The 288,358-nt window shown below is 43.5% G+C and overlaps 2 protein-coding genes and 1 pseudogene across 5 annotated transcripts; 1 reads left to right on the top strand and 2 right to left on the bottom strand.

The window, feature by feature from the left end:
* The first annotated feature begins 43,989 nt into the window (after positions 1–43,989).
* On the top strand, positions 43,990–119,352 carry LOC147638559 (LRR/ubiquitin-like domain protein). The gene is made up of 10 exons (XM_086798474.1): positions 43,990–44,343; positions 71,662–71,756; positions 115,598–115,819; positions 116,478–116,588; positions 116,713–116,813; positions 117,238–117,375; positions 117,591–117,639; positions 118,113–118,178; positions 118,264–118,383; positions 118,491–119,352. Exons 1-10 carry the CDS (start codon positions 44,169–44,171, stop codon positions 118,617–118,619), a joined length of 1,206 nt encoding a protein of 401 aa, XP_086654600.1. The 5' UTR covers positions 43,990–44,168; the 3' UTR covers positions 118,620–119,352.
* Positions 53,562–56,307, bottom strand: LOC147638560 (uncharacterized; annotated as a pseudogene).
* A 29,569-nt stretch (positions 119,353–148,921) lies between the features above and the next one.
* Positions 148,922–273,775, bottom strand: LOC147638558 (dynein regulatory complex subunit 2-like). 4 transcript variants are annotated; one of them, XM_086798470.1, is made up of 15 exons: positions 273,508–273,774; positions 272,417–272,494; positions 271,817–271,876; positions 271,523–271,654; positions 271,234–271,368; positions 225,684–225,782; positions 224,158–224,253; positions 223,958–224,047; positions 223,635–223,789; positions 201,024–201,144; positions 192,810–192,905; positions 192,536–192,656; positions 173,534–173,706; positions 173,274–173,417; positions 148,922–149,248 (listed from the first exon to the last, which is right to left on the bottom strand). In XM_086798470.1, the coding sequence occupies exons 1-15, from the start codon at positions 273,520–273,522 to the stop codon at positions 149,153–149,155; spliced, it is 1,611 nt and encodes a 536-aa protein (XP_086654596.1). In that variant the 5' UTR covers positions 273,523–273,774; the 3' UTR covers positions 148,922–149,152. The 4 variants fall into 4 exon arrangements, with proteins under 4 accessions (XP_086654596.1, XP_086654598.1, XP_086654597.1 ...); XM_086798472.1 differs by lacking the exon at positions 224,158–224,253 and having other exon boundaries at positions 273,508–273,775; XM_086798471.1 differs by lacking the exons at positions 272,417–272,494; positions 273,508–273,774 and adding an exon at positions 271,986–272,044.
* Between the last annotated feature and the right edge of the window lie 14,583 nt (positions 273,776–288,358).

The following is a 288,358-nucleotide window of genomic DNA, read 5'->3' as shown; positions in this document are numbered from 1 at the left end:
ATAAAAGTAACACTTTTATAATAAAAAAATATTCTTTTATGCATACTTTTATGCATAAAAATCAATAATGATAAAATAACACTTTTATAATAAAAAAATTTCTTTTATGCACAAAAATCCATTTTGATGAAAGTAACACTTTCATAATAAAAGAAAATTATTCCTTTATGCATAAAAATCTATTTTGATGAAAGTAACACTTTCATAATAAAAGAAAATTATTCCTTTATGCATAAAAATCTATTTTGATGAAAGTAACATTTTCATAATTAAAAAAAATTATTCCTTTATGCATAAAAATCTATTTTGATGAAAGTAACACTTTCATAATAAAAGAAAATTATTCCTTTATGCATAAAAATCTATTTTGATGAAAGTAACACTTTCATAATAAAAAGATTATTCTTTTATGCATTTTAAAAAAAATCAATATGCATCTTCTATGCATGAAAATGACACTTTTAGAGTATAGAATTGATAGGAATTACTATTCTAGCATAATAAAAGATAATACCTATTTCCAAAAATTTCACCCATAACCTCTTTTGTATGGGTGACCATTTTTTTAATTTTTCCTACTTAATTTGTCTTAAAAATTAACTCTAATTGATAATAATCAATATGCATCTTCTATGCATAAAAATGACACTTTTAGAGTATAGAAATGATAGGGAATACTCTTTTAGCATAATAAAAGATAATACTTTTTTTCAAAAATTTTGCCATAACCTCCTTTGTATGGCTGACCATTTTTCAAATTTTTCTTCTTAATTTGTCTTAAAAATTAATTCTAATTGATTTAAAATAATCTAGACTAGTCAAAATTCACTTATAAAAGAGGAAACATTATAAAAAGTTTAATTCCAACAATTATCACTTAACTAGGATAAAGAAGGGTTGATTCTAAGAAGAGAGAGGGGAAAAGCCTTTCGATCAAGGCATAGCATCCATTTATCACTTCAAACAATCATAAAAATCATCACTTAACTAGGATAAAGAAGGGTTGATTCTAAGAAGAGAGAGGGGAAAAGCCTTTCGATCAAGGCATAGCATCCATTTATCACTTCAAACAATCATAAAAATTAGGAAAGCATAAAAATCACTAAAGAAAATTACAAGATCTCTACTTACATAATTTCTTGGAGCTTTCCTTTGGCTTGATGGTTTGAGGGTTCTACTCTTGTTTGTAACAAGAGTGGCCACCAATCTTTGGAAGAGGGAAATCTCAAAAACTAGTGAATTATTAATAAATTCACACTTCTTGGCTTGGGAGGAGTAGAGTAACAGTGCATAAACACTATTATTTTTCAACAAAGGGAGAGGCTTCTATTTATAGGAAAGATTGAGCTCCTAACCAAACAAATTGATTCTAGAATTTTCCAAATTAGTTTGGTCAATTTTTGACCATTTTTAGGTCAGTTGAGCTAACTTTTTGGAACTAGACTTGAATTAGGAGAGAGGAGAGATGAATGTGAAGTAGGCGCCTCATTCATGAGGGGGGAATCCCCATTGTGAGGTATCAAAAATCCATTTTTTTAGCTTTTCCTTTGGTCCTTAGTCCACTCTTCATCTTATGTGAGTATTTACTCATTTTTGGGGGTGATTTTCTTTATTTCTTCTATTTATATTATTCATACATTTGGATGAATTTGATTGGCCCTTCAAAACCTTAATTTGAAATTTTTCGAAAATATGGACTCCTAGGATAAGGCCTCTTGAATAAATTATACTTAATTTCTAATGCACCTTCTGAAAATCTTTTTTTGAACTTTTGTTTCGGGGAAACTTATTTTAATAAGGAGAGATATTTTTCCATCCAAAAATATTCAAAATCTAAATATTCTCTCTCTAGAATATTTTCTCTCTCTAGGCTAAAACAGGTAGAAACAAGATCTTTTATATTTCTGAAGAGGGAATTGATTAGAGGGGAAGATGTTAGACATCTTGAGAGGCTGGGGAGGAATCTTACATTCTCTCCCACTTGAAAAACGCGAGATGCCCTCATCTTGCAAACTGGGGGTAATCTCGTAACAGATCGACTTCTTTCTCCCAGGTGGCATCTTCAAAAGGATAGAACTTCCATTTGACCAATAATTCTCTCAGAATTCTGTTCCTAAGAATCTTTTCTCGAACATCAAGGATTTCTTCAGGTTGGAGTTCCATCTGCCCTTGGGTTGAAGAAGTTAAGATTTCATCATCAAGCACATTATTCGAGCTTGGTATATACTTTTTAAGCAGGCTGACATGAAATACATTATGTACTTTAAGATGAGGAGGTAGAAGAAGCTCGTAGGCTAAGTCACCTACTTTCTTTGTAATTAGATATGGCCCACAATATCTGGGGATAACTTCTTGTACTTCCCAAGAGATAGAGAACTTCTTTTGGGCCGTACTCTAATGAAGACCATATCTGCTTCTTCAAACTTTCTATCTGTCCTCTTCTTATTAGCATACTGCTTCTGTCGATCTTGGGCAGCTTTAATATCTTTACGAATTGATTGCATTTGCTACTCCATGTCGTCAAGCATCTGTCTGGACATCTCGACCCTAATCAATGGATCGGACCAAGTTAATGGAGTTAAGCAATCTTGTCCATACAGAGCTTTAAAAGGGCTCATCCCGATACTTCGGTGATAAGAAGCATTGTAGGCGAACTCGACTAGGTGCAAATAGCTTAGCCACTTCTTGGGTTCTCTGCCACCACAGCATGACCGAAGTATATCTTCGATTACTTGGTTTACCCTTTTAGTTTGACCATCGGTCTCAGGGTGATAAGCTGTGCTGAGATCCAAGAAAGTTTCCACTGCTTCGAAAAATGCAGTCCAGAACCTTGAAGTAAACTTGGGATCTCGATCACTTACTATTCTCCTGGGTGGCCAATGCAATTTGAAGATTTCTTTGAGGAACACTCTAGCCACATCCACTGCATTGTAGGTTTCTTTTACTGAAATCAGATGGGCAACTTTGGTTAATCTATCAACTACCACGAAGATGGAGTTGTAACCTGATTGCACTGAAGGTAATCCAGTAATAAAATCCATACTGATACATTCCCACTTCATCTGGGGGATGTCCAAAGGATGTAACTTCCCATGCATTTTTACTCTCTCGGCCTTGACTTTCTGACAGGTCAGGCATTGACGTACATGATTAAGCACATCCTTTTTTGGACCTGGCCAAAAGTAGCTTTTCTTCACAGACATGTAGGTTTTGATGAAACCCGGATGTCCTGCAAATAATACTATCATGGGCTTCATTCAGAATTTGACTCTTAGTTCCCTCATCATTGGGAATGCATAGTCTGCGATTATAATACATAATTCCATCATCCAGGCTATACCCTTGAACTCTGTTCAACTCCTGAGGAGTTTTGCTTTCTTGCATAAGTAGGGTAGCAATAGGGTCAAAGAATCTGTCCTGCATGATCTTCTCTCTTGCTTCAATAATCAAGGGATTATAGAATTCAAGGAATTCTGGTATGAAATTCAGAATTTCGATCAAGAAGTTTTGGGGATACTGATTCAAGAAATACTCCTTGTATTCAAAAGAGAATTGAATTGAAATCTTGCATAGAAACCTTGTTTTCTTAAAGGACTGTCTTATGTCAGAATGCTGGAGGGAGCATTTGGTATATGTTTTTCTAAGGGAAGTTCGGTTGCAACAGCTAGTGGGCGAGGAGGGTTCAAAGGACAGCTCACATGGCAAACCCTGCCTCGATATGGTTGAAAAATGGTGCGCTCCCGGTACAATGGATGAGGGCCGACGAAGCGGTCCCTGAGTGAAGTGTCAGGACACCTAAGGAGGGTTCTGACCAAGAGATGCACGGGCCCGCGGTGCCTATGACACCCATGTGTATGTCGTAGAAGATATGTATGATGGACGAAATGATTATTGTAATCTGTTAACTAGATCTCGTTGTTGCTGACCAGTTGGTCTCAAAACGGAGAGTCCAGAGTGATACTGTTTTTGAGAAACAAGGGACTGGATGGAATTTTTGAGTTATTACATCTATAACCAATAACTGTTTGTCAATGAATTTTTTTATATGTTAAAGTTTTAAAGAGGAGTGTGTGCGTATCTGTATTTGAAAGCAAAAGTTAAGAAAGGCATTTAATTATGGGTGGGTGAGTAATTGTCTGGTTCTACCGATTCCAGTGGTTGGGTGGTGGCTAACCCATTGGCCGGATGGCTGGAATCAGTGGAGTTTTAATAATCAAATTGAAATAATAGGAATACGCTTAGAAATCAAGTAGTTAAATAAAAACCTAAAGAATTTCTCAAATGAGTAGATCAATGGCTGTGCCTGACTTCGGTTAGGAAAAAAGCATTGATTTCCTCAAATGATTAGATCAATGGCTGCGCCTGATTTCAGTTAGGAAAAAAAGTGTTGATTTCTTCAAATTAAGTCAGTGATAGTTTTCCTTCTATGTGGTTTAATCAGGTGAAGGATAGTTTAGTCTCTTGACCTCGTTAGAAAATTCGTAGAAAATCAAAAAGGTGGAATCGTCCCTGTTTTTCGAGTAAGGGAAATTTTTCCAGTTTTGGTTTCAGGATGACCACCAGATTAGTCTCGTGTCCGGACATTCGAGGGCAAGGCCCCGAGTGGGAAACTCTACCCTGTGCAAGAGGAAGCTACTTCTTCCACTGTGCTAGCAATTGGGAATCCGATGCGTAGAGGGGGTCGAGGGGTCTCACAAGTGGTATCAGAGCGCTGTTGTAAACTTACGAAACAAAATCAAAAATTGCCCTAAAAGTTTAAAGTAAATCTGGGAAATAATGTTTTGACTTGTTAAGATTATGTTTGAAATGAACTTCATAAATTGAAAACTCATAAATTGAACTGGATTTTTAGATGGATACCCCAAATTTGTCTAGCATTCTTGGACTCTCCCAGAGTCAGGATATGATCGCCTTTGCCTTCGAAAATTTCATCAACTCCACTACAACCTGAGGAAGCAGAGTGAGACTCGCTCGTCACTTTGAGGATCTATACTATCCTGATCCAATAGAGCGACGTCAGCATATGTGATTCTCTGGAGGGAAGTCTCTAGCTATAATTATGGCTTCTGAAATAGAGGATAGTTTTACATTCTTGATGAGGTTATTCAAAGGTAGATTAAGCTTCCAAATGAATCGATGGAGAAGAGTTACCTCATCCATCTCTAGAGCAAATCGGAGAAGTTTTTAACAAAAGTTTGGTGGTATTCTTTTAGGGTCTTCCTTTCTTGGGTTAGCTCCAAAAATTCATTCATTTTATCCTCTCAAAATCTTGGAGGACAAAACCTTTCACGAATGTGTAATTTCATGGCATCCCATAAAACTGATTCTGGTTCTAGTGGTTAGATTGACAATAATGCTTCCAACTAATTTGGCATTTCTTACGATTTTTAGATGCGAGAAAGGGTGAGCTTGCTTCTTTTAAAAGTTCAAGACTATCAAATACTTATCATAGCACCACATTTGAAGGCAGTCAAGATTAATACATCTGAGATCTTCATTTTTTTGAGAATTACACATTTGCCTTGGGATTGACACATCCAAAGATTATCAGGATTGACACATCTGAGAGATGATTAGTTTTGTGAAAATTACACAAATAGTATCTTGGGATTAACACATCTAAGAGCATGATCCTCTAGGAATTACACATCCGAGACCCATGTTTGTCTGAGATAGGTTCAAGATCTTGGATGATTGTCCTAGTGTAAAGCATCCAATGGATGGCATTTACACGTCAACTATTCAAACCTTAATGGAGTTATAATCTTAATAATTTATAATATGCAAACTAATGAGATATATCCTGAAAATGTCTCTAAACAAAGTTTCGGTCTATCCTTCTATTCAGTCTCTCAATCACTAGTTTCTTAATTTGATCACCCTATGTTTTTCCTCAAAAGGTTTCCTCCCCACTCTTATTTCTCAAATTTAGTGTACAAATATCTTGTGTGTGCACCCCCAAGATACAAGAAAAATTTCATAGGATGATTGTCTCAACATGTGAGGATATTCAAAGCACTTCTATGGCCAGTAGAGATGATTGATTTTGTCCTCATATGATAAACAATCACTTGTTTTAATCCCTTGACGGTTAACCTTTGAAAAACAAATCCTAGGAACTAAGATCGGCTCTGATACCACTTGTAAGGTTCCCCCCTTACAAAAGTAGGGGAAACACTTAAGATAGTCCACTAAGTCTTATCTTGGAGAAAAATTTCTTACTCATCGTCGACACCTTGACCATGTAGAGATTCAAGGATACGATTCATAGGTAAGACCTTGTTCTATCCCACCGGGGGAGCGTGGTCTTCTAAAAATCAAATCACTCATAGGGTAATTGATCATAATTTGGGCAACTACTAGTCTTGATTCCTAGAGACAACGCTTTTTTCCTTATCCATGCAAGGCACAACCGTTGGCCTAGTGTTCTAGAATAGAATTGCTCGAGAACCTATTTATTTAACGTAGGGCTTTCACTTAATATGTTGGAAAGCTACCCAACTAATCGGGTCCACCCATCCATAGGATGGTGCCGTCGGGGCATTCCATCCTCCCACTTTCTACCCTACTCACATGTCAATTTGTTTTCTAATTAATCCTACCACACTGTTTGACATAAATAAACATGTTCCTTAATTAAGGCCCTTTTCACAAGGTTTGTTAAAACAACCTTTTTACACAATACAATAATGCCAAGACAAGATTTTAAAAAAAGAGTTTATACATGAATCAATTTCATACAAGCCAAACCGGCTCTCTTATTATTTTCCTTTATACCGCCGATGATCTAGAATTCGGCCTTCCAGCCTCTACATGCTAGGCAAAACCCTACGGGACCATACACCTCATCGTCGGCCGTTGGCGAGGACTCAAGCTGGTGGCCTGTCGCCCTCTCAGGCTTCGTCGCTCGATCCTCCCGCCCCTCAGAGGGATGTCTATGCACTAGGGTGGGCTAATTCACCGCACTAGCCTGGGTCCTCAGAACTAGGCAGCATCATAATCACTCGCCTCAATCGACGAACCTCATTCTCCCAATGATATGAGGGATACCATGGGCCAACTTCGGGCCTTACTAACGTCTCCGCCGTCCGGCTACAGAAGCACAAGAACGGGGTAGCGTCAAGGTAGGGAGAAGTTGTACCTGTACCTTAATTTAACCAAGATAACAATCCATTTACTCAACTAAACCATAGGACTAGAATCTATGTTACCTTCTTAAGAAAACAATCCTTTTCACAAATATTTTTGCATTTCAACTTGAGATTGCGAGATAAGACATTCTTTATTTAAGGCATATGCTATTGTTTAAAAGAATACAAACTTTAACTAGTAAATCAATCAAATAGATCACTATTAACAATTAATAGAGAAGCCGGGGCCATACCTCAACCCCTAAGAATGATATGTAATTGAAAAACAAAATATGTATATACCTTATAGAAATTTGTCGTTTATCGTTGCCTTTGCTCGTTAACAAGAGCTTTAGAACTTGACATATGAGAATAGAGTCTTCTAATACCTTCTCTTATGATTGAAATCATCCAATCATCCCCAAGATTTATCTCCTCTTACTCGTACTGTGACTCTTCTCTCTTTCTAAGGTCTATGGCAAAATAGCCTTCTCTTACAGGGCTACAACATACTATTCTTTCTCTAAAAGAAAAGCTATGGAGTTTTGGTCTCTTCCTCCGAAAGACCATAGCAATCTAACCTTCTCTTCTAAAAAATTAGATAAGAATGAAGGGATATATATGTCTCAAGCTCTAGGATTACCTTGAGGCTACTTGTTGCCTTCTTACAGTTTTCCCTGTGTAGAGACCCGGACAGAATCCACAAATTATTTCAGCCATAACTCTCTGATAAAAACTCAGAATATGGTCATATAACCAGTCAAAAGAACCGGAAGCTATCTGTTCTACATGCCATTGTGGGTACAATAGGCAAAAATATTTGTATATAGCCACAAACACGCCATCTTTAGAAATGCATTGCTTTTCCATATTTTTAGTATGCATGGACTCTAAATATGTAAAAGTACTCTAAATATGACCTCTTATCACCTAAATTCGAATTTTTATTTTTGGAGATACTTATCTCTTAATAGAACTATTCTTGTCTTCTTATTTTTTTTACGATTTTTGGAGCTAATATTTTTATTCTAACACTTTCCTAATGTTTCTAGCCTTATTGTCTCACTCTTCTCTAAGTACACTCTCTTTCCTAATTGAAATATATATTAAAAGAGACACATACATACATGGCTTGGGAGGGACCTTACATTGACTTCGTTTAGGAAAAAAGCGTTGATTTCCTCAAATGATTAGATCAACGTTTGGCTGTGCCTGATTTCGGTTAGGAAAAAAAAGTGTTGATTTCTTCAAATTAAGTCAGTGATAGTTTTCCTTCTATCTGGTTTAATCAGGTGAAGGATAGTTTAGTCTCTTGACCTTGTTAGAAAATTCAGAAAATCAAAAAGGTGGAATCGTCCCCATTTTTCGGGCAAGGAAAATTTTCTCGGTTTCGGTTTCGGAATGACCACCAGATTAGTCTTGTGTCTGGACATTCAAGGGCGAGGCCCCAAGTGGGAAACCCTGCCCCGCGCAAGAGGAAGCTACTTCCGTTTTGCTAGCAACCAAGAATTTGATGCACGGAGGGGGCATAGGGGTCTCATAGATATGGAGCTCTTAATTACACAAAGATGCACAGAAGCTATTTTTGGGGAATCCCACTAGGATACCACATCTAGACAAGTCCACGAACCTAAGATACCAAGAAGAGTCAATATGGGTAGGGGACGAGGTCTAGGAAGGGGGGGCAATTCCCCAGAGACCTAGAAATGATCCAGCCATGGACCTTAATGGAGCCATAAGGACAGACTTGTTAAATATTGCTAGCTGAGATGGGTAGGGGGATGGCCAGGGAGTTGGGTTCTACTTTAGAACCTCAACCTTCCCAGATGAAGCCCCATATCATCTCAAAACTTGTCCAAAAATTCTCTGGGGATGGAGATCCTATCCAGCACATGTAGAGATTTTTGAATCTACATGTGAAACCTGCGGACCAGTCAGTGATGTGACCATGATACATGCTTTTTTATTGAGCTTAGAAGAAAAAGCCCATCAGTGATTCAAAACCCTTAAGCTTGAGGACAAGGTTAGCTTCACCAGGTTAAAAAACATTTTTGTGCCCAGCTTTACACGTAGTGGCGATAGGTGGAGCCCTGTGGCCCAACTACATAACATCAAACAGAAGGAAAATGAGTCTATGAGAAACTATGTTTCTCGCCTGAAACACTTGAATTTAGATGCAAAATTCATGAAAGATTGACAGACGATCAATTGTTGCCTTATTTTAAGAGAGGGGTTAGGGACCATATAATGCATGATTACTTGGTACTAGCCCGGCCAGGTACCCTTGATGCATGTTGCGAATTGGCAATCAAATATGAGGATAACATGTTAGAATTGCCACAACCTGAGGATGTTAGAACATCGACAACAACCCACGACTTTGCATGTCTCGAGTCATCAAGAAATTGGAACTCGAAGCAAACAAGTCGGACATATCACTGTGGATGAGCTCAGTAATGCTATATTGGAGAAATTAAAGGTAAGGGAAGGAAGAGAGATGTCGAGCCATGGGAATAGTCACCTTTACCCCCAAAGGGAACTCGTGTGGTGCTCCATGTGCAAATTAAACCATACCACCACTGAATGTCCACAGTTAAGGGCAAGACCATTACTGTATTGTGCACATTGTGTAAAATTGGGCAATCATTACACATCATCGTGTAGATTTCCAAGGTTTCAAAGTATAGCACAACTGCAAACAAATAGAGCCCCACTAGCTTTGCCGGCACCATCTGTGCAAACTACTGCCACTGCTGTACAACCCAACCTTTCTTACTTACCTAAGGGGATGTTCCGGGTACAACACGCTTTGCCCTTGCCACCACCACTTATACCGCCACAACCACCATAGGCCAAGATCAATCAAGTAGTGATTGAAGAGCCATCGGAAGATATTGAACTGGTACGGGAACTAGAATTTAGTGGGGAATACTATGAGGATATGGGTGACGTCATGCCAGAGTATTATGTCCTATAGAATAACAAGCTAGTACCTGTGTTTCAAACCACGGTACAGTGGAAGGGCAAGGAAATCAACTCAAATCTGAGAAGAGGACCTTTACAATGCTATGGCTATGGTGGGCCAGATCGAGTAGCCAAATGCTCAAATAAGAATATGACTCATACACACCAACCACAACAAGTAGTGACCACACCCAATGACATGCCAGTGCTCACTTGCACTAAGTGTGGAATTGATCATCTAATCAAAGATTATCTCTACTGAGCAAGCGGTTCAACTTCTACTGCTAATCAGGCCACCATTCGTACCATTAGTGTATAGTCTAGGAAGATCATACCGCTCAATGTCCTAACATGAGCTCAAGCTCAGTTGGGTGACAAAGGGAGGAGCCGGATGAATGCTACTATTTCCAAATCTAGTTGTAGGAGAAGAGTGAAGAAATTAAGAAAGGGCGGGTTACAATCCACCAAGATGGATCGGAAGAAGACACAATTGATACCGGATCCACATAATCAAAGGAAGAGGGGGGGTCAAGGGATCAATCTGGAAGGGTTAGACCGGGGAAAACAAGGAGAACAACCAGCAACCCCAAGGGGGGTTGCTGAAGATCCTAATGCTGACGAAGAAATAAAGAAGTTAGAAGATGCCAAGGCCCTAGTTGAAAAATACCAACAAATTTATAAAGCTGATGAGCCTAGGGCCCAGCCGAGTAAGGGATACCATCTATCCACTGGATGTACCACCCCGCAATAGGGCCTTGAACCTACCCACCCCGATTTCGGAAGAAACTGAAGCAGACTCCCAAACAAACACAATGACTAGATTGTTCGAGAAAAATGAGTTGGGGGGATCCATTTATTCCTTCCCTGTGGAAGAAACGAGACACCTCGATGGGAATAACACTCTATATCTAAGGAACCCAAGGATATAGGGAGCCTAGCAGTGGTGTTATCCATGCCTGTCCCAGATGCTCTTGGGTCAGTTATTACACAATTCACCCACCCTATGGATAGATGTAAAAGAATGGGTCGAAGGAGGTCTAAGGCCAGCGAAAAATATGGATGAGGCTTTACCACCCTTGGTAGAAAGACCTTTGAGGCATGCAAAGGAAACGAGAGTGGTTAAGATACCAGTTAACCAACTAGGATGCTACTATGAGAGTGATGACATGAATGCTACCATTCGGATTCATCATAATGGATACTAGGCATTAGCCATCCTGGATGGGTGGGGCAGGTGTTAGCATCATTACCAAACATTTCTGGGAAAATTGGGGTAAGCCGGATCTAAAAAGAGTAGATCTAATCATTAAGATGGCTGATGGAACATCTTCAAGACCCATTGGGCTCTTGGAAAATGTGAAGTTCAGACTCTTTACATTTCAATATCGTCATACATTTGTGGTCATGGGCTTCTTACACCAACCTGATACATATGACATAATATTGGGACGACCTTTCATGAGGGAATCCAAATTGGTGGATGATTGGGCCTTGCATCATGTATATGTATGCAGGGACTCACAAACATTAAAGATTGATCTAAGAGCATGGAAGACACACCCCATGGAAGGGTAATTGTTCGATAATGACTTGGTCACAACAAGGAGCAAACCACATCCCTATAGATGCTAGCTCATAGAAGGGTAAACCAAGGATGAGGAGGATACGGAGATGTATGCATCATTACCTCCCCCGGATTTCTGTGAGAATTGGATACATGTGTTGGCCACAATTGATGTGATGCAACCTAAGGGAACCTAGTATTTGGATTCTAGAAACATCCCTATGACTTCTATCTGCATGGTTGATTGGCAAACCATGGATGGGGAGTCAATAGAGGAGACATCAAGTATAGAAGGTACCATGGCACGAATTCAAACCAGTAGTCAGCGCATCAGGTGATGGCGGAAACAAAAACGGTACCTAGCCCAATGAAACGCATTGCTATGCAAAGGAAACCAACAGATGCCCAATGGTTGAGATACCTTGAGGCTACAAGGGTACATGATGAATTCTCTAAGTATTGGGGTGAAGAGTTGAGTAAAATATCATTGGAAGGGAGGAATCTAGAGCAAAACACCCTTAAGAAAATCGATACACCCAAACTTACAAAAACAAGACGCAGAAAACGCAACAAAGCTTTGGGTAGAGGCAGAACGTGAGATCATGGAAGAAAAAAAAACAATAAGGACAAAACGGATGTACTCTTAGTGCCTAACCATTTCCAGAACTATACAATTGATGATCGAAGAGTGGCCCTGTTAATAGCCACTAGGTTAAGAGAGGAAGGGTTGTCGACATCATACGATGGCCCGACAGAAGTCAAGGAGGTTGATATTGTGGAATCAAGGGAAGAAGCAAGATCCGTATATATTGCCAAAGATTTGACCTCTGCAGAAGAAGTAGAGCTTATTCCTATTCTCAAGGAATACAAGGATTGTTTTGCTTGGAACTATAAGGAAATGAAAGGGGTACCGCCCAAGGTGGTACAACATACAATTCCAATTATGGAAGGATCACGGCCTACCAGGCAGGCAGAAACCATACCAGATGAATCCAAAGTATGCAGAAATTGTAAAGGAGGAAATTGATAAGCTCATTTACTACTGAATTTATGTATGAGATCAAACATACGGATTGGTTATCACCCATTGTGATAGTGTCTAAAAAGAATGAAAAATTGAGAGTATGTGTCGATCTTAAGAAAGTAAATGAAGCCACTCGAAGGGACCATTACCCATTGTCATATACCAAACATGTCCTAGAAAGAGTGGCTAGAAAGGAAGCATACAGCTTCTTGGATAGGTTTTCAGGGTACAATCAGGTGTCCATAGCACTAGAAGACCAAATAAGACTGCCTTCAATACCATGTGGGGAACATTTGCTTACAAGGTTATGTCGTTCGGTCTTACAAATGCCCCAGCAACCTTTCAAAGATTGATGTGCACCGCTTTTAAGGACTACTTGAAAAAGTGGTTGAAAGTGTTTATTGATGATCTATGTGCACATTCTCAATGGGAAGATCATTTGAACTGTTTCAGGAAGGTGTTTGAAAGTTTTCGATTATATCTGATATCACTAAACCCTTTGAAGTGCCAGTTCTGGGTCAAGCATGGTGTGATACTAGGACACATAGTCTCAAAAAATGGCATATCCACTGATGTTAGCAAGGTCAATTTGATCTTGGAACTACCACTGCCCACACCAACTACAAAGGTGTGCAAAGGTTTATGGGTCATGTGGGTTATTATCGATGATTCATCATATTTTATGCGGAGATAGCCAGACCCTTGTATAAACTGCTCATTGTATTTGAGTGGACCAAGGAGTGTCAAGAGGCTTATGATCATTTGAAGCAAGCCTTGGTAAGCGCACCCATTTTGCGACCCCCCAATTGGGATCTTATATTCCACGTACACATCGATGCGTCAAATTTTGCCATTGGTTGTGTGCTAGCCCAACTTGGTGAATGTAAGTTGCACTATCCAGTTTGCTTTGCTAGCCGTCGATTGAACGATGCAGAGGTGAACTACACCACTACCGAGCCATGGTGGTCTACGCAGTCAAGAAATACCAACATTATCTCTTGGCTAACAAATTCATATTTTTTGTGGACCATCAAGCTTTGCTATATCTGGTGAATAAACCTTGCACCATGGGAAGAATCACACGTTGGCTACTATTGTTGTTGGAATTTGACTTTACTGTCACGGTAAGGAAGGGAAAACAACATGTGTTGGACGACCACCTGTCCAGAGTTCTAAATGGAGAACCAGCCAACTGGTGTAGATGATGACCTCCCTGATGCTTGTCTATTCAAATTGGATATGATACCGAAGTGGAGCAAAGAGATTTCAGAGTATTTGGCTTATAGCTTCCCTCAGAACGTAAATAAGGATAAGATGCGAAGGCTTATCAAGCTTGTAGCACCATATCAATTGATTGCCGTTGAGTTGTATAGACTAGGCAAAGACAATGTGCTCAGACGATGCATAAGGCAGGATGAACTCGTGACCATGCTCGAAGAGTCTCATTCCGGGATAGCAGGCGAGCATTTTGCTAGAGAAATTACAGCCCAGAAGGTGCTCCAAGCTGGGACTCTGGTGGCCCACATTATTCGGGGACACCAATGAGTTCGCCAAAAGATGCAAGGAATGCCAACGTTTTGTAATCCCGCAAAAAAGAGACAAGATGCCACTAACCCCCATCATTGTTGTTAGTCAACCATTTGAGAAATGGGGAATAGATTTTGTGGGGCCTATAAGTTTGGCAGCTCATCCATTCACAAGCCCGCTACATAATCATAGCCAGTGATTATTTCACTAAGTGGGCGACACTAATTGGGCGGAGGCCAGAACTTCCAAGAAAGTGGATACACAAACAACTGCGAAATTTGTATGTGAGCAAATCATATCACAATTTGGATGCCCATTGGAATTGGTGAGTGACCGCGGCTCACATTTCATTAATGAGGTGATTAATCAATTGCTTGTAGGATTCTTGGTAATCCATCGTAAATCGTCACCATACTACCCTCAAGCACATGGTCAAGCAGAAAGTACCAAATAAGATTTTGTGTACCATCCTGACGAAAACTATGGAAGCAAGTTGAATAGATTGGGAGCATAAGCTTACAATAGCTATTTGGGCCTTACGCACGTCCTATAAGGTGGCAATAGGATATACTCCTTTCCGTGTAGCTTATGGTGTTTAAGCGGTTATGCCCATGGAGTATTTAGTCCCCAGCTTAAGAATTGCTATACAAGAATGTCTAACTGAAAATGTGTTAGCTGAAAGGCTAATTGACTTGGAAAAACTGGATGAAACCCGGTTGATAGCATCACACGGACTCATGGTTGAAAAGTTGCACAGAAAACATTGCTTTGATATAGAAACCTCAAGCAAAAAGAGTTAAAAATAGGGGACCTTATCCTCATGTATGGTGTGGGAAGCGCCAGGAAAAAGAAATTGAAATACCGCAGTCTGGGACCATTTCGCGTATCAAAAATCACACCTCAAGGGTTTGTCCGAATAGAGACAATTGATAGCATCCAAATGGAGAGCTATGTCAATGGGATTAAACTAAAAAAATACTTTGGACCATTAACCCAAGAGATGCTCTTCCAAGAACAACTCTTAAAAAAATAGAAACAATTAGCAAAAGAAAAGATCCAGCAAGCGCAAGACGAGGCTAAAGCTAGGCAAGCAAAAACTAAAATGCAGAAGGACCTGATTTATGTCAATATGGCATCCATAACCCTGGTGGATGAAGAGGATCTAAACATTGAACCAGCAAGGCTCAAGTTGGGACTCACAAACAAATAAGGGCATTGCAACAAGTGTTGCATTGATAGATACGGGATCAAGCCACAACTTAATCTCATATGATACTTGGATAGCCTTAGGCAAACCAAACCTAGAACACACGGATGCAAAAGTTCGAAGTGTGCACTTAACAATCACAAAGGCCGTTGGGTATTTAAATGTTAATATTTCCATCAATAATAATCCCTTGGTTGGAAAGGTGTTTGTAATGCCTGCAAGTACAAGCCTGCCAAGTACAATGGAAGAGGAAATGATCTTAGGACGATCCTGGATCTGTGCCAACAAGTGCAATATCCAATGGGAAGACAAAACAACATCGCTAACCATCGGTACAAAAGTACTGTTCATACCATTATGGACCTCGGTAAATCAGGGCAAACAAATCGCTGAGGAAGCGGTACCTCAGAAACCAGAAAATTGCTTACACAAAGCTCAACATACAAGAGTACATACAAATGGGTACCCAAGATTCACCCAAAGGGTCAACTTGAGAGGAAGGAACCAATGAATGATGAACGTTCTCATAAGAGAACCCGGTTCAAAAGTCAACCATTGACACCACCTACAAAGTGGCAGAAGGTCAAGAACTTGCAGAAGCCTCATGACTGCTGTTAACAGTGGATCCGAAAGGACCTCCTGCGAGCACAAGGCTACTATCAAGGTAATACAACAATATGGTTACCTGAAAGAAAATCGATGACAGATGCCACAATAGGTTTGGAACTTGCAGAAGCCTCATGGACTGCTGTTAACAGTGGATCCGAAAGGACCTCCTGCGAGCACAAGGCTACTATCAAGGTAATACAACAATATGGTTACCTGAAAGAAAATCGTGACAGATGCCACAATAGGTTTGGATCAATATACAAAAGAAGGTAAGAGCTTTGAGCATCAACTCCCCCCAAAAGGAGAAAACCCCCACCTGCACTTGTGTGGAGAAGAAAGCAAATTCAGCAACCTGAGTTGAGAATGACTCAAGCAACAACAATAAACACAGTAAATAAAGAATGGAACAATATGTGTGAAGGCAAAAACAAGGGTGTCCCCAATATAAGCAATACACAACCAGACACCGCAACAAAAAAAATATTTAATTGGGTGGAAGGAACACTAAAAATCTCCCGATTAGAATTAAAAAAATTTCATCAAACAATGCCTAAAAATACCAAAGAAAACCTTTGGTTTCTATGGTAAAATTAAAAGAAAAAAATCAATGCATCATCATGTGCATGTGGGTGTGTTTGAGTACAAAAAATTGATTTTTATAAACTTCATGTGAAACAGCAGAAAAATACTTCACGACGTGAAGTATCCAAAATGTTTCACGACGTGAACTATTTTTTATGTTTCACGCTGTGAAGAACCCCAAACTGTTTCACGCCGTGAAAAAGTACAAGAAGTTCACACTGTGAAACGATAAAAATGCAGAGCCAATCACAAAAACTGACATGTGGATTGATCATTTAACGTAGCCACCGTGTCCGACGGCTACGCTATAAAAGTAATTGTTCTCTTAATTTTGTCATTTTCACTTGTGATTACGCGTTCTCTTTCATCGATTCCTTGTGCGCTTTCGACTCTTTGCTCCCGACATCGCCTTCGCAACTTCTCAAGGTGGGAGCTATACCCTTCCTTTCCTTCCTTTTTTGATCCTTTGTTTTTGTTGTTGTTTCTTTTGAATGTATAAAGTTTTTGGGATGGGTGTTTAAAGTATATCTCTTTTGATTGCCGATTCATGGACTGAAAAACAAATGAAAACGTAAAATGCAAATCCGCCTTCCACGAAAAAACTACATGAAAACATAAGGTATAGAAAACAAATAAAAAAAAGCTTCATTGTCACGCAAATATGTAAAAATTTGCAACTTCACGGGAGTATTTCACGTTCCCAAGTCTGCAACTTCACGGGGGAACTTCACGTCCCCAAGATTGCAACTTCACGGAAACTTTTCAAACCTTCATAGGGGAACTTCACGTCTCCAAGACTGCAACTTCACGGGAGACGTTCATGGGAGAACTTCACATCCCCGAGTCTACAACTTCACATAAACTATTCACACCTTCAAATTCACACATTTTACTATATGGGAAGGCCATCACAAATCTTTCACTAACATACTAACACCAAAAAAAAAGGGGGTGGCTTCCACCCTAGTCATTCGACTGACAATATATGCTTGTACAGATGTCTATATGCAAGAATCTAAGTCCCGGGAGCAACCACCTCCAACACAAGCCAGCAGTGCCCAGAGTGCCAGCAAGCTGAGGAGAAACTTCTTGGGCCCTTACACCCAGTCCTTCTTCCAAGGAAAATGCATCAGAGGACAGGTCATTACCCCACATGGGAAAATCACTCTGCAATGCTACAGTAAGAAATGCCTCCATCTGTTGGAAGATGCAGAAGTAAAAGATAAGCTAGAAAAAGTCGACCTCGATAAAATGGCTATAGTGTTAACCAGAGGGATCAACAGAGACCTCTGCGTAGAATATCTCCGTATATATGACAAGTAGACAAAGCGAGGAAAAGTTACAAAGGTAGATGGTACCACGGAAGAACTGCTCATAAAACAAAAGACCTTATCAGAGACGCCTTACAGCTCCCCGCGTGGCAGTCAGGGCCCATAGACACACAATAGATACAATGCCCATCAAGGAGATGCTAAAGAGAGATTGTTATAACTCCAATGGGGTAGAGTACGAGAACATCAAGGATGAAGCCACAGAGAAAGCTTGCAGGGCAATGTCCTAAATGATGCAAATCAAACCAGCTGATAGGTATAATAGGGTCAGCCTTAACAAAATTGCCAAAGCACATGAAGAAAAGGAGGAAGATTGGGCCTTTTTTATGCACAAAGAAATGGAAAATTATCTCAAGGCACATCAGTCCAAGGTCAGCAACCCATACGTGTTAACACAAATACTTAACCATTTTGCACAACAGCCAGTAAAAGATGAACTAGAGGAAAACCTATCACTAGCCCTAATCCCCAATCAACCTACCAAAGCTACTGGAAGGGTGGATGAAGGACAAGCAGTGTTAATGGAGACAGAACAACTCATAAAGTCAATCAAGAAAGATCGAAAGAAGAAGATTGACAAAAGGATGAGAGGACTACTAGTGGATGTAACCACAAAATCTCAACAATTGAAAGCGGCTGTGGCATCCGAGATCAAGACATACCAAGAGGCTCTCCAAGAAAAACTACAAAGCCCTACTATGCAGGAACAACACCAACAGCTTTCCCCTCCAACGAGCCCTGCACAACAAATATTCAAAGACCTCTCCCCACCGCCCGTTAAAGGATTCACAACTAGCAGAGATGCACACAGAGGAAGATGGATAACAAACACTGAAAGATCATACTTTGGAAGGACCAGTACACGAGGAGGCATCAATTGCACAACAAGATTTAGTGACGCCAGTAGAATCTAGTAAGAGGCTACACTCCCCAAAAAGTCCATGCCAAGCAAACAAAGAAGATTAGATGAAGACGAGCCACTGTCACATCTTGGTTCCTTCAAGCAGATGGATTCTCAAACAATTCCTCCTTGGAAGGCCTCGACACACTCCTCAATGATCCCCATACAAAAATAAGTGCGGCCACTAGTACCAACTGGGAATAGGAATAGAAGGTATGGTGTTGCCATTTGTTGACAACACACATGTGCTGCATGACAGGAATGCTAGCCTATGGAATCAGCTCTACAAGAGGCCAATGTCCAAACACAAAGTGTGAAAGATACCTTGGCGGCAGTAGAGGAAACTCATAAAGACGTAATAAGGGAGTTTACAAGCTGCAGAATAACAAGAAACAAGATACAACGCATTGGAGAGCAACAACTTGGTTTTGAGTCAAACCATTGTACAAAAAATAAATGAGAATACTGACTTGAATGCTAGGCTGGAGCAAGCAAAGGAGCAAATACAAAAGGAGATAGCTCACATAAAAGGCCTAACAACAACTAGGCATACCAAGGAAATGGAGGAGTACCAGAAGAGCCCAAAGCATATTGCGGATATGCTTCGACAACAAATAGAGCTCCTCACAACCAACCTCAAAGAAGAACAAGGAAGAGTACAAGGACTACAACAGGAACGAGAGCAGGTCAACAAAGCACATGTAGAAAAACTAAAGGCTCTCAATGAAATAATCATCACGAACCAAATAGCGGCACAAAGAAGCCAAGAAACAATATCACAACTAGAAAACCAATTACAGGATGCACAAAGATTGGCAACACAACAGGTAGTTCAAATTACTAACGCCAATCAAAGAGAAGCTACTGCCAAAAGAGCACAAGAAGTGGCAACAAGAAGATTCGAAGCGCTAGATGCTGACGGATGATCAGAGAAACAACCATTTCTACAGAGCTCAGTAGCAGCAACGCTGATATCCGCATGCAAGAACTGGCCCACCAACTAGCCACATAGGAAAGGACTCAAAGACCGGAGCCCACAGATGACTTAGAGCTTGGAGGCTTCAAGAGACACGAGCTCAAAGCATTGGTAAGTACCCCATGACGGTTGTGTTTCATTGCTCATCCATTAGCTGAATGTGTAGAGTTCCCTCTTGGAGGTGTGGTTCAGCATAACATTTTTGGCGCTACTGCCAGGGAAACACCTTTGTTTCTTTCATACTCTTAGAGTTTCAGCTCCCATTGCATACTATTCATTGTTGCCTTTGCATTTTGGTAATGCATTGTGTGCAAAATGGAAGGATAAGGTGTGTGTGGTTGAGAAAAAAAAATGTATAGTTTTAATGTTGTGAGTATTGTGGAAAGTAGTTTAGGAAAGGATTCTTTGGTTATTCTTGATAAGTTGATGTTAGTAGCACCACACAAAAAAAATGTGTGTTGTTTCTTCTTTTTTCAAAAATTCAACAAAATAAAAAACACAAGGGACCATTGTGATTGAGCCAGCAAACTTGCATTCCATTCCCTAGCATTGGCACAATATAATTTTCATCAATTGGATAAGTATTATGCACCCAAGACTACAAATTACCGACACGGAAAACTTCACATGAAAGTAGGAAGTTGTTCACAACGTGAACCATTTTCTTGCAATTTCACGCTGCGAGTCGCTCACGAAATCAGCGCCAGAATTTTAGCCAAAAATCACGGGATTACATTCCAACAATAGAAACCCTTATTCTAACACCTCTGACACAATTCAGTCTGCCAAAAATTGGATCACATGAAAGTGCAATAGACTTTCACGATGTGAACCATTTTCGAAGTAGTTCACAAGAAAGATTGGATCATGTGAAAGTGCAGTGGACTTTTACGATGTGAAACACCTTTTGAGTAGTTCACGACGTGAAACACTTTCGAAGTAGTTCACGGCGTGAAACACTTTTTGTTTCATGACGTGAACCATTTGTTCTGCAGTTTCATGACGTGAGTTGAGTCCTGCTATTTCACGGTGTGAAATATTCTCTGTTAATTTACGCCTCCTAATCAGAGTGATAGAACAAGGAATTGAATCAATTGGTTTGGATATTATCTTATCAAATCATACATACATGCACTTAAGATCTGGAAAACGCATCAGAGACGATCTCACGCCTGATGATAGTGCATCAAATCATCCAGGAAGTTCCTATCAAAGAAGTGTGGGATCGAGACAGTCTACAAGCACACACTTAAGTGTCTTGAGAAACCTGATCACCGCAGAAACCAGTAGTGAGGAATCCATGGAAGAAGGGTTGAGATACACTGGGTTTGGGGAAGGTGACAAACCACACTCTCCAACTAAGTCCAGTGGGATCATTAATATAGCTCGGGGATTTTTTGGTCTCCAAACCAGTCATGATGAAGAGGCGCAATCTGCGTGCACGGGTTCGTCAACTAGCGCTGGACTCGGTCCAAGACAAGAAGGGCCATTCCTCCAGACGTTGAATTCTAGGCTGTCAAATACTGGCACCCCTCGAATTAGGTGAGATATGGAAAGTGCAGTTAGGATGGGTCAAATATTCTTTCCCATCAGCGAGGAAATGGAATTGGACTTCCAACGAAGTGAGGTGGAATGACAACTCTGAGAATTGAGCTTAAGAAAACAAGAGCTTGATACTCGCAAGACAAGAGCTGAGAGAAAGGAGACAGATAATGTTAACGATTTCCAATCACGAGGAAAGGAATCTGAAATTGCTACAAGTAGAGGCGATGGGGATATTCAACATGTTTGTCAAAAAGCTTTTCGAAATAAAAAATAAATTCCTTTATGCATCTTTCTATGTATAAAATAAAATTTAATGAGAATAACTCTTTTGAAATAAAAATAAAATCCTTTATGCATCTTTCTATGCATAAAATCAATTTTAATGAGAGTAACTCTTTTGAAATAAACAACAAATTCCTTTATGCATCTTTCTATGCATAAAATCAAAATTAATGAGAATAACTCTTTTGAAATAAAAATAAACTCCATTATGCATCTTTCTATGCATAAAATCAAAATTAATGAGAATAACTCTTTTGAAATTAAAAAAAATCTTTTATGCATCTTTCCATGCATAAAATCAAAATTAATGAGAATAACTCTTTTGAAATAAAAATAAATTCCTTTATGCATCTTTCTATGCATAAAATAAAATTTAATGAGAATAACTCTTTTGAAATAAAAATAAATTCCATTATGCATCTTTCTATGCATAAAATAAAATTTAATGAGAATAACTCTTTTGAAATAAAAATAAATTCCGTTATGCATCTTTCTATGCATAAAATCAAAATTAATGAGAATAACTCTTTTGAAATAAAAATAAATTCCTTTATGCATCTTTCTCTGCGTAAAATCAAAATTAATGAGAATAACTCTTTTGAAATAAAAATAAATTCCATTATGCATCTTTCTATGCATAAAATCAAAATTAATGAGAATAACTCTTTTGAAATAAAAATAAAATCCTTTATGCATCTTTCTATGCATAATTTAAAATTTTATGAGAATAACTCTTTTGAAATAAAAATAAATTCTTTTCTGCATCTTTCTATGCATAAAATCAAAATTAAATGAAAACAACACTTTTATAATAAAAAGAATTTTCAATATGCATCTTTCTATGCATAGAATGAAAATAACACTTTTAGAATAAATACACAAATGGAGGGGATTACTCTTTTTCAATAACATAAAGATAAAACTTATTTCCACAAAATTCAAGAAAATTTTGCCATTACCTCCTTTGTGTGGCTGACCATTTCTCAATTTTTACCTTCTAAATCTACTTAGAATTTACCCCAAGATGAATTTAGCACTCTAATCTAATCAATTCTCATTTTTTTAAAAGAGTAAACAATACCAAAAGTTTAACTCTATTTATTTGATTACACAACTTGGATAAAGAAGGGCTGAATTCACAAATGAAGAGAAGGGGGAAGCCTTTCCATCAAGGCATAACATCCAATTTCACATTTAAAAAAGCAAGAATTCAGAAAACCATAGAATAGAATTTAAAAAAAGTAGAATTTCTAACTTACATGGAGTTTTTGTGAGCTTTCCTTTGGCTTGAGGGATTGAGGGTTCTACTCTTGCTTGGATCAAGAGTGGCCACCAATTCTTTGTAGAAAAACAAGTGTTGAATTATCAATGAATTCAATGTTTTTGGCTCTGGGGAGGAGTAGAGTAACATTGCATAAACACTATTAACCTTTTACAAAGGGGGAGACTTCTATTTATAGGAAAAAGTGAGTCTCTAATCAAGCAAACTGGTTCTAGAAGAGAGGAGAGATGAAAATATCTCATTATTTGTGAGTTTAAAACTCATCCACACGTGAAATAGGTGCCTCCTTCATGAGGGGAATTCCCCACACTGAAGTGTCAAAAATGCATCATTTCTTCTAAATATCTCTTCTTTTTTAACTAATAACCTTGTCCTTAGTCAACTCTTCATCTTATGTGAGTATTTACTCATTTTTGGGGGATTTTCTTTTATTCTTCAATTTATCTCCTCCCTACATTTGGATTAATCTTATTGGTCCATATGAACCTTAATCCAAAATTTTCAGAAAATCTGGACCCTCAGGCTAAGGTCCTTTTTACCTATTTTCAATTTATTCCAATTGCACACTGGAAAGTTCTTTTTGAATTTCTGTTTCAAGGAAAATCATTTTAATAAGAAGGGATATTTTTCCATCCAAAGATATCTAGAAACTGAATTACCTCTCTCTAAAATATTTTCTCTCTCTAGGCCAAAACAGATAGAAACAAGATCTGTTATTATTCTGAAAAAGGAATTGATTACAGGGGGAGAAACTGGACATCTTGAGGGGCTGGGGGAGGAATCTTACATCCTACCCCACTTAAAAAAATACAAGATGTCCTCATCTCGCAGGTGGAGTATAATCTCTTTCATCTTCTTCTTCTTCTTCAATCACTTCCAGCGTTACTGCCTTGTTGGAAGTGGACGGCCGATTTGGGAACAACTCTCTTTGACTTCCCCTATTCTGAGGCAGAGGTCTTGCATTACTTTGGTTTGAAACTGCGGTTTGGTAAGAGGGTCTACCTTTGGGATTTCCATGATTTTGGTCGGATAGAAACTTGATTATTCTGGAAGGAGGGAGCTGGAGTCTGGAATCTTGATCCCTGATTTCCCTACCTTGAAAACCTTGATCCAAAAGGAGTTGGACAATCCATACTGCGATGTCCAAATCCTTGACAGTTATAGCATTTCACTCCCTTGGTCAAGGGTGGAACCTCTGAAGTTGAATTCCAAGGGATTGAGTTTCGAAAAAAGGACATTTCTTCCATTCTGAAACTCCCCATATCCTGGACTTGACCCTGATATCTCTTAGGTGGTGGAAGGCTGGAATCACCTTCTGGAACTAAAAACCTTTTGAAAGGTGATGGTGCTGGCCTTGGTGGGACCTTGACATCAAAGGCCTTGGAGAAATCCTTCGCCATATTCGCACTACTTCGGCCATGGAAACTGGCTTGGCGTTCTTCACCAAAATATTCAAAGGTTCATTCAGTCCTCGAATGAACCTAGCCACCATCAGTTGTTCTTCACTCAGTGCGGCGGTGGCGAGTATTTGAGGAGGTGAGCTAATGCTTGGTGATATACTTCAATAGTTCTGCTCCCTTGGGTTAACTTTAAGAATTCGTTCATCTTTGTTTCCAAAAAGCCAGGAGGACAGAACCTCGTTCTTAGGTAAATTTTGAGATCATTCCATGTCTGGGTATTCCGATCCAGACGGTTTGTCTTGCAGTGGTTTCTCCATGCCACTCTGGCTGTTTTCTACTATCTTCAGCCTTGCAAGAGCCATTTTGCTCTTCTCGTTGTACCCGGTGACATCAAAGTACTCTTCCATTACCTCGATCCACTTCTCCACAGCCTCGCCCAAGTTTTCCCCTTCACCCTTGAAAGGCCCAGGCTACGAACTATGCAGAGTTTTACGAACATCCAAGTCGAGCTCTTCCTCATCGAGTTAGGGGTTATTATTTCTACCATGATGACCTCGATCCATGTTCCTATCAATAACGAAAAACCTTGTTAAGTCCCTTTATTTATGATTCAAATCCGATTTTTGATTCATCTGACTCTGGGGTTCTTTAGATAGGTCGGCTCCCCACAGCATCGTGGGATAAAGATACTCCTATTATCAAATAACAATTCATTCAGAACATATCATTCATATCTTTAACACAATAATGATCTATTAGACCGAAATTTCCATCTGAACAGCCCTCCATGGGGGATTTCAATTTTATAGATTTTTTATTTGTCATCCCTTAACTTGATCCACTGGGTCAAGAGTTAACAATAGCAATCTGTCAGCACAATCCACTAATCTCATAGTGATTTGCTGAAGTCATTAACGTCATTCCAGTTACGAACATCAACACAGGACTCGTTCCATTCATCCTCATTGTGGTTTTGCTCAGTTTATCGCTTTTTTTCGACCAAAAATTCAAGAATCGTCATTTTTCAATCAGAATCCAATCCAACTCATCAGTTCTCAATCAGAATTTTAAAATCATATCAACCACATTCGAATTTATCATCTGGATAGCATTTTATCTTATAATTTCAAGATCTTAGATTTACTCGTATATACTGCCAGTAAAGAGCTGCAGTTATACCCTCAGTATATATGGGTAGTCACGATCCTTGGAACTATAAGGTAAATACCATCATGTCTAGGCCTCAAGCAAGTCAGGGATTCCATACAATTGCAATACTTCCATCTGAAGACCCAATTATCAATTTAAGAATTTCATTCTGAATATCAATTTGTATGAGTTTCATCACACAATTCCAACCTTTTACTGCTACTTCATAAATTTATAACATTTTTGGCTTCTCGGTTGATCCACTTTAGCCAATTTGCTCTGATACCAGCTGTGAGATCCTTGTCTCCACCACGCAATGAAATTCAAGGGTGCTAGAGCAACGAAAGTAGCACTTCTTGCACGGGGCAGGGTCCCACACTCGGGGCCTCGCCCACATGGATATCCGGACAAGAGACTAATCCATCGGTTCTTCCAAAACCGAACCGAAAAAAACTTTCCTTGCTCCTAAAGCACGGGCGTTTCCTCTAGGGTAACTTTTCTCTAACGTAGTCAAAAGCCTTAACTAACTGAACTGATCTGACCGAACTCGTAAGTCCTATAGTCTGATCAGGGAAAAGATTACACTTGGATCATAGAGACCAACGCTTTTTTCCTCATTGAGAGGCACAACCATTGATTCTTTTCCAAAGAACAAATTTTGTCCGAGATTTACTTCATCTATCGTACCATAACAGAATTGAGTCTCAATTTAGGGATCCATCAGTCCAGCCATCCAGCCCCGTGGATTAGCCAACCGCCCAACCACTGTAGTGATGGGATCTAATTAGGAATTTGATTAGGTTTTGTCCTGGGTACTAGGGAAAAGAGTTCCCAGGCCCCCTAGTCGGATATTCATGCAAACTTAAAACTAGTCACACCACTTACACACCCAATATGAAATTGCCTTTTTCACAGAATCAGCTATCTTTAAAAACAATCATTTAATGAAACCATTGTGTCACTGATCATAATCCTCAAAATCTCCGGTTAAATCCTTATTTCCAATCATTCCTTCATCGGTGTACCTATGGCATCATTGTTGGCAACCAAAACGCTCACCACCTATCCACTCAGGGGCCTTTTCGATCGTTCCTAGTAACCGGCAATATATTCACATATCAAATGGAATCTTCGTTGAAGATCAGCAAGATCAACCAACGGATCCATATAAAAAAGCCATGGACTCATCCCGTTGTTTGAGGAATGCTGTGAAGCTTGGAGCACATCGATTTCTATCAAATGTGAGAGCTTGGCCTACCGGGTAAGGACTACTAAACACCCTTGAGCGGATTTCAGGTGATTCAAGCACAAACAAGGCAAATCAGGGTTGCCCAAAGCAAAAGAAAATTCTAGTTTTTTGTAAGCTTTCCATTGGAGCTTGAAAGCAGTGATGTATTGTGAAAATAGATACAATCTCGTAAAGGAACATGTATGTGACAAGGATTAATGTATTGGCAACTCATGTGAAAGCCCTAAATTGAATTTGGAGCCAAGTTGGTGCATTTATGTGAGAGGAAAATCACTGGTTTGAACCCTTCACAAAAAACAGAGAAATGATGCTCATTGTGGATGCAATTAAAGCTAGTTTTTGCAAAAATCACTACATTGATGGATTGGGCACATGCCGAGGTGTGTTGGGCATCTAAATGTACCATCAATTATCATTATAATCTCCTCAAATCAACCCTACAGTAGGTGGCGTAGGCAGATATGCAGAAACAGAGCAGTTTTTCACTTTTTTACTAGGTGGAGGCCAAAAATCAAGTCTTGTGGTTGATAAATTCCAAAATTCCCTTAGCAATTGTGTGATACACATATTGAGAAGGAAGCTATATGATTGGTTGAAGCAATTATGCATTATGGAGCTAGAAATGAGCTGATTAAATAGGCTATCTACTGTGATTAGTGAAACAGAGGGTGATTAATCGGCTAATTACTCTCTCATCTTAAACAATTGGTCTAATTCCTCTTGCATGGAGTTAGTAGATATCAATGCTAAGCTAATGAATGCTTGGTCTCTCAATTTGGACAAGAATCAAAGGAATTAGAGCAATTTTACTACTGGTCTTTTCTGGTTTTACTAGTTTTTCTCAAAACAAAGAAGGGGATCTGATAAATTTGGTATGTACGCACCTTGGTTGGTGTTGATATGCAACATTGAGCTTGTTTAGGTGCCAATGCAAGTTATGCACACTCGATTGAACCACTACATTTGAAGCCTTGGAAAGCATGCCAAACCAGGGTACCTTGGACTGCGTATGCCAGTTCATTTTGGATGCAATCAGTTTGATTTTCTACTTCAAAAGTGACGTTTGTTGAGTACTTTGGAGTATCTGGAACACTTATTAGAGTGTGGTTGAGTTGAGAAAGGCTCGTTTACAGATTTGGACATGTGCGGAAGGTTCATTTGCATTGAGCAAATATGTCAAACAACCCAGTACAAATTGTGGGTGAAAAGCTGGATAGGAAGAACTTCCAGGCATGGAAGTACAGGATCAAAAGCTTTCTGAAGGGAAAAGGTTTTTGGAACCTTGTTACAGGTGCGGAGCCAGAGCCGGAACTACCCCGACAACCTACACAGCAACAGGTTGTAGCTCATAAGCAATGGTCAGAAAGAGCATACAAAGTTTTGCATTACCTGTCTATATGTATCTCGGATGCTATACTCATACATATGCATGATGCTGAGAATCCCAAGGATGCATGGGATACATTGGTAAAGGTGTTTGATACAGACACTAGTGCTCACAAGTCTTAGTTGAGACAACAGATTCATAATGTGAAATGGAAAGGAAGGAGCATCCATGATTATGTACAAGAGATAAAGAAGTATGTAGATGCATTGGCAACAATCAATGCCCCCATGCTTGATGATGATTTGGTAGACATTACCTTGCATGGTCTTGGCAAGGAGTATAAGTCTTTTGATACATTTATCTCGGTTTGGAGTACAGGTTTACCAGATTTTGATGAGTTGGTTTCACTCTTGCTTGTTGAGGAAATCAAACTCAGTGACCCTTTTCAGGATGCATCTACTAGCCATGATAACAATGGCAGAAATCAGGCTTTCTATTCACAAAGGAGATTTAGAGGCAGGGGTAGATTTGCATCACGTGGACGTGGTAATGGTCGTGGATGGCAGGACAACAGAATTTTCAGCCTACATATGGTGCTATGAATGGAATGTGGAATAAGTAATGTGGACTGATGAGGGATAATGTGGAAAGACGAGAGTTCAATATAGAAACTGTATTTGTGACCTGTTTGTAAATGACTGTTTTATGTCAAGAATGCTGGGGAAGCATTTTGACCGTCTTGTGATTAAGGTCGTGGAGACCTAACTGATAAAGTTGCAACTGCTGTGAGACGGAGAGTCAATGGAGGATGTCTCGCGTAGCAAGGTCGGCCGAGGTCTTGACCACCAGCCTCGGTTTGATTTAAATGGTGAGCTTCCGGTACGGTGGATGAGGGACCAAGGAAGTGGCCTATGAGTGAAGTGCTAGGTGACCTGCGAGAAGGATCCTAGAGGGTGCTGACCATACGGTGATCGGTATCTGGGTCACCGAAGATACCCACACGTGCGTCGTGAAAGATATTGGAACAAGAGTAAGAGTTATTTTCTGAAACCGGGCATGGATCTGGTTGATTGACCTTGCTGGTCCTCAACACGGATGAGTCCATGGCTCTTTTATATGGATCTGTTGGTTGATCTTGCTAATCTTCAACGAGGATTCCATCTTGATTTTTATATGTGAATATATTGCCGGTTACTATGAGCTAGGAACTATCGAGAAAAGGCCCCTATGTGAATAGGTGGTGAGCGTTCTAGTTGCCAATGATGCCATAAGTACACCGATGAAGGAATGATTGGAAATAAGGATTCAACCAGAGATTTTGAGGATTGTGATCAGTGACACAGTGACACAACCAGAGATTTTGAGGATTGTGATCAGTGACACAATGGTTTCATTAAAGGATTGTTTTAAAGATAGCTGATGCTGAGAAAAAGGCAATTTCATATTGGGTGTGTAAGTGGTGTGACTAGTTTTATGTTTGCATGAACATCCGGCTAGGGGGCTTGGGAACTCTTTTCCCTGGTACCCGGGACAAAACCTAACCAAATTCCTAATTGGATTCCATCTCTACAGTGGTTGGGTGGTTGGCTAACCCATGGGACTGGATGGGGTTAGGCTAGACTGATGGATCCGTAAAATGAGACATAATTTCTATTGTAGTACACTATAGATGAAGTAAATCCCGAATAGTAATTGTTCTATGGAAAAAGGAATCAATGGCTGTGCCTCTCGATGGGGAAAAAAGCGTCGATCTCTATGATCCAAGTGCAAGTTTCTTCCTTGATCTGACCAATTAACCTTAGGTTCAGTTGGATCAGTTTGGTCAGTAATGACCCTGACTACGTTAGAGTAAAATTTTATCCTGGAGGAATCGCCTGTGCCTTCCGGGCAAGGGAAGTTTTTTCTAAGTTCGGTTTTGGAAGAACCGAGGAATTAGTCACTTGTCCGGATATCCGTGTGCGAGGCCCCGAGTGTAGGACCCTACCCCGCGCAAGATGTGCTACTTCCGCTGTTAGCACCCAGAATCCGTTGCGCGGTGGGGACGGGGATCTTACAATATTGAGCTTGACATCTCAACATCCATACCTAGCATAGAGAGCATTTTATGATACCCATCTTTAGACTCTAGCCATTAATGCTCCACATGTTGCCATGCCAATGAATGAGCTATGATCCTCATGATGCCAGCAGCAGTCGAGCGATAAGTAGCAATCCCCTTACATTTAAACATGTCTTAGATGCAAGGAATAAGAGGGAAGTGTCTCAAAACCTTTCAGGGAACTTTATCTCCTTGCAAATTATCCCTATAGCAGCTCTTCCCACATTGTAGACATTATGTTGCATCTTTATTAACCCCTCTAAATAGCATGCAATCATTGGGACATGCGTGTATTTTTGTATAATCCATACCTAAAATAGAGAGCATTTTATGACACCCATCCCGTGAGTTTGGTAATAGATTTTGAGGGGAAAGAATCTTCTTGAGAAGCCTGCAACAAAACATAAGAAATCACACATCAAAATATTAGCAAGGAGAGCATATAGAACATGAAACATTTTCTATTTGAGAGAATAGAATGAGGTGGTCTTACCGAAGAAGACTTGTGACACTTGTATCACTCCATCCATAAGTTGTTTGCAAGTTGAATAGCTCCAAGTTTTCTCCTAGTGTGGAGTACAAACATCTCTCATAAAAAGGGGTGCTTGCCTCTCTATGCAAGGTTTCCTCCTCTTGTGACATTGGAGCTTGCTCACTATCATCTATGACCTCCCATCCAAAGAAGTCATACACCATGTCATCCATGGTGAGATTATCTTCATCCTCATGTGACAATGGTGGAGGCACCTTATTCATTGGGGAAGATGTGTCTCGACCATGCTTTCCATATGAAGCCTTGCCACCTTCCACACTCTACCCGATGTCACCGAATGGTGGTAGCTCTCTCAACATACCATTTTGCAAAGATTCAATTTGTGGGTACTTTAGGCTATGAAGAAGCTTCACCTAAGGGGGCTTGACCCAATTGTGTGTGTGTTTGGAGAATGGAGACAAAGACTAATCAAGAGAGATGCACCATTTTCTAGTCGTACGGACACAAATCTAGTGAAGTGGCATGAAGAGGGTGGACGCTTAGAAGTGCTTGAGGTATGGCTAAGAGGGTTTGGGTAATGAAGATATGGATTGAGAGAATGGGCTTAGCAAATTATGGCGACAAAGAGGCTCACTCCCTACCTTTCTTGTGCTTTATGGCACCATATTTCGCAACAATGCACACAACCCTCCATGCGTAACAATGAATGAAAAGATTTTGGAAAACCTAGAGGGTCCAATGAATCTTAATGGGCTTCTTGTTTTGAAGATCATCGCATCAGTCCAGTTGGGATTGACTTCGTGGTCATCAACATGAATGTCTTCTTCAATGTTATGTAGCACTGAAGCATGTTTTGGCTTCAAAGCAGGAAGATTTAAATAATAATTAGCCTTAATATGTCCCTTTTTAAGACAAGGTGACAAGTAGGAACATACTTAGGTGGCTTAATTATACTGTGCATTTTCGTGTGGCTAGGCTTGGAATTTAAATTTAGATTACTTGGCTTATAATCAGCCACATTAGATACATTTTTGGGTGCAAAAGTGGGTGCACATGTGCCATTAAAATTGATTGTTCATGGTGAAGGTGACAAAGGAGGATGAGATAACTTCTTGTAATGCTAATTATTTCTCATAAATGAAGCTGGCCGATTGAACAGGGCAAAGCTTTGTAAAGGGTGAACACTCTTTGTAAGAGCACAAATTTTCTTCTCTACATCATGGTAAAATAGTGATGAAGGTTTAAACATGTTTACCTTCGCTTGGATGGCTTCGTCCAAACCATCTTCATACTTGCATTGGAGAGTGTCTTCAGGTACTTCTTCAAGCATGTGAAGTTGTAAGAATGATTATTAAAAACGCTCAATGTATTACGCAATTGTATCCACAATTAGTCTATGAAAACTTACTCCAATCACAACGTACTTGAAGGTGAAATTGTCGTTGAAGAAAACATTTGTTAACATTTTCCTAGAAGTCACCCCATGTGGTAGGCCAGATCACTGCAGTTATAGATGGCATTCCACCATAAAGATGCTCCTATCATTGGTTGCACACTTAATCTTATCACTTTAAGAAAATGGCTCATTGGCAAAGTAGCATCGAATTGACTTAACCATGATAAAATAGTGCGCCCGTTCTTCTTACCAACAAATTTGGAAAAAATAAATGAATCATAACTTACCTTGGACTCTTTACAATTGTACTGGCATCAAATCAAGCATGAGCGCTTTGGTAAAGCGAATGTCCTCCAGTTCAAGTTCACGAGGATGCTTTTCACGAGCAAGGAGATCTACAGCGGCTTTGTGTGATGATGCTTTTTAGCTTCAAATTCTTGTTGGAGGAGAAGAAAACGTTGCTCTAAAGAAGGGTCAAGGAGTGGTGAATTTTAATTAAAACCATTGGTTTCATCAAAAGTGGTGTGGGAGTCGGTGTTGAGGAGAGGGAGGAGAAGATGAGTCTCATCAATCAGAATTCATTATGACTAGAATGGGAAATGGGAAAGTTGATCACCTAATTTTTTTGATTGAAGATCTCGAGGAGGTAGATAGAAAGGATAAGGTTTGTTGTAGATGGGTAGGGGCTCAGTGATTTTAGAGTAGACGAGAGATGACAATTTCTATTGCCAACTCCAAAAGCCTTCAATTTGTAGATGGATGAATACCATCGGCCAATACAATATGGCCTAGATATTCCATCTCAATTTGAAAGAAAGAACATTTGTCAGGGTTAGCATATAATTGATTTTTCCTTAACAAAATAAAGACAATACTTAAGTGATCCTTGTGTTCTTCTTCAGAGTGACTATAAACAAGAATATCATCAAAGAAAACAATCACAAAGTTATGATAATCCATAAAAATTTTGTTCATCATGCATGCAAATATGGCAGGAGCATTAGTGAGATCGAAGGGCATGTCAACAAACTCATAATGTCATGATTGTGTATGGAAAGCAGTCTTGAAGATATCAATAGGATCCATACAGATTTGATAATACCCAGACTTTAAGTCAATTTTACTAAATACACTTTCACCTTCCAATTTATCTAATAGGTCATCAATTCTAGGGATTGGATAGCGGTTCTTAACCGTCACTTTATTTAGTTCTCTATAGTCTATGCACATCCTAAAGGTTTTATTCTTTTTCTGCTCAAGAAAGATAGGCGCACCAAACGGGGAGCTACTAGGGCGAATGAGACTTTTGTCAAGCAATTCAACTACTTGATGTTGCACTTCTTGTTGGTTCAAAGGGCTGTGTCTATATGGTGCTTTGTGAGGCGGTTCAATGCCTGAAAAAAGTTCTACCTTATGGTCTAGGTCACCACGAGAAGGGGTAGATGGGGAGGATAGTCATCCGCAAAACAATCATTAAATGAAGCAATAAATTTTTGTTGTTGTGGTGAGGAGAAGAATCTTTCTTTTCCACTTCATTAACATAAATCATGTATGCTTTCTCACGTTTTCTTAATGCACGACGTGCTTATGTGTGAGAGATAAGTGGAAACATTTCAAGAGAAGAGTGACTAGATAAAGAGAGAGATTGATTATTGAAATTAAAAGACATAGTGTGTGTATGATAATCAATCTATGGATTATGTTGGTGTCTAAATGGCATACCAAGAATGACATATGTGGAGTGTAGAGGTGCAATAAGAAAACTTCATTTTTCCTTATAAGAACCAATAGAAATTTTAAGATCTTTTATTTCACAGGTGCCATTGTACCTAGTTCCTTGAAAAGCACATTTAACTTTATAAGTAGAAGGAGAAGTTTCAAGTTGGAGTTTGTTAACAAGTTTTTCAAAGATGAAGTCATGTGAGCTACCATTGTCGTGTAAAACACATACTTCAGAACCTGGATCAATAGATTCTATGCTGTTCACCTCGGATTGAAGAGCGTATTCACTCCAATCTGGAGCGAAATTGAGATCCTCCAATAGCACTATCCTCTTCAATATAGTGGAGTTTTGCCAATGAAGGGTTGTCCTTTGGAAGCTTAGCAGGACACTAAGACTGTTTATGCCCCGAATTATGGCATTTATAACAAAAGATAGGATATTTGTGCTGCGAATCAGCACGTGGTGCGTACACCCTATTATGGCTAAGCTGGGACTTTGAATTTACATCACTTGGCTTGGAATTAGCCACATTAGATACATTTTTCTTTGGAAAAGTGGGTACACGAGTGTTGTTAAAAGTGTCAGTGCGTGGAGTAACAAAAGGTTTACGAAAATTACGATTGTTTGTTATCCAAGATGATTGTCAATTTTGAGTTGCCGTTAGCGAAATTGAGTAGCTTTTTGAGAAGAGCAAACCATCTGGGCAATAGATTGAAACTCTTTCTTCACGTCGTGAGCGAAAGAAATTGCTTCGTAGAGCGAAGAGGGCTTCAAAGTGTTGATTTTGTCTTGTATACCACATTGAAGACTATCTTCGTATTTGCGTTGAAGTGAATCTTCAAGGACATCTTCGAGCATGCAAAGGAGTAAGAGGCATTACCAAAAACACTCATTATATTAACTCACGTTTTCACCTTCAATCCATGAGAAATTTGACCATGCGCGGTACGCGTGAAGATAAAACTGAGGTGGTAAGAATGATTCTTTGACCTTCTCCTCTGGAAGGAGGCCCAAGTGATAGGGCGATCAATACTATTGCGGAGGAGGGTGATCAACACTATTATGGATGTTCCACCATAAAGCAGCTTTATCATTCATATGGTTGGTGACGCACTTGATTTTGTCACGCTCATAAAAAATTCTTCAGCAAAGTAGTCGTCAAATTGACTCAACCATGACAAAACAGTTTTTTCCATCTTTGTGACCATCAAAGCAAGAAAAAGTAAAGGAGCGATGACTTTTGTTCTTTGCGGAGAGCGTCGAACACGGCTCGTAAAATTTTAGCAATTCGGTCATCCTCAGCGTCTAAGTGCCCCGGTCGCTTGTCGCGGTCTTGTAATTGGCGTTCAACATCATGAAGTTGTTGTTGCAACAAATAAATCTATTGTTCCAAAGTAGCATCAGGCAAAGGGGAGTTATGTTGCAACAAATTGTCGCTTAATGATGGCATGTCATTGGACGAGGTGTTCCTCGTTTGCCAATTTCCCTTCAAATAGAGAAGAGAGAGAGAGAGAGAGAGATCGAAAGAGAATGTACTTCTCCCCTCCACGGCTGTATAGAGAAAAGAGAGAAATATATACCTCTCTGGGATTTTTTTTTTGTTTAAAGAAATATATATATATATATTTCTCTCTCTCTCTCTCAAAAAGAAAATCTCGGTTGTTGCTTTTGCCAAACGCGGGCTGCTGAAATATGCACCGTTTATTTGTCTTCTTTCTCGCGGTTCTGTTAGTTGTTGGTTTTGCTGTTGTGGTTCGCCACCGTTTGTACTATTACAGGGCTATGTGGCGGCTGTTGAGCGCCATGATTGGGCGTCGTTGACTGCGGCTTTTTCTTTGTGATATGCGCTGCGCATTAGTTGCTATGGTATTCGCCACCGGTTGTTGGCAGCTCTTGTCCGCTTTGGTTAGGCTATGTTGTCACCTGCTGTGGTTGATACTTTGCACTGGCCAAGTTGTGGCTTTTGTCTGCGCATCGCATGGCAGTGTTGAGAGGGCAGCCAAGGCTGTGTGATGGCCAAGACAACTGCACAAGGCTAGCCCAACCACACCCCGACCCGTTCTTCCTCTTCTTATGTGCCGTCTGTGTTTCTCTTTCCATCGAGTTGTTGATGGCGGCGGCTGACGAAGTGTCTGGCGCTGTCCCCGTTGCTCTTGTGGCCGCCTTTGGCTGTATGGCACTGATACCAATGCTAATAATAAAACCCCATAGCCATATCATAAGCTTATAAATAGACAAGAAGACATAAAAAGCAAAACTGTGCATGACCAAGAGTGGGTTCAATCTCCCCCATGCATGATATATTTAATTATTAGCAAAAAGCAAGTGTTCAAAAATAGTTTGATACATTCCACTTTAGGTCATTAATATCAAAAAATAGCTTGGTCCCCAAGCTTGGCTATTTACATTCAAATTGTAGTAATTTAATTAAATGAAACTATAGGCGGGCGACGGTGCACATGTCGCTGACAAAGCTTTATCCAGACTACTATGTAGTTGATGTAAGAGGCGGAGTCAAACCGGTATACTAGCTAGCCACAATAGGAAGAGGTCGAGACATCAACTCTACTGTTAAGAGAATGCCTCTTCAATGCTATCATTGTTAGGGAACACACCAAATCGCTGAGTGTCTCATTAGAAACCAACCAATCACCCAAGTTGCACAACATGTTGTCGTTGTGGGATAGGTCATTGGATCAAAGATTGCCCAATGAAGGTGGTGGTTGTAAATCAGTAGAATGGTCCTACCATCACACCTCTCAATACAATTGGAGTGGGTGGTCAAACTTAAAGATCAATTTTGAGAAATCCTAACCCATCTGTGAATGCAATAACGAGACTCATGGCATAAAACACACCTGTTGTGGAAAAGAAAGTAGAAAACCAGGCTACTTCACAAGTGAGATCCAAAAAGAAGAGGGTCCATACAAGAAAGAAATCCATAAGAGGGAGCAAAATAGAGAAAATGGAATGAGTGAACTTGGGAACACCTGACGAACTAGTCTACATGAATGATATTGATGAGGATTTCGACTCGGTGGACACACACGCTGGTTCTGAGCAAACTAAAGACACTCAAGCAAAAACTAAGCAAAAACATAACCAAAATTTTAAATAGATCCTATCAATACAGTGGTTGGGCGGTTGGCTAACCCATGTGATTGATGGGGTTAGGCTGAACTGATGGATCCCTAAAATAAGATTTAATTCTGTTAAGTTACGATAGTTGAAGTAAATCTTGGATAATCCTTGTTCTATGGAAAAGAATCAACAGCTGTGCCTCTTAATAGGGAAAAAAGCATTGGTATCTATGATCCAAGTGCAAGTTCCTCCCTTGACCCGGCCATGTGACCTGTGGGTTTGGTCGGAATGTCAATGTGTAAATTTAAGGCTCTTGACTACGTTAGAATAAAATATCTTGGAGGAATCGCCTATGTCTACTAGGCGAGGGAAGTTTTTTCGGGTTCGGTTTAGGGCGTGCCTGTTCAAGTTTGAGATTTGGACACCATTGCTTTATGGCTTGTTTGTACACACTCACTAGCATGTCTTAAAGAGAAAATTAGAGAGAGGTTTAGCAAGATATAAAGCTCAATTATATAATGGGAGAGTGTACTTGCATTATAAGAGAAATTGCTTTATATACATGGCCATAAGTGTTCACACACACTTTTAATTGTGGTTCGGCAAGCTCCCAAAGCTTCTATTTAGCCTATTTTTAGCAACATATTGATGTGTTACAACACTAGGGAGCACATCTTAGCTCGCTACCACATGCTCTTTATGGGGACGCATGTCCAAGTTTAAGATTTGGAAACTATTGCTTCATGAGTTGTTTGTACATGAGTTTAGTGTGTCCATCCTTGACATTTGATGTAGATTACTCATGCTTTAGCATATAATTGGGCGTGGAAATCTTGCTAACCATAAAATGGGTTCATAGATACGAGCAAGCATAGATTTTATCTTTGATGAGATGAGTAGTTGGTATGCACCAATGAAGGCAAGTAAAGATGTAGAGTGGCTCCGAGTAGATCCTTGATGAGGAGCTTGGCATTCCATCAGTGTTACTTTTGGTGCACGGAGTACATATTTTGAGGACACCCGTGGTAATAATGATCCAGGTGTGCGTAGGTCTACTCTGGTTAGATACCTAGTTGACATGTTGAGATATGATGAATATACAGCCCATCACTATGCTTACATACTTGAGGGAAATACAAGATATATATCCCACTTGTTTTGACCAGACACTTGGAAATTAGAAATGGGAAGATGTTATGGATGAGGAGATGGCAAAATTGGATACAAATACAATATGGGAATTAGTGCCTTTGTTGCCTATGGATAAGAAGGTGATTGGTTGTAAGTGGATGTACAAATTCAACCATAACTGAGATGGATCTGTAAACATATATAAGGTAAGACTCGTTTACCAAGGGTTATACATAAATATATAGTAAGGCTTATATAGCTTGAAGCAGGTACCTAAAACATGGTCAAACAAGATCGGGGACTATCTTGTAACACTGGATTTCAGATTTCCACCGTAGATTTTTCACTTTATGTGAAAAAGAGAGATAAAGGTATCATGCTATTTATGTGGATAACTTGATTGTCAATGGTGATAGTGATGCTAACATACATGATGTCAACATACTTTTGAAGCAAAAGTTTGAGATGAAAGATTTGGGTAAATTACAGTATTTTCTTGGTATAAATGTGGTGGTGAGATCAACTGATGGCATTTTGCTGTTACAATGGTGTTAGCTTGGGCATGTTGTTCAGGTATGGTACGACAAGCTGTAAGCCTATTTAAATGCCATTGAAGCATAACACTAGGCTTTCCACGATACATGTGAGCTTTTAGAGGATCCCACTATGTACATGTGCATAGTAGCTTTCTGTAGATACATGTGAGATTTTAAAGGATCCTACTATATATAGGTGCATATAGTGTGTAGCGCACGAAGGTCAGAAAACTAGCGGTTCTACCTCTTTGTTCTTCCTCCCGGTTAGTTACTACAATGGCATTAGAACGGCTGACTGGGCTAGAACTAGCCTCCTATGATATCTCCAATTCTGAGGCTAACTAGACTCGAGCTGGCCTCTTTTAATATCTCTAGTTTTGAGACAGAGGTCCCTGATTATTATGGACGGCACACCTCTAGTAAAATGAGATCCCAGGGCATAAAGAGTCAAATAGGTGACAAAAACAGAACAATCACTCATTAAATGTCCTGGTTAGTGGCATCTAAAACACTTACACTCTTTCTTAAGCTGGAACTATAAATCTAACGACATTCTAGCGAAAGAATGTTGTCCTCTAGGCTCGCTAGCTTATGATACTTGGCTTTGATCCTTTTCCTCTCCTTTTCCCTATTTCTCTTTGACTTTGGTAAACTAGAATTTGATGGAGCTCTTGTCGAGGGAGGGGGCAAAAAGGAATTTTGCTCGATAGTCTCCTTATTTTAGGAAAAGCTAGTGGAAAGTTCTTAGCCATCCTTACTGCTTCGGCCAACAAATAAGGCTTTGCAATCTTTACTAATATGTCCAAGGGAGGATCCTATCTTCTGTGATGATGACAGACGGATGGATAAGGGTCTTGTTGAAACCCTAAGATCTCTCTAGATAATTGTTATGCATAAACATGCATAAATCAGGCATAAACTCAACCACCCAACCACCCCCGAGCCCAAGGGATGCACACATGAATTATAAATGAAATACATCATACCTCTACCTTGATGTCCCATACCATCAAGAGGTATAACTCCAATCCAATAGCATGTAGCTATAGTGTGAAATGGTAGGTGAATAGATATGGACCTCTACACAACAGACCATAGCCTAAGCCTCCAAGCCCCTAAGCCTCCCTTGAGTGTGCCCCTAAGCCCCTAAGCCTCCCTTGAGTGTGCCCCATGCCCCTATTATATAGGAGGGCCCTCAAGTGACTCTTGACTTTCTATTTCCTATGTGTGACCCTTGGATGCCTGACCCTAACCTTAACCCTTAAGGTTAGTCCTAACCCATACTCCACTAGAGCTTGTTCCCATGCTCCCATGCTCACAAGCCTAATGTGGGTTAGCCTCCTAATATATGCACACATAATGTGCATATAACAGGTCTTGTCATCCATTATAGGAGCATATCGAACAAGGCTCGCATATGACTAATGATATGCCTCAATAGGTTTGCTTGTGTAAGATAACTCTAGGAACTTCTCTTCTTGAAATCTAGGGGGATAAAACCTTTGATAGAGGTAAGCCTTCATGTCTTCCCATCTAAGCTGGCCCTAGTTTAGATGATTAGATTCAATTTGGTTCCTCCAACTGTTTCGACGACTGACACTGGTAATCCTCAATCTAGCAAGAGCTATCTTGCTTCTATCTTTGTACCTCGCAATGTCAAAGTACTCATTTATAGAATCGACATAGATGATCTTCCATTTTATGCCTTAAATCTAAGCTTGGCCCCATGATTATGGAGAGTTTATATTTTATTAAAGACTATTTAATTCATGGTAGGATTATATTTACCCTAGATGAGAATTTAGCCATACTAAATACTCTTAGTATGTATTTCCCTCCTAGCAAGTTCGAAATTATAGGCCAGTATCATCATTTTCAGCTTTTGATATCTTTCCCTAAAAATTTAATAAATATTTTGAAGATATATTTTCGCTTGTTATTTATTAGTCATTGCCAAGATTTTGACTCAAGAAGAGTCTTTTCTTTCAAAAGAATCATGAGACACGGGCATCAAGCTTAAAACATTGTACCCAAAATTGAGGCGACATTGGATAACAATGTCAAGGAGGTGCTCCATGGGTCTTGCCAAGACCATTCCAAGGTGAGGGATAGACTTTTCTTTGTTCTCGTCCCAATGCTGATGCACATGAATAGTGAATGATAACGCTACCCAAAATAATAGTCTCGACAATTGAGATAGAAATTTGTAACCATCACTCGATTAAATGCTCAAATGCAACTTGGATCGTTGTCCTTCCAGGGAAGAAGACAAGTTTTTGGCCATAATATATTTTTAATTTTACACAACATTACTCAAAATAAAAGACAAGATTCACACAAGAGATGAAGCAAACTATGTTTTATTCCAAAAGTCTTATTTTAAGAGAGGTCATCATCGACCAAGCCTAGCTCTCATGGAGCAATGATACTTACAAATAAACATGTCACAGTAAAGTATGAGAGCCTCGAGTAGCAGTCTAGATCCTATGTCAAGGGATATAATGCCTAAGAGTCCTATATATTAATCTATGAACTCTAAGATCTCATTGAAGAGGTTCGTAAAGAACTATCCCTCTCACAACATCCAATCAAGTAAGGATAATTGCAAGGGTAATGTTGTTTGTCATCTTGATTACATGATATACCACTTATACCTCCAATCATTAGTGGTTAAAAAGTAAAGGCTCCGAAATTGTCATGACATGGCGACTCTATCTACACAACATGCCCAGGAGAGAAGTTGCTTAAATGCAATCACTGTCATGTTCGTCCTCTGAAGATAACTTAGGGACTCTAGATAGATGAGAGTCTCACCATTTGAGCTGATTCATCTAAAAGAGAAACCCAATAAAATACTATAAGTTTCAGTTCCACCATACAATAAAAATACATCTCACATTGTCTGAACCTGAGATGGAACTCACTTGGGGCTTCATATCACAATGTCCTAATGCTTGGCTATTCTCTTAGCTCCTCTTAGTCTGTCATCAAGAACAATCATAAAGGTTAATGATTCTTTTAGGTGTTTTTCTTTCATAATTCTCACAAGTAGGTCACATCAAAAGCGGCTCCTTGAGGCTCAACCAGATATCCTAACTCCTCAATTATGAAGGCAACTCTTCTATCCTTGTTATGATTTGCCACCTAAACTACTTGTCCTAGGTTTTTCTCATTTTAATGACAAGTTTGTTTCATTTGGAAAGTACATGTAGCTTAACTCCACCCTACCACCCACTCTCCAATATTTAATTCTTTTTCCACTTTGAGAAGATCCATAGGCTCAGCCTAGCCATGTCCAATCCCATTAGTTTAGCCTTTCGCCCCCACCATTGGACCTATGTAGCCGGTGTCATGCACCCATAATTGGAAATCGCCACTTTACTCATACACCCCACTTAAAAACAAGTTCATACATGCACTCCTATGTAGCCGGTGTCATGCACCCATAATTGGAAATTGCCACTTTACTTATACACCCCACTTAAAAACAAGTTCATACATGCACTCCTTTGTAAAAATAATCCTTTCAAAAGAAAATATATATCATACAATTCTTTTTCATAACATGCATATATCATATGTCCATGTCATATATCATTTCTTGAAGGTCCCTTTAAGATATTCCAATCTTAATTTCTCAAGTTCATTTCCCTTGATATCATCTTTTCAAATCTTAAGGATTTGGTCTCTTTGAATTAAGCACATCAATCCCTACTTTTCCCATTCTTGACTTTGATCTTGGTCCTTATTCATGAGAAAAAATCATTTAATATGGCCTCTATTAGGGTACTTAAGACTTTGCTTTTGTGATATAACTCTATTAGGGTAATTAAGACTTTGCTTTTGTGATATAACTCAACACTTGATTAAGGCACTCTCAATATCCCTAATTTAAGCGTTAACCAAGACTTTCTCTCTCTAAAAATATGTTTTCCTTAGAAGGTGAGATTGATCCAATCTAACCTTATTTTGAATAATTGGTTTTTCTAGAGTTACTTCTAGGGTATTGACTTATTGTTGTGACCTCAGTCCTACTTGCATAGAAGGTCACTTCTCTTTCTCCCTCTAAAATTCTCCTTCTGGAGTTTGTCTCTCTATAACTCTTTGGTTGAACTTATATCAACTCTACAAAAGAATTCTAAATATTAATTCTAATAATTAAGCTAAGATATTTTTCCTTTCTTAATGCTAGTTTCACCCTAATCTTATTTTCTCTTTTTTAGGTCTAGGGCCAACCCTAAATTTAGAAATAAATTCTAATTCTTACTAGGGAATGTTTGTGTGGACACCCATTCTGCATGAAGGGTCATTGGCATAAGTTAAAGGCGCATCATAAAGGATGGTTTGATGTATGAGTGTTGATTGCCTACAATATAGATTGGGTGGAGGCATGACCATTTCATCTTATCATGGTTGTGTGGAGGTGCCACATCAGGACATTTGAAATAATGTGAGGTACATTAATCCTTATGATGAACACATCAATCCTCGATAAACATCAATCCTTGAAATAATGTGAGGTACATTAATCCTTATGATGAACACATCAATCCTTGATAAAAAAAAATCGATTGAAAAACATTATGACGAGAATGGTGCTAATATGGCCCCAAAATGTTTTCTTGGGCAATGTGCCCAAGAAAGGTGCTAATAAGGCACCAAAATGTTTCTTCAAGGCTATTAATTAATTACTTTCCTAGATTTTTTTGTTTTTTAGGACCTCAATTTTGTGATATTCTAATGCTTGTAAATCTTCCCAAACATAGTTACTCCAGATTTTATCCACCTCCTCACAACGCGTGTCTGCTTGTAGTCCTTTGAACTGCATGCATGCCCTTTATAGCTCTCTGGAGTCCGACCTTGTCTCTCTGTACATCTAGGATTTGCTCTCTCTTTACGATATGCACACTGCACGGGGTTGGGGTTGTGTAAGGATGATGGGTGGAGGATGACAGATGAAGGAGGCTGCTAGGGTTGTGCAAGGTGAGGTGGGGGCAGACAGAGACCAAGAGGAAGTTGAGGTGGGGGTGGACAGAGCCGGGGAGGAAGGTGAGCCGGGGGTGGATAGAGATCAGGAGGAAGGGTGCTGGGGTTGTGCAAGGTGAGGCGGGGCGGACAAAGACCGGGAGGAAGGGTGCTGGGGTTGTGTAAGGTGAGGTGAGGGCGGACAGAGACCGGGAGGAAGGTGAGGCGGGGGCGGAGGAAGTATACATTTTAATTAATGCCACGTGAGTGGCATTAATTATTACGCATACAAAAAGTTTCCTGAATAAGGCACCAAAACGCATTCTTGGGCACATTAATGGTGGTAATATGGCCCCAAAATGTTTTCTTGGGCACATTAATTAGTTAAATCAATGTGTGCGATATATTTCAAAAATTTTTAAGGGTTTCAAAACCTTTGAAATGTGAGGTACATTAATCCTTATGATGAACACATCAATCCTTGATAAAAAAAAATTGATTGAAAAACAATGGTGCTAACTCAAGACCATGACGGTAACACAATTGTCGCCCAAAAAAAAAGGGGGCGGGGGGGAAAAAGGGAAGATGGGAGCGAAGATGTAAGCGAACAGATTTTAAGAATGTAGGCGAGTGAAAAGCTTTTTTTTACTGGCCGAAGACTCCTTAACTTCTTTTGCAAGCAACGATACAATTTCAATGGCGGATCGAGGAGGTACAGAACAAGGCGCTGCGATGATAACGATTCACTGTAAACATGGCAAGGAGACACATCCCGTCTCCATCTCACCTGATGCCACCATACAGGACCTCAAGGAGAAGCTGCAGCACCTCACCAACGTGCTTCCGCGGGGCCAGAAGCTTATCTTTAAAGGTTAGCATTGTTTTCCCTTACCCTCGACTCTTAATAATGGATAATCCTCATGTTTAGTAATTCTGCCCTCTCCTTACTCATAGTGATGGACAGCAAATGCTATTCCATTTTCCCTAACTTCTTACACTGGTTCAGAGGATTAATCCTCATTTTCCACCATGTTTTAGGGCTTATACAGGCGGTGGAAACCGATGGTTTCTGTCAGCTCTCCTCCCTTAGAGTTTTTGTGGTTAGAAAACTGTATTTGCCATTTCCGTGCCTTTTTTTTTTCTCTTAGGCTCACCAACTGTCTGTAAGGCAGTAACTATAACTTAAGTTTCTGGTGATTGTCTCCTTTAACGCTTTTACCTTAGATATGCCCACATTTTGAGAATCTAATTTTTTGTACCAGGCCATAGGTAATTGATCAAATGTTCAATTATTCAGAGAAGTGTAAATTGTTAAATCCGTTAAAGAATTGATCAAATTTTCAAGGCCTTAAAATGTGGTAAATTTTTTAAGGCTGTATAGGACCAAGTATTGTTTGAAGGCCTTCTTGAATGGATTAGTTTTTCAAGGCCTTCTGAAGTTTGATGATTTTTTCTCTCTTGAATAATTCAAGCTAGGATCTTTGACTCGAGATTTGAAACCCTTCACCATCATGGACAGTCTCTTTCAGATTAATATGCCAAATCATTGTCTTTCTTGTTTTTCAAGGAAAAGTTGATTTAAATCATTTAAAGAGATACATCAAACTTTTGGATGGACCTAAAAGGTCTCAAAACCATAGATTACATGCGAATGTGACATTTAAAACTAGTAAAATTTTATGCTGGGTAATCTCTATCGCACCATTGCGTCCAGCTACATACTCAACTTGGAAAGAGGTTTACACTTTTGTTCCAAGCGCTTTGAGGCATCATTCCATGGAGCTTAAGTATCATCCTATTGAGCTTAGGTATTATTCTATCGAGCTTGTCTATCCTCTGTATTCTATAAAGAAATACCGCAAGGGACGCCAAGCTTTGGGGCCAACAGGTGTCGTTCTCGTTTCAGATTTGGGGCACTCTAGCTCCAATCAAATTTGTTTTTATATCTGGACTACAAGTGGAAGGGTGACTGCTAGTCTACCACACTTTGGTTTCTACCAGAGGCCGGTTTCAAGGTTCCGTTGTTGGGACCTATCATTAACTTTCTTAAGGGGGTAAGCTCGTGGTTGACTCGAGGAAAGTCATCGCTGAAAAATTCAGCAACATGTCTGATACAGAAGACGAGTACTTTTATCATGAAGAGGAAGATCAAGAGACCTCTCCTGAGAGAAAGGAATCCGAGGATATTCTTGCAGGAGAACAGGCTGCAGATGATGAGCAATATGAGGATGTAACACAGCCAGAAGATGTGCCTAGTAAAGAGGAAGATGATGCTCAGTTTAAAAATCGTTTGGTTGGTGTTATGGATGTGTTTATGCAGCTCACACAAAGTGAGAAGTTTGCTGAATTTATGAGATCCCGTACAGAGCCTGAAAAGAAGAAGAAGAAGGTGCGTTCTAAGAACCTTCCTCAGGGTCATAGTGCTGCCTTCCCACAGGATCCATCTTTTGGACAGTTCCCGAACATGCAACAGGCTTTTGGTGCTAACTCTCAGAGTTCCTTCTTTGGACAGCCAACTATTCCTCAGCAGACTATGCATCCAGGTTATTTTGGTGGTGGCTCGGTGTTCCAATCTATGACTTGGGGTTATCCTCAGGCAGGCATGGGTATGCCAGGGACTTTTGGAGCAAATTTTCAGCCTGGAATGCAGGGAAATATGTATGGTGGTATGCAGTCCGGAATGCAAGGAAATATGTTTGGGAGCATGCAACCTGGAATGCAAGCAAATATGTATGGTGGCATGCAGCCCGGTATGCATAACGGAATGTTTGGAAACATGGCTGGAATGTATGGCATGCCAGGTGTGGGAATGGGTAATGTTGACCCTATGATGGGCATGAATGTTGGGGGCAGCAATCTTGCGAAGCCACTTCCATACGATAATCTAACGCCTATGGGAAAGGCGAAGGATTATAAGGAAGGGGGAGCTGCTGTGAAATTTGATACATTCAGTGGAGCCAAAGATAAGTTAAAAGCACTTACCTTTTTATAGCAGTTTGATGCTGCTTTTTTTGGTGGTAATTACACGGAGTCCTCAAAGGTGAGAAAAGCTGCGACTTTTCTCAAAGGCAATGCATTGCAGTGGTGGTCTACTCTTCTTCTGCAGGGCATAGCACCAACTACTTGGGTACAATTTAAACAGGTGTTCTCTTCCGTATGGCTCACATCTACATTTGAGGTGGATGTTATGATTGCATGGCACAAGTTGGATGCTTCAAAGTGTGACAATCTTGAAGATTACAACAAGAAGTTTTGGGAAGCTTTGCTCCCAGTTACTTCTTACGGTGCAGTGCCTTTGTCTGAGCAGGTAGAGAAGTATTGTTGTGGGCTGCCCAAAGAGGTGCGTGACTATTGTATCAAGACTCGAGTAACGAACATGTCACAGATGATAGAGAATGCTATGACAGCTAATGCGTTACTCACCGGAGGTTCATTTGGATTTAAAGGCAGTAAGAACTCGAGCAAGAAAGATGAAAAATTTGGGCATGCTTCACGTGATGCTAAAGGGTCTACAGAGACGCGGTATAAGAAGTTGCCAATGCCCAAGAGAACTTCTGAGGAGAGACAGGCTTTGAGAGATGCTCGGAAATGTTTTTACTGTACTAAAGAGGGACATATGTCATTTAATTGTCCCAAGAGAAAGTCCCAAAAGGACTCTGACAATAAAGGAGAGCCCAAGTCAAAGAAACCAAAACCTTCTGCAGGGTTAGTTCCTGATCTTGTGGGGAACAGCCAGGTGGTGAAGCGACAGAGTTGTGCAGGGCATGGGGCAAAGTGAGAGATCAGAATGCCTTGATATTCTTTGACACAGGTGCTAGAGCCAACTTTATTTCATTTGCAGGGTTATGTGGACAGCGAAGAGTTTTTCATCATGCCACTTGATGGCTGTGATGTTTTGTTGGGTATGCCATGGTGCCATAGAGTACATGCGGTAGTGGACACATACAATAGGAATATCACTCTGACTCATAGAGGGAAAGAACATGTTTTGGATGTAAAACAAGGGGAATATGTTCCTATTGTATCAGCTTCGGCAATTTCATCAGTAATGAAAAAGCATCTTTCGGCGTACTTGATTTATGTAAAGGATGCAAAAGATGATGAGTCTAAGTCTAATTTGTCTATGTTAGATAAGGACAGGACTGATTTCTTATGTGGGTTCCAAGATTGTTTTTCCGAGTCATTGCCAAGAGAACTTCCTCCGGAGAGGCCAGAAGATCATGCCATTGATCTAATTCCTGGTAGTACTCCACCAAATAGACCGCCGTACCGTGTTAGTGCAGCTCAACAAGAAGAAATTATGAGTCAGGTACAAGAGCTTTTGAATAAAGGGTTGATACAGCCTAGCTCATCACCCTTTTGCTCACCTGTACTCTTAGTGCAAAAGAAGGATGGTTCTTGGCGCATGTGTATTGATTACAGGGTGCTGAACAAGAATACCATCAAGAATCGATTCCCCATTCCGAGGATCGATGACATTTTGGACCGCTTACAGGGCTCCACAGTCTTTAGTCGCATTGACTTGAAAAGCGGGTATCATCAGATACGAATTAGACCCGAGGATGTGCATAAGACAGCATTTCGAACCACGTTTGGGTTGTATGAGTTTTTGGTTATGCCCTTTGGTTTGACAAATGCACCTGCCACGTTTAATAGAATGATGGACAGGATTTTCCGGCCTCAGAGAGCGTTTGTGGGCACATTCTTTGATGATATGATTGTGCATTCACAAACTGAGGAAGAGCATAGAAGGTATTTGGCCATTGTGTTTGCAGAACTCAGGAACCATAGGCTGGTTATTAATGGCAAGAAGAGTGAGTTCTTTTTGCAAGAGATACATTTCTTGGGGCATATTGTGTCTAAGCATGGAGTCCGTATGGATCCAGGAAAGGTGGAAGCAATTCTTAATTGGCCAGATTTGAGGACCGTGCATGATGTACGCAGCTTTCTAGGATTGTGTTCCTATTACAGGCGGTACATATGGTATTTTGCTGAAATTGCTTCGCCCCTTTATGCCTTAACAAAGAAGGCAACTCCGTTTAGATGGGCTGATTGGGAAATTACAGCCTTCAAAAAGCTCAAAGAAAAGCTTACTTCGGATCCAGTGTATTGGTATTACCGGACCTCCGAAAGGCTTTTGTTGTCCAGTGTGATGCATGTGGAAGTAGCATTGGGGCAGTTCTCATGCAGAGGGACATGTGATAGCCTATGAGAGTAGAATATTGCAAGATGCTGAGAAGCATTTACAGGTTTATGAGAAAGAGATGTTGGCTGTAATTCAAGGCAACAGGAGCCTGGCAGAGTCATCTTTGATGATGATGGACATCATGGACAACAACCAAGGGCTGTAAATCAGCCATTACAGCAGCAAAACCAGCCCTTAAATGGTGCTGAAAATGGTCCAAATGGACAGCTAGAGATGGCAGAAGATATCCCTATGGATATCCCACAGTTAGAGGAGATACCGGGCATGATTTTTCAGCCTTATGGCATGGAACAGGAGCCACCAATAGGTGATATGCAGGCTGGACAGCAACCTGCAAATGATGGTCATTGGGTACGGAGGTCCACAAGACCCTCCAGAGCCCCTGACAGGTTTGTTCCAGGGGTTGACTACTTGATGCTCACTGACTGTGGGGAGCCCTCATGGTATAAGGAGGCTTTACTGAGGGCAGACAAAGCTCTTTGGGAGCGTGCTATGAAGTCAGAGATGGATTCTCTGCACAAAAATGGAACATGGAAGTTGGTGCATTTGCCTACAGGCAAGAAGGTTTTTCCTTGCAAGTGGGTTTACAGGCTCAAAGTTGCACCAGATGCAAAGCCAAGATACAAAGCCAGGTTAGTGGCTAAGGGCTTCAAGCAGGAATATGGTGTGGACTTTGATGAGATCTTCTCTCCAGTGGTCAAAATGACCACACTTAGAGCTGTATTAGCTTTGGTTGCTCATGATGATCTGGATTTGATTCAGATGGATGTGAAGACTGCTTTTCTTCACGGTGATCTCCATGAGGAGATATATATGCAACAGCCAGAGGGTTATGCAGTGAGTGGAAAGGAGAAGCTTGTATGCAAGCTGAAAAAGAGTCTTTATGGGCTCAAACAGGCACCAAGGGAATGGTATCATAAATTTGATACATTCATGAAATCCCAGAATTTCAGGAGAAGTGACATAGATCATTGCTTATACACCAAGAAAGCTTTGGATGGCAGTCTATTGATCCTCATCTTGTATGTTGATGATATGTTGATTGCCGGGAAATCTCGTAAAGAGATGGATACCTTGAAGAAGAAGCTGCATCAAACCTTTGATATGAAGGATTTGGGTGATGCAAATCACATTTTGGGTATGCGGATACTTCGGGACAGAAATCAGCATGTGTTGTATTTGTCTCAGAAGGAATACATTGGCAAAGTTTTGCAGAGGTTCAATATGGACGGGGGGAAGAAGACTAGTACTCCTTTGTCTCCATATGTGAAACTCAGTGCTATGGACAGCCCACAGTCAGATAGAGACAGGGCTGATATGGCCAAGATTCCGTATGCTTCAGCTTGTGGCAGTCTCATGTATGCCATGGTTGTTACTAGGCCGGACATTGCATTTGCAGTGGGAGTGGTTTCTAGATACATGGCCAAACCTGGCAAGAAGCATTGGGAAGCAGTGAAAGGTGTCATGAGATACCTGAAGGGCACACAGGATATGTGCATTTGTTTTGGCAAACAAGATGCATTAGTGCATGGTTACACGGATTCGGATTATGCCGGTCATCCAGATAACCGGAAGTCTACTACCGGTTATGTGTTTACATTCACAGGAGGTGCTGTGTCATGGATATCCAGGATGCAGAAGTGCACTGCCTTATCTACTACAGAGGCCGAGTATATTGCAGCCACAGAGGCTTGCAAGGAGGCATTATTGCTATCTCGGTTAGTGGTTGATTTGGGTTATACAGGGGATATTCCATTGTTGCATTGTGACAGTCAGAGTGCCATCCAGTTGGCAAAAAACCCTGTCTTTCATGCAAAGACGAAGCATGTGGATGTAAAGTATCACTTCATCAGAGAGGTGATAGAGAACAAGCAAATTCAGCTTGTTAAGATTCATACAGATGACAACCCGGCTGATCTGTTGACAAAGAGTTTGCCTCCGGAGCGGTTTGCTCATTGCAAACACTTGATGGGCATTGGATGAGGCCAGTTTCAGCCTTGATATGGCCTTGTATATTATATCATGTACATGCTGATTTTTCTTTTCCTTCATTTAAGGGCACTTTGCCTTTAAGTGGGAGGTTGTTGGGGTAAAGGCGTTATGCCCACCCTTATAGTGTGTACAAGCCCATAAGTTATAGTACATAGTACACTTAGTACTTTTAATGTACTAAGTGCATAGTACTTTTAATGTACTAAGTGCACTATGTGTACTAGTGCAATATACATGTGTGATAGGGGAGTCACACACTCAATGCTTGAGTTGACTTATCCCCACAACTCTCTCTCTCTCTCCCTTCTCTCTGTGTATGTCTCCCACATGAAACCCTAATTCTCCCATTCAGTGCCTGGACAGAGATAATGATGTGTGGACATCTCCAGGTGTGAAGGGGGGAACAAGAACATTAATGTTTTAATGTTTTATTAATGGGTTGCCCCTAGGCCTAAGTGGCCCCTAGGGAACTTTAATATTTATTAAAGTTGGGGCCCTAGGACAATTTTGGAGAGAGGCCACTCCACTTTTGGAGTTACACGCCTCTCTTATCTCTGTCTCTCTAGCTTTTTGGAAAAGGGTGCAAGTTCTCATGCGTGGGAGAGAAGCTGGTCGACTGCATATGTTTTTGCTGCTGTGTGTGAGAAGACCAAGCTGTTCTACAGGCCGTACAGAGTTGTACGATAGCAAGTACAGCTGTACGGACTGCTGCAAGTACAAGGTACGGCTCTGCTGGTACATGCGACACTGACAGAGGTTGAGAGCAGGTAGAGGCTGTGCTGCAGGTTCTGGCGGCGGCTGTGCTGCAGGTACAGTCGTACGGACAGCAGGTACATGCGGCTGTACGATTGCTGACATAGGCGGCTAGTTGCAGGTACAGAACTGTACCAGCTGGTACAGCCAGGTACAGCAAGCGAACAAACAGACTCTGGTGTGCGCAGCACAGTCCGTACAGTTCTGTACGGACAGATTCAATCGGGTGTTGAAGATCTGTACGGACAGGTGCAGAGTGTTAAAGACTGTACCGTCTAGCAGGTACAGGTGGCAGCAGCTGCAGGCATAGAGACTGTATAGACAGTTGCAGGCAGTGCTGTATCAGAGCTTATTTGGTGCATCAGACAGGTGGTTGCAAGAAGGCAAGTACAGACGGGTACGATTGGCTTGACGAGTGCAGAACCACGAGCTGATTTTGGTAAGCTCTGAACTTGTTCATCTATCTGAGAAAGAGAGAGAGAGAGAGAGAGAGAGAGAGAGAGAGAGAGAGAGTTGAGCGAGTGTAGGAGGGAGAAAGAGAGAGGTTGGCCTGTGCGGGGGAGAGAGAAATGAAATGAAATGAAATGAAATGAAATGATATATTAACGTCTTCAAAAGGCCAAAATGACCTATGAGACCAAAAAGGTTACAACAATTGGTGGATCTGATACAATGTCTGTGTAAGAAAAGCTAAAAACAACTAACTGAAACTGAAATAACTGTGAGGAAAAGTACGGTACTAGGAGCTCCTAATGGATAACATCTGGGAGGAAAACTCTAGCAACAAAGGTAAGCATCATACACATCACTATCCAAAGATGTCTCTCATCGGTCGATGGCGGATATCCTCAATGTCCTCCATGGTGAGTACTCTGACTAGACGTCTCCCATGCCGTGCTAGTATGGTCCTGATCCTCTGTTGTAGTCTCCGCCGGTGTCAAGATGGGCCTCTCATCTTGGGGCGCCTGGACCGCCCCAGCTCTATAGCCCGATCAATCAGTGTACCTCTAGTGCGGCTATACTCTGGGGCTAGCTGCAATGCCTGCTGGCCTGACTGCTCAATCTCTGGTCGAAAGAAGTCTGTAATCTGCCTCTGTAGGTGTGTCTCCCTCTCTGATCCCGTCCCTCTCAAGAGACCCTCTCTCTGTCTACGAAGCTCCAGCAAGTATAATCCGAGGCATCTTTGATCCTGGTATCTCATGACTCTAGAAAGTGGTCCGAAACCCTCTCTAAACAGGCAGTGAAAACGGCCTCGTATCTCATAATATACTGGACAGTGACATATGTAATGTAACTCTGTCTCTGGCTCCATCTGGCATAGCTGACAAATCCTGGCCTCAGCTGGTACTCCTCTGAATCTGCCAGTCTCAATCTCTAGCTGGTGTGAGGATGTGCGCATCTGACCAATAACACACCGTACCCCATGAGAAAGATGAGTATCCATGTAGCTGGGTCTAATCACAAACCCATCCTGCGTGAGCTGGAGAAGATGATCCCTATAGAAAGCCATCTTTGTACCAAGCTCCTGTGTCGGCTGTATCCATGTCCTCCTAGTGTCCAGCTGAATCAAGTCCTGCCTGATAAGTCTGGTAATCTCTGCCCGTGTGAGAGAGAGGGAGGGTGCATCCAGGGAGTACTGAAATGGAGGTAGCCTTTCCATACTAAAGCCATGCAACTGGAACCAAGCTGTCATCTGTGCATACCAACATGATCCGTCTCCCTGTGATGCCAACTGTCGTGAAGACTCCAGGGCTAAGCGAGCATATCTGTCTCTAGGGAGAGCCCAAGTGCTATGTATAAAGGAGACTGATCGAGTGAGTGCCTCTACCACCAATGGGGGGGCAGCCATCTCTGCACGGATAATATCATGTGGTATGGAGGCCTTGGCCCTAATCATCCGGGAAATCATAGAAACCAAGGGCCTCTCCATATGTCTCCATCCATCAGTGCTACCAGCTCGGCTGTGGTGATCCACTGAGGGTCCCCATATCTCCACTCCATACAGCATGGCTGAAGTGACCAAAGTGTCAAAGAGCCAGAGCTTTGTTCGAGGTTCGTGAAACTGAACCTGCGAACACATCCTCTCTAGTCTCCCCAATGCTGCATAAGCTCTGGTCAATCTGGTCTCCGCTGCTCTCCTCAAGGAAAATAGTGGGCCACTGAAAACCACACCAAGGTAAGTATATGCATCTGTATACTCACTGTCTCCTGACCATATGTAAAGGTGGGTACTGACCTCCTAACCCACTGTGCTGTGGTGTTAAACACCATCACCTTGGTTTTACCAAGGTTAACAGACAATCCACTGTCCTGTGCAAATGTGTGCAATGCATCCAAATGACGCTGCATCCCCTCTGGAGAATCTGAGATCAGCACAATATCATCAGCATACAATAACAGCGGAATCCATGTCCCTGCTAGCTGTGCTCCTCTGTCACCCTCCCGCTCTACATAGTCTGAAACCTCATCCACGTACATCCCAAATAAGGTGGGAGAAAGGGGGCAGCCCTGTTTCACTCCAATAGTGGAGTGAACCATCTCAGATATACCCTGAGTAGTACGTACCTGTCCCACAACTGTCTTGTATAAAGCCATGATTCCCCAAATCAGCTCTGTGGGCACTCCCATCTCCTGTAGTCTGCGCATCAATCTGGCTCTCGGTACTGTGTCAAAGGCTTTGCGGAAATCCACAAAGCAACAATAAATCCTCCTGCCATATAATCTGCCCTCCTCAATAATAGCTCTGAGTGTCAAGATATGGTCAAGAGTGGAGAAACCTCTCCTGAACCCTGCCTGCCCTGATGCACGTATGCCCTCTCTCTCTGCCCATCTACTCAACTCCTGCTCAAGAACAGATGCATATAATCTAGCCAATGTGTGACCAATCATGATGGTACGATAATTCCCAGGAAGCATGGGATCCCCTGACTTGAAGATAGGCACAATCGTGGACATATTCCAAGTCTCGGGAAAACCCTCACACATGGCTCGGTTAAACATCATAGCAATAAGCTCTGCAAGCATATCTCTAGCATGAATAAAGTGCTCTGCTACCAAACCATCATGATCATATGCTCTCCCAGTCCTCATCTTGTCAATAGCTTTATTTACCATCTCAGCGGTAAAGAAAGCACACGTCTCTGGGCATGGCTCCGATGGGTCTGGCAAGGGCGGTTGTCCTGCTGCTGTGTACAGGGATGCTGCATACTCACCCCAAATCTCTGTGGAGGTAATGGCTGGTGATGGTGAATGCTCATGAAATAGTCTCCATGCCTCGCCTGAGTCCCGACTCATAAATAACTGATACAAATCCCTCTCTAACTGAGCAAGATAAGCCCTCTTCTTCCGTCGCACTAGGTGCCGGAAGGTAATCCGTGACTGTCTGTGAGTGGTAACACCCATGAGCACCTCTCTCTGTAATCTGATCCTCATCTCTCTGCACTCCTCATCATACCAACTGTTCTGGGGCATGTTCCCAGATCGTCTCCGTGTAGGCTGACTATGGGGATATGCCTCTAATGCTGCAGCATGAAGCGTATCTATCAATATCTGAGTGAGCTCATCTAATGGCCGTCCCGGCTCCTCGGCACATAAGCGTCTGTATATCTCATCCGTGTACACGGTGTCAGTCTCCCTCGTAAAGGTATAACGAGTGTGTGTGGAGACCTGTCCCAATGGAGCGGTGCTGAACTGAAATGTGAGAGTGAAGGACAAGATAGCATGATCCACTGCTATTCCAACCGGCCTAGTGCCTACCATAAAACCTGAAAAGAGGGAATGAGACTGGGCTGAGCCATAACATAGTCCAATGTACTAGCACCATGCCTATGTGGAAAGCAAGTGAAACCGCCCGATGTCGGGAATCTCTGTAGGCCATTCAGGATGGCCAATCCATGTGCAGTCCCCATGTCTATCAAATACCGCCCATACACTGTATGTTCCTCATCCTGTGATAGTCTAGATAGGCCCATATCCCTAACATCAAGCTCCCTCAACATCTCCTCTGAGGTATCATAAAATACTGTCTGGTTATGGGCGGTCCTGGCATTGAAGTCCCCCAGGAGAATGATGTCACCATCCCTGGAGAACTCCCAAATATCATCATCCAAAATAGAAAAGGGAGACTGTCCGCTAGGTGATGCATACACTGATGTACTAGGAGCAAAATAGCATATAGCAATGTAGAGATATCTGCCCGTCTCTGGCCTCAGTCTAACCCACATGTACCTAGCCTGCTCATCTCTGCGGACTATATGTATCAGTGGCTGTAGCTCCTCTCTAAACAATACTACCACTCCTCCTGAGCCCCGTCCTCTATGCTCTGAACGAGTCTCCTGTCTACAAGCTGTCTCCCATCGGTATCCACTAACATGTGGCATGGACTGTCCAGGAGCCTGATGCGTCTCACAGTAGAAGATGATGTCCCTCCCAGTGAAACTATCCTCAAAAGCCCCTACATCAAGACGTAGAGATCCATTACAATTCCAAGTAGCAACTTTGAGTGTAGTCCCATAGGTCTCGCGCCGTCATGAAGAGCGCCTCTCCATAATCACCACTCTACCATCTCTATAGAAGGCCACTTTCCCTTTCTCTCGGGCTGCCCTTATCTCTGGCATAACTTCTTTCATGTGAGCAAGTTGCGAGAGTGTGAGGTCATCTCCAAGAAATATTCCCGTCTTCTTGAGTGTAGGACGTCTCTTCAAGAAGTCCTTCGCTTCCATGGAGGGGAAACGAATGATAAGTGCTCTCTCCTTAGAAGATTCGCCACCACTACCTTCTCTCTTCTTTCCCACTCTCCATGCCTTTGTGTGCGTGGCTTCAATGCCCATCATAGAGAAGAGCTCCTTGGTTTCCCCTTCCGCATCATCACGGTCTTTTAGACCGGACACTCGTACATGTAAGGCCCAGGTCTTCGTCCTTTGCTCCTCTTCAAGGGTCATGTTGATGATGGTGGGAGTGGGGATGGGTGGCGATTCTTTACCTTTCCCTTTCTTGGCGACCTCGATCCATTTCTCCGCCTCGTCCATCTTCTTTTGTGTCTTTGTGATCACCTCCACCCATGAAGATGTCTTCTCTTTATGTTGCTCCTCTTCGTCTCGAATGATCCTCATTTGCTCCTTGATGGTATTCAGCTCTTCAAGAAAGGAGGGCTGAAATTTTCCATCCTCAAGATTGCTTTTTGAAGTGGCTGCCAACTCTTTTTTGAGGGCTGAGATTTCAGCTGCTTGACTCTTAGCATGCAATTTGGCCTCCACTAGTTCCTCCTTTAAAGCTGAAATCTCAGCCTCTTGCTTGGAAGATCTCTCTTCGAGCTCTTGGATTTTGTCAAATCCCTTCTCGAGTTTGGAGAGGCGGTTTATGATTGCGGTGACGGAAGAGTCGACCATCTTCTTGTTTTCTTTGATAATTGTGCCGAGCTTGTCCTCCATCTTCACGAGCTCCTCTTTAAACCCAGTCTTGGTCATGACTTTTTGCAGATTCCCACAGTCAATGGACTGAAAATTAATCCATGACACAGGATCAAAACAGTAGCAACAGGGGGGGGTTTCAAGTCATGTAGGGAAAAGGGGGAAAGAGAGGAGAAGAGAGTTATGTTGCTGCCTTGGGGGCCTGAGGAAGGGTGGGTGTGGAAACGGTAGGAAGGGTGGGGGGCGCAGGCGGGCAGCGAAGAGAGAGAGAGAGAGAGGGGGGGCGCAGGCAGGCAGCGGGAGGGGAGAACGAAGAGCGAAGGGGGGCAGCGGGAGGGGTGGGTGCAGGGCGAAGCGAGAGGGGTGGGCGCAGCTGGAGGGGGGGCGCAGGCAGGCAGCGGGAGGAAGGGTGGGTGTGGAAAGGGGGGGGGGGGGCGCAGGCGGGCAGCGAAGAGAGAGAGAGAGAGAGAGAGAGAGAGAGAGAGAGAGGGGGGGGGGGCGCAGGCAGGCAGCGGGAGGGGAGAACGAAGAGCGAAGGGGGGCAGCGGGAGGGGTGGGTGCAGGGCGAAGCGAGAGGGGTGGGCGCAGCTGGAGGGGGGGCGCAGGCAGGCAGCGGGAGGGGAGAACGAAGAGCGAAGGGGGGCAGCGGGAGGGGTGGGCGCAGCTGGGGGGAGGCGCAGGCGAACAACGAAGAGAGAGAAGAGAGTCGAAGAGAGAGAGAGAGAGAGAGAGAGAGAGAGAGAGAGAGAGAGAGAGAGAGAGAGAGAGAGAGAGAGAGAGAGAAAGAAAGAAAGAAAGAAAGATTTTATTAACGTCTTCCAAAAGACCGAACTCGGCCTATGAGACAAATCGGAGTACCTGTATGGGGTATCCTCTGTCATCCCAACAAAATGAAAAAGTACTGAACAAAAAAAAGCTGAATCTGGGTGTGCAGGGGATGGAGCTCTACTACTAGGAGAATGCAAAGCTATATGCATGGAGTATACAATCATGATATGCAACCTAGCTAGCTCCATCCTGTACCATATTGGGGGTATAAAATGGTATACATCATGATATGCAACCTAGAGAGAGAGAGAGAGAGAGAAAGAGAGAGAGAGAGAGAGAGGGAGGCGACAGGTTCGAAGAGAGAGAGAGGCGACACAGGTGCGAAGAGAGAGAGAGAGAGAGAGAGAGAGAGAGAGAGAGGGAGGCGACACAGGTTCGAAGAGAGAGAGAGGCGACACAGGTGCGAAGAGAGAGAGAGTGAGAGACTGACTTACGATGAGCGAGCACGACCAGCACGACCAGAGAAGCGGTGAAGCCCAACACGACCAGCCCACGAGTGCCCGCCACCGAACCGAGAGAGAGCCGCACGCACGTAAGAAACAAAAGAAAAAAAAAACGTGATGTTGACAGCGCGGCACAACCATAGCAGCGACGGCGCAAACAGGGCAGCAGATTTTTTGGGCGGCGGTGGGAAAATGGCTTTGGGGGGCAGCGGTAGCGGAGAGAGAGAGAGAGGGAGGCGACACAGGTTCGAAGAGAGAGAGAGGCGACACAGGTGCGAAGAGAGAGAGAGAGAGAGAGAGAGAGAGAGAGAGAGAGAGAGAGAGAGAGAGAGGCGACACAGGTTCGAAGAGAGAGAGTTGAAGACCCATAGTGATGGGGGAGATCAGTACCCTCACGGGAAGAGGTGGTTTCCCCACATTCATGGCATTTAGGGGCTTCTTTTGATGATAGCCCGTGTGTTTGGTCCAACGATGGTTGTATATGGATAATCCGGCATCTCCCGTAGGGAGAGTAAGGCCCTCAAAGCGTGTACATGATATTATATTCTCCTTGGGTAATAACTCCAAGGGGGGGGTCGGCCCATTCCGGCCTCTATGCGGTGTCACATGTGCAATCTCCACTTTCAGCATTTGTGGATGTTTTATCCAGCTTTTATGTTTTATGCAAAGTGATGATGGATATGTGTTAAGGCTCTGGCCATGTTTAAATGTTTTAATATGCAATGATGGTATCAACAAGTGTGTCAAAGGCCCTAGTCCCCGGGGCACCACGAGTTGCATTGGTATCAGAGCATAGGCTTTTTTGGAAGTAGAGTCTTCGTTCTATCAATAAGAAAGAGAAAAGATCTCAAGTGGGGACCACACTTGCCATCATTGTTGTTAAGCATGGCCAGCCGCTTCATAGTCTATGAAGCAAGAGCATGAGCAGTAGACAACTTGGTCTAAGGCTTTATGAATTCACATTATTTATCTTGGAAGTATGGAGTTGGCTTTATGTGGACGTGTATAGCACTCTTTCCATATGGATATTGTGGATTATATTATCAAGCTTACAGGCAAGCTATATGGAGATATATCTCAGGGATATCTTGCGGATATGGTGAGGAGATATTTCTTTTGGCTTCATGACCAACCCGGCAAAGAAAAGCTAAGTATAATTTGAGTTTGCAAAGTTGGTGCTTTTGCCACTTCGGAATTGCCACTTATTCCGAAGTACTTTTGATGTTGATTAACACTTGTATGCTTGTACAAGGAGAATAGTGTGTTGTTGTTTGCCTTGAGATGATTTCACGGAAACATTGTTTATGGCTCCCTTTATTGGGATGGATTATGTTTTTGGCTCCCTTTATTTAGGATGCATTGGACTTATGGAACTCATGGCTATCTCATGGATTGAGGATTTCTATTGGCAGCCGAAATGCATGTAAAACTATTGGTGGCCGAAATGTTGATAAACTATGTGTAGCAGAAATGTTTATGGAGCACCAAGATATCTTTGCCTGTGAATGATTCTCAGCTGTTGTTTCACACTTGAGCCCACGTCTCCTCCAAGGTGTGTGGTCAGAGTACCAACACGGAGTGCAAGTGGTAGAGTGGATACGACGCTTGGTTGTTAGAATGCATAGCGGAAATGAAGACAACTACTGTAGAGAGCAAAACGCAGATGAGAGAGGGAGAGAGAAGCTGTATAAACTCTGTATATACACTAGAAAATCCCAATAATGGTACAAAAACAAGTGTGGGGGGTAGGGGCCATTTTATATGGCCCCAGGTTGCTGGTCGGCCAGCCCAAAACAGGCCGACAACAGTGTAGATGATCACGACCAAGGTTGTTAGAGGCGTCAGAGGCGTTTGGTACGAGGCGGGTATGGTATGCGCCTCGAAAGACTCGTATTTTTTAGAGACATTAGAGGCGTGTTAGAGGTGTCTGCTATATATATATATAGTGAAAGTTGAGAGAGAGAGAGAGAGAGAGAGAGAGAGAGAGAGAGAGAGACTAGAATGTGTATGTACGAGTCTTGAGGGAGGGAGAGACAGGGTGTGTATGAGAGAGGGAGAGAGAGTGTGTGTGTGAAAGAAAGAAAGCTGTATTAAACGTCTGCAAAAGGCTAAAATGACTTATGAGATCAAAATAGTCCATCCTCATCATCTGGATACATCATCAAGATTCAAGGGTACAAAGTAAAATGAAATGAACTGAAATGAACCGGTAGAGTATAGAGAGAGGTATAAAAACATCATCATCCTAGTGTGTTTGAAGTTTGAACTTTGAACTTTGGGTCTTGAGAAAGGCTCAAGGGAGGGAGGGAGAGAGTGTGTGTGTGAGGGGCTGCCTTGGGCCCCTAAACCCCTTGTCTAAAGACTCACACTAGCAATTTTTTGTTTTTTTTTGTTTTTTTGTGGATGCCTCGATTAGGCAGTCGTACGCCTTGAATGCCTTGTACGCCTCGAATTGTTAGAGGCGCGTCTCGTAACAACTATGCTCACGACTAGGTAAAAAACCAGTGGGCTAGGTAAACATCAGTCAACCAGAACTGCAGAACAGGTCGGGTAGCTGTCAAATCCCCAAAGGATCTCCTCGTAGAACGCTCCTGGTACGAGACTCGAAACTTGCATACAAACAAACAAACAAACAAGAAGGGGGTGCAGGCCTGAAGGCTGACTCACCTCCCAACGACGACAACCGTGGGGGCAAGCCCACAAACTTGGCTGTCCCCACCGAGCCACGAGCTGAGCTAACTAGATGGACGTACCGACCAATCTCTACCTCGTGACGTCCCATACCGCCACAAAGCTACCCTTGCAGGCCTCGAAGATAGATTTACCTAGTGGCTATCACCAGATACGTATTCATGAAAGGCATGTCGAAAGAACCGCCTTTCGGACTAGGTATGGCCATTACGAGTTTCTCGTATTACCTTTTGGGTTAACCAATGCTCCAGCCACTTTCCAGCAAATGATGAACGATCTTTTTCGTGAGCATTTGGGGAAATTTGTGGTGGTGTTCCTAGATGATATTTTGATATATAGTAGTACTCTTGAGGATCATGTTAGATACCTTACGATTGTCTTATCTATTTTAAGACAGAATTGACTATATGCTAAATTAAGTAAATGTGAGTTTTTTATGACAGACATCATTTACTTGGGACACAAGATCACTAGAGATGGATTGAGCATTGACTATGACCGAGTTCAAAAGGTTCTGGACTGGCCTATACCGCAAACAGTGAAACGACTTCGTTCTTTTCTCGGTTTTGTTGTTTTTCTTCGAAAATCTGTGCGGGAGTACTCTCAGCTCACACTACCAACAATGACCGACTTGTTGAAAGGTTGTGGACGTAAGTCAAATCAACCTCTCACTTGGAATAACGATTTGGATATGGCCTTCAGACTTTTGAAAGATAAAGTCAAGGAAGCACCTATCTTAGCATTACCCGATCCTAGTCGGTCTTATGTTCTTGAAACTGATGCCAGTGACTATGCCATCGGGGCTGCTTTATTTCAAGATGGTAGACTTGTTGCTTTTGAAAGTAAAAAGCTAGATGACACTCAATCTCGTTGGTCAACCCTTGAGAAGGAGCTTTATGCTGTGATTCACGCTCTCAAGGTTTAGAGACATTATTTATATGGCTCCAAGTTTGTGGTATTGACTGATCATCAGTCAATCAAGTATGTGTGTGATGTCGATGATTTGAGAGGAAGGAAAGCTCGTTAGGCCGAGTTAATGCAAGATTTTGATTTTGAGATTCGTTATCGTAAAGGGTCCATGAATAGTGTTGCAGATGCGCTTAGTCGAATTAGAGAGGTGAATACTTTGTCGTTCACCGAGATTCCTACTGACTTATTTCAGTCATTGAAAGGGCTTTGCAAGACTGATAGTTATTTTGGTCCATTTTGGCAGAAGATCCAGGACGGGAGCTCATTGATTGACCAAGACTCCATGACTGAACAGCCTACCGTTCAGCTTGCAGGAGGCTAGTGGATGATTCGGAATGGTTTACTATTCCGTAATGACAAAATTTGTGTACCACAAATCCCGGACATTAGGTCCAAGATTCTTAAGGTTGTCACGACGCCCCTTCTGCTGGACACCCTAGGGTACACAAGACACTTTCGTTAATGAAACACACTTTTTATTGGCCAAAGATGAAAGGGTATGTAGAAGATTATGTTCTCAAGTGTCAAGTTTGTCAAGCTAATAAAGCTGAACGCTTTAGACAGGCTGGGTTGTTGCATCCTTTGCAAATCCCAAGTAATAAATGGGAAAGTATTTCCATGGATTTTATTATCGGATTGCCAAGAACACATCAAGGCCACGATTCAATTTGGGTTGTGGTAGATTGCTTGACAAAAATGGCTCGATTTTTACCAACCCGGAAGACTATTACAGCTACGTAATTAGCAAGGCAGTTTATCGAGCAATTGTTTAGACTGTACGGGATACCGCAGGACATAGTCAGTGATAGGGATGCTAAGTTTACGAGTGATTTTTGGAAACTTGTTTTTGAGAAGTTGAAAACAACTTTGAATTTGAGTTCCTCATATCATCCTCAATTTGATGGCCAGACTGAAAGAGTGAATCAGATTTTGGAGGATATGCTTTGAGCATATGTATCCAAAAGACAGAGTTCATGGGAGGATTATCTTTCTATGTTAGAATTTGCATATAACAGTAATAAGTATACAAGTACAGGTTTTAGTCCTTTCATGCTTATGTATGGTTTTCAACCTAGATCACCTGTTACAATAGGATTCTCAGGACTTCAGCATGATACAGCACGTAATTTTTTGCAAGATATGCAAGAAATGCTACAAGTTGCGAAGGAATCTATTAGAAGTGCTCAAGATCGAGACAGATTTTATTCTAATAGACATCGTTCACCCAAAGAGTTCTCTGAAGGAACGATGGTGTATTTGCGAGTTCCGAAAGATTCCGAAACTTTACGAACAGGTCGATCTCCGAAATTATCCCCTAGATATTGTGGACCATTTCGTATTACACGACGGATTGGTTCAGTTGCATATGAATTGGATTTGCCTTCTCATGTGAAAGTTCATCCTGTATTTCATGTCAGTAGACTTAAGGAAGTATTGGGTAGAACAGATCAATTAGTTACTCCTCAAGAAATCATAGATGTCGAGGACATGACATTTGTTCCACACGAACCTAAAAAGATTCTTGGATTTCGTGAAAGAAGATTGCGTAATACACTTATCACGGAATACAAGATCAAGTGGAAGGATCGTGTTGAGAAGGATGCTACATAGGAGACATTGACTACTCTTCAGAGAGATTACCCTGGCTTTTTAGAGACGCCCCATGACCGGCCAAGAACCTATTAAAGGGTGGCCAAGGTTAGTCATTAGTGATATAGAGTCTCGCGTGATTTGTGAGAGCTCTATGGTCTGGAGTCTGGATCTAGTGCAAATGTGCACCTGCTTTATGCAGTCGAGGCTGGCAGCAGTTAATAATAATATCATCAATATAGATCAAAATAATAATCACCATGTTGTTGGAGCAAAAGAAGCAGAAAACAGGCGACTGGAAAAACGATGCGTACAGCTGCTCCGGTGAACCAAATACTTCAAGATTTGGTATGCTGAATCCTCACATGATAGCCTTGAAGCACCTAAAAGGAATTAGGCTAATTCGTAGAGACGGCACCGAATGGATGCGATTAGTAGAAAACGACCTGTTTGGATGGCGATGGCGAATTCGCGAAGCAGCGATCAAATTGGGCTGTGAGCTAAGTTTTAGGGAAAGCGTGGGAGCAAAGCAAGAAGGCTATATCAGCTAACCGGTCAATCAGGTCATCTGATCTAGGGAGAGGATAACGGTTCTTAATTGTCAGCTTGTTCAATCTCTTGTAATCTATACACATTCTCCAAGTGTTGTTCTTCTTTCTCCTAAGCAACACAGGTGCACCCCAAGGTGATTTACTTAGACGGATCTGGCCCATCCTCAAATAATCTTTGAGTTGTTTAGCCAACTTATCTTCCTCAGCTTCGCTCATCCTGTAAGGTGAAATACTAACAGGATGAGCACCAGGGATCAAGTCAATACGATGATCTACTGCCCTTTCAGGAGGTAAGCCCGATGGCAGTTCCTTAGGAAATACATCTTGAAATGAATCAAGTATCTTCGGTAATTCTTTGCTTTCAAATACACTTAATTCATTGACATCCATAGAAGATATGAGAAATGAAGAAAGTAGGATCAATACACAATGGAAAGCGGTATACAAAGAAGAATCCATTATATTTCCAAAATCAACTGTATTTACAAGAGGTCCCTGAGAGGGATGTATACAATCACCTAAAATACTATACTGGGTGTTCCTATGTTGAAAAGAAAAAATATGACTAGACCAATCTATTTGGACTTGAAGAGTCTTAAACCACTCAATCCCTAGTAACAAGTCTACATGTTCTAGGTGCATAATATAGCATTCCAGAGTATCTTTGTAGTCCTGAATCCGGATTGGTAGCATCTCCACCTTTTGATCCCATACTTGCCGACCCGCAGGTAGGCGTACCTCATAGGTATGATCGCTGGGTGACGTATCAAGACTCAATTTGTGCACAAGTTTGTAGTTAACAAAATTGTGTGAGCTGCCAGGGTCTAGAAGAATGTGGATTCTATGGCCATTCACTTCTCCATAAACTCGGAGAAGATCATGCAAGCCAAAAACTTTAGAGTTGAACAGACAATCAGAACATGTACTAGGGCGAGAAAGTACAGTAACTGACGTACCTGTCAAAGACAACTGGTTAGCTGCCTTTGGCTGGGTCCTGCGTTGCACCCTTTTGCTTCGGGCACTCGTTACGCATGTGTCCTTTTTCTTCGCAGATGAAACAACGTCCCTCCTCCTTGAGCTTCAAAGCCTTAAGGAGTCGTTTCTTCTTTGCTGGTGTCGAACTAGAATTCTTCGAAGCTACCTTCATTGTAAAAAAAAAACGCATTGCGTTTATTAAAAAAAAAACGCAGCTTTTTGTTTTTATTAATATGCTACGTTTAAAAAAAAAACGTAAGGTTTTCGTTAAAAAAAAGAAAAAAAGAAAAGCAACGGGGGGCAAAAAAAACGTAAACTAAAAAAATGCCGTTGTTGGCTGTAGGAAGCTCTTAGCCGTCACCTGCAAACAGCAACGATTGTCCGACTACATGCCCAGTAGACGTGGTTGCCTGTTTCTCACGCACAACCGACAACCGACAGCTTTCTCTCCCTTTCTCTTGTCGATTCACACAGCCGATAAGCTGATTCATAGTCGACTAGCTGTCTCATGCTTCTTTCCTTTCCAAAAAACACAGTCTCTTCACAAACTGTCCAAGTCGACTCTTTTCAAGACCACAACGCAACTTGGGTAGCAACGATGTAAACAAGAACCCATAAGCTGAATTTTGAAAAAACAGCAGTATACATCAAAAAACAGCAGTCATCTCGAACTCATACCTCTTTCTTTGATCTCTTTCTTCTCTACTTACCAACTTGTACGCTCTTCGAGGCTCGCTCTAATACCATTGTCAAATCCCCACCGATCTCCTCGTAGAGCAATCTTGAAACATGACTCGAAACCTGCAAAACAAAGCCATGAAACGTGATGGGGGTGCAGGCCTGACTCACCACCCAACCATGATAGTCGTGGGCAAAACCCACAAGTCTGGGCTGTCCCCACCGAGCCACGAGCTGAGCTAACTAGCAAGACGTACTGACCAATCTCTATCCTGTGACGTCCCATAACGCCATGGAGCTACCCTCGCGGGCCTCGAGACTGCTGTCGGCCTCGGCTGCATGAAGCAGGTGCACGTCTGCACTAGATCTAGGCTCTTGACCGCAGAGCTCTCGCAAAGACTCGTGAGACTGTGACTAACTGATTGACCTTGGCCACCCTTTTATAGGCTCTTGGCCGGTCAGCGGGCATCCACACTTGGGGCGTCTGCCCATCAAGGCGTCCCCACTTAGGCGTTTGCCCGTCAGTTCATCCCTAGTCCAGCTTGCCAATCAGCCTGCCTAGCTCCAAGCTACCCCAAGCCTTGAAGCTAGTCTTGCGTGCGTACTGCACACGGTAGATACACTCTGTGCACACGACAAGAAAAACCTACTCTCCTTTTTTGTACTGAGCTGTCTCTTTTGCACTTATTTTCCCACCGGTCTTGCATGCCTGAGCTTTTTGGTTTGGAGTAAGCTAGGGTGCGTTAGTCGAGTTCTTGGAGCTAGAGGCTCCCGTGCTCTGTCTTGGGGAAGACCCCGTCTGGTTGTGGCCTTTTCTACCCGAGGCGGGTGCCTTGGGAGTGGAAGGTTGGGAAGTCTTGGGCTTTCCACCATTGTACTTTATTTCAGCACTTTGCGCAAGCAAGAGTGCATCCTTGAAGGTGGCTGGCTGAAACATACGCACCTCCCCAGTGGATTTGTGTGTCATTGCCATAAAGGAACTGCCCTTTCTTGTCCTTGTCAGAGATGCCCAATTGCAAACATAAGTTCAAAATTTTATTGGCGAACTGCAGGACAATTTGGCGCGTTTTGACGTGCCCCCTGAACTCGTCTTCAAGTCGCTCAAGGTAATGGGGCGGCAGAAACTGTTGCTTAAGATCAAGGACAAACTTGTCCTAGACATAACCTACCATACCTAATCTTGAGTGGGTATGAGCCCACTGGGTCCACCAAGGAATGGCCTCACCTTCCAAATACCAACTAGCCTAGATCACTCTGTCAGTATCATTCTTTCTAATACGGCAACAAAATAAGCTTCAAATTGATGCAACCAGGAATAAAGGGTTGTGGGGTCGAGTTTACGGTTTACCATTATACTTGGTGAAGTTCATCCTCTCGGGAGGATGACTTGAGGAAGCCGTTGGTGACACTCTTGCATTTGAAGCCGCAATAAATCTTTCGTGCTCCACGCGTCGCCTTACGTCTTCTTGTGAAGCAGCATGGGATGTTGTTGCATGGTCTTCCATCAATCGAATCTCCATTGCTCGCATCTGGGTTGAACTCGGCTGTGGTTGTAACCCCTCAAAAGGGTTATTCGGTAGAGGATCTGCTATCAGGATGTGGGAAAAAGGAGAGGAGGAAATAGAGAAAAAAGGGTTGGAATATGGGTTCTTTCTTCCAGGGCCAAGATTTGCGCCTTTTGCTCGTCCAATTTGGTGCTTTGGTCTGCGATTGCTCACATCATCACTTGGAACGTGTCATGCATACTCATGTCTGCCGCCCTCGAAGGACTGCGTGGTGCTCATTGTTCCGAAGTTCTTTGTTCTCTCTCTTCGTCGAAGCTTGCCATAGTGGGAATATGCACTTCCTTACGAGAATGCAATTTGATCATCCACTATGTGTGTGGGAGACTTTCTCGGGCTTGTGCCCGTCTCGCGCGTTTTCTTTGCGGGTCTCACCGATCACTTGCCTTCATGCCCGGCCCGGCTCCCACGGCCTAGGCTCGGGACTTGCCTTCCATCCATGATCCACCGGCCCGGCTGCATCCCAGCACGGCTCGCCGGTCCACCGTTTCCACGTTTCGGCTCAATCGCCATCAAGGTGGGGACGGCATCCCCCGGGGCACATGGCACCTAGTAACCCCTCAGCAACCGGGGAGGCCTTACGTGCCTACCTGGTGCGTGAGTGCATTCTAGTGTGCCTAACATGGGTCAGTGCTATGCCGCTCCATTGCACCTCATCCCCATATAGATGCAATTTCCTTGGTGCGGGCTAGCATACCCCCAAGGCACCAAGGGCCTTGGATAGTATTTCTGGAGGCTAAAAACCAACCATCCTTTTAGGGACAGGAGTCACACCGAAAGGGGTGGTCCTCCGGAGTCTAGAAACCAACCACACAAGCGAGCAAATTTTTTTTAAATTTTTTTCTTTTTTTGGGGTTTTCTGGCTGAATCTTCACACTTGAAGAAGGCTCTGATACCAATGTAACATTTGGAAGCTCGGTGGAAGAATCGGTAACTTCAATGCTCATAAATTCAGCAATTGTTCGTGACGAAGATAACGCACAAAATAGAGAGAGAGGTGCAGAAATATATATATATATATATATATATCAACCACTTATTTGCTGTACTAATTCTTTCTATTTGCTACTTCCCTTAGTGCTAGGCTTCATTATGGCTGAGTCTGCCCTGCATCTTCGGAGATTTGACAGTACGAAGGGCTTTGTGTGAATATACGCTCTTATGTGTGTGTGTGTGTGGAGAATGCGTGTGTGAGAGCATAGGTTGATACGGAGTTCTACACCCACTATTGGGCACTGTTGACGTTAGTGGGGATGTCGTAGTATCTAGTCCATACTATGCATAATGGAGTTGATAGTTATATAGTCTTGTGGGTTGACTACCATGAGTATATAACATGCACTTTCCTAAAAGGTGAATTTGGGCATGTTCCTGAACTCTGGTTTACCTATTTATAGGTCCTAAACATGCTGGTCAGTTGGCCCAAACAGGGGTCAGCCTGTTTTTCTCCACGACCTGGTCCCTAGGCATTAAATGCCTTTTTATCCATCGTTTCACACTCAGCCAGGCGGCCAGGCATAGAGGCTGCAACGCCTACGTAGGCCTGGGCAGCAACTAGGAGCATGCGCATAAGGGCCAGTAGAACATCTGGGCAAGGCCCCTAGAGCCTGTCGGTTGCGTGGCGAAGCCCCTTAGGCTGGCCAACAGCCTGCCCAGCCCCTTCATTGGGTTGGTGGGCAAAGCCTTGGGCCTTCCTGGCCCGTCTTGGGTGGCCTAAAGCCTACCCAATGCCCACTCAAGAGCTTGACTCTCTCTTCTGGGGTAGCCCTAATCGCTGGACCCCTTCTACATGCAATCTACATGCTTTTCCGTCCGATGCCTGGCATCTGGTTGCAAACCAAACACTCAGGGCACCTGACATCATTCCAGAGGGAGACTCACAGTGTGGACCGACACTGCTTCATGTGTAGGACAGTGCACACTTGACCAAGACCATGTATGGGACCCTGGCATCGCAAAGCTCTGGTGACCATGTGTGTCCTATCAAGCTTGTCCTCCTTTGTCGTACACGGGGGAGCCATATCCACAGCAAAAGAAACACCACTGCTGCAAGAAGACTGCTTGAAAACCTCAAATCTCAACACTCCAAGACTTCTCTCAAGCACATCAAACGGATAAAAGCATGAGGACCATTCAGCCCCCTCAGAAAACTGAGGAAAGAAGGGGCTGGACAGCAGCAAAACAGTCCACGTAACACCTCCGGGAAACACCCAACGAGAAGGGAGGAAAGCCGGGGAAGAAGAGGAACCGTTGAAGCTGCTTGTCGGGCTGCACCACACGCGAAGAAATCACCTATCACTGCTGTCCAAACTGTAAAAAGAGCCCACCGATCGGCGATCACCAACACTGCCCCCCCTAGATTGCACCTGGACTCTGTGAGGAAAATGCAGGGCAAGAGCACCAGAAGAGAAAACACTGACGAAGAACGGTCGATTCTGCAGAAAAACACAGCCCAAACACCACCAGCTGCTGCGAAACTGCTCGAAGAAGCCAAAAACGTAGCCCAGCAAGGTTGCACCGTGACGTAGATGATGCAAGGGCAGGAGCACCGCAAGATGAAAACGCTGATGAGAAGAGGGTGCAGGAGAAGAAAAACGCAGCAGTGAAGAAAAAAAAAATGCAGCAGCACTTCTTGCTCCAAGAAAACGCAGATGAGGGAGGGAAGGGATCGCAGATGAAGTGGGCAGCCAGGAACCTAGGCAACTGATACCATGTGAAAGTATGCACAGGTTGAAGTGATCACAAGAGACAAAGTAGAGAGTCAGAAAGAGGGAGAGAGTAGGCAATGATCAAGTTCCAATATCATAGCATGAGATTTACAAGGGGTAGTACAGCAGCCCGCAGATGGGTGATAGATGCGCTGGGATTGAGTTGTTACAACAAGTGGGAGAGAGGCCCTCTATATAGGAAGGCCAAGAGCTGGGCGACTGCCACCATGACGCTGGCCGACAACCCACGACTAGCATAAATCTTGAGAAAATACACATGTGCCAAATGACTATTGGTCATGGGATGTGGGATAATTCCCAATCCACATGGCACCCGAGGGAGACGACTAAATTGGGGGTTTTTTCCAAAATCAGGTGAAGTTGACTAATTGAAGCTTTTGCAATCTGTAATATTTGGGGCTTTTCTGCAATTTTGCATTTGCATAAAAATCGGAGTCTGCAGCAAGCCAAAAAATTGGGGTTTTCCTAATTAGGCAAAAATTGGCCTAATTGAATCTCCCAAATACATAAAAATTTGAGACTTTTTCTTTAATGTGGTGAAAATCACTTAATTAGAGTGATTTTACTTCATTAAAATTTGGGCCTTTTCAATTTTAAGGCCTATCACAGTGATTGAAGTTCCCACAGCACCATGGAAGGTGCTTCAGCACTAGCATGGAAGCGTCGCCACAAGAAATCAACGTCTTTACCGTCATTCTCGGAAAGGGGGGTCTAAAATCTCCATCATTGTTTTGTTTTGTGTTTATGTGTGGATCATGGGTACTTTGTCTGGTTAGTCTCCAAAAATGAGTTGTAATAAATGTTCAATGTATGTGTTAGTGTTTGTGTTTTTAACCACCTTGTGTAAGATTGGGTGAAAAAGAGCTGGTCTTGAAGCTCCGATCACTTGCTGATTGGAGGATTAGCCTTGCACAGGAGGTGCGCATGGCTGCTCCTTTGTAGCATTTGATGGAGTTAGAAGGCAGTTATCCTTTGCGTGTTGGGTCTCATCTCCGTCGCTCGGAAGGGGGGTTTGTTGGGTATTTCGGGGCTTCACATCTGTGGCCATCTTGTGTGTGTAACCATCCTATATGTCATTATTGTGTGTGTGTGTGTGTTGACATGTGTCCTGTGTATGTGTCAAAAGATAAGACTACTTTAAATCCTACAAAAAGCATTGTGCTTGGTGAGTAACATCACTTCAAACATGTCTTATCAAGGTTGTCATTGAGTCGTGCAACATATTCTCTCTCTACAGCTTTGTTCTCTCTCTTTCTTCACATGCACACCATGGATCTGTTTGATCCCCCATAGCCTAGGTTTTCAACTTGTGCACACTGCAGCTCTTTGACCTACACTATTTATGATCACTCTTTCCCACCTTTGTAACATGCATCTTTGTGATAATAGAGCTATGTGCCTTCTTTGTGGATACTTGTATGTCAAGCTTCATTATGCTCGTTAAGTGTGCTTAACTCTTGATTAGGGTTGCTTAATATTTCATTAGTCATTGCTTAAAATGCATCATTATGTGAGAGCTTAGCTAATGCTGATCATCTCAACTTTGTGTTAGTATCTTTGTGTGGATGTTGCTATTCAGCAGAAATTATATTCCAGCCATTTAAATAACATTGGAAAGATGTTAATCTAAGTTTTGGCAAGATATAAGCCATTTCAACCTGGTGCTAATCATACCAGATGCATAAAAAGAAGTGATGAGGATTTTAGGAATAAGAGTAATTTTTTGTTGTTAATGGAGTTTGCTAACTTCTGGTTGGGAACTGTCATTATTATCAAAAGAAAAAGAACGACTTTTAATTGGAATTCTTATGTAGGTAAAGTGCTGGATACAAATACACGGTTGAGGGATGCAGCATTATCAAACCTTTCCAAAGTGATGATGATTGGTTCTTCGGGTTTACATCAAGGGGTAAGCAATAAATTGACCTTTTCTTTCCATTCAACAGAAGATTTCAGTTTGCAATGTGGTTTCTTTCTCTGTAGACTGAGTCAAAATTTGAAGATTTGCTACATCCTTTTACACATTGGTGGCAAACATTGTTTCAATATTTGTTTGGTGGACTTACAATATTTACAGTCCCAAATGAGCTTCATTAAGGCCTTAGGAATGCCTATATTCATTGCAAGGTTGTCATGTGCGTCACCCCTGTGAATGCCATGTGGACATGCTTCCTACTGGCAGCCACCTCAAGGGCAAGATTGGGGGTTGTGTATGGTTTGGAAGTACCTGTTTTGGGACAGCCACCTCAAGGGCAAGATTGGGGGTTGTGTATGGTTTGGAAGTACCTGTTTTGGGACAGCTAGGCACATGTTCCACAGGGCATGTGTATATTCATTGCAAGGTTTTCATGTGCGTCACCCCTATGAATGCCACGTGGACATGCTTCCTACTGGCAGCCACCTCAAGGGCAAGATTGGAGGTTGTGTATGGTTTGGAAGTACGTGTTCCACAGGGCAGACATAAAAGCGCCCACGTTCTTCGAATGTGGACAGCTTTTAGATGCATCTGTGCCGCTCAAGAAGATGACTAAAACAAGAAATATCACAAAGCTTGCAAACAAGCTCAAGCAAGAATCCCACACTCACAAAGCTGCTCTTTAGCTGCTCTCTCTCAACACATGATCAAGGGAACTCCCATGGAAGGTAGCTTTGATACATATTGAAATTAGGGTTTGCAGAGAAACACCCATACAAAGATATTAACAGAAAGTTAAGATGTTTAGCAAACATTTTGAGAGTAGTGTGTTGGTGTATTGGATCATTTGGTGTAATATGCGCAGAAGCTTTGAGTATCTCTAAGTAACTGAATAGGAACCTTGATGCTCGTCACCAACAAAAACAAAGAGAGAAGAGAGAGATATAGCTGTATTTTCAGTATATTGTGTAGTACAAAAAGTGTCAATATGACTCTACAAAAATTGTGGCCTTTGGCCTTTCAAAAGGGGAAATCTAAAGTCCTTCTAATGTTTGACTCTTCACCTACCCCAGAGAGATCAGATGAAAGGACTGAATGCTGGCCTAGCTTTATATAGGCTCTTCACATGCTGGTGAACTGGCCGACCTGCTGTTGGCCAGCAGCAAAGACAACCACCCAAAAATATGATCATCTCGACTTCATCAGCTTGGTCTTGTTTACCCTGCCGACTGCTGCTGTCCTAACCAAATTGGGCTTCTTCTGTGTAAATTCTTAGCCTTGCTAGTACCCTAACGCAATGTTTTTCTGCTTCCCAAATAAGGGAGTAGCCTGAAGATCAGCCATGTCCATGTGTGCCAAAGACATCCCCTCCTGCCTCCAACCTTTGACCTTGGATGACTGTCATCATCCCCTTGTTTCTTCACGGACTCTCAAACTTGTCATCCTTCCTTCCTGGCAACCTTTCGAGTGAAATCCTTGCGATGTCTTTGATTCTGCTCCAGATCTGGTGTTGAGATTTGCGCATTTGTTCCACTTTGTCCCCTTGCCTTCATGCCCTGTCCTTGAACACTACAATGGTCTCCTTCCCGCCGAAGTTGATCATGGCATCCTTGCTCCACCCTCCTCGGAACCGTTTTCCAAAGAGCCTTCCTTGGTATGCCCCAAATGGCATCCAACCATTAGAGCTGCCATTCCCTTGGGTTTCGCTGACACTGATCAACCCCATGGGATTTCTACCTTGGCTGTGTTACTCCTTGGACTTGTGCACCGTCCTAGGACACCTTCAGCACTTAGCTTTGTTGAGCCTGATGCTTTGATACCAATGTCACATGCGTGGAATCTCCTTGTGTCTTCTTTCAGCCCTAAGTAATTGAATAGGAACCTTGATGCAAGTCACCAACAAAAACGGAGAGAGAGGTAGCTGTATTTTCAGTATATTGTATAGTACAAAAAGTGTCAATATGCTTGTACAAAAACTATGGCCTTCGGCCTTCCAAAAGGGGAATCTAAAGACCTTCTAATTCTTAACTGTTGACCTGCCCCAAAGGGGTCGGATGAAGGGACTGAATGCTGGCCTAGCCTTATATAGGTTCCTCACACGCCCATGATATGGCCAGCAGTAAAGACAATAACCCAGAAATATGATCATCCCGACTTCATTTGCCTGGTCTTGTTTACCCTACCGACTGTTGTCTGGACCAAATAGGGCTGTTTCTGTGTAAATCCTGAGCCTTGCTCTAGTACCCTAACCTAATGTTTATCTTCTGCCCAAATCAGGGATTAGCTTGGATATCAGCCATGTCCATGTGTGGACATTTGCTGCACAAAGGATCATGCAATCATGGTCTTACCCACCACTTGAGGTGAATACTCACTCTCACAGGGTAATCCAATTCTCCCATGAGCCTTTAGATTCTAGAATCTGTTCTATTGCGTGAAAGTATTTAAAATTAAAGCATAAATGGATACATGATATACTTACCTCTTTTCCATGGTGTTTTCTTTTGGGGGGGAGCTGTTTGATCTTTTTTTTTTTTTGGAGATAACTTGAATTGAACACACACAACAAACACACACAACCTACAACTAGGTGCCTCACGATTTCGTCCAAGGAGATTCGATCCCACGACCTCAGGGAGGCACTCGAACACTTCCACCATTTGGACTACTTGTTTGATCTTTCACATTCAAAGAATAGATTCCAGAGTCGAAAGTCCATACATTTTTCCATTTGTGATGCTTTATTCTTATTTATGCAATATGCAACTTTTCTTGGCATTTGCCATAGATCCTGGATGATGGACCATATTTCATGTTTCATACACTTGTATGGTGTTTTACTTTAATTTCAGTGTTTTTGCAGAGATTCTAAATCCTTTTACATGTTGGTATGGGCAAAAAATGTATTTTTTGGCATATGCCAAGTTAAAATAGTTTTTTTTTTTTCCGAGAAAAAGATCCTTCAATTAGTTAAAGAAAAACAGCCGCAAAGGGCTAAGTACAACCAGGGCGGGCTAAATACAGCCTCACCTCATATAAGGGCGGGAGACAAATGGTCAAAGGGAAAGAGATGCTTCTCCTCCGGCTGGCCGAGCATTTCTGAAACACAGTCTGGACAGCATTATGGAACCTTCACATCCGCCCTAGAATGTGCCAATCAGTAGTAGAGCACCTCTGGGCATTCGTAGGGCATCCACTTGGAGTGGTACAACTCAAGAGAGGCTAAAAACTAGTCCCAACTTGGTTATGAAGTAGAGAGCAACTTGGTTATGCACTTGGAGTGGTACAACTCAAGAGAGGCTAAAAACCAGTCAACATGAGCTGAAAATTGCATGTGTAGGAGAGAGAAGAAAGTGGTTCCATAGCCTTTTGATAAGCGTGTCCCCCCTTGTGTGTTCAAACATGTTTGACGAGTGCCTTGTCCAACTATGTAGTTGACATGTGGTGGGCTGTGGCTGTCCACACTCACATAGATGGTGGCTGCTGCTTGGGACAGCCCACACTTCATTAATGAAGGGGCACCCAACTCATAAGCTGTTTTGTCCTAGGGTTTTTAGTGTGATGTGAACTTGCACGGTTCACATTAGTAAAATAGTTGAATTTTATGAATTCAACCAAATTCAATACTTACCACATGCAAGACATGTAAAATTCACTACATCAGATTCGAACACAACACTGCACATGCGTCCATGGGTTTCCAGGCATCTCCGGTCCGGTCTAGTGGACATTCAAATGCATTAAATCTAGGCAATGTTCACACCCGAAATACAAGTTCACATGTGCAAAGCATATGCAAGACAACATGCTCATGCACAATGCAACTTTACTAAGAATAATCCACCCATAGTAGTTATGAAATCCGTTTCATACGGTATGAAACTTACGAAACGTTTCGTAGAAGGGTGTTCTTATTAACTGATTGACTAGAGACTTTACGGTTTTTGAAAAAAAGACCTCTTGCTCTTGGGATTCTTAGCACCAGGAACTTGCATGTCCACAAATTGTCAGCAAATCAGCCTCTCCCGCTCTTCTCGGCTTGCATGCCTACCATCTCTCAGGTTGGTTTACTCGAATTTGGCTGATTTTGCCCAAAAAACTAGATTGTGAAATTAGGGATTTTTCCTGCTAGGGTGCCAATGTTGCCTTGTGTTTGTCACAATGCCTTGCACTGAGGATGCCATGTGGAACCACGTCACTCCTATGGCAAAATAAGGTGGTTGTGGGACTTCAAAATAATTTTTGTGGGGTTTGTTCAAGTGGTAGCATAACCCACGTTAAGGCCCATTTCTCAGGTTTGAATGGAGAAAATTGGTACTTGCCTATTGGTTCGTGCAGAAATCAAAGTTGCCTTGCAAGAATGGAAAAAACGGCAATTGGGTATACAGGGTTGGGATGTTGATACTAGTGAGGATACAGAGGATGCATCCAAGAGAACGGGATTGGGCTTAGAGTTAGATGCACATAGCCAAGCAGGATTTGTGCATGTTGGGAGTTCCTCTCTGACAACAAAAAGAAGCTCTTTGCCGGTAGGACCTAGAGGCTCACTGAAGAGAGCATGCAAAAGCAAGCATGCAAAAGCAAGCAATAAGATAGGCAACCAAGGATCTGACAAGGTTGTTCATCCAATGCGCTTTGTCTTTCAACATTGTGTACCCCACGATGGAGGAAGGCCATGAAGGCAATCAGCCGCGTTGGATGTGAATGGGAGGGACCCTCCAGTGATTCAGTTGGGTGCCCACTGTAACTTGGTCACCCAGATTCTTTAGTTTTAGCTTGTAAACATGTTTTAATGTGTAAATGATGCATGTTTAATATTGTTTGCAGGGAAGGCAACATATTTTTAACATATTATAAACCTGTATATAAATTTTGAGGCCTGTACCCCCCCTTTTTGTATGAAACGTTTTTGAAACTTATGGAAAATGAATGAAACGTTTCTGAAACATGTTTCATGAAATGCATGGCAACTATGGCCACATGTCAAGATGAGGTGCCAAGTGTCCAGTGAGGTGTTACCTTTACACATCATTGCGTACATAAGTCCTTAAGGGGATGGTCCCATGTGCAAAGAGCCTTCACACACGTAGTGGTTGTTCACACACATGAACTGCTTTATTGAAGGCCTAGTTCACACACACTTATACAAAACTCCTTTTACATTGATTTTCCCTACAAACCCTCCCTCAATGAAAAGGAGGTATAAGACGAAGATAGCCTATACAGGCTCCAATCTGTAGCTGATGGAATGCTGGCAGCTATTGGATGTCAAGCCACACGAACAAACTCCAAAAGTAGCCTCGAATAGGATCCTGCTTTTGTACCAAGCTTTGAATGTGCCATGAGTGAGGATGATACCTTGAATAGAGCCCTCCCAAAACTGGAACTTCGTAGAAGAATGGCGAGGGATGGAGAGGTTGAAGTGGATGGTTGACTTGCTCCATCAAAAGCAAGGGAAACGAGATGGAGCAACACGAGAAGTGTGTGTATAAGCTAAAAAAGCTAGAGAAGTGTAAGACCCAATTGAATCACAAGAGCCTGAGATGCCTAACCTCAAAAACACCACCAAGACTAGCAGTAGTATACGACAAGGATCTCTAGGTGGATTTACGAGACCAGTGTACAAGAACGGCAAGATTCTAGACCTGACAAACTGGTAGAGGTACAAGATCTAGATCAAAAAAAGAACTAAAGCATTAAATGAAGACTGGTTGCTTCCCATTACCTCAAAATGTTGGGAGATTGCAGCAGGTTGACGAGACTGCAACAGAACCATTAGGTGGACAAGACTGCCATGTTAAATTAGCGAGGAGACGATGTTAAATTAGCGAGGAGACGAGTCAGTGTGCTTTTCTAATGCTTGACGATGCTGTTGACAATGATTGCTGCTTGGAATGGAGCTGAACCTCCGCCATCTTCAAGACCATTGAGTTGGAGAGCACTCCCTTTTATAGAAATGGCCTTCGAATTGGGCTGCCTGATAAGGAGCCCGACCAAGTATGGAAAGAGAACAAGATGGCATGAGGCAACAAGGTCATAGGGCTGCATTGGAGAGGACCTGAGGAGCACAGAGGTTGCGGGATGGAGGCTGCAAAGCAGTAGCATGAGCAGTGCAGCCAGAAACGAGGGTGCAAGCAGCAATGTATACATGTCGAGGAGGAGGCGAGATTGTTGCCTCCATGAGGCAGGAGCAACAAATGGTGAGACTCGCAGGGATTGGCGAGGAGAGGCTGACATAGGCACAAGGCACTGGGCAGACTATAGCAGGAGCACCATGAACAAGGGCATAGATGAACGCTGCAATTTTGTGGAGGTGCAAACATGAGCCAGGAGGTCATGAGTACTGCGAGATGCCGAGCAGAGGGAGCACTGCACACGGGACCCCATAGCTGAGCTGGTGGCTAGGCTAGGGTGAAGGTGGCGTGGCCAGCGGTGGCAGAGGTGCAGTGTGGTGAGTAGGGGATGGAGAGGGAGCTGAGACCATAGTTACCACGGAACGTCGTTCCGCCTTCCTGGAACGCCGGAACGCCGTTCCGGGCGAAGGCACGTTCCCGGAACGTCGGGACGTTCCGGAATTAAAAAAAAAAAAAAGGTTTTGCTTGCAGAAATGTATGTTCATGTCTTGGGGGAGCAAATATTATGAAGCATATTTGGCTAGCCGTATACAAAAAGTTACATTTTTTTGTGTCATATGCTGACATGTCATATGACGTGGCGTTCCGCGACGTTCCCGATCCGCTCTCGTTCCCGTTCCCGCTCCCGTTCTAGCATCCGACGTTCCCGGAACGTTCCCATTCCGTGGTAACTATGGCTGAGACGCCGAGGTCCTTGTCCCTTGTGGGTGGCCAAGTGGAGCGGGACCGGCAGCGCCACCCAACCTGGCGAACCTCGCAGTCTCGCACCGCCCATCCCAGCGGGTGGAAGGTGGCGCAGATGGCTCTGTGGCAGCACACGGGGTCTACGCACGACGGCAGATTTGGAGCATGGCAACGGGAACACCACAGGAGTATTAGCATATATCATCTCTTGTTGGTGGCTATTCTGAAGGGGAGGTAGGCGGTCCATGCAGAGCCCGTATTACTGAGAACCAAGTGGAAACCAGTGCATACCATACTCCAGAGTGCCCCTCAACTGCTAGCTGTCTGGAGGACTCCAGGGCAAGCCTCGGGTACCTGTGGGGATCCATGTGATTGATGCGATGAAGGTAGGTGACTGTCTGGAAGAGTGCCTCCACTACCATCGGGGCTGCAGCAAACTCTGCTTGGATAATTTGGTGTGGGACTGATGGTTTGCTGCGGATCATACGGGAGAACATCATGACCTGGGGCCTCTCAACTCGCTGCCAATCCTCATCGGATAAATCTGGCCCCCAGAAAGCTGCTCCATACATCAAGGCCGGCGTGACGAGGGCGTCAAAAAGCCAGCCCTTCGTCTTGGGCTCCTGGAAATGTGCCTGGAAGCACTGCCGCTCAAGTAGGCTCAAGGCTGCATATCCCCGCGCCACGCTGGCATGTGCTGCGGGAGGCATGGTAAAGCGTGGGCCACTGAAAGTAACACCAAGGTAGACATAGGATGAGACAATCTCCACAGGATTCCCTCTATATGTGAAGCTCAATCTGGATGTGGCGGGGCGGGAGGTATTGAAGACCATTACCTTGGTTTTACCAAGGTTAACAGAGAGGTCCCACTGAGTGCAAAAGTCATGTAAGGCATCCAACTGTCTGTGAAGCCCTTCGGCTGAGTCTAAGAGGAGGACGATGTCATCTTCGTAAAGTAGTATGGGGATCAATATGCTTGCTAGTGTGGGACCAGCCCCGCCTAATCCATCAATGAAGCTCGAGATCTCGTCAATGTAGAGGCCGAAAAGAGTGGGTGATAGAGGGCAGCCCTGTTTCACCCCAATAGTGCTGGAAATCTCATGTGATGTACCTCTTGGGGCTCTCACTCGTCCGGTGACGGACTCATAGAGGGCGATGATGCTCCAAACCATGTCAGATGGGACTCCGATCTCCTGTAGATGGTGTAAGAGGCGGGCTCAGGGTATAGTATCAAAAGCCTTGCGGAAATCCACAAAGCAGCAGTAAATCCTCTGGTGTCGTGCTCTACCTCCTCGATGATGGCACAGAGGGTGAAGATGTGGTCAAGGGTAGAGTAGCTCCTCCGAAAGCCAGCCTGTCCTGAGGCTCTGCATCCCTGGCTCTCTGCAAATGAACTGAGCTCCGCCTCTAGCACTGATCCATAAAGCTTGGCCAATGTGTGGCCAATCATGATCATCCTGTAGTTATTAGGATCAAGTGGATCTCCGGCTTTGAGGATGGGGGTGATGGTGTTGGTGGACCAAGAGGGTGGTAATCCTTCACAAAGGGCTCTATTGAACATGTAGGCTAGTAGGGGCGCTAGGGTATCATGGGCATGCGAGATGTACTCGGCAGTGAGTCCCTCATGATCTTGGGCTCGCCCATTGCGTAGTCTACGAATGGCCTTGAGGACCATGCCCTTTGTGAAGAAGGTGGAGGTGGTGGGGCGGGGGTCTGGTGGTGGGGGTAGGGGTGGCTGATGGGGGATATGATAGAGGGAGCGTGCATAGGAGTGCCATGTGTCTGGGCAGGTGATAGGTGTGGGAGGGGGATGTTCTCGGAGTTTCCTCCATGCCTCTTTGCAGTTCGGCCCTAAGAAAAGTTGGTATAACTCATCCTCTTTCCGAGCATAGAACTCCCGTTTCTTGCATCGGGTGAGCCGTTGAGAAATCCGTTGCGCTTGGCGCTTCGTGATTTGCCCAATCCCTACCTCATGCTTAAGATGGGAGCGTGTGGCCCGACATTCGTCATCATACCAACAATTCTGGGGCATGGAACCGCAAGGTGGCTTGGCGGTAGACCGCCACATGCATATGAAAGAAGCTGTGGCGGATGTGTGAGTATGACGCTCATTTTGGCAAGTTTCGGCCTATTCTGGTCTTCACCCTCAGGAGGACTCCATGGCAGCCGCTCTGTCATCCCCGATCGAGGCCGCTGTTGCTTGCATTTCCTTTTTCAAAGAGGATCTTCAGATTCTCGCCACAGGATTGTTGCCACATTAGAGGCCTCCACAGTAGTTTGCAAAATTGTTGGTAGCCGCCTTGTGCGGACAGCTCATGGATCTTTTACAGGCGAGCTTGCAAAGATCGCAGATATTCACCCTATGGGGCGCGGATACTACCAGGTGGAGTTCTACTCGCCAGCGAGGTCAGACCAAGTCATGCAGTTGAGCCCCCTTGCATTGCGTACGGTGCATGCCTTCTTTGCACGGTGGCAGCACGACTTGGATCGTGTGTTTGACCCTCTGGCTGGTGTGTCGGGCTTCCCAATGACAGTTTGTTTCCCGGGCCTTAGGAAGGAGTACCTTCCTCTTCTCCTAATGATTTGTGGTGCCATCGGGAGAGTGATGGAGTCCCCCCTCCATTGCTGCCTCGGCCCTCGCACGGCCAGCTGGGATTCCATCCCTCCGCATCTGTGTTGCCTCACTGGATTCTGTGCCGCATTGTATATCTATTCCTAGCCTTCGGGGCGACCCCATCCAGCTGGAGTATTCAAGCCTTCCAAGTCAATGCTTCATTTGCAGAGGCTGATGGGTCATTTAGCCGGAGCTTGCCCTCTGCGACGGCAGTCGAGGAGACCACCTTCGGTGGTTCCTCCCCCCGTTTCTCGTTCAGATCCTCACTAGGGGGCAGAGAGAGAGAGGTAGGTTCTCAGGCAGCGGAGCATCAGGCCTCGACTACAGACGACAGAGCTGCCGACGTGTGGTGGACGGTTGGCCCGCGCCTAGTAGGCCGCCGGCCGACCACCAGAGCCGAGCGTTGCCGCCACACGCTCCTGGCTAGCTTAGGAGGATTCGGTTTTGTGAGAGAACTGTTTTGAGCATTTATCTCAGCACCTTCTGTTTGGTGAAGTGCCTCCTCCAGTCACAGATCGCGCCCCTTTGGCCCCACCAGTTTGGCGGCCGATCCCTCGTCGAGATCTCCCGCCCCCCCCCCCCCTCCCCTCCCCCCCCCTCAGTGCCCTGTGAGGCCGGCTGACCTCTATGAGTCCCTAGCGGGCCCCTCCCAGTAGCCTACCTCTCCGATGGATCTCTCACAACATCACCCCTCTTTGGCCTCTTCGCCCCTATGCCCTCTCTCATTGGCTCCCTTGCCTCCTCCCCCCCCTCCTCCTCCATCCTCGACGCCGACTATACCTGCAGTGGTTCACTTTGCCCCGCCCTCCTCATCCAAGCCCTCCCCCCAAAATCCGCCTCTCTAGAGCTCTCTTGTCACCCCCCAGCATCCCCAGACTTGGAGCGGAGGCAATCTGTGAGTTCCGTCCACCGCTTTACTTACCCGGTTGAGATGACCATTGTCGCCTCCCTGGTGAGGGCTTTGCCGCCAGAGTCCCCAGGTGGGGCCCCGAAGATCTTACGGCAGCCTGTGGATTATAGTTTCTTCCGTTGTCTGCCGACGGAAGGGACTGACATGTTTGAGGAGACAGTAGCCCCCATTCGGGTATGTGTGGTTTTTTACCACTCTAGACTCTCTACGCTAGATAATGGCATGATGATCTTCTCTTTCCCATTGAGTGCAGCCTTGGGGACGGAGTGGTATTCTGAGTTGGTGGTAGCCGCTATCCAGGGACAGGATAGCGTTGGCTTCCTCAATGTTTATGCTCGGAACGCCCTTGCAAGTAGAGCCCTATTTTGGAGCACAGTCCGGTAGGTCCTCCCCAGGTTGACTTTTGGTGCTTGGGCGGTGACTTCAACATGATAGAGGCAGTAGAGCACAGACTTGGAGGTGGCATGGCCACAATCTCAGGAGCAGAGTATTCGGCTTGGGAGGAGATGATTCTAGTACTCAGGGGACATGACCCTTCGCATCTTCCAGAGTTTGGGTGTAGCCTTGGGAATGGATAGGAGGAGCACCGGACCCAACCTCTCTAGACTAGACAAGTTTTATGTTCTTGCAGCGTGGGGGGCATGATCGGTATCCTTGCAGGCACTACTTTTTCTGATCACTCCCCATTATTTTGTCCTTAGAGGGCCCCTGGAGCCATGACATGCATGTGAGCTCTAGGTTTCCGGACAGCCTCATTCAGGACCCCGAGATATGCGGGATAGAGCAGATATGGGCAGGATTGGACTTTATCTCAGGCTCTACTGTGTGCACATTGGATGTGGGCCTAGGGGAGATCATCAGTTTCTTGTAGGAGGCAGCCCAGAGCCGATTGGAGGGATTCCAGAAGTAGGAGAGGAGTCCAAGGAGTCGTCTAGTCTCTTTATAGCAGCTTCAGGAGAGGTCCCCCGATAGCCTGTGGATCGAGAGTCAGCTTGTTGCCGCCCGCACGGAGATTAGATCCATCGAGGAGAGGAGGGTGGAGTATAGGTATCATGCCAGGGCTTCATTTTGGACTCAGGCCGGTGACAGAGTCACAGGGGATTTCTTTAAGATAGCCGGTCCCATAGGAGGAGAGACGACATGTCCAGCTTTTGAGGACAGATTTGCAGCCAGCTTACCTCGAGCTTGGGATCATCTTAGGCCGATCCTCAGACATATATCTCTAGTTCCCTCATAGGAGCGGATTCGGCAGCCTTTGGTTTGGAACCCCCTGATATGTCTACCCAGTGGCCACATGTATCATGGGGGGACCAGCCAGGTCTCTTGGAGACTAGATCGCGCATAGGCAATTACCCCCGGAGGTGCAAGAGAGGCCTGACAGGGGTCCGGGTAGAGAGAGGCTCAGCATCGACATCGACTCAGCTATCCCTCAAGAGTGGCAAACTCCTATCCATGGTTAGTTAGTACGAAAGGTACGATACGGTACGGTACGATAAAATACGGTACTAATTGGTACCTTAAAATTTTTTGAGGTACGGTACGATATCAGTACGTTTTTTTTTAAAAATACTTCCTAAACTTAAAAATTGTAGACAAGAAGTTACAAAATAGTAGAACCATGAACATAATGTCATCATGCCATTAGAGTACAAAATTGCTACAAAAGGATAGGCCAAAAACTCATGGCATGGGCGACTGCCAACATGCGTACGTACATGATACTACATACTACAATACATCATCGATGGGCTAGAAGGAGATAGATGCCCAATGCCTAGAGAGCTATAACATATCAAAAGTCTACATCATCACCAACATCTGTAGGATCATCAACATGATCACTACTAGAGTGTCCATCAAGAGAGTTCTCTGAAGAGGACTCTTCGAAGGTGGACGAGACACTCTGGGGATCATTCTCGCGAAGTAGGTTGCCATCATCATCAAACAAGGGCTCTCTAGGCAGTGGGGTATCATCATGAGGGGGCAATGGAATATCATCATGAAGGCGAGGATTGGAGCTCGAGGATCCCCGCCTCACATATGTGCGAAGGCCACCCTTTGCCGATGTCGAAGGCGGAGGCCAATGAACTCCAACTGCTCGGCCCCGTCCATGCTGACTCCTGGTGTTGCGAGTATCTGCTGCCACAAGCTCACTATAGAGCTCCATGAAGATTGCCTCCTCCTCCTCATCAGGCAATATGATCGCTTGCCTAATATGGCAATGGCAAGTGCACACGCTCCCTGACAAACAGCTCCCTATAGGCTGCAAAGGGCGATGAATGGCTCTCTAGAAGACTGAAATTGCTCCACGCAACAACAACAACAACAACAACAACCCAAAAAAAAAAAAACTCATTTCGTACGGCATCGTACGAATCCGTACGGTATCGTACGGTATAGCAGGTACGTACGGTTTCAGCTGTACGACGTACGGAATCAACTATGCTCCTATCCCAGACCCGAACTCCCCCCCCCCCCCGTATGGCTAGGTGTGTTTACCAGACACGATATTCTCGTGGCGGTCCACGGAGCAGATGAGGGCAGTGGTCTGCTCACTTTTTCTATTGGATCCCATGGTAGACTAGAGAGATCTGAGCTCCCCTTAGAGGATTTCAGTGGTTGCGCCTTGCAGAGGGTGAGGGTGATTGGTTTTCGGGCATGAGAGTGGCACATAGACCCAACTCCGGCCGAGGTAGCTAGGGAGAGATTTCGGCAACTATGGATATGGGAGTGCCGACCTCTCACTCGCCTATAATGGGACCCGGGAGAGTGGACTTGGCATGACCTTGCGGATGAGGAGGAGACACTTGATACCCCCTTCTTTGCATATACAGTGCGGCTAGGCCGCAAGATCCAGATGCTAGAGATAGATGGCACACTGGCAGCATCATCACATTGGCAGTCATAGGGTCTCTCACAACACTGCCTCTCAGATTTCTGGAAGAGGGTTTTGGACAGCTTTTTGGCAGTGGATTCTTCGCATCTTCACTATGGACAGGGCATCGACTCAGATCATTACATGGGGCACTGTTGCTTTTGCCATAGAGGCTGGAGTGGTGAGGGCTTATGAGCAGGATGGGAGAGGGCTATAGCCCTTCAGGTCTCTCACCATTGTATTGCAACAGTACCAGTGAACCTTGGTTGGTGTTAATATGCAACATTGAGCTTGTTTAGGTGTCAATGCAAGCTATCCACACTTGATTGAACCACTACATTGCAATTTGAAGCGTTGGAAAGTGCGCCAAAACAGGGTACTTTGGATTGCCTATGCCAGTTCAATTTGAATGCAATCAGTGTGATTTTCTACATCAACAGTGAAGTTTGTCAAGGTCCCTAATGTTGGCTTTAGAGAGAGCATTAGTCTTGGTCAAAAAGCAAAAGTCAAGCATCAGTCTTGGTCAAAAAGCAAGAAAAAGTAAAAGTCAAACTTTGTTGACCAAAAAGCTGAAGGCACTGTTGAAAAGAGGACATCGAACTAGATCAAAAAGCTAAAAGCCACTTTTTCAAAAAGCTGCTCTAGGGTCAAAAAGCAAGGCCCTGAAGATTGTAAAAGCACAAATCAAGAACTTTGACTATTATTAATATTTAATAAAACAAAAGCAAAAAGGCAAAGCAAAAGCAAGAAAAATAAAACAAAAAGAAAAAGCAAGGCAAAATAAAAGTAGGGACCTCCCATCTACTATATAATAGGCTTGGACCTCCATGGAAGAGCATGGAGAAAATTATTGGAGCTATTACTTGTGGAGAAAAAAGAGAACCTTGTTGAAGGAGCATTGTCATCATCTTTTCTCTTTACTTCCTCACATCACCCATCGTCGGTGGTAACACCCCTGCAGCACCAACTTTGTGGCTGCTCTGCCTCTGCACCGCCAGTAAGCTGTGCCGCCACTGTGTTGCCTGTAGCTGCATGCTCTGTGCGCCTTCGCCACCAGTTCCACGCCTGCACCTTCCTGTGCAGTGCTCTTTTCACCTGGCTGCGCCGCCCTTGCAGTGCCTGTGACCCATTGTGCGCCACCTCTGCCAGCAGTCGTGCCGCCCTACTACTTCATCCACCTGTGCCGCCTCTGCCTGCAGCACCCACCTGCGCCACCCTTGACAGCAGCAGTACCACCAGCGGCGCTTCTTTGCCCTGTGCACTGCCTGAGCACCATTTCTGCCCTGTACAGTACCTTCGCCGCCTACTGTATCCAGACGCCGGCAGATCTAACACCAGCCATCAGCGCCAGCACCTCAATAGAGTGTCAACGCTGCCAGTCTCTTAACTCCTAGGAAGGAGGGGTTACTGTGGGAATTCATATATATTTACGAACTTGGTGTGAGCCTCTTGGGATTACCTTTGTCCGGATTGAGTGTAGAGAGCCTTGTGGATATCTGGAAACATCAGTTTGATTCAAACATTGGATTTTGATACTAGCCCGGTGTAAGACTCTTGTGGGTCATCCTCGTGGTGAGCTTGGCATCAGTTATCTTGTGCCTCGACATCGACCTCAGTCCAACCTCGACATCGGCACTTTGCTTGATATTGTATTCATCTGTTGTATTGGTCTTGGCTTGGAAAAGCCTGTGAATTGTTCCTGAAATAAATTCTTGAAGAGGGGGTGAGGCTTGTTCCCCGCTCAGCATGGTGTACTGTGTGAAACCCCTATTTCCCATCTCTTTTTTTCCCTTCTCTCTCTCTATCTATTGTACACGTGGTTGAATCTGTCACTGCGCGCTCCGTTGGGCTTACAGTGGTATCAGAGCAAGGATTTCTCTTGAAAAAGCCAACCCAGAGCATCAAGGAGGGATCCAAGGCTGCCTATCTGTCTCTCATGACATCAGCTAAATATCGAGACTTTCAAAAGTTCAAATAGTATCTTCAAGATGAAGAGTTCCTAGCTTGGAGAGCCAAGAAGGAACAAGACTACAAAAGAGCTCAGATGTTCAAAGACTTTATCAAAGACCAAGCCATTGAAGTTGAAGGTATGGAAGCCGCCAAAGAATATTTACGAGGTAAAGGGGTTAACATTGGAGAAGAACCCAAAGCCACCCATCCATCATGGAGGACAGAGAGAAGTTACCCCTAGACTTGCTCTATCTGATGCAGCTTCTTCAGGCAAAGCAAAGAGAAGAAGGCAAAGGAGCCTTCAACGGGGAAAGTGGACTTTAAGTTAGGAGAGAGAAGCGTAAAGTTTGGTATCTTTTATGGAAAGAGGTGAATGGGAGAAGGAATTAGGGTTAGGTTTCATGTGGGAGACACACACACACAGAGAAGAAGGGAGAGAGAGAGAGAGTTGTGGGGATAAGTCAACTCACCAAAATGAGTGTGTGACTCCCCTATGACACAGGTATAGTGCACTAGTACACATAGTGCACTTAGTACATTAAAAGTACTAAGTGTACTATGTACTATAACTTATGGGCTTGTACACACTATAAGGGTGGGCATAATGCCTTTACCCCAACAACCTCCCACTTAAAGGCAAAGTGCCCTTAAGTAAAGGAAAAGAAAAATCAGCATGTACATGATAATATACAAGGCCATATCAAGGCTGAAACTGGCCTCATCCAATGCCCATCAAGTGTCTGCAATGAGCAAACCGCTCCGGAGGCAAACTCTTTGTCAATAGATCAGCCGGGTTGTCATCCGTATGAATCTTAACAAGCTGAATTTGCTTGTTCTCTATCACCTCTCTGATGAAGTGATACTTCACATCCACATGCTTCGTCTTTGCATGAAAGACAGGGTTCTTTGCCAACTGGATGGCACTCTGACTGTCACAATGCAATAATGGAATATCCCCTGTATAACCCAAATCAACCACTAACCGAGATAGCCATAATGCCTCCTTGCAAGCCTCTGTGGCTGCAATATACTCGGCCTCTGTAGTAGATAAGGCATTGCACTTCTGCATCCTGGATATCCATGACACAGCACCTCTTGTGAATGTAAATACATAACCGGTAGTAGACTTCCGGTTATCTGGATGACCGGCATAATCTGAATCCGTGTAACCATGCACTAATACATTGTGTTTGCCAAAGCATATGCACATATCCTGTGTGCCCTTCAGGTATCTCATGACACCTTTCACTGCTTCCCAATGCTTCTTGCCAGGGTTGGCTATGTATCTAGAAACCACTCCCACTGCAAATGCAATGTCTGGCCTGGTAGCAACCATGGCATACATGAGACTGCCACAAGCTGAAGCATACGGAATCTTGGCCATATCAGCCCTGTCACTATCTGACTGTGGGCTGTCCATAGCACTGAGTTTCACATATGGAGGCAAAGGAGTACTAGTCTTCTTCCCCCCGTCCATATTGAACCTCTGCAAAACTTTGCCAATGTATTCCTTCTGAGACAAATACAACACATGCTGATTTCTGTCCCGAAGTATCCACATACCCAAAATGTGATTTGCATCACCCAAATCCTTCATATCAAAGGTTTGATGCAGCCTCTTCTTCAAGGCATCCATCTCTTTACGAGATTTCCCGGCAATCAACATATCATCAACATACAAGATGAGGATCAATAGACTGCCATCCAAAGCTTTCTTGGTGTATAAGCAGTGATCTATGTCACTTCTCCTGAAATTCTGGGATTTCATGAATGTATCAAATTTATGATACCATTCCCTTGGTGCCTGTTTGAGCCCATAAAGACTCTTTTTCAGCTTACATACAAGCTTCTCCTTTCCACTCACTGCATAACCCTCTGGCTGTTGCATATATATCTCCTCATGGAGATCACCGTGAAGAAAAGCAGTCTTCACATCCATCTGAATCAAATCCAGATCATCATGTGCAACCAAAGCTAATACAGCTCTTAAGTGTGGTCATTTTGACCACTGGAGAGAAGATCTCATCAAAGTCCACACCATATTCCTGCTTGAAGCCCTTAGCAACTAACCTGGCTTTGTACCTTGGCTTTGCATCTGGTGCAACTTTGAGCCTGTAAACCCACTTGCATGGCAAAACCTTCTTGCCTGTAGGCAAATGCACCAACTTCCATGTTCCATTTTTGTGCAGAGAATCCATCTCTGACTTCATGGCACCCTCCCAAAGAGCCTTGTCTGCCCTCTGTAAAGCCTCCTTATAACATGAGGGCTCCCCACAGTCAGTGAGCATCAAGTAGTCAACCCCTGGAACAAACCTGTCAGGGGCTCTGGAGGGTCTTGTGGACCTCCGAACCCAATGACCATCATTTGCAGGTTGCTGTCCAGCTTGCATATCACCTATTGGTGGCTCCTGTTCCATGCCATAAGGCTGAAAAATCATGCCCGGTATCTCCTCTAACTGTGGGATATCCATAGGGATATCTTATGCCATCTCTGGCTGTCCATTTGGACCATTTTCAGCACCATTTAAGGGCTGGTTTTGCTGCTGTAATGGCTGATTTACAGCCCTTGGTTGTTGTCCATGATGTCCATCATCATCAAAGATGACTGTGCCAGGCTCCTGTTGCCTTGCAGGCTCCTTATACATGCATGTTTCATAAAAAATGACATCATTGCTGCGTATAATCTTTCTATTCACTGGATCCCAAAGTCTATACCCCATTTCACCTCGGTCACCATATCCTAGGAATATGCATTTGTGAGACTTAGGATCAAGTTTGGTGCGCATTTCCCTGCGTATGTGCACGTACGCAACGCAACCAAACACTCTCAAGTGCTTGTATGACGGAGGCTTCCCTGTCCATACTTCCTCGGGCACTTTCCCACCAAGCCTCGTGTTAGGTGACCTGTTTATAAGATGAACGGCTGTCATAACAGCTTCAGCCCAAAAACCATGAGGTAACGCAGCATGTGACAACATAGAACGGACCTTCTCTTGAATGGTCCTGTTCATCCTCTCTGCTGTCCCGTTTTGTGGAGGATCATAAGGAGTAGAGAGCTCCCTCTTGATGCCTTTAGCATCACAAAAGTCCTGAAACTGTTTGGACATATACTCTCCACCATTGTCGGAACGCAAAGCCTTCAGTGTTTTGCCAGTTTGATTCTCAACATGAGCAACAAACTTCTGAAACACTGAGAATGTATCACTCTTCAAACGAAGAGGATAAACCCACACCTTGCGTGTGGCATCATCTATAAAAGACAAAATATTTTGCCCCTCCCAAAGAAAGCTGAGGCATCTCACATACATCCGTATGCACAAGCTCTAACTGAGCATCTTTCTGTCCAAGAGCTTTCTTGTGGGGGCACTGGAGTTGCCTGCCATATATACAATGCTCACAAAACTGAAAACTTGAAAACTTTAGAGAAGGCAAGTAACCCAAACGAGACAATTGCTCCATTCCTTTGACACTCATGTGTCCCAACCGGCTATGCCACATAGAGATTTCCGACAGCTCGGTTGCATTTACATTAGCATGGTGACAAACACCTGCATGCATGAAGTAAAGAGTGTCCACCTTAGAGCCTCTGGCAACAACCAGTGAGCCCTTACTAATCTTCCACTTTCCACAACCAAATGTGGTAACATAATCAGCATCATCAAGCTGTCCAGTAGAAAGCAGGTTCTTCTTGATCTCAGGCACATGCCTGACATCATGGAGCATAAGCTGTGAGCCATCTGAAAACACAAGCCTCACATCACCTCTGCCAAGAATCTTGCATGCATGGTTATCACCCAAATAAACTACTCCTTCATTGCCAGCAGTATACCTGACAAACAAGTCTCTGCAACTTGTGACATGAAAGGAGGCACCTGAATCAATGATCCATGAGTGCATACCATGACCATCTCCTGCAAGAAGTGAATGGGCATCAAGTGAAGATGTGAATAGGACCTCATCCTCACTGTCACCTGCATGTGACACATTGACTTCTTCAATCTTGACTCCACTTTTGCCCTTTGGCTTTACATCTTTGGCTTCATCTTTGTCTTTGTCTTTGCCTTTTCCCTTTTCCCTTTTCCTTTTGATCATTTTTCCATTTGTAGCATTGCTTTTTGATGTGTCCCTTCTTGCCACAATAATGGCATTCCAAGTCCTTTTTGGAGCGGGACTTGCTTCTTCCCCGTTCTTGGCTTTTACCCCTTTGCTGGGATCTCCCACGTGCATTCATTGCATTGGACTTTCCAACAGAATTATTCTTTCTGTTCATCTCTTCTTGAAGAAGAGCACCCTCAACATCTGCATATGACAGCATAGCATTCGAATTGCTAGTGGCTGTCCTGAATGTGTCCCAACTCTCTGGCAAAGTGCATAAGAGAAAGGTGGCTTTGAACTCATCGTCCATTGCCAACTTTTGATTTATAACTTGGCTGACAATACCATTAAACTCATTTAGATGGGCTGTCATAGACGCCCCTTCCTTCATTTGAAGACCTATGAGTTTCTTCAACCAATACACTTTGCTTGAAGCACTTTGCTGGGCATACAAGTCCTGCAATCTTTGCCACATTCCCCAAGCTGTCTTCTCTTCACGAATGCTGAAAAGTAAAGTGTCTGACACAGACAACATGATGGTGGATCTTGCTAGCTCATCCATATCTTCCCACTCTTCAGCAGTAAGAGAAGCGGGCATTACGTCCCTTTCTTTGATAGGCTTGTGCTGCTTCTTCTGGAGCAACACATTATAGCACTGGGTTTGCCAAATATCATAGTTATGTGAGCCTTCAAGCTTCTTGATGTGAAGCAATGAAGAGCTCTCACCTGTGGTTGCCATAGCAATATGCAACCTGTCGATGCCTGACTCCCTGCAAAATGTGCAAACACTGCACCAAAAGCACACAAAGTGCTCACAGTTGTTCTCCCAAAGTTTATCTCCCACTACGGAAGCACGAATGCAACTTTTCTCCCACTGTATGTGATGAAATCACCAAAATCTGGTTGCTGCAGATTTAGGACAGCACCTTAAATGTGCTCTGTTCCCCTTCCAAAGTACTGTACAGCAGTACTAAGTGCTCACCAATGATGTACCAAACCTGTACCGGCAAGTACAGCAGCTGAAATTATATTTTTTCTCACTCAAATCAATGTGCAGCCATGCCAAAACTTGTACAAAGCTGTACCAAATCTGTACCAGCAGGTACAGTAGCAATAAATGCTCTCCTGGCTGTCCAAATGAGTGAAAATCAGACTTTTACAGTCCCGAACACTGCATACAACAGTCCCGAACAGAAATTGGGCAAAAGCCCCTTGACTGCAAGCTGATTTCTGAGGATTCAAGGCATAAAAGTCTTGCCTGCTGTTTTGCCAAGCTCAACAAGCATAAAATCTTGAAAAGCCCCTTGATTTAAGATCAATTTCTGATCATACATGGTACATTAACGCACATGAAGGCATCCAGAGTCTTCACAGTGCTTCCCCCTGGCCACATATACATCCAGTACATAAAAACCCCTTGATTTACAGGCACATTGAGTGCTTGACAGGCATCAACACGTTGCCCAAAGCATCAAATGCGAGTGCCTGCATGCAAATCAACCCAATCGGCACAAAAGCCCCTTGATTTGCACTGCAATTTCCTGCAATTTTGGCCCGAATGTGAGATTGCTCACATCATACAGCATGTATGAATGCTTAATTGCACAATTACATCAAAAGCCCCAAATTTCGACATCCAATTTCCTGCAAATTGATCCTGAATGTGACCAATGTCACCCAATTTTGCCAATTTTGCTCAAAAATTGAGCAATTTGGCACCTGCACCTGTACCTGCTCAATTGATAATTGTACTTGCTCAATTGCAAATCCCAAAAGAAATTGAAGCAAATACCTCGTAATTTCTGATTGGAGGAAAAGGGGAGGCGTCGAATTTGCTCTGATGAGGTGCTGCTGCAGAAATCTGATGCTGCTGTATTGATGCTGCTGCTGCTGGATTCGATTCTGCCCACAGGAGGCTTCGCTCACTCCATGGGCCTAGAGGCCGCTGTCCAGGTTGGTTCCGTCCACGACTTAGCTATCGAGGGGCGCTCAGCAGCGCGTGAACACGTAAGAGCCGTCGAAGCGCAGGCCTGCAGAGAATGCGTATGTTGTCTTTCTCCACCTCGCCTACTCACGCGGACCACCACCACGCCTACGAGCGAGCCTCTATAGCCGTAGGTGTGTTCGCCTGAGTATGGACGCCCGACTCCTCGGCTGCACGGCGCTGGTGAAAAAGGCCTACGATCTCCCACGTGTGTGACGGAGAGATCGCCGTCGTCGCTTAATGTTGTGCCGACTTCGCCTATTCACAAGCAACTCGAAAGAAGCTCCGCCATCACCTCACCAATGGGGTTACGCCTTGTGGCCAGGCCGTCTAACGCCCAACGCCTTGCTACGTGCGAATGGGTACGCCGCTGCACTCCTCCGGCCTCACTCGCCGGTTTCTTGATGCTTTTACGTGTCCGCTTTAGTGCGCATATCCGCCCTGTGCTTTGCTCACAACTGTACGACAGCAAGCTCTCCTACGAATTGGTTTGCCCTGTTCTGCACACAGCGCTTCACATGTGCCTTAGCACCTACACAAGATTTTGCCCACGTAGCACACACAGGCGACCAGTTCTGATGCAGCACGTAGGTCCGTACAGTACACGCAAGCTCTGATACCAGTTGAATGGGAGAAGGAATTAGGGTTAGGTTTCGTGTGGGAGACATACACACAGAGAGGAGAAGGGAGAGAGAGAGAGAGAGAGAGTTGTGGGGATAAGTCAACTCACCAAAATGAGTGTGTGACTCCCCTATCACACATGTATATTGCACTAGTACACATAGTGCACTTAGTACATTAAAAGTACTAAGTGTACTATGTACTATAACTTATGGGCTTGTACACGCTATAAGGGTGGGCATAATGCCTTTATCCCAACAAGAGGGACACCCAGAAAGCCCTATCCTTCATCAAACAGTTTGACGCCGCCTTTGGAGGGGAGGACATCTCCGAAAAGTCCGAACTCCGCATGGTTCGTATGCACTTAAAAGATGCCGTCTTGAATTGGTGGCTAAAAGTGGTCCAAGATGGGATCGAGCCTAATACATGGACCGATTTCAAAACCATGTTCAACAAAAAGTTCCTTCCCGCAAACTTTGAGGCAGATGTGCAAAAGGAATGGGATGAGGTAAAGCAAAAGGACGGAGAAAGCATGACAACATATCTTAATAACTTTTCAGCTGTCTCATTAAGTTTACCTCATATACTCCCATCCCATCATTGATGGAAATGTGAAAGTTTGTCAATGGATTGCAACCAAAGCTAGGCAAGCAGTCTATATGGCGGGACCTAAAACCTTGGAAGAAGCCCAAGACAAAGCCTTGCAAGCCGAAGCTCTATATATGCCTTGGATGGTGGACAAATCAAAGAATGAGAATCGAGACTCGTCCCAAAAGAAGCGGTTCAAAGGAGGATCTCAATCAAGGAACGGGCCACATGAAAGAACAAGAATGAGGATAAACCCCATTGTACCAAAAGAAGCTATCCCGCAAGCAACTCGAGGAGTATGTCAAGGAAGGTAAATGTTTCCTATGTGGAAAGAAAGGACACATGGTTGCAAAATGTCCTAATAGACCAAATCAAGAAGCCAAACCGACTCAAAGTAATGCATTATGTAAAGAACTCCAACATCAAGATGACACACCACCATAGAAGAGGCAACTTTTCGAAGCTTGGGGCAAAGTGGCAAACCAACCAGTACTCGTTCATTTCGATAGTGGTGCTACCCACCACTACATACATCCTCGAGTGGTTGAAGCCATGGACCTCCCTCTGAATAGGTTTGGAACTTCTATTACTGCAGGTGCCGCTTTTGAAGGAATGTTAGTCGAGGTGACTCCTATTTTGGGAAAGCTTCGCTTACAGATTGGAGACTATGTGGATCATGAGAACTTTGTTGTTGGCAAAGTTGGACATTGTGATGTGATATTGGGTATGCCCTGGCATAAGAAGATAGACCCGGCCATTGATTGGGCTGGAAATAAGATTAGGTGTCCTTTTAAAGGCAAGAATGTAACTTTTGTTGTACGAGTCGAGGGGAATTTCAATCGACTCATTAGTCATGTACAAGTTCCTAAAGCAATAAAGCAATCTATTTTCTCGTACTTGATATATGTAAGAGATCCCATGGAATCTGAGGGTGATGAGTCACTCTCAACTCTTGATCATGAAAGGAAAGATTTCCTAAAGAAGTATGAAGACTGTTTTGCAAATATACTTCTAGGAGAGCTACACCCAAAGCTCACCTCCTAACAGACCTCGTTATCCAGTGAGTCAGGCTCAACAAGAGGAGACTATGAAGCACGCGGCTGAGCTTTTGGAAAACGGTTTGATTCGACCTAGCTCATTACCTTTTTGCTCCCTAGTCTTATTGGTTCAAAAAAAGGATGGTTCCTGGTGTGTGTGTATAGATTACAGGGCTCTTAACAATATCACTGTAAAGAACAGGCTTCCTATTCTTAGGATTGATGATATCTTGGATAGATTGGATGGAGTCACTATCTTTAGCAGGATCGACTTGAAGAGTGGTTACCATCAAGTCGGGATTGTTTCAGAGGACATTCACAAGGCCGCATTCAGGACTACCTTTGGACTCTGAGTATTTGGTGATGTCTTTTGGTCTTACCAATGCCTCAGCTACTTTCAATGAAATGATGGAAAGAATATTTCGAGCACATAGAAAGTTTGCAGCTACTTTCTTTGATGACATTATTGTGCATTCAAAGAATGAAGAAGAGCATCGAAAGCACTTGGATATGGTATTTTTCAGGAATTGCGAAAGCACAAGTTGTATGTGAATGGCAAGAAGAGTGAGTTCTTTTTGTTAGAGATTAACTACTTGGGCCATATAGTGTCCAAGGAAGGGGTTAGGATGGACCTAGATAAGGTCAAGGCTATTGTGGAATGGCTAGAGTTGACTAATGTGCATGCAGTTCGAAGTTTCCTTGGCTTATGCTCTTATTACAGGAAGTTCATCAAGTGGTTTGCTTTGGTAGCAAGTCCACTTTATGATTTGACAAAGAAAGCCGTGGGATTTCGGTGGGCCAAAGTTGAAAAAGAATCCTTTGAAGCACTAAAGTTTTATGCTAGCAAAGGACCGATATTGATTATTCCTGATTTATCAAAGCCATTCATGGTAGAGTGTAATGCTTCAGGAGATTGCATTGGAGTAGTCTTGAACCAAGAGGGCCATGCCGTGACCCACACAGTTTCTATGGAATATCATTTGGACTTCACTATGATGAAAGATCTTTATGCTACAAATGAAGATTTCAAGGACATTTGGGACAGGTTGCAGAATGGAGACTTAGTGACTTCTTATGTCATCAAGGGAGGGTTTCTTATGATGCAAACCCATTTGTGTGACCAAGGATTTGAGACCAAAGGTAATGGAAGAATGCCATGCGTTTGAGAATGTTTGGTTTGTCAGAAGGTCAAGTTTGATCGACAAAAACCCGTTGGATTGTTACAATCTTTGCTAATTCCCAATATTCCATGGGAAAGTATCGCCATGGACTTCATCTTTGGGTTGCCAAAGTCAAGATTTGGGAATGATAGACTATTATTGGTAGGTTCAATAAGCAAGCCCATTTCATTTCAGTAAAGAAGACCACCCGCACAGATCATATGAGAATATCTGGGAAGTCCTTGAAGTACTCTTCGAGCATCCATTTTTGTGCAAAGACCATATCCAAATCTCGAACAAACTTGTCCGCATGGAAGATCTCTTCCTTGGTCTTCAAAATAGGCAACAATAATGGTTTGTCATAGATAATATCAAAAGGAGCTTTATCTGTCGAAGAGTGAACAACGTTGTTATAGGCAAACTCAACCAATGGCAAGTACTTCTCCCATTGATCCTTTCCTTTGAGAGCATAACACTTTAGCATATCCAAAATAGTGAGGTTTGCAATCTCACTTTGCCCATCTGTTTGAGGATGATAAGCCGAAGAGAAATTCAGCTTTGTCTCCATGTTGTCAAAAAGTGCTCTCCAAAAGAAACTGGTAGTCCGAGGATCTCTATCCCCTACAATGGATTTGGGTAATCCATGATGCTTGAAACTTCGAGCTTATGAAGAAGCAGTTGGTCCATATGTATTTGAAGTACAGGCTTCATACGTCTTTTGATCAAGACAGATTTAAGAGGGAGGGAATGTACCTCTAACCCTCTTCATTGTATGTATTTATACTGAAATGGAATTGATCATTATCTTACTTATGTAATGGTCTTGATTGGATATTCTCTAGTTTGGGTGGCAACGATGCTCGAAAGCCCAAGGAGCAAGATTTGTATATGGGAGGCAACGATGCTAGAAGACCCATTGGACGGTAACGATGCCAGATATATTGGACTTCGTAGGCGGGCAGTCATTGTGACCAGATGGCGTAGATGAATGTATTGGACTTCGCAGTCGGGCAGTCATTGTGACCAGATGGTCGAGATAATTGTATTGGATTTCATGGTCGGGCGGTCAATGCGATGAGATGGCCCAAATGACTATTGATGAAGTCTCGGGCGGTCCTAGTGACCAGATGGCCTTGAGGATAGTTTGAGCGGTCCTAGTGACGAGATGCCTCATTACAGTTTCGATGAAACTAGACAGGACAATCCATTAACACGAGGATCATTACTTGTGCATTGCATACTGATGTATGTCTGAAATTCTTTGACTTTGTGTGCTGTTTTTGATGCGTGGACAATGCTTGGATTTATGGCATGTGATAGTCCACTTGGCTCCAGACTACCTGGCCAGTACGTGGGATACCCAGTACACACGAATGATGCATACTTGTTTGTTCACTAGCTTATGTCTAGTTTTTGCAGAAGGTGAGTATTCATTTATTATATCTAACACATGATAGGCTATGAAGAACATGTACCATCAAGAACAAGGACATAGGTCAAAGAAAGGCATAAAGATGTTGCCAGAGGAGCAGAAGTCACACATATATGAGAGACCAGATGCACAAGAGCACCAGATGGGGCTAGTACCACGATCATATGCCATATTTCTATCCCGTAGTTGAGGACAACTCAGATGTAAGAGGGAGGGAGTTGAGGACAACTGAGCTGTAAGAGGGAGGAAATGTAACTATTTGGTTCTCCAAGCTCTTTTCACATGATAGAACTCATGCCCGGACACATGGAGAGAATGTGTGTTGTAGGCTTGACAAAGACCCACAAATGAGCGGATTTCCTGAGTTGTCCCAACTATGTATAGCTTGTAACTTTTCAAGGTTGAAGCTAATACCCGATGAGCTAATGATGTATCCCAGGTAATGTATTTCCAATACTCTAAACTCGCTCTTTTTGGAATTGATAAACAACTCATTGTCTGGCAAGTGTTATAAAACTTTTTCCACATCTTGCTCATGTTGCTCTGCAGTCCCTAAGAAGATAAGGATATCATCTAGGAAGACGACGACGCATTTGCTGAAACTCGTGGCGGGTGCCCGGGGGACTAGGGCCTTTGACACACTTGTTGATACCATCAATGCATATTAAAACATTTAAACATGGCCACAGCCTTAACACATATCCATCATCACTTTGCATAAAACATAAAGCTGGACAAAACATCCACAAATGCTGAAAATGGAGCTTGCACGTGTGACACCGCATAGAGGCCGGAATGGGCCGACCCCCCCGTTGGAGTATTTTATTACCCAAGGAGAATAATATCATGTACAAGCTTTGAGGGCCTTACTCTCCCCACGGGAGATGCCGGATTATCCCTATACAAATGCCATAACACAGCCCAACACAAGGTTACCAAGCCAGAACATAGGCTGTAGAAATGCCGAGCCAACAATATAATCCATATACCTCCGTGTGGGTACTGATTCTTCCCCAAAAACCACAGGTCTTCATGCAATAGAGCTGGTACAGCAAGTACAACTCTCCATTCAGCCGATACAGTAGGTACAATGGTTGGTACAGCAGGTACAGTGGTTGGTACAGCAGGTACAGTGGCTGGTATAGCTGGTACAATTGTTGGTACAGCAAGTACAAGTACAAATGCTGGTACAGCCGGTACGATGGCTGGTATAGCAGGTACAGCAAGTACAAATGCTAGTGCAACAAGTACAATGGCTAGAAATCATAATAAATGATTAAATACCCTTGCCTTCAGTACTTCTTCGCGATGGAAGCCTCCAAAACAGTCCCCAACAGCCGGTATTCTTCATGGGCAGCCTTCAAGAGAGAGAGAAAGAGAGTAGCCATCATTAGGGCAGCCTGTAACGGTGGTAGAGGCTAGTGTGTAGCAAGAGAGCCTCCATTAATGAAGAGAGAGGGCTCCAATTTATAGATTTGGGCCTCCCATGAGCTAAAATGACAAGAGAAGGTTACAATGAGCTCCAATTTATAGATTTGGGCCTCCCATGAGCTAAAATGGCAAGAGAAGGTTACGATGACAAGTGGAGAGCCACACAATAGCTGAAGTGACAAGTGTGAGGCCACTTGTCTCACTTTGATCCTTTTTCTAACAAGTGTCAGGCCACTTGTCTCACTTTGGTCCACTTTCTTGCCACATGTCCCAATCTAAGAGATGGGTCCTTCCATAATCTTTACCTCTAAAAATATCCCAATTGGTAGACATTCTGTCATAGGCACTTTGCCAACTCTTGGTATCTGCTCAATTCCAGATGTAATGACGCGAACAGAATTTCCATTGGAATCGGGCCAAAAATAGCAACTCTCCTAAATTTTAGGAGTGTGGTCCTTTGTATTCTAGGATAATCTCCCATTCCCAAAGCTTGTACTTTCCAAATATTTAAACATCCTAGAGTCCACCAGACCCCTTTCAGACTGGGAAATGTCCAGGCTGGTGACATCCTCCCCAACTTCTTAAAAGTTGTCCGCAACTTTAAGCTTCAAGCCATATATTCAAGATATAATCATGTCCCATCGATTGGGTGAGACGAGACAGTCTCAAAAATCCAATATAACTGAAGAATCCATGTCCCAAAGAAATGGGCGAGACTAAATAAGTCTCCATAATACCAATATCAAAATCATGTCCCAAGATAAATGGGTGAGACAAAAACAGTCCCATAAGTCCAGATATCATAATCATGTCTCAAGATAAATGGGCGAGACAACCATGTCCCAAGTAAATGGGCGAGACAAAACAGTCCCATAAGTCCAGATATCATAATCCATGTCCCAAGTAAATGGGCGAGATAAAATAAGTCTCTGCTAACAAGACATTGGTCCACATGACCCTTGGCATAGACATAAGTCCCGTCATGTCCACTTTACCACTTGCACTCCGTGTTGGTACTCTGACCACACACCTTGGATGAGAGGTGGGCTCAAGTAACAAGATAAAACAATCACTCGCAGGCATAGATAACCTGGTGTTCCATAAGCATTTCTGCTACACATAGTTTATAGGCATTTCGGCCACCAATAGTTTGTAGGCATTTCGGCCACCAACTCACACTACCCTCTCAAGTGCCCATGTTCCCTTCCATCTGCTCTCTATTGTTCCACCCACACATGGTAGAAACAATCTTCAAGAGAGCACGTAGGACAAGAGAACACTACACAGGGTATGTTGTGCTTGTCACTACCCTTTGAAGTGCCCATGTTCCCTTCCATCTGCTCTCTATTGTTCCACCCACACATGGTAGAAACAATCTTTAAGAGAGCACGTAGGACAAGAGAACACTACACAAGGTAAGTGAACCATGAGTTTCATAAGTCCAATGCATCCCAAATAAAGGGAGCCAAAAAGAATAATCCATCCCAGTAAAAGGGAGCCATAAACATAATCCATAAACCTGAGGATGGATCCAAATTCCTAGAAAAGAAGTCCAGGAATCCATAGACCTATATACCATAACTCTTACCACATACTCTATGCTAACCACACACCTTGGAGTAGAGGTGGACTTTATCCATAAAAGCATCATATCCATGAGATATCCAAAGATTTCTTCTCTATAAACTCGGACAGATTCGTCCATAGAAATTGCTTGTAAAGCCCAATATCTATATAAATCTCGTCCAAGAAAGAAATCTCCATAGATATAATCCATCCCAATAAAGAGAGCCATAAACAATGTTTCCCTAAAACCATCTCAAGGCAAACAACAACACCTTTCTCCTTGCATAGCTATACAAGGGTTAGTGAACATCAAACACACTTCATAGCAAAAGCACTAACTTTGCAAACTCAAAGTATACTTAGTTGTTCTTTGCCAGGTTGGTCATGAAGCCAAAAGAAATATCTCCTCACCATATCCTTAAGATATCCCGAGATATATCTCCATATAGCTTGCCTGTAAGCTTGATAATATAATCCACAATATCCATATGGAAAGAGTGCTAAACGTGTGCACATAAAGCCAACTCCATACTTCCAAGATAAATTTTGTGAATTCATAAATCCTTAGATCAACAAGCTGTCTACTGCTCATGCTCTTGCTTCATAAGCTATGAAGCGGCTGGCCATGCTTAACAGCAATGATGGTAAGTGTGGTCCCCACTTGAGATCTTTTCTCTTCCTTATTGATAGAAGGAAGCCTCCGCTTCCAAGAAAGCCTATGCTCTGATACCAATGAAACTCGCGGCGGGTGCCCGGGGGACTAGGGCCTTTGACACACTTGTTGATACCATCAATGCATATTAAAACATTTAAACATGGCCACAGCCTTAACACATATCCATCATCACTTTGCATAAAACATAAAGCTAGATAAAACATCCACAAATGTTGAAAATGAAGCTTGCACGTGTGACACCGCATAGAGGCCGGAATGGGCCGACCCCCCCCTTGGAGTATTTTATTACCCAAGGAGAATAATATCATGTACAAGCTTTGAGGGCCTTACTCTCCCCACGGGAGATGCCGGATTATCCCTATACAAATGCCATAACACAGCCCAACACAAGGTTACCAAGCCGGAACATAGGCTGTAGAAATGCCGAGCCAACAATATAATCCATATACCTCCGTGTGGGTACTGATTCTTCCCCAAAAACCACGGGTCTTCATGCAATAGAGCTGGTACAGCAAGTACAACTCTCCATTCAGCCGGTATAGCAGGTAAAATGGCTGGTATAGCAAGTACAGTGGTTGGTACAGCAGGTACAGTGGCTGGTACAGCCGGTACGATGGCTGGTACAGCAGGTACAACAAGTACAAATGTTGGTACAGCTGGTACGATGGCTGGTATAGCAGGTACAGCAAGTACAAATGCTAGTGCAACAAGTACAATGGCTAGAAATCATAATAAATGATTAAATACCCTTGCCTTCAGTACTTCTTCGCGATGGAAGCCTCCAAAACAGTCCCCAACAGCCGGTATTCTTCATGGGCAGCCTTCAAGAGAGAGAGAAAGAGAGTAGCCATCATTAGGGCAGCCTGTAACGGTGGTAGAGGCTAGTGTGTAGCAAGAGAGCCTCCATTAATGAAGAGAGAGGGCTCCAATTTATAGATTTGGGCCTCCCATGAGCTAAAATGACAAGAGAAGGTTACAATGAGCTCCAATTTATAGATTTGGGCCTCCCATGAGCTAAAATGGCAAGAGAAGGTTACGATGACAAGTGGAGAGCCACACAATAGCTGAAGTGACAAGTGTGAGGCCACTTGTCTCACTTTGATCCTTTTTCTAACAAGTGTCAGGCCACTTGTCTCACTTTGGTCCACTTTCTTGCCACATGTCCCAATCTAAGAGATGGGTCCTTCCATAATCTTTACCTCTAAAAATATCCCAATTGGTAGACATTCTGTCATAGGCACTTTGCCAACTCTTGGTATCTGCTCAATTCCAGATGTAATGACGCGAACAGAATTTCCATTGGAATTGGGCCAAAAATAGCAACTCTCCTAAATTTTAGGAGTGTGGTCCTTTGTATTCTAGGATAATCTCCCATTCCCAAAGCTTGTACTTTCCAAATATTTAAACATCCTGGAGTCCACCAGACCCCTTTCAGACTGGGAAATGTCCAGGCTGGTGACATCCTCCCCAACTTCTTAAAAGTTGTCCGCAACTTTAAGCTTCAAGCCATATATTCAAGATATAATCATGTCCCATCGATTGGGTGAGACGAGACAGTCTCAAAAATCCAATATAACTGAAGAATCCATGTCTCAAAGAAATGGGCGAGACTAAATAAGTCTCCATAATACCAATATCAAAATCATGTCCCAAGATAAATGGGTGAGACAAAAACAGTCCCATAAGTCCAGATATCATAATCATGTCTCAAGATAAATGGGCGAGACAACCATGTCCCAAGTAAATGGGCGAGACAAAACAGTCCCATAAGTCCAGATATCATAATCCATGTCCCAAGTAAATGGGCGAGATAAAATAAGTCTCTGCTAACAAGACATTGGTCCACATGACCCTTGGCATAGACATAAGTCCCGTCATGTCCACTTTACCACTTGCACTCCGTGTTGGTACTCTGACCACACACCTTGGATGAGAGGTGGGCTCAAGTAACAAGATAAAACAATCACTCGCAGGCATAGATAACCTGGTGTTCCATAAGCATTTCTGCTACACATAGTTTATAGGCATTTCGGCCACCAATAGTTTGTAGGCATTTCGGCCACCAACTCACACTACCCTCTCAAGTGCCCATGTTCCCTTCCATCTGCTCTCTATTGTTCCACCCACACATGGTAGAAACAATCTTCAAGAGAGCACGTAGGACAAGAGAACACTACACAGGGTATGTTGTGCTTGTCACTACCCTTTGAAGTGCCCATGTTCCCTTCCATCTGCTCTCTATTGTTCCACCCACACATGGTAGAAACAATCTTTAAGAGAGCACGTAGGACAAGAGAACACTACACAAGGTAAGTGAACCATGAGTTCCATAAGTCCAATGCATCCCAAATAAAGGGAGCCAAAAAGAATAATCCATCCCAGTAAAAGGGAGCCATAAACATAATCCATAAACCTGAGGATGGATCCAAATTCCTAGAAAAGAAGTCCAGGAATCCATAGACCTATATACCATAACTCTTACCACATACTCTGTGCTAACCACACACCTTGGAGTAGAGGTGGACTTTATCCATAAAAGCATCATATCCATGAGATATCCAAAGATTTCTTCTCTATAAACTCGGACAGATTCGTCCATAGAAATTGCTTGTAAAGCCCAATATCTATATAAATCTCGTCCAAGAAAGAAATCTCCATAGATATAATCCATCCCAATAAAGAGAGCCATAAACAATGTTTCCCTAAAACCATCTCAAGGCAAACAACAACACCTTTCTCCTTGAATAGCTATACAAGGGTTAGTGAACATCAAACACACTTCATAGCAAAAGCACTAACTTTGCAAACTCAAAGTATACTTAGTTGTTCTTTGCCAGGTTGGTCATGAAGCCAAAAGAAATATCTCCTCACCATATCCTTAAGATATCCCGAGATATATCTCCATATAGCTTGCCTGTAAGCTTGATAATATAATCCACAATATCCATATGGAAAGAGTGCTAAACGTGTGCACATAAAGCCAACTCCATACTTCCAAGATAAATTTTGTGAATTCATAAATCCTTAGATCAACAAGCTGTCTACTGCTCATGCTCTTGCTTCATAAGCTATGAAGCGGCTGGCCATGCTTAACAGCAATGATGGTAAGTGTGGTCCCCACTTGAGATCTTTTCTCTTCCTTATTGATAGAAGGAAGCCTCCGCTTCCAAGAAAGCCTATGCTCTGATACCAATGAAACTCGCGGCGGGTGCCCGGGGGACTAGGGCCTTTGACACACTTGTTGATACCATCAATGCATATTAAAACATTTAAACATGGCCACAGCCTTAACACATATCCATCATCACTTTGCATAAAACATAAAGCTAGATAAAACATCCACAAATGTTGAAAATGAAGCTTGCACGTGTGACACCGCATAGAGGCCGGAATGGGCCGACCCCCCCCTTGGAGTATTTTATTACCCAAGGAGAATAATATCATGTACAAGCTTTGAGGGCCTTACTCTCCCCACGGGAGATGCCGGATTATCCCTATACAAATGCCATAACACAGCCCAACACAAGGTTACCAAGCCGGAACATAGGCTGTAGAAATGCCGAGCCAACAATATAATCCATATACCTCCGTGTGGGTACTGATTCTTCCCCAAAAACCACGGGTCTTCATGCAATAGAGCTGGTACAGCAAGTACAACTCTCCATTCAGCCGGTATAGCAGGTAAAATGGCTGGTATAGCAAGTACAGTGGTTGGTACAGCAGGTACAGTGGCTGGTACAGCCGGTACGATGGCTGGTACAGCAGGTACAACAAGTATAAATGTTGGTACAGCTGGTACGATGGCTGGTATAGCAGGTACAGCAAGTACAAATGCTAGTGCAACAAGTACAATGGCTAGAAATCATAATAAATGATTAAATACCCTTGCCTTCAGTACTTCTTCGCGATGGAAGTCTCCAAAACAGTCCCCAACAGCCGGTATTCTTCATGGGCAGCCTTCAAGAGAGAGAGAGAAAGAGAGTAGCCATCATTAGGGCAGCCTGTAACGGTGGTAGAGGCTAGTGTGTAGCAAGAGAGCCTCCATTAATGAAGAGAGAGAGGGCTCCAATTTATAGATTTGGGCCTCCCATGAGCTAAAATGACAAGAGAAGGTTACAATGAGCTCCAATTTATAGATTTGGGCCTCCCATGAGCTAAAATGGCAAGAGAAGGTTACGATGACAAGTGGAGAGCCACACAATAGCTGAAGCGACAAGTGTGAGGCCACTTGTCTCACTTTGATCCTTTTTCTAACAAGTGTCAGGCCACTTGTCTCACTTTGGTCCACTTTCTTGCCACATGTCCCAATCTAAGAGATGGGTCCTTCCATAATCTTTACCTCTAAAAATATCCCAACTGGTAGACATTCTGTCATAGGCACTTTGCCAACTCTTGGTATCTGCTCAATTCTAGATGTAATGACGCGAACAGAATTTCCATTGGAGTCGGGCCAAAAATAGCTACTCTCCTAAATTTTAGGAGTGTGGTCCTTTGTATTCTAGGATAATCCCCCATTCCCAAAGCTTGCACTTTCCAAATATTTAAACATCCTAGAGTCCACCAGACCCCTTTCAGACTGGGAAATGTCTAGGCTGGTGACATTTGCCAGTGAGATCGCGGAAAACGGAAAACCCGAGACATCATCTCGTTGAACGTTGCTGGTGCATTGGTGAGTCCAAAAGGCATCACCACAAACTCATAGTGGTTTCGTGCTTGGTCTTGAAGACGGTTTTTTGGATGTCAGCCTCAAAGATCTGAACCTGATGTTAGCCACGCTTAAGATCTATCTTAGAGAAAAATTTAGCACCATTGAGTTGCTCTAGGATGTACTCTATTCTGGGCATGGGAAATCTATTCTTAACTATGAGCTTATTTAGCATCCTATAATCCACACATAAGCGTGCGGTCTTATCCTTCATTTGGATAAACATGATGAGGGCGGCAAATGGAGAGGAGGAAGGCCGAATAAGTCTAGCCCGGTGTAGCTGGGATAACCATTGCTCCAGCTCGTTCTCCAATGCCTTAGAAAGGCGGTAGGAAAACGTGTTGGAAGGCTCTGAACAAGGAACCAACTCTATGCAATGGTCCTTAGGTCTACTGGGAGGTCGTCTTGCAACCATAGTCACAAGAAACGTTTCGAGGTTTTTTTCATTTCGAGGTTTTTGGGGTTTTGTTTCGTAAGGTTTCCTCCCTCGGCTAAGAAACCGTGAGGTTTCGAAAAAGCAATATTTTCATTAATTCTTAAATATAAAAAAACTTATAGAAGCTACCTAAAACAATAGTGTAATGATAAAAAAACACATGAAACATAAACTTCAAAACATAAGATACATATTATGATATTACAATTTACATTTCATCATTCATAAAGTCAGGAATCACGAGTCATCAATGATCATTCATAAACCAAGTTACCAACTCAAAATTATCACATAAATCCATGGCGAGACTCAACAGCCATCGCAAAAAGTAGAATAGATAGTAGAATCAGGATACATGGCATGAATCCATGAGCAAAAAAGTAGATCAAAAAAGTAAACATAAAGTGTCTCATGTGACAATGTCACATGAAAGTCCACATGATAGCCTCTAGGAGCCTAGAAGCTAGTCCTCTTTGGACTCTCTCTCTCCTCCGAACCACCAATGTTAGAGATATGAGGACTACTAGGAGAATCGGAGGCCTCTAGCTCTCCCTCGTCTGAAGTATATGAAGGTAGCATCTCTCACATGAGAAGTGAACCACTGCCACAACCCCACCCAATACGGCCACCTCTGCAACAAGTAACTGTAGTACCTCTAGACTAACAGACACTACTACTGCCTCGTTGTCTGTTTGTCTGGAGGTGAGCAGTCGAGGATGTACCCACACGATCATCTTGGAGTCGTGGTGAAGGTAGGTCCTCATCAAGATCGCATGGCTCTGTAGTAGTAAGAACGGCACGTGCTTGGGCACGTGTCACATGTCTAAAGCGTATCTTATGCTCCCGAAGGAAATCATATGCCATATCCTCATCTGTGCGCCTTTGAATGAATGTGAGATCAATCTGCTTACCGTGCTCAAGGCCTCGCTCTAGCTTTGCAAGAACCTCACTGTCAACCTTCTTCACTTTCCATTGGAGAATTCCTCCTCCTTGGATGCTCCCGTCATTGCCTTTGAGCTTCTCAAGCGCTTAAGCGAAGGTTTGCATTGACATACACCAACTTATCTAGTTGGCTAGTGCTAAGCCTATGACAAGTCAACCACACAAGAAGAGGGTTGGAAGTTGGAACTTAGTCTATAATTCCAATTTCTATCTTTTAAGATTCGTAGTATATACTTCAAAATTTAAAATTTTGATTCTCAAGACTCTAATACAATGCACATATACTTGTTTCTCTTCTTGGTGTGAATATCTGCGCATATGCTCATATGCGCTCGGCTGCACCACTTGTGCACTCTTGGGAGAGTACTTGAAGAGCCAAGGTCTGCAAACTCGGTGTTAAGCGTCCCATTTATTTCCCACCAAGAGACGACAAGCCGTCTCTGCTCCTACCTCATGGCAACCTCCCGTGCAAACTGGTCACGATCGTGTGTAAAGAGGATGCCATCTTCCTCAATCCTATTCATAGTACATACATTCGATTCAAGAATCAAGATAGGAAAACTTAAGTTTGTAAGTTCTTATTTGAAACTTGAAAATCTAAAACTTGAGGTAAGAGTAAGACTCAAGAGTAAAAGAACATGGCTTGTTGCTCCATGGAAAAGACTCTATCCAAGTAGGAAGTCCAGCCAGAAATCAACTTGCAATCATTTAAGTGGATTGCATCCTTGTACAAAGGATGAAGCATGTATGAAACAATATGGATTTGGTTATGAAACCAATTTCATCTTTCGGTCCAAATGCAAGAGAGGTCCGAAAGCCTACAAGTTACATATTGCATTTTAGAAATTTCAATACTATGATACTATCAAGTGGCAAGTTGTCCAATGATCTATTAGTTATGACTCATGAATCATGACATTGACGATTGATCATTGCATGCACCAATTTGAATAGCAAAGAGAGTTGCAATTGGATACCTGTCCCTCGACAAAGCTCTACATGTTGTCATGGATTGCCTAAGGCGTTGCATGTAGTGGTACAATAAGCTCATGGTGCACCCCTCATGATCAAAGAGTCATAAGATGAAATAGAGGGGTGTAACGGCTTGCCTAATAGCCTCAGCCTCATCCGAAAAGTCCATTGTGAAGATGTATTCTACAATGAGATGAGTATCAGGTTTTCAACTTCCAGCCCACATTTCCCACTCCTCACTACAAACAAGTCGGCGCAGGGAGTCTTTGGTTTGCACCATCCTAAAATGGATTATGCGAGAGGATAGAGTCATAAATTACAACTTTAAATTCATGTTAAGAGTGACATAGTAGAGATAAAGATGACATTCATGAATCATGATTTAAATTGTAATTTTCATTATTTATACCTCTAAAGTACAAGAAAGAGATAGCCGAAGTGAGTCTTTGCCGGCTTCACAAGATCATAATGGCACATCCCTCTAAAAAGGGCTAAAGCTTGTGTCTTGCGAGTGATGAACTTTATGATGCACATAGCTTTCTCTAAGATGGGCTCTACCCAACTAAGTGATGTCACATCCTCCATCATCAAATCAAGAGAATGAGAAGCACATGGAGTCCATACAATGGTTAGATAATCCTTTTTTAAAAATTCTCCCATCTTTGTGCAGTTTGAACCATTGTCTGTGATGACTTGGACCACATGTTCGGGCCCAATCTCTTCAATAGCCTGCCTAATGTGCTCATAAATTCACTCTCCAGTAATGTGCAAGCCGGGGGCGGAGGCATCAACGACATGCAATAATGTTGTGCCAGCACAACAAGATACCAAGATGTTGATCATGTGTCGTCGCGTCTGGAAATTTCATAACATAAAAAGAGAGAAATCATAAGAGTCGAGAATCAAGACACTCCCAAGTCCATGAGTTATTATATAATTAGTTTTCAAGTCTCAAGAGACAACATTCAAGTCATTGCAATGTAACTTGTTACTTGTAAGATATTAAGAGAGGGAAAAGGAGTCATTTACCATGTCACTCCATCCATCAGAGACAATGGAGCATCCATACCGATGCCAACATGCTTTCAATCCCGTCAACTCACTTTGGATTTGATTGACTTGACTTGTCAAGTGTGTGGTTCTTAAAGACTTGGAATTGACAGGATGCAAGCCGCTAGCTCTTGTTGCAGCTGCTGCTACTAATGCATGGTAGAACTTATGATAGGTGGGAACTCGAGTAACCTTAAAGGCAAGGTTGCATTGGTAGAAGAACCCATGCTCGGCAATTTGAGCCTCTTGCTTTAGTCTTGGAGCATACCGTGCTTCTAAGGCGCTTTGCCCAGACATAGGTTCTCTACTCCTCTTCTTTGTATAGACTTGGAAGGGCCGAGCACTTGAAGGCATGGAAACATGTGGCTCATCCATGGGTAAATTTGACAATGACTCAGAGGAGATTCCGTCGTAGCCAAACGTGAGGGTGCTTCAACCAAAGCCGTAGAGAGTGAAGCCAAAGGACCACCACCGTCGGATGCACGAGTACCCACATTTGATGTGCTTCTTGGTCGTAAGGCCGGTGCTTCCTCTCCCCCACGATTTTTTGAAGCCTCAAGTTGCCTTGCCATTTCAACCATCTCTTCAATTCTCTCTCGGGGTAATGAAGTGCGCAAAAGTGACTGTACTTCATTAAATTTTTGCTCCAAGCCACCATGTGCATAAAATATGCCCTCATTCACACAATAGCAACCATGTGAACCTTGCTTTCCTTCCCATGAGAAATGCTTTCCTTCCCATGAGAAATGAGCTCTCACCCGTGTGCTACTACCTCGCAAGGTATCACCACAATATTTGCAAACAACACACTTGGTACCGGAAGTCCCATACCTATGAATGAAAATGGTGTCTTTCCATATATCACGGGTGCCATCCTTCTTGTTTTGGTGAGGCATTATGGGCAAATCACTTGATTTGATGCCAAATTAGCTTTGATTAAGGGTGAATTTTGCAAAATTGAAGAAAAGAATGGAGAAATTGGGCAATATTCAAGACATTGGAGAATGAGGAAAGAAGCCAAAAAGAGATGAAGAGAGAAGAAGAAGAGAAAGAGAGAAGAGAAGCAAGGAGAGAAGAGGAGAAGAGAAGGAGGAGAAGGGGAAAAGGAGAGTGGGAGAAGGAGCGAAGAAGACGGGAGAAGAAAAGGAGAAGAAATGAAATGATATATTAACGTCTCTAAGAGGCCATAATGGCCTATGAGACCAAAACTGAGAGTACATTTGAAGTTGGTGTCTCATCAAAGAGAACAACTAAATGAAACTAAAAAGTACAATAAACTGATTGTCTTCCAGTTATAAGAACTGGAAGTAGAGAGGAGAGAAGAGGAGAGAGAAGAAGAAGAGAAAGGGAGAGCAGTGGCGGGTTGAAGACGGGAGAAGAGAAGAGAAGAGAAGAGAAGAGAGAAGAGAGAAGGAAAGAAGAAGAAAAGGAGAAAGGGAGAAGAAGGGAGAGCAGTGGCGGGGGCTGTGGGCTACGAGTAGGGCGGCGAACAACGGGCTGAATGGGGCTGCGCGCATGCGTCAACAACGGGCCGACAAGAGTTAAAAAAACGCAGATTTGGCAGACCAATGAAAACGCGCGAAAAAAATAAAATAATCCAGATTTGGGCGAAACGACAGAAATTCACACGTTTCGAAACGTTTTGTGCTAGAAATGTTTCCCGCGTTTTGTTTTGTCGAAACACGTTTTTTTGTGACTATGCTTGCAACAAAATGTTGCTGTATTGAGACAGGAGACCAGCCATCTTCTGCTCCAATGTGGGTGTTGTGTGAACAACATTATACTGAGAGCGGACATAAATCAACACACACTCTACTCCTTTTCTTATGGCTCGTTGGGTGAAATGAGTGGTATGCCAAGAATGCTCCTATCTCCACGGGTCATGATAGGCTCAGGAGAACCTTCAACAATGGTGAAAGTGTCCTGCTTCCAATCGTGAATGGGTGCATATTGTTTGAACCATTAGATCCCAAGGAGCATGTCACACTCTAAAAGAGGGGAGACAATGAATCCCACTAGAATGTTGCCTCCTGAACCTGAAACTCAAACTGCTGAGCTTTTTGAGAGATATGTGTACGTAGACCAAGTGTGAATCCGTCCACATCTAAATGATACGAAACCAAGGTACAACTCATTTTGTTTGCCAACTACAGAGAGATGGCATCCCATGTTGAAGAGGACAATGAACTGCTGTCCCCTTGTAGTTCCATAGGCATGGATGAGAGCCTTCTTCTCTCCTTCAATCTTACCCTCTTGCTTATCATCAAATACCACTGGTGGCACCGGATTCAAAGCAGGCAATAGCTGAATGGCGTTAGAGGCTGATGGTGGAGGTGTGGATGTGGATGCTACGGTCGCTGCTGTGGAAGTGGGTGCCTTTGCAGACTGTTCGGCCTGCCACTTGATGCAATTCTTCTTCCCGTGTCCCACAGTGTTGCAGAAGAAACAACAATTCTTTGCCTTGTACCGTGTTTGTTCATCCGGCTAGAGGTAACCTCATGAATCGTGATGCCCTCCGTAGATTTTTCCTTAGGAGTCTTCTTGGGCGAGGAATCTTTCTTATTGCTCGATTGACCTGATAATTTTTCTTTTGGTCCTTTTGGTCTTTGTTGTTTTGAGGCCCCTTACTCTGGTTAGATGATTGCTGGGTAGATGATTGTTGCCGGGGTTAGGACTAGACTTTGCTTGCTTGGGGTTACCTTGGTTTCGCATTTAGTTCGTGATTCTGAGCGAGGGTCTGTGCTCATGCATAAGTTTGAGGCTCAAAATTCTTGAGTGGGTACCTAATGTTTTTGTTTAAACCTCTAATGAATTGTTTTAGCTTGTCTTCTTCCTATATATCCAATTGTTGGACCATAGTAATGACCTTATTGGAATAGGTCAAAACAGGCGAACCACTCTGAGTGAGTTTGTAAAACTCGTACTCAAGATTGGTCATATATTATGGTGGAAGAAAACGGGCCTTGAGGTCAGCCACAAAAGTAGCCCAGTTAAATTGTTATTGGCCTGTTAAGGGGTTTGTGTGAAGCATAGTCAGTAGAAACGTTTCGGGGGTTTTTGACGTTTCCGGGGGGGGGGGGGGGGGGGGTTTGACTTTTCGGGATTTTCGAGGTTTCGGGACAAAACGTTTCGTCTTTCGGCTAAGAAACGCAGAGGTTTCGTAGTTTTTTCTATATAAATACAATAAAATGGTTTAGAACTTGTAGTTTGTAGAATTATTTGTAGGCCTACCTAGTGCTAGCTAGGCACTTAAAATATGGTAAAATCTTAGGCAATTGTGGTCACAATTTGGCAATTGGGGAGTTGTGGAATTGTGACTCGTGAGAAATCAGACAATTGTGAGAAATTGGGGATTTATGAGAAAATGGGCAATTGAGAATTTAGGGAATTGGGATTATTGGGGAATTTGTGAGAAATTGGGGGAGAGAAAGGAGAAGAAGAAGAAGAGGAGGTGACTGCAAATCACGTGCGAGAGAGAGAGAGAGAGAGAGAGAGAGAGAGAGAGAGAGAGAGAGAGAGAGAGGGAGGGAGGGAGGGAGGGAGAGCCCAACATTAAAAAAAACAATTCGACAATTAAAAAAAAAAGACAATTTGTTTTTTTTAGAAACGAAAAAAAATCCCCGTTTCTAAAACGCGTTTCTAGCGTTTTGGCTGCTTCGGGGTTTTGGAGTTTCTCAACCCAGAAATGCATTTCTATGTGACTATGGTGTGAAGCGGAGTCCAATGCTACCACCGTAACAGCTTCCCTAGTGAGTTGAGGTGTTGCCACATGAACTTTGTTTTGTGGATATGTGATTTTAGCTAAAGGAAAATGTGCTTCAAACTTATGAATAAACTGAGTAACAGTAGGTTGCCACATTTGAGAGACCTTCTTTGGGCTTCTCTTTTTCTACTGCAAGTTGCATCTTCAATGAATTTTTTTGCTCCATCATTATTCTCAGGAGCTCTTTTGTGCTTGGCGTCTCTTCCGACCTGGTCGAGGCCTGAGTGGTTTTTCTTGACCGTAGTATTACCTTCCACCGGATGCTCCCACGTCTTTAGGTAGCTGAGTTGGGTCACCAACCTAATGCTTTGATATCAATGTTACATGCACTGAGGTTGATCGTGGTAAGGCACAACAAAGCCTTCTTTAAACCTTTACTTTGCTGAAATCTTGAGCATCCATTTACTGAGAGAGAGAGAGAGAGAGAGAGAGAGAGAGAGAAGAGAAAGTAGATGACACAGTATTGGGTTCCAAATACCCACGGAAGGCTGCCCCCTTGCAAGCAGGAGTATTTGCTTATATTACTTCTTTGGAGAACAGCTGTACAATGCTTTAGAACAAGATCTATGACTGCCCAATGCAAGGATGAGGAAAGACTGTACATCGGCTGAGAATCCACCAATCCAAGGGCTCTTCTGGGCCACCTATGCAATCCAGGATAGTTGTAGGACTGCACATATGTTGGCTAAATGCTAAAGAGAACCTTCGGTGTTTGCCTGGAGAGGAAGGACTGAATGCTGCCTTTATGATTGATTGAATTCTGCTTGATCACTTGATTTATGATGAATGATTTAGGCTGATTATTAGGCGATGATATTTATATGGGGTATAGCTGCTGGTCGGCCTGTTCTTATTGGACAAAAAATGCTAGATAAAGCATTTAATACTGCGCAAAAGATTGCTTGCCCCACATTCTGCTGTTGAAAAATTCTGATGCTGGGTGGCGAGGTCTAACACCCATGGCTGCTGCTTATAAGCATTTGGATGTTGCCTTCGGCTGTCCCATATGCTGCTAGAGATGGGCAACTAGACCTTACAGCCTAGATGGGCTGTTGCATGGGCTGCCCAAGAGTGCCCATGGCACAGTGTAGGGTTACAAGTACTCCTTGTACTCGTGCCCATGTTTGCCTACATGCTAATGATGCTTCTAATGCAAGACTTAAGCTATGGCTGCCTGCTACATGCACTTATCTGATGGGGTTCTCCAAGTGGGTTAAGAAGACCGACTCCAGATTGACCTCAATGGCTCGGAGACTGACCTACGTAGCTCATGCTTGACTGTCCTTGGACTGAGGGCTCACAATGGGGTCATGGCGTACAACAAATGTTCTTGAAAAGGAACTATTTTTGTACAAATGCTGCACTGATGATGATGCCAGTGTGTCATTGTGTACCCGACTGCAGGGTGCACGTGACACAACTCCTTTATAGATTGGAGAACTAGTAGGTTGGGAATTTAAGTACTCAACTAAGCTGGAAGGTTGTAAAGACGCCAAAATTTTATTGATACATGTGTAACACATAATTCAAGTGATCTACGTGGACAGTGGCTTTCTATGTTGCAATTAAGTTGACCCTAAAAATCCTGCACATAAGGATTAATTCTTTCCATGAGTTAATCCTTGTGCAGCTCATGAGTTTTCATTGCCTCTGCTTGTTTGGTTATTTATCTAATAAGATCATATCATTTTAGGCTTGCATTCAAACACTCCAAAAGACAGTGCAGAAGTTAAATCCCTGTCTTATCACAATATTAATCTGCGTGTGAATTGGAGCTTTCCCTCGGAACTGCACCGGTGATTTCCACTCCAAAGGGTTTCTTATATGATTAACTAGGAAGGCTTGAAGTGGATCTAAAGAAGCCTATACAGCATTGATAAATTGCAGTACCAGCTATTGTCCTGTGACCTGACCATGGAGCCTATCCTGAGGCTCTAGCTGTTTTCTATCACTTTAGTTCCAATTTCCTGTTTTTGCATCTCTTCTTCTTCCTCCTTCCCCTTTCTTTCGTCTCAGGACACTCTTGCCTTGTCGAGTGTAATCAATAAGAGGTTTGTTTGACCAGACATAACTGCCAACAAGCTACAAGGCATTTGTTACCATGGTTTTTCAATGGTTTAAGGGTGGGTTTTTTTCTTGAAGATTATAAATGCTCTATTGCTTCATTTGTTCAGGCTTTGTGACTCTTTTTTTTGGGTGGAATTCTGTAGAGTGTTACACCAGTCAAAGAAAGTGGAATCACGATTCTTGATGCTACAGTGGAAAGGAAAGGTCGGTTCGAGATTTCAGGTGGTGTTACAGAAAGGAAAGGCCGATTCAGTATTGTAGACAATGCTGCAGACAGAACTGAATGGCAGAGGGGGAAAACGGTGTTTTTTACCGGTGCTTGGGAGGCCACTGGGATAATATCATTGCGAGATAGGAATCAAGAGGTAGATCCCCACCCCCCACCCCTTCCCCACACATTTTTCTTTTGAAAACCAGAAAAGAAAAATTCCAAGTGTGCAGGTTCAAGCACCTCACACCCCACACCTTCCCTTCCATAGACTGGCACAGTTATGCATGGATTTTTTTATTTCCTGTATCATGCATGCTCTCTCATTATCAGGCCTTTGTGTGGGTAAGATTCTGTTTTTAGAAATTTCAATTCACCAATTCTGTTGTAGGTCATATGGTGTGTTGGAATTTTATAAGATATTCCCATCAAAACCAGATTAGTGCTGCATTGCATTTATGCTATGGCATAAACTATGGTACCTCACTGGCAAGTACCTTTTGTGCTTCAATATGAATCAGAAAGCCACCATTTGGCATTTACAGATTAACCTTGGAATGTGCCAATGCTACTAGTATCATGTGGGACAATTAGTATCATAACTTCATGCTGCTTGCTTACCCCCCATGCATGCACACATGCTCATGCATGTGCAGGCGCATGTAACCTAGTACTGAGTTAGTCACTTGCTTATATGGCATGAGACGCACAGGTTTACTGCACTAAGTGTGTGGTTGTCTTGTTACCTCCCTTTCCTCTTGTAAAATCTATTATTTTTTTGAGGCACAGTTCTTTGACATCGTAAATGTTAATAGGCTATCCCAAATCAAGTATGGGCAATTGGACCTTCAGCTCGTGTTTTGGATTTGGGTGGAAATTGCTTGAAGAGCTTCCCAAGAGATGTGTGTCGTCTTGTAAATTTGCAGGTATTGTGCTTCTTTGTGTCACTTTCCTCTTATAGTGCTCTCATTTATATCTTGCCTTTTTTCATTCATTGATTCAAAAATTCCATCAACCTTCTTTGGCCTGTGGTCATCTTGAACACTGCAGAAGTTGCGCTTAAGTACAAATGGGTTTAAAGATGAGCAAATAGATTGGCAGGGGATAATGACGCTAAAACAGTTGACAGTGCTGGCCTTGGACCATAATTTGTCAGTCTCTGAACTTATAATCTTTTTCACTGTTTCAATGAAAGTATGCAGGTTGCCATCTGTTGGTTTGGGACTGCTTGCATGGTGTCCTTGTGCTGGGTTTCTGGCATGGCATCTTGGAGTTGGTTCCATCTTTTGCTGTGCGTGTGCCTGCATGCTTGGCGTTGATGTGCTAATGTGGCTGTCACCGTTTGTGTTCACTATGTGTACTGTGGCTGCCTGCATAAGAGTCTAAGACTTTAAATTTAATGTGGCTGTTTTTTGTTGTCGGTAATGAATTTTGTAATTAGCCCGAGTGGGACATCAAGGAGCATGATTTTTTACCCAACAAGTATGTCTTTATATCCTGTTTAAAGTGGAGGCTTGATGATTCCAAGGTTTCTTTGACGAATGATGACTTGAAATGAATGGATTTCATTTGCAGACTGACTGGTATTCCTCCAGAGGTGGGGTTGCTTTGTGAATTGAAACATCTCTCTGTTTCCCATAACAAGTTGGAGCATGTTTCGGAGGAGATCGGCAATTTGTCAAAGCTTGAAAAGTTGGATCTGAGTCACAACCGGTCAGATTTACTTTCTTTGATTATGGCTAGCTCCATTGTACTTGCTGTCCATGTAAAATCTAAAGTGCATTCGGCCATTACCATTCGAGGCAACATGTTGGGTTATGGGCATTAATGATGTGGTGAAAAACAGCTAGTTGTGAGAAGGTCTGTGGGTGTGCTCTCCCTTTTCTGGGCTCAAATTCACAACTAAAGAATATTATGGAATTTTGCAGCTTGACTGAACTGCCATCATCACTAGGTCAATGTTGTCTACTAATTGAGGTGAACTTCCCAACTGCGTCTATTGTGTGTTCTGGAATGCACGCTTCTGCACAAACCCACAAAACAACTAAAGAATGCATATATGTGTACACTATGTATCTAAGTGTGTGTGCACACACCTGTGCAGATTCACTACAGTGCTTGTGTGTTTGTGATAAACTCAGAAATTTTTGCTGCCATGCATACACGGTATAGTGCATATGTGCGTGTGGAATCACTCCAGTGTTTCTGTGCCCTGACCTACTTGTGATAAACTCTGAAACTTTTGCTGCCATGCAAACAAGTTGTTGTGCACGGCTTTCATACTCATGCTTTACTATGTGTGTGTGTGTGTGGGGGATCACTATAATGCTTGTGTGGCCTTACCTGTTTGTGATAAAATCTGAAATTTTGCTGTGATGCATACAAGTTACAGTGCACTGGTTTCAGAAGGATTTATTTACTCATGCTTCACACTGTGTTTAATTCTAAAGGCCAATTTCTCTGCAAACCTTCTTAGGGAGATTCCATCTTCTTTGGGTGACATTACAAGCTTGAAGGTAAAGAGAATCACATCGGATAGATTGCAAATCAATGTATGTGCACCTTTTGAAAAAGCCTGAAAGAAGTTATGCTTGTTTGCAGGCTTTAAACTTGGACAATAATGCTCTTAAAACCTTCCCCAATAAGATCCTCAAAGGCTGTTTGGAGTTGGCTACCCTTTGTCTGCACGGAAATGAACTGACAATACAGTATCTGAGGGAGGTAAGTTCTTTTGTTTGGGATCTCCTCAATGGAATTCAGGCATACTCTAGTTTTTCAATTCATATTTCGCACAGAGGCAACGTCATGGCTTTTCTTGTGACTGTTAGCTCGAGGGATGGGCAGAGTTTGATGAGCGCAGAAAAGCCAAGTACTCCAAGCAGCTTGAATTCAGTTTACTGGAGTCATCAGGGGGGTTTGATGAGGGGGCAGATTCGCAACAATGGCATCATTGGTAAATTGCAGGATATGCATGTTATGTCAAGAGTCTCTACCCTCAGAGGGTGAATTGGAGAAAACCTGCATTGTGTTTTGCCATATGTGGATTGCAGAAATCAATGCTGCATTTTGACAAAGAATTTATGGCATTAGTGATTGTTTTGTCAAAGTTTTCTTACGGCATGGGTGGGGAATTGCGACAACTGTGAATGGAGAATGGGAGCTCAAGGGCGGGTCAAACATACCTCTGTGTTGTTATTGGAAGTTGTACCTTTAGAAGCATCAAGCAACAATATATTGAATTCTGCCGTTGAAATTTTCGTGCTGGCAGATGTAACACCATCAGTTAATTTGTTAGTACACAAGAAGGTTCTTTGAGGTCCAGAAAAGCCAGGCCCAGAACTTCGTCTCCACCCAAACAAGATTCAGTTTTCTCAGTGGGCACTTGCCTGACTGGTTGGGGAGCTTGGCTGCTGCCAAAATTGCATGCAGCACAGGTTTCTTTGCCAGACAAAAAAAGGTCAATACAGGTTCTGTGAGTGCTTGATAAAGGAGCTTATGTAAGGGACGAAAGGGAGGGTAGGGATTTTGTTTTCTTCCTTCAACAGTGGATTAAAAAAAAATTAAGAATGGAGAAAAACACACAATACATTCAGTTACTTTTTTACAAGTTTCAGTCTTTTCGACTTTGCTTCCTTATTTTACAAGTTACTTCATAAAGAGCAGCGGCATCAAGCCCCCTTAACTGTGTAATCCCCCTTAACTGTGTTATTACCCCTCTCTCTCTCTCTCTCTCTCTCTCTCTCCTATTCGTAGGGAAGGTTGCGTATTGCCTTACAACTCCCACGCATCGAAAAAGTCCCACTTGCCCTTGGGTTCCTCATAATTGAGTTTAGAGTTGTATTGAGTTAAACGTTTGTCTTATGAGCATGATTGGATCAATCCAGTATTGGACGTGCTTCCAATGCTGGTGAACAAATCTTGCTGCATGTTAAACCCAAGCAAGTCCCGGGGTTCATAACCTCAAGACCAGTGCTCACGGAAAACCCGCAAACCCTGACAACGCACTTGCAAAGTTCATGATCTCACTTGTAAATTTTATTTTTGCAATTTTAAAGATCGACAAAATTTTAAGCATTTTAGTAAAAAAACTTGTAAATGTTGAAGAAAAACTTGTAAATTTTAAAATTGCAAGTTTTAAGATCTGAGAAGAAAAATATTCTCCGTGAACACTGCTCGAGACTAACAAGTTGCTCCTTTTTTTTTAATGCATGTTGTCTCCATAGGTATTCATGTCTTCTCATTTTTCTTTTCCCAAAATACAACACTTGAAATAGTAGGGCTCGTTGGTTCCGTCTGCTTTGTTTGATCTTTACTTGTGAGGTTCCTGATTCAAACAGGTCAAAAGGACAAATCACTTTGGGCTACCTGCAATGAGTTCTACAGATGGTAGGGGAGATTCCTAACTATGTTCTTTATTGTTAATGCATGTTTAATACGCCACCCTGACGTTTGTTTTGTCGGCCACCCTTTTTCCATCAACACTTGTGTTGCTCTAGTAATATGATACACTTGAATTGCAGCTAGCTGAAACAAAAATAGTGCGTCGTTGATATGGGTAGGATGTTGATAACTGTTTCAGCTCTACAGGCAAAGAATATCTGGCGGTCTATCTATGTTAGGCAAATGACGAACATAAAAATCACTGCTCAAGTCTTATGTACTGTTTCGTATCTTTAGCAGTTTTGTGGGTAATTGTTTTCATTGTAAGCTCATACACATTACATAAGAAGATCCAGACGGTAGCTTGGCTCTCAAGAATTTGGTTGGATAGGAATTGGAGCAACATTGAACATAGGGTTTCAGAGTAGCATCACTAGGGTTTCAGAGTAGCTTAGCTTAGATTTCCCCAAGACTAGTGTTTGCTTGGAGTAACATTAATTGACTAAATAGTGTAGACGCAATATAAAACAAGAACAACAAAGCTTGAAAATTACACTTAATGTGTAACATGTGAACTATGTATTGAAAAATGAAGGAATAATCCAAGATAATGTTAAAATGAATATAAGCAATTAAAGGTAACGGACATGTACCAACGTGCACTTAGAGGCGTAGCATTTGTATTCATAATCACTACTTATTACTCATTACTTGTCTAGGTCAATAAGCTCAAGTTCTTATACATAGAGCCTACTCTACCTTACTAGTTCTTCTTATCGCTACTGTAATGGAGTTGATTGATTAACTTGCATAGTCCTAATCCTCTACCCTCTCTTGAGCTCTCTCCTCGATTCTCATTTGAATAGCCCTATGATACTCTCTCCTTGTCATGCCATGATAAACGTGGTCCATGAATCGAGGAGGGGTATAAATGAGAGGTCAGGTAATAAAGTAACTAAAAACACAAAAAGTTCACATAAAAGTCATAAAATTCCTAGGCATAGGCCCATACAATCTAAGCTGAAATAGTCTAAGCTAGGCAATAGTCCTTATTATGAAATAGATCATAGCTAAATACATGTGAAGATAATCTATGAAATCCTAATGGTTTAAGTTATAGATAATTGTGTGTATAACTTTATAGGAAATCTCATTTTCATCAAAAGACTAGATTTGGGTGTGGGGCCTCACTAACTAAGGTAGATGTAAGCTGCCATGATTCCTTACATAGTTTTCAGTTAGCTTGATATGAACCTTAATATTAAAAAACATATTTTGGATATCTGGAAGTTCCCACCAACTGTGAATTTCTTTATTGCATCTTTTACTTCAGGTCCATTCTAATGATAAGATCTTGAGATGTTACCTTTGTAATATTTTAAGCATGAGAGTTACTAACCAATATTGGTTAAAACACATTAAAGGCATATGTCCATCATAATCTTTAGCAAATTATATGACTAGCTAGTCAATAAGCCAATATACTCTACTTGACACGTGTGTCCTGGTAACTTCACATGATTTGTTATGGCAACACTCACAAGATCTCACAAACGTTAAGTGTATAAGCCTACCCTCTGAGAAAAATTCACATTGCTAGTTGTGCTTACACTTCACAAAACTTCATAAATGTGAAGCATATAGTCATGTCCTTAGTTAAAAAATAGGATGTATTTGGATCCCCTAGCATTGCTCTTATTCCCATTTATCCAAGGCTATACAAAGGGGCTTCTTCATCTTTCAATATTTAAATTGGCTTTCCAAGTTTCGTACTAATAAGGGCATTAGAATACTTGCAACATTGGGAAATGCTTTACGACCTTTCAAGAAAAGGAAGGGAGCAATAGATCATTTGGACTCCACATCCACATCCATTCTTTCACATACACATCCACATCCCTTTACATCACATCACATTCTTTCATATACACGTCCACATCCATTCTTTCACATATACATCCACATCCCTTTACATCACATCACATACGCATCCACATCCATTCTTTCACATACACATCCACATCCATTCTTTCACATACACATCCACATCCATTTACATCACATTCTTTCATATACACATCCACATCCATTTACTTCTTCCCATCTCACCCTTTCACATATCCTCTCTCCTCATTCTCATCTCATCATTCACATCCACATCCATTTTCATTACATCTCATCCTCATTCATTTTCATCACACCACATCCTTTCACATCTTATCGCATATCCCACTTACATTCCCACTTACATTTTATCACATCCATTTACATCCTATCGCAGTTTGGTAAGGAACCTGTTCCCGAACTTGACCAAGAAAATGAAGAGGGCTCCATCAACCTTTGGGATGCAGCGAAGTTGGAGGAGGATGAGAACCAAAAGGTAAATTATTGCTTCTGTTACCTGAATTAATTATTTATTTAGTTTGTCTGGTTTAATTCTTATTGCTTCTTTAATCTGTTTGAATTATTTCTTACTTTATTTTGTTCCCTCGTAGTTCTTTGTGTCAATTCAGATAGAGCTTGATGATGCCGATGGATTTCTTGGACGAGGTGGTATTGGTTATGCAAGAGTTGGGTAAGATGCCGCTCTTGCACACTACATCTCTTCTATTGACAAAAATATATTTGTTATATATCATAGCAAGTACTCCAGGGATGCAAAGACTCCACTCCTTACACTGAAAGCCCTATCTAGGTATACAGGTTATGCATTGAAACCTTATAATATACATAAAGTCATTCTTATAGAGAAATCCTTGAAGTTAGATCTTTTCTAGGTCTAGCAGGTTTTTACCGCAAGGTCATAAAGAATTTCTCGCTCATTTCTCTCCCATTGACTATCTTGCTTTGCAAGAAGACAGCTTTTCGATGGGGTGACAGTCAGCGGAAACCCGATTATATGAGTTGGTGCTATAACTATGCCATAAATCTAGTAATCCAAAGTGTGAACCCGATTATATGAGTTGGTGCTATAACTATGCCATAACTTAAAGATAAGAGTGTATACATAAAGGGAAAGTACTCTTCTATAATAACATACAATGGTCGGTCCATAGTGTGAACCCGATTATATGAGTTGGTGCTATAACTATGCCATAAATCTAGTAATCCAAAGTGGTTATCACACAGCCTGTCTTCCACCAGCAGCATATCAACCATAATCTCACCAACCATGCCAGTGGTATAAGTACATAAGCTATCACCCAGGTGGGTCATTAATGTCATCCCATAGCACTAGTTGCAGTGATATCTCAGCCCTTTCCCTTGAGCTCAAATCCACACACTGCACTCCAAGTAAGCTCCTAAACCTATGGAGCTTCTCTGTGCCTAATGCCTTCGTGAGTGAAGATGTCAGCCACCTGATCCTCTGTGCTGACTATACCAGATCTACATCACATGCTAGAACCTTCTCCCTCGCAAAGTGATAATGCACCTCAATGTGCTTCGTTCTAGCATGGTATACTAGGTTATTGGCCAATTGTATGCTACTCTCATGCTACTCATATTGTCACAATAAATGACAACTACCCTATCCACGAGCTTACCCATATCACCAAGTAGCTTCTAAAACCAAGCTACCTCACAAGCTGCCATATTAGCACTTTGTACTCGACAAGGCACTTGTTAGCTGCTTCTTACTACTCCAACTCACAACAGCACTTCCAAATAAAAATAGAAAGCCATAGGTAGATCTCTTGTCTGTAACACTACTAGTCCAATCAGCATCTATGTACCCATATAGCTATATCTCTGTACCAACCTTATAGAAAATTCCATAATCAACTATGGATTTTATGTACTTGAGAATCTGTCTAGCAGCATCCAATAGTGACTTCCTAGGGGCCTGCATAAACTGACTCACAAGTCCAACAACATATCTCAACTCTGGCCTAGTAATGGTTATGTAGATCAAGCTACCCACTATGTGCCTGTATGTAGTGGGGTCCTCTAAAAGCTTATGTGCATCTGCGACGAGAAGCTTTGTGTTCTGCTCCAATGGCATTGAAAAAGGCTTATAGCTTGTCATACCATACTTGGACAACATGTTCAAGCCATACTGCTTTTGCAATAACAAAATGCCATGAGGTGATCTCACCACCTCTATGACCAAGAAATATTGCAGCTCACCCAAATCCTTCATCTACTTTAAAAAGCCTCCTAATATCAACATCACTATCACCAGTGTGATAGTCAAGTCATCCACATAGATGACTAATATCACGATCCCTCTATCTGTCTTTTTCACATAAAGTGAAAATTCTACATTGGATATCTGAAACCCAATGGTAGCAAGATACTCCCCGATCTTGTTTGACCATGCTCTGGGTTCCTGTTTCAAGCCATACAAGGCTTTGCATAACTTGTACACAAAATCTGGGCGTGCATCACTCTTATAACCTAGTGGCTGCATCATGTATACTTCTTCTTGTAAATCATCACGAAAGAAGGGATTCTTTACATCCATCTGATATGTAAAGACCAACCCTTTGTTGCAGCCATAGCAATGACAGCTCTCATGGTTGCCATTCCTGCAATGTCTCGTTATAGTTAATGCCATAAGTTTGTGCGCATAGCCCTTGGTAACCAATCTTGCCTTATACCTACTCACTGAACCACATGCATAATAAGAGAGCGGGGCTCGTCTAGTCACAGTATTTATGTATCTTCCTCATGTTGATGCTATTATATTCATCAAAGATGTATATTCATTAGATGCTACCATAGTGAAGCCCGAGATACTCAGGAGTCTCATCATTTTCCCTAGGTAATTCATAAGAAACTTGTGGTACTAAAGTCTCAGAGGTTATTTTAGCTTTCGCTCATCTTGGTGAATAGGAGTTATTCTTGGTGGAGTTGGTTGAGGAGGCAATACAGGTGGAGACATTTCAAGAGGTCTAATATTACTCCTCGCTCTATGACATTTTTGTTAAGGTTATCGACTCGTGGTGCCAGTAAAGCAAGTGGCCTATGAGGAGCTGGCAATGCGAGAGTTCCTATTGTCGGGTTTTCTTGGAGTGCTAGATTGAATCTATAGCATCGGCTAGTATCATGATTACCCATACGAGCATAGTAGCCACACCATAAATTCGACCTTGGTTTTAAGTGAGGACATTCCGTTATCGTTTGATGGGATTTGTAATATGCACACCAAACCATGTCCTTCTTAGGATAGAGTTATCATTGTAATCAATGGCATCCAATGCACACTCATTGAAGGTTCTATGCCTTTGCGCATACAACATATCATGCAATCTTTCATTTTGTAAACCTTAGAAGAGTGAGATCAATCGTGTCAGGCTAGGTTTCTCTTCAGGTTCCACACCTGTCATAAAGATACTTAGCTCTGTTGATATATTATTGAATCGTCTCTTCTGGTTTTTGTTTAAGAGTATTGACGTGGTTCACCGAGCTCCATTTGGCATTAGTCTTGGTATAAGCAATAAAAAAGGATTGCTTTAAATCTTAATAAGTTGCTTTTCCCTCTGGTTCTAAAGTTTTGAACCATTTGGTAGCCTCATGCTCTAGGGTGAATCTAAATGCTCCAATCCTTGTGGGAACTTCATTAACATCCAGAGCCTTACACACTTACTCAAAGGTTTCTAAATGGTCATGGCCCTCTCCAGCAGTCCCACTAAATTTTTAGCAGTTGGACTATTTGCCAGATGCTGAGGAACTCCTCCCAGATCATGTGATGGTTGAGCATACACCACTAGCACCTATTGAATAACAAGAAGAAGATATACTAGTTGAGGAAGTAGGTGAGGCTCACACAAGATTAGGATCGGATGAAGGTGTACTCATTAAGCAAATACATCTTGAATGAGAAACACACACTATAGATAATCCAGAAGAAGAAGAGATTCAAGCTGAGTAGGATCATGATGCATCAACAGCTCTCATGCTAGAGCTAAATGAGGATGATGACATGGATGAATTACCTTCTACTACTACAAGACAAACGGTTCCACCAATTGACAACAGTGATGGAGTATTTCTAGAAATAGATTTATTTGGAGCCATGGATCTCGCTGAGGACAAGCAAGTTGATGATGAACTTTAATTTCATTGTAAAACAGAGCACCTTAGTGATGAGGAGGAGGAGCTAGCATTTTTTCTCCTTCAAAGAGCATGATGGAAGTTATACCCTTCTCTCTCCCTCGCCCCCTGCCCCTCCCCCCCCCTCTCTCTCTCTCTCTCTCTCTCTCTCTCTCTCTCTCTCTCTCTCATAGACACATATGCTTGCAAAGAGGTCTAAGAAAGGGAAGGCTAAAACACACCCTAGGATGGGAACTAGCAAATATTATATATAATTTTTTTTAAAAATTCGACTGTTATTTTGATGCCTGTTTCCACGTATATTTCGACGGCTATTTCCACGCCTTTTTCCACGCATATTTCGACGACGCGACCAAGTGTGGAAACTAAGCGTCAATAAATAATGATTCTCTTGTAGTGAATGCTAGAGGTTCAAACTTAAGTTCGAACATGAGACCCCGACCTGGATTTGCCAACAAGGTTCTTTCCCCAGCGAAATAATATGGACATGATGGTGTTCTCCAATTTAGGTGCCTCATTTAAGATATACATGCAAGACTCTAGTGAGATGAGTCATCGAGTTCGCGGACGACGAGTAGTTGGTCGAAAAGGGGTGCTCTGTTTGGTCTATAAGGTTAACTTGTGCATGTAGCTCATCTCATGTGGTGAAAAGATTGGGTATCAAACTTTACTCTAAATTAAGCTCAACCTCAATATGGTAATTCCAAAACAAGGCTCAAACTGAAGTTTGACCTAGATAATTGATAGTGATCACATAAACCTTGTGGATTAGGAGGATCTGAAAGTGGAAATCTAGTGGAGATTTATGTTTTGCATGGGTAACACTAGAGTGACATGGGGACAAAGGATAATGTTACCTAGCCCATGAAGCTAACACCCTAGAGAGAGAGAGAGACGGGTTTTTTGTCATTGCAGCCTTCACCACGTTTTGCAACAATTGGAGCTTCACAAAGTCCCTTTCCGAGTACCTTCGTATGGATTTCTGAAAAACCCCATCACTAATACCTTGTGTGTGTGTGTGTGTGTGTGTGTGTGTGTGTGTGTGTGTCTATAAGAGAGTAAGTGGAAGAGAGAGTGAGGAAAGAGAGTTCTAAAGGCATACCCGAGAGTAGATATTTCATAGTAGACACCCAAGAGAAAATGTGTGTTTGTTTATGGTGAGATAAAATAGTGGTGCCCAAGAGAGACTAACAAGGTTATGTGATAATCTAAAAGAAATAGATTATAAGATTAGTACGTTTCAATAACCTCTTCGTTGGCTAGTATCCATGTGAAACGCTAGGAGTTCTTTGATTGTGTTTTTTTTTTTTGGGGGGGGGGGGGGGTTCTTATACTCATCAACTTCACAGTGGACAAAAATTCAATAAATTTGTGTGGCTAAAAAAAGGCTTATTGTCATACATATCATGGCAATGATGGTGATTCTACGAATGCATCACTTTACGGCAATGTTGGGTGATTCTATAAATGCTTCAAGAAGTGATGGTTGTTTTGGCTTGTTAATCTAGCCGTGGGAGTATGACCTAGACTTGCACCCTCAGGCGGACTGTTTTGGGAGAGCATTGCTGTGATAAGAGGATATTGGCTTTTGCTAGCTGGTATATGGGTCCAGGATATTATTGTTATCGATGTTAATGTCTCCAACATACACTTTAGGATCAGACACTTCATGATCAAGAGAAGAACATGTGCCAACTAGTAGAGACACCAGGAGTACATCGAGCATGGGGTTGATGGAGGCCATGCTTGGATTTAGGTAGATTTCGGGGTGCCTCAATACATGGCACCCCGTTGACCCCGATAGCCGGTCATCCGGCTTTGGGACTTAGAATTTTTTCTAAGTCCCAGTGCCATGTCCAAACATTGGTTCGTGTAAAATGCTGCGAACATATGTACAGACACATGTCTAGACGTCACATGTATAGACATGTGGGAGTTGGGATTCGAACCCAGTACCTCCCTCATCTCAAGCATCTACCTTACCAACTCCACTATGGCACAACCGTGCAAACCCATGTTTCTGCATATATACAGCCATATATATAGCCCGATATCTGTACGCAGGCACTTACACCCGCGGTGGGCGGGGGGCAGCTACCGGCTATAGGCCCAATCAAATGGGGTGCCACGTATTGAGGCACCCCAAAATCTACCTAAGATCACCATGCTTGTGCTCTCACTTCAATCTATTGTGGTAGGTCAATCTGTTGCAAGGATAGTAGCGAGCCTTTAGAGAGAGAGACGGACGGGAAAGAAGGGGTGTATATCAAGAGTTCTACAAGAAGAACATATGTCGTAGGCGTACTTAGAGTCTTCACGTAAGCGCCGATATTATTTCCATTCAAAGCACGTACTACGTATCACATTGATGGGAGAATCATAGACATGGCCGTGACTTTCACCCTGTGAGATGCTACTCTAAACATGTCAAACTGGAAGCCATAGTACTCTAGAGGATTGCCATGATCCTTTTTTTCAATGCTCTCTCTTCAAAATCCTTATTTTTGCACACATGGCTTCCAAGCTCAAACCGGTTAATAGTAGACTTTGTGCGAGTAGAGTAACACACAATGAACGTATAAATTGAACCAAAGAGGTCGATATATACATGAATGTCTTGGGTCGTTTGCCATACTTTTTTTTTCAATCGATATTAAAGTTAGGACTATGACCTTTGACTTGCCCCGATAAAGTAGAGCTTTACAAAAAGTCCCAAAGATTTGCATGATTTTTCAAGTTTGAGTATTGTTATTAGCTTTATAGAAAAAATCAGCCAACATATCTTTGATATGTGAACATGTCCAAGGTGCATGAGGCGTTGCTCTATCATATCACAGATGAAAGGATATTGTTGATCTACATGTTTGGATTTCTCATGGTGTTTGTGCTTTTTAGTTAGGAATACAGAGGACTAGAGCGTGAAGGGTACTGGGTAGTAGGAACTTCAATATTCCTTCTTTGGAGGTGATGGACGCTACCACTCCCATATTCGGCCTCAGTAAAGGATAGAGAAACGGAGTGGAACCTGAGTATTGTTCACGACTTTTCTAGGAGAGTACACCACTTGCAAGATTGAACACATAGCTAGTTGTGGAGTGGCCTGTGTCCACATTCGATCTGTATATAAGACCACCTGCTGTAGCGCTAAGGATGGGATGAACATCATGAGAATGATCAAAGGTGAGGGATGTAGGCCGAGGGTTAGACAGGTGAGTTGAACCATGGTGATTGGTGTCAGGTTAAAATCTGGAAGGTGTTTTGGGTCTGTGTACATATGGGATGCGTGGTTTGCGAATAAGCTTTGCCCTGAATGCCCTGGCAAATGTACAGAGTGGGTGGTTTTATGGTTTTTTTTACGAGCTGATGGTGATGCTTGCACGTGAAAGTGTTACGGGAACCCCGAATGTGATGATGGTTGGTCAGTCTAGGTTGATTCTGGATGCAGAGATGGCGCTCCATTTTTAGCATGAATGTGGAGATGGCCGGCAAATGCATGGCACCGACTGTGATGGTCATGTTTGGTAAGTAATGATGCTGATGATTCAAAGCCGAGGGTAGCTCTGGTATTGGAAAGTCGTGGGTGCGGCGTGATGACCTGAAGCATAAGGAAGGAAGAGCCATGGTTTTGTGTGGCCATCATTTTGAGGCTTTAAAAATAAAAAAATACATTAATTAAGTGGCCACCTTATAAGGGACCACGTGGAAGTTATTGTGGCTGCCAGCCCACCATCTAGAAGGTGGTGGCGAAGACGTAGAAGGAGGCCGCCTCGTAGATTGTAGAAGAGCCTGGCGAGTAAATTTAGCAGAGGCGCTGGGGTGAAGTTGCCGCCTCGTGTTTCAAAGGCTAGCGGGTATCGTTGCTGCAGAGAGGCGAGAGAGGTAAAGTTGCCGCCTGGAATAAGATGGCCTTGCTGAGGCGCTCGAGAGACAGAAGCTGGCAAAGAATCGAAAGAGCCGCCTACTAGTAGGAGCAAGCCGGGCTAGTGATTGTACAGGAGAGGCACAGTCGGGGAGGTGATCGTGGAGAGCTCACAAGGGAGCCGCCTGTGTGAGTGAAGGGAGCACTGAGCAGAGAAGGCTGGTAAGAGAGGATGCGCAGGACGCAGCTGCTGCTGCTGGGTCAAGGGCAACAACTGGAGGCTGGCGAAGAGCAAGGGAGCCGTATGGGTGAGTGCCTTGGGTGGTTGGCACAGCTGAGAGCAGCAGAGACAGAAGAGCTGCACTGTGGAGATGCTGAAGGTAGCCACCTTGTGAACAAAGAGGAGGCCTTTCGAGTCATGGTGCGGTGAGCATGGAAAGAGAGTGGATGCTGACCAGAGGGAGAGCCTTGGTTTTTTTGTGTGTGTTGGCTGCAGTAGATGTGCTGATGTGTGGGCTGGAGATAGTGGGGCTCACCTACGACACTTGGCAGGTAGCAGCAGACAGAGAGTAGCCGGGTTGCAGAGGAAGTAGAGGGTAGCTGGTGTGGGTGCCCTCTAAAGAGTGCAGAGATCGGGAGACAGAGGCTTGGTTGTTAGACGCAGGGGTGAATTCCCTTGGCAGTAAATCCTGGCCAGAGTCCTGGTTTTTGGTGTATTTGCTGAGTTTGTTGAAATGTGGATGGTGCTGTGTGTTTGCTGAATGATCATCTGTCTATCATGGTTTTGAGCTATCTTTTTGGTGTGGGTGGGTGGTGAAGTGTGAGAAGCGTTCCAGCCGGTGGCTGGTGGTGCCTCCGTTTTGTTGTTATTTTCCAAGTTCGGGAGGTGAAGGGCTATAGAGGCAGGTTCTTTTTTCTTTTTTTCACCTCACAGTTGGCAGGGAGCCATGCTACTGAGAGAGAGAGAGAGAGAGAAAGAGAATACTTAAGAGGGAGATATTACTCAATGTGATACATTGATGTGATGAATAGTTTAGCTTCATCAAGTATAATGCTTTTATAGCCTTAGAGGCTAATCTGAGTGACATCATAGCATATGTCAAAATCGGTATATAATATCTAGATATTACTCCACTCTAAGAGAGGGTTCGCACACTCTTACTCACTTACTCACACTCTTCCACTCTACCACAGCTGTAGAAAGAAAAAACCTTAATAGCCTTGGATAAACTCTAGAGTTTCATCTATCACATTTTCTTTCTTGAGGTCCATGTGGCAAAGCTGCCATAGGAGCTAGAGGTCCTCTGGCCATAAATACTCTTGCAATAGCTTCTGCCATCCTTAATTCTTGGTGATTGTGCAAGATTAACTGGAAGCTCTATTGGAATTGGTCTATCCAATGGTGGAGGAACATGAGTCCTTTGTCGCCTGTGACCACTCCCAATGCCACTGTGTGCACTCGTGGGTGAGTGACATAATCCTGTGTTTGGACCATGACCTATTGTTGCATTTATTGGTCCGATTGAGGCAGTAGTTGTTGTAAGCATAGGCATACCTCTTTTTCTAATGAATGAGCAAATGAGTTTTCACCCAAAGAAATAGGTGGAACCATAGTATTGATATAGACATAAGGCATAGGGCCTGTAGGTTCCGCCCCATAAGTATCTGCTAAAGAATCAAGAACTACAAAGTCATACGGTGATTGAGGAGTAGTGGGCGGGATTCTTTCATCATGGGTGCTACAAAAAGTGAATTCTGGGAATCCACTTGAAGCTCCAATTTCCTAGGCTCCTCTTGAGAGTACTTCATCCTCCCCTATCTTTGCATTTGTCTCATTGGTTGGGAGTTGAGTCAACACCTGATGGGTGTGGCTCATGATCAGGAGGAAAAGAGAAGGTTATTTCTCTCCCTGCCTAAGTTCTTCCATGAGTACTCCCACCTTTGGCTTGTTACAAGGAATGTACTTTATTACCCCACACATCCTTATAGAAGTAGAATCCCCAGTCAGGTCTATTAATTCTAAATGCATTAGGGTTGGACATGGACTAGAACTTGTTCTCTCAAATAGGGATGATATTAAAAAATTTATTTTTAGAGTCCATGTATATGTACTTTGCCAGATATGATATAAAAAATCTTTTCAGATTTGAATCTCCTGAAGATATCTTCTCCCAATCTCCAAAGGATGGTTCACTTAGCGTTTGTCTGACAAGGTCTTTGCCTAAGGATGCTCTAAGGAAAGGATTAGTATGGCTACTTGACATGGCTCTTTCCTTTTCACCTTCAAGGGAAATTTCTTGAAACCAACAATATCCACTCTCAATTGATACGTGGTCTGACTCACTTCTCGATTCCTCAGGCAATCTTGTTCTTATCCGTGTGGACTGCTTGGTTGATACATGTCCATTATTTGAACTACATAAACCTCAAATAGGCTAATCAAATTAGCATTCTGCTGGAGATACTCCTCCTCCTCTCATCAAGGTCTAGCCCTTCCAGCATGTTGACTCCTTCGACTATTTTTGACAGGGCTAGTTTCTCCACCTTCTGCCTGTTGGCAATAGAGATCTTTATTTTCTTCTTTCCATGCCGGATAGTAATCATATCTGTGTCCCAATCTTGCTTGATCTGTGCTTGGTGGAGCCAAGGTCTGCCGAGCAACATTGGATGAGCGCCTTTGATATTTAATCTAGAGCACCACAACTGCTATCTGGAAACTGTATCCGAATATCTCTAGTGTGAGCTCTCCCAGATTAATTTGAGTGGTTGCACTTGCTGATCCACCATTTTTTTGACAGCGAATTTCATGGGTTCCCATCTGCTCAATCCGAGCATGCTGCATCACTAAGGATTAGAGATTAGTGTGTTGTGAAGACTCTAGTTTTTATTTGGAGAGGTTTGCAATTTGAAGGAAAATTCAGGCAATGGGTTGTACCACTGACCAAGCTTTCACTCGCCATGGCCCCCTCATCTAGAGATGTACTTGGAAAGTTGTCAATGATGAGACTTAAGTGCAAATCTCTAGTGTATAATTATAGATATGTACTCATGGAGCAGTTGCTACATTAACTTAGCCAAAAGAATATTAAGCTATAAGCTTAACAAAAATGTATTGGTCTATTGAAGATTGTTGGAAGTTTGTATTGATATTCTACCATTTTTAGGTAGATCATTTGTGTGACTCCCTTGTGTTTTTGTCTTTTTTTTTTCGTTGCCACCTTGCAAGTGACAGGTTCTTGTGGCTACTCTCCTTTTTGAGAGAATAGGTTCTTATGTCTTCCACATAGCTTCTGCACGCATGCTTTTAATCCAGAGGAGTGAAAAGAGCATTGTGATTTTGTCCTTGTTCGATCTTAGCAATCATATGATGGGATTTGTATCATAATATCTTTGTTCTTGAAGCATGTGGACAGGCATCCATCTTTGATGAACATTATGAATTGGTGGTTGATGCTTTTGGTGCCGAGGTTTCTTTCTTTGTGTAGGCTTCGATGACTTCTTGATGCGCTTGGGAATTAAAGCTTTGGTATTACCTTGGTAGTACCCTTGAGCTTGCAGTAATCTTTTTGGTACCCACACTTGTTGAAGTTCTTTGAGGAACTCGCATAGGCTTTTGTGGAGTACTTTTCTTCTTCCAAGGCCTTGGAGTTTTGTATTGAGGAAGAGACTTCGATTGTTGATGCACCTAAATTGGATTGGCACCTTTGTAGTAGCCTTGAGCTACAAGTAGCTACTTTTCCACCCATATTTTTATACCATTGGGATACCTTGATCTTAGCTGTCATGGTGGAATTTTCTTTTTGGATGAAGTGGAAGATTTGGTCCCCTCCTTCACATTGGTTAGCACTGAGGTTGCAGGTTTGAGACTTATAGGCGTTGTTGATGATGAGGCTAGAATCTCTTGTGGAGTGGTGGCTGCTAACGCGATGATGAGGCTTTTGAGCATTCAGCCCGCGCTTTTTGCGAGGTTGGTTGATGAAGAGGTGTTGGCTTTGGGGCTTTTCCCTTGAGTTTCTTGTCAAAGTAGGAGTGTAATGCTTGAGGAACTTCCTTTAGAGTGGCTATTGATGGAGAGGTTTTGACATTGGAAATAGAAGCTCTTTCTCTTGTTGGTGAAGATGTAGTCGAGGAGTAGATGGTAAATCGGAGTTGGGTGTTGATATAGAAGTTATGTTTTCATGTAGAGGGGCTTCCTAGAAAGAGGCTTATAGCTTTTTATGTTCAACATCATAGAAATCCCTTAGGGCTGGATCCGCTTCATTGTAGTATGGTATCGTCAACTTTGTGTCGTTGACCATCATGATGACCCTATCGCTAGCAAAGGATAGGGGTGCTTGGGCATTAATAGTCCATTTATGCCCTAAGATCAAATCTTCTTCCAACACATACTTAATCACAAAAAACTTGCAAGTAAGGAGGTTAGATTCTATATAGATTGTTTGTTCCTCAAAGTACCCCAAACATGACATGTTCATGTCTTTTGTAAATGGAATTTTCTTTGGTTGAGCGTTTAGAGTTGGTTGATTTAACAAATCCCATAACTCGAGGGTCAAGAGATTGTGCTCTTGTCGTGGATAAAGCTGTGCTGCTTGGGGACTGTGCTGATTTTATTGTATAGTTCAAATCCAACCATAACTCTTGGGATATTCTAAGTAAGATATGTTGGAAGTCCAACTCCTCCAAGGTCTCTTCCTCCTGTAGTAGGAGAAATTTCACAATGCCTGCACGAGTGTTCAAGGTGACTGTTTACATAGATTCATCAATTGAATACCATGAGTCATGTGGGCCCAAGTTCCACTAAGAATGACATCATATTGAAGGGAATCTAGGGTTGCATGGAATTCAAACTCCACAATTTGACCGATTGTTTGAGTAGCATAGCTAAAGCAACCTAAAACTTCAATGTTTTCTCCATTGGAACCTATTGCAAAAGGATTTCCTTTAGGGATGATTGCAAGTTGGCCCAATGATATCCAATTGTCTATTAAAACAAAGTTATGGCTTGCTCGAGGACTAATTAATAATGTGTTTTTGTGCTTAACGTTATTTCCCACTAGGAAATCTAACCATACTATGATAGAATCCTCAAGCGGAACCATGCAAGTTTCAATTTGTATTTCAGCTTTCAGTTCCCATTTTGGTTTCATATTCCCATTCACTTTTATCCTATTCACATGACTCAGCTTTTTCAAAAGTGCCCAATGTGTATAATGGCACACTCGGTCCTTTGATAACTTTAATTGAGGTTTGTTTGGAAACCTGCGAATCCTTACAGTCTTATACTATGTAGCTCTTGATATCTTGGTATAACTCATGGTTAGCCTTTAAAGGTGCAAGGGTTGAAGCTATGTTAGCTTCACCACACAAGATTAGAGAACTCCTTCAAAAATGAGAATTTGAGAGACTGCTTTGATTTCGTAAGGCTCTCAAGATATCCAGCATCTTCCCCTGTAATCAAATCCCTCTTCAGAAATATAAAAGATCTTGTTTCTACCAGTTTTGGCCTAGAGAGAGAAAATCTTCTAGAGAGTGGTAATTCAGTTTTTAAATATTTTTGGATAGAAAAATATCTCATCTTATTAAAATAAGCTCCCCTGAAACAGAAGTTCAAAAAGATTTTCAGAAGGTGCATTAGAAATTAAGTATAATCTATTCAAGAGGCATTATCCCGAGGGTCAAGATTTTTTCGAAATTTTAAATTAAGGTTCCTATGGAACAATGAGATTCATCCAAATGTAGGAAGGAGATAAATAGAAGAATAAAAGAAAAATCTCCCAAAAATGAGTAAATACTCACATAAGATAAAGAGTTGACTAAGGACAAGGTTAATTGTTAAAAAAGAGATATATCTAGATGAAATGATGCATTTTTGACACCTCAGTATGGGGGAATTTTGCTCATAAAGGAGGCGCCTATTTCACATGCTTGAATGAGTTTTAAACTCCCAAATATTGAGATATTTTTATCTCTCCTCTCTCCTGTTTCAACTAGATCCAAAAAGTGGACTAAACTGACCCAAAAATGGTCAAAAATTGACCAAACTGATCTGGAAAATTCTAGAATCAGTTGGCTTGGTTAGAAGCTCACTTTTTTCTATAAATAGAAGCCTTCCCCATTGTTGAAACTCAATAGTATTTTGCACTGTTACCCTGCCTCTCCCAAGTACCAAAAACAGTGAATTTTACTCATAATTCATTAGTTTTTGACCTTCCCTCTTCTAAAAGATTGGTGGCCACTCTTGTTTCAAACAAGAGTAGAAACCCTCAAACCATCAAGCCAAAGGAAAGCTCTCAAATTATCTATGTAAGTTGGAGATTCTTCTCTTTTCTATTTCTTTTATGGTTTTTTATGATTTTTGTCTTCTCTAAAATAAAATGATGTTATGCCTCATTGAAAAAAGGCAATCCCCTCTCTTCTTTAGTAAATCCAACCATTATTTATCCTAGATGATTGATTATTGAATAAAATCAAGTTTTTTATAATGTTCTCTTAAATAAGTAGAAAATGTTTACACTAGAATGATTTAAATACTCTTGGTGAACTTCTAATTAATTTTAGTGAGTTAAAAATTCAAAAATGGTCAGCCATACAAAGGAGGTTATGGCAAATTTTTTTAAAAATTTATGAAATAAATTTCATCTTTTATTAATCAAAAAGAGTAATCCCCATCGTTAGAGTATTCTAAAAGTGTCATTTTTATTCATGCATAGAAAGATGCATATTGATTAATTTTTATAAAAGAATGATTTTCAATAGAATTAAATTCTATGAAAGATACTTATTGATAATTTTTTTAATTATTATGAAAGTGTTACTTTCTTAATTATGAATTTTTATGCATAAAATAATGCATAGAAGTATATTTTTTTATTACAATAGAGTTACTTTCATCATATTGATTTTTATGCATAAAAGTATGCATAAAAGAATATTTTTTTAATTATAAAAGTGTTACTTTTATCATTATTGATTTCTATGCATAAAAGTATACATAAAAGAATATTTTTATTATTATAAAAGTGTTACTTTTATCATTATTGAATTCTATGCATAAAAGTATGCATAAAAGAATATTTTTTTATTATAAAAGTGTTACTTTTATCATTATTAAATTCTATGCATAAAAGAATATTTTTTTATTATAAAAGTGTTACTTTTATCATTATTGAATTCTATGCATAAAAGTATGCATAAAAGAATATTTTTTAATTATAAAAGTGTTACTTTTATCATTATTAAATTCTATGCATAAAAGTATGCATAACAAAATATTTTTTTAATTATAAAAGTGTTACTTTTATCATTATTGATTTCTATGCATAAAAGATATTTTTTTAATATTAAAAGTGTGATTTTCATCATAAATAAATTTTATGCATAAACATATGTATAAAAGATATTTTTTTATATTAAAAGTGTGATTTTCATCATAAATGATTTTTATGCATAAACATATGCATAAAACATATTTTTTTATATTAAAAGTGTGATTATCATCATAAATAATTTTTATGCATAAACATATGCATAAAAGATATTTTTTTATATTAAAAGTGTGATTTTTATCATAAATGATTTTTATGCATAAACATATGCATAAAAGATATTTTTTATATTAAAAGTGTGATTTTTATCATAAATGATTTTTATGCATAAACATATGCATAAAAGATATTTTTTATATTAATTTTCATCATAAATGATTTTTATGCATAAACATATGCATAAAAGAAATTCTTTCATGATAAAAGAGTGATTTTCAACATAAATGATTTTTATGATGATAAAAGTGTGACTTTCATCAGAATTGGATTTTATGCATAATTAGATGCATATAGAATCTTTATAATTAAATAAGGATTCTCTTTAATCCTCTGTTTAATTTTTGCAAAAATTAAAAAAATGAATAAGTAGATAATCTGTGAGAAGAAATGCTACCGTTTTATATTCACTAAGATGGTAATGAGAAAATTCAATTAAACTATCGAAGTCAGAGATTGAGATAAATGATTATTTTATTTCTCCTAAGAAATTCATGTTTTAGAAATCTGTAAGCAAATATTCGTCGAACGAAATTTAGAAAAAAAGAAATTGAAATAGTACCTTTCGAGAAAGATAGTTTAGGAAGAACCTTTTCAAACCCAAACTCCGATTCAGACTATTGACCAAGACCTAATTCCTTCGTCAATTTCAATCAATGACGATGTGCCTAGTTCAGGAAAAATGTACTCAAATCTCCCACCGAATCTGAAATTAAGCTGACTTTTGATTTTGATATGAGGATCAAGTTAACAGAATTCAAGGAATTTTGTTTGGAATTCAGACCTGGATCTAGAAGTATTGAGATACGGATTTAAGATTATTCATGGTTTACAAAATCAAAACTAAAAACTTGCATAGAAACCCTGTTTTCTTAAAGGAATATCTTACGCCAGAATGCTAGAGGGAGCATTTGGCATATATGTTTATCTAAGGGAAGTTGGGTTGCAACAGCTGGCGGGGAGTGTTCGAGGGACAGCTCACGTGGCAAAATCCCGCCCAGGTCTTGACTAGCCTGGGTATGGTGAAAAATGGTGTGCTTCCGGTACGATGGGCGAGGGCCGACGAAGCGGTCCCTGAGTGAAGTACCAGGAAACCTAAGGAGGATCCTAGAGGGTTCTGACCAGGCGATGCACGGGCTCGCAGTGCTTAGGACACCTATACGTATGTCGAGGAAGATATATGTATGTATGTTGACGAAGTGATTATTGTAATCTATTACTGGATCTCGTTGCTGACCAGCTGGTCCAAAACGGAGAGTCCAGAGTGGTACTGTTTTTGTGAAACAAGGGATTGAATGAAAATTTTGAATTATGAAATCTATGATCATATCTGTTTTGTCAATGGATTATTTTTATATTAAAGTTTTAAAGAGGAGTGTGTGCGTATCCGTTTTCTAAAGCTAAAGTTAAGAAAGGCATTTCAATTATGGGTGGGTGAGTACTTGTTTGGTTCCACCGATTCCAGTGGTAGGGTGGTGGCTAACCCATAGGCCAGATGGGGTTAGGCTGGAATCAGTGGAGTTTTAATAATCAAACTGAAAAATCTTAGGATTATGCTAGGATTCGAGCAGCTAGTTAATTCCCTGATAAATTTCTCAATTGAGTGGATCAATGACTGTGTGCCTGATCTTGATTAGGAAAAAAGCATTGAAATTACTGAGATGATCAAATTATATCAGTGATAGTTTCCTTCTATCTGGTTTATTCAGGTGAAGGATAGTTTAGAATTGATCTCGTTAGAAAAATTCGTTAAGAAAATTCAAAATGGTGGAATCGTCCCCGCATTCCGGGCATGGAAAATTTTCCGGGTTTCGGTTTTCGGAGTGACCACCAGCCTAGTCTCGTGCCCGGACATTCGTGGGCGAGGCCCCGAGTGAGAAACCCTACCCCGCGCATGAGGGGGCTGCTTCCGCTACTATCAGCTACTACCGGGAGTCCAGTGCGCGGAAGGGGCAGAGGGATCTCACAGTTGGTATCAGAGCATTAGTCTTTTATGGTTTTTGTGCACTTTGGGCTAGCTCTTAGGATGATGAGAAAGAGAGAACTATATCAATAATGATCAAAGTAACACTTTTATGCATAGAATTCAATAATGATAAAAGTAACACTTTTATGCATAGAATTCAATAATGATAAAAGTAACACTTTTATAATAAAAAAATATTCTTTTATGTATACTTTAATGCATAGAATTCAATAATGATAAGTAACACTTTCATAATAAAAAAATATTCTTTTATGCATACTTTTATGCATAGAAATCAATAATGATAAAAGTAACACTTTTATAATAAAAAAATATTCTTTTATGCATACTTTTATGCATAAAAATCAATATGATGAAAGTAACTCTTTTGTAATAAAAAATTATACTTCTATGCATTATTTTATGCATAAAAATCCATAATGAAGAAAGTAACACTTTCATAATAAAAAAATTATCAATAAGTATCTTTCATAGAATTTAATTCTATTGAAAATTATTCTTTTAGAAAAATTAATCAATATGCATCTTTCTATGCATGAATAAAAATGACACTTTTAGAATACTCTAATGATGGGGATTACTCTTTTTGATTAATAAAAGATAAAATTTATTTCATAAATTTTTTAAAAAAATTCGCCATAACCTCCTTTGTATGACTGACCATTTTTCAAATTTTAACTCACTAAAATTAATTAAAAGTTCACCAAGAGTATTTAAATTATTCTAGTTTTTCTACTTATTTAAGAGAACATTATGAAAAACTTGATTTTATCCAATAATCAATCATCTAGGATAAAGAATGATTGGATTTACTAAAGAAAAGAGGGGAATGCCTTTTTTCAATGAGGCATAACATCATTTCATTTTAGAGAAGACAAAAATCATAAAAAACCATAAAAGAAATAAAAAAGAGAAGAATCTCCAACTTACATAGATAATTTGAAAGCTTTCCTTTGGCTTGATGGTTTGAGAGTTTCTACTCTTGTTTGAAACAAGAGTGGCCACCAATCTTTTAGAAGAGAGAAGGTCAAAAACTAATGAATTATGAGTAAAATTCACTGTTTTTGGCACTTGGGAGAGGCAGGGTAACAGTGCAAAATACTATTGAGTTTCAACAAAGGGGAAGGCTTCTATTTATCGAAAAAAGTGAGCTTCTAACCAAGCCAACTGATTCTAGAATTTTTCAGATCAATTTGGTCAATTTTTGACCATTTTTGGGTCAGTTTAGTCCACTTTTTGGATCTAGTTGAAACAGGAGAGAGGAGAGATAAAAATATCTCAATATTTGGGAGTTTAAAACTCATTCAAGCATGTGAAATAGGCGCCTCCTTCATGAGGAAAATTCCCCCATACTGAGGTGTCAAAAATGCATCATTTCATCTAGATATATCTCTTTTTTAACAATTAACCTTGTCCTTAGTCAACTCTTTATCTTATGTGAGTATTTACTCATTTTTGGGAGATTTTTCTTTTATTCTTCTATTTATCTCCTTCCTACATTTGGATGAATCTTATTGGTCCATAGGAACCTTAATTTAAAATTTCGAAAAAATCATGACACTCAGGATAATGCCTCTTGAACAGATTATACTTAATTTCTAATGCACCTTTTGAAAATCTTTTTGAACTTCTATTTCAGGGGAGCTTATTTTAATAAGATGAGACATTTTTCTATCTAAAAATATTTAAAAACTGAATTACCACTCTCTAGAAGATTTTCTCTCTCTAGGCCAAAACTGGTAGAAAAAAGATCTTTTATATTTCTGAAGAGGGATTTGATTACAAGGGAAGATGCTGGATATCTTGAGAGCCTGGGGAGGAATCTTACAGGTTCAATCACAACTGGTGATCTTGTTCCTCATATGTCATGTGATCATGATTGTCAATATGGGATAGTTGTGTGGGTTCTAGTTTCTTGATTGGATTGTGAGGTGCAGTGAGAGTGATGAGTCATAACTTGTTTTGTCCTCACTACATGACGTACTAGAACTTGTTTCATCTTCTAACTTTTCTTGGATTGACAGATTTTCATTATGTTTTTCCATGCGATGAGAACAAACTTTCTTTCGGGCTTTTGTATCATGTGTCGCACATGCGGGTTTTGTGGTTTGAAAGGTGGTCTTTGAGTTGGATCATGTGTCGCATCATGTGTAGCTTTTGGCTCTTTTGGGATTAGGTCCTCCATAGGCTCCTTTTCCGTGTCCTTTTTTTCAAGCTTGGTTTCGACAATTTGTTGGGCCATTGTTTTTCTTGGGTTTAGAAGGTTTTGCATCCTCTGTTGGTTTCTCTTTGAAAAAATGCTCTTCTACCCATTTCGAAGTGTGTTTTTTTTTTTTGCATTCTTTTTAATTATTTCTCGTACCTTGGCTTGCAAGCGTGTAAGCACATTCAAAGGTACCATAGACAATTGCCCATTTTGCATACTTAAGATATTAAGAGTTGTACTCTGCGAAATAGGCTGCATTGAAGAAACTCACCTTGGGCAATCCCGGAACATATGGTCAATTCCACATTGTTGACATGTGGGCTGTAAAGTTTCAGTGACTATAGACATGGAGGTATTCCAAACCGTGTAGTCTGCCACTCCTGCGATCCATGACAATAGAAACACTGTAGTGTTCATTGAATTGTTTCTTGAGCAATTTTAACCCGTTGAACTACATTTGTTTGGGGCATGGGAGGTTGAGATTTGTTTGGGGCATGGGAGATTGAGGTTTAGAGGTAATTGGAGGTGAATAGGAACATTGGGGTGTCGTGTTTGCAATGTATGCAGTACAGAAAGATAGGCCTTAGAGATATTTTTTCAAAAAAAGTGTGTACCACTGGTGTCTCAGATGGAAGACGAGATCTTAAAAGCGCATGTGAATGCCCTTAGGATGAACTTTTACAAAAAAAAGTGCATGCCAGTAGTATTCCAAATGGACGAGGAGGTCTCAAAACCTATTTTCCATCACTGTCTCAAGATGAAATTTTTTTCTGGAAAGATTTTTTCTGTTTTGCAGCTCGTTTTTGAATATGTTTCAAAAGGAATTTGAAAAAACGTTTGAGAGAGTTGTATTTTTAGAGTACTACAACTTTGTCTCTCTAACTTTTTCGTGATTTTGACGTTTAGACACTAAAAAAGTATCCCGAATATGGTACGCAGTATTTTTTGGGCTGTTTTCAGTGATTTTGTGATTTTAAGTCCGTTTTTAAACCTCGATTTGTGTGTCAAATTTTGAGGCTATTGATCGAAGCCCAAAACGATGGATTTTACCCTTGGACGCTCAAGATCAATTTCAAAGAGCTCGATATAGGCTTTCCTCTGAGCACTAGAACAAATTCATTGGACTCAAGGTTTAGGAGAGACGGACAGGGCTGTTTTTTACTCTTTTCTTCTCCCCTCCCCAAACTCTTTTCATGGCGTGAAATGCAGGAACCTTTTCACGGGATGAAATGGATTTTTTTTTCTGGACCCTTTTCACGCCCTAAAAAATGCAAGGACTTTTTACGCTGTGAAATGTATCTCACGTGCATGAAATGGATTTCATGGATTTATTTTATTTTTTTGGACAAAACCTTTTCACATCGTGAAATGGATCTCCATGGATTTTTTTTTCGAGTCTAGAGAAAAATTTGACTTTTCTTGATTCTGGAGAAAATATTTTTTTGAATTTTAAATTAGAAAGATATGAACATTCTTCTAAGGTAAGTAGGAATAAAAAAAGAACACTTTTATGACACTCTTACACCCGTCATAAATAACCCCCAAAATGGACAAGTTGACAACTCATTGGCATCTTTATATTAAATTCACTAATGAGTTGTGTGTAACAATGTGATTAAAAATTAATTAAAGATTAACTCTTTCACTAATCTTTTATTTTAATTTTAATCAAGAGTCTCTAATTAACTCTTAATCATCAATTAATCCACACCATTAAGCATATCATTAGATAGATTCTTGATGCTTCATCTAAAGTATAAATTAACTAATAATCATAAATTAATTAAGTAAAGCTCTTTTTTTAAATGTAAATTAGACCAAAGAGAGAAAAAATTCTTTAATTAGTGAAAAAATTAATGCAATTAGATGTTTTGATGCATCTACATGCTCCCAAAACACCCAAAAGCATTAATTTTGACACCCTACATAATCGATTTTGACTGAAAAACACATCTATTTTTTTTTAACCTCTTGAACTAGATTAATCATTCCTTATTGACAAAAACCTATAAATTAAAGAAGACTAATCAATTTCAAAAGTTTTTTATGAAATTTTTCAAATGATTAAGCTATTCCTAATACTTGCTAAAACTCTAATACATACAAATCAAACAAAAAACACACAAATCAAGTAAAAATTAATGATTTTAGCTCTATGGTTCACTCTAAAGAGAGCTAAAAATCACAAAATTGCAATCCATTGCATTGTTTGATGATGCAATGGATGCAAACTGAACCTAACACACTATATGCACACTTAACAAACATTAAAAACTAGATTAAAACTAACAAAATAATGCATTTAAGCCAAAAAATCATTCTTTCAAAAGATAAAAAAGAGATCCGTGTTAATCACATCTTTTTTTTATGAAAAACCACTAATAAAGACAATGAACAATGAGTTTGTGTAGATTAGAAAGTAAACAGTGGAAAAGGCCAAGGGATGGCTCCTCAACAGAGGTGCCAAAAATGTTATAGCTCACCTAAACCCTTGTTGAAACACATCCAATATAAGAAGATTATATGACGAACTCCAACTGTCATTAGAATCTTTTTGATAACCGAGCTCGTAATTCTTGAGGTCTCTAAGCTCCACAACTCCTTGAGAAGCAATTCCACCACGCCTCCCACCAAGTGTTGTCACACCGTCGCATTGCACTACGTGTACTCGTCCTCCCTGATCTCACCAAACTTCACTCACACACACTCACTAGTATGGATTAGAGAGAGATTAGAAAGAGAATTAGTAAGAGCAAGACTCTATTGCACAATGGGAGAGTTTTTTATATTATAAGAGATTTTCACTTATATATATGGCTATAAGTATTTACACTCACTTAAACTGTGGCGGCCTAGCACTTTAGGCTCATAAGAGACCTAATGCTATTACAATGACTACTCTCATAATATATCCATGAAGTACATCAATTAGGACTTCATCCTAACTTATTACCATACGCTCTTGAAGTAGAAATCGCCATAAGTATTACGTCCGGACCATTAGGGATATCCATCCAAGTTGTAGATTTGGATATCATTGCTTCATATCTTGAATATATGACCTTTTGGTATGTCTACCTTGACTCCTTGATGTAAGATAATGGCAGTAACTCTTGTTAACCCTTGAAATGGGTTAACAATCCCATTGAGCTTAATGTGTCCCTCCATGACACCATCATTCTTCGTTAATATGCACATGCACACCAAGATTAAAGCATTGTTTATGGCCCTCCCTCGTTCAAGCTCAATATCTCTCACCTTGGGAAGGAGAATTTTGATGCAAGGATCGCCTGCTCTGCTGCTGCAAAGGCCCAGGGTGGGTCTCCCACTAAATGCTAGGACAAATGCATACGTTATTTGGTCGAGAAACAACGTGATAGAGGAAGATGTATTGCATGACTGCAGAGAGTCTGAGAGAAATGGTGGTGCATATAGTATGACAAGAAGGACCATACCCCATCACCACTACCCTGGTTAGTGATGTGGACACATACCTGCACACTCAGGCTTAAATGAAAGAGGATACACTAAGAGTCTGAGCTCGCATCAAATGGCTTGCTAAAGGGGATGATCCTACCAGCTTCCTCTTTTGACAAAAATGAAAGAGAAGCATCAACATGAGAGAATCAATAAGTTACAGTTGGGGGATGACTCTATAACAGAAGACGAAAGAGAGATTATTGCACATTTCATTACACACCTCTCCTTGATTAGAGGCTCTTCCCCTTTGATGGGGAACATATATCCTGAGCAGTTGGATAATTTTCTTGCATGGATCAATAGAAAGGTGGAGGCCCCCTCTATCCTCGTGTTGAGCAGAGCGGTCATAGTAGATGAAATCAAACTTCCTGCTAGTAAGATGGGCAAGAACAAGACCCCAAGACGTGGCAAGATCCCCATTAAATTCTTTTGGTTTTTTTGGCCCCTCATTACTCAAGATATGTGCTCCATGATCAACGCTGTGTGCCATAGCGACGGTGAACTCACTTTTGAAGTCAATAAGGGACGCATCAAACTATTCCCGAAGAAAGCAAATTGTCTCATGGTTGGGGACTAGCGCCCACTTCATACAAAATATTTGCTAAGGCCATTGCACTGCATATGAAATACATCCTTCCAAAGGTGGTGGATCCAAATCAGTTCGGATTTGTACATGGTAGACACATTCATGAGGTCGTACTCAATAACAATGTAGGATTGATTATGCACTTGCCCTTAACAAACCTTACATGCTTCTCAACTCTAGATAAAGCATACGCCAAAGCTAGGTGGGACTTTATGCTGGTAATGCTTGACAAGATGGGGTTCTCATTGTAGATGATCAGTTTGTCATGGATACCCTTATGTACCCCTACCCCTGTTGTTCTCGGTGGTAACAAAACCCCTACTTGCCAATGTGTGGTATTTCCAATAGCGAGGGCTATTTAACGGCCTCCCTCTCTTGAAAACTAACCACTCAATTTTTGCTAATGATAATAGTTCTATCCTTGCTTATGAAGAGTCTAATGTAGATGCGTTCTTACTACAGGTAGTTGACGTGTTTTGTCAATTATCCGAGTTGGTTAATTGTATTGCAAAAGCAAAAAGAAGCCCTCCTATTGGATCGAGGTGATCGGGAACAATGGGACCTTAAATGTGGTTTTAAGTGGATTCCACACAGCACACCTCTCAGCTTGCTAGGAAGGCACATAGGATTTGATGTAAGCAATAAGAAAAGGTTTGATTGGTTTTATCCCTAGAAGTTGCAAGGGATGATGGCTTACTGGGATAAAACCCAACTCTCATTTGCAAGGAGATTGATGATCCTCAAACACTTCATACATGGTGTTTATAGCATTTGACTTCTTATGGGGTAATTCTGAGAAAAGGCAATCTCATGGGATCGAGTCTATGCCTCGCCATAGTTAGGGGGGTTGAGGATAACTCGCTTAGCCCTACATGCTAGCTTAGCCCTACATGCTAAAGCCCTCACACTTAAATGGCTTCAAAGGATCGAGACAGATTGCCCCTAGGGGTTGATAATCAAGTTTATTCTCCAACAAGCTAAGGGTCTCCTAAGACAGTGCCGGAGACTCACATGGAGACATCACATAGCCATAGGAGGCAAATGTCAAATTAAAGCATCTCCCTGGATTCACGTGCTGGTCTCTAGGTAGAAGATAATTTTCTCCTCTTTAGTGGATGAAGCCCTTGGGGAAAGTGTTTGGTGGTCACTATGCAATGCAAAAGAAGGCAAACCTCAGGCATTGCTGCAAACGTGACAGGATAAAGAAATTCGCACGTGGCAAGACCTTCGGGATGCCCATATTGCCGCGTGATACAGTATGAACTGGACCCAACAGCAATGGAAGTTCTTCAAATGACTGTGGAAGCTCTCCCACTAGCCTGGCCCAAAACAAGCCATCAAACTCACTAGCAAACTAGGCATCCGTCACACAGGAAAACATTGCCCACGATGAAAGAAGCGAACCTGACAACAAGCCACACCAATTAGGTTGAGTTGTTCTCTCAACGTTGGGGCACTCGAGATTCGGTGACAAAGTGGTTGCGTTGTACCACTGAAGTGTGGAAGGCCAAGCCATGCCTAGACATCAATATATTTTTATGAAGGGTGGTACATCAGAAGCTAGCTACCTCTGATACAGGCTAGCTAAATGGACTCCTGTTTCGCACTTATGTCTGTTCTGCACTTATGTCTGTTCTGCAAGACGCATAAGGAATCAACCTTTCATCTGTTTTGGGCCTACTCTCACACTCAAAACTCAGTGGAATAGAGTTAAACGATGGCTTAGGCGGCACACAAGACCGATTTACATGGAAACAAGCCCTCCTAGGGAAAGCAAGAACTTGAACTTCGCCCTCATGAGCATCTGGCCTTGGATTTGTTTCCATATGATGAATCAACTGTGGCTTATTTGTATTCATCTAGTGTTTCGGCCGTGTCCAAGCACCTACCATCCGGTGTGGCAACTAGATCATTTCTTGTTTGAACTAAGAGTCCTTACTAGCCCCTTCAATTTGGAAATGTTGGATGGTGTCAAGAAATCTCTTCTCTAGTACTCGATCTATATCTATAGGCAATCTTTCCCCCCCTTTTTTGTAACTCAAACTTTTTATATAATATAACGTTATACTTTCATCACCCAAAAAAAAAAGTTTAAAGAAGGATGTGACTAAATATGTAAGGAGTATCTACATTGTCAAAAGTCAAAAGTTGATTTAACAGAACTATAATGAGAGAATCATTTGGTAGTATGAAGAAGAAATAGTAATTAGCTCTCAATGCTCTGTCAAATGCATGCCGTAGTTTTTTATTTTATTTTCTTGGGAGGGGGGTTTAGACACATTCCCTTTTAGGCTACTTATCACACCTTGATGCATTTACTCAAGATCTAAATCCCCTATCTATGAGGTACCATAGAAAAGTACACATAAAAGTGAAGTAAATGTAACACATACCACATACAACCAATGATGAAGCTAAGCAAGAGCTTGTTTAATTTATTACATGGTCTAAATTTCTTTATAAAAAACAATATGTATTTACATTAGCTAATGTGATGTAGTGTACTTAGAGGCTGACCTTTCCCATGATATTGCATATTACTACTTTATTTCAAGGTCAAAATGTCTGTGTCAGAAGCAATATTTATAAATAATCGGATCTAAGTATTGACCTAGGAAACTTTTCACGGATACAAAAAAAAAAAAAAAAACAAATCTCTTTAGTTAGAACTTGTTTTTAGGTAGCTCATTGCAAATTACCAAGAATGTTGCAATCATTTTGGGGCCTTCCCCCATTTCTCTCTCTCTCTCTCTCTCTCAGGTGATTGTTTTGTATGGAGATGCACGTCTTTTCATGAACACTCCTACAAGGATTGTGTTTGCATTCTCCTATAAAAGTAGCAAGACACAATTTTGCATTTTGAAGCGCAAAATTTTGTTCCAAAATTGTGATCATTCAGCTCTGTATTTATGTTGCCACGGGAAACATCCAGCGAGGCATTCTGACTGCATTGATGGTTACTAATGAGATTTCCTTGCACACACCCCATGTCTACCTAGTGAAGAAAGAACACCTTCACTTCTAAAAGGCAAATGTGGCTCAGCATGTCTTTGAAGTTATGCAACATGATGTCAGATAGTATCTTTTAAAAAAAGGCAATTAAAGCAAATCATAACATATGATAAAAGACCAGGGATACCTTAGCAACCATTTTGACATTGAGTTTTGCAAAAAGATAACTCTTGTAAGTGATAAACTTGGAAAAGGCAAATTATTTGATTTTAACATAGCCACACTAGTGAGCCATGTTAGTGAGGCAATCAAAGAATTAGTTGAATAAACTTGAACATTAAAGTTTCTTTCAAAAACTCCATAACTTCAAAAAACTGTCACCACTCAAACTGGATTGGAGAAGAAAGTCGTAGCATACATTTAGACTGAAACTGTCCCATGCTTAGGAATTGACAACTAATGTTGATCTTTTCATAATCCTTAGCAAGTCATTCATAGTACTCGGGTTTGAAGTCTCTTTAAGGCCACCCACTTCATTCTGCACATCAATTCTATGATCATTCTCATCACAAAGTAGACTACACATACTTTAAAAAAGAGAGTAAAAAACCAGTGTTCTATTACCAAGGAGCAATATACATGGGGAGGATGCACTTCAGAGAGAACTCATCCAAGGAAGAAAGCTAGAAACAATTGAAAAGGACAGCCTCCATCTGTCGATAGTCATGTAGGGAATGGCAAAGATTGGCACGAAAGAAAGCATAAGCATCTAGAGAAGGCTGTCGAAACATTATATGGTTCATAGCCTTTCAAATAGTCCAGAGTGCTCAGTATCTCATGCAAATCATGAAAGTGTCAAATCCAGATGGCAAAACACCAAAAACTCATGGTTATTCAGCCCAGACGAGAGAGGGGGCTGAATATTATTGATCCGGATGTTCAGTGCAGGGCGTTGCTTTGCAAACTTGTGGTTAGAGGTTTCCTACCAGGCACTAAGCCTTGGAAGGATTTTTTCTTATCTTAGATTTCCGGATGTACACCCCGTGTTGGGAGAGATTGGCTGCCCAGCACACGGTTTTTGTTCACGGAGGCAGATATCAAGGCACCATCTTCCCCTCTTATTATTGTAGCCATCGTCAGAGCATGGAGCAGCATGAGACCATTCTTGCAACAGAGACTTCCTAGGTCTTTGGATGAGGCTGACCGACAACCTATTATGTGGAACGAGTTCATTAGGGATGAGGCCGATCAGCCACGTGGTGCATCTCGTTACATGCAGTGGTCAGGATGGGAGGGATGTGCATATACAATTCTTGCTTGAAAAACCTTTAAGAGTCTTCCGGTGGATCAGAGAGCTACATCCATTCAGCATCTTAGGGGCTCTCGCATACGTATTGATCAGATTGATGCAGCTATACCGCATGAGTGGCTCTCTGGGACCTTTCATAGAGATTACAATTCGAGATGGTTGGGAGTTTTTTCTAGGATAGGCATACCTCTGCAGGTCATTGCTCTCCCAGGCTAGGAGGCTACATGATTCTATTGAAGATAAAATCATCCCAATGACCTGCAGACGGTCTCCAGCATTGTGAATAGGTTTCTACCAGATGAAGATAAAATCTGGGGAGGATGTTCCCTCCACGGCTGGCCGCTTTCGGAGGGAAACTACGTCATACAATGAGAGGGGAGGGGGGTACAAGAGGCATGTAATGCCAAGTGATTTCACTGTCCAATCAAAGAGAAAAAGATCCTTGCGCCATGTGTGCAAATGAGCCTCTTATCAGCTACACATGCAACCTGAACCTCCCTGAAGCTTCCCTCACTAACCGCGGAGGGTATGAATAATATCAGTCCAAATCGAGTCGATGGACTCCACGGGGGGGGGGGGGGGGGGGGGGGGGGGGGGGTGAGAATGCCTTCGATGGCCTCACTGCACCGAACCCGCCATGCAGCAATGCTGCTGATAATCTCCCATCTCTGACTAGTGCTCGTTGGAGACCAGATCTCTGACGATGGGTCGGGAGTAGGAGCTGCATCTATCCAGCAATAGGATAGGCCCTCCTGCTTCCTCGTAGAAGAGGGCAAGGTCGACCTCTATGACCCAGGTAACTGCTCCCCAGGTGATACTGAGTGATGTGAGGACCACACTGTGGCGAATTCTCGCTTTCCGGGAGTTGGTCAAACCCAACCTAATTGCTCGCTGTGTAGACAGAAAGAATCCTCTGTCAAACATGTTGCACTTTGGGACAGTCCCAAAGGCAGCACCATTGCGACTCCAGGGGGTGGCTACAACACCCACACTGCGTCGGCTGTCCTCCAATGGCCAATCACGTGCCACCAACAGCGAGACTACGGTGGGATAGCTGCCAGGTGACCTTCCTTGGTCAAAAGTTGTCCCACAGACTCTTTAGAAATCTCCAAGGAAGCAGGAGGAAATGCCTTGGGAGGCCCAATGGTCTGCTGCTTCAAGGTGCCATCTATCACGTGTATTCCTACAACCTCAGCGTGTGGTGAGAGAAGGGGATTGTCGAGATCTGCAAGCTGAAGGGCTCCTATCACTCCAACTCACCAGGGTCCCATTGGACACGTGTCAACAAAGGTCGGCTTTCCCGAAACCATAGCCGCTAGAAGCTGTCACCGGAGGAGCGTCAATGTGCCACTGATGATCATAAAAGCCACCACTGAAATCCTCGGTGGACGAGAGTCAGCTGGCCCTCGGGTCCAACTGAAAAAATGAGTGCAGGCCCTCATCTCAACCGAGGACTGCGGCATATCATGATGAGTGAAGGCTTCGAGCCATTGTGGGGGGTGGGCGGGATCCTGGAGGGGGCTGTGCCAATGGGGGTGTACGCTTGAGTCGATGGCGAGGGTATTCTGGTCTTTGCTCCGGATCCCAGCGAGCTTGTGTCTCTGGGGGGAGCCTCCTTAAGCTGGACCCACTTTCCCAAAGATGAGCGGGACCAGTGCAAAGGGGCACCCAGACAACGTGGGGTCGAGTGCCCGAGGAGTACCCACTGGGCATCCTGAAGAGAGGGTTCCAAATCAAAGGTTGGCAGAGTCTCTCCTCGTCTGTAGTTGGAGGCAGCTCGCAAGAGAGGGTAGGCTTGAGGTGTCTTCAAGCTATCATCAAACTGGCTGCAAAGCGGTCCTCAAAGGAGGAGCTGAGACTGCAGGAACGGACCTCCGAGAAGATTCACTGCACACTAGGAGTCTAGGGCCACCAAGAAACCAAGAGGGGGCATGCGGGCCGAAACCTCACTCAATTAGACATCCATATTACATGGCTAGACCTTCAGAAGCTGCACACCAATATCAGTTCTACAGTGAGCATTTCCTCAAGCTCACACCAGATGGATTCATACAGTGACCACACTACCTACAGAGACACATGTCACATGCCATGAGGATGGTGACTGGCCAGATCTGAGTCTCATCACACTCGCTGAGGATTGAGACAGGGAGATATGAGGGCATACAGGAGGAGCAAAGGATTTGTCAGATGTGTATCACTAGGGAGGTAGAGACAAAGGAGCACTATATCTGCAGATGCCCAATATACTATGAGATTCAGGGCCAATACCATTGTCTATTCAGGGAGGGATTTGGCCCTCTCTCCAGAGTGATGGATTATGAGCATCAGCGTTGCCTAGGCCTATTTCTGCTGGAGATGCGTCGCCGCAGAGATAGACTATTCAGGGCACAGAGACCAGGATGGGACACATCACAGAGAGTCCTCACACAGTTTTTTGCCCAGACAACCCGCTAGGTGACCAGACATCGTACCCATGAGTAGGAGGAACCCCAACTCAGGCAGACCCGCTGCCAGTGCCTTACCCAAAACACCCATCAGCGAGGGGTCACCATTAAGAGAGCATGCCAAATCCAATGGGCTCGACATCCACGCACACCCACATGCAAACCCTCGACGCAAATCCAATGGGCTTGACATCCACGCCCATGCACATGCAAACCCTCGACGCAGAACCTCCGCCTCTGTTGTCTATGTCACCCCCCTTCCTTCCTCCGCCCCCCCTCCTTCCTCTCCCGTTGTTCGCCCCTGCTTCTGCCCGTCCCTCTTCCTCCCGCTGCTGTCTCCTGTCTGCGCCCCATCCCCTCCTGCTCTCCTTGTTCGCCTCCCCTCCTCTCTCCTCTCTCCGCCTCCCCTCCTTCCTCCGCCTCCTCCATTCTGCACAGCCTTTGCTGCGCTGCCCTTCTCCCGCCCTTCTTTGCCTGGTTTTTTCTTTTTCTTTTTCTTTTTTTCTTCTTCTTTTTCTTTAATATTCTTCTTCTTCTTTTTCTTGTTTCTTGTTTCTTTTCTTTTCTTTTCTTGTTTCTTTTTTTTTCTCTTTTTTTCTTTTTTCTTTTTTCTTTTTTCTTTTTTCTTCTTTTTCTTTTCTTTTTTCTTTTCTTTTTCTTCTTTTTTCTTCCTTTTTTTTAAAAATATATTTTTTTTGCCCTTTTCTACCCTCTCTTCCTTTCCTCCGCTTCCTTGCCTACCTCTTCCCCTTGGTTCGGATTGCTCCTCATCCGGGTTCAAGTCGGTCTTTTTCTTCGATTAGCATCATGGCTAATCAATCTCCCTCGGCCGGCGGGCGAACCATTGTTTTTCCGAAGCCAAGCTCGCTCTCCTCTACGCCGAAATAGAGAAAGACTCCAAAACGACCCTCATTGCCAGAATCTTTGGATCTCACCCGTCCCGTCTCCAAGCTCGGGATTGGGTCCTGGCGGCTCTGCCCTCCGACCTCGCTACACACTTTCGAGATGTCAAGTTGCTTGGAAGAGGTTTCTTCCAAGTGGATTTTGATTCTGAGGACGCAGCCTCAGAGGTTCTGAAGGGCAGCCCTTTGCCATTGGGCCCGAGGAAGATATTCTTTCTTCCCTACTCCAGCTATTTTGCTCTTGTTGAGGAAGACCGGAACCGTTTCCCAATTACTCTCAGATTCCCAAGTCTTCCTCACGCATATTGGCCTATGTTAGAGGCCATCGGGTCTGCCTTTGGGCTGGTTCTTCAAGTGCCCCCCCTCCACGCCTTGCGGACATCTTCTGCCCAGGTGGTCACTGCCTCGGCGGATGTTGTCCCCAGGGTCATGGTTCTTGCCCGTGACATTGAGCTCTTTGAGGACTATGTTTTGCTTCCGGGCCCTTGTGGCCCTTTGAAGCAATGTAGGGAGATTGCAGGTAAACCCGATCAGTGCTAGGTTTGTCACCAACAGGGTCACTTTGCTCGAGATTGCCCTTGGGCTTGAGGTCACAGGAGGCCTCGTAAGCGTGCTTCTCAGGCGCCACCTCCCTTGGTTCCTTCCCGTCCTTCAGTCCGCCAGGTGTGGCGAGATGTCTCTCACGCCCGCCCCCTGGTGTGATTGATGGGAAGGCCTCCTCGGATCATGTACAGATAGATGATAATTCTGGTCAGAGGGATGTGTCATCTGATGCATCTTTGCAGAGAGATGATATCTCAGATCCGGATGATTTTGTTGAGTCCTCTCTACTTGGAGGGGGCGATATGTAGGATGTTCAGCGCAGTGGGGATCATGTATTGCAGGATTTTCAACATGATGCCATTGCCCTTGATACCCCGCAGGGCGAACAGGTTTCTCGTACATACATATGCAGGTACTGTGCAGGGCCTCGGACAAGGGCATGTCAATGGACTTTGCCCCGTGGATTTTCCCGTCCTCCAGCATTATGAGAGGCGTCCTCAGGTTGCCCATCGTCTTCTTAGATCGGGGGTCAAACCCTCTTCTCTTCCATGAGAATCGTCTCATGGAATGTTCAGGGCCTTGGAGGGCTTCCCACCCGTGGTAGGAAGCACCTTCTGAAGGACCAGCTTCACCCTGCTGTTACAGGAGGGTCTATGGATGTACTTTTGTTGCAGGAACACAAATTGGATAGATCTCGGTGTGGCAAAACTGGTAAGATGCTTTCTGGCCACACCTTCTGGTGCTCGACAGTTGGGACTAGAGGGGGTGTTTGCATTTCAGTGGCAGCATCTGTTATGCCTCATGTTATTGGGCACGGTGTTATCATCCCTGCTAGAGCGCAGTGGATCTTGATCATGCATGAGGGTCAGAAATTGGGAATCTTGGATATCTATGCAATTAACGTGAGAGGTGAAAGGGTGGCCTTTTGGGACACCATTACAAATGTCATTCCCCAGGTTGATCATTGGATAGTGGGAGGAGATTTTAATATGGTTGAGCAACCTTCTGACAAGAAGGGTGGATGCAATAGCTCGTTGAGCCAAACTCATAACAAGTGCATACAACACTTGCCCTGGAACAGAAACACGAAACTCGGGCACAGGCTCATCTCCCCATGCTTGATTGGTCTCAAAAAAACCCTCGTGCAAAGTATCAGCAAAGGGCTACAGCTCAGGATTAGCACAACAGTCCTTTGCTTCATCAATAACGACCTCATACGCTTGAGATCACCACTCTTATATTGCTGAATTTCCATGACTTGAAAAACCCACACACAGAAACGCTGTTGTACAACACACTTTTTTTTTTTTGTAATATCCAGTGCAGTATATTTATATGCTCATAAATTTACAAGATGGGAAGTCTCCGAAGCGGAGAGTATCCCAAATGTCAGAAACATAAAGAGAAAAGCTCTAAACAAGAAGCATCCATATCACCCTCATGGCAGGCATCATATAAGGATTGCCGCAATGAGGCTCTGAAGGATTCATATGACTGGTGATTCTGCCGACCCAAGTATGCCAAATTATGCTCACTCCAGATTGTCCAAAGAGCCCAATATCTCACCCAAGAGAGAAATAGTGAGTATTGGGACAAGGACCGCATATATCTGCCAAAAAGCCAAAAATGTTTCCCAAAATTGTGACTAGGGAAACGGAGCCGAAGAAAATCTGAAATTCTCCTGAGGAGGATCCTGGAACAAGGGCAATGCCAGAGCAGATGAAGAACAGTCTCTGAGGGAGCCTGACATCTTAGACATGTGGAAGGTGCAATGTGACGTTTAGCAAGTATGACCCCCACTGACAATGTACCTGTCAAACATCTCCAAAGAAAAAGTCTTTGTTTCAATGGCATTTTACGCTTCCACAACATCCAGAGATTCTTTCTCCACCATGAGAGGGGCTTCCTTATATGCCACAGAGAATTAGCATGTTGATGAATCCATGGGGCAGGCTGAAGAAGCCTGTAGGCTTTGATGGAGGTTAAGGCAGGAAGGGGAACAGGATGAATGCATGTAGCAGAAGGTTGCAATTGCCAATCCAGAAGCCTGTCTGTGTCAGCCACGGGTGGATGAACGCATGTAGCAGAAGGTTGCAATTAGCATGTTGATGAATCCATGGGGCAGGCTGAAGAAGCCTGTAGGCTTTGATGGAGCCACGGGTGGAATAGGTAAAAAGGGATACAATAAATCAGCAATTTTCTTCCATATCAACCTATGATGCATTCCCAATGTATAGGAAGCAGTGGCCCGGGGAAAGGATAAGACATATCCCCGATCATCTACCACATCATGTACGTACCTAATTCCCAATTTCATAAGATTGTATGCCTGAACAGGTTCCTGTAAAGCCAGTGGAGTGTCAAAGATGGCACTCCAATGAATACTTTCTTTCCTCATCGAGTTTGTCTCCAAGCAGTTATCAGGAACCCATTTGACCTTAGAGAGAACTTGTTTCCAGTCAAGTATGAGAGCAGTAGAGAAAGGACAACCAGGTATCCTCCCTATAAATCTCCCAATCACAACCTCCCAATGATCGGTAATCCAATGACCATAAGCAGAAGTCCTCATGTTGACACACATGAATGCTAACATACAAGTCCATGGCTGCTGTTGACGGAAAAAAGTATGCAACATTGTAGCCTTCCTTGCAAGTACATGATATTTTATATTGAGGACATTAAGTCCACCATGCATCCTTGGGGAGCACACCATTTCCATCTTCATCAGTCTCAATGCTTTCACAGCAGTTTTTGTCTTCCATAATATCTCCATAGCTTGAGACATAAAAGCTGAAATATCCCTAGAAGACCAATGTAGCAAGGGCAAATAGAACTGGACATAAGACATCACAATGGATTGTACTATTCTGAGCCTGACATGAAGAGGCCAAGTAGAAATCTTCCAGTATTCCAGTTTATGTTGAAGTCTTTGGAAAATCCATTTTAACTGCTGCTTTCTGGTGATATGCCATCCTATGGGATATCCCAAATGCCTGACAATATCTGTGGAATGCACCACCTGACCCGGCCAAAGAATAGAATGCCAGTCACATTGTTTCAGGGGGAGTAATTTAGATTTTTCAAAATTGACATGCAATCCCGCTGCCAACCCATATAAAGAAAGAGTGGCCATAAGCATGCGAAGTTCCTGAGGAGAATTATGTGGCATGAAGAAGGAATCATCAGCATATGCTTGTGCCAAAAAAGATGTAGCCCCTGGGATTTTGAGACCAGTCATCTGTCCTGTGTTTGTAAGATGATCAAGATACATCAAAAGAGGATGGGTCGCAATGGCATAGAAGAGAGCACTGAGAGGGCAGCCCTGTCTAACTAATCGACCCAATATCCATGACCGAGACAAATGGCGCCCAAGAATGCATTGAGCAGTAGAGCCAGAATAAAGCCAGTAAACTGCATTTGCCATCTTGGGACCAAACCCCAACTTTGTCATGATCTGAGAGATGAAATCCCATTGAACATTGTCAAATGCCTTGGCAATATCCACCTGCAATATAAGCACATCTTGATGCGAATACTTAGCATATTCAATTGCAGTCAAGGCATTGGATATATTGTCATGGATTTGTCTTCGCGGCACAAAACCATACTGATGAGGATGAAGTCCTGCATGCAATATCCTGTGAAGCCTATGTACAATCATTTTGGCAATAAGTTTGTAAAGTACACGCATCAGAGTAATAGGCCTCCAATCTGATATACGATCACACAGATGTTTTTTGGGGACAAGCTTGACTATACCATGCTTCCAAGAGTGCGGCAACTGATTTTCTTCCCAGGCCACATTGATCATTTGCAAAAGGACCTCTTTCAAATCATCCCAAAAAGAAATATAAAATTCCACTGTGAGGCCATCCCAGCCAGGGGACTTGTATTTGCTGAGGTGGAATAACGCATTATCAAGTTCCGTGTCAGTAAAAGGCCTTTCCAAGGTAAGAGCATCATCCATTTCAACTATTCCAGAAACATATCGAAGAAATTCAGTCTTGGCATCAGTCACTTGATTAGATGGGGAACCAGGAGCAAAAAACAATTTCTGGAAATAATTGTGGCATTCGTCTTGGAGATCAGAGAAAGAGTGAGTCCAAAAGCCATCCAGTTTCCTAACCCTTAGACATGAATTTTTATTTCGAGTAGCATGCAAGCCCTGGAAAAAGGATTTTGAAGAGCAGCCCTTATCCATGAGGGGCTTCATTCTTGCCCTAATCTGCCATTTGTGCAATTTCCTCTGATCATTAACAGCAAGTTTAAATTGTGCATGTGAAAGGGAATCCTTTTCTGAATCAGAGAGTGGCCTCGACGACTGAGAAAATTCAGTCAAATGTTGTGCTGTCCTTTTTGCCCATTTAACCTCATTCCTCCATTTTGTCATATGCCATTTGCCATACTCCCTAATGACATTCTGAATACGAGAGGCGAAGCTGTCCCAAGCATAATTCATGTCCTCCTGGGCATGAACTGGCAAAGGATGAATGGCCAATCTGATCATTTGCTGAAAATTGTGATGTTGAAAATAAGCCCGATTAACATGCAATAGTCTACTGGAGAGAAATGGCAAATCATCCAGAGGCATGCCAAGCTGCAAATTCATCCACAATGGAGCATGATCTGACAAGCCCAATGAGAAATCTATAAGGAGATGAGGGCTAAAATCTGCAAATTGTTGTGGATAAAACAGATACCATCTGTCAAGCCTTGCCCAATACGTAGTAAGTGCATTATGATGAAAAGTATATCCAGGGACTGACCCTTGGAGAAGTATCCATAAATCTTCAGCCTGCACAGAAAGAAGCATGTCATCCCATTCGTGCCTTTCCAATGATAGCATATGAGATCGTGAAGTGGTATTATCTCTAGGCAGAGGGGAATTATTAAAATCCCCACAGATGAATGCATTGGATCTCCATGGATATCTGCATAAAGAATCCCACAAAGAAGCCCTCATGGCAGAGGTCTGGGGGGCATAGACTGATGCAAACTCAAAAATATCACCATTAACATTGCATTGTATTACTATCCATCTGCCACTATTGTCATTGAAGGCCAACTGAGGCTGCAATTCATGTCTAACCAGTATGCATACACCTGAATAGGTAGCAGTACCAGCATAATATATATCATAACCGTGCAAAAAACCATGTTGTCCAGCCATGGAGTGTTGATTATGCTCTTGCAAACAAACAATATCTGGCTGCATTTTATGTACATAAATCCAGAAAAGCCTCCACTTTGAGACATTGCAGAGGCTCTGTACATTGTATGTAAAGCACTTAAGTGTTTGAAGCATGAAAAGGTATGTACAGCAGAGTGTGAGGATAAGAACCATACATCAGAGAGGCTAGGCCTCTGCCTGCATAGGCTGCATGCCTTCATTGCCCATGAAAGACATAGCATTTTCCTCTTCTTCTGAATCACATATGGGGATGCCCTTCTTCAGTACGCCCACCCAATTTTGAAGGATAGGAGCAGAGGCTGAAGTAGAAGTTTGTCCTGGTGAGGGAGAAGAAGCATCCCATTGACGAGATTGAAGGGGGCGTTGCTTCAATACAACCACCTTCTTGGGTTGTTTAAAACCGTCCTGATCAATCCCCACAGTTTCCTTCATCTTCTCTTTTCCTTTATCTTTTCCTTTTCCTGGAAGTACGGGCATCTGATTGACTGATTTTGCATTCTTTGCTCCATTTGTATTTGCTGTCTTGACTTGCAAATTCTCATTCTTTTCCCGTGTCTGGGGTGGCAAGGCATTTGGGGGGGGGGCTGATGCAGAACCATTGGGCATTCAGAGGCTAGATGCCCAAACTTGTGACAGGCAAAACAAGCACCTGCAAACACACCCCACTTCAATTCAAAATACTTTTTGCCCAATTGCACTCCCTCAACTTTCACCGCAATAGAAGGAGGAGTAGGTATGTCAGTGTCCCAGAGAATGCAGAACCTGTTACAGTTTCCCATGGGGCGTGGTGGACAAATGACCTGTCCCAAGGAAGCAGCTAGGCCAGGCAACTCTTCACGCATATAGTCCGGGAAGTTTGCAACCTCAACCCATACAGGGCAGTGATGCCGTATAAGACTTTGATAGTCCTTGTTTGGGGACCAGGGCATAGCATGTACCATTTGCCTCCCATAAAACAGGGGAGAGAACTCAAGAAGCCTCTGCTTGCATGAAGCATCTGATAAATGCACCTCATAAAAGCCTCTGGAAGCAAAATACACTCCCTCTACAAAGCATCCTCCAAGGATGGACTTAATCCACTGCGCGACATCGCTGGCCGCAGGGATTCTTCCTGGAAAGAATATTATAACTGCAGTTTGAGACAACTTTCTGAGAGGGTTTACCAGGGACGGTAACTTCAATTTGTAGGTGACCTCTGGAATCGGTTTGCCCCATTCCTGTCGTGACTGCTGAAAGTCATCCTTAAGGGTATCAAACACATACTGCGCTTCCAACGTATATGCATCATCTTGTAAAGCCGGCTCTGATAGGCGGCGCTTAGCATCTGCAGATCTTTCTTTTCGGGCATATGTACAAACATCTAAGGCTGAAGCCATTGATAGAACCACGGAAAGGGAAAGGCTGTGAAAAGGAACAGGCTGATATTGACAGAAGGTGGCTGTGAGGTTACGAAGGTAAGAAGGAAAGTGGAATAGAACAGTAATGCAGAAAAAGTGCAAGAAAGCGGCAGAGAAAAACTGCAAAAAGGACACTATAGAGTTATGGGAAAAGTATGGCAGGGAAAGACTGAATCGTGCAGCAAGGGGCACGAGGCAGGATAGTCCCGGCGATAAAAACTAGGCGCGTGGACACACACTCACACACACACACGCACAGTCGCACCTGGAAGAAAGGAGGACACAACGCAAGAGGGCTGACAGTAGGCGCTTGAAATAGGAGAGACGTCGAGAGGCTGGACAGGCGAACACACACACACACACACACACACAAGTAGTGGACAGGAGAAAACGCAGAGAGGAAGCAGTATCCAAAGTAGGCGACAGATTTTGCAGAGAGTTCAGAATCAGCAATACACAGGCGAGCAGCACACTTAGTCTTCACACAAGTCGCAAGCGAGCAGCTATCACATAGTTCGTAGGTGTCAGGCGTTTTTCTGAAAGATGTTTTGGGCCTATGTATATATGGATGCATGGTGTGTGTGAAGAGCTTTGTATGGAATGCGTTGCCAGGTGTACAGGGTGGATGGCTTTTGTTTTGGGCTTGTGCAGGCCTGTCAGGAACGTGGTCAGCTGCAGGTGGTATCAGCCGTTCGATGGCTCTAAATGTGTGCGCGTCCCCAAAGAAATGAGTGGGCACTGGAAGGTTATGTTGGAAGATGTGGAAGCATGAGGGTAATTAAATATTGATGCGGCCAAGGTAGCCTTGAAACATGGTGTGAAATCGGAGGCTCTAAGCATTGTGGCTATATTCCAAGAAAAATAAAGAAAATAATAATATCTACATGGCCAACTTATTGAAAGCCACTTGGCTACTTGTTTGGTTGCCAACGTAGCCGCCAGCGTGACGTTCTGGAAGCTGGCGAAGACGCCTTGTGTGGAGTAGCCGTTTTTGGAGCCTGGAGCGGAAGAGGAACGGGGGCTTTCGGGCGTGTGCAGCCACAGGCGTGGGAGTGATCGTGTGGATGTTGCGGTGGCTAGGTGCAGCCGGAAGCGCCCTGGAGCGGACAGAGCCGACGCCTTCTGTGAGGAGGCCGCCTTGTGATGACTGGGCGATGTGGAGCGCAGCTGCAGGCGCAGAGAAGGGTGGCTGGTGAGCGTGGAGACGCAAGGTTGGCAAGGGGAGCCGCGTCGACTGTATTTGAGAGGGAGCCGCCTTGGTCAAAGGTGACAGGCTGGCGACAGTGACGAGGCCCGTAAGAGGAGCTGAAGCCTGCAGGGACAATCGCGTGGGTGGCCGCCTTGTGTAAAGAGCCGCCTGGTAAGTGAAGGCTCTTGAATCTGCAGACAGAGAAGGGGAGGTTGCCGCCTGGTGAGATACGAAGGCTGGCAAGTATGTGAAGAGGGCTTCGACGCAGAGACAGAGAGGAGCAGAGGCTGGGCGAATAGCTGAAGAAAGGGTGGCTGGTGTGGGCCGCTAGGTGAAGCCGGAAGTGGAAGCACAGGTAGGTGCTGGAGACAGGGCTGTGGACAAGTGATCGTGCAGAGGCTGGTGGGACTGATAGCACGTCAAAGACAGAGACAAGGGACAGGTGGTGCTTGGGTTTGTTGCGAGGCTGACAGAGGATCAGCACAGAGAGTGAGAGAGAGGTGTTTGGGTAGCTGCTGCTGGCGACACACACAGAAGTGATGGGCTGCAGAGAGAGTTGAGGGTTAGCTGGTGGGGCGCCCTCTGAAGAGAAGTGGCCGGGTTCTTTCTGGTGTGATTGGCACAGCAAGCAGGCGAGAGGTTCGCGGTGATTGGGGATGTGGTGTATCCTTGGCAGTGACAGGCCAAAGTGTTGATGGGTCGTGTGGCTGGAGGCTTGGTCGTCAGACGCAAGGTCGTAATTCCCGAGGTGGTGTGGCCGTGGTGGAATTCCCTTGGCAGTAAATCCAGGCCTGAGTGTTTGTAAGTTGTGTGAGTAAGGCTTCTGTGTCGGGAGAAGCTTGTATGATGTTTTGATTGGGAAATATATTGCTGGGTGTTTACCTTGTCTATGGTGCCCCTGTTTTGTGCTGTCTGTCTGGCGTGGGTGGGTGGTAAAGTGTGAGAAGTGTTCCAGCCGGTGGCTGGTGGTGCCTCCGTTGTGTTTGTATTTCCAAGTTTGGGAGGTGAAGGGCTATAGAGGCAGTGGTCTTTCTTTCTTTTTTTCACCTCACATTCTTCTGGTGCCCCCACTGAGGATAACTCTGGTGTTGTTCTTTGCCTAGAAGGGCGTATGTCCCACTGAGGAGAGCTTAGGGATTGTTAAAGGTTTTCATGATGTGGTCTTATCCGGAGTTTCATGGCAGGAAGGGTGAAGATGTGTGTGACTTCTTGGAGCAGATGGAGTTGGCATGCATTAGCAATCATGTGACAGATGAAGAGCAGGTTTTGAAGCTGATAAAGATTTTCTTGAAGGAAGATGCCCGAAGCTGGCTTAAGGATTTTGAAGCACAGGATGCTGGTGTTTTGACCTTAGACAGGTTAAAAGAAGGCCTTTTGGAGCATTTTCAGCAAGTGGAGGATTCTAGTGTGCTTTGGCAGGAGTTGAGCATCTTGAAGCAGGTCCATGGGCAATCACTGGATGATTTTGTGAAGGTATTTACATGTTTATGGGGTAAGTGGTGTATGACATTGAAGCAGGAAGTTCCTCCTATGTTTCTGAAGAAGAGCTTGTTTATTGATGGTTTGTTACCCCATTTGAAGGTCAGGGTTGAGTTGAAGAATCCCAAGTCATTTGATGATGCAGTTAGGGTTGCTAGGGAAAAGGAAGGCAAGATTTTGAAGCAGATGGAGATGGGTATTTATCCGTATGAAGGTGTTGTGTTTGCAAGGGATAAGCAGGTAAATTTGGTTGAGGTGGATAAGAGTTCTATGCAAAGTTTGATAAGACAGGAGCCTCAAAGGCCGATACAGGTGCAAAGGGGGATGTTCTATGTGCCTTCTGATTTTTTTCCAAAGTCTTTAAAGCAGGTGAAGGAGACTTTTGCAGATGAGAAGTTGCCAGTGGATTTGCATTTGAATCTGGATGACATGCATGCACATGGAAGCAAAGAGGATGATGCCTTGGGATTGGCTGATGATAAAAAGGAAGAGGAGCTGGATACACAATGCTTTGAGGATGATTCTTTGCCTGATTCTACAAGGGAGGAGAATGGGGTAGAGACTTGTGGTGAAGTGAAGATGGTTTGTGATGCGGATGTGGAGAGTGTGGAGGAAGATCCTATTATCTTGGATTTTCTTGGACAGCTTGATGGTGATCTGGTACCTGATGAATGGTATGGATGTTTTTTCATTTGATGCATTGTGTGCTGGGGAGTCTTTGGACGATGATACCAGGGGGGTTGGCAACACTCAAGAAGGTATGCATGTAAATTGGGCTGATGAAGAGCATTGTGAGGTGAGTATCGTGCTTGAGGATGATATATGGGAAGTTGCTAGCCTTGATGAACAGGAGCCAGAGATGGAGATGGATGCAGATATGGTTGAGAGTGTAACTAAGGCTTCTTTGCGGGTTGCTGAAATGCTAAAGGCAAAGTCCATCGATGACAAGGATTCTAAACCAGTTGAGTTGTATGGTTGTGAAGAGATGCCTGAATTGCTAGAGCCGGAAGTGCTTGTGGACAATGCTGATGGAAAGGATCTGGATCTTTGTGTGCAGAAAGGTCAAAATGCTGGAACCTGGCCTTCACTGGTAATGATAGATTGGATGCTAAAGGTTGCAATGCCCCAGGTTTTGAAGACAGGGAGGTTTGTTGTGGGTGAAGTGGACGTAGATGATTTGGTGGTGCATAGGCTTGACGTTTGGTATGCAGTGATGCAGCCATTGTGTTTCACAGATGTTGGGGAATGGGATGGTCAGTTGGAGCTGTTTCCTTTTGATCCTGGTGGATAGCTATTGGACTTATCTTTTTGCTGCTGAGCATGAATGCTCTAGCAGATGGGGGGGGGTTGGCAAAGTATGTCAGGTGTTTTTCTGAAAGATGTTTTGGGCCTGTGTATATATGGATGCATGGTGTGTGTGAAGAGCTTTGTATGGAATGCGTTGCCAGGTGTACAGGGTGGATGGCTTTTGTTTTGGGCTTGTGCAGGCCTGTCAGGAACGTGGTCAGCTGCAGGTGGTATCAGCCGTTCGATGGCTCTGAATGTGTGCGTGTCCCCAAAGAAATGAGTGGGCACTGGAAGGTTATGTTGGAAGATGTGGAAGCATGAGGGTAATTAAATATTGATGCGGCCAAGGTAGCCTTGAAACATGGTGTGAAATCGGAGGCTCTAAGCATTGTGGCTATATTCCAAGAAAAATAAAGAAAATAATAATATCTACATGGCCAACTTATTGAAAGCCACTTGGCTACTTGTTTGGTTGCCAACGTAGCCGCCAGCGTGACGTTCTGGAAGCTGGCGAAGACGCCTTGTGTGGAGTAGCCGTTTTTGGAGCCTGGAGCGGAAGAGGAACGGGGGCTTTCGGGCGTGTGCAGCCACAGGCGTGGGAGTGATCGTGTGGATGTTGCGGTGGCTAGGTGCAGCCGGAAGCGCCCTGGAGCGGACAGAGCCGACGCCTTCTGTGAGGAGGCCGCCTTGTGATGACTGGGCGATGTGGAGCGCAGCTGCACGCGCAGAGAAGGGTGGCTGGTGAGCGTGGAGACGCAAGGTTGGCAAGGGGAGCCGCGTCGACTGTATTTGAGAGGGAGCCGCCTTGGTCAAAGGTGATAGGCTAGCGACAGTGACGAGGCCTGTAAGAGGAGCTGAAGCCTGCAGGGACAGTCGCGTGGGTGGCCGCCTTGTGTAAAGAGCCGCCTGGTAAGTGAAGGCTCTTGAATCTGCAGACAGAGAAGGGGAGGTTGCCGCCTGGTGAGATACGAAGGCTGGCAAGTATGTGAAGAGGGCTTCGACGCAGAGACAGAGAGGAGCAGAGGCTGGGCGAATAGCTGAAGAAAGGGTGGCTGGTGTGGGCCGCTAGGTGAAGCCGGAAGTGGAAGCACAGGTAGGTGCTGGAGACAGGGCTGTGGACAAGTGATCGTGCAGAGGCTGGTGGGACTGATAGCACGTCAAAGACAGAGACAAGGGACAGGTGGTGCTTGGGTTTGTTGCGAGGCTGACAGAGGATCAGCACAGAGAGTGAGAGAGAGGTGTTTGGGTAGCTGCTGCTGGCGACACACACAGAAGTGATGGGCTGCAGAGAGAGTTGAGGGTTAGCTGGTGGGGCGCCCTCTGAAGAGAAGTGGCCGGGTTCTTTCTGGTGTGATTGGCACAGCAAGCAGGCGAGAGGTTCGCGGTGATTGGGGATGTGGTGTATCCTTGGCAGTGACAGGTCAAAGTGTTGATGGGTCGTGTGGCTGGAGGCTTGGTCGTCAGACGCAAGGTCGTAATTCCCGAGGTGGTGTGGCCGTGGTGGAATTCCCTTGGCAGTAAATCCAGGCCTGAGTGTTTGTAAGTTGTGTGAGTAAGGCTTCTGTGTCGGGAGAAGCTTGTATGATGTTTTGATTGGGAAATATATTACTGGGTGTTTACCTTGTCTATGGTGCCCCTGTTTTGTGCTGTCTGTCTGGCGTGGGTGGGTGGTGAAGTGTGAGAAGTGTTCCAGCCGGTGGCTGGTGGTGCCTTCGTTGTGTTTGTATTTCCAAGTTTGGGAGGTGAAGGGCTATAGAGGCAGTGGTCTTTCTTTCTTTTTTTCACCTCACAGTAGGCACATGTGATCAGCTACCAGACAGGACGTAGGCGCGGGCACAGGGCAGGCGAGCTCCTCTCCCCCCCCACGCACACCAAAAGATCTGCACACACACACACACACCCATCTCTGTACACACTTTTTTTTTTTGTGAAACCACTATTTATATTAAATAGTAAACTGTAAAGTCATAGTCACCCGAAGCACGTGGAACTATGAGAATGAACTAGAAAAACTGGGAAAATTCTTCAAACTGCTGGAGAAAAAGCTCGTCAAGATCATAGCAATCTCGAAGAGACCGGAATAGGGCAGCACTGAAATAGGGGAAGGGATGAACAACATCACCAGAAAAGTGCAGATGATTTCTGGTGGAGTAGATGGTCCAAAGAGCCAAGAAGCGCACCCATGTGAAGAAATCATCATACCCTGGTAAAGCTGGGGACAATATGCCAAAAATCCAAAAAAGGCGCCCAAAGCGCTGTCGAGGGAATCTATACTGCAGCAGTGTTGTCAAATGTTGAAGAAAATCGCGGGAATGCAAGCAACTCCACAACAAGTGAGGTACGGTTTTGGGCATAAGCTGGCAACACCGACATAAAGCTAGAGCAATACAGTAGAGTGCCAACCGGTAGCACGTCCATAATGCATCGCCAAAAAAAGACCCGCTGCTTAAGTTGCAACTTTGACTTCCACACCTTTTTTAAAGTCGATTTCCACCAGGGCAAAGGCCTATCCACACTATCACACACACACACACACACACACACACACAAGCCTTGAGGTGGATCACATAGCAGAGGGTAGGCTATGAACAAGAACTAGCAGGTATAGTCAACGTCCAGCAGCTTGCAGAAGCACGTCAAGGCCACACCCAGTAGGCAAACACACCCTATGACACACACACACAGAGAAGCCTTGAGGTGGATCACACATTATGACACACACACACACACACACACACACACACAAGCCTTTCCCATCTCTGTACACACACTATGACACACACACACACACAGAAGCCTTGAGGTGGATCACATAGCAGATGGTAGGCTATGAACAAGAACTAGCAGGTATAGTCGACGTCCAGCAGCCTGCTGAAGCACGTCAAGGCCACAGCCAGTAGGTAAAGATGGTGACCAGCAGGTATAATTGACGTCCAGCAGCAACAATCGGCGAACACCCTCTCTATGGCAGGTACAGGTGACTTCCGTCTTAGTCGACACACAGCACAGCCAAAATTGGCAACAACCCTGTCAACAGCAAGAGGAACGACTGAACACACAACACACACACCCATGTGCGTGCATAGCTGCACACAGCTGAAAGAAGCCCCACACGCAGTCCCTCTAAAGGTCGTTGAACACACACACACACACATAAATGTATGTATGAGACTCGGAGTATTAGTTTCCAACTATAAGAAAATAACATGTGCACTCCCGAGTGTGAGAAAATGCCTGCCATAATCTGTAATCTCCCCCTCATCCTGTGCTGATCTCTACAACCCTACATCCTCTGCCATGATCTCCCGGTACATAGCCTCTTGAGTAATCATACAGCTCTGTCTGCTCTGTGCATGTACATGCATTAAAGTCTCCCAATAGTAATATGTCTCCCATGCTGGCAAACCTCATGATATCATCATATAGTGGTATATAGGGCGACTCTCCTGATGGTGGGCTGGGGGAAAGTAGCATACCGCCACATATAGCTCACGGAGCCCCTCTGTGCATATTCGGACCCACATGTACCTCGCATCTACATCTCTATGTACCACATGTATTTTGTCACAAAGCTCCTCCCTGTAAAGTATTGCCACTCCTCCTGATCCTTTGGTACCTCCCACTGTGCGTGGCTGAGGGCGGAAAACTGATTCCCATCTATAACCCCGTACGTTAGGAAGCCTCTTGTTTGTGCACTGATGGGTTTCCGTATACATAGCAATATCACTGTGTATGAAAGTATCCTCAAAGTATCCTACATCTGTTCTAAGGGCTCCGTTGCAATTCCACACCGTGAATCGTGAGGTCTCATAGGCCACGCACCGTCAAGCGGGCCTCCTCTCCGTAATGATGACTCGGCCATCTCCGTATACCGCCCATTTCCCCTCTTTCCTTGCCTCAGGTACACGCCGCATGTGTTCCTTCGGGTGTGCTATCTGTGCCACTGTAAAGTCCTCATCCAAAAAAAATTTCCCCCTTAAGGGCCATCCTTTTGGAGAGGAAGGCCTTCTTCTTCTCCAAGTCACCAAACCTAATGATCAATATCTTCGCCCTGGTTTCATCTCTGCCTACTCACCATGCTCCAGTAATGGGTACATCAGTGGCTCCAATTTTTGTTGCAAGAGCTTTTGCATCCTCTTGGGGATTTCCCTTATCTTCCCACCCAACTACGCGTACATGTAAGGCACGTGCCCGTCTCTTCGCTTCCTCTTCCAATGTAGCATTCATCACCTCTACTTTATTGACTGGTGTATCCTTCAGTTTTTTTACTACTTCAATCCATGGGTTGACTTCCTCAATTTGTTTCTTTGTGGCACTAGCAATTTCAGCCCATGAATGCATTTCCTTCTCACCTGCAGCCACTTTTACCTTACATGATTCCAAAGTGTTTTGCATTTCTGTGATGTCTTTTTCGCGGTCAACCATACATGTCTTCAAAGTGCCTTCGTACGATACAACTGTTGTGCCAATCTCTCGGAGCATGTCATCCTTCCATTTCTGCATCTCTTTTTTCATTTCCGTGTGTATCAAGGCTTGGGCTAATTTCATCTCAACCCGTACTTGGGCTTGCAATTCTCCCTTCAATTGGACATATATCTCTTCCTTCAGTGTTTCGTATATCACTTTCCTTTGGGCATGCATATGCTCGGTCCATTCCTCTTCAAGCTCCTGTCGCATGGTGTTCATCTCTGTCCTTATGTTATCTCCTCATAAAGGGCTTCATCTCGTAGGGCCATCTTCGTAATGCTTCGTGAGCCAAGGGACATGATTCCTTCCCTCAGTCTTCGGCGGTAGGCATTTGGTGCCTTCGTGGGGGTGTGAAAGGTTGTCTCACCATCCTGTTCCCCCCTCCAGGGGTTGAGACATGTTTTCCCCTACTAGTTGTTGCCTTGGGGGCCTGAGCAAGGGTGGGTGGGAAAAGGGAGGGCGACCTGCGCCGCACAGGAGCAAGGGTGGGTGGGAAAAGGAAGGGTGACCTGCGCACAGGGCAGCAAGCAAGCCGTGGGTAGGAAAAGGGATGGCGACCTGCGCACAGAGAAGCGAACAAGCCTACAGTGGCAGCCAGAGCAGAGCAGCGAGGTGGTGTGCGCACATGGCACCGAGGCACCCTACAGAGGCGGGCAGAGAGAGAGAGCCCATGTGCTGTTCAGCCCTGCGCTTCCCTGCAGCCCAGGAGTCACCAGCTGAGAGAGAGAGAGAGAGAGAGAGAGAGAGAGAGAGAGAGAGAGAGAGAGAGAGAGAGAAATGAAATGAAATGATATATTAACATCTCTAAGAGGCCATAGTGGCCTATGAGACCAAAACTGAGAGTACATCTGAAGTTGGTGTCTCATCAGAGAGAACAACTAAATGAGACTAAAAAGTACAATAAACTGGTTGTCCTACAGTTATAAGAACAGAACTGTAAGACTCCGAGATGATACTGAGTAGAAAATACTAAAAAATACTGAAAAATGTATATCAAGTAGATCCATGTATGCTGATCAGTTGATGTGGCCCTCTCCTTAGATCAAGTATCTCCGCCATGGGGCTGTCTAGAATGGAGAGGTCGTAGAAGCGAGGTAGGCGCCTCCGATGCCGAGCAATAATGGTTCTGATTTGGCGATGGTGAAGATGCCGTGGTCAGGATCCTGGTGGGCGTGGCCGACGAGCACGACATAAGATAACTGCTCTATCAGTGGTGACTCCCTGGGAGCGTGGTCGGTGCCCTGATGGCCCAATGGAGGAGGTATCAGGAGGTGTGTCGGCTGGGTTGCTGGTGCTGGTGCCGAAGAAATCTGTAAGGGTCCTCTGTCTAGGTACATCATGGCTCGGCCTCCTGTCTGCCAAGAGGGTCTCTCTGTGTCTCCTGAGCTCAAGTAGAAACAATCCCAGGCATCTCTGATCCTCAAACTCCATGACCCTGCGTAACGGCCCAAAACCCTCTCAGAAGAGGCAATGATATCTCCCTCGGATCTCATAATAGACTGTACATCGGCAAATGTAGTGTTCCTCTGTCTCTACCTCCTGGTAGCATAGTTGACAAATGCGGTCATCCAAGATCTGATGCACATATCGCCCTGTCTCAATCCGCAGCTGGTGTGATGAGGTCCGGATCTGCCCAATGGCACAACGTATCCCATGTGATAGGTGTACATCCATGTACGCCGGGCCGGTGATAAAATCATCCGGTGAGAGGTGTAGAAAATGGCTCTCGTAATGAGCCATTTTCGTGTTCAAGGGCTCAAGGGGGCTAGTCCATGTCCTCTTTGTGACCACTCTGATGATATCCATCCTGATCATGCGGTTTTGCTCTGAACGGGTGAGATCCAAAAATAGACAAACCAGGCTGTACTGAAAGGGTGGTAGTGCCTCTATCCGCAAACCCTGTAGGTCAAACCATGATCTCATCTGAGCGTACCAACAATGAGTATCTCCATCCTCTGCCAACTGTATGGATGAGGTCAATGCCGATCGGGAGTACCTCTGCTGAGGGAGCTCCCATAGCCGCTGTAAAACGGTAACTGCCTGGAATAGGGCCTCGGTTACTACTGGTGGGGCACCCAGCTCAGCCCGAACAATCTCATGTGGTACTGATGATTTGCTCCAATTCATGCGGGCAATCATCATAATCAGTGGTCTCTCCATTTGCCTCCATCCCTCATCTGTCTCTCTCTGAGATCTGTGATGTATACTCGGCCCCCAAATTGGAGCTCCGTACAGGAGGGTCGGTGTGACAAGCGTATCAAATAGCCACAATTTGGTGCGTGGCTCCTGAAACTCTATGTGTGCACACTGCCTCTCAAGTGCCCCCAAGGCTGCATGCCCTCGAGCTAATCTAGTTGCTGCTGCCTCCTTCAGAGAGAAACGCGGTCCTGTCAAAGCAACTCCCAAGTAGACATATGACCTGACGTACTCTACGGGCTCCCCTCGAAAAGTGAACTGAGGCTCTGATCTCGTCACCCATGCTTGTGTGGTGTTAAACACCATAACCTTGGTTTTCCCAAGGTTCACTGTCAGATCTCTATCCACACAGAAAGCCTGTAATGCATCCAGGTGTCTCTGTAATCCCTCCGAAGAGTCTGAGATTAGAACAATATCATCACCATATAACAAGATGGGTATCAACACCCCTGCTAGGCATGCCCCTGGGCCTCCCAACCTGTCTACATAATCAGAGACCGCATCAATGTACAGTCCAAAGAGGGTGGCGATAGCGGGCATCCTTGCTTCACCCCTATCGTGCTGGTCACCCTATCAGATAGTCTGCCTACCACCTAGAGCTCGGACTCTGCCTGTCACAGACTCATACAAAGCATATATCCCCCACTGCATATCCTCAGGTACCTCAACGTCATGCAATCTGTGCATAAGCCTGGCACGTGGTACGGTATCGAAGGCTTAGCGGAAGTCCACAAAGCAGCAGTATATCCTTCTCTTCTGTGCCCTGCCCTCTTCAATAAGCGCCCGAAGTGTCAGTATGTGATCCAAGGTAGTAAATCCTCTCCTAAAGCCAGCCTGTCCATGTGCTCGATGACCATGCCTCTCTGCCCATCGTCTCAGCTCCGACTCCAATATAGAGCCATATAATTTGGCCAAGTAATGACCAATCATGATCGTCCTGTAGTTGCCTGGTACCATGGGGTCCCCACTCTTAAAGAGTGGTACAATGATATGCTCTCTCCAGCTTGTCGATAAACCCTCACAAATGGCACAATTAAACACATGTACAATGAGCGGAGCCAAAGTGTCTCGTGCATATGAGAAGTGCTCTCCAACTAGCCCATCATGATCTTGTGCCTTTTCATGCTGTAACCTGTCTATCGCATCTAGCACCATCCGCATAGTAAAAAAGGTGCTGCTATCCAGTCTAGCTCCCAGTGGAGGGGGGTGGGGGGCTATCCTGGTGCATCATATAGCTCTCTAGCATAAGTATGCCATGCCTCAGGTGCAGTAATCGGAGTACCAAGCTGTCTCTCCTGAAACATCTTCCATGCCCTCTTGCTGTTCTTCCCGAGGAAGAGTTGGTAGATCTTCTCCTCTAGCTTAGCCAGATAGGCTTGTTTCTTCCTCCGCACAAGGCGCCGAAAGATCATCTTGGCCTGTCTATGCGTGTGAGACCCAATGGTAATCTCACGCTGTAGCTGTGCTCGTGTCTCACGACACTCATCATCAAACCAACTGTTCTGTGGGGCAGTGCTGCGGGGGTGGGTGGAAGGGCTCATAGTGCAGGGAAACGCATATGATGCGGATGCATGTAGTACACCTGCCAATCCTCTCGTGATCTCGTCCAGAGGGCTATGCGGGTCTAAAGCGAACAAGCCATCAGATACTGCATCTCGATAAACCCCAACTGTCTCACGTGTAAACTGATATCTCGGGTACCTAGGTAGATGAGTGGCTGGCCCATCTCTCGGGGATCTACCTACTAGTGTGAAACTCAGGTATGCATGATCGGCTGCTATGCCAATGGGCCTACTGCAAATCCTGAAACCCCGCACATCAGGTATCAATGAAGGAGATCCCATCAAGTAGTCCATTGTGCTCGCTCCCCCTTTAGAGTTCCACTGTGTGAGAGCATCTGATCCTTGCCATCTCGATAAGCCATTGTATATGACCAACCCATGTGCACTCCCAAGTGTGAGAAATTAAAATACTAAAGAGAGAGAGAGAGAGAGAGAGAAAGATTAAGCGTCCACTAAAGACCCAATGGGCCTATGAGACCAAAGTGATACAATAATGTCCATAGAATATCTCATCATGGAATGGAAAATAAGATAGAAACAAAACATAAAGAGAGAGAGAGAGATAGAGAGAGAGAGAGAGAGAGAGAGAGAGACCACAAGAGTCTTGAGCCTCCTCACTTTCTCATCGTTAGATCCTGTAAATCCTTCTAGAAGGCCCTTGAGTGAAATTTTCAAGTTGTCAACTTCTGACCTGAGAGCCTTTTTCTGAATTTCCAATGACATCTTGTCAAGCATAACCTGTGAGAGAAAAAAATCATTTAAGTAAATAATTCAACACTACTGCCTGATTGACGTACAAATCAATTTAGTTGCGAGAGAGTCATGTACAGAGAGCTGACTAGAGGATGTCCAACCTTGTTGTATTTGTTATGGAACTTGGACAGGTATTCAAATTCCTCTACCTCCTTTCCTGGTTCATCTGTAACAACAGGAGACTTTTCTTCATGTTGAATATCATTTGAGCATGCGTTCAATGCCGTTCCACTTGATGTGTTGTCTGCCCCTTCTTCTTTTGCATGCCTTATGTCTGATAAAACACCAACCTCCTTAGATTTAGTGTCACAAGACTACAATTATCAACTCAGTTGCAAAGATTTGTACCCAAATGTCATAGTATTGCTTTAAACAATGGGAAGCCATGGCGCAGGTGTTTGATTTTGATGCCTCTCATTATGTTTGAAAAAAGCCATTCCAATCAGATGGCAATGGTTATCCAATTGAAACAAAATACCTCTTTTGTACCACTTTATTTATTGAATAAATGTATCATCCATGGTGTGTAAGGCATTGGCCTTATTTTGCAAGAAAACCTTTTTTTTCCCCAAGAAAAAGATCCTTCTATTAGTTAATGAAAAACAGCCACAAAGGGCTAAATACAACAATGAAGGGCTAAATACAAACTTGCCTCTCATGTACACGGCGGGGGATCAAATAATCAAAAGAGGGGAAAGAGCCAATTCTCCTCCGGCTGGCCGCTGTATGAGGAGAAGGCTATCTCATACAGGGGGAGGGGAAACAACCACACAGGTGGTCTGTAATGCCAAGTGGGGTCACCACCTCTATTAGTGAGAAAAGGGCCAGGCTGCCATAGCCTCAAGAAAGCTTCCCACCACTCCCGCATGCGGTCAGAGCCACCTTGCAACTTCCTTCACTGACCATGGAGGGTATAGATGATGTCGAGCCAGATAATTCTGATGGACTCAGCACAGAGAGTATGGGTACCCTCTATGGCTTCGTTGCATCTAGCTTGCCATATGTGCCATGTTGCAATGCTACTACAAATCTCCCATCTTTGGCATGAGCCCAGTCGCCAATGGTCAAAAGATGGGGCTGTGACTCGTACTGTTGAAATGCGAAGGTGAGAGACCTGAAGGGCTCGCCCCCCACCATCCTCCTCATAAGCCCTGACCACCTCAGCCTCTGTGGCCCAAGCGACAGTGCCCCATGTAATGATCCAAGTCCAGGCCCTGTCCACCATCGTGAATATGCGGAGAATCTGTAGCCACAGACCTGCTAAGCCTTCGGGCAATCCCAAAAACAATGGCGTTGAGACTCCTGAGGGTGGCCGCACCCGACCTCCAACTACAAACCATGTGCCAACCGCCAAGCTCCTATGTGCCATCAACTAGAGAAAGAGGGTGACCTTTCTAGGCTGAAAACTGTCCCATAGCCTCTTCGAAAAATCTGAAAGGAAACGTTGTGATGAGAGAGGCCCTGTGACTACCAATGTACGCCTGCTGCCAGGGTGCCATCAATCTCTAGCATCTGAATCCTGTGCCTTAGCTGCGCTGTATATGCAAAAAAGGGGGCATCCAATGTCTCCTCCCGGTCAGTAGGGTCATGCTAGGTCCACTCTCCCGGGTCCCGTTGGAGCCACTACTTTCATGTAGCCTGTAACGGCATGCGTGAGTCGCCCGTAGCGGCGGTAGAGCTCGACCAAACATGGAGTCCACACGCCGGAGCGCATGTGCCGAGTGTGTCAAGGGTTTAGGGGTGAGGCGTCTAGGTCGGAGGACCGTGGGCGGCCAGGCTAGTGTGGGCAAGCTCCCAAGAAGGGTGATGGGTCTCCACTGCCGGATCTCAACCCTCTGAAAGCCTCTCTCGCGTGGCACCTGTGAAAATAATCTCATTGAAGGTAGCACGAAGGTCGCCTTCCATAAGGTCCCGGTGGCGGAGAAAAAAAAGAAACTAGGAACCCATCCGCCCCCGGGGAGTCAATGCCTCCGCCAACTCCTCTGCAGAGAAGGGAGATAGTAAGAAGGACCGAAGAGCGAGGTGAACCACCTCTCGTGTGCCGCCAGACCCTCTCGCGCGTGTCCGGGATCCTAGAACTCATGTGCATGTCTTGCGTCCAGGGGTCCTCTAGTATCAGAATAATCAGAGCATGATCCAAGAAAGTAGTGCCCACCAAGATGCCGATCATGCCCCCACGACCACAAGCCCACTCATCCACATAAAATGTGTCAAGTCGAGAGAGGTTGGGACCGGTGCTCCTCCTAACCGACTGCGAGAAACACAGGCTCCCAGGGCTGCACCAAACTCTGGAAGATGCAAAGGATCCTGACCCCTGAGTGCCATGACCAACTCCTCCCATGCACAGTACTCTGCACCTGAAACTATGGCCGTGCCTCCTCTGAGTCTGCCCTCTGTTACCTCTATCATGTTAAAGTCTCTGCCCATGCACCAGAAGTCAGCCTGAGGAAGGGCCTGACGAATTGTGCTCCAGAATGTGGCTCTACCTGCTGTGGCCCATGCCATCCTCTCCAATCATAACGGTAACCCACAATGCTCGCCCAGGGACTGTGACACCTGAGCCAGTCACTACCGGTAAGAGCTCCTCACTAACAGAAATACAAAATACTCAACTATGTCCTTGAGGGACAAAAAGAGGGAGACCAGAACGTGTGGCTCCTACCTGGTAAAATCTTCCCGGAGCGGCGAGAACACTCCTCGGAAAGGTTGTGCTCCTAGAGGAAAAGAATGTCGATGGATCCCCCAACTGTAGCTCTGTGGAACTCACCTTTGAGGACCCCTCACCTTCTGAAAGCATTGAGGCCCCCCTAAACTCTGAATGTTCCATGAGGCTATCCGCATATCAATCTTTGTGGGAAGCGAAACTATCGGAACTGCCCTCCACTAAAAGAGTCTTGGGCGTGGGTTTAGATGGGGAGTAATCACTATCGGTCCTGGGACGAAGATGCGCCAACTGGGCACGGATCCTGTCCCCTCCATGTGTCGCCACTCCGTCCAAGCGTGAGAGTAGGCATACTCCAAACTCTATCAATCACAATGAAGGTATCTGTAAGAGGAGGGGAGGGGTACTACGACTGAGATATGCAGGAACACAAAAGCAGCACCTCTAGGCTAGAGGCTACCACCTCCCCATCTTGGTCCCTATGGCCTGAGCCTCCCAACTCCATCCTAGCGAAGAGCTAGAGGTGGGTGAGCACATCAGTGATGTGAAGATCATGGAGGTGGTGTGAAAGCTCGACTGCCAACCCCTAATGGCGGCCGCCACTGACTCCGAGTCCCACTCCGTCTCCGAAGCTGCATTCAAAGGAAAAGAGAAGATCGTCGCGTCACTCTCTAGCGTAGAAATGGAACACAACACATCTGAATGGGCGCTACTGTCTCCTCAAAAAGATCTGTCCCTTCCAGTGGAAGGCAGAGGATGAAACTGTAATCCACTCGAAGCCCCAAGATCCTATGGGGCCCACCATGGGACTTTGGCGAGAGAGTCCACACCGAGGAATTGGCGATGGTCATCTCTACTGGTTCTGAAAATCTATGGATGAGTCGGCGAATGGAACTCGCCGGCTGCCTCCGCTTCGAGTCGGGCGTCGTAGGAGTGTGGCGGGAGTGCTTTGGGGAGGCAGAGGGAGGGGGGGTGCTGGCTCAAAGGAAGGAGACGGGGTAGAGGAGACCGCTGCGGGAGAAGTCGGAGGTGAGGATGGGAGAGGAGGAGGGGGGAGAGGAGGGGGGAGGAGGACTACCACACCTCCAAGAGGGAACTCTACGCATTCACCTAATGGATGAGCAATAGATCACAACCATCGTAGGGTACTTACCAATGCTTCGATCTCAAGTCCCTTGAGACCTCCAAGCTCGCTGGTCAAGCTCCAAACTCCAAGCTCCACCTCCACATTGTCACCGTGGAGTCGCTCACACCATCACATAGGCCAATCGCTCTCTCTCACTCTCTCACACAAGCATAAGTACACAAGCATGAAAAAGGCACAATGCTAGAATGCTCACTCCTTCAATCTCTCTAAAGTCACAAGGGGAGAGCTCTCAATAGCACAAAGGAGATTGTGTCTTTACATTATGAGAAAATGCCTTATATACATTTGGCCCTTGTTCACAGTTGGGCACCCAAAACTTACTTACTAGGCCTTGGGTGGCCAATATCTCATAATGTACAACCTTTATAGTGCCTTTTCATGACACTTATTAATGTCTTCATTTGAGGATCATGTTGTTAATCCAAAATGGGATTAACCTCTCCCCCTTCCTGATGTAGGTTCTGTCCTCAGAACCTGTTACTTAGGTCGGAAGACCTGGTCACCGAACTCATGTCGGTAGAAATTTCTCTTGGATTGGAGCTTCCAAAGTGTGCAACGGAATGCTGAGTGTGATTTGCAAAATCCAGTGTCCACCATGTCTTCGAATGTAACATGCATGTATGCTGGAAGACATCGTAGTCAGTGGTAGTACAGCATGATACCTCTATCCGACGGCCCTTGATTCATGTCGAACTTCAGGTTCTCTGCTTCAAAGCCATCGTAGGTTTCTTTGGGTTGATCTATTAGCACCACCAACAATTTCATAAATCTGACACTTGCTACAATGGCGGGATCTGGTATTCCTCGCCATGCCCTGATCCATGTCAACATATGCTGTCCTTGTTCTTGAATGTGGCCAAAAGTTGCTGGTATGAAGATAGGGAAGTTGTAACACACATGTGAGTCCCGGTTTTTGGCCTCTTGGAATTCCAGCGGTATCCACCTTCTCTTGATGGGCATGTACAATGGATCGACCCTCATTGTTGGTGGCGCGCTCATGTATACTTGGCTGTATTCTGGAACTGACAAGTACTCCTTCCTTCAGTCGGGTTGGATTCCAAAATCCGTCAGTTGTGGGTTTTCTTCATTAGTGATAATAGTGGCATAGCCACCTCTAGTGTGTACAAGATGTGTCCTCCATCTCCTAAAACAGTAGCTGATCATGAATGTTACAATGCAAATTTCGAGCAAGTCAGCCAACTGAGGATTTGCGAGCCTTGTGTGTTTTTCTACATTCACCCACAATGTACCCTCTCCAGCCAACGGAAGTAATTCTTCTAAGTCAGGGAGTGAGGCACAGAGAGGGTATGGTACATTATGCTACCTTGTTGGTGTGACTGCTGAGTATGCCTCTGGCATGATTTGGCGAGTGGGATCAAATGGAGTAATCTGCATGAGAACTTTGAACATCAGCTTTGGCTTTAAAAGGGGGTTGCTTGCGTGAATGAATCCCTCGTACTCGGCAGCTGTCAAAGAATCCAAGAGATTATTTTCAGTGAAAGGCTCAAGGTTATCTTGTGGAATGAGATTGCGTACCTCCTGAGATTGCCGTGGTGGGGATGGGAGAGGTGCCAGTACCTCTTCGGGGGCGAGAGTGTTAGTGGGAAAATCTATCTCGGGAGGAGAGAAAGAGGAGAAAATACAGTCAGCTTGGGAGGAGTTAGTAGGTGGCACGTTAGGATAGAGGTCAAGAAGCTTACTGGCTATATTAGAATATACAGGGTAAGTGGATTTTGAAGTGAAGAAGAACTTTCTTCTTGACCTTGACCTGTGCTAGGGGGTGGGTGGCTAGGCTTATGGGCTTTAAAAAAGTTTTGTAGTTTAGGAATTTCTTCATCATTGATATCACGGTAGTTTATGTGAGTGGCATCAAAATTATATCATACATTGGTTAGCATGGCTTCTAAATGTTGGTTGATATTAGTATAGAGTTTAAGTATGCCAACAAGGTGATATAATGTAGACTCACATAGATCAAATGTTGGTGAGTGTTATACACCTCCAGCCACCCATGACTGATAACCCATTGGTAAGTATTTGCTACCACCTCATAGTTGGCTGGTGTCTGTGGTATGCCATCTGGAACAAACAGGTCGAGTTTTTCGATACTGTTGTCCAGTATTTTTGAGTTTTGGAGTACGTGACACCAACTATGAAGGTTTAGCACTATAGGATGTAAGGGGTAGAAGAAGATGTCCTGTGGGTTAGTTAATACAAGGTCGGCCCTCAAAATTCCCGTGACTATGGTTGGGTCAGCATCTCTTTCAGTATTTTGTTTGATTAGTGTTAATTCTCCTAGGCCTATATCTTCAGCTAGGTTTATATCATACTGAAGTAAAGAGAGTGTTAGTGTAGATAAAAACAAAGAAAGAGTGTGAGGAGGGGCCCGAGGAGTTACTCGCGGCTGGCCCAACTCCGAGACGCGCTCAAGGAGGATACGCAGATCATCGTTTGGCTCCAGGTGTTGACTTCTTTCTTGTGCTGCTAGTAGCTGACGCACAAGATCTTGCAGGCGAGAGTCGGTATTGCTGAGGTGGTTGGAAATTGTCGTTTCCCTGATCATCCTTGCAGCATCCATCTCTTCAAATCTTCTCGTTGCATCTTCCTGGGCTCCTCGGGCAGTTGCTTCCCTTTCGTAATTTTATGGAGCCTTTGGGCCGCTAGCCTCTGAGTGTCTTGTAGTTGCTTTGTAAGCTGTGTCACGGTCTCTTGGTGCTCCAATTCTTTCCTATGTGCTTCTGCCTGGCTCGCACTTATTGTTTCGTTGAGGGCTCTGATCTTCTCTGCATGTGCTTTGTTTGTTTGTTCTCTTTCTTGTTGCAGACTATTCGCCCTTTCTCCCTCTGTTTTGAGCTGTGCTGTTAGTTGTGTGATTTGCTGGTGAAGGACATCTTCCTTAGCCTTTGCATTGTCGTGGCTCCTTGATTTGTTCGGCATGAAGTGTTGTGAGGTTCTGTGTGTGGGCGACCTCTTTCTGGAGTTGGTCTTTTGCTTGCTCCAGCTTGGTGTTTAGGTCAGCATTGTCGTTGATCTTTTGTACGATAGTCTGGCTTAAGACGAGGTTATTATTTTCCAAGGAGTTGTACCTTTGTTCCTGCTTCTCTGTAGCCTTTAAGCTCTTCATAATGACCTCCCTGTGAGTCGACTCTGCTGCTTCAAGGTTTGCCTTTAAGTTTTGCACTTGTGTAGTTGCATCCTTCAGTTGCTTCCAGAGGGTGGTGTTCCTGTCATGGAGCATGTGTGTCGTTAGTAGGATGTATCGCCAAACTTTATGCTGTTGTTCCCAGTTTTCACTTGATTCAGCTTCCAGTGCCTTATATGGATCGTGGAGCAGCGCGTCTAGGCCTTCCATTGTTTCCTGCATGAATTGGTGATAGTCAACGTCCTGTAAGGAGGCTACCTGAGGCAATTGCTCTTTATCTTCCAATTTACTTCTTTTGCTTGGACTTGAAGGCTCTAGCATTTTTTGTCTTTTACTTGACTCTAGGGGAGCCTCTAGTTCTTGTACTAGGATTGTGGCTTCTTCTACTTCTCGTCCCTCCACAGCTTGTTGTCTCATTGTTTGTTCGTGAATTGTCTCTGTTGGTGTATCTCCTAGGCTTGAACCTTTGAGAGGAGAGAGGTCTTTAAAAATGAGCTGTACTGGGCTTGTTGGAGGGGTGATTTGTTGCTGGGGTTCTTGCATGGTAGGGCCGAGTATCTGTTCTTAAAGGACCTCTTGGTATGTGTGGATTTTTGTTGCCACCGCCTCTTCCAGTCTCTGTGATTCGATCGCAACATCGACAAGTATTCCTCTCATCTTTTTATCTGTTTTCTTTCTTCGGTCTTTTTTGCTCTGCTTTATGAGATCCTTAGTCTCCATCAATATTGCTTGCCCTTCCTCTACCTTGCAGTTGCTTCTTGGATTTTTGTTGCCACCGCCTCTTTCAGTCTCTGTGATTCGACCACAACATCGACGAGTATTCCTCTCATCTTTTTATCTGTTTTCTTTCTTCGGTCTTTTTTGCTCTGCTTTATGAGATCCTTAGTCTCCATCAAAATTGCTTGCCCTTCCTCTACCTTGCCAGTTGCTTCTTTAGGTTGGTCGAGCATGAGTGCCAGCTGCATTTGCTCTTCAGGTTCAGGCTCTTCCAGAGGCCTCCTTGCTACATGGTTGAGGACCTGTGTGAGGAGGTATGGATTGCTGATCTTTGATTGATGGGCCTTCAAGTAGTTCTCCATCTCCTTATGCAGATAGAATGTCCAATCCTCCTCCTTTTCTTCATACGTCTTAGCGATCCTGTTTAAGCCCACTCGGTTGTATCTGTCTACACGCTTTATTTGCATCATTAGGGACATTTCTGCATGCCTTCTCTGTAGCTTCTTCTTGGATATTGTCGTATTCGGCTCCATTTGAATTATAGGAATCCTTCTTGAGCATATCCTTTATGGGCATCGTACCAATGTTGTGTTTGTGGGCTTTGATTGCAACTGGAAGTTGCAAGGCATCTCTTATTAAGTCCTCGGTGATGAAGAGTTGTTCAGTGGTGCCATCAGCCTTCGTGACTCTTCCTCTTTTGGTTTGCTTGTCGTACGTCTTCAAGTACTCCGCGCAGAGGTCTGTGTCGATCTCGCGGGGAAGTATCTCCGCCATTAGGGACTAGAGAGTTACCTTCCCGTGGGGTGTGATAATCTCCTTCCGGATGAGGGTGCCCTGGAATGATTGGGCGTAAGGGCCCAAGAAATTCGTCTTTGGCTTACTTATCCCTTGTTGTCTGTGGCTAGCTGGGGACCCTGTAGCACTGCTTGCTTGAGTGGTAGATGGGTGCTCGCGGGCTTCAGACTTCGAGACCGACATCTGTATCAGGCATATAAAATCAGTCGAATGACTGGTGGGTTATTACCTCTTTCTTTCTTTTTTTCCTTTTTTTCTTTTTTTGGGTTAGTAATTTAGTGGGAGTAGGTTAGTCTAGATGAAGAGAATGTTAGTGTATTAGGATTCTAGTGATTAGTTAATAGTCAGAGTATGTTCATGTATAAGTCGTGAAAATGCAGGATTGTGACGTGAAACACTATGGCGTGAATATGTAGACGTGAACCACATACGCGTGAACACTTGGACGTGAAACAAGGTGGCGTGAAACACCTACACGTGAAACACTTAGACGTGAAACAGCGTGGCATGAAACACCACGTGAAACAGTGTGGCGTGAAACACCTACACATGAAACACTTGGACATGAAACAGTGTGACGTGAAACACATCCACGTGAATATGTAGACCTGAAACAGTGTGGCGTGAAATACCTACACGTGAAACACTTGGACGTGAAACAGTGTGACGTGAAACACCTACATGTGAAACACTTGGACGTGAAACAGTGTGGCGTGAAACACCTACACGTGAAACACTTGGACGTGAAACAGTGTGACGTGAAACACATCCACGTGAATATGCAGACGTGAAACAGTGTGACGTGAAACACCTACACGTGAAACACTTGGACGTGAATCAGTGTGACGTGAAACACATCCACATGAATATGCAGATGTGAAAATGCAGGGAGGACTGGCATGGGCCGTGAATTTACAGGATTTGTTTGTGGAAGGGCAACAACTGTGTTTGCACATGCTTATGGTGTATGCTTTATAAGGATGGATTTTTACATATTACTGCAAGACGATATGAACTCATTCATACAATTGATTGATATCATACCCAAGAGGACAGAAACTCATTCATACAATTGATTGATATCATAAAAAAGAAAAAAAAAAAGGGAAAGAAAAGAAAAGAAAGAGGTTAAGCTCCCACCTCGAAAGGGATAGGTTAGGCGGTTCTACGATGGAAGAAGGTTCGGAGATGCGCGATGAATGAACAACTATTTACACACGATGCAAAATCACCACGAAAAGAAGAAAAATTAATTTTATAACGTAGCTGTCGAACAAGGCGGCTACATTTAATGAAGAATGCCACGTGTCACTACATAAATAGCTGCCAAAAATTTACCGTTTCACGGCGTGAAACTCCTCAAACTCTTTCACGGCGTGAAACGCTTAATAAACGGTTCATGACGTGAACGGCTGTAGTGTGGTTCACGGCGTGAGCCATTTTTTTTACAATTTCACATGGAATGCAGAAGATCGAATCTTTTTCTTACTGTGCTCAAACAATCAAACATGCATATGATGATGCATTGCTTACCTTGTACCTTTTGTTATCACCATGAAAACCAAGGGTTCACCTGGGTACTTTTGGGCATTTGTTGATGCAGTCGTTTTAGCTCTATGTGGGAGCTCCTTATTGTTCCTTCTACCCAACTGAACAATTTTGTTGCTGTGTCTGATTGTGGATGGCTTCCATTTGGAACTCCTTTGCTTCTATCTTCAGATTTCTTGTTCAATACTATAGTCAGAGTGGGTACTATTATTGCCTTGGTCATTCTCAATTCAGTTGGCTGATTTCTCTTTCTCCTCCACACGAGTAGGTGTGGTGCTGGCTCGATCGCGAAGTTGATGATTTAAGCCATCACATCTCTTTGGTTGGTGATTCGAACCATTTGTGGTTTTGGCCATGGAATTAAGTTTGGGTACCCATATTGTTGCATTGCCTTGATAGTAGCCTTGTGCTCGCAGTAAGTCCTTTTGGACCCATTGCTTACGAAATTCATAAGGCCTCTTCAAATGCTTGGAGTTCTGCCACTTGGTAGGTGTTGGCAATGTCAGACTTTTGAATTGTGTTTTCCCCTCAACCCTTACATTACTCATTGTGTCCTTCCTATTTGGTTGATCCTTAAGTTGATTCTTGAGCACCCATTTATGTGTACCCTTGTATGTTGGGTATTGTGTAGGCAAGCTTTGCGGAATGGGTGCGGGTTCTGTTTTCTGAGGTGTTGCCTCTGCATTGATTTGCTTCCCTTGGTTAGCTAAGTTCCATAAAAGTACGGACATGACCTTCTCACCTATGCTCAACGATGCTATTCTTTCTTCCCATTGGATATTGCATTTGTTGGCACAGATCCCAGGATCGTCCTAGGATCATCTCTTCCTCCATTGTACCTGCTGCAGGCATCACAAACACCTTTCCGACCAAGGAATTATTTCCTAGCCTTAGCTTCTTCTCGCGCTTGCTCGATTTTTTCTTTTGCAAGCTGTTTCTATTGTTTTAAGAGATGTTCTTGCAAGAGCATCTCTTGGGTCAATGGTCCAAAACATTTTTTTAGTTTACTCCCATTGACATAACCCTCCATTTGGATGCCGTCATTTGTTTCTATTTGAACAGACCCCTCTGGTGTGATTTCCGATACTCGGAATGGTCCCAGGCCTCGGTATTTAAGTTCTTTTTCCTAGCGTTTCCCACACCATACATGAGGACAAGGTCCCCCGTTTTTAGTTCTTTTTGCTTAAGGTTTTTATCAAACCAATGTTTCCTGCGTAACTTTTCGACCATGAGCCCATGTGATGCTATCAACCTGGTCTCATCCAGTTTTTCCAAGTCAATTAGCCTTTCAGCTAATGCATTCTCAGTAGTTAGACGCTCCTGTACGGCAATCCTTAAGCTTTGGACTAGGTATTCCATGGGCATAACCACTTCAACACCATAAGCTAGACGAAAAGGAGTATATCCCGTCGCTACCTTATATGATGTGCGGTAGGCCCAAAGAGCTGCTGTCAGCTTATGCTCCCAATCTGTTCGATTTGCTTCCAATGTTTTTGTCAAGATAATACACAAAATCTTGTTGGTACTTTCTACTTGACCCCATTGGCTTGTGGATAGTAAGGTGATGATTTTCGATGGATCACTAAGAATCCTGCAAGTAAATGATTAATCACCTCATTGTTTGATAAAATGTGAGCCGCGATCACTCACTAATTCTAATGGACAGCCGAGCCTCGATATGATTTACTCATATACAAATTTTGCAGTTGTTCGCGCATCAGCTTTCCTTGAAGCTCTGGCTTCCGCCCACTTCGTGAAATAGTCTGTGGCCACGATTATGTACCGGGCTTGGGATAGATGTGCCGCTGGACTTATCGGTCCCACAAAATCTATCCCCCATTTTTCAAATGGTTGCCTTACGATGATGGGGGTTAGCGGCATCTTGTTCTTCTGTTGTGGAATAACGAAATGTTGACATTCCTCGCATCTTTTGACGAACTCCATGGCGTCCCCGAATAACGTAGGCCACCATAGTCCTGCTTGAAGCACTTGATTCTCCCCATGGTGCAAGGTTTATTTACTAGGTATAGTAAGGCTTGATGGTCTACAAAAAATATGAATTTGTTGGTCAAGAGATTATGTCGATATTTCTTGACAACATAGACCATGGCTAATCCTTCTCTCTCTATGGTGGTGTAGTTCACCTCTGCATCATTCAACTGACGACTAGCGAAGCAAACTGGATAGTCCAATTTGAACTCACCAAGCTGGGCTACCACCAAGCCTTCCCTCCTTTTTGCTTTGTATCTTGACCTCTTCGTAGGGAGGTTATGTTTTTTGACCTCGTTTTAGCGTTGTAGTCTCCTTCATTCACACGTTTTTTTTTAAACTAATAGAAGGAATTATTTCTGAAAAGAAAAGGACCTTTATTTCATGGAAAGAAAAGACTTACCTGCATATCATTATTGTCAAAAAGACAATTGGGACCCAAGTGTAGCACAAAATTAGACTCCCTGGGGGTCAAGTAGACATTTAACATTCACGAGGTCAAGCGAACATAAGAGACTTGACCGTCAAGTAGACCTAAATATGTACTTATTTTGATACATGAGATGAATCTAGTTTGAATCTATGGTCAACCTTTGCTCCAAGAAGTTTATCTCTAGACTGGTTATGTAGAGGTAAGAATTTGGAGAGGTTTAACACCTAGATTTTGGCATTAGCAGGTATCAGAGCAGCCTGGCTACACATCGCTTCTGTATATGTCACTCTCCATCGCTTCTACATCATTTCATAGGTCAAGAGATTTAAGGCTAGGAGCAAACCTAGAAATCTTTAGCTTAACCAAATTAAGGTATGTTTCATTCTGGAATGGAGTGATATTGTGGTTGTGAGAGGCAACAATGTTACATAGGAAGATTGCTTAGTGGCACTAGTCTCAAACAAGAACATTTAGATAGATGAAAGTTACAAGTAGCATTACAGGGCTATATCCCGAAGGATACTTACAGTGGAAGTTTCTTTGACAAAGATCCTAATCACACTTGCATTCCTATTAAGGAAAAGGAGTGACATTGAGATGTTTAAGATGGACATTGAGACTGGTAAGTTATCTTGGTTAGCTATATTAATGTTTGATAATAAAGATTTACATGTAGGAAAAGGAGAGAAAGATACACTTCATTCTCACCTATAGTGGTGCCACATGGCTATAGTTTCTCTCGTATGTCGTACGACACTATCGTACGGTATGGTGTGATGCTATATCGTACGGAACCCCCCCCCCCCCCCCCCCCTTTTTTTTTTTTTTTTCAAAAAGGAGACTTCTATTAAGTACGAAATTTTTTTACAAAACGGAGATTTCACACCAAAGCAAGGTGGAGATCTCAACCAATCAGGAGCCTTGTGCTGCCAATAGGGTCCCGAATGAGAGGATGTGAAAAAGATACCATTGTCCCACTCTCTCATAAACTGGCCGCGCTTCCTCTCCGCAACCCTCGAAGATCCCTGGATTCTAGCCCAGGTAGCCATAATGGTGTGAATAATATCACTCCAAATCCTGCAAAGTCACTAAGAAACAAGAACGGGAATACCCTTAATGGCCTCGGTGCATCTAGCCTTCCAGATATTCCAGGCTGAGATGCTAGCAATAATCTCCCAAGAGCTGTCTAACCTCTGTGCCGGAGGGACAAAGTGTGAAAGTGGCAAATCCTGAAGACAACACTGCCGAGCAACTCCTTGCCTAACCATAATGGCCAAGCTCCTGTCAGTCCCCTCGAATCTTAGCTGAGACCCAGACTGTGTCAACCAAATGATAGAACCAAAAGAAATGATAGCATCCCTCTTAATCCTACCAAAGAGGTGTGCAATCACAGACCAAACCCTCTGTGCTTCCCTGCATTCCCATAAACAATGGTAAACTGACTCCAAAACTCATGCACATCTAGGGCATGCTGGGCAAGCACCAGTAACAGACCTCCACTGATTGGTGGCCAGACCACCATGAAGAGAAACCCAGATAAAGGAGGAAATCTGTGGCTTCCTACAAGAATGCCACAATCTCTGCCCAAATACCCTCTGAATGTCAGTCGAAATGCCGTAAGATTCCCAATCAGGTCTAAGAGTAGGGACACTCTGAATGTGTCCCAAGATAAGATGTCTGGCATTTCGCACCGTATAACTGAAAAAAGGCATGCTTTTCAAAGGGTTACAAGCATCCTTCCACTCCCACTCACCAGGGTCCCAATGAAAATGTCTGATAGGGCAGCCACCATACAACCAAAGGCTAACACTCTCTGTGATCATCCCTAGGGGGGGGTCAACAAAGACGTGCTTCCCTAACCTGCCAACAACTCTGACTGGATGAATCTAGGGGCCCTCAATAAGGTCCTGCACGTCACATCTCTCCAGCTGCCATCCATCCTGTCCAGAAAAAAAGACCGGTACATCATCCTCCCTAGGCAAGGGGAGACCCATAACCTGAAGAGGAACACCTGTCCCAAAAAAAACCCCAAAACAAGAATGATGACGGCCTTCCAAGAAAGATCCAGTAATCAAGTGGTTGGGAATGGCTGCATCAATCTGTGCAATCCTCCGGCTAGAGCCTCTCAAATGCTGCGTGAAATCCAATCTCTGTACCTCGGTGAGGCTCTGAAGCCTCTTCCAAGCCAGCACTATGGGGCATAGGGTCTCCCAACCAGCCCAAAGAATATGCATAGCTGCCCCAAGAGGCCTACCATGCACATCCAAGATCAAATCATTACACAGAATGGGTTGCCGGTTAACTTCCTCCGTTGAACGCGGGGGGATGTGTACCAAAAAACTCATCAAGAACTCCCCGGCCCGTAGGAGGGACCTAGCCAGGGGGGATGAAGGGGAGCGGTGAACTGCATCCAAAAAAATAAAGCGTGAGTAGAGAGTCCAGTCACCTCCGCAAATAGGGACACACTTCGTGATCAGCTGCATAAGAAAGTCCTTCCATGGCTCAGTGCCTAGAAGAAAGCCCCTAACAACAAGCTTACAAAGCAAAGCCTTACATTGCACCTCAGGGTCAATGATATTCAATCCCCCTTCCTGCTTAGGCCTGATAATGGTTTCCCAAGCAACTCTAGCCCTAGTCTGTGCATTTACATCAAGCCCTGACCAAAGAACGTTCCGAATAAGGCGACGAAGCTGGCCAATGCAGCCCTTATGAAAAATCCAGCACGAAGCGATAAACCAAGCCGTGGCTAGCAAAACTTGGTTAACCACCAAAGCTCTAGAGGCCAAGTCGAGCTTCCTCCTACTCCAATGATGAAGTTTGCTTTTAATGCTTAAGAGCACTGGAGCAAACTGTTGTGCAGGGGAGATGTCAATGCCCACCTGACAACCAAGGTATCTGGCAAAGCATCCTCTCTCAATCCAAGTAAAACCAACATCTGTACCCCAATCTGCAAGAGGAGAATCACTGATCCAAAACCAACTGACTTATGCCAATTGATAGTAGCTCCTGCTGCCAAACAAAAGGCCTCCAAGGCTGTCCGGAAAGCACATAAACAAGCATGTGAAGCCTCAAGGAACAACGCCGTATCATCTGCTAACTCAGAGTCCAAAAACTCTTCCTCCATGAATAAAGGCAGCCTGAGACCCACAACACGAGGGACAGCCCGAAGAAACCTGCTCATAGCCTTAGCTACAAGGTACAGTAAAGGGGCAAGGGGACAGTCCTGCCTCAATGAACGGGAAATCTGAAAACGCTCACCGCGCCCCCCACAGGCTAAAATAGTGCTATGAGCCTCGTTGTATAGGCAGGACACCCCTCTGATCCAGTTTTGGGAAAACCCCATGTGTGCCATGGTGCCCTCCAAAAAATCCCAATCCACTCTGTCATAAGCTTCTTCAAAATCAAGCAAAAGAATGGCAAGAGGCTGCTGACTAGACTTTGCCCACTCGATAGCTTCCTAGAAAGAAAAGATGTTATCAAATATACTCCTTCCTTGGAGGAACCCATTCTGGGTATCATGGATAGTCCTTTGGAGAATCAGCTGCAACCTTATACTCAAGGCTTTAGCTAAGATTTTATATGCAGATCCAAGGAGGGTGATGGGCCTCCATTGCTTGATGTCAATCTTGTCCCCAACCTTGGGGATAAGGTGAATCAGCCCCTCCGTGAGGTATGGAGGCATCATACTCGACAACCACATTTCCTGAAGGACAACAGTGATAGCATCTCCAATATGATCCCAAAAAAGAATAAAGAAGGCGGGAGAAAGACCATCGTCCCCTGGGCATGAACACTAGAAAGAGCATGCAATGCGTGAAGGAATTCATCCTTCGAGAAAGGGACATCCAAGGAAGAACACATAGCATCTGTAATGAGCCTAGGCATGCACTCCCAAACTTTCTGCCGTGCCACATCTCTCTAAGGAGAGGGCACCTCTGCAGTCAACAAGGACCGATAAAAATCTGAAGCAATACCCCTCACCTTATCAGGCTCAATCTAACCTCACCCTCTGAATCCTGCAAGTACCTCACAGAATCCCTGCTATGGGAAGGCATGTGTGCTGAAAAAAACTCTTTGTTGCATCTGCCACCCATCTGAGTCCAAAAAGCCTTGTTCGCATGAAAGGTGAACTCAGCCCTCCTGTCCATAGCCAACTGCAGCTCTGCTCTAACTGTGGTCAAGAGGTATGTAATCCAAGACGCACGTGGATGCTTTTCATGTTCCCTCTAAAGAGCAGCAATCCTACGCCTAATAGCTCTCTCCTTGTCCAGAGCCTCCTTCTTCTTGGACAAGGCAGTGCTATGATAATGATGGCTGGTCCACTCAAAAGCTAGCGCAATATTATGACGAGGATCAGGACCGTCACAAGATCTCCATCTCTCTCTGATCTCAAGGGAGATGTTAGCATCTAGATAAAGAAAGTCAGGGATACGGACACGGGGAGAGGCCGAGCGAGCCCCACGCTCCCTGAGACACAAAACGACGGGGCAATGATCGGATTTGGTGGTACCAGGCATAATAGCAATGGTGCCTCCTCTGTCCAAGGACCAATCATCCACATAAAACCTGTCCAGACGTGCAAAGATGCTCTCATCCCCGCTCTTGCGATTATGCCAAGAGAAAGATAAGGAATTTGGCCTTCTCTGGAAGTCATCCTCAGTCCAGCAATCCCTGCCAAAAAAGGAAAGCGTGAACCTCTCCCATGAGGTTCGCTCCAGAGGGTGTAAACCCCCTTCGCGTCCACCCTTCTTGTCAGAAGGCTGCTCAACCATATTAAAATCTCCTCCAACTATCCAATGATCAACCTGGGGAATGACATTTGTAATGGTGTCCCAAAAGGCCACCCTTTCACCTCTCACGTTAGGTGCATAGATATTCAAGATTCCCAATTTCTCACCCTCATGCATGATCAAGATCCACTGCGCTCTAGCAGGGATGATAACACTGTGCCCAATAACATGATGCATAACAGATGCTGCCACTGAAATGCAAACACCCCCTCTAGTCCCAACTGCCGCGGACCAGAAGGTGTGGCTAGAACCATTTCTCACACTAAGCTAGCCAAACTTAAAATGTCTATTACTAGTCTCTTAAGCAAGTATGTACAATAAGTCCGTAGACTTTCCCTATTTGACATTAAGCTCATGGTAAGGCTGCTTTATATGTTCCAGCATCATCTTACAAAAGTTAAGTGCCTATTCACATCATTAAGATGGTAAAGCACCTTCTGGATAATCCATGATCCTAAGAAAGGATCCAAACCCCTCTCTAAAGACACAATGGAACCTCCCTTAGATCTCATAATATACAATGCACCTGCATATGAAGTGCTCCTTTGACTCGACCTCCCTCTAGCATATAGTGCATATCCTCTCCTCATGAGGTATCGGCACAGCTCTCCATGTCTCTATCCTCAGGCGGTGCGATGGCACCCACAAACTGGCCCACTACAATCCGCATGGCATGTGACATGAATATGTCAAGATATCTCGCCCTCAGTATGAAATTGTCCTTTGTAAGGCTCATGAAAGTATCCATGTAGTACTGCCCTTTGTGTGGAAGTGGCTCATGTGTTGCATGTATAGACCCAGTAAATCATATTTGATCACCCGGTCCCTGTCATCCTGAAACAACCTGATGAATGGGGAGTCCGGGTCATACTGGAGTGGCGGGAAGCAATCCATCCTGAGTCCCTGTCTTGTGAGCCAGGTACATACTCGGTTGTACCATGACTTGTGCCCATCTGCTACTAGCTACTAGGAGAACTATAGGGCGAGCCTCGAGAGTGTCCAAGGGGCCATGGCACTCATCTAGTGAATGTATGTGACTGTCTGGAAGAGTGCCTCTACTACCAAGGGTGCTGCAGCAAACTCTTCCAGGATAATATCCTGTGGGAATGATGGTTTGGTGCGTATTATACGGGAGCGCATCATGACCTGTGACCTCTCTATCTTCAGCCATTTGGCCACTATCAGATCGGGCGCCCAAAAGGGTGTTCCATACATCAATTCGGAGTGACCAAGGTGTCAAATAGCCAAATCTTGGTCCTCGGCTCTTGGAAATGGGCCTCGAAGCACTCTCTCTCCATGAGAGCGAGAGAAGCATACCCTCACATCAGTCTAGCCTCTGCACCATGGCTCGTCGAGAAGACCCGTAAAGAGGGGATGCATTGAGCCAAATCCTGGAGTCATTGCAGTAGTCTGGCTTGAGGCACCGTATCAAAGGCTTTGCAAAAATCTACAAAGCAGAAGTAGACTTGTCGGTGTCGTGCTTTGGCCTTTTCTATGATGGCTCAGAGGGTGAAGATGTGATCCAAACTGGAGAATGACCTACGGAAGCCTGCCTGCACTGATGCTCTATGCCCATGTCTCTCTGCTAGTGTGTTGAGCTCCATCTCAAGTACTGATCCATAAAGTTTGTGGCCAATCATAATAGTCTTGTAATTGTTGGGGTCCATGGGATCTCCGGCTATATAGGTGGATGTGATGACATGGGTTGTCCAGGTGGGTGGGAAGCCTTCCAAAAAAGCCTGGTTGAACATATCATACCATGCTGTCCAGAATGGGGCATGAGTTTGGACCCTGACATCTAAGAAATATTATACAACCCTACAGTCTTTTCAAAAAAAAATAAAACAAAGTAAAAAACCAAGATGACTTCAAAAATTCACCTGTTTCTCCAAGTAATAGGTCTTCGTCTTGTTTGAAATTCCTCATATTCATCAGACTTGGATGTAAAGATGAGAAATGTAATGGATCAAAGGGGAAAATTTTCTCTTGTTCCAGTTCTAGCTACAAATCAAGAAAGAAATTAAAACTCAGCTGTTCAATCTAAAGGCCTGTCAAGTAGGTCCCTCTTCTAGCAATCTAAACAACAATGGCAAAAAAATTTTTAAACTTACTATCTATATCCATATTTTCAGCTCTACTGTTTAGACTTTTCACCTTGCTGTTGAGCCTTCCAAGCTTGAGAATGTTCTCAGCGATCTCTAGTTTCTTCTTTAGATCTGCTTGAATTTCTTCACTTATTTTGGAGACAGCCTGCCACAACGCCAAAACAATACATCTCCATAGAGATTCAGTAAACACATGCAATTTGAGACTTCTAAGAAAATTCCAATACCTCATTGCGATTTGCACTAGTAAAACTCGTGAAAATAGATGTTGAGATTTTGAGAGTATTCTCAAACTAAGAATCTTAAAGCCTCGTGTACATTTCGCAACGGCATTTAAAAAGCCCCAAACTTACTATCAATTCAGAAATGAGGAGTAACTTTATTCTATGTGGTGAGTAATAAACATGCGGCTTGCACTGAACTATTGTGAGAGAAAAAATAGATATGCAGGATGCCATCTTCTAGGGTGGTTGGTTGGTCGTGATGATACTAGGTCATATTTTGGAGACAATAACCTGTTCAGCACTCACGCAACTTCAATGGGCCAGACACCTCACTACTTCGAGCCCCTATGCATTAGGTACAGTGTGTGGAAGTCTAGCATAGGAACCAACCCTTAGGCACTAAGGTTAATTATACGTTCAATATTTATATAAGGCTTAAGAGCCGTCATTAAGTGGGGGTACACAAGTAGATGTGTGCATACACCTAGGAAGAGGCAGTTGTTATTGTTGTACATGCAAACCAAAAGGGGTTTCTAACCGTTGCATGAAGAGGAAGAAGGATGGTCTATGCACGAGAGTTGAGGGAGATCTAGGAGAAAGGAGTTCATATAAAAAAGATATAGGCTCATATTGTATACGTGTCCACCTTGGATAAAATGTTTTTTTTTTTCGGGAAACAGATCCTTCTAATAGTTACCAAGCAAAACAGCCATGTTGGCTAAGTACAAACTCAGCTCCATGGAGGGGAGCGATAATCAATAAAATTGAAAAAAGGGGAACAGTGCTCTTAGGGAGAGAGTTCCTCATGCTGGGGACCACACATGGCTTAGCCATCTTCAATGGGATTTCCCATTAGCCTTCTTCTGGAGCTCTCACATGCTTCCCACATGGGGAAGACTTGACTACAATGGATTACCTGATGGGATCTTTGGCTTTAGTCACATCCATACATGCATTCACCATTCCCACCCTCGTCCTTGGAGCCGACCATGCCTCTCTCTCTTCAGCCTCAGCTTTTCCCAACCACCCTCACCACCACCACTCATCTCCGACGCCCCCCAGATTCACTTCCACCATGATGAGGACTCGACTTACACTCACCATCGCTACTGAAATCTAACATATGTAGACCCCAATCTCCCACTAGCTGACCTCACCTCTCAGCTCACCAAAATCTTACACACATCCACCATAGCCGCATTTCCATCCACTAGCTGATCCACAGACCCCCTATTGGCACAACAATTCCCCAGAATGATTCGTATGACGAGGAATGCTGCACAACACCTGACCGTCACCTACGCAAGGTTGCAACTGGCTAAATCCGAGAGCGAGATGCTCAATGGATTAACTATACACAACCAGACATAAGAAACGAGCACATGTTCAGTGTGCCCAGGGACTCATCGAGCTTAGCTCTTTTCTGCACGCTGCAGCTTTGACACGGCTGAGAGAGACTCGCGAGCGGGAGCATCGGCTGAGACGCAGCCTTGCTTCGCTTCAGCGCCTTCAGGAGCAGCAGCCTGCGTGTGAGTGGGTGGCGTCCCAGCTGAGCCAGGCACGCCAGGAGGTTAGAGAGGCAGAGGAGCAGAGACATGAGTTTTACTATCGTCGCCAGGCCTCTCAGTGGACGCAGCTTGGTGATAGAGTGACTGGGGAGTTTTTTGAGATCACTGGACCCCGCCATGCTCGAGCAGGAGTCCGCCAGCTTGGGAGGCCGGACGGATTGGTAGCTATTGAGCCCGGGGAGATCAGAGCCATTGCCACTGGGTTCTATAGAGACCTGCTTTCAGCGAAGCCAGCCACTGAGGCTCGGGATGCTTGCAGACAGACTGTGTGGGCCCATGTGCAGAGGAGGGTCACAAATCGTATGCGTACAGTTCTGGGTGAGCCTCTTTCAGAGGTTGAGCTTGCTGAGCCTTGAGGGTCCTGCCGCGCCATAGTTGCCCAGGGGAGGACGGATTGACGCCTGCCTTTCTTATGCGCTATTGGGACCTTTTGGGGCCAGGCCTCCGCAGGGGCTTTCAGTATGTTCTGGACACTGGGGTGATGCCACAGAGCTTTTCAGAGGGCTTGATCTTTCTTATCCCCAAGGGGGAGGGAGTATCAGATGATATTCGGCATTGGAGACCTATTACGATCCTCAATACTGTCTACAAGGTCTTAGCAAAGGCCTTGAGTTTGAGGATCCAGCCCTTCCTGGGGGAGTTGATTCATGCTACCCAGACAGGATTCGTCAAGGAGCGTAGTATCCTTGACAACATTTTCACCTTCTGGGAGGCGACGGCCCGAGCTAGATTTCTTGGTGAGGACTTGGTCGTGATGCTTCTCGATTTTGAGAAGGCATACGATAGAGTCGATTGGGGTTTCTTAGAGGGCACTATGCTTCGCCTGGGCTTTGAGCCAGGTTGGATTCGAGGGGTGGCGGCTCTATATTCCACAGCTCGTAGCTAGGTGTGGATTGCAAGAGGCCGGAGGCCGAGTTTTGAGCTGACCAGATCAGTCCGACAGGGGTGTCCTCTCGCCCCATTTCTATTTCTCTTCTTTGCTGAGGCTATGAGCATGTATTTGACGGCAGAGGAGGTTGGTTTGAGAGGACTCCAGCTCCCAGTCCGGGGGGAGGACTTGCTCGATGCTGAGTTTGCTGACGACACGGGCTTATTTTTGCATGGCCAGGAGGCCAATCTTCTTCGGGCAGAACAGTCACTCCAGGTTTTTAGTGCAGCTTCGGGAGCATTGATCAATTGGCGCAAGACAGTGGCCTTTTGGATCAGTAGCGCTCCCACTCCGGCATGGAGCCCAGACCCCGGTTTTAGATGGATTCCTCTTGGCACAGCAGTGCGATATTTGGGATGCCAGATTGGACTAGATTTGTCACCTAAGCAGCAGATTGCCCCGCTTCTTCTGAGCATTCGGAAGAAGCTTTTGTATTGGAGTACAGCTCGGCTATCCTTGGCTGGGAGGGTGGTGGTGGCAAATCAGGTGCTTTTAGCCACCATGTGGTACATTACGTCTTGTTGGATCTTCTCGAGCTCTTGCATCAGCCAGGTACAGAGGCTGATCAGGAACTTTCTTTGGTCCGGGCGGGACGGTCAGCCAGCTCGGGCAAAGGTTGCTTGGGCAGTTCTTACACTTCCGCTGGCCCAGGGAGGCTTGAGCATTATAGATCCAGTCGATCAGAGTAGAGCTTTATTGGGGAAGCTTATTGTTCGGGGGCTACTTCCAGGCGCTGAGCCTTGGAAAGAGCTTCTTTTGCAGCGGCTGCAGGCTCGGGCTCCCCCAGCAGGGGGCACTTGGGCACCAGAGATTCGATGGATCTTCTGCATCCCTTGAGGCCACAGAGATGACCTTTTTCCAGTATACTGTTCGGCTGGGGCGGCATATTTTGACGGCGAGGAGGATGGTCTCTCTAGCTGCAGCGGGGCACTGGCGGCTACAGGGACTCTCACAGGAGTTCCTGGAGGATTTTTGGGCCCGGCTCTGGGCTAGTCGACAGGCCCGCAGGATCTCGACTTTCCAGTGGGGCTGGTCGCCCACAGGGGCTCAACAGTTGGCACTTGGCTTGTCTACAGCGGTCTTCCGGCGGCCTGCGTCCGATGCGGCCACCCTATGGAGACACAGAGACATTGCCTATGGGATTGCCCTCAAGCGCAGCAGATTTGGCTGCGGATGCTACGTATTCTGGCCCCCCTCTCTCCAGAGGGTATGTATACGTGGGATGCCGCTGCTTGGTCGACTACGTCACGACCTGCTATGGGCTATGAGACGGAGCAGGACAGTCAGGCCATCAGATTCATTAGGGGCCAGCCTCGCCTTGTTCCTTCACCGGATTTCTCGTCCGCCAGTTGGACACAGGAGAGGGATCTACGATGGGAGCTCCTCAGCAGCCTCACCATCTGGTTCACCTGGAGGGCCCGGTGTTTCAGGGCCTTTGAGGGGAGACTGGAGCCACCAGCAGAGACTGTACGGGGGATTTGGCAGGAGTTGATCCACACCCTGCGAGGACAGTATGACCGCATCCGGGGCGACTCGGATGAGGCGATCTTGCGGCGCCAGGCCTTTCACACCACCTGGCGCAGCGGCCCCTTCTATACCCTACACGCGGGGTCCCCCCTTGGCATTACGGGCCACCTGTATGGCTTTTCCCCCCTCCTATTGTATGATTTAGCCCCTCAGTTCTTTGTACTGATGCTTGTACTTTTCAACACCTAGGGAGAGTCTCCCGGGCTGCCTTGCTTTGTTCACTGCTTTGTTTTTCTTGTGAGCAGGAGAGGATCTTTTGTAGCCCTACGGGCGTTTTTATATAACTAATGAAAGGATCTTTTCTTGGAAAAAAAAAAAAAAAACGAGCACATGTTTAGGACCAATACAAGAACTTGTACCAATCTCTCAAAGGTGTGAATTGTAAGATGGCTGGAAGAAAATCCGGGAGGAACGCCCACCCACGGTCCCACACCCATCACATCTCCATCCATATGGCGCACACATGCACGATCCCTATACGAAGTACCAGATCAGCCCCCATCCCACCACCATCACATCTACCTTTTTCACACCCGCCACGGTGGCCTGAGCCATCCGGAGACTTAACAATGGTAGATCACAGGACCAAGAAGGCCTCTTGGCAGAGCACATCTCCAATCTAGGGGAAACTATGGCACCGCACTTGGCCCATATGTTCAGCGGGGCTCTTTTGGAAGGCTTCCCACCCACCTAGACAGCCCATATCATCACATCCATCCTTCAAGCCGGAGATCCCATGGACCCCAACATTTACACGACTATTATGATTGGCCACACACCGGCCAAACTTTATGGGTCAGTAATTGAGATGGAGCTCACCACACTAGCAAAGACACACTGGCACAGAGCATCAGGGCAGACATGCAAGCTTCCACAGGTCAATTCTCGACTTTGGATCACATCTTCACCCTACGTCCATCATAGAGGAGGCCAGAGCACGATAGCGACGGGTTTACCGTTGCTTTGTGGATTTCCGCAAAGCCTTTGATACAGTGCCCCAAGGCAGACTACTGCAAAGACTCCAAGATTTGGGGGTATCATCAGACATAATCTGGGGGATCATTGCATTATATGAGTCGGTCATAAGGCGAATGAGATGCCAAGGAGAATTACCAGAGGAGATCTCCAGTACCATTGGAGTGAAGCGAGGATGCCCACTGTTTCCCACTCTCTTTGGCCTCTACATCGACGAGATTTCCGCCTTCATTGATAAAGGAGGGGGAGGAGGCATATCACTAGCAGGCATCCTTGTTTCCATACTACTTTATGCTAATGACATTGTGCTTATTTAAGAGTCTCCAAAAGCTCTCGAGTGGCATCTTGACACATTACAAGACTTTTGTGCACATGGGATCTCACTATAAACCTTGGGAAAACCAAGGTTACGGTCACACATCCTCTCTTTTCACATCTCGACTAAGTTTCACCTACATGGGCAGCCCAATGGAGATTGCACACTTGTTTGTACTTGAGAGTCACTTTTACCGGACCTATCTTCTCGATGAGCCATGTTGCAGAGGCTAGACTGATAAAAGGGTATGCTTCCCTCGCTCTCATAGAGAGACAATGCTTCCATGTCCATTTACAAGAGCCGAGGACCAAGATGTTGCTATTTAACACCTTGGTCACTCCGGCATTGATGTATGAAGCACCCTTTTGGCCACCCGATCTCACAGCGCCCAAATGGCCAAAGATAGAGAGGCCTCTAATCATGATGCTCTCCTATATGATATGCAGTAAACCATCGGTCCCACATGATAATTATCTTGGCAAAGTTTGTTGTAGCAGCTATGGTAGTAGAGGAACTCTTCCAGGCAGTCACATACATTCACAGGCTCAGTGCCATGGCCCCGTGGCGACTCCCGAGGCTCGCCCTAGAGTCCTTCCAGTCAGTAGCTAGTAGTAGATGGGCATGAGTCAAGGTATAGCCAAATATGCACCTAGTTCATGAGGCAAGGACTCGGGATGGATCACCTCCCGCCACTCCAGCATGACCTGGACTCCCCATTCATCACACTGTCTAAGGATGACACGAATCAAGTGATCAAATACGATTTATTGGGAGTATACATACAAGATACCTGGATCACAGTGGTGTCATTACACATTCAGCATTTTTATTATTATACCAGAACGTCATGTTGAGCTGTGAGCTGCTCCCCCCTCAACCTCTGCTGCCCCCGCCATCGCCCCCTGCCTTGCCATCTGCATTGATGCAGGTTTTCAGATACCAAGTTCTTCTTAATAATGTAGATGGTAGTGATAGAGTTAGTTGATATGATCTCACTTAGATTACATCCAAAAATGTTATTGCACCAGTAATAGCTATAGACGTAGTCTAATAGTTGAGAGTAGTTTTGTTTGACCCATACAAGAGGACAGGTGGATAATTAACATGTAAAGGCCATGCACTTGCTAAAAAAAGTACGTTGGTCGTGATGATGCGGAGAGATCCAGAAGAACAAGGGGGACGAAAAAGAAAAGAAAGAAATGGAGTTCCAGGGTAAGGGGCTGTTGGTTCTTCTTTTCAAGGAAAGTAGAATGGTTTTTTTTATGAACAGAGTTTTTTTTCTCATGAATTGGGAGAATTCTGATTTTGTAAAAGGATTATGTGCTTTGTGGAGTGTTTTTTGTTTGATGATCGATGAAGGGATTGGAAAAATACAGCAACTGTTGCAGAATTAGGGAACACCAAGTTTAATGTCTCTCAGTCTCTCCTCTTTCGCTGCGTGAGTGTATGTGTGAGACATAGGGTCAGCACAATCAATTGAGCAAGGAAAGAAATTTAAGGGCTCTTGAGGTCGGAGAGAAGGGATAAAAGAGGAGGAAGATACAGATAGACAGTGCTGTCTTGTGATAGGCAATTCGATTTGTTCAACATGCTCTGTGCCAGCCGTATTTTCTCCATGACGGAAGTAAATTAGGTCATATGATTTCGCATGAAGCTTTTCCATATTATGCCCCTGAAGTATACCAAACCTCATGGGATTTGAATTTGAGGAAGCAGGTGTTTACAGGTGTGCAAAGAGCCTATTTAGTGGCTGTTGCAGTTTAGGACTGTTTTAAGATCGGTGAGTCTTTAGGGTTTTTTTTTTTTTCAGAAAGAGACTTCTATTAAGTATGAGAAAAACATACAACAATCACAGCTATAAGCCGGAAAAGAATAGAATCACCCCAATATGTAAGGTGATTTCAACCACTGAGGAGTCTTTAGGGTTTTGGAGACCTTAACCTACGAATAATGAAATGAGACTTGGTGTACAGATCTGAGTCGTATTTAAGAGCTGATCTGAACTGGTTTCATCAATTTTGGATCCACAGAGGAAGTGTAGCAAGGGGATTCGTGTCTGGTTTAGCCTGTCCCAAGCTGCCGGACTGCAGACATCTCAGAGGGCTGATAGAGGAGTTCCTAAAAGAATTTTGAGGAGGGTCTTCGTGTGCCTGTAGGAAAAAGGTTAAGGAATAGTTCTATCAAGCCTGGTATCATTTAGAGTAATGGAGATAGGTCTAGGGACACTAGCAAGAAGGGACAGTTTTCTACACAGTCTATGACTATATAGTTGAAGCGATGCTAAAATCTTTGCCTTGGGGAAGAAGTGTGGAGACCATTGAGCTGAAGAGAAGCAAGCCAAGACCTTCAATATGTGTGGTTGTTTTGTGGGATTTGGAGGTACTATGAAGCACAGGTTTATGCCTACCTATTTGGGGATTCCTTGGTTTTTTGGAGAGGAAGGGGAGGATGCACAGACATTTTTAGAGAATGTGACTACTTCATGCATTTTGAGCAACAAAGATACACCAGCAGACAGGAGCTGAATAAATTGTGAGTAGAGAGTCAATTATGTGATGTGGACCGTATATGCTAATGCTGAGCACGAGTACTTCAGTGAACAATTATGAAGTTGTATTCACAACAGGAACCTTTGCCTAAAAAACAGGGAGAAAATCCGTAATTTTAAAAAAAAAATACTTATTGCACTACAAATGTCCTTCAACAGATAGATGAGTATTATTACCTTTAGTTCATGATGCCCTTGGCCACGCAGCTTAGATATTTTTCGTTTCAGACCTTGATAATGTTTGTTCATCCCATCTTTCTGATCTCGCATAGCCTTGTTTCTAGTTTCCCATTCCCGGCTGAAACATTACACTACTCTTTAATCAATAAGGAAAGTAAAAGAACTCACCCGTCTTTCTGATCTCGCATATCCTTGTTTCTAGTCTCCCATGGCTGAAACATTACACTACTCTTTAATCAAAAAGGAAAGTAAACGCACTCACCAATGTGTGGTCAAAACGTGGCATCGGTGTGTTGTTCTAAATGGAAATTATATGAGCAAAGAATCATTTGTGTTGGTTATGTGGTTCTGGTTTGTTGCAGTCTTATCCATCAAGAGAGAAGTATGGGCGTTTTTTGTTTTGATGTTTTTGCTGGTCACTTCAGATTGAGACTATACTCCTCACCCCCAAGAACAAGAGAGTTAGATTGGTGCAGCATCTGAGCATGAGACTTCAATCATCTTGCCCACAAGTGATCCAATACTTGATAGCCACTCTTGGGTTCAGTAATCCATAGTCTGTCCCCCAGGGCTAGACTAGATCCAAATCACACGCTCAGATGGCTCAACACTCAATTATGTGCCACAGCTACTCACTTTTTTTTTTCCCAAAAAACCCAAACCACTTACAACCATGGAGATGAGGCCTCACATCAAGCACTCCTACACCAACACTACCCCATATGCAGCCTTGACAAGCTATTTACCTCAAGGACCAAGCAAAACTTATATCCAACAGGATGAGACGGTGGACTGAGGAAGTAAGCTCGCGCTGTTGATTCCTGCCCCCACCTCTGTCCCTTCTTCCCCTGCCTGCCCCTTCCGCCTCTGCCCCAGTCGCCTGTTCTCTGCCCCGCCTCTGTCCCATCTTCTCCCACTCTGCCCTTGCTGCTCCTGCCTGCCCCTTTGCTGCTCCCGCCTGCCCCATTGCTGCCCCAACCTGCCCCATTGCTGCCCCTTTGCTGCCCCCGCCTGCCCTTCTGCTCCTGCCTCTGCCCCAGGTGCCTCCCGCCTTGCCACCCCCCATCTGCCGCCGCCTCTGCCCCCCTTCATCTACACCCACCTCTGTTGCTCCCGCATTCTGCTTCCGCCTTGCTGCACCCGCCTTGTCCTCCCCGTTCCCCTTTTTCTTTCAGCAACAATTTTATTTGGATTCAAGTCGGCCACCCACACATTGTCGATTGGCTTTATGGCTTCTTCTGCCGTAGCCAATCTTTCGTCACCCCCATTGGCCAAGAGAATCATCAATTTTTCTCAAGACGACATCACCTCTCTTCAGCACGACATTCACATTGAGGTCCAGACCACCCTTGTTGCGAGAGTTTATGGTTCCCACCCCTCTCGTTCGCAAGCCCGTGAATGGCTCCTAGCAGCACCGCAGGATACTCGTTCAGGTGGGCTTTCATTCTTCCAGGTGTACTTTCATTCTCCAAAAGCTACTTCTCAGGTTTTGGCTAGCAGCCCCTTCCCTCTTGGCCCTAGGAAGATTTTCTTCTTTCAGTACCAGGTGGGCTTTGATCCAGTGGCGGAGGATCAACGCCTTACCCCAGTCTCACTACCGTTCCTTGCTCTTCCTCGGTCCTATTGGAAGCAAGCTTTTAGCTTCCATAGGGCATCTTTTGACCAGGTTCTAGAGGTACCAGCCCTTCTGGGCTCTCCCGCCTCAACTTCCACGGCTGTTACCGCCACTCTTGATGGTGTACCCGGGGTCCTTGTGCTTGTTCCTGATCCAGACGACCATATTATGCTTTAGAGACCTGACGGATCTCATTTCCGCCAGAGGATGGAGATTACAGGCAGACCTGACCAGTGTCAGATTTGTCGTCAACATGGCCACATTACTAGAGATTTTCCCAAATTGAGGGACCATGCTAGGAGGCGGCGTGGTCCTACCCATCAGATGCCTTCTGCAGTTGCCCAGACTCCAGTTGCTCCTTTGCCAGCAGACCACACAGCGTTGGGTTGTGGTTAGGGATGGCAGGCACCCTCGGACCCCCGTACCTACCCCTTCACCCACACCCCTAGTGGAGCACCCTAACCCTTATGCAACTCTTGCCTCACAGGATGTTGATCCTTCTTTGGAGGATGAGGCTTTGCAAGCACATGATCTGGATCCTTCACAAGCATGCGGCATTACAATTACAGGATGAATGTACCCTTGAGGTTGATGTTGCGCATTCACATTGTCATGGTACCTCTCCAGTTTTGAGGACTAGCCCTAGCTTTTCCCCGAAGTGGGAGAGAGAGGTAAGGTTTACATTGTCAGATTTTCCCTCCCTTACCTATGCAAGACGTACTTCCGTCTCTAAAGGGGGTCCTTCGTTGACCACCACGAGATCTGGTCGTTCCTACTCTTAGTCCTTATGAGGATTGTCTCTTGGAACATTTAGGGTCTTGGGGGTTTTTTTCTGTGTCAGCAGAAATAAATTGCTTGATATTTGGGGATCTCGTGATTTCTCACAGGCCTCTCAAAGCCTGGCCTCTACTCTCTGTGATATTAGTGACTTTTATCACACATGTGCCCTGTCTAAGAGGCAAGAGGCCTTGGATTTAGAAAGGGCTATTAGACGTAGACTGGCTGCCTTACAGAAAGAGCACGAGAAACACCCTCATGCTCAATGGGTTGCAGATTCTTTATGTATTGTTAGGGCAAAACTTCATCGCTCTCTTGAGCAGCGTGCAGAGTACCATTACCATGCCTAGGAATCCTTTTGGACACAGATGGGTGACAGATGCAACAAACATTTCTTTGCTACTCACAACCCATCTCATGCCAGAGATAGTGTCAAGCAGTTACATTTTCACATGGCACTCTTCACTCAGATCCTCTTATGGTTAGACAGATTGCCACTGATTTCTATCGCCAGCTTCTTAGTGCTGAGCCACACTCTGATTTGAGACACAGGGCACAGAGGAAGGTTTGGAATGCATTGCCACATTTGATCACTTAGGAGATGTGTGCCTCTCTAGATGCCCCTTTTTCTATGTAGGAGTTCAGTCATGCTCTTCATGCCTTACCTCATGGTAAGTGTCCAGGGGAGGATGGCCTCTCCCCTGTTTTTTTCATTACTTTTTGGGATGAGATTGGGACTGAGATCACATCAGCTCTCCAGGAGATGTGGGACATCGGTTCTATGTCTTCTTCTATCACTGAGGGGCTTATTTATCTTATCCCTAAGAATCGAAATAAGACATTGATTGGCCAGTGGAGACCTATCACCTTACTTCCTTGAGGGTACTCTTAGCCATACAGGTTTCTCTCAGAGATGGATCAAGCGAGTTTCATGAATGTATCGTAATGCCCACAGTAGTGTGCTCGCTTGCGGTGATAGAGGAGAGCGGTTTCAGATTTTTGGCTCAATACGGCAGAGCCGCCCTTTAGACCCATTATTATATATCATAGTTGCAGAGGCCATTAGCATCTTCCTCCGCTGCACTACTAGTATTTTTGGATTGAGGTTGCCTCTTCGTAGTCAAGAGGAGCTGGTTGACTCTGAGTTAGCTGATGACACAGCCATGTTCTTGGAGGCCTCACATATATGCTTATGTTCCTTCAGGATAGCACTAGAGGAGTTTTGTTTGGCAGCAGGGGTACTCATTAATTGGCACAAATCTGTTGGTTTTTGAATTAGTGATTCACCGAGAGTTGCTTGGGGTGCAGAGCTTGGTTTTACTTGGATTAGTAGAGGATGCACTGCTAGATATTTGGGATGCCAGGTTGGGATTGATATTTCTCCTGCACAGCAGTTTGCTCCGGTACTTGTGAGTATCCAAAAGAAGCTTCTTCGTTGGAGCTCCAAGAGATCAGATTTAGCCTCCAGAGCTTTGGTGGCTAATCAAGTATTGATTGCCTCAGCTTGGTTTATTGCCTCTTGTTGGTGGTGCTCTTGTGCGTGCATTGGTCGATTGCGGAGATTGTTTTCTTTGGTCGGGTTTGGATGGCACCACAGATACTCGTGCCAAGGTAGCTTGGCTCATAGTTATTCAGCCCAGAAGAGAGGGGGGGCTGAATATTATTGATCCATATGTTCAGTGCAGGGCGTTGTTGTGCAAACTTGTGGTCAGAGGTTTCCTACCAGGCACTAAGCCTTGGAAGGAATTTTTCTTGTCTCAGATTTCCGGATGTACACCCCATGTTGGGAGAGATTGGCTTCCCAGCACACGGTTTTTGATCACAGAGGCTGATATCAGGGCACCATCTTCCCCTCTTATTGCAGCCATTGTCAAAGCATGGAGAAGCATGAGACCATTTTTGCGACAAAGGCTTCCTAGGTCTTTGGATGAGGCTGACCGACAACCTATTATGTGGAATGAGTTCATCAGGGATGAGGCCGGTCAACCACTTGGTGCATCTCGTTACATGCAATGGTCAAGATGGGAGAGATATGCATACACAGTTCTTGCTTGGAAGACCCTTAAGAGTCTTCCGGAGGATCGGAGAGCTGCATCCATTTAGCATCTTAGGGGCTCTCGCATACGTATTGATCAGATTGGTGCAGCTATTCTGTATGAGTGGCTCTCTGGGACCTTTCATGGAGACTATCATCCGAGTTGGCCGGAAGTCTTTTGGAGGATAGGCATACCTCTACAGGTCATTGCTCTCCCAGGCCAAGAGGCTACAGATTGCATCGTTTATTCTATTATGCCTGGAGGGAGATTGAGGAGATGTAGCATGGAGGGGATCATCCCACATACTAGGCTTAGTCCAGTGAGGATTGTTGGTCGTTTGGAGAAGCATTGGCTCATTGACCCTTCTCCTCAGATAGTGACTCATGGCTCTTGGTGTTTGTGGCTATATGGTGGCAGTCCTATCAGATACCTTCAGCGGGATCCAAGAGAGTGGGAGTGGATTGATGCCTTCAATCCATTGAAAATCCTTCCCTTTTTCAGTTTCACGGTTCGGAATGCCAAGCTTCTCCTCACTCGACAGAAACATAAGATCCCTACTCTCAGGCCTCGTTGGGAGAGTTTTGATATCTCTCCAGCGATACAACGCAGATATTGGCATAGACTTTGGCATTCATACAGAAGGAGTTAGATCTCTCATTTCTTTTGGTTATTTTTACGTGGTGCTCTTCCCACCAATCAGTGGAGATCGGTTTTCGGTGTAGGACCTGCCTACCCAAGATGTGCGGCAGATTCTAAGACTGTATATCATTGTTTATAGGGATGCAGCACTGCACAACAGATTTGGGGTTCTATAGCCCAACTTACGGGCAAGTGGCCACACCATGCATGTGACTTGAGGGGTAGTTGCTTGGCTCTCCCAGTCCGGTCCGCAGCTTCTTTACGAGGACAGTGGTACAAACTCTACTATTTTCATTCGTAGAGGTATTTCCCAGAATGGTTTGTTACAGGATGTCCCTCACTCTGATTATACACCCCTGAGACAGAGGATTGACACCAGTTGGGAGATTGTTGCCAGTATTACAGCATGGCAGATCTGGAGAGCTAGATGCACGGAGGCTATTGAGGGTGTCCAGATCTTTGGGTCTCATTGCATTAGTACTATATCGGGTGATATCATCCATACTCTCATGGCTACTTGGGCTCATATTCAGGGGTCCTCTCGTTCCGTAGACGCAAAGCGCGTTATATTTATGCGGGAGTGGGACCATGGCATTTTCTTTCCCTCTAGTCCCACAGGTCTCTCATGGCATCATGATGCTCCTCAGTGTGGTTGAAATCACCTTACATATTGGGGTGATTCTATTCTATTCCAGCTTATAGCCGTGATTGTTGTATGCCTTTTTCATACTTAATAGAAGTCTCTTTCTTGAAAAAACCAAAAAAAAAAGTAGCCTTTATGCTAAAAAAGGGGAGAAGAAACCTGAAAAAAACTGGCACCCAGTTATTTTGGGACTATACTTGTTATTTTGGGGGTACAAGCTCATAAAAGCTTGCATGTTTGAAGCGTGGGCTGAAAGACAACATCTGTGAGTTGTATCTACTCCAAAAGCTGAAGCTACAATACTCTACAAAAGCTGAAGCTACAATACTCTACTCATTCAAGGAGGCCATCTTACACTTTCTACACTCTTTGATTCCCTGCACAATTGCTGAGATCTCTTAATTTTCTACTCCATGGCGGAACAAAAAGCAACTTCAGAGGTGCATGTGGATGCTTTTGTTGGCCAGCCCACGATGGTGTCATCTATTTATGACCTCGAGAGCGATACTACCATGCAGTCCACAGAGGTACCTCTCAGCCCTCACATACTTTTTTTTTTGTAAAACCAGTTGAAATTGCATTATATCATAAATGTACAAAAGGGTTTGACATCAAGAGGATGTCTGAACCCTAGAACTTAAAAACAGCAGTAAAAAAGTTCTATGCAAGATCAGGGCAATGCTCAAGAAAAGAGCCTATGCCCTATCCATCAGAAACAGTAAAAGAAAAGCTGAACACAAGAAACATCCAAATCTTCCTCATGCACGGCATCATATAAGGACTGCCGCAACGAGGCTCGGAAGAACTCATAAGGGTGCTGAAGGGGTGAATTCAAATATGCATGATTTCGCTGTAGCCAGAGGGTCCATAAGGCCCAGTATCTGATCCAATGGAAGAAAAGAGAATACTGTGACAAAGAAGCTGATAACGTGCCAAACATCCAGAAAAACTTGTAGAACCTGTGTGCAGGAAATCTGAGAGATAAAAAATAGGAGATCTTGTCCAGAAGGTCTCTGGAATATGAACAAGACCACAATAAATGTGGAATACTCTCAGTAGTATGATGACATCTTGGACAAAGAGGAGAGGCAATCCTTCTTTGAGCCAATTTCACTCCCACTGGAAAAATACCGACAATGCATCTCCAGAGAAAGAGTCTCTGTTTCAATGGCATTTTCAACTTCCATATCAATGTCAGTTTTGCTTTCCACCAAGCTAAAGACTTATCCAGATGCCAAAGAGAATTAGCATGCTGAGCAATCCATGGAGGAGGTAATATCAATCGATAAGCCTGTATAGAAGTCAATAGATGCAAAGGTTGAGAGGATAATCTTGAACTTGAAGACTGAAGATGCCAATCTTGAAGCCTGTCTCTTACATCCAATGTTGGAATCGGAATGAAAGGGTGTAAGAGATCTGCAATAGCTTTCCATATAGATCTATGATGCATCCCAAGATTGTATTGTTGGCATGCTGCCGGAAAAGAAAGAATTTGCCCTCTAGTATCTACTACGTCGTCAATGAACCGGATGCCCAACTTCATAAGATTGTAAGCTCTGATTGGTTGTTGTACAGCAAGGGGAGAGTAAAAAACAGCACTCCAATGTATGCTTTCCATTCGAAGCGAGGAAGCTATAGAAGCAGGATGGGGAGACCATTTGATGCGAGAGAGCACTTTCTTCCAATCCTGAATCAAGGAAGTAGAAAATGGACAACCAGGGATTTTACCTTGAAATTTGCCAAGTACTACTTCCGATGGATCAACCAACCAACGACCATAAGCATTTGTGCGCATCCGACCACACAAAATTGCCAACATGATAGACCAAGGCTGCTCTTGTTGAAAAAAGGTTTTGAGCATAGTGATCTTTCTTGCTAGCACATGAAATTTGATGTTTATAATATTCAAACCACCATGCATTTTTGGCGAGCAAAGCAGGTCCATTTTGAGCAACCTTAAAGCTTTTTTATGAAGCTTAGTTTTCCAAAAAATCTCCATGGCTTGAGACATAAAAGAAGAAAGATCTCGAGATGACCAATGTAAGAGAGGAAGGTAGAATTGGACATAAGCCAGAACAATGGACTGAACAATTCGAAGCCGTACATGTAATGGCCAAGTGGAGATCTTCCAATATTCTAATTTGTCCTGAATTTTATTTAGCACCCAAGATATTTGTTGCTTATTTCTGATTTTCCAGCCAATGGGATAGCCCAAATGTCTTACTATGCTTTCCGGATAAATAATCTGGCTAGGCCACAGGATAGCATGCCAGTCACAATGCTTGAGAGGCAAGAGTTTTGATTTCTGAAAATTAATTTTTAAACCAGCTGCCAAGCCAAAATCTGAAAGAGTATCCATCAATAGACGAAGCTCCAAAGGACTGTTCTTTGGCATGAAGAATGAATCATCTGCATAAGCCTGTGCAATGAAAGGCCGTGAACCAGAAATCTGAAGCCCCTCTAACTATCTAGTATCAACCAGATGATCCATATAAAGAAGCAAAGGATGCGAAGCAATAGCATAGAACAGAGCACTGAGAGGGCATCCCTGTCGAACTGATCGTTCTACAGTCCAAGACTCAGACAAATGTTTCCCTATAAAGCATTGAGCAGTGGAATCTGAGTAAAGCCAATATATGACATTAACTAGCTTTGGCCCAAAACCAAGTTTAGACATGATTTGAGAAACATAATCCCACTGCACCGTATCAAATGCTTTTGCCACATCCACCTGCATGACCAAGACATCTTGAGCAGAGTATTTTGCATATTCCATTGCAATGAGAGTACTGGAGATATTATCATGTATATGCCTTCTTGGAACAAAACCATATTGCCTGGGATGAAGTCCATCATGAAGTGATAGGCCTCCAGTCATCCATTGTCTCACACAGAGGTTTTTTGGGCAGAAGCTTAACCAGACCATGCTTCCAAGCTGAGGGAAGATGTTGATGCTGCCAGGCTACATTAATGAGCTTCAAGATTGGACCCTTCAATTCAGCCCAGAAGGCTACAAAAAATTCAACCGTCAAACCATCCCAACCTGGGGATTTATGTTTACCCAAATGCTTGAGGGCTTCATCCAATTCAGTATCTGAAAAGGACATTTCCAACATTGAAGCTTTTTGCAAAGAAACAATAGGAGAAACAAGCTCAATAAATCTGCTCCGAGCCAATGCAGCCTGAGATGTAGAAGAAGATGGTAGAGAAAAAAGAAGCCGAAAATGATCCAGACATTGTTTTTCTAGCTGCGATAAAGTCTGGGTCCAAAGACCATCCGGTTTCCTGACTCTCATGATAGATTGACTTTGTCTGTACGTGTGTAAGTTTCGAAAGAAAGATTTCGAGAAGCAGCCCTTATCTAGCATAGGTTTAACTCTAGCCCTTGTCTGCCATTTGGAAAGCTTGCATTTATCATTAGCATTTGGAAAGCTTGCGTTTATCATTAGCATCAATTATGGAGGAAGCACAAGACAATGAATTCTGCTCAGAAGCAAAAAGAGACCTTTGATGGCTAATCTGTCCCAGGACTGCTTGTATGATTTTGCCCACTGGATATGCTGTCTGGTTTCTGCCATGTACCATCTTCCATATTCCTTAATGACATTTTGAATACGATGTACAAAAGAGTTCCAAGCAAAATCCAGATCCTCCTGAGCATGAGATAACAATGGCTTACAAGCCAATCTGATCATTTGCTGGAATTTTTCATGAGAAAGATATAATTGATTAACCTGCAAATGTCTGACTAAAGAGAGCTGAATATCATCCAGAGGCATACCAAAAGAAAGGTTGAGCCAAAGTGGAGTATGATCAGATAGTTGTTGAGAATAATCAGTCCACATTTGACACGTATAATCATCATATTGCTGAGCATGAATAAGATACCATCTATCAAGCCTGGCCCAATATTCTGTAAAAGCATTATGATGATATGTGAATCCCAAAACCGAAGGGTGAGTTGCTGTCCATAAATCTGCAGTATGAAGTGATGAAGTCATATGTTCCCATCGCTGGATTTCAGAGGGAAGCATATGGGATTTATGTGTGGTATTGTCCTTCCAGTGAGGAGAATTATTAAAATCACCACAAAGTAGAGCATTTGAAGACCAAGGATATTGGTTTATGGAGTCCCACATTTGAGCTCTGGAAGCTGAAATTTGAGAGGCATACAAGGAGCCTATTTCAAAAATCTCTCCATTGATCATGCATTGGATAATCATCCATCTGCCACAAAGATCATTATATACTACACAGGGCTGCAGATCATGTCTGGCTAAAATGCACAGCCCAGAGAATTGTCCAGATCCTGCATAAAATATATCATAGCCTAAAAAGAACCCATGCTGGCTAATGTGAAAAAGAATAAGAGGAGCATCCATGATTATGCTCTTGCAGACACACAACATCTGGATGAGTATTATTTATATAATGCCATAGGAGCCTCCATTTATGCTGATTGCAGAGGCCCTGTATATTATAAGAAAAACATTTAAGAGAAGTACGCATAAAAATATGTACAAGAGATAAGCAGTCGTCAAAGAGAAAGGGAGGCATCAAGCCTCTGCCATTGCCACAGGGTCTTGCTGACCCTCAGAATCCAATTCCCTGACTAAATCATCTTCTTCACAAAGTGGAATACCCTTCTTAACTGCATTGACCCATGCCTTTGAGATAGGGCTGTCCGAAGAGGTAGAAGGTTGACCAGGAGATGGAGCAGAAGCATCCCAATTGCGAGATTGGAGAGGTCTTTGTTTGAGAGGCACCGTCTTCTTTGCATTCTGCCAACCCTCGTGAGGAGATGAATTATTTTCCATTAGCTTGCTTTTTCCTTTATCCTTGTTTTGAGCTGAATTGGCTTGGTTCCCTATATGAACTGAAGGCTTTGCTCCTTTAGCTTCAGTCTTTTCCACAAGTCTTTTGACCTCCTTTATTAGATGGCAGAGGAATGGCAGCTGGAGGAGGCGGATGAAGGATTGAGGGACACTCAGAAGCTAGATGCCCGAACTTGTGACAAGAGAAACAAGCTCCAGCAAAAATGCCCCATTTCAAAGTGAAATATTTCTTTCCCAAATTAACACCCTCAATCTCAACTGCAATAGAAGAGGGGTTGGTCTATCAGTATCCCATAAGATGCAAAAACGGTTTTTGTTACCTGTGGGACGAGGGGGACAGATCACTTGTCCCAATGTCATCGCTAAGCCTGGAAGCTCTGTTCTCATGTAATCTGGGAAATCAACGACTTCAACCCATACAGGGCAGTGATGTTTGATGAGATTCTGATAATCCTTATTAGGAGACCAAGGCATGATGTGCACCATTTGACGACCAAAAAATAAAGGGGACATTTCCAGCATCTTTTGTTTTGTTAACGCATCCAAGAGATGAACTTCATAAAATCCTCTGGAGGCAAAATAGACTCCTTCTACATAGCATCCACCTAGGAGAGAATTCACCCATTGTCCCACATCATTAGCCGAGGGTATTTTACCTGGAAAAAAGATGATGACTGCAGTTTGAGAGAGCTTCTTCAGAGGATGCACAAGAGAAGGCAACTTCATCTTGTAGGTGAGTTTCGGAGCAGGTAGTATCCATTCTCTTCTACTTTGTTGAAAATCCTCATTCAACATATCGAACACATAGGAAGCATCTTCAGATGAAGGAGCTGTGGGGGGCAGAGTTTCCCTTAATTGTCTTTTAGGTTCAGGGGAAAGAGCTCTCTTGACATAAAACTTGCTTGTTTCTGCCATCGAGACTATTCGAAAGGACACAGATCAGAAAAAAGGGGACAGCTCTATGGAAAACTATCTTACACAGAAGGGAAAAAAACAGTGACCTGTTGGAGGTGCGCACACACACACACACACACACGCGCACACACACAGACAGTCCTATACACGTACACAGGTCGCAGAAGACAGGAAGAAGAGCAGATTGACGATGAGAAGACAGCACAACTGGGAACAAGAGAAGGGGGCGAAGAGAGCTGCAGGGCCGACACAGTCCAGGAAGGAGAGCCCGTCACAGTCCAGGAAAGGCGCCTCACCACACGTGCTCACCCAGAGGGGGCGAGCGGATCGTCTAGGGAGCAGGCGAGCAGGTCTCCACCACCAGCCACACACCACACACACACACACACACACTCTCAGCCCTCACATACACATGACTTTGATGCCTCAGCCGTATCATCAATATACGATCTCTGTGCAGCCTCCTGTGACATCTGGACAGCCATCACCCGCTCCTCAACCTCCTGCATCTCCTTTTGTGGATTCTTTGTATTCCACTGTGCTTGATTTACAGAGATAGTTGGTAGAGCTACGCTCTTACGCTCCCCAAGCTGCAGCTAGTAATCCTCCTCTTCTGCAGGTTTCCTTCCACCCGGAACCTTTTTCTGGTAAGAAGAAAGAGTGTGAGGAACTTTACTTGGATAGTTGTCTTAGGAAGTGGATCGCTTTTTTTTAAAGTATGTACAAGTACACTAATGCTCAGCGTATTATTCAACATATTAGTCAAATTCAAATTACACTACAACATAAAGCGCCTTGTGGAAGGACCTCCGAATGAAACCAACAACGTGGGCTGATTTTCAGCATGTGTTGAAGACACGGTTTGTCAACATAGACAACTTTCATCAATTGTTTAAATTAGAGATGGCAAAGAAGAGCCTGGACAATATTCACAAGAGTTTAGAGACCTGGTGAACCGTTGTAAGGCCCTTGAGGAGCCACATGTGTTGATTTACATGCTATACTTGTTCGGCCTTCCGTCCGGTTATCAAAATGAGGTTCTCCGGAAACATATTCACTAACTGGACAACATCTACCGTTATGCCAAAGATTTTGATGATACCCTTGCCGTAATCTTGGCATAAGTCTCAATGAACTTCCTAAGAAAGCCTATGAAAACAAGAAATAATTTTTACCTAATCGTCCATGGAATTGGCCATTCTAGAATCTTCCAAACCTTATCTGGATCAACCCTCACACCATTAATAGAGATGATGTGACCTAGATACAAGAGTTCCTGCTTGAAGGAGTCACTCTTTGACTCCTTTGCATACAATTTATCTTGTCAAAGTATCTCCAAGAGGACTCTGAGATGTTGTATGTGCTCTTCTAATGACCTACTATAAATCAAAATGTCATCCAAGAAGACAACAATCCACTTTCCCAGATATGGACGAAATAAATTGTTCTTCATCATTTGTTGAAAGGAAGGAGAAGCATTTGTCAACCTAAAAGGTAGGACCAAAAACTCATAGTGGCCATAGCGTGTCCGAAACGGAGACTTAGGCACGTTCTCAAGTTTAATCCTTATTTGATGATAGCCTGACCGTAGATCAAACTTGTTGTAATACTTAGCACCCTGAAGACAATCTACCACGTCATCCATCCTCGGCAAAGGATACATGTTCTTGGCAATGAGTTTATTCATGCCTTTGTAATCTACACAGAAGCACATGCTACCATCTTTCTTCCGTGACAAAAGGATGGAGTGTCTTATGGAGACTTACTAGATTGAACAAAAGCTTTATTAAGATAATCTTGCAGTTGTCGAGCAATCTCGTCCTCCTCCTAGCTAAATTGATAAGGTTGCCGGGAGACGGGATTACTACCAGCCAATACCTCAATTGCATGATCAACGCCCCTCTAATAACTCACTCCGACCATCTAATAACTCACTCGGAAATACATCATGAAACTCTTTCAACATATCATCCAAACTTTGTTGTTCTTTAGAAACCTCATTGCCTGAGATAGAGTTGCATTCACAAGCAGATGATCTTAATACAAATTTCAGCATTAAAAAGATCATGAAAACAACAATATGACTCCGAATTTGGATCAAAAAGAGCTTCATATATATGCTTGGCCAAAGCTTGAGTCGAGAGGCAAGCGAAGGTATGTGCCGCTTACCGAGGAACAAGTGGCAAAGGTGTGGAAGGATAACCTGTGCTTCAAGTGCAACCAGCTCGGCCATCAATACAGGGATTGTCCAAATAAGTCATCTTCAGGGAGTAAGACCCCAAAACAAATTACGGAACTACAAGGTAACTCTTTGATCTCTTCTATTGAAATTCATCATCTGGATAGTAGTAGTTGCCAAGGGTGTCGAATTATTGAGTCTGCCTTTGGTCCACATGATCTCCTCGGAGCCGAGAGATCTATAGGCGACCATCGGGTGCAAATTCTATTTGATAACGGTTTCTTCGCATTTGGTGCAGACACTCCAGCTACCCACGGTGACAAGTGATCACCGTTATGTGATCAATCTTGACCAGGGGTACAGATGTGGAAGTGTGGGATCAAACGGTGCCTAGGCTAGAAATCCAAATTCAGGACTATCCAAAGGCTTTGGACTTCCACATCATGACCCTTGACAAGGTGGACGTGATCTTGGGAATGTCCTGGTTTTTTTATAAGATCGAGGAGATGATGTTGGATTATCGGTCTCATAGTTGTTTCTCGTACCGGTACGAACCCATTCGTACCGTACGGTTCGTACGGTACGAGTTTTTTTTCTTTTTCCCCCAAGTTTTTTTTTCCTTGAAAAAAAAATTGACAAATGCTTTAAAAAAATATAAAAGCCCTGCTTAACGAAGATCCCAAATGCTCGCAATACTTCGCAACTTTCGTGTCCACTCAGTATTCCATATGGGGTTGTTGAGAGACCTAAAAAATCTGTCAAGGTAGACTGGTAGTGTACACTTGATTGGTAGGATAAGAGAATCTTGCTACATCACTTGGAGATCCCTGGTATAGGTAGGCTAGACAGTTAGATTCTCAAGTTATGTACGAGGGAGAAGATTTGGGCATGGCCATTTTGATCTAGAGAGGAGTCCCTAAACCTATCACCCTAGATGCACTGCTCGTATTTGTGCAAGGACGGTCCCTTAGTCATAAACGCTACACTGGGAGACCTTCGGTATTGCATTACCCATCCAGGTTCTTTTTTGGAGACAATCGGGAGATCCAACTGGGAGAGACACATACCCATGTTCTGGTTCCTCAAGCACTGTAGACTCCTCCCCTCCCAACCTTCCCTCACATTCAAGCTTGAAGCTCCATAGGTTGTAAGTGTAAAAGAAAAAAAAAACGTATTTTATCGTATAGTATCCGAAAATTTCATATCGTACCAAGAATTCCCGTACGGTATCGTATTTTCGTACCGTGACAACTATGATCGGTCTCATGGCTCTCATTTATTCATGACGATGCACTATATAAAATCCGGGGTGATGTCCCCCATGGATTTTGCAATGTAAACTTGGGATTGCATTGCGGCTACTGACCCCCTTTGGATCCTGCAACATGCCTTTGCTTTCTGTCTTTAGAGGATTTTTGGCTCTTGCATGAGGTATCACCACCCCGTTTGAGAGGGGGAAATGGGTGGCCTATGCAAATAGAGAGAGAGGCAGTGCAAAGGGAGGCATCCTAGTCAGGCAAAGCCGGAATAGAAGCCAGACCCTCCAGGCCCAAGGTCAAGCTCGGGGGTGAGTACGGAGGACTCTACAGTTGGGTGGTGAGCCACAATCTATCGCGGCCGTCGTGCGATGTGTATGATGTTGGGTCTATGAAACCTCGTTAGGGTTTCGGTTCTTGGTCAGATGATCCTTGGGCTTGGTTTGTGGAGACCTTACAATAGAGTCAGAGCATGGATTTGACAAATGCTAGAACCCAATGCACGGAGGATGTACAAGATAGTACCCTCATGTGGGCTGTTTTGGCAAGAAAGCCACATGCTTTCTCTGCAAGGATGTGCAGGGAGGCAAGTAGAAGAGCCTAGAGGAGTTCCATGCATGGATGTGCAAGGAACAAGTGATGGAGAAAAGCACCCTTGGTGCGTGCTGGATAGACTCTTTGAAGCGCACAAAAGCTACGCTTTTTTCCCTTGTGATGTTCCCATGGGCCTGATAAGCGGGCAATGGTTTGTAGTCCTAGAATTCACCATGAGAAACATATCTATGGCTAGGAACCTCTCACGTGAGATGGGGGCAGCCACAAGGGGCGAACAGCAGGATAGAAGTAGGGCTGATATGCGCACAAGAAGGCGGGAAGTAGGGCAGCATATCTATGGCTAGAAACCTCCCAGTAGAGAACCAGCAAGGTGAACAGCAGAGAGAAATGAAATGAAATGAAATGTTATATTAACGTCTTCAAAAGGCCATAATGACCTATGAGACCAAAAAGTTGCATCATGGTGGATCTAATACAATGTCTGGATAAAAAACCAGAAAATGGAAAAGAAAAATAAAGATGATACTACTGGCACCTAGAAAATGAAACTGGAACTGGAAGGTAAACAGAAACCCTTATAGGGTGTGAATATAGTGAGGGGGGGCTACGCTATGGAGGTGAGTGGAGTATAGTGAGGGGATACAATATCATGTGGGACAGGGGGGTACACTATGGAGGTGCCTCCATCTCATAATATGTGCCGCATCGGCCGCTGGCGGATCTCCTCAATATCCTCTGTGGTCAGCACCCCGACTGGGTGTCCTGCATGTCTCACAAGAATAATCCGAATCCACCGCTGCAACCTCCGTCTATGCTGGGATGCCCTCCTCCGTAGTCGTGGGCGTCTGGACCACCCAAGCTCAATCGCACGATCAATCAGTGTACCGCTGGTGTGGGCGGTATCCATGTCCTGCTGCTGCTGTGGTCCATCTGGCGCAGTGATGGCTGGACTAAAGAAGTTTGTAATGTGTCTCTGAGTCTGGCTCTCTGTGCGCCTAAGCAAGCTATCTCTATATCTCCGCAACTCAAGCAAGAACAATCCCAAACACCTCTGGTCCTGGTACCCCATGACTCTGAAAAGTGGTCCAAAACCCTCTCTGAATAAACAGTGGAAACGACCACGTATCTCATAGTATGCAGTACAATGGCATATATAATGCAGCTCTGTCTCTGGCTCCCCATGGCATACTCGGCATATCCTGGCCTCAGCTGGTATACCTCTATATCGGCCAATCTCAATCTCAAGCTGGTGTGAGGATGTGCGAATCTGACCAATAGCACATCGTACTGCATGAGACAAGTGTACATCCATGTAACTGGGCCTGATCACAAAACCATCTGCTGTGAGCTGAAGAAAATGCTCTCTGTAGAAAGCCATCTTCGTGCCCAGCTCCTCAGTCGGCTGTATCCATGTCCTCCTAATGTCCACAGCTGAACTAAATCCTGACGGATGAGTCTGGTAATCTCTGTCCGTGTGAGAGTGAGAGAGGGTGCCTCTAGAGAATACTGGAAGGGAGGCAGTCTGTCCATGCTAAAACCATGTGCCTGGAACCAAGATGTCATCTGTCCATACCAACAAGCCGTGTCTCCCTGTAAAGCTAACTGTCAGGAGGACTCAAGGGCGAGGCATGTATATCTGTCTCGGGGGAGATCCCACAAGGGCTGATATGCGCACAAGAAGGCAGGCAATGGGGTAGTCGCAGAGCAGTGCCAAGGGAGGTAGGTTAACGCCAGGGATGGAGTGGCCTAGGGCCAGCCCATAGCCAACCCTAGGACCAGCCATGTGTGGCCTGAATAACCAAGGTAAGAGTTGAAGGGAATATGAAAGCAAGAGCAAAACTAGAAATGAAACAAGAACAAATGAAAGACAAAGAGTTACCTTGAGATGAGTGTAGACAAGACACAAGATTGATACTTTCATTGATGTGACACCTACAATTTATAGGTGAGAAGTACAAGATTGAGTAGACTCACTTATGGGATAAATGTAGAGGTGCCACATGGCACTAGACTCAAGACACAAAGACTCAACTGAAACTAGACTAGAGAAATAGTACACCTAGTGTGCACTTATTTCCAACACCCTCCTTAAGTGGACACTAGGAGGAAGACAAAAGGACAAGACTATGATATGACAAAAGATAAGACCAAGACAGAGAGACTAGACAAGGATTGAGAGACAAGCTAGAAGACAAGATGGACAAGACTAGAAGACAGAAGACAGACATAAAGACTGATAGACTGAGAGACAAGACAGAAGACATGACAGACAAAGATCCTGAGACACCCCTCCTCAAGTGATATCCTCATATGGGTCCACAAGGATAGGGACAAGATGGATCTAAAACAAGACACAGTCAGATTGATAGACAAATAGACAGACAGACACGACTAGATAGACAGAAGACTGACTGTAGACAGAAAGATGGACCTTGAAGACATCCCCTCCTCAAGGGCAATCTTTGCCTCTTGGGTAGGGACAAGAGAGAGGTCGAAAAGCATAATGAGTAAGACACTAGAACCCCTTGACCTACATCATCGGTGGTCAAAGTGGTAGAAAAGAAAGGTGAAGTAATCAGAAAGCCCACTCCTCATCATGTGAGGAATGAACAGCAAGATCTGCCGATGAAGACGCTGCAGCAACATGGGCTGAGGTAGATGCGGGGGCTGATGTAGAGGTTTTAGAGTAGCAGTCCTTCTCCCGGTGATTATCACGGCCACAAATGGTGCATGGATGAGCCTTGAAGCAGTCCTTCTCCAGATGATTAGTTTTTCCACAATGGGTGCAAGGCTTTCTTACCTTAGAACTTCCTTTCTTTGCTAGAAATGCAGTGTCAGTTACCTTTTGCTGTTTTGTTCTTTCCTCTTCTTGGAGAGCATTGATGATACCTTCAAGAGTAGGATTATTGTGATACTTGAAGGTAGTGACAAGTGTAACATAGGTGTCAGGTAAGCTTTTGAGAAGCACAGCAATAGCAATATCTTCGGAGATGGGGGACTTCACTGATGCAAGCTGAACCATAAGACTACGAAAATAATTGACATGAGAGGCTATAGTAACTCCCTCCTGCATATATAGATCAAAGAATGAGATCATGAGTGCAATCTTAGAGTTTTTAGAGCGGGGTCCAAAAAGGGTATCCAAGGTAATCCATGCTCGAGAAGCAGACTGTATGTCGGAGATGTGATGAATGTAATCATCTCCAAGACCAAGCAAGATGATAGCATAGGCTTTGTCATTCTTGGCAGTGGGAGCATAAGTGATAACTTGCTCAATGTCGGAATCTTCGGGAGCAGCAGGGTGAACAACGTCCCAAAGACTTTCTTTCATAAGATGGCACTTGATTTTGATTTGCCAAGTATGAAAGTTGGACCCATTGAATTTGTCAATAGACATGAGAGAATGAGTAGAAGAGGCCATGTGGGAAGGTCTTACCTCTTGCTAGAATGCAAGGGCAGTGTCTATTCCCTTACAAGATTGCAGAAATAAATGAAAGAAAAGATCCAAATTGTTTTTACAAACCGGCTCTCTCACCACTTGTCAAGGCCATAGCATATGACAGCCCATCGAAGCATGAGGAATTAGTAGTTTGCAGATATGAGGATAACAAAGGGACTGACCAGCAAACTGAAGGAGACAATGCACAGTACCTTGTAGACTTTTCAAGCGCAATAAATCCCAGGCAGAGACAGCCCCTTGAGTTGATGAAGAAGGCAGCCAAAGGAACGCATCAGGGTAGTATGATAAACATCCAAAGCTGAGGCGGCTCCAAAAAATTGCTGAGCTGCTGCATGTGCAATACTAGATGACAGAAGCGCAGTTAGTTGTTGAGCTGCTACAGCAGCAGGTCGACTACCAAAAGCAGGGCCAGCTAAGCGACGGCCAACAGCAGAGGCAGGGCGGCCAACAGCAAAGGCGGCGGCTAACAACAGAGGCAGGGCGGCCTGTTCTAAACCAAGCGACTGCAGGCTGTCGCTTACAGGAAACAGGGGCGAATAGGAATGGCAACGGCTGAGTTAGTATGGGTAGAGCTTGAGCTGCCGTGGACTGTGGAGAGCAAGAGCAGCAAGTAGATAGTCGATGAGCTGAGGCTATGATGGGTTGAAGTAAACCTGCTCTGATACCATGAAGGGAATATGAAAGCAAGAGCAAAACTAGAAATGAAACAAGAACAAATGAAAGACAAAGAGTTACCTTGAGATGAGTGTAGACAAGACACAAGATTGATACTTTCATTGATGTGACACCTACAATTTATAGGTGAGAAGTACAAGATTGAGTAGACTCACTTATGGGATAAATGTAGAGGTGCCACATGGCACTAGACTCAAGACACAAAGACTCAACTGAAACTAGACTAGAGAAATAGTACACCTAGTGTGCACTTATTTCCAACAAGGGTGGCCATGAGGGGGTCTACCCAAAGCAACCAGCCCAGCCCAGCCCAGCCAAGAGCGGCCAGCAAGATCAGCCAAAAGGCGGCCCCCCTTCCTCCCCTCTGGTTAGGTCCCTTCTCCGGGCTTGGGAGTGCATGAGGAGTTTTCTAGTTCATATACCTCCTCGGTCAGTTGAGGAGGCTTACAGACAGCCCATTTTGTGGAATGATTTGATCGTGGATGAGCATGGTAGATCTCTTGGCGCTGCCATACATATCCACTGGGCTGCTTGGGAGATGCTGTTTCCTTTTGTCCTGGAGTGGAAGAGGTTTAAGAGCCTCACGGAGAATCAGAGGGTTGCCCTTACTCAGCACTTGAGGGGAGCTAATCGGAGGATTATGCAAATTGATGCAGCCATACCCAACCATTGGGTTCCAGGGGCTTTTCTGGATGGATCTCCTCACTTGTGGTTTGGGGTTTTTTCCGGGACCGGGGTTCCTCTGCAGATTATGGGTCTCCCCTCACCTGGGAAGGGTGAGGTACCATTTTTCTTTTCTGTTCACAATGGGTGGCAGCTGGAGAAATGTGTGGTGCAGGATATGGTTGAGGGTCCAGCGATTCGGCCCGTGAGAGTTGTTGTCAGAGCAGGGAAGCACTTTTATATTGAACCCCCCCCCCTCCCCAGAGATGATCACAGATGCTTCTTGCCTTTGGCTGTTTGGTGGATGTCCTATCAGACATTTGCCTTGGGATCCCGGTTAGTGGGAATGGATGGATGCCACCAATCCGATGACAAGTTTGCCTTTCTATAGCTACACTATGAGGAATGCCACGCAGCTTGTCTTGGGACAGATTCAGAGAGTCCCTAGCCTTAGACCTCATTGGGAGTCCTATGGTATTACCTCTGACATTCAGAGGAGTTTCTGGCGGAGGCTGTGGCACTCTTACACGAAGGAACAAATCTCCTCATTCTTTAGGATTTCACTACATGGTGGACTGGCCGGAGATCGATTGTTGGTGTTAGCCCCAACTTGCCCGAGATGTGCAAGAGTTTCAGACACAGTTTATCACTGCCTATGGGAATGCAGGGAAGCACAGAGGATTTGGACCGTGATAGCACACCTATTTGGCTAGGATTAGTAAGGATGCCTACATATCTTTTGGTGCTATCATTTGGTTGACTCAGTCGGCCCCCAGCTTAGGTATGCGGGGGACGACAGGAGTCACGTTATTTTGATCAGGCAAGGAGTTGCTCAGCCGGGTTACAGAGATTGGACGGTGCATGGGAGATTATTGCTAGTATTACAGCCTGGCACATCTGGAAGGCTAGATGCATTGAGGACACAGAGGACACTATTGTCTTGGACACACAGTGCCTTTGCAGGCTTTGGAGTGATATTATCCATACCCTTATGGCAACCTGGGCCAAAATCCAAGGATCTTCGAGGGCCGCAAAGAGAGAGCGCGGCCAGTTTATGAGAGAGAGGGATCATGGTCTATTCTTCATTTCCACTCATATGGGACCTTGTTGGCAACACAAGACACCCGATTGGTTGAGATCTCCACCTAGTTTGGTTTGAAATCTCCAATTTGTATATAGAAGTCTCTTCTCCGGGGGAAAAAAAAAAAAAAAAAGGCGGCCACGCCAGCCAAGAGGTGCAGCAAAGGGGCACCCAGGCCTGCAGTGTGAGAAGGCCTGAAGGGGATGACAACGCAGATCAGCGCAGGGAGAGAAACACGTGGAGTGAGAGGCGGCGGCTTTTTTTAAGAAAAAGCAAGGGGGGACAGTTTTTTAGAAGCTATGTGCCAAGCTTTATTTTTATAAATAAAAGCTAATGGCAAGCTTTATATAAAGTTTTGGACCAGCTTAAAGTAGACTTGCTTTCCTCCACCCCTTATAAAGGGGAGCTCTCTACCTCATTGCTCTCCAAACCTTGCACTCTACAAGGCGCCGGGAGTACAAGAGCGCTGCAAGTTTTCCGTCTTCAAAGCAGGGTTTCACCTCATGATTAACCCTTCCCATCTCACCCATAAGCTTTTCTCCTAACCTTTCGCTTCTTTCTAGCCATTACCCGTCACCTTTCTGTCACTGCTTTTCTCCAAGTTAGCACGCACATTTAGTGTGCACTGGAGATAAATGGAATCAAGGGCAATAATTCTATGAAGTCGTCCAGCAGTAACGACGTGGAGTCGATTGGCTAGTTTAGGCATGTGCTCGATGAGAATGGGCAACCAACAAACTTAAGAGCCCCCCAACATACTATGAGTGTAGACATCATCCGCATCAAACACCCCCTTCTAGGGTTTTCATTGTAAGTACATTCGTATCAATGCATAATCGTTGGGTCAAATCTCTCTTGCCTACTGTGTCGTGTCATGTCGGTCAAGCATCTATACATTAATCTATGATTAATTGCATTAATCTCATCTTAAGTCTTCTGTATAGTTAGTTGCATGTTACAAATTAATGAAGATTGTGTATGGAAAGTTTGTATACATAACACTCCCAATAGTCTCCCTAAATGTATTCACTACTGTGTGGAAAGGCCTAAAGGCCATCTGTGGGATCTCATCCAAGGAGATTATCCTAACCATATTTATATAAGCATAGAGAGCAAAAACATGAAGAGTGATCTCGTAAAAAACATGTGACCCAGCCATGCAATCAATGCCCCATGTCTGATAGAGTGGCTCCCTTCTAATAAAAGACATAAAACAAAACAATTCTTGATTGTTCATATGCATGATTAGCACAATGGTTGTATTGAAACACCTGCACACCTGTCGGTAGCAATTTTTGCTCTTCTATATGCGATATTCTCATGAAGGTGAAGAAGTTTTCTCATCCTTTGCTCAATTAAACGAGCAGTGACCTTGTCCTTCTCCATCATTCTTTTGAAGGCTTGTGTCTTCGAGTCAGTACTTTCCAAGTAAGCCTGAAAAATAGTATTTACTGTAGCTTTTATATCACTTGCAAGGATTAAAATGCAGCAAATATCAAAACTTAACAACCAAATTAGCAATTCAAGTTTACATCCTTGACCTTCTTTCCCAAAACAAGCTATATTATGTGATAATTTTTGGGCAGATTTTGATTGAATCACCTGATGAGTTTCCTCGATTTTGCATTCAAGATCTTCAATTGATCTTTCTAGGGATATTTTCAGAACATTATACTCCTCTGTGTTCTTGTTCTAAAAGCCAGTCATAGAAAGTAAGTGTAGTAAATAACAAGTTGCCCTCTTCATGTAAGGTACTTATGACACCACTTGAACAAAGACATCGAATGACATTCATTTGCAACCTTTATCTCTTCACGTGAGGCTTCGAATTCTTGACGCAAATCATTTTCTGCCTCCTTGCATTCATTTTCCATTGCATGAATCATATCATTAAGTTCCTACAAACAAACGCCATTCATACGACTTCAAGGCTGAATGAGAAACATGTTCCTTGAATCAATCATGTCTAAGACCATCTCATAAGCTGTCGTGCCGCTCCATACAAAAGCGGGGTGCAACAAGAATGACATCATAGGAAAAGACAAAAAAGAATTGATCTGTATGCTTGCCCTCTTCTAGCACTATCCTATGCCAATTCTCCACCAAATCATCAGGTCGTCATTTCTTTTGCTGATATATTATACCCGGCCTGCCCATCTTACTTTTTGCTCTCCTCCCATTCACAGTGGTTAAGGATGTTACAGTGTACATGTTCTAAAAGTCCCGATTAGAAATAAGTATGTTTAAATACACTACTTTTCTTGTAAAATGCATATCCACATGTAATCACACACTCATATATACTGCAGCAAAGACATCTTGAGAAATTAAGCTTACACACACTTGTTGGATCTTGTTAAGTGTGAGTATGGAACATTTTGTTAGTATTGAATGTACTGTATGGATCAGGAGTTTGAGTACAAATATTGTCTATAATTTTGTTCCCAATTCTTATGTTCCATTACAAAATGCTGTGCTAGTCAGTCCCCCCTCTCTCCAAAAACCACATCCAAATGATGGCTTCATGTGCAGGTTGTGTGGGTTAGCACCATCGATTGCCTAGCTGATTGGTGGGATGTCTGTTTTTCTTTTTGTTTGTTGGTGTTTGTTTGCTGGATCATAATCCAGTCTTTCTCCATGGACTAGTATTCTCATGCAACCATAGTATTACTTTTGGTCTCATAAATCCCTGAGGTCTTTCATGGACGTTAATAAACCTTTCTTTCTTTCTTTCTTTCTTTCTCTCTTACTTCCTTCTTGACATGGCAGCAAAGCAAAAGGTTATCATGTATAAATAATTGGGAACATTCAAACCCCTTCTCTCTCCTCCTAGAGCAATATTCTTTGCTGCACCGAAAAAGGCATCATATTATGCTGTGACACTTGACTCTAAGCTTCAAAATGCATAAATGGAAGGATCATTAGAACAAAAGTGTTCTGTATTACAAGATAACTAATAAATGCTTTGCAATGAGCACATGGTTGCTTCCACCCCCTGCCTCCGCTCTTCGTGTCTTTTGGGGTAAGATGTTGCACGTAAAAAGAGGAGAGCTACAGGAAAAATCTAGGAAAAGACATTGATGGAGGTGAAAACAGTTGGAGCAGTTGGAGCAGAGTGGTATATTGGGAGAGCAGCAAGGAAGTAATGTCCTCAGAAGAAGTAAGATAACAGGTAAAGAATTCACTTAACCATCTAAATGATAAGATTGCCACATTGAAAATCATCATTGAAGACAACTCTCCCAACAGAAGCAGAATCATGACTTGAACGCAACTCTCCCTATGGAAGCAGTTTAACACCACAGAACTCCAGATTATGAAGTCGTACCTTCTTCTGCTTCTCGTGAGCTGTTGTAATGTGTTGTCTTTCCAACTCAAAAGATCTCCCTAGCTTTTGTAGGTTTTCTTGGAACTCTTCTTCCATATCCTGAGATACAAAAGAGGGCAAAGAAATCACCACATGAAAACATTTCTCAAGTAGCTGAAAGAAAAAAATTAAATGTAACTGATCATCAAAAGAAAATCTACATGTGCCAAGTAGTAACAGCTTACGCATCTAGTAAATATTTTCTTTTTATCAAAGCAAACCACAAAATTTATTCTTAAACTTTTTTTTCCAGCAGAAACCTTTAGAAAGAAAGAAAGAAAGTTGTAATATCATCTTCAAAAGACCCAATGAGTCTATGAGACCAAAAGTAGTACAAGGGTTCCATGTGATACTGAGCCATGGAAAAGACATACTGATGGATAGACTAGTTGTATGTCTATTGCATCAACATCATCATAGTGAGCATGTGGATACATGTGCAAATACATCTACGTATCAGTACAAAGGAGAGCTCATGTGTGTGTGGTGTTATCCACCTCCATCCAAAAATCCAGCATATGGGAGTCTGTGACTGTCAAGAGGCTCGCCATGTCCACCACAAATAGGGAAGTGTCCCTATATCCCTGGAGAATTTCTTCGATCTGGAGCTGCTGTGTGGAAGGCTGCCACAGACCAGGGGCCGTCCACGTCAGGTGCACTGTAGCTGGTCAGCAGAGCGCAGTCCAACGTGACTCCAGGTGGTTGAGGTGGCTTCTGGATTAGTGCAATAGGACGACTGATCCTTCTGAGTGAGTCTGCGGATCTACGGGCTCAGGCACCTCTCTGGGTCACTGATTAGTGCTACCATCATGTACATGGAAGAAGCTAGTAAAAATCAGCTGTGATGTGTCACAAGGCTAGGCTTTGCTAACTTGGAGGAGTGAATCTCTGTGCTTGCTCAGCTCTATCAGGTAAAGTCCCAGGCATTGCTGGTCAGGGAAATCAATAATCCTCAACAGTGGACAAATCCAAATGAAATTTGTGGATCTAGCCAGGGCCCAGGATTGTAGATCAAGATAACCTCCATAATTAATTAAGAAAGATAATAATACACTAAGCACAATTAGAGATATCCAATCATAAGCATAAACAAAAGCTCAAATACCATTGTATTACATTATTCCAAAAGATGCATACATATTTATAGGCCTTTGCACGTTTCCTTGTTCAGCTCACTGTGTGCGCGCGCGCGCGCGCGCGCGTGTGTGTGTGTGTGTGTGTGTGTACAAATGGGAATGCATCATAGGTCTATATGGAAGAAAATTGCTGATTTATTACATCCTTTTCTACCTGTTCCTCCTGTGGTGGCTGACACAGACAGGCTTACGGATTGGCAATTGCAACCCTCTGCTACATGCACTCATCCTGTTCCTCTTCCCGCCTTAACCTCCATCAAAGCTTCCAGGCTTCTTCAGCCTGTTCCATGGATTCAGCAACATGCTAATTCTCTGTGGCATATAAGGAAGCCCCTCTCATGGTGGCGGAAGAATCTCGGGATGTTATGGAAGTGTAAAATGCCATTGAAACAAAGACTTTTTCTTTGGAGATGTATGACGGGCACATTGTCAGTGGGGGTCACACTTGCTAAACGTCGCATTGCACCATCCACATGTTTAAGATGTCAGGCTCCTTCAGAGACTGTTCTTCATTTGCTCTGGCACTGTCCGTGTTCCAGGATCCTCCTCAGGAGAATTTCAGATTATCTTCAGCTCCGTTTCCCGAGTCACAGATTTGGGAAACATTTCTGGCTCTTTGGTAGATTTATGAGGTCTTTGTCTCAATACTCACTATTTCTCTCTTGGGTGAGATATTGGGCTCTTTGGACAATCTGGAGTGAGCATAATTTGGCATACTTGGGTCGGCAGATTCACAAGTCATATGAATCTTTCCAAGCCTCATTGCGGCAATCCTTATATGATGCTTTTATGTTTCTGATCTTTGGGATACTCTCCATTTCGGAGACCTTATGAGCATATAAATATACTGCACTGGATATTACCAAAAAAAAAAAGTGTGTGTGTGTGTATAGGCAAGCTCTCCCCAACCCCAACATTGGTATCAGAGCACGATTAGGGTTAGGGTTAGGGTTTCACCCACTTGCTCTGCCCGACTCGACCAGCCCTACGCCACTGTGCGCCACCTTGCTACTGCCCTACGCCACCTGCTATTGATGCCCTGTGCCGCCTATACCTGCTGCCATATTGTGCACTGCCACTTGTACCTGCTGCCGACCTGCACTGCCCGACTGTACCTATCCTGCACTCGTGCCTCTCTGCTGTGCCGCCGTACAGAGTTGTTGTGAGCCGCCAACGAACTGCACCTTCTGTCCTTCACAGTCAACTGAAGTTGTGCGCCATGTTCTCCTCGAAATCTGTGCCAACAGTAACCAGTATTTTATCATTTCTAAATTCTTTCAAAAATTGCTAAAAATTTAGCAAATTGGCTGCATTAATTTTGGGGCTTTTCACCATTGAGCTTGAAATCGCAACATTGGCATTGATTTCATCAGATCTGGTGCATAATTGCACTAGAAATTTGGGGATTTTGTAGAAATTCACAGTATTTGCAAGTCTACTATAGACATTTGCAGGCATTTTTGATATTACAGGTACATTCCCTTGGCATTGGAGCATTTCCCCCTATTTTTTGGGTGTTCCAGCATGGATACAAGTGACAAAGACACGTTTGGGGCATTTCCCCCAATTTTCAGGTGTCTCAACATTGGATTGCTTTGTAGATTTTTTTGCTCTCCAATTGATGTGGTTTATGCCTATGTTTTGAGCAAACACAGTGGTACACTTGAATCATATTGCAGTTGACGCCTTGATTCAATCACACTACCTGTTTGTACGCATTTGTGACAGCCATGTCTGGGAATACTAGTGATTTGTTTGGTATGCTCTCCATTGATGATAAGTTGGATGGCACCAACTATCCTATGTGGGCATATATGATGAAACATGTTCTAGTTGCAAAGAATTTGTGGCTCTATCTATCAGGGACTGATGTCAGGCCTATTGTTCATGCACGAGCAACAAGTACTTCAAGCACTACTGATGCGGGTGATGATGTATCTTCAGGTGGTGCTACATCTTCTGCACCTTTGCCACACCCACTCCAGAACAGCTAAGATGGGATGCCAAGGATGCTCAGGCACATGCTTTGATTTCCCTTTCATGCAAAAGCCAGGCTATACTGCACATTCGTTCATGCACTTCTGCTAAGGGTGCATGGGATGTACTTGCTTCTTTGTATCAGGTTCGCAATGAGGCTCGTGTTGCCTATCTTCGCAAGAAGATTGAGTCTGAGCATATGGATGAGGGTGATTCAATGGACGAGTTTCTTACCTGCATCAAGGATTTGCGAGAGCAGCTTATAAACATTGATGAGGTCATTCCAAATGGTTCACTTGTATCTATAGTGCTTCAGGGTTTGCTAGAATCCTATCTGGGTTTTGCTACTACTCTTCGTCTACTCATGAAGGGTAATCCAAACTTGTATACCTTTGATGAGTTGGTGACTCTCTTATTGCAGAAAGAGCGGTCTCGTTCTAACAAGACTACTATGCTTTCTGTTGATCAGGCATTTGGTGCCTTTGATCGAAACAAAGGTAAATCTGGGGCTTCATCTAGTGGTAAGCCTAAGGGCAAAGCCTAAGGGCAAACCACATGCCTATTCAAATTCTACCTCGTCTAAAGAGGGTGAAACCAAGAAAAAGAAGAGATGAAACTATTGCAGAAAACTTAGCCATCTCATTGAGGAATGCAAGAAGCGAATTGAGAGTGAAAAGAAAAAGAAGCAGCAAGGTTTGGCTGCTACAGTGGACACTAAAGAAGAGGCTAACTTTGCTCATGAGGGCTATGCATTAGTTACATGCAGTTTGCATGCTTCTTGTATGTCTATCTCAGCTAGAGATTGGTACTTTGATAGTGATGCTTCCAAGCACATCACTTCTTGCAGGGATCTATTTGCCACGTGGTAGGATTCACCTCCAGGTGGCATAGTTATGTGTGCCAATGATGCCTCCTACTCCATTAAAGGCATTGGTAATGTGGAGCTAACAGCATGTAATGGGGACAGTTTACTCTTAGTGACACTTTATATGTACCATGCATTAAGAATCTCATTTCTGTTTCAGCCCTTGCATTATCTAGGTTTAAGGTTCAGTTTTCTGAACATTGTTGCTCAGTGTATGACAGAAGAGATTCAGCTTCTCTTATGCTTTCTGAGACATTATGCAGTGGCTTGTATAAGCTTGACATGTATGACAGGAGTACTCATTCTCATGATGCTATGGCTGCATCCACCTCTCGTGTGTTGAGTGACACTGAGTTATGGCATGCTCGGTTTGGTCACTTGAATTTCCCATCTCTTGTATGCCTGCAGAAGCAAGGTATGGTGCATGAGCTTCCTCCTACGCAGGTTTCATTCAAGCATGTATGTGAGGGATGCATTCTTGGAAAGATGCACAAGAATTTCTTTCCTAAAGATGGTACTATGAGGGTTGTCCGTCCATTACAACTCATTCATAGTGATCTTTGTGGTCCCATGAGGGCTCCATCTTTTGGAGGACACTTGTACTTCATCACGTTCATTGATGACTACACTCGGTTTTGTTGGGTGTCTGGTTTGAAAGTGAAGTCAGGTGCATGGTTTGAAAGTGAAGTCACGTGCCTTTGCAACTTTCAAAGACTTCCGTCCCATGGCTGAAAATCCTTGTGGACACAAGCTTGTCACATTGCGTACAGATCGAGGGGAGGAATATTTGTCAAATGAGTTCACATCTTACATGGAGTTACATGGTATTTCCCATCAGTGTACTACCCCCTATACTCCTCGGCAGAATGGAGTTGCAGAGAGACGTAATCATACACTTACGGAGATGGCATGTTGCATGTGAAAGAGTGCACAGAGCAGAATGTGCTGAACAGAGAGTGCAAGAGAGAGAGAGATATGGAGAGAACTATGCTGAGTGGCACTAGAATGTGCTGAACAGAGAGTGCAAGAGAGAGAGAGATATGGAGAGAACTATGCTGAATATACTGAAGCAAAACATGTTGAAATATACAAGTGAATAGGGTGTGTGCGAGAACAAGCCCTTGGTTAGAGGCTATAAAAGAGAATCTGTAAATGTGAGAGAACCTGTGAAAAGGTGAGAAGAATCTACTGGGAGAGAATAAAGGGTAGCATAAGAAGATTTAGGAAGTGTGGAGATATTCTGGGAGAGGTGGAGAGAATCAAGCAAAAGAGGTGGAGTGAATCAAGGAGAAATCACTGGGATTAGATGCTTGGATGTAAACTCTATAAATTGAGGCATTGGCCTAATGAGAATTTGCTGGTTTTTGATTATCCATGCCTACATTAAGCTATTAGTTAATTACTCATCACGTCTTAATTATCGTCTAATTACTTTGTTAATGATGTTGATTCTAGCATTTGATCCACCATAGCTCATCACATTGCTGTAATTTTAACATGGTATCAGAGCCTAGCCTAGAATCCATCAAGTTTATGAACCCATTATCTAGTTAATTAGGATTAGTAGATAATTAAGAAATAATCAATTTTTTAGTTATTTTCAAGAAGCTTTCTGTACCCCCAGCCAGTGGAGGAGCTCCCTCTCCTTGTAAGCTCAACCATTGTCCAAACCCTTCTAGCCCAACATAGCCAACTCATTTGTGCTCCAACCAGTCGAATTAGAAGCGCAAACCGCCGACGCATTCAGGAGAAATCGTGATTTTGTCAAGCGCTTGTTTCTGGGAGCAAAACTGAGATCTTCTCTTCCACAGATCAAATGGGTCTAATTCCTCTTAGCCCCAGGGGTTTTCAAGCATGCTCTACAAGCTGGTGAAGTCAGAATTTGATTTGATCAAGTCTACAGTGAGATCCAAGCTCTTCATCAAATCTGCAGCAGGTGACTTTGGTAAAACAGTATCCATGCCTACATTAAGCTATTAGTTAATTACTCACTAATCACATCTTAATTATCGTCTAATCACTTTGTTAATGATGTTGATTCTAGCATTTGATCCACCATAGCTCATCACATTGTTGTAATCTTAACAAAACAGTCCCAAGCAAGAGACACTACAAGTCTCATAAGTGAGGGAGCAAAATATGTACAAGACTGAATGAATGATGAGAGGCCAACACCCACTATATATAGTAGATGTAAGCTGGCCGACTGGAGCTGCAAAATAGGCCAACTGGAGCTACTGGATAGGCCGACTAGAAAATGCCAGAAAAGCTAGGAAAAATCTCAGAAAAATACTAGAAAAAGGGGTGGCCAGCCCACAAGCAAGGGCCATGCAAAAGGGACCAAATGGGCACCATAAAAGAGCAGAATCTAGGGATGAATGTGCTAACACCCCCTCTCAGTACCAGATGCTGAACAAACTCCGAGAATCCGAAGATGAGGAGCCAAGGAAGCCTGAGAAACCGGGTTGGTGAACAAATCTGCAGCATTCTTCGCGGAAGGACAATACTCCAAACGCAAATCTCCAGCAAGAACCCGTTCACGAACATAGTGAATCTCAATGTGTTTCGTACGAGCATGAAACACAAGGTTCTTGGCGATGGCGATGCAACTCTGATTGTCACACCAAAGAAGAGTAGATCCGGTAGGAGGACAGCCGAGTTCCTCCAATAATCTCCGCAACCATATCGCCTCACATACAGCATAACAAACTGGACGGTACTCCGCCTCGATAGAGGAAAGCGCCACAGTAGGCTACTTTTTACTGCTCCAAGAAATGGCTCCAGATCCAAGTGAAAAAACACAACCAGTAGTCGAACGCCGTGTATCTGGATCTCCAGCCCAGTCTAAGACCATCCAACAAGAGTGCGTCCTTGGCCATAAAAGATGCCAAAATCCAGAGTGCCACGCAAGTACCGTAGAACTCTGAGAGCACACCACCAATGCTGCTGATGGGGTTTGGATGAGAAGGAACTCAATAAACTGACTGCGAAGCATATGTCCAATCGGGAGAAGGTCAACCATACCAAACAACCAACGAGAACCCGATACTGTCCCTGATCAGTCCCTGGAGAAGCATCAAGTGAAGAAAGCTTCTCACCAATATCCATAGGAGAAGATCTGTAGAAATATGGAAGCAAGAGCTAGAAACTAGAAGACTAGAAATGAAATAACAAGATTGAAGGACAAAGAGTTACCTTGAGACGAGTGTAGACAAGACACAAGCTGAATACTTCTTATGATGTGACACCCACAATATATAGGTGTGTAGTACAAGAGATAGTAGCCAAGCTGATATGTGGGACAAATAAGATGCCACATGGCAGACACACAAGACTCAAGACAAAAGTTTATACTAGAATAGGAAAAGAGTACACCTGCACTTATTTCCAACACCCTCCTTAAGTGGACACTAGGAGGAAGACAAAAGACAAGACTGAAAGACAGACCAGACAAGACTGAGACTGAAAGGCAAGATAGAAGACAAGATAGAAAAGATCTTGAGACACCCCTCCTCAAGTGATATCCTCATATGGGTCCACAAGGGTAGGGACAAGATGGATCTAAAACAAGACATAGTCAGATTGATAGACAAATAGACAGACAGACAAGACTAGATAGACAGAAGACTGACTGTAGACAAACAGATGGACCTTGAAGACATCCCCTCCTCAAGGGCAATCTCTGTCTCTTGGGTAGGGACAAGAGAGAGGTCCAAAAGCAGAATGAGCAAGACACTAGAACCCCTTGACCTACATCATCGGTGGTCAAAGTGGTAGACAAGAAAGATGAAGTAATCAGAAAGCCCACTTTTCATCATATGAGGATTGAACAGCAAGATCTGCTGATGGAGATGCTGCAGCAACATGGGTTGAGGTAGATGCAGGGGCTGATGTAGAGGGTTTAGAGTAGCAGTCCTTCCCCCGGTGATTATCACGGCCACAAATGGTGCATGGATGAGCCTTGAAGCAGTCCTTCTCCATATGATTAGTTTTGCCACAATGGGTGCAAGGCTTTCTTACTTTAGAACTTCCTTTCTCTGCTAAAAATGCAGTGTCAGTTACCTTTTGTTGTTGAGTTCTTTCCTCTTCTTGGAGAGCATTGATGATACCTTCAAGAGTAGGATTATTGTGATACTTGAAGGTAGTGACAAGAGTAGCATAGGTGTCAGGTAAGCTCTTGAGAAGCACAGCAATAGCAATATCTTCGGAGATGGGGGACTTCACTGATGCAAGCTGAACCATAAGACTGCGAAGATAATTGACATGAGAGGCTATAGTAGCTCCCTCCTACATATGTAGATCAAAGAATGAGATCATAAGTGCAATCTTAGAGTTTTTAGAGCGGGGTCCAAAAAGGGTATCCAAAGTGATCCATGCTTGAGAAGCAGAATGTATGTCGGAGATGTGATGAATGTAATCATCTCCAAGACCGAGCAAGATGATAGCATAGGCTTTGTCATTCTTGGCAGTGGGAACGTAAGTGATAACTTGCTCAATGTCGGAATCTTCGGGAGGAGCATGGTGAACAACGTCCCAAAGACCTTCTTTCATAAGATGGCACTTGATTTTGATTTGCCAAGTATGAAAGTTGGACCCATTGAATTTGTCGATAGACATGAGAGAATGAGTAGAAGAGGCCATGTGGGAAGGTCTTACCTCTTGCTAAGATGCAAGGGCAGTGTCTATTCCCTTACAAGATTGCAAAAATGAATGAAAGAAGAGATCCAAATTGCAAAAGTACTGGCCAGCAAACTGAAGGAGACAATGCACAGTACCTTGTAGACTCTTCAAGCACAATAAATCCCAGGCAGAGACAGCCCCTTGAGTCGATGAAGAAGGCAGCCAAAGGAAAGCATCAGGGTAGTACGATGAACGTCCAAAGCTGAGGCGGCTCCAAAGAAAAACGGCAGAAATTTGCTGAGCTGCTGCAGCAGCAAGTCGGTAGCAAATAGATGCTGGTCGGCTGCTGCTCTAGCTCTCTCTCCACGAATAACAGCGTGCAGTAAGAAGTTCAGGCCTGCGAGGCTGAGTGGTGGCTGAGAATAAGAGCGGAACTGAGCAAGATAATGGTGGCAGATTTCCATTCTGAGAAGAGCGGCTGCAGGGGGCAGAAGTGGCGTGCAAATCTTCTTTCAGCCCTAAGCAATTGAATAGGAATGTTGATGCAAATCACCTACAAAGACAGAGAGAGAAGAGAGAGAGAGATCAAGATCGTTGTATTTTCAATATATTATATAGTACAAAAGTGTCAAAGATGACTGTACAGATTTTGTGGCCTTTGGCCTTCCAAAAGTGGTAAACTAAGACCCTAAAAGCCCTAAGTTTTGACCTGCCCTAAAAGGGGTTATATGATCTTCTACATTCTGGCCTACCCCTTTTATAGGCTCTCAACATGCCCAAAACCTGGCTGACCTGCTGTCGGCCATCAACAAGGACAAAAACACACAAAAATACAGATCATCCCGACTTGATCTGCACGCTCCTGTCCACCCTGCCGACTATTGTCCTGCCTATCCTGCCTAATTAGGGATTCTCCTAAGCCTTGCTAGTGCCCTAAAACCATGTTTATCTGCTGCCTAATCAAGGATTAGCATTGAAAAACAGCCATGTCCAAGTATGCACATGACACAATCTGGCACTCAAGGAATCATATAAGTTAGCACAAAACTCGGTAAAAGATTCACCCTCCCAATCCTAGCAACCCCCATCCAAATTACCCTTTCAAATTTTCTTGTCGAGTCTTGCATAAACTGTATATCGTAGGGTAATTGTCCCCCCATAAGGTAGGCTGTCGCTGGAGGAGCGTGTTTGGGGTGCCTCCTATGACCCATAGCCCTAGGGAAATCCCGCGCAAAGTGGCCCATCTGGTGACAGACCCGGTGTCATGTGCAAGACATGTGCACGGCTGATCCCAAGACTAATCCTGAAGGGCAACAAGATAAAGAACCAGATTAGAACTAGATCACGAGCATGTGTTGTTATTGACAAGGGAAGGACTCGTGGGAGTCAAGGACTGGTGGGAGTCTTCTTCAGCCCTAAACATCATCTTGGAACATGCTGATGCAAAATGCATACAGAAGAGAGAAGAGAGAAAGAGATAGATAGTGTAGTATTCAGTATATTCGTATGGTACAAAAAGGATGTACAAATGTTACAGCCCTTCATGAAAAGTTAGAAACCCTAGTCTATGCCTAGGTCTAAGACCCAATCCATGGCTGGACTGAATGATTCAAAACGATGAGCAAAGTTGCCTTATATAGGCCTTGGGAATTACTAGTGGACTGGCCAACTGCTGGTCAGCCAGGTCCTGGACAAATACTCCTTGAATTTCTGCAGCCGACTGGTCCTAAATCCTGTATGCGCTCGCCGACAGCCCTCCCTTGTCCTCCACCAATCCTTCCCTTGCCAATAACAGCAACACATGCTCGTGATATGGTTCTAATCTAGTTCTTTATCTTGTTTCCCTTCAAGATTAGTCCTGGGATCAACCCTGCACATGACACCCGGCACTCGTGAGGTCTACCTCACGTCTCCATACGTTGCGTCAAGGAACCATTAGGTCCCAGAAGTAGCACAAAATCCTCAAAGGGCTCACTACCACAAGCCAACACCATAACCCTAGGAAAAGCATCAGCCGAGGCAACGACTACTTGGGTAGCAGAGAAGTGGGAAAAGTGGGGATGGTGGGCACCTGCAACCCAAAGGCCAATGGCCTCCAACAGTGGCCAAAAAGCATGAGGAAGACCTAGGAATCTGAGTCAGTTCCAGTCTTCTTTGATAGGGTCGAAGCAGCTGATGTAGGGTAGGAAGAAAATCTTCCTTGGGCCCAAAGGGAAGGGACTGCCCTTGAGCACTTCTGAGACTGCGTCCTCTATGTCAAAGTCTACTTGGAAGAATCCTCTCCCAAGTAGCCTTACATATTTAAAATGGAGCGCAAAGTTGGAAGGCAACACGGCTAGTACCCAGCCACAGGCTTGGATATGGAAGGGTTGAGAGCCAAAGATTTTTCCAATGAGTGTCATCTTGGAGTCTTTCTCAATTTCAGCGAAGAGGGTTGTAAGCTTGTCTTGTGAAAACTGGATGGTTTGCCCCTCCAAAAGGGATTGATTAGCCATGATGCTAGTCAAAAAAAAAAAGGTCGACTTGAACCCTCTTTAAGAGTAGTCCGTTCTTGAACAAGGCAAAGGAAACGGCAGCGAAGAGGACAAGTGGCAGAAGAGGAGGCTGGCCAGCGCAGACAACAGTGGAAAGGGCAATGTGGGCAGCAAGGAAGCAGCGGGGCAGCAGGGAAACAGGGGCAACAGGAAAACGGGGGGGCAGGGGGGGTAGCAGAGTGTGCAACAGGAGAGGAAAGGGGCGGGCAGAGAATGGCGCAGTTGTGCACAGTGCTCAGGTATGGGGAGCTTGACGTCTTACACACCCCTACTTTACCTCAATCTTACAATGTTTACAGCTACAAAGGCAAGTGGGAGGCTTCTTTGAAGAGCCATCCTTGGCATCTTTTGTCCCCCCAGCCCTCTATTTTGCCTCGTATTGACCTGCAAATTTTTTGTTTGCATTCCATTTCATGTGTAAAATCTTAGCCACAATGGTAGTGTGTGAAAGACGCTACATAGTTTGATTCGAGAACACTCCCAATCCCTATTGGGTGATGGGATGGAGGCCCAACTCAAACTCTCTTCTCCTCCTCCTCCGTAATATGCATGAACAGAGTTTCCTTGAGGATTAGTCTTCCAATACTTTGCAATATAAGAGGAGACCAAATCCCACTTACCTCGGGACAGCCAATCTCACTCTTTCTGTACATCTTTCTAAAAATTCGGAAGCAAAAATTGAGCATAAAAACTGAGTTTTAAATAAAACCCGAGTCTTGGCGGCCATTTCATCCCATGACCTTGGCTAGCCACTATTCACTAGTTGTGTCTTGCAAAGTTTAAATGCATGCCTGACATAACTTGGTGGACTTCTCCGAGAAGTCCTCGTTATTACGAAAGCTATCTCAAATTGCCTGGCAAAAGAAGAGCTTTCAAAATTACCATAATAGTTCCTGAACTTGACATATTTGTCGCCGCACTTGAACTATTTAGCCCTCTTCTTGTGGAGCATCTTCCCGTACCTTGTCTTCATCCTATGTTGTGGAGGAGACAAAGAAGCGTGTAGTAGTGGAGTCCTCATGAGCCCATTGTGAAGATGCATGGCAAAGAGGAGTAGATGAAACCTCAACTATAGGCTTCTCCCTGGAAAAATATATGGTACCACCATAAGATGCCATGCAAGGTGGATTTTGGAAAACCAAATTCCCATGAGAATCTCTAACCACATCTCCATAGTTCACCAAATATGCAACAGCCAACTCCCTTGGCTCCTCAACACCCATCTCTGCAGCAATAGCCTCAAAAGTGGCATCCTCCACCAAAGCTCTCTGTTACGCAGCCAAGACCCTTTTTGAATTAGGAAAGGCTTAAAGAGATAATTCCTATGAGACCATTGCAAACAAATAAAATGCTTCAATAGAAGGGTGAAAATGACACAAGAACACACAATTGAGGAGGATTCACTCATTCATTTGAAAAAGAGAGGAGGGCTCCTTTTATAGATAAAGAATCACCCTCTTGCTCCTTACAAGTTACAAATGTAGAATTCTTTCACCTCTCATGTCATACGGAGACATGTCACCATCAATCCTCCTTGTTGGCTACTTTTGACATGTGTCCCTTTGAATTATAAATTAAAGGATTCATTGACTTAGAGGATAAGGACCAATCCTCCATGAGCCCACCTTGATCCCACATATGTACACATGTCAAAAGTCTCGTTAAGTCCACCTACGATTCTTTAAATGGGTATCCTAAATTATGCATCTTCCACATGCTCTCCATATGCCATCCACAAGACCACATGACTCTTCCACATGCCTTCCTCCCTTTAACTTATGGTGAATGCTAATAAAGAAATATACAAATGAGCCATGTAGGCACTAAGGTCCACTTTTATTTTTCACATCACTAGGCCACACAACCAAACCAAAGTATTTATAAATCATACTTATGGTATTTACAAAGATGTACTTCCACACATGCTAAAACTTGGAAAATACAAATAATTAGTAGAAAAGGACCGTTGTCGGGAAAGCCATGAAGCCGCCATGCCATCATTCCACTGTAGACGCCGCAAGCTTCTTGAACAAGCTTCTAGCTTTTGCCATTCCACCGTGCGCCCTATAGGCCTCATAGGGAAGGCGTCATACCATCCTTCCATGGTGGGCCCAGCCATTGTATTGACACTCCACTGTGGGCTCCACAAGCTTAATGAGCATGTCACCATGCTGATGTTCCCATAAGCTTCATAAATACCTCACCATGCCAATGTTCCACTATGGGCTTGGGCCCTGCAAGGTTCATAAGGCAAAGTTTCATGTTGTCAAACCATTGTGGACCCCACAGGCTCTATGAGTGGGTCTTCATGCTGCCACAACATTGTGGGCCCCACAAGTTTCCAGCTTTATTACTATTACAAAGCCTCTAAAATACATATGAAAATTGAAAGCTAAAGATATGAAGTTTTGGTGTCACAGCATGCTCGGGAATGGATTCCACTTCACTTTGAGAGCGGCTAGCTATTGTGTCCCAATCAAATCACTAAATAAGCTTTTAAGAATAGGATTGTTTCTCAATCCAAAGGAAGGAAACACCAGATCTCTAATACCAATGTGACGGGGCGCGGGGGGGGGGGGGGGGGGGGGGGTGGGGGGGGGGGTGTTGCGTGATTCTCGAACACTCATGTAGTAAACTTGATTAATCACAATTAAAAGACAACCAGATTTCCAGCTTTGCAGAGACACACCACATGAAGTCCCCCTTGGATAAATGTAGTACCAAAAGAAGTAATCCTGTACAAGATGCGGGTGCCTTGGAGAATCCTCTACCCATGTGCAACATCCAAAATATGAGAACAGAAAAGTCCAAGGAATTCCAATGGTAGCCGGCCACAAATTCCTAGAGTACTCGGTACATGTGATCACACGGTGTGCATCCTCACACAGCTGCATCGATAGCCGGTCATGATTCCATCCATAGCTCCCAAGGTCTTCATAGCAACATCATAGCAACCGGCCTTCTTCCACCACGTAGGAACACCAGCAGGGTATTCCCATGCTCGCCAGACACACCACCGGGCCTCACAAACCAGTCCCAGGCTGCACAGCCTAGAGCAGCCTTTGCACTCTTGAAAACAGCCCCAAAGAGTAAATGCAGGGCAAAATTCAGCAGAACCCTTCGCACGTGTGTCGTGCAGTACAGGCACCTCCAGGACAGCCCGTACAGCCAGTACGTCTGTTTGAACAAGTCAATCAGATGATTTCAGAATTTCAGCAGGTTTATGATGGTGACCAACAGTGTCCAGGCACAGAAAGAAGCAGCTGAGGGTAGCAGAGTGCACTAGAGAGCTAGCCAGACAGTTTTTACATGGTCCAGGAGCAAAAACAATGATGATTTGCAGCCCTCCTCCCTCCTGGTGTGTGCACCAAGTTCTCCCCCAGATTAGCAAGTCGAGTTGCTATGTGTGGAGGCCAGCTACTTCTGGCAAACCCACATGCATGGGCAGCTCAAATCCAAGCACCCCTTACCAATTTGTGTCCTCAGTTTTAAAATGTGTCCACCCTGCCTATGAAAGGTTCATAAATTATCAATGTGTCCGGCCTTGTTTTAATGTAGTGTGTACCAGTATCACCAAACATTAGCAATAAAAGCTTAAATAAATAGATTGGGTCTTGTGTGCAAACTTACCACCACAAAACCCAAAAGAGACCTCTTTAGTCCCAGACCACCTCTATCTGTGAGGAAAGGGCCAGGCCTCCAAAGTCTCAAGAAGGCTTGCCGCCGCTTCCACATGCAGTCAGAACCTCCCTGCAGCGAGCCATATGATCCTGATGGTCTCAGCCGGCGGAGTGTGGATACCCTCGATGGCCTCGCTACATCTAGCATGCCAGATGTGCCAGGCTGCTATGCTACTACAAATCTCCCAGGGCTGGCATGAGCCTGGACGTCAAACACCTGCAGGTGGGACTGTGACTAGTACTACTGCAATATGATGGTGGGAGACCTAAAGGGCGTGGCCTCCCCCATCCTCCTCGTAAGTCCTGACCACTCTAGCCTCGGTGGCCCAAGTGACAGTACCCCAAGTGATAATCTGGGTCGCTGCCCTATCCATTGCAAAGATGCGGAGAATCCACTGCCAAATCTGTTGAGCCTTCGGGCAATCCCAAAGGCAATATCGCTGAGACTCCTGAGGGTAGCCGCACCTTGGGCAAGCTGCTGGCCACCCTCCAACTGCCAGCCAAGTACCCACTGCCAGACTCCTGTGTGCCGTCAACCAAAGGAAGAGAGTGATCTTCCTCGGCCGAAAGCTGTCCCAAAGCCTATTCCAAAAATCTGAAAGGAAGAGCTGTGATAGGCCCTGAGACTGCCAGTGTGCTGCTATTGCCGGTGTGCCATCTATCTGCGGCATTTGGATCCTGCGGCCGAGCCTCGCTGTATATGCAAAGAAAGGGGCATCCAAAGTCTCCACCCGATCTGTGGGATCATGCCACGTCCACACTACAGGGTCCTACTGCAACCGCGTGAGAGGTCAACACTCCCAAATCCATAACCCCCAAAATCCCTCCCTGGCCACCTTGGCTAGTGCTAGATCTATGTGCCATGCACGTGCCCGAAAACCAATCACGCCTCACCCTCTGCAAGGTGCAGCCCTCTGAAATTCTCCAAGGGGTGCTCTGATCTCTCTAATCTGCCATGTAATCCAATAGAAAAAGTGAACAGACAACTGTCCTCATCTGCTCCATAGACCGCCACGAGAATATCGTGTCTGGTGAACACGCCTAGCCATATCAGGGGGGTCGGGTCTGGAATAGGAGTCAGCCACTCCGGAGAAATAGCTGAGTCAATGTCGATGCTGAGCCTGTCTCTACCCCGGATCCCTGTCAGGCCTCTCTCCTGCTCCTCCTAAGGTAACTGCCCGTGTGCAACCCAATCTTCAAAGAGACCTGGCTGGTCCCATGCTCAAGGCGCCCCAGGATATGTGTGGCCGGGCCCCTAGCATGCGGCCACTGGGTAAACCTATCGGGGGTTCTAGATCAAAGGCTGCCGAAGTTGCTCCTTTGAGGCCACTAGAAAAATCTTTTTTTTTTTTTTAAGAAAAGAGACTTCTATTAAGTATGAGAAAAACATACAACAGTCACAGCTATAAGCCGGAAGAGAATAGAATCACATATGTAAGGTGATTTCAACCACTGAGGAGCATCATGATGCCATGTAAGACCTGTGGTACTAGAGGAAAAGAAGATGCCATGGTCCCATTCCCGCATAAATATCACACGCTTCGCCTGCGCAGAACGAGAGGGCCCCTGAATGCGAGCCCAAGTAGCCATAAGAGTGTGGATGATATCACCCCATATAGTACTAATGCATTGAGACCCAAAAATCTGGACACCCTCAATAGCCTCCGTGCATCTAGCTTTCCAGATCTGCCATGCTGTAATACTGGCAATAATCTCCCAACTGGTGTCAATCCTCTGTCTAGGGGGTGTATAATTAGAGTGAGGAACATCCTACAATAGACCATGCTGGGCAATACCTCTACGAATGAAAAAAACATAATCTGTACCACTGCCCTCATAAAAAAGTTGCGGACCGAACTGGGAGAGCCAAGCAACTGCCCCCCAAGTCACATGCATGGCTCAGCCACTCAATTTGCCCATAAGTTGGGCTACAGGACCCCAAATCTGTTGTGCAATGTTGCACCCCAATAGACAATGTTATACGAACTCAGAATCTGCCGCACATCTAGGACAAGAAGGTGCTACACCGAAAACTGATCTCCACTGATTGGTAGGGAGACCACCATGTAAGAATAACCAAAAGAAATGAGAGATCTGGCTCCTTCTGTATGAGTGCCAAAGTCTATGCCAATATCTACGCTGTATCACTAGAGAAATATCATAGCTCTCCCAATGAGGCCTGAGAGTAGGGATCCTATGCATCTGTCGAGTGAGGAGAAGCCTGGCATTCCGAACAGTGAAACTGAAAAAAGGAAGGCTTTTCAAAGGATCGAAGGCATCAATCCACTCCCAATGAGGCCTGAGAGTAGGGATCCTATGCATCTGTCGAGTGAGGAGAAGCCTGGCATTCCGAACAGTGAAACTAAAAAAAGGAAGGCTTTTCAAAGGATCGAAGGCATCAATCCACTCCCACTCTCCTGGATCATCCCACTGAAGATATCTCATAGGACTGCCACCATGTAGCCACGAACACCAAGAGCCATGAGTCACTATCTGAGGAGAAGGGTCAATGAACCAATGCTTCCCCGAGCGACCAACAATCCTCACTTGACTAAGCCTAGTGTTTGGTATGATCTCCTCCATACTACATCTCCTCAATCTCCCACCAGGCATGATAGAATACATGAGGAAATCTGTATCCTCCTGGCCTAGCAGAGCAATGACCTGCAAAGGTATGCCTATCCTCGAAAAAACTCCCAGCCAACTCGGATGATAGTCTTCGTGAAAGGTCCCAGAAAGCCACTCATGCAGAATAGCTCCATCAATCTTATCAATACGAATGCGAGAGCCCCTAAGATGCTAATAAGTGGATGCAACTCTCCGATCCTCCGGAAGACTCTTAAAGGTCTTCCAAGCAAGAACTGTGTATGCGCATCTCTCCCATCCTGACCATTGCATATAACGAGATGCACCAAGTGGCCGACCAGCCTCATCCCTAATGAACTCGTTCCACATAATAGCTTGTCGGTCAGCCTCGTCCAAAGACCTAGGAAGCCTTTGTCGCAAAAATATCTCATGCTTCTCCATGCTCTGACAATGGCTGCAATAAGAGGTGAAGATGGTGCCCTAATATCAGCCTCTGTGAACAAAAAACGTGTGTTGGGCATCCAGTCTCTCCCGACCCTGGGTGTACATCTGGAAATTTGAGACAAGAAAAAATCCTTCCAAGGCTCAGTGCCTGGTAGGAAACCTCTGACCACAAGTTTGCAAAGCAACGCCCTGCATTGAACATCCGGATCGATAATATTTAAGCCCCCCTCTCTTTTGGGCTGAATAATTGTGAGCCAAGCTACCCTAGCACGAGTGTCTGAGGTACCATCCAAGCCCGACCAGAGAAAATTTTGGATCAATCTCCGCAATTGGCCAATGCACGCACGAGAGAAGCACCAACAAGAGGCAATAAACCAAGCTGAGAGGCAAGCAAAACTTGATTAGCCACCAAAGCTCTGGAGCCTAAATCTAATCTCCTGGAGCTCCAATGGAGGAACTTCTTCCGGATACTCATAAGTACCGGAGCAAACTACTGTGCAGGAGAAATATCAATCCCAACTTGGCATCCCAAATATCTAGCAGTACATCCTCTGCTGATCCAAGTAAAACCAAGCTCTGCACCCGAATCAACTCTCGGTGAATCACTAACCCAAAAAACCAACAGATTTGTGTCAATTAATGAGTGCCCCTACTGCTGCCAAACAGAACTCCTCTAGTGCTACCCGGAAGGAACATAAGCATATATGTGAAGCCTCCAAAAACATGGCTGTGTCATCAGCTAACTCAGAGTCAACCAACTCCTCATGACTACGAAGAGGCAACCTCAATCCTGAAATACCAGCAGTGGAGCGGAGAAAGATGCTCATGGCCTCTGCAACTATGATATATAATAAAGGGGCTAATGGGCAGCCCTGTCGTACTGAGCGAGAAATCTGAAACCGCTCTCCTCTATCACCGCAAGCAAGAACTCTACTGTGGGCATCACGATACATGCATGAAACTCCCTTGATCCATCTCTGAGAGAAGCCCATATGACTAAGAGTACCCTCAAGAAAGTCCCAATCCACTCTATCATAGGCCTTCTCAAAATCCAAGAGCAGAATGGCTAAGGGTTGATTGCTCGCTTTAGCCCATTCGACAGCCTCCCAAAACGAGAAAATGTTATCAAAGATGCTCCTTCCGTGTAAGAATCCATTCTCGGTATCATGAATAACATCCTGCAAAATTAGCTACAATCTGGATGCTCACTGCCTTAGCAAGAATCTTTTAGGCAGTCCCAAGTAAGGTGATAGGTCTCCACTGGCCAATCAATGTCTTATCCCCTCTCTTAGGAATAAGATAAATAAGCCCCTCAGTGAGAGAAGAAGGCATAGAACTTGTGTTCCACATCTCCTTCAAAGCCGATGTTATCTCAGCCCCAATCTCATCCCAAAAAGTAGTGAAAAAAACAGGGGAGAGGCCATCCTCCCCTGGACACTTACCATGAGGTAAGGCATGAAGAGCATGACTGAACTCCTGCATAGAAAAAGGGGCATCCAAAGCGGCACACATCTCCTCGACGATCAAATGTGGCAATGCATTCCAAACCTTCCTCTGTGCCCTATGTCTCATATCAGAATGCGGCTCCGCACTAAGAAGCTAGCAATAGAAATCGGTGGCAATCTGTCTAACCATGAGAGGACCTGAGTGAAGAGTGCCATGTGAATCCTGCAACTGCCTGACACTATCTCTGGCATGAGATGGGCCGTGAGAAGCAAAGAAATGTTTGTTACATCTGCCACCCATCTGTGTCCAAAAGGATTCCTGGGCATGGAAACGATACTCTACGCGCTGCTCAAGAGAGTGATGAAGTTCTGCTCTAATAGTACATAAAGAATCTACAACCCATTGAGCATGAGGATGTTTCTCGTGCTCTTTCTGCAAGGCAACCAATCTACATCTAATAGCCCTTTCTAAGTCCAAGGCCTCTTGCGTCTTAGTCAGGGCACATGTGTGATAAAAGTCACTAATATCACAGAGAGCAGAGGCCAAGCTTTGAGAGGCCTGTAAGAAGTCATGAGATCTCCAAATATCAAGCATACGACGCGATATTTCTGCATCTGAAAACAAATGATCAGGGATGCGTACATGGGGTGCTCATCCATGGCAATTCGGATCTCTAATACATAAAACCACTTGGCAATGATCCGATTTGGAGGTGCCTGTAGCAATCAAAGTATGTGCACCTCTATCAAGCACCCAATCATCCACATAAAATCTATCTAACCGTGCATAGATACATCCTACATCTCTTCTCCTGTTAGACCATGAATAAAGCAGAGTGGATGGACTCCTCAAAATGTCATCCTCATGCCAACAATCTCTACCATGAATGGAGAGTATAAACCTCTCCCAAGACGCTCTTTCAAGAGGATGCACCAAGCCCTCATGTCCACCTCTTTTATCCGTTGGCATCTCAACCATGTTAAAATCCCCACCAATAATCCAATGGTCGGCAAGAGGCATCAATGTAGTGAGAGATTTCCAAAAGGCAATCCTCTCACCTCTATGGTTAGGAGCATAGAGGATGAGAATACCAATGCGTGTAGTACCCTGCATAAGAAGGATCCACTGCGCTCTCGCAGGCAAAATGACACCATGTCCAATGATGCAAGGCAAGATCAAAGCTGAAACAGAGATACAAACACCACCCTTGGTACCAACAACCGGTGACCAAAAGGTGTGTCCCGAGAGAAGCTTGCCTGATCTCCCACACTGACTAGCCAGTTTATGCTCTTGCAAGAGCAATATATCCATAGGTCCACCTGTGACTGCACAATGAAGCTGGGTTTTTACAATTTGTTTCCATCGACGCGGAAAAAAACCCCCAAGACCCTGAATGTTCCAAGAGACAATCCTCATAAAGACTCAGAGTAGGAACGACCAGATCTTGTGGTCCACGAAGGACCCCCTTTAGAGGCGGAAGTACATCTTGCATAGGTAAGGGAGGGAAAATCTGACGATGTAAACCTTACCTCTCTCTCCCACTCCGGGGAAAAGCCAGGGCTAGTCCTCAGAACTGGAGAGGTACCATGACAATGCGAATGTGCAACATCATCCTCAAGGGTGCACTCATCCTGTAGCTGTAATGCAGCATCCTCCTGTGAGGGATCCAGATCATGTGCCTGCAAGACCTCATCCTCCAAAAAAGTATCAACATCCTGTGAGGCAAGAGCTGCATGGGGGTTAGGGTGCTCCACAGGGAGTGTGGGTGAAGGGGCAGGTACGGGGGTCCGAGGGTGCCTGCCATCCCTAACCACAACCCAACGTTGTGTGGTCTGCTGTGGCAAAGGAGCAGCTGGAGTCTCGGCATCTGCAGAAGGCCTCTGATGGGCAGGACCACGTCACCTCCTAGCATGGCCCCTCGATCTGGGACAATCTCTAGCAATGTGACCCTGTCGCGACGACAAATCCGACACTGGTCAGGTCTACCTGCAATCTCCATCCGCTGGCGAAAATGAGATCCATCAGGTCTGAAGCATAACATGATCATCAGTAATCGATGGATCAGGAACAAGCACAAGGACCCGGGGTACACCATCAAGAGTGGCGGTAACGGCCGCGGAAGCCGAGGCGGGAGAGCTCGGGAGAGGATTGGTACCTCTAGAACCTGGCGAAAGGATGCCCCTATGGAAGCTAAAAGCTTCCAATAGGACCGAGGAAGAGCAGGGAACCGTAGTGAGACCACGGTAAGGCGCTGATCCTCCACCACTCGATCAAAGCCCACCTGGTACTGAAAGAAGAAAATCTTCTTAGGACCAAGAGAAAAGGGGCTGCTAGCCAAAGTTTGAGAAGTAGCTTCTGAAGAATGAAAGTCCACCTGGAAGAAGCCTCGACCAAGTAAACGAGTATCCTGAAAGTGCACAATCAGCTCCGAAGGGAGAGCTGCTAGAAGCCATTCACGGGCCTGTGAACGAGAAGGGTGGGAACCATAAACTCTCGCAACAAGGGTAGTCTGGACCTCAAGGTCAATGTCATGCTGAAGAGAGGTGAGCTCGTCTTGTGAAAAATTGATGATTCTCCCAACCAATGGGGGTGATGAGAGATTGGCTGCGGTAGAAAAAGCCATAAGACCAATCAAGAAAAGTGGGCGGCCGACTTGAATCCAGATAAAATAGCTACTGGGAAAATGGGAGCAGAGGAAGGGGGGGAAAGGCGGGGAGCAGCTGGGGAAGGAAGGGCAAAGGGGCATGCGGGGGCAGCAGAGGGGCAGGCGAGGACTGAAGAAGGCAGGGGGCGGGCAGCAAAGGGGGAGGCGGGGCAGCAAAAGGGGGGCTGGCAGGGGCAGGCGTGTGTCTAAAACTACCACACGGTGGCCTACATGGCTGCCACCCACTCCAAATTAAGCTCCTACTGACACACAGGCTCCCAATCACAGCCCACCAGCCGTGTCACAGGGTAACCTTAAAAACTCACAAAACTTTACAAAATTTGTGCAGAAAAGTTTTTATTTTCTCTCTCTACACTCTCTCCTGCACATTTAATTTTATCTCAACCGAGACTCAGAATTGACCAAAACTGATTGCATATTCCAGAAGCTCTTAGTATTCTGTACAGTATATACACATCATCAGTCTCTGTTTTTGTCCACACATATTTAGCAACCCCCTATTTCTGCTGAGACATTCATGTCCAACAGCTGTACAAACAAAGATGTGATATTCAGACCTTCCTCTGTACTCTCCACAACCTCTTGACATGCATCATAAGCTTCCCGATCTTTTTCCTTCAAGGCTAACATCAACCAAGCAAAATATTTCTTTAATCACAGACCATTCACTCTTCTTTTATGCTTCTTTCCATTTAAATCAGTAAGTTGATAGCTTCCATTATCAAACTTTTTCTCAACTTGGACCTTCCCACTTTGTTTGGAATGCAGTATGAAATGTACTATCCAGCTTGCTATTATACCTGAGAACCAGATTACCTTCTTCGATTCCTTTTTGCTTCACCTCCTTATTCTCTTTCTCTTGTCTTTTCAATTACATAGTGGCATAATGATCAAAAGCTAGTTCTCTGTCTAATTGGACTGTTTGCAAAGCCAACAATCTTTCTCTGTAACAATTGATAGGTTCATATCCTTCTTCAACCAGAAACTTCAAAGCTGGAATCTCTACATCAATAGGCATGAGTCCTTCTTTCCCATAAACTAAATGAAATGGTGAGAATTGTGTGCCAGATTTCACCGCAACTCTGTATGCCCATAATACACGATTCATCTCTACATCCCAATTTTTGACATGACTTTCTGTCATTTTAGTCATCATCGACTTAAATTCACCATTGAATTTTTCATTCAAACCATTGCATTGAGGGTGATAAGGAGTGACATATTTGTGGTTGATGTTTAGTCTTCTACATAAGTGGTCAACTACCTCTCCTCGAGATTCAAGACCGTTGTCTGACAATAACTCCAGAGGAATACCAAATCTGCAGCATATATGTTCATACACAAAATCAGCCACTTCCTTACTATCTACTCTCTTCACCGCCTTTACTTCTGCCCATTTTGATAGGTAATCCACCGCAGTAAGCATATAACACTTCCCTCTGGCCGTCTTGGGAAATGGTCCAATTGCATCCACCCCCCACCTCTCAAAAATGTCATATACCAGCATGATATTTCTCGGCTCCATTTTTAAGATTCTTTTCTCCATTCTCTGGCACTCATGGCAAGACCTGCACCAGTGTTGAATATCCTTCTGGATGGAAAGCCATACATAACCCTCCAGTAATATCTTCTGCAAAGTGATCTTAAATGCATAATGACCTCCACAAGCTCCCTCATGATTTGAAGATAGAATATGATATATTTCTTCCCTCCAGGGAATTCTTCTCAATACTTGATCAGCTCCTTGCATGTATAATTCATCCCCAATCATGACATAATGCTTACTCTTCCTGATAAAATGATACTTTTGGCCTTTTTTGAGCTCCTCAGGCAAGCGACCTAAGAGTAAGTAATCCACCACTTTAGACAGGTATTCTCTCTCCCTGTATAATGGCTCTTCAATTTTTGCAATTACTGGGTCCTAATCAATTATCTCCTGGGCTAACTCATGTGCAATATGATTGTCCTCCCACCGCACATGTTGAATATTCCATGCTGTAAATTGACGCAGCAGCCTTCTAACATCGGCCAGACATCCTTTTAATCTCGGATTCTTCGCCCGCCAACTACCCAAGACCTGCTTTACTACTAACAGGGAATCTCCTTTTATGATTAGCTTCTGAATTTTCTGTTTTAGAGCAGCCTGCAGCCCCTTAAACAACGCTGCGTATTCAGCCTCATTATTACTTTCGGCTTTCAGACGTATTCCATCTTTAAGAATCAGCCCGCCTTCTGAATCCTGGATTATATAACCTCCAGTGGCCTGATGTATACTCCTCTTATACGAACCATCAAAGAACAAGACATGAGCTCCAGGAATGATAATTTGTTCCTCTTTTTCTATCTTTGAATCCACTTCCTTCACCAGGATCGGGCCTTCCTTATACGTCAAAAGATCTGCCAGAGTTGCCTTGCAAGTATCTTCAATTAAAAATGAGAAATCATATTCTTGAAGCTCCACCAACCATCACATCATACCTTTTGAGAGCAAAGTACCATTCACCAACTAAGGGAGAAGAGTATAGTTCGTCAGAACCACAAATGGTTTCGTCAGGAGATATGACCTGAACTTCCTGCAGGCATATACCAGACTTGACAAAACCAATTCAGCCTCTGTATATTTCCTTTATGCTTCCGTCTTCACTCTACTTGCATAATATACAGGTTTCATGTATCTGGACTCATCTCCTCTCTGCATTAAAATTGCTCCAACCACATCCAGACCAAAAGATGGATTCACATAAAAGACCTAGGAGAAATCTGGGGCTCTTACACTGGAAATACCTCCCAATACCTCCTTCACTTTCTCAAACACTTCCTCGCATTCTTCATTCCATTGCAACGGTTCTTTCTTCATGGCCTGTTGAAGAGGATAAAGCAATTGAGATACTAAATGAATAAATCTCGCCATATACTTTACCTTCTAGACAAAAGTCTGCAGCAGCAGCTGCCTGGATGTTGATGGTGCAAATAATAAGATAAGAACTTTTATTTTCTCTAGATCAGGTTCAATTTCATTTTGAGATATCATATGACCCAACAGCTTCACTTTTGAACATCCTAAATGACACTTTTTAGGATTCAACTGTCCACCTGCATCATCCATTTTAGAAAATACTTGCTCCAATTTATCGCCATGCTCCTTTTGAGAACTATATACACATATATCATCCAAAAAAGCTCTCACAAAATCACTGTAAGAGGTGCAAGTACTCTATCAGTATTCCTCTGATACCATGAGAGCGCATTTTTCAAACCAAATGGTACTACTCGATAACAATAGCAACCCCAAGGTGTAATGATAGTGGTTTTAGCTTGGTCTTTCTCAGCAATTGAAATCTAAAAATACCCAGAGAAGCCATCGCATACACTATACCTCTCGTACCCAGCCACCCTGTCTAAAATGTCATCAATGAATGGCAGAGGATAGTGATTGCTTTTTGTTGCAACATTTAGAGGCTTGTAATCAATACAGACTCTCCACCCACCTGTATGCTTTGGAGTAATGACCACTGGATTTGCCCCATCTGAGTGATCTACTGGATAAATTAATCCTGCCTTTAACTCTTCTCTCAACACGGGCAATAGCTCTCTATTTATTCTTCTCAACTTCTGAAATACTGGCTTCACACCCTCTTTCAATACTATAGGCATTGGTTCACATTTGAATCCTCGGATCTCTTCATATGAGGTAATGAACAAATCTGGAAATTTATGTATTACCTTCATATATTCTTCTTTTTCCACTGACTACAAACTAGGATTCAACATACCCTGTAATAGCTTCTCTTTTTCTGCACTGGGTGGTGGAGGCTGCATCAGACTGTCCATATCTACAAGTCTACTCTCTTCTTCCTCCTTTGACATCTCTTCAACTTGCATTATATACTCATCTTCTTCTTTCACTAAAAATGATACTTGACCTTCATCATCAGAAGTAGAACTTTCTTCCTCAGTTTCACTATCTGTATATTCATCAACACTTGTTTCTTCAGGCTCACTCTCCATTTCCAGCTTGCTACTCATATTGAACTTCCTCGCTCTTCCTCTCTTATTATGTACAGTTATAGTACCCTTCCTCCAATTTTGGATGGCACCCACCTGTCTGAGCCAAGGCCTACCTACAATCAACGGATAAGCTCCCAAACCAGCCGGCATAATATGGCAATTTATGCTGCAAATCACACCAAAAGCAGTCACTGGTACTCCTGTACATATACCCAGACACTTCATTTTTGCATGATTCGCCAATCGAAGTCTAAAATCTGAATTAGCATTCAGCTTTAACCCCAATCTCTCCATGCAAGACTGAGTCATTACACTGATTTATGCACCGCCATCCACATATGCTTCTCCAACACTCACACCTCCACACCAAGCATCAACCGACGGACAGATATCAAGGTGGTCTTCCACAGACATCAACTCCATTATTTCACCTTGCGTGGGCTCCTGCTCATTTGCTTTCCTCGGATTTGCCAACCTCTTCCACTCTCTCTTGAGCTTCAGACACAATCCAAGCAATTGGGCGAATGTTATATTGGCTGCCCTTCCTTTTAAATCACCCATCAGGGTGTATTCTTCCTGACCTTGACCGATACGCAAATCTGAAGTTTTATAGCGTCTTCTTGGCTTTCTTTTCTTCTTCTCTGGTTGAGGGCTGATGTCAAATTGGACATGTTTTCCTTTCTTAGATGATGGTTCAGCTTCCGCCATTGCACTTCTTGTCCTCTTGGCCACAGGCATGATCTCTGGAATAGTCTCCACTCCTATCAAGCTAAGAGCCGGTCCCTTTCCTTTATCTTCTCGTTTAACTCCACTGGTAGAGGGCTGACTTGGATCTTTTACCTCAATACTATGATCTCCTGATCTATCATTAGTTCTTTGCATCACGGGATACATTTCACCACCCACCCTGGCCGGTTTATCACATTGAGGGCTGATATGCCCCCACTCCCCGCAATTCCAGCATTTGACATTGCTTAAATAATAGCCTCGTCCTCTCCCTGATCCTCCCATATTTCCGTCACCTGTTGGCAAAATATCTCTTCTATTATTTGGAGCACCCCGGCTTCTTCTCCTTCCACCTGCTTCCATCCAATTCAAACTTAAAGACTTCATGAGTTCCACTACATCATGAATGTCTCTCTTCAAAGTATCCTCCTGTTCAGGAACAAGGCTTCTCTTTCAGGATGCATACTCTCAATCTCTGGCATCTTCACAAACTTCTTCGGCTCTTCCTGTATTCCCAACTGCCTCAGACGCTTCACCTTCGACTCCTTCTCTCGAGCAACTCTGACAGCTTCCTCAAAGCTGTCCAGATTCTTCAGCTCCACCTTCAGACGGAGGGTTGGCTCCAAACCAGCTACAAACCGGTCTCTCTTTATCATCTGCGGGGGCCTCACACCATAGACTCCACAGTCTACCAAACTCAATCAAATACTGATCCACATCCTGTCCATCCTTCTGCTGAATTTTACACAACTCTTTCCACACATCATTCGGGCTTCTTACACGGGCAAACTGTGTCAAAAATGCAGCTCTAGCTACACGGTACTCAAGGTCCTGTTGATGAGCATTCCTGTGTGTAGTCACAAACATCTGTAGCCATGCTTTTGCATCACCCTGTAAGCAATAAGTCAAAATCTGAGAGAGGATCTCCGGGGTTGCCCTGTCTTTCATCAAAGCTGTAAACTCCATCTTTTCTAGAAATTTAAACGCACTTTCATGCGGTAATCCCCAATATTCTGGAAAGTCCTGAGCCATCTCTTCAATTTTTCTTCACACAAACCCTTGTCTTCTTTCATAAACCGAAGGAAATTTCTTCCTCTGTGGAGGCACCAAAAAGTGATGACACGGAAGCGGTATAGCTATATATGCCTTTATAGGGTGTCACACTTCCACACACTGATACAAACACACCCAGAACACCAAACCCAAGAGTATGTACAAAACTTTATTTCAATTCAAGTCTTCGTCTTTACAGAGTTGTATATCCATCACATCCTCAGAACCATCATCATCTAACACCCATTCATAATCAGCCCACTCCCCCTCAGCGATACGAACTATGACTAACCAGTACCCTGCATCACTCTCAGAATAAACGACCTCAAACATAGAACCATCTTCAAAGTACAGTTCTTCGATATCCGGACCAAACTCCAGGACAATATACATATCAGAGGTGGGCTATCCTCAAAGCTTTTCTTCAAATTTACAAAACTGTATTTTCGGACAGTAAACTAATACAACACAAACAGCCCCAAAAAAAACCCTTACAAACACTGAGAACAACTACTCAGATGTCTACCGAAAAGATCCTTCACATTCTTCGTCAGACATTGTCTCAAAGACAAGTACTCCAGCTGAGAGCATGTGAGCAGGAAACATTTGGGAGTTCATCCATTGCTCATCTCTGATATGCAAAATCACAGAGCAAATATGACCATGCACTTCTGATAACATTACCATTGGATTGATTTCATCTCCAAAGTGGTGGTTTGAGTGGCACACCTGCCTCAACCCACTTTGGTGTTCATAAAGTGCTAGGTATCAGGTCTCTGCTCTTCAAAAAAAAAACCCCTAACTCCAAGATCAAATACATTCCTCATATGTAGATCATTTCCAGCATTTAAACCTCCAGGAAAACTCAACACAGCTACTCAGTCTCCTTTGCTACAACAGGGCTAGACAATTCAGCCTCAAAACAGTCCACTGTATTGCATGTAACTGCAAACAAACTCCGCAAAACTCTTCCAGTTCAACTCCTTGTGCTACTGTTTTGCTGCAGCCAACTATTCAGTTCAGAATTCACCTCTTTTCTTATTGCTTCGGGCCTGTAACACCTCGGAAACACTTCCACAAAATTACAGCAAACTGAAATACCCAAAACAGATCTGAAAATCGCAAATTCCAGCAAGCTTCCTGACAAAAACCTCCTCGTGTAGCTTCTCGTCTGCTCCACACAAAATCTGAACACTGTATGCTTGCGAACTGTGGCAAATACAGCCAGATAACACCCAGAAACAACTCCAAATTCCTTAGAACAGATTTCAGCAATCCTGCACAGCTCCTTTCTCAAATCGGCCTACTTCTCTGCCCTGCCTGGCAACAGGAAACTACAAAAACAAAACTTGCCTACCTTTTGGCCACTTGATTGGCTCCTGTCTGCTTCAAAATCAGCTTAGCCTACTCCTCAGGCTCTCTTGCCACTGAAATCTGCAGAATCCAACTGTCCTCCACGATAGAAATGCAGATACTCGCCCAATCTTGCCTTCCGTAGCCTCCTCTCAGCAAATTCAGCAACTCAGGCTCGCAATTTGCTCTTCAGGCATCCGTAGCAAGCTTTCCATCTGGTCTCCTCTGCATCCACCGCTTCACAACTTCTCAAAACAGCTCTTCCAGGCTCTCCATCTCCACGCAAAACTGCAAAATGAGCTCTCCATCTCCAGAAACTGGGCGCCTACTCCAAGAGGCTTCCTGTTGTTTCCAGCCTGCCACTTGGTTCATTCTTGACCCTGCATGTGTCTAAAACTGCCACATGGTGGCCTACATGGCTGCCACCCACTCCAAATTAAGCTCCTACTGACACACAGGCTCCCAGTCTCACAGCCCACCAGCCATGTCACAGGGTAACCTTAAAAACTCACAAAACTTTACAAAATTTGTGTAGAAAAGTTTTTATTTTCTCTCTCTACACTCTCTCTCCTGCACATTTAATTTTATCTCAACCGAGACTCAAAATTGACCAAAACTGATTGCATATTCCAGAAGCTCTTAGTATTCTATACAGTATATACACATCATCAGTCTCTGTTTTTGTCCACACAACGCTGTAGCTGTGCTCGTGTCTCATGACACTCATCATCGTACCAACTGTTTTGTGGGGCAGTGCTGCAGGGGTGGGTGGAAGGGATAATAGTGCAGGGAAACGCATATGAGGCGGATGCATGTAGTACACCTGCCAATCCTCTCGTGATCTCGTCCAGAGGGCTATGCGGGTCTAAAGCGAACAAGCCATCAGATACTGCATCTCGATAAACCCCAACTGTCTCACGTGTAAACTGATATCTCGGGTACCTAGGTAGATGAGTGGCTGGCCCATCTCTCGGGGATCTACCTACTAGTGTGAAACTCAGGTATGCATGATCGGCTGCTATGCCAATGGGCCTACTGGAAATCGTGAAACCCCGCACATCAAGTATCAATGAAGGAGATCCCATCAAGTAGTCCACTGTGCTCGCTCCCCCTTTAGAGTTCCAGTGTGTGAAAGCATCTGATCCTTGCCATCTCGATAAGCCATTGTATATGACCAACCCATGTGCACTCCTGAGTGAGAGAAAATGCCTGCCATAATCTGTAATCTCTCCCTCATCCTGTGCTGATCTCTGCAACCCTACATCCTCTGCCGTGATCTCCCGGTACATAGCCTCTTGAGTATCATACAACTCTATCTGTTTTGTGCCTATACGTGCATTAAAGTCTCCCAATAGTAATATGTCTCCCATGCTGGCAAACCTCATGATTGTTGGAAATAAGTGCACACTAGGTGTACTATTTCTCTAGTCCAGTTTCAATTCAGTCTTTGAGTCTTGAGTCTAGTGCCATGTGGCACCTCTACATTTATCCCATAAGTGAGTCTACTCAATCTTGTACTTCTCACCTATAAATTGTAGGTGTCACATCAATGAATAATCAATCTTGTGTCTTGTCTACACTCATCTCAAGGTAACTCTTTGTCTTTCATTTTTGTTCTTGTTTCATTTCTAGTTTTGCTCTTGCTTTCATATTTTCTACATGGTATCAGAGCAGGCTGCTCTTGTCCTGTGTTGCCCGCCATAGCTTCAGGCCACCATCTCCCTAAGCTGCGCTCAGCTGTTAGGACCAGCCTACTCACATCCAGTTCAGGCCGGGTCTGTTCAGTTGCCGTCCGGCCACTTTCTTGCTGCCGACCTGTTTTCCAGCAGCTGCTACGGAAGCCTGTACGTGTTCAGGCTCATACACAGCTCCTGGCCGACCTGTTTTTGACGTTGCAGCCCGACTGCTACAGCTGTCTATCTCTACAACAGTCTACTCACGCCCTGATTACAGCTGCCGCCGCCGCCCCCTACAACAATCCTGAGTATATCACACAGCTCTTCACGATCTTGAGTTCGCATTCCCCCCCTTCAGGCCGCCTAACTATTCAGTTCTGCCATCGCTTCTTCTTGAAAAGTCTAAGGTAGTGTGCATTGTCTCTTTTTGTTCATGCTCATATCTGCAAACTGCTGGTTCCTCATACCTCGATGGGCTGTCACCTGCTATGGCCTTGACAAGTGGTGAGAGAGCCGGCTTCTAAAAACAGTTTGGATCTCTTCTTTCATTCATTTCTGCAATCTTGTAAGGGAATAGACACTGCCCTTGCATTTTAGCAAGAGGTAAGACCTTCCCACATGGCCTCTTCTACTCATTCTCTCATGTCTATCGACAAATTCAATGGGTCCAACTTTCATACTTGGCAAATCAAAATCAAGTGCCATCTTATGAAAGAAAGTCTTTGGGACGTTGTTCAGCCTGCTGCTCCCGAAGATTCCGACATTGAGCAAGTTATCACTTATGCTCCCACTGCCAAGAATGACAAAGCCTATGCTATCATTTTGCTCGGTCTTGGAGATGATTACATTCATCACATTTCCGACATACAGTCTGGTTCTCGAGCATGGATCACTTTGGATACCCTTTTTGGACCCCGCTCTAAAAATTCTAAGATTGCACTTATGATCTCATTCTTTGATCTATATATGCAGGAGGGAGCTACTATAGCCTCTCATGTCAATTATTTTCGCAGTCTTATGGTTCAGCTTGCATCAGTGAAGTCCCCCATCTCCGAAGATATTGCTATTGCTGTGCTTCTCAAAAGCTTACCTGACACCTATGCTACTCTTGTCACTACCTTCAAGTATCACAATAATCTTACTCTTGAAGGTATCATCAATGCTCTCCAAGAAGAGGAAAGAACAAAACAACAAAAGGTAACTGACACTGCATTTTTAGCAAAGAAAGGAGGTTCTAAGGTAAGAAAGCCTTGCACCCATTGTGGAAAAACCAATCATATGGAGAAGGGCTGCTTCAAGGCCCATCCATGCACCATTTGTGGCCGTGATAATCACCGGGAGAAGGACTACTATTCTAAAACCTCTACATCAGCCCCTGCATCTACCTCAGCCCATGTTGCTGCAGCATCTACATCAGCAGATCTTGCTGTTCATTCACATGATGAGGAATGGGCTTTCTGATTATTTCACTTTTCTTGTCTACCACTTTGACCACCGATGATGTAGGTCAAGGGGTTCTAGTGTCTTACTCATTATGCTTTTTGACCTCTCTCTTGTCCCTACCCAAGTGACAGAGATTGCCCTTGAGGAGGGGATGTCTTCAAGGTCCATCTGTTTGTCTACAGTCAGTCTTCTGTCTATCTAGTCTTGTCTGTCTGTCTATCTGTTGTCTGTCTATCTGTCTATCAATCTGACTGTGTCTTGTTTTAGATCCATCTTGTCCCTATCCTTGTGGACCCATATGAGGATATCACTTGAGGAGGGGTGTCTCAGGATCTTTTGTCTCTCATGTCTTGTCTCTCAGTCTATCAGTCTTTATATCTGTCTTCTAGTCTTGTCCATCTTGTCTTCTAGCTTGTCTCTCAATCCTTGTCTAGTCTCTCTGTCTTGGTCTTATCTTTTGTCATGTCATAGTCTTGTCTTTTTGTCTTCCTCCTAGTGTCCACTTAAGGAGGGTGTTGGAAATAAGTGCACACTAGGTGTACTATTTATCTAGTCTAGTTTCAGTTCAGTCTTTGAGTCTTGAGTCTAGTGCCATGTGGCACCTCTACATTTATCCCATAAGTGAGTCTACTCAATCTTGTACTTCTCACCTATAAATTGTAGGTGTCACATCAATGAATAATCAATCTTGTGTCTTGTCTACACTCATCTCAAGGTAACTCTTTGTCTTTCATTTTTGTTCTTGTTTCATTTCTAGTTTTGCTCTTGCTTTCATATTTTCTACAATGATATCATCATATAGTGGTATATAGGGCGACTCTCCTGATGGTGCAAACCGGGAGTGGGCTGGGGGAAAGTAGCATACCGCCACATATAGCTCGCGGAGCCCCTCTCTGCATATTCGGACCCACATGTAGCTCGCATCTGCATCTCTATGTACCACATGTATTTTGTCACGAAGCTCCTCCCTGTAAAATTGCCACTTCTCTAGATCCTCTGGTACCTCCCTTTATGCGTGGCTGAGGGGAAAAAATTGATTCCCATCTATAATCCCGGACGTCAGGAAGCCTCTTGTTTGTGCACTGATGGGTCTCCGTATACATAGCAATATCACTGTGTCTGAAAGTATCCTCAAAGTATCCTACATCTGTTCTAAGGGCTCCGTTGCAATTCCACACCGTGAATCGCAAGGTCTCATAGGTCGTGCACCGTCAAGCGGGCCTCCTCTCCGTAATGATGACTCGGCCATCTCTGTATACCGCCCATTTCCCCTCTTTCCTTGCCTCAAGCACACACCGCATGTGTTCCTTCCGGTGTGCTATTTGTGCCACTGTAAGGTCCACATCCAAATAAATCTTTTCCCCCTTAAGGGCCATCCTTTTGGAGAGGAAGGCCTTCTTCTTCTCCAAGTCACCAAACCTGATGATCAATGAATGCATTTCCTTCTCACCTGCAGCCACTTTTGCCTTACATGATTCCAAAGTGTTTTGCATTTCTGTGATGTCTTTTTCGCGGTCAGCCATACATGTCTTCAAAGTGCCTTCGTACGATGCAACTGTTGTGCCAATCTCTTGGAGCATGTCATCCTTCCATTTCTGCATCTCTTTTTTCATTTCCGAGTGCATCAAGGCTTGGGCTAATTCCATCTCAACCCGTACTTGGGCTTGCATTTCTCCCTTCAATTGGACATATATCTCTTCCTTCAGCGTTTCGTATATCACTTTCCTTTGGACATGCATCTGCTCGGTCCATTCCTTTTCAAGCTCCTGTCGCATGGTGTTCATCTCTGTCCTTATGCGAAGCTGCAGCTCCTCATAAAGGGCCTCATCTCGTCGGGCCATCTTCGTAATGATTCCTTCCCTCAGTCTTCTGTGGTAGGCATTTGGTGCCTTCGTGGGGGTGTGAAAGGTTGTCTCACCATCCTGTTCCCCCTCTAGGGGTTGAGACATGTTTTCCCCTACTAGTTGCTGCCTTGGGGGCCTGAGCAAGGGTGGGTGGGAAAAGGGAGCAGAACTGAGAACTGGCAATGCTGTGTTGTTGCAGCAGCAGGCGGAAATTCTACATAGGATAGCAACAGGTGAAGAGGCGCAGCGAGGTAGTAGGTAAGGAGACGACGCAGTTGCGGTTGACGTACCGACCAATCTCCTCCTCGCGACGTCCCATACCGCCACAAAGTTGCCCTCGCGGGCCTCGAGATTGCTGCCGGCCTCGGCTGTGTAAAGCAGGTGCACGTCTACACTAGATCCAGGCTCCAAGACCATAGAGCTCTCACAAACTCGCGAGACTCTCTATATCCCAATAACTAACCTTGGCCACCCTTTTATAGGCTCTTGGCCGGTCATCGGGCGTCCACGCTTGGGTGCCCACCCGTCCATACTTGGGTGCCCGCCCGTTAGTATTTCCCTAACTGAGCTCGTCAATCAGCCTGCCTAGTTCCAAGCTTCCCCAAGCCTCGAAACTAGTCTTGCATGCGTGTAGCACACGGTAGATACACACTGTGCACATGACATACTCCCCTTCCTCTAAGAGCTCACTCCTGAGCTCACTAAAAAGCCAGGGTAATCTCTCTGAAGAGTAGTCAATGTCTCCCATGTAGCGTCCTCCTCAACACGATCCTTCCACTTGATCTTGTATTCCGTGATAATCCTCCCATGAACTCTGTCTTTTGGATACATATGCTCGAAGCATATCCTCCAAAATCTGATTCACTCTTTCAGTCTAGCCATCAGATTGAGGATGATCTAAGGAACTCAAATTCAAAGTTGTTTCCAACTTCTCAAAAACAAGTTTCCAAAAATCACTCGTAAACTTAGAGTCCCTATCACTGACTATGTCCTGCGGTAACCCGTACAGTCTAAACAATTGCTCGATAAACTGCCGTGCTAATTGCGTAGCTGTAATAGTCTTCCGGGTCGGTAAAAATCTAGCTATTTTTGTCAAGCGATCTACCACAACCCAAATAGAATCGTGGCCTTGATGTGTTCTTGGCAATCCGGTAATAAAATCCATGGAAATACTTTCCCATTTATTACCTGGGATTTGTAAAGGACGCAACAACCCAGCCTGTCTAAAGCGTTCAGCTTTATTTGCCTGACAAATTTGACACTTGAGAACATAATCTTCTACATACCCTTTCATCTTTGGCCAATAAAAAGTGTGGGTACACAAATTTTGTCATTACGGAACAGTAAACCATTCCGAATCATCCACTGGCCTCCTGTAGCCTGAATAGTAGACTGCTCAGTCATCGAGTCTTGGTCAATCAATGAGCTCCCATCCTGGATCTTCTGCCAAAATGGACCAAAATAACTATCAGTCCTGCAAAGCCCTCTCAATGACTGAAATAAGTCGGTAGAAATCTCGGTGAACGACAAAGTATTCACCTCTCGAATTCGACTAAGCGCATGTGCAATTCTATTCATGGACCCTTTCCGATAACGGATCTCAAAATCAAAATCTTGCATTAACTTTGCCCAACGAGCTTTCCTGTCTCTCAAATCATCCGCATCACATACATACTTGATTGACTGATGATCAGTCAATCAAACAAACTTGGAGCCATATAAATAATGTCTCCAAACCTTGAGAGCATGAATCACAGCATAAAGCTCCTTCTCAAGGGTTGGCCAACGAGATTGAGTGTCGTCTAGCTTTTTACTTTCAAAAGCAACTGGTCTACCATCTTGAAATAAAGCAGCCCTGATAGCATAGTCACTGGCATCAGTTTCAAGAACATAAGGCCGACTAGGATCAGGTAATGCTAAGATAGGTGCTTCCTTGACTTTATCTTTCAAAAGTCTGAAGGCCATATCCAAATCGTTATTCCAAGTGATAGGCTGATTTGACTTATGTCCACGACCTTTCAATAAGTCAGTCATCGGTAGTGTGAGCTGAGAGTACTCCCGTACAGATTTCCGAAGAAAAACAACAAAACCGAGAAAAGAACGAAGTTGTTTCACTGTTCGCAGTATAGGCCAGTCCAGAATCTTCTGTATTCGGTCATAGTCAATGCTCAATCCATCTCTAGTGATCTTGTGTCCCAAGTAAATGATTTCGGTCATAAAGAACTCACATGTACTTAATTTAGCATATAGTCGATTCTATCTTAAAATAGATAAGACAATCGTGAGGTGTCTGACATGATCCTCAAGAGTACGACTATATATCAAAATATCATCCAGGAACACCACCACAAATTTTCCTAAATGTTCACGAAAAAGATCGTTCATCATTTGCTGGAAAGTGGCTGGAGCATTGGTTAACCCAAAAGGTAATACGAGAAACTCGTAATGGCCATACCTAGTCCGAAAGGCGGTTCTTTCGACATGCCTTTCATGAATACGTATCTGGTGATAGCCAGATACGTAAATCTATCTTTGTGAAGTATTTCGCTTCTGCTAACCGGTCAATCAGGTCATCTGATCTAGGGAGAGGATAACGGTTCTTAATGGTCAGCTTGTTCAATCTCTTGTAATCTATACACATTTCCCAGATATTGTCCTTCTTTCTCCTAAGCAACACAGGTGCACCCCAAGGTGATTTACTTGGACGGATCCGGCCCATCCTCAAATAATCTTCGAGTTGTTTAGCCAACTCATCTTCCTCGGCTTGGCTCATCCTGTAAGGTGGAATACTGACAGGATGAGCACCAGGGATCAAGTCAATACGATGATCTACTACCCATTCAGGTGGTAAACCCGATGGCAGTTCCTTAGGAAATACGTCTTGAAACGAATCAAGTATCTTCTGTAATTCTTTGCTTTCAAACACACTTAATTCATTTACATCCATGGAAGAGATGAGAAAAGAAGAAAGTGGAATCAATACACAATGGAAAGCGGTATACAAAGAAGAATCCATTATATTTCCAAAATCAATTGTATTTACAAGAGGTCCCTGAGAGGGATGAATACAATCACCTAAAATACTATACTTGGTGTCCCTATGCTGAAAAGAAAAAATATGACTAGACCAATCTATCTAGACTTCAAGAGTCTTAAACCACTTAATCCCTAATAACAAGTCTACATTTTCCAGATGCATTACATAGCATTCCAGAGTATCTTTGTAGTCCTGAATCTGGATTGGAAGCATCTCCACCTTGCGATCCCAAACTTGCCTTCCCGCAGGTAGGCGTACCTCATAGGTATGGTCGCTGAGTGTCGTATCAAGACTCAATTTCTGCACAAGTTTGTAGTTAACAAAGTTGTGTGAGCTACCAGGGTCTAAAAGAATGTGAATTTTATGGCCATTCACTTCTCCATAAACTCGGAGAAGATTATGCAAACCAAATACTTTAGAATTGAACAGACAATCAGAACAAGTACTAGGGCGAGAAAGTACAGTAATTGACGTACCTGTCAAAGACAACTGGTTAGCTGTCTTTGGCTTAGGTCCTGCGTTTGTCTTGGTACCCTTTTGCTTTGGGCACTCGTTACGCATGTGTCCTTTTTCTTCGCAGATAAAACAACGTCCTTCCTTCTTGAGCTTTAAAGCCCTAAGGAGTCGTTTCTTCTTCGCTGGTGTCGAACTGGAATTCTTCGAAGGTTGGTCCGAAGACTTTCCTTCTGTCGTGTTAGCCATAAGTGCGGAGAACTTTCTTTTATGCTTGTTTCCCTGCTCGGTAACGGGTATCATCATAGATACGAGCTGAATGAATGACCTCGTCCAATGTTTTACATTTGTTATTTTTAACCTGTAATCGGTACGAGTCTGGTAAACCAGCTACGAAAAACCCCAAAAGAGTAGTGGGATCCATCTTTGTAGCTTTCATTTGCAAGTCACGAAACTTCTGGAGATAGACCTCATAAGTGAGGTGCTGCGAGGTCATGGTCAAAGCTGAAAACTGGGCAACAACATCATAATCATCCTCTTTCTTGAGGAATTCTTTCTTGAAGACGTCTTCGAATTGTGCCCAAGTCGTTGGCTTAGGGTTGAGTTCCTTCCACCAAAGCAAAGCTTTGCCGGACAGGAAACCTGCTGCTAACTGGATCTTCTTTCCATCATCATATGGATGAAACTGAAAGTGAACTTGCCACTTATGTAGCCACGTGTCCACGATCTCCTTGGTGCGCTGCTTTTGCTCGCCTCCGAACGGTTCCGGAGTAATATTGGGGCCTAAAGCTGAAGCCAAGCTATCCATACCCGAGAAAGTAGAGAGGGTAGTGGTCAATAGAGCAATGGAGTTCTGCAAAGCTTGCATCTGGGCTGCGATTTGTGCCTGACATTCCGTCGAAGAAGCTTTGAGAGCTACTTTGAACTCTTGGAAATCTGATTTTGACACAAAATCGTCAAAAAGATCGGCATCGGTACCTTCCGTAGCCGGCAAGCCTTCGCGTTCCACAAGGGGCTCCAACTCCGATTCTTGGGTCGACATCGTGAAGAGGGTACGTGGAGAGAAAATTCAATCTTTGCACAATAAAAGTGTGAGTGAACTTGAGAGCTTGAGAGCTTGAAAACTTGAGAGATGTGTGGCAAGAAGCCCACTTGAGGGAGTTTATAAAGGTTTCCCAAAAAAACTAAAAGCTCCCAAAAGCTATCTTTAGCTTTTGCTTATATATATATATATATATATATATATATATATATATATATATATATATATATATATATATATATATATATTCTAGGTTCTTTAAATAAATAAAAACACCTTTGAAACCTTGGAGGAGTTTTTAAACCTTTTTTTTTTTATTAAACTCAAAAAAAACGAAAGCTCTAGAAAAAAAAACGTATGCTTTCCTCGTTTTTTTTTTCTCCTCCTGGATTAGCCGCCGGCGTGCTGCTGCTGACGTTGTGAGGTGAAAAAAAGAAAAAAAGACCACGCCTCTATAGCCCTTCACCTCCCAAACTTTGAAAATACTAACACAACGGAGGCACCACCAGCCACCGGCTGGAACACTTTTCACTGTTCACCACCCACCCACACCAGAGATACAGCTCAAAACCACGATAGACAACTGATCATTCAGCAAAACACACAGCACCATCCACATTTCAAACAAACTCAGCAATTACACCAAAAACCAGGACTGTGGCCAGGATTTACTGCCAAGGGAATTACACCCTTGCGTCTGACAACCAAGCCTCTGTCTCCCGGTCTCTGCTCTCTTCAGAGGGCGCCCCACCAGCTAACCCTCAGCTTCAGCAGCTCTCACTCTCTGTGTGTCGTGACCAGCAGCTTCGCCAACCACAGAGCCTCTGCAGCTTTCCTTGCTCGTTAGCTTCTCTCCCACAAGGTATCCAGCCGACGGTCAACAGCTTCTCTCTCACAAGGCAACAACCCCTTGTATCTGGCCCATCGACCAGTCCATCTCTTTGCCTACAGCCAGCCTTCCTCAACTGACCCACCAGTCCTTCGTACCAAGGCAGCTCCTAACCTTCCCGTCTTCGCCAGCTAACCCTGCTGTGCACCCTTCAGGCGATTATATACCAGAGTTCACCCCTAGTAGCTCTCCTGTACGAGGCGGCCACCCACTGTTCCTCGCCTCAGCTTTGCAGAATCACCCCCCAGGCGTCCACTTCAAGGCGGCAAGTCCACGCCGGCTCTCGCTCTTCAGAGTCACCCCCTGCGCCTGTCAGCATCACCACCCGAGAGCCCTTCCTTTCAAACTAGGCGGTAACGCACACCTTCCCTCGCGTCTCCTTTCTGCAGAAAATCACCCCGGAGCCGTCTTCTTCTCTCGCACAGGTTCGCCAACCTTCTAGAGGTCATGCTGGCAGCCATACTAAGCCTCCACATGGCTATTCCCAAGCTGGCCACTTGTGGTATATTATTTTTTTATTTTTTTAAAGTCTTAAGGATGGCCACACACTCCTTTCATTACCTTGTGCCTCAAATTCACGTGCAGTACCCACGACCTTCCAAAACGGACAAGAGCAGCCCACAGCTCGTAATCAGCAGCATCATAATTACCAAACACGATCATTCCCCATGCTCTGCCAACCTCTTCACATGTTTACTAAAAATGGAGCGCCATCCTTGCATCCAGAATCAGCCCAGATTGACCAACCATCATCACATTCGGAGTTCCCGGCACACTTTCACATGCAGGCATCACCATCAGCTCGTAAAAAAAACCATAAAACCACCCACTCTGTACATTTGCCAGGGCATTCAGGGCAAAGTTTATTCACACACCACGCATCCCATATGTACACAGACTCAAAACACCTTTCAAATTTTTGCCTGATAACGTCACCTGCGCAGCTGCTTTCGCTAGCTCTCCTGCCGCGCCACGCCAGCCTGCCGTCGTCAGCTGCGCTTCCGCCAGTGCGTTCTCGCCAACCGTCGCCTGCGACAGCCCCATGTAGGCGTGGCCATAAGGCCACGTGGGCCTGGGCGCCTGCCTAGGCCAGTCGCCTGGCTGCGCAGGCCTGGCCGCCTGGTCATGCAGGCCTAGGCTGCCTGGTTTGGCAGGCCTTGGCCACCTAACTACGCACCTGCCTACACAAGCTTGGGCGCCCGCTAGCAGGGCCTCGTTCGACCAACATGCACACCCGCCAGCAACACGTCAACCAGCACTACTCTCGCTCTCTCTCTCTCTTACGCGTTCAACCAAAAAAGCATCGTGCTTTTTTGTTTTCTCTCCCTGCAGTTCATGCGACTGCACAAACGAGTCTCTTCTCTTCTTTGCAAAGCAAACGACCCTACCATCTACCATCCCCATCAACATGGGTCTCTTTGATGAAGAAAAAACACATACTATTCTGAAAACAGCAGTATGCACAGAAAAAACAGCAAGCTTTTTAACACATACCTTTCTTCGACCTCATCTTCTCTACCAACCGACTTGCTCGTTCACGAGGTATGCTCTGATACCACTATCAAATCCCCACGAATCTCCTCGTGATCGTCCTTGGTTCGAGACTCGAATCCTGCAAACAAAGCAAACAAACAAACAAGGGGGGTGCAGGCCTGACTCACCTCCCAACCATGACAGCCGTGGGCAAGCCCACAATCTTGGCTGTCCCCACCGAGCCACGAGCTGAGCTAACTAGGTTGACGTACCGACCAATCTCCTCCTCGCGACGTCCCATACCGCCACAAAGCTGCCCTCGCGGGCCTCGAGATTGCTGCTGGCCTCGGCTGCATAAAGCAGGTGCACGTCTGCACTAGATCCAGGCTCCAAGACCATAGAGCTCTCACAAACTCGCGAGACTCTCTATATCCCAATAACTAACCTTGGCCACCCTTTTATAGGCTCTTGGCCGGTCATCGGGCGTCCACACTTGGGTGCCCGCCCGTCCATACTTGGGTGCCCGCCCGTTAGTATTTCCCTAACTGAGCTCGTCAGTCAGCCTGCCTAGTTCCAAGCTTCCCCAAGCCTCGAAACTAGTCTTGCGTGCGTGTAGCACACGGTAGATACACACTGTGCACATGACATGTAGGGGGGGTTTCTTGTGTGGATTGTAGCTTTGGAGGCAGTTTGGTACTTGAGGAGGATACTAAATTTCTGATTTCAGTCAGCGTTTTGCTGATTTTGGAGCATCTATACCTGCGTTTTGTTCCTGGCCTACACGGTTTCCTGGTTTCTTCATGTTCCTTGCCTTCTATTAGCGGTGGAGTGCTGTTTTTTGCTAGACAGCAGTGTTTTGACTGCGTTTTGCTTCCCAAAGGAGTTTTCTACACTCAAAGGGGGGCCTTCTCCAACTACTTCACTTGAGGATCAGTTTCGGGAGCTGTTTTGTTTCAGTGGAGACTTTCTTCTGTGACAGGAGTTTACAGATTTTGGAGGAGAGCAGTGATCTTTTCAGAGATCCTGAGCAGGGTTTATTTTGTTCGAGCCTATGTTCTTTGCAGTGTTTGCAGAACAAGGAGGGTGTTTTGCCCTTGAGGTGTGATCCTCTCACATGGACCATTTATTTGTTGTTGATTCTTGGGATCTGATTCTACTTATGGATCAGTCTTCTGCTCTGAGTGATGCTCTTGAGGACTTTGTTACCACTGCAGTTTATATTCCTGCTTCCCTACCTCATTGTGAGGAGTCTACCTCTGCCTCTCTTTGTGATGCTTCTGAGGATGCCCCTCCCCCTGCCAGTTCTGCAGGTTTGTTGTTTTGGACTAGTGGGATGCTTTGGATCTGTGGTTGCTAACCGTGCCTGGGGCACAGTGGTACTTCCAAAGTTTTTTGGATTTGGATCAGAATCAGGTTGGGCTTGTACTAGTCCGACGACATTTTTTTTCAAAGGGGGATGTGGAGTCCGTTCATCTTGCGATGCCCACCTTAGTGGCGTGTACTTATGTACAACATTGGGCAACTCATGGTACGGAGTTTGAGCTGATGGACCCCATCTTTTCTACAGAGTCTTTACATCTTGCGATGCCGACCTTTTCAGAGAATGCTTTTGTGCAGCATTTGGCTACTCTTGGTACAGAGTTGGAGCAGATTGACTCTATTTCTTTTGAGGGTTCCAGTGAGGAGTAGTTTGCTTCTCCCAAGATTGATTATCTACAGGATCTGATCTTGGTTGGTTATGAGGTTTTTCATACCTTCTCTAGGCTAGATACACCACATTCGACTTCGGGGAGTGTTCTTACACTTGGGTTTGGAACCATTATTTGGAGCAGCACGTCGCAACCTACATGGTTGTTTTCTTCCAGAGGAGCGGTGTACCTGGCAGCTTGTTCTATTGCTTTTGTAGCTGAGTTGCTGAGGAGATTGCTTGTGGAGCTTTCTTGGCACCTGTTTCTGCAGTCTTTCATCTTTGATCGAGGACGGCGTCTCTGGCTTCTTGGAGTTCACTCAGCATCCGGTGCTGAGAGGGAGTGTTAGACATCATCCCCTTCTTGCTGGCTTCCTGTTTGGTGTTCTATTTTAGCCTCTAGGGCTGACCATGTTAGCTAGAGGGGCTAGTCACCCCTCACATATGTTTTCCCATATTATTCCCCATTTTATGGTGCCTTGGATATTTATCCTAGTCGTGGACATTTACCCAATCGTGTGGATGCTAGTCGGCTGCCTTCATACGGGCATATATATAGCTGGCTTGCCTCCCTCATTCTTGACTGCTTGCTTAGCATTGTTTGCTGCAATCCCTCACATACAAGGTTTTCTCTGTCACGATTGTGACTAACTCTCTTAATCTCTCCCTGATTACTCCTTAATCTCTCATTAACTGTAAAGACACCGGTGAAGGGTCACACCCTTGCACATGGGTCACTATCAAAGGACATGCCTATTCAAGAGCCACACCCCTTCACACGGATGTGCCTCTTCAGTTGTACCTTTTCGGCCTCTATTTAAGAAAGGCCCCCGTCTCAATGTAATCACTCAATCTTTTCCTATAGCATTTGTCTTATGTTCATTAATTAAGTTTTAAGTTGGAATTACCGCCTTCTTGGGGTAGAATTCATCCAACTCTCCATATTTCTTGGCTCAAGAAGTTTGTGGACGGTGATTTTCCAATTTTAGATGTTTTGGATTATGTTCCAGAAATCGAAGATGAACACATACTCTTAATTCCAAAGATAATTCTTGATGTCAGACAGAAAGAAACACGACATAAGCTCACTACAGAATTTTTGGTTAAATGGAGAGATCTTGATGATTCCGACTCTACTTGGCAAAGTGATGAAGACTTATAGGAATATCCAGAACTTCTTCGGGAATTCTTTCAAAGACAACCATCTCTTCTTAGCCGGGGTCTTATTTTAAGTGGTAGGGAATGTCACGATTGTGACTAACTCTCTTAATCTCTCCCTAATTACTTCTTAATCCCTCATTAACTGTAAAGACACCGGTGAAGGGTCACACCCTTGCACATGGGACATAAGTCCTAAGGACATAACCATTGATTCAAAAGCCACACCCCTTCACAGGGATGTGCCTCTTCAGTTGTACCTTTTTGGCCTCTATTTAAGAAAGGCCCCCGTCTCAATGCAATCACTCAGTCTTTTCCTACAGCATTTGTCTTAAGTTCATTAATTAAGTCTTAATCATGTTAATTAAGCTATAAAAGCTTTACATTCTCCCCTCTTGCTGGGGACATGTATTCCTTCGGATGATGATATTGAGAGCAGGTTCTCACCTGTGTTTCCTCTCTCTCTCTCTCTCTCTCTCTCTCTCTCTCCTCTGTGTTTCCACTTTCCCTTCTTCCGCTGCACATTCTATCACACACTGGTGACACTTGGGTTAAAGGGCAGCCACATTTTCTTGCTCACCATGCTACGTTGTTACTAGCAGCTCATGGTCTTAGGTTAAAGCTTTGGGTGCATCTTCAAGTTGGCATTGATGTAACCAAGATCAGCTCTAATGCACTCTCTTGCCTTGCCTTCTGCCGCCTTGCTGTAAACACTGTATGTGGGCAAGAGCTACACCAACTACTATGCTCTCACTCTACCCAGCACTTCAGCATTATCGTTCTCGTCTTGCTGCATACGCAACAGCTTAATGGAGAAAGCATTTATCTCACATTAGGCTCGTTCAGCGCTACAGCAGGCCCACAACGTTCACACTTGCTGACTCAAGGGCTGCTCTTCAAAAATGTATGAGTCTTCCATAAAGATCCAAACAATGACTGTTGCTACTTAAAAATCAATGTTGTATCCCTTCAACTTTCAAGAGAAGATTCTAAAATCCATCAACTTTTTGTGAAAACAAATCGATTGAACCCATAGTTGCTGAAACATCCCAATGGAACAAAAACAGCAACCCCCAAAATGTTTTGAAAACGACAAAAAATGTAGATGTAAACAGATCCCAATGCCTTGTCATCATGACACATCATAGGATTAGTTGAATTCCATAGACAGGCACAGAAGCATGAGCAGGATCAAGCTGATGTATACACAAGGTCCCATCGCGAGGAAGAGTTAAAGCCATGATGACAATGGGCAGTTGCACATAACAGCGGCACTCGCAATCTCTTCATGGTCATTAGGTAGAACATTATTTTCCCACAGCAAGGCTTAATGCAATGTGCCACTATAACCAATGTGTCTTTCCCAACTTGCCACTCAACACTTTCCAGCATTGTTATGAGTGGCATTGGAAAGCATTGGCTGGCAAGTCAGGATGCAAATGTCTCAACAGGGTTGACAGCAGCTCCTCCTTGGCAAAAACATAAGAACATGGTTGGGGCCTTGCCAATTCCAAGTCTTGACAATTATGCTTGAAGCAAATCAAAGTTTTCATAGTTACAACATGAACAGATTCTCACTGGGACAAGTCCAGACAATTGATAAAAAGAACTAAGTCCCAAAACCCTATGTTAATGGAAGCAGCATAGTCCGAAAGAAAAAATGACTTTACATCAAAACACAAAGTGACCTCTTTTGCAGAGATGTCATGCAAACACCTTCATCCTTGTATGATGCATATCCATTAATCCATCAACAATCTCCAGATGCTTGCTGAATGCCAGCTGACGTTGCTGTTCTGCTTCCGACATCTGATTTATCAGACTAGCAATAATGCTATCTTTCCGCTTCACCTAATGAAACAAAACCAAAAGATAAAAATTTCGTAACCAACACTTTGATGCCTCACCATCTCTAGAACTAGAAAGTCAAAAGGGTACTAAATGAAGGTCCCTCTCATGGAAAAAGGAGTATGCATCCTCGAGTTTTGTAAAGACCACCACATACCTCATGATCGTAGCACTCTGAAAAGGTCTCAACGTCTTTGTGCAGTTCTGTTGTTTTAGCAGCCCGCATGATTTTGCGCCACCTATCATGAATCTTTTGCAGGTTTTCTTTGCTGTACTTCTCCTCCACATTCTATATAGGAAAAGGCAAATCTAGCTCAGAATTGCTTTATAATGAGATTCGTCCCATGGTATATGTGAAAACAAATACTCATCTAACCAAAATGGCTTTAGCAAAACTAACAAATTCAAATCCGACACAACCATGAAATGAAAGAAAACTGTCTAGGCAAACCTTAAGATGTTGCACACGAGCTTTAGTTGCTGCTTCCTTCTTCTTCCTTGCTTCTTCTGACTGCAAAACCAATATGAGAGTATCTATGTCAGGGGTTCTAAATTCAGACGAATGAGAACATAGAGGGTCCTTATGTAGACCGCCAGGTGGTCAAGTCATGTTAGTCGACCTCCAAAACACGGAATTGGTCCATACAACTAGCTCTGACCATGCAAAGTTTTTTTAACTCCATCCAAGGTTGCATGCCCCCACGCCCCCCCCACCGACCCCCGCCACCACCACCACCACACACCAACAACCCCACAAAAATGGAATCGAGTGTCTAGGGTTGCACCCCTCAAGATCTGAACATGTCCTGGGTGTGAAACACTGGTCTCAGTGTACGCTAAAAATCTAGCAGTAAGCCATACCTCCAGCAATTTGAGACATAACACAAATCAATAAGGTGAGGTTGATAAAAAAATCAGTCAAAAAAGCCTCGAGTTGGAAAACTCTAGTTGATGATTTCATTGAGTTCTTCAATGCAGTTGCAAAAAAGAATACAGCTTTCATATCATTTCCTGCATAATGCTACATAAAAAGTGGCAAAACACAGCCAACCTTGAGGGCAAGAGCTTCTGCCTTTGCCTTTTTCTCCTCTGGTGTAAGCTCCTTAACATCTTTTTTCCCCTTCTTTGCCTGCAGCATCCAAGTGTTAAAAGCTCTATTGTTTTCAAAAAGAAAAAGAAAATTGAACCCATCTTCTTGGTTTATATATAGTGTGGAGATCTAACATCAATATAAGTAAATGTATGCATAACAACCTTGTTATCCCTACATCAAAATGGTCTATGCTAAGCATGCATCACTTGCACAAGCTACAGCATATTCAAGCATGATTGCACATATCCATAAATGGTGCATGCATGCGTGCATGTGTGGGTTTGGCGCCGATGAAGGAAAGACTCTTCCTTTGGAGATGCATTGCGGGAGTTCTGCCTACTGTCGGTGTATTTTTGGAAAAGAGGGACATCGCTATGGCAAGATGTCACCGTTGCATGCTACATGATGAGACAGTGCCTCATTTGCTATGGTATTGTGATTTCTCTCATGCCCTACTGGATAGACTCGCAAGGCGTCTTCGTACGCAATTCCCAAGAGCTCATTTCGGGAAAACATGCTGGCTTTTCGCTCAGATTCCACAAGAATATACCAACTTTGGGGTATTCTTTGCATGGACTACTTTTTGGGTATTGTGGACGATATGGCAAAATGGGATCAATACACCTACTTCCGACGCTTGTTGAGACAATCTCTACAGGACAGTCGAAACTTGCAACAAATAGATGACCAGGAATACATGGCCTTCTTTGATTGCTTCTAGGCACTCAACGTCATGGGACCTATATAGGGACCTCAGTTGTATCATGATGGTTTATTTGTGGGTCTTGTGGATTTTCCCACTGGTAATATAATTAAAAAAAGTGTGTGTGTGTGTGTGTGTGAGAGAGAGAGAGAGAGAGAGAAAGCAAGGTGCATATGCATCTCGAGGAGGTAGAAAATGCTGGAAAAAGTACTCTTTTATGTTAAATACAAAACCTTTCATGTATTATGATATGTTTTAAGCATTAAACCCCAAGTTGTAATCATATTTTGAATATTCAAAAAGATTAATGTAGTGAAAGTCGAATAATTAAGAACCAGAAAATCACCCTCTTGGGAGCCATGACCTCCTCTCCTCAGAATTGATGATTCTGCCTTGTCTTTCTTAATCAACAAAATCAAATAAAAACAAGCCTACAAATGCAGATTAAACCTTAATAATTGATCAAGCGCAGGCCCAAAATGTAGCAAGCACACACATCTTGTACATTTTATTTTCACCAAAAAAAAAAATCCTGAAAAAAGCTAGTTCAAGGCAATGTGCCTGCGAAATAAAAATGAAAAGCATCGTTTTACAAGCAATAAAAGGAAATTGCCGCCTCCCAGGCAGGGGGGGCGGGGGGGGTTTGCTTTAAATGCTAAATATATATATTACCTAATACAAACGTGAATTTACAATCGAAGCATTACGACGACGTCGCTTAATTTTTGAAAACCGCACCAGCGATATGAAATAGTTTATTGGCCCCGCCACGAGTAGAAAATAATTTGGAATTATGATTGCTATAAATGCCAATCATACTAAATAATAATAATAATAATTTGGTACAATCAATCCCGTATTTTTTCTTAATAAATCTTTACGTACCAACGAGTGCTAGCCCATCAGGTAGAGCGTTGGTCTCTACTCCCAAGGTCTTGTGTTCAAGTCTTGGGGGCCTCATTAGGTACCTACCCTTGATGGGTTGATTATAAGCATGTACAATGGGTTCGCCAGCCCTCGTCCCGGCGGGGCCACCTCCACCTCACGGAGGCTGGGTGTGTGTGTGTGTGTTTCTAAAATTTCCTGTACCTTCGAAAAAAAAAAACAAAATCTTTACATGCTTAAGGATAGGGGCCCCATGTGAATAAAAATTGACAAATATTCTAGAGAGAACCATAATCTTTTTTGGCGCAGATGTGACGCTCGATCTTCGTCTACTCCTCCAAAACATGGCTTTTTGAAGCAATGTGTGGGTAGAGAAGTGGATAAGGTTGGAGGGTAGAGGAGAAACAGAAGGGAAAATCAGTATTTATGTATCTTTGGTTGATGTTTCAAGTATTGAACAAGCAAAGAAAAAACATAAAAACTATCATTTATATTTATTTTTTACATTGCTTCACCTACAAAATCACACCATGATTACAAGAGTCAAGTTATACCTCATGATTTGCATTTTTCAAAAAAATATATATATAATTTGGAAAATATAGGAGCCATTGGATCCATTGCATCATTCCTCGTAGAATTCAATGTGCAAGGGTCCCTTGGAACATCTGAGCATGAAACACTCAGATCTGCACCCGCAAACCACAAACTAAAAAATCAAAACCTACACAGCCACAATCGTGATTATTTCCTATAGAATCACGCCCGTGACCTGTAATCACAGCCGAAAGTTTTTCTTAAAATCACGGTGTGTCAGAGTTGACTCAAAGATTACACTTGGATTTTTTGACACAAACAACCAATCAAGTGAGTGCATTATCTTATCTTATCCAAAGCACATCATGATCGAGAGATGTGACCATGTCTTGTGATTGTCCCTGTGATTGGAAGTCGTGATCCCATTCCATGATCTTAGCCGTGATTTTCAATCATGCTTGTTAGAAATCAATTAAATGGGTGATAACAAAGATCAATAGCTGGGATTATCAATCTTAAGTATGCAAACATATCAGCATATAAAAATTGCCAACCATGATTACTATTGTTAACCCAAGGTTAATGAGGAGACCACCTCTCTCTATACATCAAGCAACAGGTCTACACCATCACATTGGATGTGTGCATTGGCTATGAGTGAAGACGAGCCGGCTACTACAATGAGCTAAGAACTTGCAAAAACACTTGAGAGTCACAAAGGACGTACACAGAGCCGACATTGCCTAAAAGATCTTTGTTTGTTATCAAGAATGTGTTGTCCACCTAAGCGAGAATTTAAATGACTCTTTCCAATCATTATAATTCCCGTGTAATTGTACTTAATGATGTACTCAAGCAATGAGCATGCCAAGTAAAAGAGCTGGCATTTAGACTAGCCTAGATATAGTTAGGCAATAAGTTTGGCACCCACCTAGTTATTACGTGTGTAGACTTATAACTATCTTGTATATAAGTCGATTTCTCTAATCAGAAAAGGGAGAATCCCTTGAGTGTTGAATGAGAGTTAACTCTTGCTTACTTGTGCCTAAGTTCTCTTGCCCTGTTGCCTCTTTCTGTGCATGCTATTGCCTATGTGTGAGAGTGTGTGAATATGTGTGTAAACCACTTCCTTCTTGCCCTTCTTTGGCTTATATATGAGTGGATGTGTGAGAGAGAGTGTTAGTATCTTGAGAGGCTAGCATAGTCAATTCTCTCTTAAGGCTCCCAAGCTCTACATAGATAACTCTCATGGTGACAATGGGAGGTGGATCTTCTCAAGTGCTAGCATTGTGAGGAGCATTTTGGTGATGCCTGCATGAGGGATCGGAGCCCCAACAAAAATCCATGGTAGGTGTGACTATGAGAAGAAGTAGCTGCATGTAGTTCTTGAGTCTTGATATTTTGGGGTTTGATGGTAGTTGACTGAGTACTTGTAGAGAGTGATGAGAATGGGCTAAGGTTGATGATGTCCATGGTGATGATACATGGTCATATGCATCGGACACCCACATGGAAACCTATTCACATGGCAATAGAGGTCTATTGGGGATATGAGTCTAAGAGAAGATGGTTATAGGATGCTCATGATGTGAAGATATTAGGAGATGTGTGAATGCATGTAAGACAGTGTTAGGAATGTCCCATAGATGATCATGTACATAATGATGTTGCACAGCCATGTATATCCAATTTCCATGTATAGGTGTTAGTCCACTTGGCATTGAGACAAGGTACCACCTGTCGGGGAAGAGCCCAAAAGAGTGTTAGTTAGAAAAGGTAGCTTTTTTAGTTGCTGATTGGGGGGCATGCAAGGTTCTCAACAAGAAGAAGCAGGAAAAAACGACAAGTTGAGCAACAAAGATTGAAGATTGGAGCGTACCATCAAGCTTGAACAGAAGTGAATTGGAGAGGGGTTACCTGTATCATAAGATGTGAGAGAAGTTGTAGGAGAATTTGAACAATTTGGGCCAAGCGGGACTTAAAGCCATAGCAAAGCTGACTATATAGGTGGAGGACTACATGAATTGGAGGGTCTGAGCACTTATAGGATTGACTCTGTTGGAACTTGGCTCTTCCCCAAGGTTCCCTGGTGGTTGAAGCTAGTGTCAGCTGTGGGTTGAAAGATTTGTGCTGAGAATGCATCACATAAAGCTTCCTCTTCCTCACTTGATTCAAGTTGTTCAACATTGAAAGCGTAACTTTTATCATCATTTTTGTCTTACTTATAAGGATTCAATTGAAGAAAAATTGTTGTTGCCTTTGTCAATAATAACATAGTGTAATTTGGTTGTTTAGAACACCTTGTATTCCAAGTATTAATGTTTGACTAGGTAGTGGTCTACTGTGAACTCTGAATGTTGAGTTTGTGTGTATAATGATTAAAGGGAGTGAATACTTGATTATACATGTTAAATTTAATCTATTCAGAGGGTTTGAATGGGTTTCAAAGATTAAGCAGGTTGCTAGCATGAGTTGGATCCCTGAATTGTACGAATCATTTTAAGGGAGATCATCAATGAATATGTGGTTCTTGACTGGTCTCAGGTTTGAATTTGGTAGAATCCCTTGGGGAACATAAGAGCAGATAGTTCTATTTGTGCCTTGGATTCATGTAGCATAAAGAATAGAGAAGGGTAGACTTTTATGGGCTATCAAGGGGGGGGATCCCATTTGAGACAGATTTGGCATCATAAATTTTGTAAAACAGGACAGATTTAGGCTTGAGTTGTGGGGAGATATAGGATCAAAATATGTCCAGTTGTGAACAGTTACTCTGGATCTTCTGAAGCTGGAGGGGGAAATGGAACTAAAAATACTAGGAGACCAATGAAGAGTAATTATCTAGGTCAGGTACCTTACAAGGATAACTCTAAATGTTTGGGGTCTGTTTTGTGTTAAATTTAGGTACCCTAAGGGACACAAAGGATAGGTTACTCTGGACTGTCACGAGGGGAGCCAACTTGGGATAGATTTGATGTCATGAGGACTAGGAAGTAGGGCAGATTGATCTGGGATTAAGGGAAGGCTTGGGATCAAATATGGGGTTCTTCTGTGGATTAAGGAGAGTGAGAATCTCTGAGTTTAGGGGATTAGTGAGGTGCCATAGTTTGGATCAACCTCCTCAAGGGGATAACAATAGTTGGTTTGGACCTATTTTGATTCACTAGGGCTCAGAGGGTATCACTTGAACTGAAAGGTGTCTTGGAGCAGGTGATTTAGGAGCCCCCAGTTCTTAGGAGAGTGAGAATATTTGAGTTTAGGAGATTAGTGAGGTGCCATAGTTTGTTTCAACCTCCTCAAGGGGATAACAACAGCTGGTTTGGACCTATTTTGATTCACAAGGGCCCAGAGGGTATCACTTGAGCTGATAGGTGCCTTGGAGCAGGTGATTTAGGAGCCCCCAGTTCTTATTTTTGTATATCTCATCCTTGTGTGGTGTCTGGTGGTGTTATAGAGGCCATCACCAGAGCCCTCACGTGTTTTGGTTCCCTCACTGAGGATTAGAGAGTTCTTGCTAAGGGCTTTGATTGGCAAGTTGGAATCCACTTGGTGAAGTGGATTCCATGACCATGGCAAGTATGGGATTCAGCACCAAGTTGGAATCCACTTGGTGATCAGCTCGAGACCATGGGAGGTATGGGATATGAAGTGTTCAGAGGGAAAAGGACTGAAGATGTCAACCAATTTCTCAGGAGGATTGAGCTGTGGTAGCTTTGAGTAGCAACATGGATAAGGATGCATACAAGCTAAGGATGGTAAGCTTGCTTTTGGAAGGTGCAACCAGGGAATGGTATGAGGATGTTGTTACAAATGCTGAGAAAGGGGATTGGGACATGTTGAAAGAAGCTTTGAGGAGGAAATATGGGAAGGCAGATAGTCCTGAAGATCTATGGAGGGAGCTTAGCAAGTTGTACCAAAAGGAGAAGATCAAGAGATGCCAACCTTTGTGGGCAAGTTTAAGACTTTTTGGAGAAGGATACTTAGAGCTTTGGGAGAGAAACTGATTTCTTGAAAAAGGATAGGTTTTTTGGTGTATTACATGGCAACATTGAAGGGAAGGTGGAGTTGAAGGACCCTAACACAATTGCTGAAGCTGTAAGGATCACAACTGAACAGTGGAGGAAGAAGCTGAGGAAATTGATATGCATTTGTAAAGGGGTTTTTTTAAAGCTTGGAAAAAAGCCAGAAAATGTGAAATTTGAGATAAAAATTCTATAAAAATTTTCTGAAAATTTCTTTTTGAAAACCTTTAGCTTTCCGCTTTCTCGAAACCTTTTGGCTTTCCGAATTTCGGAAAATCTTTTGACCTTCTGTATTCCAGAAACTTTTGACCTTTCACATTCCGATTTTTTTTGTCTTTTCATTTTCCCGAAACTTTTGGCTTTCCGTATTCCGGGAAAACCATTGGAATTCCGAAATTTTTTGAGTGTTCGTATTCTTATGCGTTCGGGGTTAATTAAAATTTCAAAAAATTCTTAAAAATTAGTGGAAAATTAGACAAAGTTTATTTTAAATTTTGAGAAAATGTGGGGTTGGTGTTTGGCATGTTCGCAAGAGGTGTGTGCACAAATAGCCCAAGACCTGCTCCTTGTATTGTTGAGAGATGGACCATAAATGTTATGCTATTGATCTCAAACATTTCATCGATTGGAACACATGCATCCTAGCTCAGCGAGGTGAAAATAAATTGGACTACCCCATAAGTTTTGCCAGCTGCCGATAGTTATGTAAGGCTGAGATATTAACTTTAATACTACACGTGCTAGAAGCATTGAGAACCAATCAGAATTTGAAACATGAGTGTGCAGTTTGTCCATTTGAAAGTAACAATGCAGCTATTCCAGAAGATGCACATGCAAAAGCAACTCAATTCTCTCCACGCAATCGGGATAGAAAGGTATTATAAAGATATGTTTTGTCTAATCCACCTAGTCTATCAAGGAAAAGAAGACCACCATTGTTCAAATAAATGGCCTCAAGGATGGTATCAAATGTTCTATTAAGAATCCTTTCCGCCATTGAAAGATCCACATCAGCCTGTTGAATAGAATCAAACATCATCTCTTCCATCAACAAAGCATTATTGACTGTAGCAACACTTGATCTATCAGGAAGAGGCAACCCTTCAAAATCATGTAGACGTTGTGAGATAGCTGGATGATAGCCTCTATAACACCACCAAGAATTTTTGACCCAAAAAATTAGAAAATCCATTAAAATTGTAAATTTTCATTGGAATTGAGAATTGTCGGGCGGAATTGGAAATTTCATGAACGATGGGATTCTCAGGAAAAATTAGGAATATTCTAGAAATTATTTTTAAAAATCCTAGAAATTGGTATTTTAAAAATATCAATGGTAATTTGGCAAATTAAATTGCTAAAAAGTTTCTGAAAAAATATAGGTTTGGAATGCCATAAGATAGGTTTGGTGGAGTTCAAAATTATCATATTTTGAGGCCCTATAAAATTAGGGAAAAATCATGAAAATTTTTTTTCTCGAGAATTTAATATTTTCGAGGGTTATTTAATGTTGAAGTACGTTTTCTCGTGCTGACATTAGATAGATACAGGTTATTCGCATATTATTAATACGATTATCTCTCGTATTATTAGATATTTCTGTTTGGATTAATTCTAAACGATGTTTTCATGATTTTTTGCCATTGTTTAGCCATTCTCTTTAGACATGTTCCATACTTTTGATGGCTATAATTTGCGTTCAAAGTGTGTTTCACCTTTGACACTTTTCCATGATAATTTATTTTGCACTTGTTTAAGTGTGGTTTGTGCTTAATTTCTTAAGCCTAAGACAAATTTTATCATGGGTTAGTTGATCTCTTTGTTTTAGTGGATTTTATTGGATGTTTTTCAAGTTTTATATGGACTCATCAGGTTCTGCCTAGATCACTTGTATCTAAGGGTTTTTATTGACTGTTACACACATGTGTTTCACTTGCTTACTTTGGAGTTTTGCTTGAACGACATCACGTTCATATACTCCGGATTGATGAGTTGGCCACCATTAGATGGCATGCATTGATTGTTATGATCAACTATCATTTTCATGGATTCGAGAAGCTTGTATGCTTTTATCCATGGTTTTACAAGGATCTTTTGATCTTTTGGATAATATCATGTGCTTTGAAGGTAGTATTTGCCTTCCGTTTTTTGCACGTAATTTTGGACTATGTTCCTTGTACTTTTTTTACATATTCCAACTTGGATACCTAGTTGCTTATATATCTAGGTGAGTTATTTTTTCTACCCCAGCTTTATTGTGTTTATTGGGTAGTTATCATTAGAAAGGCACCAATAATTCAATTTCTTTTCTAAATGATGTACTCGAAAAGAGTTATTCCTTGATGTGGTCTCAGGTATATAGAGATAGATTTTAGTATGAGAAAGGCTGGGATAAGGCCATCTTATTACTTTTAAACAGGATTTTATTCATATTTCCTAGACGGCATACTAGGGAGTTTCAAATTGTTAAGGTATGTATGGGTGGTATCATGGTGGTATGGATGGTAGCGATCCCTCACATATATTATCTTATGGGATAATTTGGGCTCAAGATTGTTGCTTTGCTTACATCACTTAGCATGTTGACGTCAACATTCAAAGACAATCTCATTTTCTAAATTCACTAAAAGTTATAGTGTGGGCATTCTCTAGATAAACTTCTTTTATCTATAGCCTGCATGTATTGATGAGTGTAATCTCGTCGGTATTTTCACTTGTTGAAATCTCTTTCTTTAGAGTTCAACGAGTTTATCTTGTTGTGTTCGGATTAAGGAAATTTGGATTTTTCCTTTGTTGGCATTTCTTTCTTTAGTTCCGATTTATACAGTCAACCTGATGGTTTACGGATGACTCATCTCGAGATGCTGATGACTCTCTATGTTGATATGGGTAACTCGGGACATCGATAATTCCATGTGCAGATGCGGGTACGTCGGGGTGCCGATGAATCCCTAGTTCCTGCTGTTATAATGCCATGTTTTCCTACTTTATTCCGAATGGTTTACACAACGAGGAAACTACTTTGAGTATGAATTCCTCTAATCATCCGCAGTCTGATGGGCAAACAAAGCGTATGAATCAAATTGTAGAGGATATGCTTCGTGCATGTCTCTGAAAAAGCATCAAATTGGGAAAAATATCTTCCAATGATGGAATTTGCCTATAATAGTTTTAAACATACGGCTATTGGTTTTAGTCCGTTCATGCTTATGTATGGGTATCAACCCAGGGCACCTATTGATGTCAGTCTTAAGGACATCGAGCTTGATGCATCGAGGGATTTCTTGCGTGATATGCAAGAAATGCTGACCGAAGCTTGGGATTCTATCAGGAGTGCTTAGGATAGGACACAGCTCTATGCTAATAGTAGAGGACGCTCAACTTGGTCTTTTGAACCAGGAGCGTTGGTTTATTTCAATGTTCCTAAAGATTCTCAGATTGTCAATAGGAAAATGCTCGAATTTATCTCCTAGATATTGTGGTCCATTTCGATTTATACATCGGATTGGCACGGTTGCGTATGAACTAAAACTACCTCCAATTGTTAGAGTTCATCTAGTCTTTCATATCAATAGATTAAAAGGGAAACTTGGGGGTGAGGATAACATAGTTATTCCTCAAGAACTCTTTGAAGTCAAAGAATTATCCCTGAGGTTAAATTTAGGTGGAAAGATAGAGATATAGAGGATTCGACTTGGGAGTCGGTTGAGATTGTTCAACGCAATTCTTCTTCTTTTCATTGCAAGAGTGCAATGTTTTGAGAGAGGGGAAGTATGTTATATGGACAATATGTGTGCATATACTAAGAGGCTAACCCACATTAGGCTTGTGAGCTTGTGAGCATGGGAGCATGGGAACAAGCGCTAGTGGAGCATGGGTTAGGACTAACCTTAAGGGTTAAGGTTAGGGTCAGGCATCCAAGAGTCACACATGGGAAATGGAGAGTTAAGAGTCACTTGAGGGCCCTCCTATATAATAGGGACATGGGGCACACTCAAGGAAGGCTTGGGGGCTTGGAGGCTTATGGTATGGTCTCTTGTGTAGAGGTCTCTTGGGGGCTTGGAGGCTTATGGTATGGTCTCTTGTGTAGAGGTCCATATCTACTCACCTACCATTTCACACTATAGCTACATGCTATTGGATTGGAGTTATACCTCTTGATGGTATGGGACATCAAGGTAGAGGTATGATATATTTCATTTATAATTCATATATGCAGCCCCCCTTGGGCTCGGGGGTGGTTGGGTGGTTGAGTTTATGCCTGATTTATGCATGTTTATGCATAACAATTATCGAGAGAGATCTTAGGGTTTTAACAGTCATATCAGAGCAATCTATAGTTAATTGTAGTTGTTTTTTTTAAAGTAAATTTTAATATTTACCAATAAAAATATTATTTTGATGATTTGTGTTGATGATTTGCATGTGGATCGTCGATATGGCGATTGGAACGTGTGTTACTACTATTCATTGGACGAATCGATGTTGCAGGGAAATTTCGTGAGTTTAATGCTATTTTTTCCTATTTTTGTGGTTTAAAATAAGCATTAATGGAATTTTTTACAAAAATACCACATATTTTATCATGGATATTTTTGGAAGAATATATTCCCTAAATTTTTAGGAATTTTTTGAGCATTTTTATGGTTAAAAATGTATTTTTTATACATTTTTGCGGGTTTTTTCGCAGGTATGCGATCAAATTTCTGTCAATTTTCTACTGAAATGCAGTGTTGATGCATGAAATGCTCTCCCGTGAGTGTGGGACCCTCTCCGCCTCTCAATTTTGATTCTCTTTTTTTCTCTCCCACTGTGCGAATTTCTCTTAAAAGGGGATTTTTCAATTAAATATTAATCATAATTAATATTTAATTATAATTAAGCTTACTTTAATTGAAAAGATTAATTAAGGCTTAATCCTCTTGTCTGTTAACAGACAAGGAGGGGGTGGAGAATGAGAAATGGATTGAGAAGAAGGAGAGGAGAGAGGGAGTCCCTCTCCCTCTCAGCTTTTGCGCACGCCAGGGGGGAGGGGGGGTTCGCTGCTGTGCAGGCGGGCGAAAAAAACGCCACCCCCCTAAAAATTCAATTTTTAAGCTTTATAAAAAGCTTATTAAAATTATTATTTTCATTTTTTTCTTAAAAAATGAGTTTTTTTTAAAAGAAGCTTTTGAAATCTTTTTTTTAAAGCTTGGAAAAAAGCCAGAAAATGTGAAATTTGAGATAAAAATTCTCTAAAAATTTTCTGAAATTTTCTTTTTGAAAACCTTTGGCTTTCCGCTTTCTCGAAACCTTTTGGCTTTCCGAATTCCGGAAAATCTTTTGACCTTCTGTATTCCAGATACTTTTGACCTTTCACATTCCGATTTTTTTTGTCTTTTCATTTTCCCGAAACTTTTGGCTTTCCGTATTCTGGGAAAACCATTGGAATTCTAAAATTTTTTGAGCGTTCGTATTCTTATGCGTTCGGGGTTAATTAAAAATTTTAAAAAATTCTTAAAAATTAGTGGGAAATTAGACAAAGTTTATTTTAAATTTCGGGAAAATGTGGGGTTGGTGTTTGGCATGTTCGCAAGAGGTGTGTGCACAAATAGCCCAAGACCTGCTCCTTGTATTGTTGAGAGATGGACCATAAATGTTATGCTATTGATCTCAAACATTTCATCGATTGGAACACATGCATCCTAGCTCAGCGAGGTGAAAATAAATTGGACTACCCCATAAGTTTTGCCAGCTGCCGATAGTTATGTAAGGCTGAGATATTAACTTTAATACTACACGTGCTAGAAGCATTGAGAACCAATCAGAATTTGAAACGTGAGTGTGCAGTTTGTCCATTTGAAAGTAACAATGCAGCTATTCCAGAAGATGCACATGCAAAAGCAACTCAATTCTCTCCACGCAATCGGGATAGAAAGGTATTATAAAGATATGTTTTGTCTAATCCACCTAGTCTATCAAGGAAAAGAAGACCACCATTGTTCAAATAAATGGCCTCAAGGATGGTATCAAATGTTCTATTAAGAATCCTTTCCGCCATTGAAAGATCCACATCAGCCTGTTGAATAGAATCAAACATCATCTCTTCCATCAACAAAGCATTATTAACTGTAGCAACACTTGATCTATCAGGAAGAGGCAACCCTTCAAAATCATGTAGACATTATGAGATAGCTGGATGATAGCCTTTATAACACCACCAACAATTTTTGACCCAAAAATTTAGAAAATCCATTAAAATTGTAAATTTTCATTGGATTTGAGAATTGTCAGGCGGAATTGGAAATTTCATGAACGATGGGATTCTCAGGAAAAATTAGGAATATTCTAGAAATTATTTTTAAAAATCCTAGAAATTGGTATTTTAAAAATATCAATGGTAATTTGGCAAATTAAATTGCTAAAAAGTTTCTGAAAAAATATAGGTTTGGAATGCCATAAGATAGGTTTGGTGGAGTTCAAAATCATCGTATTTTGAGGCCCTATAAAATTAGGAAAAATTAGGAAAAAATCATGATAATTTTTTTTCTCGAGAATTTAATATTTTCGAGGGTTATTTAATGTTGAAGTACGTTTTCTCGTGCTGACATTAAATATATACGGGTTATTCGCATATTATTAATATGATTATCTCTCGTATTATTAGATATTTCTGTTTGGATTAATTCTAAACGATGTTTTCATGATTTTTTGCCATTGTTTAGCCATTCTTTTTAGACATGTTCCATACTTTTGATGGCTATAATTTGCGTTCAAAGTGTGTTTCACTTTCACCTTTGACACTTTTCCATGATAATTTATTTTGCACTTGTTTAAGTGTGGTTTGTGCTTAATTTCTTAAGCCTAAGACAAATTCTATCATGGGTTAGTTGATCTGTTTGTTATAGTGGATTTTATTGGAAGTTTTACAAGTTTTATATGGACTCATCAAGTTCTGCCTAGATCACTTGTATCTAAGGGTTTTTATTGAGTGTTACACACATGTGTTTCACTTGCTTACTTTGGAGTTTTGCTTGAACGACATCACATTCATATACTTCGGATTGATGAGTTGGCCACCAGTAGATGGCATGCATTGATTGTTATGATCAACTATCATTTTCATGGATTCGAGAAGCTTGTATGCTTTTATCCATGGTTTTACAAGGATCTTTTGATCTTTTGGATAATATCATGTGCTTTGAAGGTAGTATTTGCCTTCCGTTTTTTGCACGTAATTTTGGACTATGTTCCTTGTGCTTTTTTTACATATTCCAACTTGGATACCTAGTTGCTTATATATCTAGGTGAGTTATTTTTTCTACCCCAGCTTTATTGCGTTGATTGGGTAGTTATCATTAGAAAGGCACCAATAATTCAATTTCTTTTCTAAATGATGTACTCGAAAAGAGTTATTCCTTGATGTGGTCTCAGGTATATAGAGACAGATTTTAGTATGAGAAAGGCTGGGATAAGGCCATCTTATTACTTTTAATTTTATTCATATTTCCTAGACGGCATACTAGGGAGTTTCAAATTGTTAAGGTATGTATGGGTGGTATCATGGTGGTATGGGACGGTAGTGATCCCTCACATATATTATCTTATGGGATAATTTGGGCTCAAGATTGTTGCTTTGCTTACATCACTTAGCATGTTAACCTCAACATTCAAAGACAATCTCATTTTCTAAATTCACTAGAAGTTATAGTGTGGGCATTCTCTAGATAAACTTCTTTTATCTATAGCTTGCATGTATTGATGAGTGTAATCTCGTCGGTATTTTCACTTGTTGAAATCTCTTTCTTTAGAGTTCAACGAGTTTATCTTGTGTTCGGATTAAGGAAATTTGGATTTTTCCTTTGTTGGCATTTCTTTCTTTAGTTCCGATTTACACAGTCAACCTGATGGTTTACGGATGGACATATGTGACTCATCTCGAGATGCTGATGACTCTCTATGTTGATATGGGTAACTCGGGACATCGATAATTCCATGTGCAGATGCGGGTACGTCGGGGTGCCGATGAATCCCTAGTTCTTGCTGTTATAATGCCATGCTTTCCTACTTTATTCCAAATGGCTTACACAACGAGGAAACTACTTTGAGTATGAATTCCTCTAATCATCCGCAGTCTGATGGGCAAACAGAGCGTATGAATCAGATTGTACAGGATATGCTTCGTGCATATGTCTCTGAAAAAGCATCAAATTGGGAAAAATATCTTCCAATGATGGAATTTGCCTATAATAGTTTTAAACATATGGCTATTGGTTTTAGTCCGTTCATGCTTATGTATGGGTATCAACCCACGGCACCTATTGATGTCAGTCTTAAGGACATCGAGCTTGATGCATCGAGGGATTTCTTGCGTGATATGCAAGAAATGCTGACCAAAGCTTGGGATTCTATCAGGAGTGCTTAGGATAGGACACAGTTCTATGCTAATAGTAGAGGATGCTCAACTTGGTCTTTTGAAACAGGAGCGTTGGTTTATTTCAATGTTCCTAAAGATTCTCAGACTTTGTCAATAGGAAAATGCTCGAATTTATCTCCTAGATATTGTGGTCCATTTCGATTTATAGATCGGATTGGCACGGTTGCGTATGAACTAAAACTACCTCCAATTGTTAGAGTTCATCTAGTCTTTCATATCAATAGATTAAAAGGGAAATTTGGGGGTGAGGATAACATAGTTATTCCTCAAGAACTCTTTGAAGTCGAAGAATTATCCCTGAGGTTAAATTTAGGTGGAAAGATAGAGAAATAGAGGATTCGACTTGGGAGTCGGTTGAGATTGTTCAGCGCAGTTCTTCTTCTTTTCATTGCAAGAGTGCAATGTTTTGAGAGAGGGGAAGTATGTTATATGCACAATATGTGTGCATATACTAAGAGGCTAACCCACATTAGGCTTGTGAGCATGGGAGCATGGGAACAAGCTCTAGTGGAGCATGGGTTAGGACTAACCTTAAGGGTTAAGGTTAGGGTCAGGCATCCAAGGGTCACACATGGGAAATGGAGAGTTAAGAGTCACTTGAGGGCCCTCCTATATAATAGGGACATGGGGCATACTCAAGGGAGGCTTGGGGGCTTGGAGGCTTATGGTATGGTCTCTTGTGTAGAGGTCTATATCTACTCACCTACCATTTCACACTATAGCTACATGCTATTGGATTGGAGTTATACCTCTTGATGGTATGGGACATCAAGGTAGAGGTATGATATATTTCATTTATAATTCATGTATGCAGCCCCCCTTGGGCTCGGGGGTGGTTGGGTGGTTGAGTTTATGCCTGATTTATGCATGTTTATGCATAACAATTATCTAGAGAGATCTTAGGGTTTTAACAGTCGTATCAGAGCAATCTATAGTTAATTGTAGTTGTTTTTTTTAAAGTAAATTTTAATATTTACCAATAAAAATATTATTTTGATGATTTGTGTTGATGATTTGCATGTGGATCGTCGATATGGCGATTGGAACGCGTGTTACTACTATTCAATGGACGAATCGATGTTGCAGGGAAATTTCGTGAGTTTAATGCTATTTTTTCCTATTTTTGTGGTTTAAAATAAGCATTAATGGAAATTTTTACAAAAATACCACATATTTTATCATGGATATTTTTGGAAGAATATATTCCCTAAATTTTTAAAATTTTTAGGAATTTTTTGAGCATTTTTATGGTTAAAAGTGTATTTTTTATACATTTTTGCGGGTTTTTCCGCAAGTATGCGATCAAATTTCTGTCAATTTTCTGCTGAAATGCAGTG

This window comes from Cibotium barometz, chromosome 5 (genome assembly GCF_041138505.1).
Source record: "Cibotium barometz isolate CiBa-2024 chromosome 5, ASM4113850v1, whole genome shotgun sequence".
Lineage (NCBI taxonomy): Eukaryota > Viridiplantae > Streptophyta > Polypodiopsida > Cyatheales > Cibotiaceae > Cibotium > Cibotium barometz.
This window is presented reverse-complemented; position numbering and strand designations above follow the sequence as displayed.

Coding starts and splice junctions, on each gene's coding strand:
- LOC147638559 (XM_086798474.1), top strand. CDS start 44,169: ATGGCGGATCGAGGAGGTACAGAACAAGGCGCTGCGATGATAACGATT. Junction 71,757..115,597: donor CTTCGGGTTTACATCAAGGG/GTAAGCAATAAA, acceptor GGAATTCTGTAG/AGTGTTACACCAGTCAAAGA. Junction 118,384..118,490: donor CAATACAGTATCTGAGGGAG/GTAAGTTCTTTT, acceptor TGTGACTGTTAG/CTCGAGGGATGGGCAGAGTT.
- LOC147638558 (XM_086798470.1), bottom strand. Junction 224,048..224,157: donor CCTCACGTGAAGAGATAAAG/GTTGCAAATGAA, acceptor ACTGGCTTTTAG/AACAAGAACACAGAGGAGTA. Junction 173,418..173,533: donor TCCATAACAAATACAACAAG/GTTGGACATCCT, acceptor TTTCTCTCACAG/GTTATGCTTGACAAGATGTC.